The 288,358-nt window shown below is 40.7% G+C and overlaps 3 protein-coding genes across 7 annotated transcripts; 1 reads left to right on the top strand and 2 right to left on the bottom strand.

The window, feature by feature from the left end:
- Positions 1 to 47,170: 47,170 nt before the first annotated feature.
- Positions 47,171 to 66,157, bottom strand: LOC130144864 (gamma-aminobutyric acid receptor subunit gamma-3-like). Its single transcript, XM_056329090.1, has 4 exons — positions 65,490 to 66,157; positions 61,936 to 62,084; positions 47,357 to 47,424; positions 47,171 to 47,188 (listed from the first exon to the last, which is right to left on the bottom strand). Exons 1-4 carry the CDS (start codon positions 65,540 to 65,542, stop codon positions 47,171 to 47,173), a joined length of 288 nt encoding a protein of 95 aa, XP_056185065.1. The 5' UTR covers positions 65,543 to 66,157.
- Positions 66,158 to 74,440: 8,283 nt separating this feature from the next.
- Positions 74,441 to 134,462, bottom strand: GABRA5 (gamma-aminobutyric acid type A receptor subunit alpha5). 3 transcript variants are annotated; one of them, XM_056329117.1, is made up of 12 exons: positions 133,748 to 134,462; positions 133,066 to 133,120; positions 132,310 to 132,462; positions 124,197 to 124,318; positions 122,271 to 122,338; positions 121,937 to 122,157; positions 104,001 to 104,083; positions 84,326 to 84,469; positions 78,532 to 78,684; positions 76,897 to 77,108; positions 75,787 to 75,967; positions 74,441 to 74,717 (listed from the first exon to the last, which is right to left on the bottom strand). In XM_056329117.1, the coding sequence occupies exons 3-12, from the start codon at positions 132,393 to 132,395 to the stop codon at positions 74,641 to 74,643; spliced, it is 1,347 nt and encodes a 448-aa protein (XP_056185092.1). In that variant the 5' UTR covers positions 132,396 to 132,462; positions 133,066 to 133,120; positions 133,748 to 134,462; the 3' UTR covers positions 74,441 to 74,640. The 3 variants fall into 3 exon arrangements, with proteins under 3 accessions (XP_056185092.1, XP_056185091.1, XP_056185089.1); XM_056329116.1 differs by having other exon boundaries at positions 74,441 to 75,967; positions 133,062 to 133,120; positions 133,748 to 134,460; XM_056329114.1 differs by having other exon boundaries at positions 74,441 to 75,967; positions 133,748 to 134,460.
- On the top strand, positions 82,364 to 282,378 carry GABRB3 (gamma-aminobutyric acid type A receptor subunit beta3). Of its 3 annotated transcripts, XM_056329111.1 has the most exons (10): positions 82,364 to 82,928; positions 159,224 to 159,271; positions 166,727 to 166,818; positions 166,972 to 167,039; positions 247,640 to 247,860; positions 253,269 to 253,351; positions 254,449 to 254,586; positions 262,032 to 262,184; positions 266,563 to 266,807; positions 278,381 to 282,378. In XM_056329111.1, the coding sequence occupies exons 1-10, from the start codon at positions 82,828 to 82,830 to the stop codon at positions 278,729 to 278,731; spliced, it is 1,500 nt and encodes a 499-aa protein (XP_056185086.1). In that variant the 5' UTR covers positions 82,364 to 82,827; the 3' UTR covers positions 278,732 to 282,378. The 3 variants fall into 3 exon arrangements, with proteins under 3 accessions (XP_056185086.1, XP_056185088.1, XP_056185087.1); XM_056329113.1 differs by lacking the exons at positions 82,364 to 82,928; positions 159,224 to 159,271 and adding an exon at positions 166,108 to 166,297; XM_056329112.1 differs by lacking the exons at positions 82,364 to 82,928; positions 159,224 to 159,271 and adding an exon at positions 166,375 to 166,560.
- The last annotated feature ends 5,980 nt before the right edge of the window (positions 282,379 to 288,358 follow it).

Below are 288,358 nucleotides of genomic sequence, written 5' to 3'. Positions count from 1 at the left end.
CATTTTAAATTCTTTCTTTAAGCTTCTTTTCAGCTATTTAGAATCTGAAGGTTAGAAAAATTGAAGCTTGTATCCCAAACACAGGAAGATTTCATTGCTACAAACACTAGCAACTGCCTTATTTTGTATTGCAGATCATTTTCAGTTGGAAAGCCAAAAGTAATTAATATCTCTAATATAATGGAAAAGCTTCTTAAACTGAAAGTGGTATTTCAGAAATTTGGATTAGTTTAGTTACTTTGTCCTACCATCCCAGTTTCTATTAAAAAAAAAAAAAAAAAAGCATGTGCTTTCACACAGGAAGAAACAGAGCCTAAGATTGACAGAGAAAAAAAAACTACAAAAATTTTCTCAACATATTTCTATTTCTTTAGAAATGTCACTAACATGGAAAAGTTGCACAAGTATTTAAATAAGTGCATGTCTTCAAACTCCAGAAGTTCAGGAGGTTGCCATCAGTGACACAGAGTAGTTGGTGGTATCACTGTGCAAGAAAAGCTGTTTAACTTAGTGCCACACAAAGTTAACTTGCCAGTCCCCTCGGACATGCCACTGAAAAAACCTGATACACTGCTTACATTTCCTACTATGAACACAAGATCGTATTGACAAATTGTTACAGCTCAGTTTCTCAAATTTTACTGCTCTGTTTGAATAATAGTCTGTTACATGCTATTTTCCACGCTCCTAAAGCACAGCAAATCTTACAATATACCCTAGGAGAAATGGAACAGAAAATACTAGTTAAGATTAAAAGTAGCACCTGCTTTACAAAATAAAATTTTGAGCTAATACACTTAGCCCATACACAATTTGCACTGAATATGGCAAATACCTAGCATCTAGCCTTAAAAAAAGCCCATTTACTGCAAAAAAACCTCTACCATATTTCATGTGGCAACTTGTGCTGATGAGCATACTGGGACACCACTGACATTTGAAGATGTGATTTTTTCAACAGAGCACTAGAGTGTTCTGTGACTGTCTTGCCAAGGTAGGCTTCCAAACCTGTCAAGATTGAAAAGGAGGGAGGAAGGGGAGAAAGTGACAGGCATTTTATTCTCCACATCAGCCAAACTGTCACCCGATTTCCTTTAACAGTGATGGTTACCATAGTAAAAACTCCCCAAAATGGGCTGTGCAACTTCTTCACTGCTCTATTCTTCTTTGTCTTGGTTCTTGGTAGAGGGAAACTATTGCTTGCTCAATAAAAAATAGAAGCAGAAAATTTGGGAGCTTGGAAATGCTTCCAAGCTTCTGAGTCTAGGCGTATATCCTACCTGAACCCATAGCAGGACAGGACTCAGGCTTTAGCTTTTTGCCTAAATCCTGGTGTCTTTCAAAAGGAAACCCATCCACACAGGATGAGTAGGAGTCATAACTTGCATTGACCAGGTCTTTACAGCACATAGTCACAGCTTGGCTTAAAAACTACTTCAGCTGAACAGATGGTGTCCCAGTTCAGACACCCTCATTGCCTTTGGAGAGCAAAGTCGTTAAGAATTAACTTCTCTGACAAGTTCTCCATCTTCTTTCCAACAGGGTAGCTAGTATGTGATGAGTTCTGTGTTGGCTGGTGGCTGAATAACAGAACATTAAAAAAATTTCAACAGCTTCACTTCCTTAACTGCACTGAATAAATTGGGCAGAACTCCCTCCCCCAAGTCATCACAGGGCTGGATGATCTCTTTTAACCAGGATTACCAGCTTCCACACAGAATATATGCTGTTAGCCAGCAAGTTTTCTTTTCCGAAGTCTGCACTCACATGTAGCTGTAAGCGATCAGAAATAGCTGCCAGACTATGAAAAAATGAGGATTAACCCTCTATAAAATATTATTTATAGCAGGCGAACCATTAACTATGGCTGAATTATATTCTCTAGTGGTTTCTCTGTGAAACTCGGCGTTCAAAGATTCCTAAATTTCCGTGAATAAAGCTTCTTTTTTATTTTTTTATACAATAATTTTTTGTCCTCAGTTTCTCTTTTTCTCCTTTAATATTCATTGCTCTATTTTGACAGGATTATTTTGCCTGCTTACAAGGACTCAGCTGATCAGACAGATTTCTCTTGTTTCTTAGACTTCACTGGTGTGCATCATCACCCTCCTAGAAAGTCATGAGTCATGGATTGCTAGAAGCATTGTTTAAGACATGGAAGAAAATCCACTATATTACTCATTAAACAGAAATATAATAAATGTGGCCTATAAATCAAGCTAAATAGTTGGTCAGATTCTTGGCTGGGAATTGTTCTTACTTACTATTCCTCATTATTTAAACAGAATGTAAAAAAAATAGCTATGCTGAAATTTGTGGTTAAAGCAGGAACCTGTTCAGTAAACATCTAATACACAGTCACTGAGAGTTTGTATTTAAAGACTTAATCTGAAACTGCAATACTACTCTATCAAGTATGAAAACAAAGTTTCATTCAGTGAAGGCAACACTATAAAAAACCCAATGAAGTATGATCTTTTCCTCTCCTTAAAATGCTCAAACAATCTTTTCCACTGCCAGCATTTTTTCTATCACCTTCATATCAGATTTTTTTTTCTATTCAGAAAAAAATAGTAAGAATATAGACAGTGCTTGATAAAATTGTAATTCTTCATGGGAACTGTCCCTAACAACATTGCCTCATCTAGCTATAGCCCTTTGGCTGAGATTTTAACAGATCTCAGACAGTTTAAGGTCTGAAATTGATCAATAAGCAGTATCTTTCATGCACCGGCAAGAAATATAACCCTACAGTAGTTTTACTTGTGTACACTATTATTCCTCATCCTTTCCCTCTTTTAGCAGTGAGTCAATATCTTCCCAGGGGCAATATTCCATCAGTAAATTGTTATTAAGCCCTGTGGAGCTAAAGTCAGAAAAGTGAGGACCTTCAGTCCTTCTGAACTTCAAAGAATATATGATCAGACTCCTGCTCTCACTGTCATACGCATCTTGTAGCCCAAGCGAGAGTTGCACCCACCAAATGCAATGTAAAAGAACAATATCCAAAAGAAAAGTTGATATTCCTCTAGGAATTAAAAATAAGTATCAGTCCAATCTTAATCTAATAAATGGATTCCCAAGAAATGTTATGAGCTAAAGAAAAATAAAAGTGTCCGGGAAAACAATACTTTGAAAACAACTATGTATTATATTACACATTTACATTTCTGACATACTTCCATATTCTAAACAGTTTAATTTTGGAGGTGCAATCCTTTTCAATGTCTTGATTTCAAATTCAAACAAGAAAACAGTTTAAGTAGTATATCAACATTTAATTAAAATCTTCTGTGCTGTTTTTTAACAGGACAGAAGCCAGAGCTATTTGTCTCAGTCTTTTAAAGCACCATTGGCTTTAATCAATGAAATTTCAGACTTTTTGATGTCACAGCCATAAGCTGGATATTTCAGAGCAAACTATGGCTATTGGTGAGTTTTGCAGGTGAACACTTTGACCATTACATTCCAATAACTACCAGTACTCAACCCTCGAAATTAAATATGAGTAATTAATCTACTGGTAGACTACTAGCCTGTGCCATACACTTCCATTTTCATCATTTACATGCATTTACCTCTAACAGTAACAGGAAAGGAAAAACTTTTTTAAGGAAAAAAGGAACGCATCTTTCTCCAACCTTCTCAGGAATTGAATTTGTCAGAACCACTTTGACTTTCCTGGACACTGAGGATGCTTGCCAGCAATCCTACAAATAAAGTGAATAAATCCTGCAAATAGTTAACAGGTGTTATTATTCAGCATAAAGATCTTTCCAATATGAGATGTGTTAATCACTTTCCTACCATCAATTTCTCTAAGGTTTTGTGATTACCACAGGGGTCTTTTGGGAGAGGCAAATGCGATGATAAGTGATTCACAACTGGCTGCATGTACGGGCATTTTCCATACTTCATCATTTAACTCCAAATGAGTGCTTAATAAATGGAAATAAGCATGAGTGAATGCCTTATTAGTCTATGTCCTGCCTCCTAATGAGATGATTTCAAATTGAAGAAATTCAAACCAGAGAAAACAGAATGTGAGGATTAAAGATGAAAGACAAAAGTGAAAAACTGAGCTAACAAAACAAGAGTGAGGTAATCTAGTTTCACCCATGCAATCAATAGAAAAGTCTACAGGCTGTATTTTTGGACAGTCCTTTTTCACAGGTGGCATTTCAGCCAGAAAGTAGAGAAAGTACAGGGAGTCAAGGTATAAGTCCCCAGCTTTAACAAGATTTAGACTCTTTGAAAAGAAAAATAGGAAGCAATTTAGTAACAGTCAATGTCTCGCAAGCCTAGAAGTCTTGGTAATCAAGGAACATAAGAGAAAACCAGACTCTTGCTAACCTGGAAATTAACAGCTCAATCAAACTTAAACTGGATTTAACTAATATGCACTGTAATTGGTATTTCCCATTATAGTGCTTAAAAAGTGGCACGTGACACTGCCTTTACACACTATGTAAACAAGTGTGTTGTAGATATGCACACACCATTAAACACAGTCACATTTAAAGTACATTTGGGCTAGTGGCAAACAGCTTTCATTAAAGCCTAATTCTCTGTTAGAGATTTTTGACAGTGTGAAGATTTCTGGAAAAGCCACAAACAAGGCAGAATGAAGTATGATCCTGGATTATGTTCTCTTTACTCTTCATAAATTCTGTAGCAAAAGGTCTAGAAGTTGATGTTAATGTGTTGGTTTTTTTCTTTATGGTAGTAGTAAACCTTTTATCTCATATAGTAGCATCAAGGTAGAGTGACCTGGATAACCTAGTAGTCATGCAGAGGCACCTATCACCAGAGGAATGTTCCTGGCAAGCACAGAACAATACTACTCCTGAAAGAAACAGGTGTCCGAGTGTCTCCTTATATCCTCAGGACTGTAGCAGTAAGTCTCTGCAAGGCCCTCATTTGCCGAGATTTCCTCTCATCATTTTAATTCTCTGATGCTACAAGTTCCTAGAAAGGAAAAAATGGAGGAAGTGGAGGGAGTGTTTCTAGACTTATGGACAAAAGAATTACAACATTAGAGATGGTGAGCATTGTGGCAACGGATCTGTTCCCTCACTCAAACTTTGATCTACAATATTTTCCTGACAGGACCAAAAGACAGTAGCGCTTAAGAGTTTTTAGTCTGCTAAAACAGCTCTACATTTGTATCAAACTTCAACAGGACAAGTCTTCTCTGGCACGCTAATTTTCATGGCATTAAGAGCAATTAGCATCTGTTAACAGGCATTTTCCAGGCATATTATTGAGATTGCAATAAAAACATACATAAGCATTGCTAGAGCTGGAATTCTCTCTTCATGGTGATATCACATGCACAAGAGAGAAGGAGAAGCAGAAGGCTACCCCTGCCTTTTGGTAGCCTCCGATAACGATTGTCATAATAAGCAGAAATTAAAACTGAATAAGCCATGCCATTTGTATTCTTCAATTAAACTTCAGTCTCATCATAGCACTTGGGAGTGTTCTGTGTTTCTCATCTCACCATTGATTGTTAAGCCAACAACAAAAAAAAAAAAAAAAAAAAACACAAAAAAACCCCCCACCACAAACCCAAATCTATTTACTCTATTTAACCAAGCCCCCAGTGGTGAAAAAGTTACTTTATCTAAACATTTGACCTGCAAGACAGCAGTCATGGCATTACATCCTGAAGGCTGTCTTCACCAATCCATGTCTTTGATGGATAGCAGTACACTCACTATGTAAAAGGTTTGGTTGGATGCATCAAAAGTTACCAAGGTGAAAAAACACATGGCTGGAACACTCCGTGGCAGTAGCACTGAAAAAAGTAAGTATTTCTTTTGTAAAAGAAAAACATTACAGGTGCACAAATATCCTCATTACAGACAGCAATAGGAAAGAGTGTGGAAGCAGTGTATGTCACTTGAAGCTCAGGAGTTCAAAGTTATGTAGCAAAATGCTTCTGTAGCTGGCAGTACTGTAACAGAAACAGGGCTGTCAGCTGAACCTAATATCTTCAAAAGCCTTTTAGGAGAAGTCAGTGAAAAGGGAAAAGAAGTTAAAAGCACAATTCTGTTCATGGAGGAAACAGTCTATCATTTGCACTGCAAAATTCTTAGGTAATCTTTTTAGAAAGACCCAGACACAGCTGTGTTTATGCTTTCAGATACATACTTATATTCATCTGAATATAACAGTAGTAGGTAATTTTACAAATTAATTAATGTGTTCTGTAGGAGTCTGCTGTCTCATGATACATTTTTATATCCTTGGTAGAAAGAAAACAATGCAGACATTAGTATAAAACCTTGTTTATTATTCATAATACTCTCTTCTATGGATTCCTAGGTAACGAGTGCAAAAATAAATCAGAAGCATCCTAGTGAAAAGAATTTCTAATGCATCCTGTTAAGTCTAAACATTACCATCATTTTGAGAGATATTTCCAAATGTCAGAGAGCAAATTACATTTGATGTCAAGCCAAAGCATATCAGTGTGGAAGCATCACTTTAGGCTTCTATTAATAGAACAATCTATTTTCAGAAAGAAACACTACTTGTATTTCACATGATCCCCCTTGAAGTTTCAGGAATTCAGCTTGAATTTCTCATCTTGTTTTCATTCTAGCTCTTTTAGATTTACAGTTTTCCAATGGCCTGTATGGCCATAGAACATGCTCTTAATCTCAGTTAGATAACTATTATATATTGATGTGCCCATTCATGGTCTCTTATAGTACTTCTAAACATTTAAGGTTAAGCAAATTCCAATCTGTTATCTTTTAATTAAACACTAATTCAAACATGAAGATACTATTGTTCATCTCAAACCTTAGCGTTGTTGCTGGTGGCTTACATGAACAAGTCTGCATGAGTCAAAATACTTACTAGCCAAGATTTAGACATGGCAACATATTTAAGTATTATGTTCATCTGAACTATCTTTTAACCTTGAAAAGCATCCAAAGCTTTTCATATTTTATGCCTTAAAACATTTAGGCCATCTTCTCAGAATGAAAGAAGGTCTTTTTGAAGAGATTACTGAGAATATTAAGTGATTGCTTGTAGCTTCAAGTTCTACTTACAAAAATAATCCTCCCTCACTTCCACAACATTCTGTAGCAACAGTAGTAGCCAAGGGTGAATTTCTTTCAGCTGACTGAGAATTTTAGCACCTACATACCTCTTAGTCAATGAAAGAAGAGAAAGGTTAGCTGTTCCTTGCAAATATTCAAAACAGGTTTTGATAATGGATACCTTGTGATGAATTAATCTTCTCTCTCAGTTGGCTCTACAAAGAATCTAGATTGTTAGCTTAGATCACATTTCTAGAGGGTTTAAAAAGGTCTTGGACCTGATGATAAAGCATGCCACCCAAGCAGCTTCCTCTTCTATGATAACAGCAAAAGCCACAGGTCTCCAAGGTACTGTGGAGAGACATTAACGTGACACCACTAACAGTTATCCAGAGCCTCTCAAACAATGACAAAAGTTAAAATTAAAACGTTATGAAGAGTCTTAGAGTATAACAAGCAACATCTGTGACCCAGAGCATAATCACGGGCAGGTGACCAAGGTCCTTTGGATGTAAGACACAGTGCTCTCATGTGGACTATAAAGTTTGAATTTCTGATAACCAATTAACCAGGATTTGCTAACTTAGGTATTCACCTCAGATTTCAAGCGCCAGTATATCCGTTTTCCCATGGTGCCTTTTTACTATGGTGCTCTAGTTACTAGAGCGATGTCAGACTGTGTACTATCATTACGCCTCTGATTCTGGAGACATGGTGGCTATAAAACAGCACAGCCCTATGCTGGGCTCATTTTTCCTGGGTCCTTTGTGTCACAACAGTGCAGGCTGAGCTGTAGCTCCCATTTTAATCTTTACCTCACTTGCTTAAAGAAATTATTTAGGCAGCTTATTAACAGGCTTTTCAAAAAAAGTATTTAATAACCTGTTCTGGCTTTCTTGCATTAGGCACTTGTATCCATTCTGGGAACTCCTTGTTATTTATTTGAGCCATTTTTCATTTAAATATTTATGCACACACCTGCACTGAAAGCTACTCAATTCTGCATTGATCAATTTATTCTTCCAGGAGTCTCAACTTAAGGAGGACACTCAAGCATTTAATTTAAAGGAGCTTAATGTCAATGGTCTTTCTAATTTCCCTGAACTCAAACTCTTACATGACCTTTGGAAATCCCTCCTTGTTGGATTTATTTTGAGCATCACCTCAAATGATCAACTGCAAGTATTGTGATTAACGCATGCAGATTAACTTGTTCCAAAGAATTTTATTCCAAAAATCTAGATTAAATACATATACCTACTTTTCCTAGCTTCTTTGTCTCCAACACAGAAGTTCCATTTCTTTAGCAGAATTAGCGCAACCAGCAATTTCCCCAGTGGCAAAGGGGGCAGGGGTATGAAAGAATTCTCCCCACAAATCTCAGCTTCATTAGTCTGAAAAGTAACTTGCAATCTATAAGAACATTAAGCTATTAGACAGAAATAAAGTTCTTTGTTCATCTGTAGTTCAGACCTTGAAGTATTAAACACAGCAGTGTAATGAGTGTCTTTTTCTATTACTGAATAAAATTACCATGTCTTCTCCCGTCTCCTGTGACACAATAAGAATTAGCTAACTATAGTACACGTGCAGTGAATGTTTAATGCTCTGCTACTCCTCCCCTCCCCTCTGGAAATTAGCTGACCATATATGTGTTATGAACTTTATGAGGTTTCTCTGCTAGACCAAGTAGAATGCATCACATTCTCTGTAGGCCTGGTCATTTGTCATCCAGACCTCACACCTTACTGTTTCTCCATTATGATCTTTCCAATGAAATGAAAGAGAAGGGAAGGGTGGCTTGTGGGAGCACCACGCATTGGGGCATTACCTCAATCACTACAGTATTGAGATATTGCTAGGGCTGTACTCAGACTTGGCAATCTCACAAGCATTTCTATGTCTGCTAGTTTGACAGTCATCATTGTCACCTCATAAAGTCTCGGGCCTAATGACTCAAGCAGTGACAGTTCACTATGAGTGAAATGCCCAGTAAAAGAGCCAGCAGAAGGAGCAGTGCCTTCCACACAGGAATTCTTTAAATTCCTGTAACCATGTATAATGGGTCTAGTCATGGTTTTAAGGTTTATCGGTATTTTATTTGGTCTATTATGCATTCTACTTCAAAACAGTCTTCCTACTATGTGAAGAATATCCAGAGCCGTTGGTACATGGATGGTCTTCTACAGGTGACAGCATCCAGCACAGTGTAAGGTTTTCTGACTGTTTCTGATTGCCTGTATAATAAAACTTTGCCTCTAGACAAAAATTATTATGAAGTTCCCAACCAGGAGAAGAATCCCACCAGTACCCATAAGGGGATTCTGCCAACAGTAAGAGTGACAGATCTATAGGTTGAGGTCTAGCATGATCTACAGATCCTCTGCCTACCCACTACACGCAGCCAGGTAAGCACCACTTCAGGAACCTCCACAGAAAATACACCAACATTAACTGCAGTGCTGGAGTGATGTCAGCCTGCAAGTTTAGGGACTCGCAAGGTGGGCTTCCTATTACTCAAGAGGTGACAAGAACAGGCTGAAAGGTAAATTTAGCAGAGTCAAGAGAGAAAGGCAGTAGGTGGAAGAAAATGGAGAAAAAATACTAAGATTATTGTGTCTGGGGGGAAGGATGAGGAGTTGAAGTTTTTGGAGGAAGGATACTATTCTGTCTTTACACTGCTTGTTTTTACCAGAGAAAGAGTTGCAACGCATCATCTCTATTTAAAACATATGCAGTTATCATGAATCCAGAAGCAATTACTGCTGACTTGGAACTAGTTCAGACTTCACACCCTTCCTCTGCCATCTCAGGCTGCTGTTTGTGGGTTGTTGACTGCAGCTGCGACATTACTGGATTTTACTGCTTGCTGACCACTAATTACTATGAAGAACCCAAGAGGTCAATAAATTGTCAGAGCTTGCACTCTTCAAAATGTTCTCTGTTCTCTGTGAGAACCTCAATCCTAAAAAGTGTTCTGCAAAGAAAAAGCACTCCTGCTACTACTTAATTGACATGAAACAAACTGTTTGAACAGGAATTTAAAAAAGATAAGCCAAATATGCTATCCTCACTGGGCAACATTACCTTCTGACCTCAATGATATTCACAAGCTGATCAGCTTTGAAAGTTTAAAAAATAAAAGATACTTTGAATATCTTCATCCTTTGAAAAATACAGCTGCCCTGGATACTTTTATTTGTATGCTACTTAAACAGCACAAAATCTCTTTCATTTACTTATAAAAGCTTATTAAAGCTAATTTTGAGCCTCTGGTGCATTCACATAGTCTGCTTATGACCTGGCAACACCTGCAGAGCAGTCATATAATGATAAGCGTTTAAATTAAAAAAATCTAAGGCTGTTTCTCTTCAACATCTCTTTGTTGCATTTATGTACCTGTCTTCAGCTAAAGACTAAGACCTTTTCCTATTCAGCCAGATCCTGAGTCATCAATTCAGTTTTCACTTTGATGAGACTCATCTTGCTTAGCCGAACTTACTAAATAATGCCCCTGACCTCAATGCAGTCTCTATGGAATATCAAGCTTGCTTCTGCAGGGTGAAGAACCTACTGTAATCGCTTTGGGAAATCATTTATACCACACTGTTTTGGCAAAGCCTGCAGTGTTTCAAAGGGATAGTACAAGGCTGAGAATTGTAAGAAGAAAAAAACTTTTGAATCAACATCATCTTATCCAACTTAAGTTACAGTAAGCATATAGTTTTGCTAAAATCTTACCATGGATTCAATATTTGGGCCTGAGAAATGAAAACAGTAAAGAACATCTAGACTTTATCTTAACCTCTATTAAGCCGTATATGAGTGTTTCATGGCTCTTATGGTGTTCCTGACCCATCCAGTTAACCATTTAAGTAGCTGTGACTAACTAGACACCAGTAGGCCAAGCACTGCTGAACTCCTACATCTAGGTGCATGTACAGGTCCTTTTCTTCTGACTCCATATTGAGGCAGGACTCAAGTGCAAACCAATTCTCAGCTCCTTGTTCTCGGCTTCTGCTGGAAGGTGCCAAAGTAAGAACTGGAAAAGATGTACAAAATTGTCTGTAGAAACCCTTGATTTGGACAGTCAGGGTATTTTTGCTATTCCTTCTAGGTACAGCCAATATTCACCTGTGGAGGGCACTAGGTCTTCAGAAGAGAGGTATAAAATAATCTGTTCTAAACAGCCATATGCGTAGCAGACTTCTCTTTTAGAGACACATGCATTCACATACACACACAAGCAGCCTTCAAATGGGAATGCATATAGTCTTACCTTTCCTTTGGCTAGGCCCAGCTAAATTGAAGCACACTCTCTTTGATAGGCTTCTCTGACATATTTTCAGGGTACAAATGCCTTCTGCTGTCCCTTGATGGAAATGAGCTTGTGCAACCATGAGGTCTTTAGGCCACCAGGACAACAGCGAGTTCCCCACCTTCTTGAGTACTCTTTTTCCTTCCATACTGGTTGGTAGTTTAATTATAGTTTTCCCCCTCCACCCTCACTCTAGGTTTACAATTCACTCTTCTGGGATGTAAAATTGCTAAAAGGAGATAAACTCACAGAACTAAAAGACTGTCTCCCTTGAAAACTAGCAGAGAAAAGTAAGTGTATGGTACAACTGGTTTTATCCTAAATTAGATGTCTATGTTTGATCAAATGATGCCTAATCCCAGAAAACCTTATTTTTCTACCATTCAGTACTGCTACTAATTCAGAGGCAGCTGTCAGAGGTTAAATATGACAAAGTCATTTTCCATACAAATTGCTCCCCAGTTTTATAGCCACAGCTAAAAAGGGAACTCTAGGCAAAGTGAAAACACCACAAGTAATATCCCAAATAATCCCTGAGTCTTCAGAGGTCCTCCAAGATGTCTGTTGTTCATATCCTTTTTCTCTCCAGAGAGGCATCTAGCTGTTATTTCCATAAATTAAGCCATTTCTTGTTCAGTTTCCTTTCTTCTTACCTAGTCAGCCCAATGTTGGATTTTCCTTTTCTATGGCATGCTTCTCTCTCCTGTCCTAATCCCACGATCAGCAGTTCCTTCATCATTTCATGACTTTTGCATCTAGAACACTGTCTTCTCTCTTTTCTGGGAAATTCCATTATTCTCAGCTTCAGCCTTATGCAGAGAAGAAAAACTCCAGTACTACTCCTCTCTTCTCCCTTCCTATGTCTCTACTCTGTTCTCATGTGAACAGGAGCTCCCTTTGTAAAAAGACTTCCATTAGGAGCAGAGTTTCAATTTAAAACAAGTGGTGAGTATGCCTCTATCTTCAGTGGTTCAATAATGTGAACGGTTGAGTCCTGACTGATGCTATTAAATATGTCACCCTGATTAACTCCCAGGTAATCCACGGACTGCTGTGGAACATATTGTACAGTTTTTCTCCCTGGGTGTTAACAGATGGTTTACATGAAGATTGCCATCAAAGGATTCAAGTCTACAAGCACCCATCTGAACCCCTTAAGGTTCAGAATTATAGTCAAATATGATCATGACAGTAAAAGAAAGCAATTTTCAGACATACATATTCCTGTAGGCTGAATATTTGGAGTGAAAGAGCTGAAGTTGGTTTCTTCCCTGGAAAGGGATAATTTGATCAATACAATTTCAGAAGCACAGACAGCAGCTTGTGATCAATTGCATGTATCTTTACATGACCTGAAGAAGATTTCTAAACAAAGGAACCAATTTCCTGACTACATTTCTACCTGCAGAGCAACGTGTTCTGCACAGAATCAAAGCAAGAGCTGAAACAATAGAACACCCTCTCCACACATCTGTCTCACTCTCCCTGACTCAGAAGAGTCCCAGGAAAAATGAATGTGGGGCAAACTACTAGTCCAATTTTGATTACAAGTTTTAGTCAACACTGGATGCTACAGCAAAGATGTTCCCAGAGCTGAAACATTAAGTTAAATGTGATTCTGACAAATGTTTGACAGTGCATATCAACTTTTTCTAACATTAGATTCTCCAACCTGTTATATTTCCTCAGGTCTGGTTTCTTGGAAGCAAAATGTGTGTGGGAATACAAGCTTCTTTTCATATAATCCTGAAACAACATGGTATATATCTGCTATTAAAAAAAAAAATCCACACAAAAAAAACCTACCACCTGAACACTGGGGATTTCTGCAGCTGAACACCTACTGCAAAAACAGAAATAAATGCTAGCTCTAGGTTAGCTTCACTGTTAGAGGTAAACCCTAACACCATGATGATTCTCTAAATAGTTATACTCCTTCAAATTTCACGTCCGTGTTCAAGCGTAGTAATAAGGAAATGCATCTGTTTACTACCTCTTTTGATCCACACCAATGGCGTGCTCAGGATGAAGGCCTGATATCCTGCTACTCAGTATGCAGGTCCTCCCATGTCATACTAACACAAACATTAAATGGTTCAGCCTTCATACAAGCAATATAGATTACTGTACCAGAACAAATGATATAGATTTTTGAAGTAAAATCCGTCACAAAGAAAAGGATATACTGAAAAATTAACCCAAACCAAAGCAAGCTCTAATGAATACATCCAGTCAACAAACATGAGTGTTACCAGACCAATCCTTCAGCTAAATACTCAGTCTTTGTGCACTGTTGTACTATAGACATTGATCAATGAATGATGGCTAAATGCTAGTTTTTAAATTTAATTTGATTCTCTTTATCACTGTTGAGCTAGTGGGTGGAGAGGGGGGAAAAGAAAAGGAAGAAAGAAGCATTAGGCTAGCACTAGAGCACCTATGGATATAGAACTCTCAAACAGTTCTTCCATGAAAACATATATACTTCATTATCTACACACACCATTGCTCTTGTTCCTCCACTGTTGATAGGTTATGATGATCTCCATCATAATCTGACTTGGTCTGAATAGCCTCACCATAACTGTACCCAGCCTACACCCACTGTGTCAAACACCTTCTTACTTACTAGATAACACAGGGTACCTACTAGACAACAACATAAGGAAATAAAACAGCTGTCCTATCCAAAATATATAATGTACAAGATGTTGTAAAGTACTTCATGATTAAAATCTTGGTGCAGGCAGGCAAAACAGCATAAAAACTCTTCCAGATTATAACAGGTCATAATTCATAAGAACAATAAATAGATATTACAGAAAAACACTGATGGCAGGCTCAAAATTCTTTCCAGGATAGTGTATTATGTTTTATGGAATGAGAGTAAAGAAAGATTTGAGAAGATAGCAAAGCATCCTGCTAGGCTGACTAGAGACTTCTATTCTACCATATCCCAGTCTACTGCTTTCCAAGGCAGTGTGGCAAAGTAGCAAGACAGACTTGTGACTCAGGTCCAACAACAAGATCAATCAAGCACTGTTTAGAAAGAATCTAGGAGTACAACCCTAGCACAAACACTAGAATTGTTTAAAATATGTTTTCCTCAGGTTTGGGAAAGGCAACGAGGAAAGGAAATCTATTCTTATCTCAAACGTAATTTTTCTGATTTATTAGCTGGATATCATTTTCAACAGCCAGAATAAATTTTATATTAGCATTTGGTTTAGGTTGTCAATTCAGGAAGACATTTTAAAAGAAGTATTAACTGTTCAGGCTATTTCTATTTATAAGTGAAAGAATGCTTTCAAATAGCTTTTGTCATGAAGAAAAAACTGAAGTGGTATTTTCTAAGCCCACAAGCTGTAGGCAGTTAGCTCTTAATATATGCTGTTCCTCTGGGAATTCAGGGGCTGGGGAGGAAAGGCAGAGAATCTGAAACAGTTTAGGCCTTTTGCCTGAAGAGAGCTGCTAAGCAGGGAGGTCACTAACTACTTTCCACTGAATGTTTAAGACGACACATTAGTATTCTATTCTCTTGGTGGTATTATTATACACGATGGGATTTCCCGTCTCAGCACACAGTATTATTACTATTTATATGGTCATACTGTAACACTTAACTGAATAATACATATTCATATTCTGACAGAATATGCCTGGAATTACAACAGTTTATGCGTAGCCTGCAATTTCTGGCAATACAGAGAAGAACACATTCTGGCAAGAGAGTGCTCTCTTCCAGTTTCATTTTTATTAGCAAAGATCATAAAACATCCTGCTCATTAAAATCTGAATAACTTCCACTGGGAGTGCACTTTTCTGAAAGTGTTTTCCTACAGCTGGTGGCAAGATAGATCTGCTGGCTAACCAGAGCTCTAATAGGGCATTATGAAATCCACAATGCAGCATGAAGACAGTTGCATAATCAGAGCAATGATTAGCAACTCTGCTAAAAAATTGTGAGGGCTGAAGCACAACTGAGTAGCATGTAATAAACAAAAGAATTAAATTTTTATACATTATATTAATGCTTTTGTTGCAAGGAGACTAAGAATAGATCCATGACAAAGGCAGCACCATATAAAATGAGTCCATAAAACACAGGTACTAGAAACACCATCATTAACTGCAGCACAAGACTCTGGTGTGGATTACCATGCCTTAGTTTTCAGTGTTGCTCCAGTGCTTCTCAAGCCCTGGCAGCCTAGAGTCTACGGGATCTACAGTACCTCTATGACAGGGCCATGAGTGCAGTGATAGACCTTACTTGCCCTGATCAGATTCACCCAGGACCCCCCCACCTACAACCTCTGCCCAGGGGCCCAATTTCAGCCCATGCCAGGGCCATCAGTCCCTGCCTCAGCAACTCTGTAGGAGTGCCAGTCTCCAGCTGTATTGCAGTGATGCTTCTTCCTGGCCACAGATATTGATCCTGACCTGCAGGCCAACATCCCAATGAGTGCAGCCTGTCACCACTGAAGTTTCAGGCAATCACCTAGTTTCAATTTGTGTGTTACCTTAGTCCAGTCCAGCCACCTCAGTCACACAGATGACCCAGGGATTTAATGGCTGATGTTTGCAGGGATGATTTGAGAGATTGTTACAGGACCTCTCTGGGTGGGACCTTGCTTTCTGGATGGGACCTTTGTACAGTTCTGAAGATCTCCCTTGGGCAGTTCCTGCTGTGACTAATCTGAGCAACTGTGATACTTAAATTATGTTGATTAACATCCTAGGTGGAGAACTGACCTTTTCCTCCAAAGACTCCTCTAAGTACTTCCTGCTGCCGCCAGGTAGATTACATTGTACATAGGTAAGGCATTTGCAAAAAGTCATTAACAAGTGTGTTTTGTATGCAGTTAAGATAATTAATAGCAATGAATTATGCATGTTCTGGGTGGTCACCGAGGGCCGAAGCCAGAGCTGAGCAGAGCAGTGGCTTCAGGAGTCTCATGAGATCCAGAGGAAGGTGCTGCTGCAAAGACCTGCAATGGAGCCTCCCATCACCATCAAGACAGTGACTAACTGCCCTGTTCAATAGGTTTGACTCCCCATGAGAGCATGATTCTATATTAAGATTCAAATACATTAGCTTGTCTTTCTGAAAAACACTGTCCATGACTTTTTGCAACAACTGCATGAAGAACCAGGTAAATATTTCTATCTACTGGAGCAACATTGATTTGTATAGATGTAACAGCACATCCTTACGTTCACTAGTTTGCTATACTGGTCTCTCCAGTACTTTGGCTACTTCAGTTAGTTCAGACAAAGTGTGAAAGTAGATATAAATTAAAATTTCTATCCTATTACCAAGGTATAGGACACAAGAAACATGCAGTGCAACACCCCTACCTCTGTTTGCACCAAAATGTCAGATACCAATGAGACAGAGCTGCCTAGGTCCACACAGTTAAAAATAAAAAATTAATCCAAAAACTTTTTAAGATGTTACCTTTAGGTGTAAGCTCCACAATTTCAACCTAAAACAGGAATGGAAAATTCAAAGTTCTGCTTATACAAAATCTGTCCATTAAACCCCATTGCTCACACTTAGCGGTAAGATGCAGTCCACATTTTTAAGTCTTTTTTTTGTGTGTCAAAGGACCGCTGCTGGCTTCAGATGTGGAAGAAACAAACTGGCATTTTTATACTACATTGAAATTTTTTACATTAAAAATCCATAAAAATCAGCATTCAATTGAAAACTCCATTCATTACCTATTGTGATTTAGATATATCTATATTGCAAAATCCCAAAAGTAGTACTGAAGAAAACCACATTATCCAAAACCTTACTGAAGGCGTATGAACATTCTTAAACTGTCAAGTCTCTAATAAAATGTAGGTTTTGCTGGAAGCAGATTAAAAATTCTGTTTAAAGTACTTCTACGAGCAGGTGATTGTAGACCTACTTTAATACACTAGGTAGGCTAAGGGATTAAAAATGAATGCCACATTTTTCAACTGGAAGCAACCTGAAGGTAAAAGACCTTTTTTTACATTATACTGAACATTATCACATTGTAAACGTTGAAATAAATAATGGAGCTGTACAAGCAAGCACTGGGGAACAGAAAATTGATTGAATGCATTATTATAAGTAAATTGGTGATACTGTGATTGGTTTTGTCACCTGGAATGATGGAATTGGGTAATCAAATTTGTCTTATGTTGTGGCTTGTGACAACAAGATATAATCCGTCTTGAAACCCACTTACCTCTCCCTAGAGAAGACCACTTTGGTTTCACTATTCTGACAGTTACAAATATTATTTTCAGCTCACAACAAATCACTGCATAGCTATAAACTGCATGTTTGTATTAACATTGCCCTTTGAAATTCTTCAACTCTGGTATTTAGCCTCATAAGAGTATACATAACCAGCAGTCAAACACTGTTTTACTAAACAAGTCAAACTTGTTTACATTGTTCAGCTGTACTGGTCTGGTGGACTTGCACGAGGTTAAACCTTTAGAATATAAATCTCCAGATCATCTTCCCTTCTTCTTCAACCAAAGCGGCATAACCATATATCAGGTCATTTCCTCTCCCAGTTTAGTCACTATATTAAAGTATTCTTCTGCCAGAGGGTTTTTGACAGAAATGGCTTAGATAGCACATAAGCATCATACATACAGATCTGAACCCAGCTCAACCGCAGCCAAAATGGCTTGCCTAACAACAGCTTCTGTGGGGTTTTTTTCCCCTAGGAAGTAAAATCTCCACCCTCCTTATGATTTGAGTCTCTGCATCTTTTCCATCTTCAAGTCATCTTTCTTAAAGAGTTTTGGCTGAAGTCTCGTTCCCTCATTTACAATATCATCAGCTCTACCTTCTGATAGGAAATTTGCAATTCTATGCACCAAAGAGAGTAGCTAGTCCCTTGACCCAACTGCATGTTTGTACTTCAGTTATTTTTATTCCTTCATTCCCCTCAGCTATGCTGCCTTTGCACAACCCCCTTATTTAATTTAGAAGGTATTCATTTAGTATTGGGAACGTTCCACATTGCCAGTGAACAAACAGCCCCAGTTGTCCACATTCTGTTTATATTTGGCAGCTAAAGTACTACAAGTTTTAATGTTCTTTTGAAAGTGTTTTACCTTTTGAATTACTTTATGTTCAGACTCTTTTGATAAATGGGCTAACTTTTCAGTGATTAATCCAATTCTGTTCTTAACAAGCTCTGCCCTGACTTAATTCCATTTTACCTAGTTCTGTGGCCCTCTCCTTCATTATACTTTTTACCTCCATCCTACTCCTCCTTTTGCTTGGGATGAAAATCAATTATAGAACTTTGAAGAAAGTACAAGCCTCTTTAACATTAAATTTCTTGAACTGTGCAATCAACCTGACTTCATTAAATAATTCCCTTAAATTTCTCAAAGTTTGATTTTCCTTCCAGTTGATTTATTTTAAAAATCAAAACCGGTCTGAAGTGAAAGTTAAGTTGAACTGATGTGCAACCCCTTAATCTACCACAGGTTTGATTGTTTTTAATAATTTTTTTCTGTACTTAAAACCCCAAACATTACAGGGTTTTTTGCTCAGTAATTATTTAGTAGACAAGTCAGACTGCTATCACATCTAGGAATAACTGAACTTTATTCTGACCCTCACATATTAGCTGAGAAAATTACAAGCCCAAAAGTGACCAGACTTTTTTCAGTAAAAAAGACAAATTCTTTTAAGTTAACAACTTAATTATGCAGTACAAACAGCAAGGGTAAAGAGCCATACCAGATATGATGTGCTACACTGATAAAAAGGTGGTGTAAAAGATGGTTAACTGAAGACAGAAGGAAAATAAGAGTCTAAAACAGAAAGCAAACCTTTAAAACCTAAAGCAATTATTATTTCAAAGACCATTCATAGTAAGCTAACATACAGGCAGAAATCTTACCTAATTTATCTAAATCAGGAAGTGAGTTTCAAGAAAGCAATCATATATGATTATACCATCTTGTCTTTACATAAAGTAAAAATAATATTGAACAATAATTTGGCACTCAAGTTGTTTCTTCAACCAATTACCTCTATTATTTTATATCAAATACTATATTTAAACTTACTGAAAAGTTCATAGTGAGTATTCCATTACAGTTAAGGGTAACCTTAACTTCACACATTGACAACATTCCTAGAAAAATTTCTTACAGCATTATTCTGAAAATCTCTATTCATAATAAAACTCAGTCCTAGGAATATATAGGATAGCCTATATATCCTATATAGAGAGTTCCTTTAACAACAACCAAAATTGAAAAATCAAAACCTCAAAAAACCAAGTCTATACAGAAATAAAAGGGAATTCAAACCAAGTTTATTCCATCCCTAACACACATTCATTATAGAGCTACCCAACTGCCAACCAACAAAGCTAGTACTATGTGATCATCCCTTAATAGAACATAACAACAAGCACCTTTGCTTTAGACAATTATTATCTCTCACTTCTGTAAAACATCTGTTTTCACAAGCTCTGGAGTTGTTGCATGCTGTTCTGAAGAGACTGGTGCCAGTCAGCGTACCTCCCACTGAAAGGTGATGAGATTTTGTCACAAAAGTCCTGGAATAAATAGTAGAACAAACATCTTTGAATCATGCAGCCCATTGACAGCTTTAGGACTGGAAGGTTCCACATATCACTCAAGTCTTCATTTTACCAAATAGTTTTCTCAGTAAATTGTCCTAGGTCTATGACAGTTCTATCTGTTGTTGCAGAAGGAAAATTCCCCCATGTATTCTCTTTTCTCTTTATTGCTTGCCTCAGTTTCTGTTTTGACAGCCTCTCTTCCTGTTCCAATATATCCTCTCTTCCTTCATTCTCAGTTTCTCGTTCAACTTGGCCATCATGGTCATGTATTTACACACATCACTATCCCAGTCCAAAACCATCTCTATGTTCTCTTCTTTTGTAGACAGCTGCAAAAACTTGAGAGGCACCCAAATCTTTCACTCCATTTTCATCCTACTCTATAAACTGCAGTAATGTGTCAGTTTCATTTTAGGTCTTCAGACTCTCCTTGGGCCTGGGTCAGGGGGGAGCAGGGAAGCTTATGGAAAACAGAAAGCTTCATCAGGTAAAAGTACATGTCCCACAGTTTCAGCATCCAAAAATTTCAGATGACCTTCTTCAACCAAAGCATCCAAAATAAATTCCTTCATCTGCTGACTCCTCTCATTTTGGCTTCTCAGTTTAAGCCATTTTTTTTCCAACTAAAAAAAGTAAATTAGCACTATAAAATTCCAGGGAATCTTATACAGATCCCTGCTAGCATGCTGAGGACCAAAATGCCCTATTTATTTCAGACTAGGTTATACAGGATCCCATTAGAACCCTATTTATTATTGAAAATATTGAAAACTCATACTACTAACCGGGTCAGTCCAGGAAGAATAAAGGTTTGGCAGCCAATAGATCGATCTGTTTGACTGCCAAAGTACACAATATCCTAATTTATTGGCATACAGTGTATTAAAATACCCATAAATATTCTACTTTTCTACAGAAAAGCATTTCTGCAACACATTCTCTAGACTTTCCAGACAGCAATATGGGAAAAAGTAATTAGCATGTAGACTATAAAGCCCTTGGGGCAGCCCTGTTGCCTGCACAGTACTGGGCACTAGTGCTTTAGGATGTCATGACTTTTTAAGGATGTGCTAAATCGAATATTTGGGTAAATATACAGGAAACAAGTTTTTCACAACTGCACTGTTTTCTTTACTCACCTATAAGGAAAGGTAAGAAAAATAAAGTAGAGAGAAGAGCAATGAATTGATCAAAATTGTGTAATGAGCCTGAAATACAATCAAATTTCTCCAGATCCCTTCCTGATGCTCTCTTCCCAACTCCACATCACAATTTGGTCTGATAAATTTCAAACCAAACCAAACATTCTCCCACTTCTGCACTCAGGTCAAGATTATAGTGAAAAACCTCCAGAAATGAATACTTGGGTTTGCAAATCATCAAAGTAAAAATACTATAGCTTCAGCAAATTTATGCTAGTTATTTCATGACAGTTTCATGTTTTATAAAGTACCTTTCATTTTTTGAAACAGATAAACATAAGCTAACATTACTATATTAAAGGATGCCCTATCAAGTTGCTAAAACATTACAGCTATACTGGCATGCTAACCAGCAAACTTTAGAATCCATTTAGATGAAAGCGTCAGAAAGCCATTAAAAAGTATTTCAGCTTTTAGTATCCTGTATCCTGTTATCCACCCAACTTGTTTCTATCCTGATAATTTAATGAAATTGCTCTTATATAGTTCACAGCAATATTTATTAGACTCGCAGATTTTTCCAAAACCACATAAAAAGCAATACCAATTTGTCCACGTAACAGTGGATAAGGCAAGTGTAAAATAAGTTGCTTTAAGAAAAAAAATATTAAGCAAGAACAGACTCAAGCAATGGAAACTGCAAACAAAATACAGCTGAAAAAAATATGCATGAGTTAAACATACCTTTAAAATAATACCAGTAGATATCCAGCAAGTTTTAAAAGTCTGTCAGCTGCTTTCAAGAATTTTAGATACAGTTCAGAAGGCTTGGTCAGCCTTTCATACTACTCTTGTACAGTCAAACACCGTGGTTTTATGTCCTACCCTTAAATTAATCTACTGTCTTTTTAAAGAGTCCTTCCACCATTGCATGGTAATGAGAATCACATGTCCATGAACTATCAAGGGTTACTTAGGATAGTCATATGAAGGACAAGGAAATAAAAATGGTTAAATTTGGCAAACTGTCTTCTATTTGAATAATACTTTATTCAACATTATTATTAAAAACTTGTATTCTGGTATGGCATTGGCTTGACTGTCACAGCTGATGTTAAAAAAATACATTAGTTTTCCTAGCCTGATCCTAAGATCTTCAGAAAGCTTATATTTGTCACTTAAACCCCAAGGACTTTTTCATTTGGGTCCTTCTTGCCATGACCTTTCTGAGAATGAGGTACCATTGAAAAAAATAGCTATGTTCAGCTGAAAACTCAGCTTTATAGAGGAGCAGAAAGAGCAAGGATCATGAACAGCTTCTAAAAAGTAACATGCAGTTTTGAGCTTATGTTGGGTTATTATTTCCGATTACTTTTCGCAAAATTATGACCCTCACAGTTTAACAGAATGCAGTAGTAAACTCCAGACAGAAGCCAACTGACTTTGGCAAATGCATACAGATAAATAAAAATGCTAGGAGATGGTAGGAAAGACTGTAAGACATCAATTTATTAAACATTATTTTCATTATTTATTTAGAGGACTAAACCAATAGTACTTGCAGACAAACTGCTCCAAGAAACTTGAGGAAGTATAAGAACACTAATATCACACACTGCTGGTTTTCTCATTATTTCAACACAAGAGAAATGCAATTGAAGGAACTTATTTCCTACTTTCTTGACTATACCAATGTTAATGGTGAAAAAAGTAAATGCTACATGGATGCAAGAGTCATTTCCAAATCTGAATGCTTTCTTTTTGCACAAGTGCAAATAAAATATCCAAAAGAGAAAGTCAAGTAAGAATCAACTCTAATAAATTGCTAGGTGAATAAGAAGAATTCAGAACAGGTTGAGTAATCATCTCTCTTGCCTTTCTACTTCCTTTAATTGTTTACTGAATTAATTTCCCAGTCATTCCACTAAGACAACTCAGTTTCCTCCAAAGAGTTCTCAAACATTTCCAGAATTGGTTTGACTCAATAGAATTAAGTAGACCTCCATCACCTCATCAAAAGGCTGCTATCAATGTTTGAAAAGCAGTTTGGCAAGGCAAAAAGGAAACAGAGGGTTTGTTTATTTTTTATTAGTGTTCTGTTGAATTAAAGAGAAAAATCACATTGTGATTTCTGGAAAGAAATCTTTCATGAGGTCTCTCATCATCTCTCTGATATATATTACTTACAACATATAGTCATAGCTTCAATGTAAAGCAAGCCTTTACAAACAAGAACATTTGCAATGATGAGCAATGAGTTGTTTGCTATAGGTTAAGTACAGTTTGATGATTACTTTTTTTAGCTCCTTAGCACAATATAAGCATATTGCCGAGTTGAAGCCCCCTTGATCTGGAAACACCCTTCCATCCCTAATGCAGCGAAACTGCAGTCTTCCTCAGAACCCTTCCTGCCCATGCACCTCACCTTCTACCCTTGAAGACCAAAGCACACCTCAGGATGATGCAGGCTGGGGTCTCCTCCCAGCCTGAAGTCACAACATGATCAAGGTGTGCAACTGGGATGGGAAAGCACCTGGGGATTTAGTTTAGAAATATCTTAATACACTTAGCCATTTCTGAGAAGCTGGTAACACAAAAAAGATGAGAAATGGGAGACTGTCACATACATCCTACCATCTACTACCTGCAAGGTACATATTGATAAGTGACAAAGAACACTGGAGTCTTTTCCCTTGATCTCCCCAGTATGGTTTGAGAAGGATCTTGAGGCAGCCTGCTGTCATGAAACTTTTTCTGAGCCCTAGCTAGATGTCTCTAAAACATGAGGAATAAGGTTATAGTTTCATGGAGGATTGCTGTGAAACTTAACTAACATATGTACATAGCTGCACTTTCTTTTCTTTTATGAAAAGTGGGGGAAAAATTGAGAAGTACACAGCGCACACTGTCTTCCCTGTGAATGACTTCTAGGCTGCCAAAGCAGGTAGTTCACAATGCTTTTAATGACTCTGCCAAAGAGTTTGCGGACTGTATCTTGCCCTTGTTTGCTGGTATCAAACATAACTCTAGGACTCTTCGCTGACACTCTTTTGATGGTCACAAAGCCATGGTTAACATCAGGAATAAAGCACTGAATTGCCCAATTAGACCAAATATATTCATTTACATTTGCACTTTGCTCAACTATAATAATGGTTTGTGAAAGCTGGAGTAACTCTGTGGTTAATATGGCCAATCTATTATTAAAAGATAAACCCCAAGAAATAAAAAACAACCTATTTTTTAAGGGAGTGAAAAATGATTGCAAAAGAGAAGAGCAGTTCTCTATGTTTAAACATCAGTAGTGTTATTAAACCTCCAACAGCTGTTGCCAGCTTTAATCCCATGGAGACAAACTGATGGTATCTGCATTGCTATATGTTTCTGGTGATAAATAAGCAGACCCTGAGAGATAGCCTGCTGCAGCTGGATTCATACATACGTGGAATAAGTTCTGCAGATATTAGGATTTCCTTGGCTTCAAACGGTTGCCTTGGACACAAAGAGACACAGAATTAAAAATAGAGCAGTCTCTACATGTGGATTAGATAGTCATCTTTCTTTCAGCCAGCCAAATGAAGATAAATCAAAGCTCAGAAAGGCTGGGAAGAAGCTTCCTTGCTGTTTTGTCTGGCTAAATTAAATCAATCGGGGTTGAAAGAATATTATTATTATGGGCAGCTACACCAGTATTTCCCCAATGGGAAAGTATTCTTTCACCTACAGATTAGTTCAACCAATAAAGGTATTGCACACTTAACATTTCATTTTTGCTACAGTCAACTTATCAAGCAAGATCAGTTACAGCATTAGGAAGCCATTGAAAAGAAAATTCTAAATAATCTCCAGTGAGAAGAGATTTTGACATCTTATTGTGCAACCCTTCCCAATCCTCCTCTTAAACCTCAAAACAACTTTTAAAGGATATCAGTTAAAACATGTACCCTACCATGACAGCAATCAGTCACTATCACATATATCAAGAAAGGAAGTAGTACCCATTCATTTTTTGTCCCTGTATATATAGTCAAAGAAAAAGACAAAACAGACATTGAGCCTCATATCTGTTCTTCATGTCTTGGTCAGTCTTATCCTGTAATAACTAACCACACATTGCTAGGTTAAAACTGTGCCACAGGATTTGTTACATATTTGTCTGATCCAAGAATAGTCAATTTTCATATTAAGAAGATCTACTATGCATTTCCTAAAGAATATCAGTCTTGCTTGGATTAAAGAAACAGCTAAACCCCGATTAACAGCCATGTGAATAACCTAAAAGAGAAAAACAGAATTCTAAGAGGTACCATGAGATACAAATGCTGTGTCAATGGATTTCACCAGTTGTACCAAGTTCAACTGGCAGCCAATTACTCGTGTCATCCCTCAGGGATTAATAACTCAATCTAATATTTTTTTCCCATCTTAATTAATGACTTCAGTGATGGGACATGGAATTCTCAGAAAGTATGCATCATACTGAGGGGGGTGATCAACATGCTGAAGGGCTGGGTTGCTATTCAGAAATACCTTGACAAGCTGGAGGAGTGAACTGGCAGAAAACTCATGAAACTCAACGTAGACAAATGTAAAACTCTGCATTTGGGATTAAATAACGCTATGCAACAGGACAAACTAGGAGCTGATGGGCTAGAAAACAGCTTTGCAGGAAAGGACTCGAGTACTCTGGTGGACAAGTTGACAATGAATCACCAGTATGCTGCTGTGCAGACAAGGGCCAACCACACGCTGAGCTGCATGAACAAAAGCACAGCCAGTGGAGTGAGGGCCTGTTTCACACTTGAGAGACTGCATCTGAAGTATTGTGCCCTTTAGGGTCTCCTCAGTACCAGACATTGACATACTGGAGCAAGTACCACAGGGGACCAGCATCAGGAGAGTGTAAAACATGACATATGAAAATTAAAAGAACTGAACTTCCTAAAGCAGAGGCTAGGAGCTCCTCAGCTACCTTAATAGAAAGGTATACAAAGAAAGCAGAACCATACTCTTCTCAGAGGCACACAGAGACAAGGCAAGAGGCAATGGACACAAGACAGAACGCTGGAATTTCCAGTTAGATACATTACATTTTCTTAAACCGTGGCAGTAGTGAAATGCATTGGAACAAGCTGCCCAGAGAAGCTCTGGAATCTGTTCTTGAAGATGCTCAAAACTGCACTGATTAAGGCCCTGAGCAACCTGCTCTAACAAAACTTGCTTTGAGTGGAGGGTTTGGCTGGAGGACTGGATTTCCAGATGATCAGATGACTAGATTTCCGGATTACTAGATAGTCCCTTCCAACATAAAGTATTCCATGATTCTAAGCATGAATGCAAAATTATTTTTTCCTACTTTTTACTATCAGTAGTTACATAATCATATCCTTCTGCTGCTTAATTAAAAAGCAAAAAAGCCACCAACAATTTATTTAATAATGAGTATTTGAACTTAATTACCACTTTTTCTCATCCACGGTAAGCCTATGTTAGTTGACTCCCACATTCCTACTCAATTTAAGATCGAAAGCACAAATTGTGTTCATGCTGAGGACATGCATAAAAATGCAACAAAATGGATAAAGTGGTAAACGATAACAAACAAGATAGTGATTCTGATCCTGCAACTAAAGCAACCTTTATGCTAGACAGGAATACCACCCAGGTGTCCACTTCTACTGACTCAACTTAGACTTCTGACTACAGAGAAACTGACTGTCAAAATCCTCGCTGCTCAAATCTAAAGGAATCATTAGATACACACTCTGCTTTAAACATGATTTTTTTAATGTTTCCTATATTTGGTCTATCACTTGAAAAGCCCAGGATTAAAAATTGAATAACATTGCCTGTGGAAACATGGCCTACTCTTGCAATCACGATTTAAAGATTTCTACGTAAAAAGAAAGAAATTGAGCAGATAAATATGGGAAACCTGAATTTCATCACAGTCTTTTTCAGCTAGTTCACTGATTAGTCAAAATCATCTCTCCTTGATCCTTTCACATGCCATTTTTGTAATTGCATGTATAATGAATGAGAGGCCTCTGCTGTTAATATTTTTTCCATGACCACATAGGGATGTCTAAACTGATGAGAATCTTCAATCATACATGTTAAGCAATGCTTTACCACCCACATTCCTTAGAGTTTGATTTTTAATTTTGACTGCTTCAGCATTTTCTTAGTTAATCCTTATTCACCTTGATTTCCACTCCATTTGCACATTGAAAAAATTCAGTAGTTTGTAAAAGCATCTGAACTTTGGATTGATTAACTTCTGTTAACTTTGGAAAATTTTAAGATTCATCCATCAGTGATTATAATGTACTTCACACACAGGCAAACACCGTTTCATAGCATACATTGACATTTGCAATCTTAAAACGTGACAACTGTAAGAGCTGACATTTATACAAGTATCCCTCAAATTTTTAATTTCAGTACAGACTGTATATTAGGCTAATAGCAGGCCTTTAATATTAATCATATGTATTTGAGAGCAATTACACAAAGGGTAAAATCCACTACAGTTCTGCTGTACATACTGTTATAAATGTCCCATGTCCTAAAGCATTGCTAGGCATGACAGAACAAGGGCAGAAAGGCACAAAATCTGGCACGGAACGAGTTATGGAAGAGCAGCCAGCTGTGCAACAGTTCTGCTGGAAGGGAGAAATCAATGTTACGAAGATGTGGAGTGGCGTAAGTTAGAACAGGATAAGCTACAGCAAAAGGACAGGCATAAAGAGGACTTTTCAAGGGAAATTAGAGTAAGAGATTAAGAACTGGAGTAGAGGTGAATTACAGTGATGGGGAAAGAAACCAGAGGAACACAGAGCAGAACCCTTCCTTTGTAATATGCCATCAGTAATGGACTTTAGTAGCTCTTTCATTCACTGTTTCCACATGGTATTCTGTTTATATGCTTACCTGATGTTAAATACAACCGTATTTATGTTTAGCCATGTAATACCAGCAGCTTGCAGCAGTAAACCTTAAGAGGGTTAGCCAGATAGCCAGAGCATCTGGGCTTTATTTCCCACCTTTACAAGTGACAGATTGTATGAATTAGAACTCAGAAAGTGACTAATTCTCCCTTCATCTCCCCCCCACCTTTTTTCGTGTGTACAGATCATCTCTTCCTCTGTTCATTTACTGTATCCAGCACACTGCATCTGGAAGCCTAGATTTCACACACACCTGTAATACAAGAAATCTGAAGAAAAGCTGTTCTACATTCTACACCATGTATGATGTGCTTCTTCACTAGCCCACTAAAAGGAGATGCTAAACTCTTGCACTCGTCTGAATGATATAAACTGAAAAATCTGGTCAGCCAATCCACAGAAGTAGAAAATAATCATTTAGTTGTATGAAGACTAAAGAAGGATACATGAAAAGGACTAGTTTACATGGCTTCCTAGAGCACCACGGAATCAGTTTAGTGGCATAGGCCATAACTTCAGCTTTCATCACCCTGCATAAAGAAATAGTGTCTTCAAGCATGGCTTTAAGGTTTTATGCTTATGCAAACCTGTCTATTTCTCTGGTCGACAGTCCAGCTCTCTCACAAAACTTTTACAGCTAATAATTATTCAGAGACTTCTTTTGTCCTTTAACCAATTGAGCTTTGGTTGCTGCTGTGACATACTTAATGCTCCCTCTCAGGCATTAAGTTGTTCTTAGCCTATAACAGCATTGCCTTATTCTCTTCAGACAAAGAAATCTCAGGCAGGGATTGTATTCCCAGCGTAGCAGGCACTGCAAAAAGCACAGGCATTTTCAGCTCAGTGTTCACTAACAACAAAGCCCTAGCCAATCAATATACAGCTGTTACAAAGAAATGTGGGATTCTGTGGTCTGTAAAGCAAGTGTCAGGACAGCTACTGTGAATTATAAATTAAAGTAACTGCAACTTCATAATCTTTACAAAAGCATGATATAGAAAGGTCCTTCTGGTCACAAAGCCAACAGAGTATCAGAGTATTTAATGTGCACAAGTATTGTTTAGCTTAAAGACACATCTAGCAACCCCACAATAACAGCTACGCACTTTTCTTTACAGCACATCTTTTATTCCCTCCATCGTGAAGCATCACCTCTGTTACATCTAGGACAACAACCAATACTTTTCCCATTCATGACTCCTCTCACTCAGCAGTGATACCTCCCTACCTAAATAATTTCAAAAGATTATACTGTGTCTTGCGTACCTGACATAAGAAAAGCCTCAATGTTCCCACTAGTTTTTCCTTGCTGAAGAAAAGGTCTGACAAAATTTTATGGCCACAGACTACAGAGAGAATAATTGGCAGCACTAAATTACTTATTACAACACAAGAGATGGAAGACTGCAGGTTCAAAGTGATTCTGTCACTTCCTTCCAACACCCAAACGCAAATCAACAAATCCTCTCAGCAGGGCTCTTGCAGTCTGTTATCTTAACAGAGTTATAGCATAATAGGGGTAGAAAGGACCACATTGCCATGCAGCTGATCCATTAAAAATTGGAATTCAGCCACTGGCCTGTAGAGTTGAATCACATCAGAAAGAGTCAAACACATCCAAGATTCAAAACCACGCGAAAACTCCAGAAAACATTCGAACTTTCTATATTAAAAGCCAAAGTGGGGGTATTCATGAGCAATCTAGTCCCTCTTCCTGCTTATAGCAGTTAACGTGTTTGGCAAGCTCAGCATCACATGCAAAGTTATGGGAATCTGGTGGAATGCTATAGTTTGCCTGGAAATTCATTCTCTTTTCCCTTCACAGAGGAGGAAATACACAATTGTTTACATTTAACAGCTTGACATATAATGACTAACACCAGCCATGGAGAAACTAGCCATGAAGAAAACAGAAAAGAAAGAATATTAAGAGAGAAGCAAGGACAGCAGAGATGAGACAAGTCAAGGGAACGACAAGCCAAGGAGACAGAAACTTTACCACAAACAAAAAAATACCCAAAACAACATCAACATACTTACTTCAGAGGCTATCTAAAAATATGTACCATTTTTGAGAGGAAAAAGTGGATTGAGGAGAATTCAGATGAGGAGAAAAATAACAATGATCTGTTGAGAATGTGTTGAGAAATGAGAAGAAAAGAAGGAGCATTTCATACTGTATTTCAGTTTCTGCCTTTAAGGTATGGAATGGATAATTGTCAGTTTCTGAAAGAAAACACAGACCAAATCAATCCTATAGGAAGGTTTGTTTGCTACAATCAAGCTTTTGTTTATACACGAGCAAGCATTATTGGCAAGTGTTATAATCAATAATACATTGATTAAAATAAATTTCTGCAAGATGCTTACTATAGAAAATAGAAGACTGCATCTGTAGACTGACAGATTTTGACCATTCACAGGAATTACATTAAAAATTACAGGCTGATTTCATAATAAGCTAGTTAAAATCAACAAGTGAGCAGGGACTTAATTTACTTGCCCAAAAGCTGTAAAGCTTTATTTCCAAAAACTGCATTCTTCTAACATTATGTAGAATTTATCATGTCATATGCCTCCATGCACTTTACGTTCAACGTCCACCTAAGCCTTTATCTTCTTTATTCAAGGAGTGCTCCTGGATTAACTACATCAGAATATTTAGTGGGAAATAAAGATTTCTGTTAACCTTTGCCTCCCCCCAGTAACAACATTTCATAAATAATATGGAAACAGGTTAAGGGGTATTATTTGGAGAGTATCAGAATGTCTCCCTTCAATTTATGAGCTGGGTTACTTTCCTCATCCAGTCTTTTGATCACTGTGAATTACTCACACTATGTCGTTTTAGGAGATAGAGGTTATGTTCCTTTGTCTCTCAGTATCTTCAATAATCAGTTAAGAGGCGCTCAAAGTATTCATGCAAATGACTACAGAATAGGAACAAAATCCCAAACCCAACCTAATTACCAACCACTAAGTACCCAGCTTTGTTAGCATTCAGCAGTAAACTCCTGAGTTCAAGTCCCATCTCTTTTCCAGGCAGGACAAAAAAACTGATCTGCATTCCTCTACATGCCAGCTGAAAGGCCTCTAATTATCTCCTTGTTCACTGTATTTCTACTTCCAGTTCAAGAAATCCTCCTAACTCCTGAGTAGAAAACTGCTCTTTTAAAGGCTATCAGAAACTCACAAATTTTAAATGAGAAAAGCCATTTTACACTTTATTTAAAAAACAACAAAAGCAATCTGCCCTTCTGCTCAAGAGCAGGCTACCATGCTTCTTGCAGACTCACCTCCTGTCAACCATAGTGATGTCTGGGTGAGTTTCAGGTAACTTTGTTTTGTCCAGTTTGTTTGTTATAAACTAGTCCTGAAACATGTAGTCAATCAAGATGCAGGCAATCCATCCTTCAAAGCCTTTTTGTCAGGTAAGCGTGTGTAGATTCTAAGTAAGAAACCCTGAATTTCCACCAGAAAGTGAGATCCCTAGCCACTTCCAACACATCCTCTGCACAGATACAAAAAAAAAAAAAAAAAAAAAAAAAAAAAAGTAGTATGTGGTAAAACTAAGATTAATTCAAGCATTTCACCAAAGATGGAACTATACCTGCACCTGATACAGTGTCGCAGCACTCTCCAAACCATGAAGCTGCAACAAGGTCTTTTACGATCACATACCATCATACTCTTCCTGCCAGTCCCTCTGCTGCCTTCTCCCGATCCCTCCTCACCCAGAGTGTGCGCTCTCTCTTTCTTCTCTCTGCTTCTTTCTCTTCCTCAGCTGCCCAACCACTTAGCAGGAACCAGCCACAGCTGCACCTTATCTACACCAGCCAACCCACCGCCCCTGAAGCCAGCCCACAGCTGTATATTATCAATGCTAATTAACCCAGCTTCATTCCTCTACAATACAGTACCAGTGAAGGATGCCTTTTAAGCCTCAAAGCACTTTCACTAGCCATCCCAGAAACCCAGGACTGAGCCATTAAAGAAATCAAAACACGTTCTTTAAACAGCAAATTGATTTTAAGCCTTACCTACATGCTGCCTCATTGCAGAACTTACACCTCTCCGCTGCAGACAGAAAAAGATGGCAAAATGAGGACAAGACAGAGGTAGTATTCAGCTGTGTATAGAAGCAATACCAACTGATATAGTGAAAAACCTAGAACTCTGCTGCAGACAGAAACTACATAGATAACAGAAACATTAACACCCGAGAAAGAGCGAAAGGCAGGAGCTTAGCACTTCGAGAATGGACAATTAGTACCGAAGTAGATGAGCTCAACAGGAATGTAAATAAGCAGCCTTCTGATGAGGACGTGCTACCTGCTAAAAGAAAATAAACCAAGGTAAAATAATTGTGGTCAGCGACCTCCTACTCAAACGGCCCCCACCCCAAAGGAGGTGGATCCCCCGCCCGAGGATCATGCCGATATAGATTAAAACCAGCCCAGTGGGCATGTATTAGCTTGATTGTTTAGAGTGGACAATAAGGAAGGACTAATCCTTAGCTAGCAGGTGTTTTAGATAACAGAAACTAAATAACAAAGACTGCTAATGTGTGCAAAGATAAACAAGAACTTCAGGTAACTGCCCAGGGAGATGAAAAGTACATCTTGAAGAGGCACCAGAGAGAGGAGATGCTGAATGTTCGGAAACCTTATGTATATGCATGACTTTGTATAATAAATATCGGACTACTAGTTGAAACGGTGTGCAAGTTAGGAGGAGCGATCCCCCTTGCACCCGGTGCCGTAATAAACATACCTGTTTTATAAGTCTCCTCGAGTTGTAGAGTTTGATTCCGCACGTCACAACTGGAAGCCCCATTTTTCTAGTTCTCCTAGGACAACCCACGAAGTTTGTAACCGATGCAAATTTACAGTAAAAACACTTAAGGGTATGATAAAGAGAGAAATATAAGGAAAGTCCAGAATGTCATGAAGGTCCTTTCCATCCACCTAGTTTTAGTATGTGCCAAGAAATACATGTTAAGTGTTCTAACGCACAGTCAGCCTCCTAGATGTTTGCTCTGAAAAGGAGTTTCAGAAAAGTCTCATCATAATCTCTGCCTCTGAGACTGAGAATCATAAGATCACAGAATGTTTTGGTGCTCAAAACAAGGTTTTCTGGGTTTTTTTCAGAGTATTTTCTATTGGATAATATGTAATGCCATAGGATTTACATTCAAAACTCTTCAGCTCAGTATTGTGCTGCTGCATATCAGGCCACAGAGTGTCAAATTAGGTTACTAAAGTAAGCAACATAAAACTTACAGGAACAACAGCCATTTTGAAAAGTTTGCTACAAACATGTTGTCCCACAGCCTAACGAATTTTCTTTGGCAGAAGCAGGATCCAGTTCTACTGGAACAGCATTCTGCTGCTTCAGCCTCAAGACTCTTCTGTTGTCTCCCTAAAATCACCTCCTGGTCATGCAATAGCAATAAAGAGAAATCTCCTCTAACAAAGTGTCTCAGACCAGAGAACTTTTATGTATGCAGAAGGAGGAAGTATTTTTGCAGAAATACGGTAGATTATCAAGAAATGTAGGACTGTATTATGATCCTTGAGTGCAAGTGAGCAAAAAAATCAATCATTGACTTTTCAACCCCCAAAGTCCTTAAATAAAATTTTTGTGAATACTTTGCTAGCTTTTTACATAAAAAATAACCTATTACATGCCATCACATTGTCATTTCTGTAGGTAAATAAACAGAATTCAAAATATTAGCTCCATCACAGTGAGCTCTGTTTGAGCTAAAAGGCCATCTTAGTTCCCAATAACTAAAAACCATTGCTTGCCATCCACTTAAAGGACCAGGAGAGTTTGCCACTGCATTCACAAAGATTTAATGTTAAGAATGGCAAGGAATTTGGGGCTACACTGGTATAGTTCTTTCAGATTAAGCATATCCAGGCCTAAACCTAGATCATGAGGTTATTTTTCCAGCTATACACTGGCCCTATCTGCACGCTCAATCCACCTTCAGAGGGACTCAGTCGGCTACCCAGATAAGGCAAAATAGGTGAACACTAGTTCATAGCTGATAGCCATCCCTACAGGCAGTATGAATATAAGAACCAAGACACTTATATACAAACTTGCACACAGCTATGAAAAGCAATATGAGCATGGTGGCTGAACTCCCTCTTAGATTTTAGAGGAGCATGAGGGCTCTACTAATAGATTTCCTATCCAATCTCCCTGCCATGTTCCTTCTCTTTTCACCCTGCTCTTTCTTTTTACCTCCAATCCTGATTTGTTCATACCAAATCTTCAGTACACTGCTATTCATTAAACCCTGCCAGTCCTCACTCTTTTATGCTTTTCAACACACCCATGTCTCGGTAAGTTATTTTCACATTTATTTCATGGATTCCACCACCTGACACTACCCCTAGCTCCTTGTCCATTGCAATTGGGTACCTCCCTCTTCTATGGTGCTGCATCGCAGCATGATCACTAGGAGCACAGAATACTGTTCTTTCACATCAGCCTGCAATAGCTCAAATGTAAGCTCTCCAGGACATCTGGTCCATACTCATACTGAAACATAAGCAACACAGGTGGAATCAGAGATTTAATCTGCTAAAACTTTTTATCTCTGCAGAGCATCTGCAAACAGACTTGTAGGCAGATTTTCATAGTAACAAAAGAAGGCATCTCCAACACACAGAAAATGCACCATTCTCTCTCCCTCCTCTCCAAAACCTTACTATTTAATGTCCTTTCTAACTACCATGAGGGAGTAAAGTTGGGGAGAGGCAGAGGGTCACTCACTTTTGAATGAGAAAAATGTGTTTATTCCTAGTTTTGTTCCAGAAATAGCCAAACCACTGTCTGAACTGCTTTTGGCAAATAGAATTTTTTTTGATGGTTATCTGCTGTTGAAAGGATTTCCCTAAGTCTTTACAATACTTAGCTGAAAACCAATATTTATAAAGAAAAACAGTACACAGATGTTCAATTAGATTATAACATCAACCCCAAGTACTTACACCCTTAGTTAACAATGTTTATTGTAATTTTATAATCCAGAGTAATTCCACAGAAATAAATTACCAGGTAAGGCTAAAATTATCTAGTTTTCTAAGCAAAACTTACTTTGTCCTACATCTTAGCCTGGAAAACACTCAGTTAAAACAACTGGAGATATAGCCCACGAAAGGGCTTCAGATACCAAACGAAAATGGAAGCTGTGCCTTGTAAAGTTCAATTTGACACAAAAATAATGAAAGAGCACTTTTAAATCCAGTTCCTGACTTTGGCTTCCATATGATACCCAGCACAAATCTGGTCATTTATTTAGAAGCTAACAGATTTTTGGCATGTCCCTCATTTTTATTTAATTAAGGTTTTGACTGCTGGTTTGTTTGTCATTTTATTCAAGGAGTTTTACAAAGACCCTTGTAACTTTAGGCCTATGGAGAGTTTAAAGTTTGAGAGATGCTAACCTGTTACCACAGCCTATATATACGTACAGGCTAAGATATATTAGCAACAGGAAAAAAAAAATCCAACAAAAAAGCATTTCCAGGTGCTTGAGACAGGAAAGTATGGAGTTTTTTCTGTGACAAGCAAATTGATGTTTATATTATCCTCCTAAATAAGCTTACCCTCTCAATCTGTTCATACAGTTTTGCTTGGACAATGACAGCAAATGTAACTGCCATCACACGTATTTCTACACCCAACAGCTGTACCCAGCTGCTGATTCTCCAAGCACAGTGGGCTTTTTGAGCAAAATGCTTTTACTCTATACTCTAGCCAATGGATTTCAGGCGAGGTATTTTCAAAGAAGTCACAGTCCTAAACACTGCTATGTCAGCAAAAGCTTCATGCATAAATCTGGGCTAAAGCCTACCGTTAAATGGAGCAGCTATCATTGTTCCCATTAGCTAGACTATTCACACAATACCAGTTTAGCCAGTTTTTAGAAATCCAAAAGAAAAAAGGATTCTTCTAACCCATCTCTTTGCTGTTGACTAATCTAGCTGTGCCACAATCTGTCAAAAGCTTTGTGTGCTGGTCCAGTTAATCAGCTCCCAAAATATAGGCCTAATTTTACCTTTTTAAGGAATTCTCCTAGTCTTCCTATATTTGTTTTCACTTTTCTTTATACCATTCTTACAGCACCATCCAGATGGCAAAGAAATGTTCAGCTGTATTTACATAAATACAGTTTCAGACACCAGAGTTAGGGAAAACAAGATCAACTTGGCAGCTTTCAGGTGAGTGCAGTCAGACAATCTTGCAGTCTTTTTTTTTCTTTTTTTTTTTTAATACACTCTGCAAAAAGATGATAGAATGGATTATAATATTATGCAAAGAAAACTAATAATCAACCTTTTAATCTGGAAAAAATGAAAAAAAATACTTGGGGGGAAAAAAGAAATATGAAAGCGGCAGCCTACGGACTAGCACAGATTGACACAAGTTTTATTTATACTGATGCAGTCAGCCATTTATGTCAGGTGAGAACCTGAGCCCCTGTGGAATTCAGACAACAACATTAGGCAGCAGGCAGATCCTTCACTGCTGCACACATCACCTGTTCATTTGGCCCCATCCAGCACAGAGGAAATTCCACAATTCACTGGTGTTTCACTTTTCACTCTCCACAATAGTGCAAATTAAAGGAAAAGACAGAAGGCAATGAGAATCCAATATGTTTTACTACCAAAATGAATTTATGTTACTTTGGATCTTATTATTAGCCTCTCAGAGTGAATATTTTAGGAGATTGTGGCTCAAATTTATGCATGGCATAGTTCCATTCATTTCCTGAGAAATTAATTTAGCTCTTTTATTGTTTATGCTGTTGCACACATTGCACATAGTTATCCATGTAAGTCAGGAACAGAGAAAAAAATCATTGACTGCATTTACCTAGATCCCTATGTATGCCCTAATTGAATCACAAGCAAAAATGATTGCATGAACTGAATTTATCCGAAATTGTTAGTCTGATTTCAAACCAGCATCAAGAGGCAAGCCTACATTATTCTGACCAAACAATATAGCTTGATAGCTCATCTCAGTGTCTAATGAAATAATGTCTGCATAATGCATGAAGTCCAATTTAGGAAAATTTAAACTGCTTTGCCTTAAAGATGGCCAGATGTTTAGTGAGCATGTCATCAAGTGACAATTTCACCCAGAGAAATGAAGACCAAGACTGAGGCAGGTAAGTAATACAAGAGGATAACTTTTCATTTCCATTTGCAGTGGGAAAGACCAGCAAACAGCTTGGTGATCTCAATTCTTCAATTACTAAAAGTGGTAAAATTAAGTAACTGACATGATTAAACAAAAGGTGTTTTACTGCGATATAACAGTCTCTATAAATGGAAAAATTAAGGTCATACCTCTCTACAGTTCACAATTTTGATTGCCTTGTATTTCAATCTCAATCTACAGGCATTCTAAGTAATGAAACAAACATACTGTGCACGCTACAATAAATATACCTTGGGGAAATATCCACCTGAAAAGCCATTCAAAAGCACAGAACTATCAGAGTCAAATATATGGAGTGCGTGTAACCAAATGGCAGTTATTTCTTTGTCTCAGTTAGGCAATGCAGTTTACGAAACATGAACTATCAGCCAAAGCTCACTATCCCTTGAGTCCACTAGCTACTGTTTCTAAGAATGATTTTGAGAGGCAAGATCTGAAAACAGAGGTAATTTATTCTTACTAAGTAAATAATACAGATGGGGAAAAAAAAAAAATAAATCACAAAAGCTTGGGCACACATGCCCCTTTTGAGATCCGAGAAAGACACTGCAATCTTCAAGCTTGTCAAGATGACTATGTTCTGGGTAAAAATAAGTTACATTAATCAATGGACAATCAAGATAAAGGTTAGTATGTACAGTTGAATCAGAAGAGGGTGCAACAGACAGGAAAGGTGACAAGTAGATACCACTTGCAGAGGTTACCAGGAGCACAGGTTGTACAAGACATAAAACCAATGTTACCATTGAGCTTGTACTTTTCTATATTCAACACAATTATGAATTTTAGTTTCCAGGCTTCTTCTTTTGAAGGTTGCAGTAATTTCTCTCAAGGACAAAGACCAGAAGGTCTGAAATAGCATGGCTATCTTATGAAATATTCTCAAAATAGCAGCCAACCATTTTTGTCTCTCCTCCTCTGTTACACTTCACTGTGACATGTCATATTTGTTCTGTTTCTCCCATACAGTCTTCACAGCAACTTTTGGCCTCATAGAAGAATATTAATACAGAAGTAGATTACATGACAGTATAATCATCACTGTGTGTGTCAAACATGATGAAGTGTCTGCATGACCAAGGGTTTCTCCATTTTTCCAAATATACCTTCTTTATAACAGCTAGCCTAATTTCGTTCCTTCAAACTTTGTTTTTTTAAATCTCAAATCACAACAGGTACAACCACCCTGTTATTACAACTTTTTTTTTTTTTTTTTAAACAGAATTCCTATGGAAAAATGTTTGCAGAAATGGCCAAGAATTATACAGATTTCTTCCAAATTTCTAATTCCATGTAAATCAAGCATTCACTATCTTTGCAAGGAAAACAGCAGTGGAGCTCAGAATGATATAAGTATTTAACAACCATAGACATTTATGGTAAACTAGGCACTATCTGAAAGAGCTTGACACCTTCATACCTTTGTGAACATGGCCCTAAATTCGTTAAGTCGTATGTACAAGAATTACCACATCTTACTATAGCTAGGTATTTAATACCTCCCATGACTAAGTTCCTTAAGCACTTTTGAAAATTCTGCTGTCCTTGCAAAATATGCCAAAGCAAGTCAAAGAAAGCAAGTATCAGTTATTTCTGCTCCCAAGTCTCCCAAGGAATGTAGTTTCCTAGATAAGCTCCCAGCACACACAGCTCACCTTGGGGTAAGCACAGAAAGCAGTCAGACAGGAATGTAGAAGTTTCTTTGGTTTAAGAATCTCACAAAAGCCTTGAGAATTTAACCTTCTAGACCTCTGAACAGTTTCCTTTACTATTTAAAACTTCAAAAATCACTTAATAAAATTATTTTATTAACATTTAAATGTTTGTTGCTATTTTTAATGGAGTCACTCTACTTCACCATAGTACCTAAGATCTTTAACTAAAACTCTATGGTCAAAATTGTCTGCTTCCGTGTAATATTCAAAAAGCTAATAATAGTTGCAAAAACACCTTCCTTTCACCAAATTTTTCAGCATTCAAGGGTCACAAATGTAATTTGTTGAAGCAGGAAAAGAGACACAGTTTCTGGAGGAGATACCAGTTTTAAGGGTAGAAAACAGCTTGTCCAACACAGTATGTAGGAGAACTTTTATCTTAAAAGTCTAATGAAAATCAGATGCAGAAGACAACAGAGGTGGAGAAAGCTTCAAGGAAGAAACCTACGAAAACATATAAAGAATGTAGAATATTGCTATTTTGACCACATAAAAGTCCCCTTTCCAGATCAAGAAAGTAATAAATGAAGACTATTGTGATTTAAAAGGAGAAAAGTGTGTGATATTAACAAAAGCATGGAGGTGTGGGCATTCAACCCTGCAGTCTGTAGGCTGCAGAAACAAAGCATTTGTTTTGTTCTTCTGTTCTGTGTAGTCACTCAGCAGAAATACCTTGTCTGTACCAGAAAAAGCATGTCTAAGAGTACTTAAGAGTCACAGGACACCATATTCACTAAAAAAACTTGAAGGGAAATGAAATACAATTCTTTAAACCTTATTTTTCAGCCATGAGACAATAAAGGAAATTATGTCCAATTAGACTGATGACAAGCTCTCATGTGAAAAAAAAAAAAAAAAAAATGGGCTACGTGGGTTCTTCTGGGTTTTATTCATTGTAAGAATGGTGTGAAAAATGAAGGGCATTGTTCTGATATTTAAATGACACTGATGAATAGTATTCGTTCTTTACCAGCCAAAAAAACTTACAGAAACATGAAGACTCTTCTGTCTTTGGGATTATATGAGGTTACATTGTATTCAGATGTTCCTTCCTAATTACAAGCACATTTATAATGCCACTGGAATGACTCTATGGATGCTGTGATGCCTGGGTCTGCACTCCCAAAACTTTATACCATGACATTTTACAACAAATTGTCATTAGGACTGCTCTATTATTTAGAGAACCAATCAGCAACATCCATTTGCTTCTTGGGTAAATCCATCACTGGAAGAACTAAGGAAGATCAAACTCTCAAAATCATGGTTTGAATTATGTCAATATCATGCAGGAATCCAATAAACAGGTTGACACAGAAGTAATTACTCTTTCATAGAGTAATCATGGAAAGCTCAGGTTCTAAAACAAAGTTGATAAATGCTTGACTGCACAAAAACTAATCTGATATAGGCAGAGAGACCCTCTATTTACCCTAAAGTAATTCAATATCCTTTGCAGCAATTCAGCCGTAGCTTTACTAAATTAACTTTCCCAAATGTCGGCAATAAAGAAAGTAAAGCTATGTAGCACTGGGCAGACAAGGAAGGCAACTGTTACTTTCTGTAGGAACTGTAACAGTGCCTAAGTTTACTCTGAAGCCTAGGATGCGCAGGCCCAAGAAACAGGTTCTTGAAGTGGGAAAAATCAAGCCTAAGACCTGGCATCAGGCTGGAAAGTAGTTTCTTCCTATACTTTGTACAAAGGCAAATTAATTTGCTCAAAGTTAAGGTACCTGTTAGATTCTCTAGCACTATTCAGCTATGGAAAAATCTTTCAGTCCAGCTGTTCTTCAGATCTTTTTTCAATCCCTGTTACTGGGCAGATGAGACATTTAATTTTCCTGGATTAGTGACAGTAAAGTGTTTATTTGTTATACGCCTTTTCAGAAAACACTAAGGCATCCATATATGACAATGTCCTTGAACTCTGATAAAACAGGCCAGCAGACAGAAGATCAGTCCATTACTGAAGACTTGTGACAGAAACGATCATTTCTCCAAGAAGCACACTGGATTTCCTGCCAGTGCAGTAAATTATAGCAATAAGTATTTTAATGCTACTCATCACAGTACACAAGTTTCATTACAGAAAAATGAACATTATGCTAGTCCATTCAATTGCACCTCAAACAAGGGCAGCCTAAGACCTTTATCTAAGTGTCAGTCAGCTAGGTCCTATTTTAGTTATGTGAAATGGAGCTCTAGAGGAGACCAAAAGTAGAAGCTGCTAGGTGATACACGAAAAAACCAAACCAAGCTCATTTTTTTCCCCTCCAGCTTTCTCCTTTCCACTCCATTTCACTTTTGAGATTATTTAGCTTCCCACAAGCTCAATGGTGGAACAGAAGTCATAAATAGACTCAAGTTTCAGCTTATTACTGCTACCTTCCAGAAACATTTTCATAGTAAGGCACTGACTGCCAGAGCTTGAAGCAAGTCTGTATGTGAGGTGATTTTGATTTATCAGCACAAATCCATGCAGCTTAAAATTTTCCAATAATTCATACCTTTTTTATCATGAGTGATCTTAACTTAATGACAGTATATAAATATGATCTAGAAGCAAGAACAGTAACTTGATCATAATCTAGCAAAAATTTTAAGTGTATGATTAGTATCAATCCTCATAAATGAAAAGACCCACTCCAACTAAAATTTAGTGCAGGACTTGAGTGTTATCTTAGGTCACAGAGCAAAAAAGAAATCTTGTAAAATTTGCGGGGAATACATCCCGAGGCATGCCATTATTGTAAAGATGATCTGAACTCACCAACCTGAAAACTCACCCCTCAAAAATAACAAACCACCTTCCTACACAATTGATTTATAAATAGATTAGGTAGGACAGTGAGATACAGTTAGGAAAAAACACTCCAAGTTAACAATGAACAGCAGGATATCAGGCTTGTGGCTCAAATAGTGTGTTGCATTGTCTTTGAGAAGAAGCCTGCAAAGGAAACACTCAGGGCTACACAGTGAGTTGAAAACCAGACAAAATCTGAATTTAAATTATCTTTGCCCTGTTATGGAAAGATTCACCACGTTATGTTTCTATAATTGCAAATGCTTTAATAATAGCTTTAACTATTAAATAAATAGACATAAAGACTAAAAATATTCAAAAAATTGAGACCTAATTATAAGCTCTGAATAATACCTTAGACAAGTCTCCACATGAAGACTATTCTTTTGAATACCTACCAAGTCTAGTGGAGAAGCAAAATGAGCGTGTGGGGACTTTGAAACTGAAGCTCAAAGTAGTTTATCAATACATTAAGGGGGGAAAAAAGGAGCAAAGATTGCTTTTATTCTACAACACTTAACAAAAGGAAATACAGCATCCATACAGATATATGACATAGCCTAGAGAGTGGACACAAAAGAATGAAGTGATGAAACACACAAAAGAAACACTCTATGAATTACCTTTTCAGATTACCTGAGAATAAAAAGATGAGCATATATCCAGCAGACAATCAATTAGTACTTTTATGAACAGGTAAGTACAGTTTATAAACTTGTTTCTCACTGTCTCTTCAACATTTCTGTACAGCTTCGTTAAAATGAGATTCCAGTTGCTAAAACCACATAGATGTCAAATACTTCCTTCACCAGCCCCTTGTGTTGCAGTCTCATATTCCTGTAGCTACTCAGTTAAGACTATATGTGTGTGCAAATACACAAACTTTGATGCTATTGAGATTTAATAGTCTATATAATCTCAGTGTATTTATATTCCTGACTCACAAAACTACTTCTAGGGGATTTTTTTCCCCCATCAGTTACATTTGATTCCTACTTTGCATATTGACATGGTCTGTCTCCTTTTCCTGTTCTTTTATACAACAAGCCAGTACTGCTTGTCTGTAGAAAAAGAGGTTACAGTAAGCCACGTTAAGATCTAAGTTTTATAAAGCAACTTACAAACCTTTGTTGTTGTTAACAAGAACTGTGTTGTTGACAAAAATCAGAGCATGGATTTTAATGCAAAAGCATATGCTTCCTGGACACCATTTTGAATGGGAAGTGTTTAAAAAAGACACTAAGATATGAAAACAGAGTAATGTGGAATTTTTAGACCTGTTTCACAATATAAAGTGTGTGTGTGTGTGAAATTAAAACAAGATTGCAGATGAATTTTCAAATTTAAAAAACTCAGAAGATCCCTAACAGCAGTGGATGTTCATTATGATTACAGATATAACACATTTTTTAAATAGAAAAAAATTTGAAATAAAATCCTCTGATAGATATGAATATTGCATCCTACAAGTCAGGGTCTCTAATGACATTGTAACATGAAATGGCAAGTTGCAGATTTCTGTAACTTACTTTATGAAGAGATGAAAACCAAGACAAAGAGATAAGAATATGCACACTGGAAGATTTGATTTGGCTTACAACATCCATGTGTCATTTACCCTTAAATCAACCAGTTTATGTTTCTTTTAAATAAATCCAAGCTCATATGCTGTTATTTTTTTATTAAAGGACAGATACCAAGATATTTATACTAGATGGCTTTTATCTGTTAAAAAGCCACCCTAAAATTTTTGAATGGTCATTCAAACATCTCAGAGTTTTAATTTCAAAATACTCTTGTCTAGTATCAATCATTTCTGTCATTTCATATCATCATGCCATAGCTCAAAACACTGAAATTGCTTTCTTCTTCAAAGCCCCTGCCACTTTAGACTACCTCCTAGTATCACTCAGTTCGTTATTCAGCCAGGTTTTACTTCTTTATTCTTACACAATTCCTATTTCTTGCTACTTAACATTAGCTTTTTTTAGACCATGGCCCAAAGAAATCTTCCATGTCAGAGACAAAGGAAGAGTCACCACTATCTATCCAGAAGTCATCATAAATGATGACAATGTTAAAATGATGAGTCTCTAACTGAAGAGCAACTACGTTACCTTCTCACAATCACTCCTGTTTTTTCTGGAAATCTTGAGGTTCTAAATAGATATTTTTGAAAGCAACTAGGAAATGAATCACTGGCAAGGCCTTTAGGGGAAGTGGGATAAACCCTCTGCAAACAGTCTGGAATGCAGGGTCAGCCACATATTCCTGTGGATTATGCTGTCTCTGTCACAGAGAACACTACGTTTCCCTTAACTCCAAGCCCTTTTGAAAGGGTCCCTAACATTTCCTCTCCTTGTGGCACTTTCAGCCTCAGTCTAAGACAAATTCTTTTTCCACAGGGCCACAAGCATTCACATACAATTAATCTGAGGTTGTCTTTGCTGTAGGTAGGTGTCTGGTAACAACTATCTTTTTCCTGACTGTTAAAGAAAAGAAATGGGGAGATGTTAATATCCATATTCAAGTCTAATCATAAATACCACAAAGTTATTGACATCTGAAAAGCTTTGTTCTACAAAATTGGCTTGAACATTCAACTGAACACCCATTGAACAGATATTTTAAAGAAAATTATTTTACTTTCTAGGTTTCACCCACAGGATGAAAGTGCTGATGAAAACCGATAAGAAAATATACCTGCAGAGTTTGATCTCTAGAGAAGCTCCACACAATTTTCCCTCAGAAGGGCTGCAGATTAAGAAAAAAGAGATAGTGCTAAGGGCTAAGTTTGGAAGTACACAGCAGGGAAGTCCTCCTGGTACGTGTTGATGATCTCGCTCAAAATACAAGAGATGGAAATCAATGTAATCACCTTTCTTTTCACTCAATCAACTGCCATCTTGCAGAGCTGTCCTGACAGAATAGCTCAACTTTTAATTATAATTTAAGGAGAAAAGCTAAAAGTTCCTGTCCTGCTGAGAAATACAGCATATGTAGATTCTTGCAAGAATACTCCTTTTTTCTCCCAGAATACTATTCTAAATTCTGTACAGGATTTTTGCACACATTCCTCTCCCTTCGAGAGTTCAGTTGTATGACAGGAATCAGACTGAAGACAGTCCCTTCCTTCCTCTTCCACTGCCACAGGTAATTTCCAGCTACTGTTTCTGTTCAGCTGCTTGTGTACCCATGCTCCAGCAGTTCATAGGCTACATGAAAAACTGCTTACTTAAAAAATATATAAATTACTTTATACCTATTTTTAATTCCAAAAACTGTTTAATTTTTTCCCCAGTAGAGTATCAGAGAGCTACTGCATACTATATCCAAACATCTGAAATATCACAGATTGGGGGGAAAGTAGCTCCTCAATCACTTCTGGCACTGGAGAGACAAGTTATCACACAGCACCATAGCTTATAGGTTTGTGAGGAGGGCTTTCCATTCTCACTGTAAATGTGAGACTGCAAGCTCATTTCTGCTCTCTCATGCAAGTTTGAACAAACTGTAAAGTAACAAAGCAAAAATGGAGCTTTTGGACAAAAGTTTGCTACATTTGAGTCCATAATGTTAATCTCCTATATTGATAATTAGGTTTGAGAACAGAAGTCAAATTCAAAAGTGTTCAGATTAAGTTTCAGTGGAATATACTGTCCACAAGCATATTTGAAACAAGGTCTGGTTTTATTCAAAATTGTAAATATACCTTTAACCAGACTTGAGTTCTTACAACTTCAGGTACCTACATTTTATGTAGTTACGGTGTTAGATATGATTCTGCCCTTAGAGATTATACATAGGGGGGTTTTTTAGCTGTAACCAAGAAATACCTCTATGCCATACAATCTTGAGCTATCCTAATAAGACTGTCTACTATCAAAAAGATACAGCATGCATTTTTTAAATTGATATCTTGGTGCATCTTTCCACCTTGGTGCCATAAGTTATCCTGAACTCAAAGTTAAGCCATAAGTAAATCAGTCATGTTTTGACTGTGCCATAATAATCTTCCAAGAACCACTGGCTCCTTCTATTATTATTTTTTCCTTCCTGTTATATGAAGCAGTTCTGATAAAATGTTTTCTAATTATTATTCCACATACCTTTCCATCACCTCAAAATGCTATTTACAAGCTAATTCAGAGGGGCAAAGAGCAAAAAGACTTTGAAAAGCAAGCATCCTTACCATTGTCCCCATTGCTTTTGAACAGAGTACCCATTCCTAGAGTGTATATAAATGCAAGCCAGAGGACTAAGTAGAACAGATCCTCCAATAAATCATTCCCTGGACAAGTCATTTTGGTACGCAGTCAGGGAAGGGCAAGACAATTAACTATTTACTAGTTCAAGAATGGAGCAGGTACCCTCATTGCTTGACATTTCAGTGCTTCACACAACATATGACCAATACATTTCACACTCTGAATGTGCGGACAAGTTGTTCCCAGCACATAGTTTGTTCTATCTTTATTTGTCAGATTTCCCGTTGCCAGGGGGCATAGGAGTCTCTGACCACCCAGTATTTGACACGTTGCAATAATTCACATTCTCCCATGTACATAGGCAAAACCAATCAGGCTGAATGACCACCTTTCAAATTCAGGAGCTTTTGTTCCCCAAATACTAAACATACATGCAGTGTATTTATTAGATACTTGCATAATCATTGTACACAGCAGCCTTGGAATATCACTGTGAACAAGAGAAAGTTATTGCTTTGAAGAGGTTCGTATAAGAGCTTTAAGTAAATGAAGATATTACTAGGTCCTCCTTTTCCAAGTTGTATTAAAAAGAAATTCAGCCTAGTCTACAAAGAGGAATACCATGCTGAATTCAAATGTGAAGTTGCACAAGCAGCCACCCATACCTCCATAGCTGCATAAACACTCAGCTTGCTTTCTAATCTGAATGTGTTGCTGCAGAACTGAGAAATGTCCTGAAGATCACAACAACTGACCAACTGTTACGTTATGCTAGGTTCACTATTTTCACACTACCGCCCAGACATTTAGTTTCTCCTGCCTTTGCACATGCAATACACTTCTGTGTAACTTCTTCAAAATTATACTTTAAGGCTAAAGATTGTTAATAACTCAGTGAAAGAAAAGTAACCACTGAAGAGATGATGAATTTCATATAAATACACTAATAGTATGGGATGAATCTCTGTATAAGATGAAGCTACATATATTCGACTCTCAAAACATTAATTCACAAATTTTCTTCACAATAGCTTTGCTTCATACTTATTTTTTCCCTGCGATGTCTATTTACCATTCAAGATCTACCAGCATTTTGTGGTAGACAACACAGAGCATAATATTGCTCATAGGTTTGTTCTTCTCTGAAAGAGACACAAAAGAGTCATATGAAAAACAGATCTATACCTGAAAGCAGAACCAAATTAGCAATCAAAGCAACTTATCCCAGTGGCATTTTTGCCTTTTTCTAAAGCCAGTACTGATGCCAAGACCAGCAGTCCAGATAAAAATCTTTGTTACAAGTCACTTACCATATTTATTGATGATACAGGACCAATGCTGTTGACATAAATGTCAACATCAATAACTGTTGGTTTTACTGTGGAGGAAAAAAAAATATGTTTAATATTATTTTGCAGAAACGATGAGTACTCACTTTAAATATTTTCTTCCCCAGTAACTGTAAGGTCTATTCTTCAGGTAGAACTACCAGGAACTATGAATTACATATTTTTCAGGAGGGCAAGGTTCTTTTCCTCCTACCCAAGAAAAATTGCTGTAAATTACAGCCTATACCACTTTATCATCATGATCGCCATTTATCTCAGTATTAAGAACAGTGGCTTACAGTCAAAACCTAAGATGACTGACAAGAAACTACAAATAATGCAGCATATCACTTTTTCCCATTGCCTCAACATGTAAGTCCTTCAGCATGTTTGTTTCACATCAAAAAATCTTTCCAGATTTTCTCATCTCATCATTCCTGAAACCATCCTAGCTTTGAGTAAAATCCCTATGAAATCCATTTAGTTAAACCTAAGCAACTCTTCTCCTTTCAGTTTAGACTCATTCTGTTCGGCCCATGTTGCCTTTGCACTGATTCATCCAAAGGTTTTTGAATTTGATTTGGTTTAGTCAATGCAACAATGCAAGTTTCTCATAAGATCTTCCATATTTTCAGACTTCCAGGACTGAATAGGCTGAATAGGCCAGGACAAGCTCTTACTAGTTTCTTTAGCTGAGGCCACTAGGATTTATCTTTCTTTTAGCGTCTTTGGTGTCAGTGTACTTGGTGAACTTTATTCAGATAGCTCTTACTGGTGACGTAGCTTAGCTCTAAAATAATGCCACTCTTCCACTGAAAGGCATGTTGGTTACTTCACTTATACTGCCCTCCTTTCAAACCCATAGCATATACATAAACCTCTAAACTGAGATCTAAACTGGTGTTTTACTTTCTCCGGTGTTAGCTGACCCAAAACTAGGTAAGTATAAATCCTGTTCTATCCTGCAGTCAAAATTGATGCAAATTTGGCCCTAGTAAGCCAACAGCTTCTGTTAAATATCTCCCTTTCTCATAGAGGCACCTTCCCCTCTCCACAATCTTCAAAGATCTCCAGAAAGCAATTCCAATCACTGAAGTCTGGGAACTATGCTGAACTTCGGATTTTTTTTTTTTTCACTAGTCCCCGAGTCCGCTAGAACAAATGGTAATAGGTATATCATCCACTCAAAACTCTGAGAGCTTTTTTCGGGGAAGCTACTGAGCAGAGAAGCGATGAACAGTTAAATTCCATGGTTCTGTGGGAAGCTTATCTCAAGTGGATAACAGTTAATTTGTCTAAAGCTTAAGAAGCCATCCAGCACAAAGCTGTAGACAGAAATCTTCACATGTAAAGATGAATAATTTTTGCCCACATCCCCAAAATTTCAGACTAACAATGAGATGCCATTGAGTTTTAAAGTACCTGTAAATTTAGATGGTTCTGAAAAAAAAGGCAGGCTGCCTTGTCATGTAAGACTTTGGTATGCCATATCATTAGGAAGACTAGATCTAGTGTTGCAAAAGCAGACATTAAATTGGACACAAATAGTTGTTGAACATGAGAACCATTGTCTCTAATTCATTAAGTACCATACACTTCTTTGACTGCATATGATCAGAACATCCAGGATTATTTAAGGTCATGGTTTCAAATTGTCTGAAGTACTGGCTTATAAACTCAGATCTTCCCTTCAGCTAAAGAAAATCTGAACTCAGCTGAACAAGCACAACTGATGAATGCAACCCTAATTGTACCCAGCTAATAACTAAATAGGAGTCTAGCAGCTTCTGGTAATGAGACTTGCCTCAAAATGCAGTAATAAATGTCATTACATAGGAATTGGTAATAGCGGAGAACTACAGCTAGCTCTTTTACCGAGACAGTATACATGGAATAAAGGGCTCTGATCTTTTTAGGGCTAATGCACATATCTAGTTGGAGGTTCAACACTAAGGAGTTCTGGCGAACATTAATGGGACTAGAGTTAGTGATGCACATTGGCATACAATTGAATCTTGGTGGGATCAGGGACAAAGTTCAGGACCTGAACACAGTGCTTGGAATCCATTTTTGTTCAAACATTGCAGCTAAGTATATAAATAGATTATGAGATGATAATTTCTCCTTAATGTTCTGGGCCAAATTCTCTTCTGGTGCAAAAAAAATGAAGCATTTCTTGTTAATGCTAAAGAGAATTTGGTCTTACAATAAAGGTCTAATCTTGAAACAGAAGGAAACTTAGCAGCAGCCACTTCTTAAGTCAAATTAAATCAGAATCTAGCCTCAGATATTCCCAGTGAAATTAAAATTAAGAATAAATCAAGTAAAAAAATACAGGTAAACTATTATAGCACTGCAACAACAACAAAGACTTAAAGTTCCTTTGAAAGATATTTTATTTTCCTAGGCAGAAAATACAATTGTAATATGATTGTATGGCAAACGTGTTCAGGTTTTGAAAGAAAAGACAGAAGAATACAGTTCTTTTTACATGCAGATTCTCATGGATATAAACAGATACAAACTGGGAGAACCATCAGATATAAATTTTAAATTTTTCATCACAGAATTTTAATTCAAAATACCAACTAAAATGAGGCAAAGATTTTAAGATTACTTCATGCAGAATGCATTATGAAAGAGAAAATAACTGAGTCTTAAAGTTATTATGCCTTACTAGAAAAAACTCACCCTCTACCAGTCTTCAAAATAAACTGATTTTCATGGAAAGACATAAATTGTTACACCACCAATTCTTTCAAAGCCTGCTCAGTTTTTCTGTGTACTACATGCATTTGTGAGCACTCAGTTCATGGACTGATTTAAGCCATGCATGGAGTTGCTGGGCTGCGGATGGAGTCTTTTTTTCTTGCACTAAGTAAAAGCTCACAGTCTTGCGGATTGAACAACAAACGTGTTAATGCCTCACTAAAAGATGCCAATAAGATTACAAATAGATACTTAGTTCCAGTAGCTTTATTTATTTTGAATTTTAATTTCACTGGGAATGTCTGAGGCTAGATTCTGCTTTGACTTAAGAAGTGGCTATTTCTTCTGTTTCAAGATTTGACCTCTACTGTAAAACCAAATTCTCTTTAGTACCAGTATCGGCATCAGCCCAAAATCATTCCTAAAGAGCTGTCAGAAACTTAGAAAAATTACTGGCAGAACCATGCATATGGCACATGCACAAGAGCAACTAAAGGTTGTCAATAAATATATCAACCTTCTCAAAGTTATTTGAAATATGATTTATTACATGATAGTTAACTTTGCCTAAAAGACAATGTAAGCACATCCAAGTAACTGCAGTGTTATGCTGCTACACAGTACTATCTAAGGTTAGCCAACTGCTTATCACAATCACTTAATTTTCAAACTTATTGGTTCTAATTGAGGCAGGGATTTATAAAGCCAATCAAAATATCTGCAAATAAAACTAAGGTCGCACCAATGTCTAGCTAATAGTTCCCACCTGATCCAAACTCCATGGCTTTTGAGACCAAGTGTTTATATTCCAGTCAGCCTTGTGACCATCAGATTGCAAAGACACATCCAAGTAAAATTTGTCTACAAACTTTAGACAATCCAAAAGATGCCTAGTCATCGGAGTCATGAGTTTAACGCTGCCTGCAGAGCTCACTTAAGAAGTCAGATGAACACTTAAGACATTGTAAAGTTAGGTCAGGTATGTCTGGACAGAAACAAAAGACAGAAACAGCTAGAATAATGTCCTGATTACAAATATCCATGCAGGCCAACTATAGGATTTGTGTAGTCCTGCTTTATAGATTTTCACTGTGGAAATAAATAGTACCTGAGCTTGAACGACTTTAAAATCTGTGAAGACTCTACTCTGGGACATACGCAAACTGATCACGTGTATAAACAACTCAACACATAAATCAGGAGAATTTTAAAAGACTTCTTTGGAAATGAACAAAGGCATTGTTATACAATTTCACAAGTCATGTAGGGAAAAAAATCTGCAATAAGTTCCTGACATTTTATTATGTTTCTTTACTATTTTAAATTATCCTGTCCTTTTAAAATGTCTCTTAATTTTTTATAGAACCCCACTATTCAGAATTGATGCCTATTTCATGAATGAAACTACTTTGTTTGCTTCCTACAGAAAGCTTCCTCCACATCTGAAGTCTGTCCAAATCACATTTATGTTCTTGCACAAATAATAAATATTTAGAATTATTTTTTAAAGCTTAATATTTAGAAATATTTTTATTGGAAGCTCATTTAAACTCATGAGTAGAACTAGCTGCTGAGCTCTCAGAAATTTTAAAATAGAAATAAAATTATTTTTTTTTGACAGTTAGCCTTTCTTACATTTTTCAAGCACAACTCCCAGGTCTAAATTATTCTGGTTTTACTCGAAACTGAGGTGGTAAAAATGTTATGGATCAATATACACGTTTATATAAGCAAAGCGATTAGCACTAGATTTTTAGAAGGCACGCAACCACATAACAAACACAATATGAAATCTGTTCCAGAAATACACAGTCACTTCCAACCCTGCCTAAGTTTCCACAAGACTTCCGAATGCAAAAGACTAACAAGATTGGTTCTACAGTAATGAGATATTTTTTGAAATTACTCTATAATGATATTTTACATTATCTCATTAGCACATAAATTGCTATTTTTAAATTGGGATAAATCTGTAATAAATCATTACACAGTTATCCGTAACCATAGTATTAGTGATCATACTGTTAATGTTTACTTTGTGTTAGTGATGATGAATATTAATATTTTCCTACATGACCCTATAGGCAACATCTAATTACTTGTTTGTTCCTGTAAAATAAACTGCTATGCTAACGATTCACTTCTCAGACATCATAGTGGTCAGCTAAAACTTTTAAATTTTACAACAAATTGGCACGTTTGAAGAAAGATATAGTAACAGGAAGTGGCTGAGTCACCATCCCTGGAGGTATTTTAAAGATGTGTAGATGTGGCACTTAGGGACATGGTTTAGTGGTGGACTTAGCAGTGTTAGGTTTACAGTTGGATTCAATTTTAAGTCTTTTCCAACCTAAATGATTCTATGATTCTATTCTATGATTCTGTGAAGGTATCAGTGAGGAAAATACAAAAAGATTCATTTCTCCTGCATAGAAGAGAATGGGCTTGAACAACAGATAAAAGGGCAAAGACATCCACTTGCTACAGGCAAAAAAACCCTGACAGAACTGCCATGCATATGTTTTAGGATCAAACTAGCCAAACAGGAATGAAAATGAAAATCAAAAGTATAATCAAAAATTGGGCGCAAAATTGAAAGAAAGTTTGGATGACTGTAAAACCAGGATGTGAACACGGTCTTCTGAACAGGGTGTTTTACTCACATGCTAGGTTTTGTTGCTATTCTGTCCAGGAGTGTGAATGATAAAGTGTGCATAAACAGACTTCCTCAATTAACTACAAATCACTGTTATTCTTCATATCCCGCCATCATCATCAATCAACTTTTAGCACTTTTATCTTTGATTTACCTTTCCCTAATGCACAAGCTGTAATCTTTCCAGTATTACATTGTTTTGGAATGAAAACTGTAGATCTTAATGGCTAGGCTGGTCTTACAATCAATCCCTAAAGTTTCCATTTTTGTTTTAGTCATTCATAGGAGGGGGGAGTTCCTATGTGATATCATAAGACCGAACAATAATAGAATTTGTTCCTGTGAAGTCTAGCAAGCTAGCAACTAAGGTCTGGATAAATAATAGCAGTCACAAGAAAACCACACAATTGCAAAAAAGAGCAATGGTATTTTAAAATAATATGTGCTGAAGGTTTTCCTTGTTTAAGATGACAAAGTAATTTACTAGTTTGTGCCACAACCTCAAAATGGCAACTGCAGCACTTTACAAACACTCCCTTCAGAACCCTCTTTAATTTAAAAAAAAGGCTTCTAAATATAATTTTATACTTGGAGGACCCAGCATAGTCTAGGTAATTGCAGAAGGAAGGATAGAGAAGAAAAGGATTTTCTTGTGTAATTAATACCTCAGACTTTTCCTGACTCTCACCTAACTTTCAGTCAGTGGCCTCCTGAAAGTCTGTATGCTGTACTCCCAGTCTCCTCTCAGCTTTCTTGGATGAAGTTACAGAAAAGAGAAAATAAGAACTAGCAGCTGCTACATATAGTTTTGGGTCTGACAGTTTAGATGAAGAGTTTGGCAAACATTTACTGTCAACCTAACTTTCCTACCTACAATGCCATTCAAGAAAAATACTCAGTCTGAGTTTGTATCAAGCCATTTCAGCAAGTAATCACTGTCAGGAAATAAAACTCTGAAAGAAGAGTTGTCTCTGTAAATGAATTATTTATATTGAGAAAGAGAAGGTTGTAATGTAAGGGGCCTTGCTGTTACACTCAAGTAAAATGCCTCTCCAACACAAAACCATTACATCTTTGTCAGCTCAACAGACAACGTGCAAGACATAAGTATTGCAAAGATACAAGCGGCTCATTACAAATGACACAAAAGAGCAGTTTCATCTGCAAAGAACTGTAATACTTGGATTAAATTATGAGATTAGTTTCAGAAAAACAAAGTGTTTGAGTACTGGAATATCTCTATATATTAAGGTACTATAAGCTTCGAATTAAAGCATTGCTTTCCAGAATTTGATTTAAATTAGTTGTTCTAAGAAAATTGAAACAAAACAGAAAAAAGAAACCTTTTAAATAATCGAAAAAAATGGAACCACATTCTTTTTTTTTTTTTTATACAGAAAATATAAATTTGAGGGCTTCAGTGTTACTGTATTGGAATATTTTTTCTACATATTCTTTTAGTATGACACATTAAGAGTTTTACCTGAGAGAAGGATGAATAAAACTTAGGAGTTTCCCCTGATAGTTCAGAATCTGTGAACCGAACCAGGTCAGAAACCAAAGTCAGATATTCTCTTTTACTCAGCTCCATGGTTAAGCAATTAGAAAAGCAGAACATAGGCATGAAAAAACTCACTGCCAATAGCCTATCCTAATGAGAAATGTTCCCACGCTCGATTTTGAAAGAGCTTATGTTTGATTCACTACACCAGCACCAGATAAGGATTAGGTGCAACCAATTTATTTATGTCATGTTCTAAATCTCAGACATGGATCGCAGTTTTCAAAATCTAAAATGGGGACTTTGGAGTGGTGATAGAGTAGTTTACTCCTCACTTATGAGCCTTGCTATTAACATTCTAGAAATGTTCATGGCAAAGTCTGCAGAAGAAAGCATTGATGACTGAAGGTGCTAGAGAATTAGAACTCCTGCAGACAATCAAGAAATCCCTTCTGCCCTCCCACCTAGAACACAGATTGTTCTTATTTGCATTGAATAGCAACCCTTTCCTCAGGAATATTCCCTCCTTGCATAGGTATGTTAATACATAATGCATGGGAGATGACTGGCACTAAATTAGTCTTCATCTTTACTGTCTTACTCATGGAAATAGAGAGTGAGTGGATTTCCAGTCTGCTGGCTGAATCAGAACAAAAGTTTTCTGAAATAAAGACAATCTACTTTCCCCCCAAAAAAGAGAAAGGCAAGTATCAGTAAGAAATTAAAACATTTCCAATTTTTTTTCTTGGGAGCTTTTTCAGCTCATGAACTCTCACCATATCCAGCCCTGTTTCCTAGCTGAGTCTCAGCCACAGCACTCCACATCCTCACCAATGGGTTACTGAAGTTTCTTCTTTCATATTATTACCCCTAAATTAGACTAATCTCCACAATCTTCTGCAGCACCCAATACTACAGAAGGTGGATCCAGAGCTATGGCTTTCCTCTCCTGAGTGCTGCCATAATACGAACAGAATTTACTCCCTCTCCCCTTCCCATTGTGTACTAACTTTACACACTGGTTAGCTCACCAGGTACAACTGTCCCTAATCAACCCCTAAGTGACAACCGCCTCTCTCACTACTTCCTGTTTAAGGTGCCTGACCCTGTCTCTTGTAGGCTAGCACAAAGAAAAGGCTTACAGCAGTAAGTAGTAATTTGACCTTGCATGACAGTTTACATCTTTCTCTGCACTATGATCTGGGAAATATTTTGATCTGTGAAGCAATAAGTAAATCTCTGTCACATATATGGGGAAACCTTGCTGGAGTAATTTAAAGAGTATCAGGTGTGGCAATCAGCAGCTAGCAAAAACAACCTGATGGTCACAGTGGTGATAGCCTGTGGTGCGCTTCAGGGTTAGTTTCTGTGTGGTGTGCTAGGAGGGCAGGTCAGACAGAAGAAAGGTTGTGATATGGCTTCAGAACACAAGGTTTTCATTAGGATTGTGCTTGAAAATGCACATCTTTAAAAAGCAACTGAAGAAAAGTTGTGCCCACTCACCCAACAGACCTGCTCCTTGCATACACTGAGAAACCATGTAAATGAGTTACGGAGAGAACTTTAAGCTGCTTAAAAAGAGAAATGCTGTTAAACGCTACCAAGCCAGCACAGTAAAGCATGTCAGATAGAACTTAGTCTTCTGTTTGCCAGCAGAAACAAGCCCACTTATTTCTACCAGCTATGCTTGCACAAACCTACTCAAGGTACTGAGAGCTACACAGCTGTTAGTGAGACTGCTCTCATATTCAGACATTTAGGTAATGGTTATAAAGGTACTTGGGGAGCAAGGAAAACCAGCTTGACTCTTAAGACAGCTAGAACTGGTGGAGTCAGAAGATATACAGGCAGGCATCAAATGAGAGGGTGTATGTCTGTCTGTCTGTGCACATATATACACATATAAGCATATATACTTAAATATTTCAAAGAGAATTTATTTGGGCTTATAAAAACACAATAAATACAAGGGGCAACTAGAGACTGTAAGAATCAAATAAATTTAGAGGATCCAAGAGGAATCCAAGAGTTACTGCAGGATAATCAAACAAGGAGGGAAAAGAAGGCATTAGTGGTAAAAGTGCAATTCAGAGCCTTCCTAATATAATGACACATTTGAGAAACAGAACATGCAAACTTGCAATACATATTATCTTACTGCTCTTTTCTGTCCTTTCAGTGAATATCAGTAAAAACAGTATTATTCATGCTTGTTCAGTCTCTCCCATAATGCTCTTTCCTCAAGTCTGATTTGATGTCAGCTTGACTTTTTTTTAAATTAAGAATTAATTAATTAATTAAGATTTGATTAAGAAGGTAGGCAGCTTAGAAACTAGGTGCTAGAAAGTATAGGAAAAATAGATGACCACAATAAACTACCACATTAGTACAAAAATACTATTATATTAAATATGGAATTTGGCCTTTTCCGTTCTGGCTGACAACTACAAGAACTGTCAGCTAAAAAACTTGCTGTCAGCTAAGTAAGTCTGAGCACAGCAAGTTGTACCTTGTAACTTTCTATTCCTTGATTTGGGTTTTTATCTTATTTTAGCTTTATTTCTAATATTTATGATCATACTCCACATTCAATTTCCCTAGGTAGTTTGAGTACACTAGTGTAGTTCCTTCTAGTTGGCTTTTAGCTCCAGCCTCTGAAATAGAAATTAACTGAAAGTATTAAACTGTCTGACAGATTATAAATAACTGCAAAGATCATTGGTACAGTCTGAAATGCAAGGAAAAAACTTTGGGGGTTTTTTTCTATGATTTTTAAGGCATTTTTTAAAATTGCTAAAACAGAAATTGATCGCTTTCCTAGCACCACTTTTTCACATTGGGAACACGATGGGGAAAGGTAGTGGACAGCAGTTGCCTGTTTGTACCCAGTAAGTGTGTGTAACTCCTTGTTCTAATCCTGCTGTGTTCTGGGAAAAGTATTTTAGCTGGAGAAAAGAGCATGTACTCACAAGACGACTGGACAGCACCTGGTCAGACTGCAGGATGTGTATTTCAGAATGTCCTTTACAGTGAAATTAGAATGTTGAGATAACGGACTGATTGTTAGAGATGCTCAAGGAAGAGTTTTGTCCTCTAAAAATTACTGGTGAAATAAAATGTTTTCTTTCTCATTAGCAGGTTGAGATAAAGAGGAAAGCTTGGAGTCCAGCTTAGCTCATGAACTAATCTTGACATTACTATTGCCTTGTTGGCACTGAAATTTTGGCCCACATTAGTTATTGGTTCTTAATGTACAAGAGGAAAAAAAGATCTTTCTTTTGAGGTAAGCAAACCAGCTACATACCGAAAGGCAGCTCTTAAGATTTACTGCTTTTCATGCTCCAAATGAGTACTGCAGCTAAGCCTGGTCTAGGATGAGATTTTTTCCCTCCCACTACTAATGGCACGTTTCAGAAACCTCTCACATACTGACCTTTTTGATGGGTAAGGTGACTTTTACAATGAAAGAAAAAAGATTGCTTATTATCTTCCACATGTAAAGCTCACTCAGGGAATGTGTTTGGCAAAACTTTCACTTTGAAAGAAGACACTTACAAACTTTCATTTAAGGCAACCTACATTCCATATGAAAATAAGCACAAAACAATGTGGGGTTATAAAGGTAGGATTTATTTTCCAGGACTTCATTGTGGACTAAGCTGTCCATCAAGGAAGGTGAGAGGGAGGGTTTCATCAAAGTAAACTGCCTTTGAAGGAAATATGTTTTGTCATGTGTTGTAGTGGTTTGCTTCATTAATTTTATAGGTTTTGTTTAAAATTGGAACTTAAATTTTAAATCAATTAATCAAAAGCAAAGCAATGGCAAAAAAATGGGTTATTAACATAACCTAAATAAGACTGAGATTTTTCTAGCTGTAATTATCATCATTCTACACTGTTGATTTACCTATTATTTCTGTTCGCATTTTATTAATAAAGAGGAAGTAAAATTTCAGGGCCAGAACTTAGTCTTATGAAACATCAGGACTGAAACCAGTGTGACAAGGAGAGAAAAAAAAAAAAAAAAAAAATCACTCTTGCAGGGTAGTAAATTTCACTGCACATAGAAAATGTTGCATATCCGTTGAACAGGTCTTTGCTTCAAAGGACTTTGAAACAAACTCCTGAGTACCTGTCTATGGAAGAGATTTTAAGACCTTCATAGTTCAGAAGAGGTTTACTAGTTCTCTGGGACTAGTTATTTATACCATGCAAAAAACCTAATTCTCAGCCCTATTATTGTAGCTGGCAAAAAATAGTTGGAAAAGATGCTTTCTCTCTGTAAAACACTTATTTTTGATCTAAATCAGTATACCCATATAAGCTGTTCAGTGTGAGGTGCTTTCTGTTCTTTCTTTCTTTCCTTTTTTTTGTCTCCCCCCGCCCCTCCCAATTCCACAAAGCATGTATGTTCTGTGGTATAATGGAAAACTGCCAGATGCCACTGTTAAAATGAAAACCCTCACAAGCTGTGATATTTATGGAGACAAGAACTCTGCCAACTGTGTGGCCACAGGGAATGCAGTCAGACATTCCCCTGCTGGTAGAACACTGCTTTCTTTCCAAAGACCAAAGGCCCCTTTTAGCTAGACAGGTCCTGTTAAGGTGTCACATTGCTGATAGCCTTCACAGAGTAACTATTTTGCCTAATACTTCGGTGGTTTGATCCACTCTTTGATAATCCTGGATTGGAACCTTGCAGGTGGTGCCTATACTGCTGAGTGTAGACTAAGCACGTGATTTAACAGACAGCCATTTACATGAAAGCCTAAGCAAAGTATAGGCCAGCATAAGGAAAAAAGAAAGGAAAGAGCAAATCCTGACCTTACATCTTAGCACTGACCTACATGCTTTTTGCAGTGGTTTAGGGTGAGATGGGCAGGGGAGGACTGTAGCTGAGTGTCTGTTCACAGGAGTTCATTCACTGATGGCTATACTTCTCACCCAGAGGCGATGTGATTACTGAAGAACTCAGTGCCCGTAGTATGGCAAGTGGACACTCAGAATATGCCTGTACAGTGCCAGGTAGTACCTGGACATACCCGAGCTAGGCAAAACGTCAACTGCCTGGGGAGGGATGAAAGACCACAGAAAAATCACAGCTGGAGCTAGCATGCACTTCCACACCTTCTATCTGCCACAGTCTTCTCCTCTACCCCATGGCCTCTGGCTTGCAAAAGTCTGTTCCCAAGTAATCTAAAAACTGCAATCCTAACCTTTGAGACTGCAAAGTAGTCAGTATTTTCCTAGGCTTTTCTGACTGCATGCAGAAAGACCATTTCTTCAGGAGCATTGCTTAAGTTATCCACTGTTAGAAATAGTGGCCTTGTAATAAAGCATTGGAAAACTGAGTGAAAAGTAATGTGGCATGAAACAGTGAGTATCCCCTGTCCTGTGGGACAGCCAATTTGCTTACAGGCAGCACTGCACAAATGTAAAGGACCTAATGAACATCTGACTGCATGTTAGTCCTGGATTAACCCTCATCGTCTTTTATTGGCTGCACTTCTGCTCGATTCTGAGAGTTACTTCTCTCTTCCTCCACTGGTTCATTCCATGCGTTCTGTAAATTCCAAAACGTGCATTCTTTCACTGTGTGCTCTATGTTACCTCATCCACTACTTTTTTCCCCTAGTCCTTTAACTGATATATATTACGCTTTAATTGATTTGTATTAATACTGAGACCTTCAGGGCAAAAACACAGTTCAGTTGCCAGGACAAGTCAGCCATCTAGTTTGGAGGATAACCTTCTCCCAGATGGAAAGGGAGATGTGCTTCTGTGCAACACAACAGCCAGCAGTTCAGAAAAATTAGATATAATGCCTGATTCTCTAACATTCCCTTCATGTTCTCCTTGACAAATGCAGCAGCTCCTCAGCTTCAAAAGGGCAATGTTATTTATCTGCATCAAAGGTAGGAGAGGAGGGAAGAGGGACCAGGGAAGGAAGCAGAGGTGAACTAACTTCTCTGGTGTCTGAACAACACTCAGCTCAAGTTCTGAAATAGCCAGATTCCTATCAAGGAGAAAAATGGCTTAGGACTGAGATGCTTGATAGAAATAGATAGACATAGTTGAGAACTGTAAAATCTCTGTTTGGTATGATATATGGAGGTGCTGTGTAATTTAACTCCTTTCTCTAAAACAGGATTTAGAAAAGTCTGTGGAGACACAAAAGGAATTATTTTGGTAACAATGATTTTCCACTGCTGTAATATATGTCTGACCTCTACTGAATTTATGGCAACTGACATGGGGGCTTTGAATGATTATTTTGCCCCTCATAGGCATAACATAATTTACTCTGCCTTAAGTCAGTGACCTGAGGACACAGTGTACAAAGTAAAATAAAAAATTTGTTTGAGAATGTTGATATGGGTGGAGAAGTGCTTTAATGCACTTCTCCACCAGATATTAAAGATCAGCTAAATATGATGTGACAAACTAAGAGACAGATAAATGTCACTCTGTGTTAAAAACAGACACATCTATCAAATACAATCTTTGTAAATACTATGGAAAATCAAAGTAATAGCTATGAAAAACACGAACATCCAAAACTTTCTTTCATACTACAGCATGGGTGCTGGTTTTTTTTCCTGGAACTGTTGTATTAATGTATAGCTGTGAGACACACTAATAATTGTAATGGTAAATGCATACAGATGGCTCTTACTTCCCTCTAAAATGACCCAAAGGGATCACGTAGGAAGTATATCAATACATGTGCCATCAGTAAACGCTAGTTTCACTTATAATCAGTAGTAGGAATTCTCCCTTTAATATCTGCAAAAATTTAGGAAAAGTAAATTATATTAGGTGGATGTTTTGAGCATTCCCCATTCCCAGTTCATTCTGAAGTATATGCAAGGTGCAGCAAATAAATGACAAATTGTGATTTCTGTCTTACAAAGGTGCTGTGAACAAACTGAACAGCTGTTGTGCTATAGCCACTCTGATCTAAGAATGCAAACAAGGTAAACAGGGCACAACCAGAGACAGTAAACACAACCTCATTACACAAATTCAAAAAAAAGAAAGGAAAATAGCTCAAAATGGTTATATGCAGGTATCTACTGGGTCTTACCTAAATGTCATACCTATATGTAGTAGTATTTCCCACAAGACACTTCCATTCTATCAGATTTCTTTTGGACATAAGATGTCTGCTGGTTTGGGGAAGAAAATCTCTTAGAGTTGCCCTATACACAGGCAAATCCTACACAAGCAAACCCTAGTGCCTTCTTCTCAGCACCAAGGAACATAACTTTTGTGATCATATTTTGAAGGGAGTAGATGCACATTCTTCTCTTGCTGTGTCCTACTTTTGTTTTTAGTACGTTGGGTTTTTTTAATCGCTTCTCATAGTATGAGTTTTTCATATGCGTGCATTGGATGACAAAAGAGGTAAGTATGTTACTAACTATACCAAAAGCCTGGTGAATACTTCAGAGCTAGTCCTGCCATATGTCTACACAAACTCTGTACAAGCTAACCAATGTTTAGCACCTTAAATTACCACCTCATCTCCCCACAAGAATTAGCATTTTGTAAATATTGACTTGGAAATGAACTTGAGCCAAAAAAACTTAAGCTCCACTTTCCCAGACATTTGTGCACACTAACCAAAATATAACATGATGTCTTTCCTACCCATAGATGTTTCTCCTCACTTGTGCAGAAAGGAGTACTTACTTCCAATATCTGGCCGTAGCTTTTTGTCATATTCTCTCAACAGCTTGTTTAGTATGAGAGTCACATCTGTGTCTTGTGTTCTTGGAGCTAAAACCCATTTTTGGTTAGCTGTTCCATCTTCATATTCATCCTCTTCAACCTTTCTAGAACTGCAATAACAAATCAAACAAATAGATGTTACATTACATAACTAAAATCTGAATTTACATTCAGGGTAAATCTCAACACTCATCTGAAGAAGTTTTAGATATCTTTCTTGGCTTTGCATCTACCTAGCCTTAGGCTGTTTTTGCAACAGGATGTTCCCATTAACAGTTTTTGAGTATCTGTGGATGGGTCATGATTCAGAATTGTTTAGAAATTGTCTTCTACCAGTCTCTCAAAAAATTATACTCTGAGAGTTAATACAACCATCAGAGTAGTATTTTATAGCCCATATTTTAACCAACCTATCCTGACTAGTTAGTTTACAATATAGTTTTACAAAGAACGAACATCTGCAATATTAATACACCAGACAACTGATTCGTCTCTTGCACAAAGGCTAATAAGAGTATTAAAAATTCAGACCTTTTAATACTTCCTGATCATTTTATCCTATTAATAAATTATTATATTCTCAGTGCCTGAATTTCTGAGTTTAATGTATTACAAGGCTTAGAATTAAGAACTTGCTCCTTGAATTTAAGATGGATTATCACAAGCACACAAATACACTGCATAAATTAATCTGAATTTCCCTGCAGTTCTAATGGCGTTTTTGAAAAAAGCAGTACTACACCGAGTTGCAACTTCTTTCCTTCTTAGGTGGATTATTTTTATTTTTAAGAGCATGCTAATACAAATGTGGTGAAACTAAAGTTTGGCCAGAAATCACAGCTAGAGCTATTTTCACTCAAGCCTAATTTCATTTGTGCAGGTTTTTGTGCACAAACAGTAAAATGTTGATTTGAAGATATGTCTTTTGGTATCTTAGAAACCAAATCTGTTTGACGTCTCTCACTGGAGAAACTCTATGACAGTTAAACTGAGATGAAGTTATCAGGAGAAAAGATAACCTCAGTGGTAGACCCTACAGCAGCAACCATGTGTTGCTTCGACCTGCAGTTGCCCTTCTGCTACGATATAATTTTGCAACCTTTTTACACAAATGGTCAAGGTGCAAAGCAATGGAGAATCAGAGGCATGAGCCTTGCTTATTCATGGGAGTGCTACACACATCAGAGCAACCTCCTTTCTCTCTCTCCCTCTCCTTGTCTCCGTAATGACACTAGTGTCTTTTAAAATGTCTCAGATGTCCAGAAGACTTGATAGACACTCTATAGTAACAGGGGAAAAAAAATGAATACAAGCATAAAAATTTAATCACAGAGCATCATCAACCCTCATCATTGTTTATAGACCACCATTCAAGCATTTAATGAAACTTTTAATTGAAACTGCTGTACAGCCAATATGCCCCTAAGGATTAGCCGTGTATCACTTGACGTGACCTCATAAACTGTGCATGTTCTAGGTACATTTTCTATATAGAAATTATTTTGAAACCTAGCCCATGAGGATTTTCTACAGAGAGAGCTCATATAACCAAGTTACAAATGTAGAGAAAACATCAGGGGAAATTTTGAATAGACGACTATTCCTTCTCTGATAGTGAGTTGTATTTTTTAAAAACTTGAGCGTTAAAAAAATCCTAAGAGAACTTGGCAGGGGGGTGCAGGGTGTGGGTGGGGTAGTGTTCTCCCTCAGATTCATGACAAGCCCTATGTTTCAATACAGCAATTACTAAACCATTCTCAAAGGAGGCACCCTCTCCAAACACACATGGTTGAGATTTCAGAGCTGAAATGCTGCAGCGGTGCCGAGCTGCCGACAGGAAAGGAGCACAAATCATACGTCTTTTTCTGCTGCACACACCATAACTTTACTGGAGGCATTTAGACTGCACGTGGAAATAAGAACTGCGTTCAGGTAGGATCATGATTCCCATTTCAGGGAGCTGCTTTTTTAAAACAGTCACTAACAAGACTCTAAGCACTGGCAGACCTTTTAAATCCCCTTACTCTAGCAGCTTGGTTCCTAGAAAGTACCTCCAAACCATGTAAATTCCTACCTCCCTTCCAGATCAAGGTTGGGGCTGGGAGAGGTTTCACAGTGGATCAGACTAATACCCTAGGCATTTTTCAAGGTGTTTTGTTTTCTTAAGGGTTTGTTATTTCATTTCCCTTGCTTGCCTCTGCACCATAAAACTCCTTGAAGGCACTTGAGGTTATGTTTTCACCTGTAGCCTTACTGGTGACTGCCAATGCCCAGCATATTCCTGCTATCCACAGAAACGTGCTCAGGGTGATGGCAGGCCGTTCTCAAACTGGGGAGGAAGAAAGGCTGCACACCTTCCCCAGATTCCTCAGGGGTCACTAGTTTTGATCCTGTGAGGCAGTGCACAAACTGCAAAGGAGGAAGGCTGGAAAACCCTGAGAGGATGTGGGGAAAGGGTTTATTTCATGCAACACGCGTCCGGGACTTGCCCTGAGGGCTGGCATGAAGCAGCCTCTAGTTCCCGCGGGGATCTGGGAAAGGGAGATGCCACTCGGGTGTGGGGCAGGCTGTCGAGAAGGAGAACATGGTCAATAAATTGGGAAGGGAAGGGCAGGGAAGGGAAGGGCCGGGCCTCTGAGCACTCCTGCACCCCAGTTTGTGGCAGATCCTACGGGGTGGGCTGAGGTGACCCCTTTGCCTGGGTTATGTATTGGGGGCCCTTCCTAGCACCCTGGACAAGGCGCGGAGCCGAAGGCGAGCCTAACACAAACGGTCACGGCTGCCGCTACCCGCTGTCCCGCTCCGGCCCCTCACCGCCCGCCGTTGCCGGAGCCCCGCCGGGAGGACCCCTCCCGCCCCCGCGGCGGCGGCCAGCGGCCCACCGGCCCGGTCCGCCACACGCGGCCCTCCCGGCCCCCTCCGCGGTGCTTAACGTCTGCCGGGCCGAGGGCCAGGCGGTCAACGGTAGCCGCCACCGGCCCCCCGCCTCGGGCAGCGGGGCACCCCCGGCACCCCCCGCCGGTCCCGGCGGCTGCCCTCTCCCTACTTAGGCCGACCCCATCGGCGCAGCCCCCGGCGGTGGGGCGCGGAGGGAAGCCGGGGCTGCCGGCCGCTCCGCGCCACGTGTGAGGGGAGCCCGGGCAGCGCCAGCCGCCGTCCCGCCGGGTGCCGGGCTCTGGCGGCCGCGGAGCGGGAAAACTTTCTGCCAGGCCGGCTCGGGGCAGAGCCCTGGCGGGCCACCTCCGGCTTCACACGGGGCCGGCAGGGACAAGCAGCGGGGCCGCCGAGCCGGCAGCGGGTCTTCAGCTGTCCGAGGAGGCCGGCGGGTCCTGGCGACAGAGTCGGGGAAGCCGCGTTTGGGAATAAAGCCCCAGCACGGCGCAGGGGAGGCGGGGAAGAGCCCGCTGTTCTTCCCGGGCGCCGAGTGTCTCGCAAACTCCGGCGAGCGGGACTCCAGCCCGCAAGCCCCGGTGCGAGGAGAGGGGGTGGGGGGAGGCGAAGGGGTGCAGACTTACCAGGCGTGAAACACTGAGAGGAGGAAGAAAACCGGCAGGAGCTTAGCGGACATGATCTGGGCAGCGCTGGCCAGGTGAGAGGTGCGGCAGGATGAAGGAAATGTTGCAGGATGTTCACATGAAAGGGAGAATGAGGCAATGAGGTGAAGCTCTTAGCCTCTCTTCCTCTGTATTCTCAGCTTTATACCCTGAAGAAAATACCCCCTTTCACACCGCTCCAGGAAGGGAGGGGGCAGGAGAGAGGAGGGGAAAGAAAAAAAAAAAAAAAGAAGAAGTGGGACGCGGGGGAAATCCCCAGCAGAGAGGCTGCCAGGGCCAGGTATCAATCAGGCTCCACGGGCTGACAGGTGTTCGGCGGGCACCGAGCTGCGGCGCTTCCCCTGCCTGGCAATCAGTCGCCAGGAGCAGCGGCGCGGCCTCTCCCGCTCCCCCGGCTGGCGCTGGCCGTGCCCCCCGGGCTGTGCACAGCGCGGCGGAGCCTGGGCCCCGCCGGGCCGCGGGAGCCGCGGGGCGGGGTGGGCCGGGCCGGGCGGAGGGCGGGCTGGGGCGGGGGAGAAGGGGCGCACCTCGCCCCCGCCCGCGGAGCGCCTGGCCGGCGGCCAGCCCCGCAGCGCGGCTCCGGAGCGCTGCCGGGGGCCGCCCCGCACCGGGGAGCGGCTCGTCCCCGCTGCCTGCCCAACAGGTACCCGCCCCGCCGGCACGGGGGGAGCCGGGAAGCGAACCCTCTCCCCGCCCCGGCGGCCGCACACACACACACACACGCACATGCACGCACACGGGAGAGGGGGAGCCGCAAACTCGCCAGCCGCAGCCAGCCGGCAGCGGGGATTTCTCCCCGCCATCACTAGCCCGATGCCCCCGAGGAGGCGGCTCCGAGGGGCCTGCGGCGCCTGGCGGCAGCATCCCCCCGCTGTTTTTGCGTGGCCCCCACCCCCGAACCCCACACTCACTTGCCGAGCGGGCCCCCCAGGGCGCCGGAGGTGCTCCCTTCAGGCGGAGGGAGAGGGGTCGGCGCTGCTTTTGGTCTCGGAGTGGCCGGAACCACGAGCATCCCGATGTACATATAGACGCAGATCCATGCAATCGGTGCGGCTACAGAGAGGGACCTACAGAACTGTCTTCCACAGACAGACAAACATACACAACGCAGCGTGTTTGTATATGCCTCTTTATCTAGCTGGATCTATGTAGAAGCTTGCATGCGCTGTGCGAGAGCATGGATACACATAGATATGCTTAAGATACGTCTGTAAAATGTATATACACCGAGAAGAGAGATGCGGTAGACCGATGTACACGGATTTATGTGTATATTGGAAATTTTACAATAAACGAGGAATTTATGGCGTGAGAACTCAGAAATGTGACAGCAGCCAAGTGTATTCAGGGCAAAAGTAGTCTGGGTTTCGGTATCATGTGTCTTGCTACTCCACTGAGAACAGCATAGGTGTGATATTTACCGACTTCAATTCTTTCCAGGTGTGTGGAGCTTTGCATCAGGGTAATAAGAACGTTCTTCTTTGCTTTCGGAATGGGAAATGACAGAATTTCACTTACATGATGGTAATCTGGAAACGAAAAGCTCTGCTCGAGGTGCAACGAGTGATCAGAAATCTCGGAAGCATAAATCTTTGCTTCCTCCTGCCTTACACATAATTTCCAAGTTCTGGGGGAGTTGTTTTTAATTATGAGATTACATTGAAAAAGAATAAAGAAAAAAATGCTGCTGGAAGATGCAATCTTGCTTTCAGAATAATTCCTACATGATGCCTAGAAGAGCTAGCTGAAGAGAGTTCTGTTACAGAAGTTATTTATTGAAGGAAGGAGACAGCTTAGGGAAAATCCGTCGTGAGCCAGGCAATTAATTCCCAGTCATGCACTTTAGAATTTTTCTTTTTTTCAACCTAAACGTCTCTACTAGCTTCAACAGCAGTTCTTTCGTGTTGACTTTGGCTAATTGCAGTTACTGTGAATTGCTAATAATCACTTGCTACAAGACCGGTGCGTCTTTCCGTCGCCAGCAGAGAAGGGCAGGTGGACCCCAGACCGACCGCTGCTGCCTTGAGAAAACGGGAAAGGCGACGGAAGGGACGGCAGGAGCTCGGGGGCTGCCCGGTTAGGCAGCACGCCGAGCCGCTGATAACTTTGCGGAAACACGGCGCTGCGGGTCGGGCTGGGGCGGCCGCCGCCCCGCAGCAACGGGGGTTGGGCTCCCGCCGGTGCCGGTGGGTCCCGGCGGCGCTGGGCTCGGCGCTGCCGCCGGCACCGCTGCACGGCAGCTCGCTGCGGCCACCAGCGCTGTCAGGCACCCGAAGGTGTTCTGAAGGCCGGTGCTTATGGAAACATCACCCAGGGCTCCGCGGTCGCGGTACCCACGCCTCGGCTGGCAGTGCCTGCGCGTTTGGAACAGAGGGGGTTTCGCCGTCGCCGGCCACCCCCGCGCTGGCCACATAGAGACAAATGCATGTGTTCACACACACTCCACTGGAATAAATAAAAGCCTAGCCCGGCAGAGCAAACCGTTGGGGAGTGCTGCGGCGGTGGCTGCCGCCCCGGCCGGCTCGGCTCGGCTCGGCTCTGCCGGCAGCGGCTTGGGGCGGGGGGCGACCGGGGGACGGCAGGGGCTGCCTTCCCCTCTGCCACCGCCTGTGTACCGCGGCAGAGGTACCCGGAGGAGAGACGCACCAGCAGCGAGTTGCAAAGAGAGAGAGCGAGCCCGCGTCCTGCGCCGCCTGCCCGGCCGGGGAGCCGAGCTCTGGGCAACGCTGCGCCGCAGGGACCCCCAGCCCCCGCCTCTTGATCGGGGGCGGCTTCCCCGCAGGCGGCGGCTCCGCCTCTTTCCCCCGCCGCCGGCACCGCCTGCCGCGGCGGCGGGATCCTCTGGCGGCGGCTGCGGGAAGCGCGGCTGGCCGGGACCGGGACGGGGACCGGGCTGCCCCCCAGCCCGCCTGCAGCCGGCGGCAGCGCGCTGGGTTAACCCCTGTTCGGTGACCGTGTGCTGTTACCGGCGCTGTGTGTGGTCACCGAGCTGCCCAGCCCTCCGGGAGAGCCCTCGGTATGAGACTGGCTCCCCTCTTCCCTTTGGTGTGACAGCAAGCCCAAGGCTCGAGTGGAGTTTCATGGGTCAGTAATTACTGCCTCCTCCTCAAGCTGTAAGGAAAAAGAAAAGGTGATGTTTAAGACTTTCTGTTGTCCTCGGTGGGCTATATGTTAATGCCAAAGGAATACTTTAGCACCGCTCTTTATTACACCTCATCCCTCGGTCATTTCTCCATCCCTGCTTTCTTCATATACCTATATGCTTTTCTCTTTTAATCACACTTTCCGACTTTGCGGAGCCTTTTCAAATTGTGTATTCAGGTAAGGGTTGTGATATACGATATATATATATGTATGATATATATCTTATATGTAATCTTTATCATACCCTGTATATATGATTTAATGACAGTAAAATGTTTATATTCTCTAGCACAATAAAATGGATCCATATTTTAACTTACTTCTCGCATTTTCGCGGAGGGTGACTATCTTTTCAACCTGAGGGATGCCGAAGTGAGACCTTTGTAGTATTTCTTGCACAAGGGGGGAAGTAAGAGCCTCCAAAAGCAGCTGTGCAGGGAGCTGGTTAGTCTAAGTAAGGGGGGAATACAGAAGGAGGGAATGGGGCTCACATATCAAGTGTCTCACTTGCTAGACCTGGGTGCCCCCTTTCTAGCACTGAACAGGTTCCTGAAATCAGGCACGTGAACTTTGCTGTGATTAAATGTTGAAGGAGAGCCCTCACTGGTGGCTTTCCTGGCATCCCAGTGGCTGAGGCTGCCACCTGCACCACGAGCAGCACAGGAGGGCACTGGGGCTGTTCTGAGACAAACAGGGAAGGGGCTGAAACCTGTCTCCTACAGCTCCTGGAGTCCTCCAGCTGGACGCTTGTTAGATATTTATCTGAGACTACAGACAGTTTATTCTGGCTGAAGGTCTCTGTCGCTGGAAGCATTTTGCTTTGTACAAATAATTAAATCTGCCTTTAGGTAGGAAGTTGAATTTCAGAGGTCCAGACACTTTCTGTGTGCCCTCAGCTCTGTCCTTCTGCACGGGGCTCACCACCCTCTTTGGCCCACGGGCAACATATGGAGAAGAGAATGCCTCCTGATATTGCTGTGCTGCAGCTCTTCAGAAGCTTTGCATGCACTTGCTGGCAGAAGCACGCCCATCAAGGGTGGGCAGGCCTGGACTCTGGGTCCAGATGACCCCTGAGGAGTTGTTTTGAGGATGTCAGTAACACCAGTCTGCAGTGAATGAAGAACTGAGCCCAGATCCACTGAGGCCAAGACTGCTGTGAGTGGCTGGTTCCAGTGTTTTTTTATCATATATGTGACAAGTTATGTGGTATTTTTTTGTTCTATGTGTAGCAGATCAAATTTTCCCACCTACAAATGCAACCTACCATTGTCGGTCCAGTGCACTGCAATCTATTGATATTTCTCAAAAACTCTCCAAATTCATCTGACTGAAATGAGTTGGTATCTTCAATCAACATTTCTGATTTCCATTTCACTTTGGTTTTAGCCAGGGCCAATATAAAGAGCAATTTTAAGACATGATGACTGTGAGGAGTGATAATTGCTTTTGAGGATGGCAATGAAAGGCAAATAATGCAGTACAGAATGGGACACTTACACTTGGATCTATATTAGTGGTAAACTTAGGAAGATCCTTCAGAAGTCCTTTGGGCTTCATAAAATCTAACTTCCATTCTTTCTGCCTTTCTCAAAATTGAACAAATGCCCATAACAAAATAATGGAAGATGTAAAAACTGGTAAGGTGAAGATGTCATCTGAGATTGTTACCATGTGATAGCCATATTTAAATGTTTGTAGTGACATAAAAACATACAGAAAGCCAGAAAGAATTTGAGCAGTTTGATCAATCACTCCTTTAGAACACTTCAGGTTCCTCTGAACATTTCAGTGTCAATTCCAATCTGAGGAGCAAGGGTGTTGGGGAAAATACATCCTTATTACAAAGAACATTATCTCCAGACTTAAAAAAACATAGCCTTGCAAGTGCTACATTCATCTTATCTGCATAAACTGAATAGCAAAGCAGTTTAACTCAGTTCTCTTCAAAGTTTAATTTATACATTGAGCAAGAATTTTTGAAAGACAAGATTATTTCATAAAATAATTTTTTCTCAGTTTTGTAGAAATATGTTTAGTTATTCCACAGAGGGCATATTCCATTTAGAAAAAAGCAGAACACAATTCAAGATAACAGAGGAGGGCTAAGTTTTAGAAAATACATTGTTGCCTAAATTCACCCTTGCAGTAAGCTGGCACAGCTCAAATATCAGAAATAAAAAACCTTTTCCATTGTATTTGACTTGTTCTTTCATTCTTAATGGGCGCAAGTGAGGAAATTTGGCAGTAGAACTGCAAACACTTACTCTCCGGTGCTGAATTGTAACTCACTTTTCAACCTTTTTTTGGTGAAAGCATACAGGAAAAACACAATGACAAGCAATTCCTATTTATTACTCTCTTTGGCCGTGACTAAGCTGTGAAGTAGATGAGTCCTGCAGGGTCCAAGCTCACCCACACCGGGGACAGTGACACAGTTCACCCCGCTCCTGAAGGCCCAAGCTTCTTCCAGGGCAGATCAGAGGAGGTTGATGTACATCCAGGTACAGCCCCAGCCTGCAGCAGGACAAGGCCAGGGTGTTTACTTTGAGCCAGAATCTGAGAAATACATCTCCCACAGTTCAGATGCCATCAGTAAGTAATGGTCTCCCCTCCAAAGAGTTATGCTGATGGCAGAGAGATTGAAATTGTTAGGTGTGGTGTAGTGCGAGGCAGTGGCATTTAAGTATTCCAGTCTGGAATCCATCAGTTTATTGAAGCATCTCCCAGATTATGAACCTACTGTTCAGGCAGGAGCACATGCTGCAAGGTGGCGGCTTCTCCTCTCATTTCCGTTCTCAGCAAGGATTAGGAATGCGTGGGATTCTCCAAGAAATGTAAGATAGATGGTTTCTTCAGGAAATTTCAATCTGGTTTAGCAAATCCACAGTAACAGAATGAGCTCTAATCATTGTTTTCTGCCTTTACCTTCAAACGCAGAAAGTGACAGTCAATATACCTTGAAGTGATTTATGTATAGAATGTCTGTGGTGCATATGCCTTTGGCAGGTAATTATCAGGTCCTCTACACGTCACATAAATTGTTTACCAAAATAAAGCAAAGAGCCTGATCCTGCGACCATGCAGCTCCGCTCTTTGCAGGTAGTTTGTATTCAGTGAAGACAAGGAAACTTTCCATGTAAGTAAAACAAGTCAGATTTAGAGGTCCTGGCACCAAGTCCTGCAGTGGTGACCAAAAAATGATGCTGAGCCATTCAGGGTGAGAGGCAAACTTGGGTGTAAGCAAATAATAAAAAGCACAGAGAACCCTTTGGGGCAGATAATGGCTCTGGAGAAGATGCTGTGAAGGTGGCTCCGAGTTTCCCATTCATGTAGCAAAAAAGCTCACCTTGGAGGCTTTTTGTGGGAGTCTGAGGAAAGTAAAAAGCAAATCCCTGTGATTCTGTTTTGGGGGATTCATGTGTATTCAGACATCTTTTTACAATGCTTGGTGTCTTCTGGAGGTTCACAGATAGTTCATAGGTTTTAACAGTGTAGTAGTAAATACAGCCTCCATATTACCCCAGAAGCACCCTGGTGCCACTTTCACAAATACTCTGTGGTCTGACTAGGCATTCCTGCGCTCCAGCCTTCTCTTGCAGAACATTTGCTGAGTAGCTGTATGGGGTCAGGACAAAGGTCTGGATAGTACAGTAACCTTCCTCTGAAAATGGCCAGAAGCAGAGTTCTTTTGGGAAGAATGAGAGGAACAGTGCACATATATATGATATTCCTCCCAAGTACTCCTTCAGCTTCTAGCAATCAGCGTGTCTCAGGATCCTGATATAGTTTCAATCTATTTAGACTGTGCAAAAGTCCCATGCTCCAGATTGAACCTGAACCCACAGAACCTGGTTTCGGTCAAGGACTGTCCAATTAGTTCCTTAATTTTTGGAACATCATTGTTCAATAACTGGTTTTAGTTTAAAACCCTACAACTACCTAAACTTCCTGTGGGGGGGAAAAAAACCCCAACAAACCAAACCCACCATGTTTTTCATGTACCTTGAATGTTTGATATCTGAGAGGAAGAAGTGTTAATAATACAACTTTATCATTTACGTTGTCATAAATAATAATGTGTGATAAAAAAGCCTGAGCCTATGCCACCTGTAGGCTGCAAGAATGGTTGGGAAGAGAATTGAGCTTACAGTTATGTATCATTATACATACCTCCCAACCACATGACAGCATGTCTACATATGGCATTAAAAAAAGAGGGCAAATCAAGTGGACTGTTTTCTGGTGGGTCCTCACCAGCCCACCCATCATCCTCAGACACCTGTTTGAGTAAGATCAATTTGGTGCATTATGCTATGTCACTGATGTTGCTAGAGTTACGTCTCATCTGTTATTCTGGAGAGACTAGAAATAGCAAGCTGTTGGTAAACTGGTTTCTATCGAGCAAGACGCCTTGTCCAGATGTGTTACCTGGCACATACCAACCTGTGATGAATGTCAATGGCAGGCCCTATCATCAACCCCAGGAAAAGACTCGAGGGCAGTGAGCAAACACTCATCCATAGGGCTGCAGGCAGTCTTCGTCAGTGATTAACAAGACCCTACCATGCCACTCATTTCATGGTCACTTTGCCTTGCCACAGGAGGAATGCACACCCATATGAAACATTTAGAACAGTTCCCCTGGTGTGCACATCCTGACTAAGAGGAACTGTTGTTTGCTAGCCCTGACAGCACGTTGGGCTCATCTCTCCCTGACTGGATATTCAGCCTCCAGGAGCTGGCATTTATTGTACATCTCCATGGCCACAGGAAGAGGCAGAAGATGCTTCAGCTGAGAGGGTCTGTCTTGTACATGCAGAAATATCTGCTCCCCTCTGCCAGTCACCGGGTGGTTTTAGCTGTTTCAGAGGTGCTCAGTGAGTGAATCACTGGGGACACCCAGTACATTGTGTCTGCAGTTCCCTTCACTGCATCCCTGTCGGGCTTGGCAAAGCTATGTGCTCTTCACCGAGAAAACAGGAGGTCTCGTTGGCTCCAACCTTTTTGTGGAAATAACCTGCATACAAGAAAAGAAATAGCCATGGGACTTCATACAGTTTCGCCTCCCAATGGGCTTTGCAATTTTTCACTATTTTCAATCCCCAAAGGGCCAGATTTATTGCATTCAGATACCATTATCTCACTTTTAAAACAAAAAAAATGATGAACATAGAGGTGTGTGGCTGTTCAAAGCCATATGGGAAGCCTACATGAAAACAGCTCCAAATCCTCATCTTGGCTCAGGATAGCACCGTAACTAATAGATGGTATGCCCCTCCCTTGCTCCTCTTTAACAGCTTCCAGTCACCCACTCAGTCCCGTGGCTTCTCCGTGGGCACTGAGAAATTGCAAATTTCTAATTCCTCAGCATCAAACAAAAACCTGCAAAAAGGAATAGGAGTGTGAGTTTTTTTCTTGGCAATGTTTAGGAGTGAAGGGGGATGAAGAGAACACACACAAGAAGTCCAGACAGCTCCCCAGTCCCGGACTAGACCCTCACCTTAAAGTGAAGCACGAGCTCTGCTCTCTGTACCAAAGAGCACATGGGGTTGATGCTTCATAGCAAGATAGCACCTAATTCTGAAACATCTCGATTCACTGTCTTCCCTCAGTATATACCTTTCTGGGCAACAGTGAGGATGTGTCATGCTCACACATGTGACCGAGTGCATGATGTGTGCTTTTCATTTACTCCTTCCGGCTCTTGTGGTGATTTTTTGGTCTCTCTAAAAGGATAACCAGTATAAGAATGACATTTTGCAATCAAATGTTGAATGCATTTTTTATTTAAACATTAAGATTAAATTACAAAAGCTTCTGGAACAAGGAAAAGATGCCAAGGAGGAAAGAGCTGAAAACTCAGATTGCATTTTCTCATTCATTGTGAAAGCAAAACACATTGGCAGCAGCAAGGCGTTTTATAGAAAAGTTTCAGATGGACAGTACAAAGACCTTTCTGTCAACATTGTCACTGAAACACCTTGCTGTCATGAAGCACATCTTTTTCTCTGATCACACTTCTTAGTGTCAGCTGATTGGTTTTCACTGTGGGAAACAAGCAATAATTATTGCAGAATTACTATAATTCTTTACTGTTAATCTCTGATAATATAACACAATCTTCTTCCTGGGAAAATGTCCAAACACCATTTACTTTACCCTAATAAAAATGTCTACTGCTGTTGTTAAAAGTTTTATTTGCACAGGTATGTTCCTAATCTATGTTAATTTCATGCAGTATATCTCTAATTTTTGGAATAAATACTGAGAATCATTCAAGAAAATTCCTTGGAATGCAAAATCCAAACAAACTTACTGTCTTTTAAGGGCAAGATTCCAGCACCTTTATTTACACAAGTAGCATCCTGCTCCCTATGTTACTTCACTGCACGCTAGAAGCTCAAGCAGTGAAAATTAACATAGCCCCATTAGGATTCAGTGCATTGTATTATTTTCCAATGAAAATTGGGCTGAGCAGTTTTACTGTGGAGTAATGCACTACCTATAACCAGTAAAGGTGCTCAAACATAGACCTATACTTAATAATTTGGCACATTTACAACTGGCGTTACTCAGTAACTTATCAGATGACAATAGTGGAGCTCTTCTGTAAAATATAGGTTAAGCCTATATTTGTATGACTGTACATCTGAAGTATAAAAACCACGATATGTAGTACACTTGAACAGTTAAAAAATATAACTTATTTCATTTGTAAACTACCAATGCAAGATACTCAGCAGCAAAGAAGCCATGTTCAATGCCTTCTGATCTTTTATAAAGATCTGTTGCTGTAAGTAATATAATTGTCTCCGAAACATCTGAGGTTACATGTAGAAACAATCAAGGCAATATTATTTGTACATATTATTAAACATGCAAAAAACTTCCTGAAGAATATTGCCCAAATGTAGAAAGTTGTCTGGATCTCAAATTTCCTTGGTAGCGCCTGCTTTGTAAGTATGGCTCATGTGGCTTTAGAGTCCTTCAGTTTATTTTGGAGAACTGGCACCTTTGATAACAGGCTCCCTATTCAAATATGTGGCCCAGTAAACTAAGTTAAAAGTTCCAAACAGCACTGGAAAAATTATCCGGGACATTTTGTCAATCTTACTGATGCTGTTGTAAGTCTTTTTGCTTTCAGCAGGCTTTTCTTCTGCAGGCTTCGCTGGAGCAGATGCAGTGTTTGAGATGACAGATGGGCCTGAGTCCTTTGGCATGTTTGGCGCGGGGGTCATCTTCCCAGTGCTGTAAGTATGAGTTGATTTATTTCCCAGCAATTGACGCTCTTTTTTCTGCAGTGTACAGAACAAAACATTAGACTGTGGGAACAGAAAGTGGAAACACATTCTCAAGACACTAACCCAAAAATCTAAGTACCATAATCAATCATGCCAACAGATGCCTGTTGCCTATGCGACTTTGACTACCAAACAGCTGTTCCTGTCTTGACTTTATATCCCTTACTCATGTTAAACTTTCCCCAATGCCAGAGAAAACTAAGTGACTGTCCTGACCTGGATCCTACCTGGTGTGTGCATTAGCAGCCTCTTTTGTCAAGGCGATGTGGTCCTGCACCTGCAGAGGTTGCTGCCCCACGGACAGCTGCCAAGATGTGAACCTCACTCTCCTGGCTGCAGCAACGAGTGTGGCTGGGCTCATTGCCCCTGCCAGCTTGCCCTCTCTGTATTGTTCCTTTGGGGTGCCTGCAGGTCTGAGCTCTCTCTAGGCCATCATTTGCTAAGAATCAGACTTATTCCAAAACTTTCATTTCAGCATGAAACTCAAAACTTCGTGTTTTCACAGAACCGCTCTTTTGTGTCTTTTTTTCTTGGGGATACTGTGATGGGACCCTGACTCATGGAGTTCAGTGTGAGCTTTGTCATTTATCTGAAAGAGTGCATAGGGAGTATTCTGCAGAGATATGTTTCATAGTTTATGTCTGCTGTTATCAGAAGTTTGGTCACTGAAATGCTGTGTGTACTCAATTCCCTCCATCCTTCTGGAAATAGCCCTCTTCATATAGATGGTGGAGACTGATACTCTATCTCTGTGAAGATAAGAAGGCATATCTCCTTGCAAATTTTCCTCTACAGGAAGGTGAAAGTATGTCATGAGGTAATTAAATACCTTTTCCCCAAAGAAGCTGAAAATTGTCCGTTCAGTTATTTGAACTATGTTGAGTCCCTGCTTTTTATGTGTTTAAAAAATGTGAGGTAAGCACCTTGATTTTAGCAGCTTCCAGGGCTTTTTTGCCATCCCATGCCCAACTCCTCTTGGTGAAATAGTTGACTGTTGCAAATTCAATCAATGCAGAAAATACAAAGGCATAGCAGACAGCTATAAACCAGTCCATGGCAGTAGCGTAGGCCACTTTTGGCAAAGAGTTACGGGCACTAATACTTAAGGTGGTCATGGTGAGGACTGTTGTCACTCCTATAAAGAAGGGGGGAAAAAGAGGAAGAGGTGAGTCTGGTAGCCCTTACAAGATCCCTAAGAAGCCATGAGCAGGCTGCAATTCAGCAGGATGCCTAAGGTGGCCACATGAAGTCAGTCTGTTTCCATATTACGGTCCAGGAGAGTAAGATACATTACTCTCCAAGAAAAAATGAAAGCCTCCACCCTCAGATGTTTAATTTTGTGGTGTTCTGGTTATGTTAAGTTATAGTGTATTTAAATAAGTGTTTTTAGGGTAACACAAACCCAGCTGTTACATAAACCAAGGCCTTACTGGCATTTTATCCCTGTATACTGATGCATAGTATGTATAGAGTGTCCCTTGTTAAATAGTACATTTATTTACATAATAGTACATAAAATCGGTGAGCAACCCATTTAGCAGTAACTGTCAGAATCAAGTGGGATTACTGGTTTTATTTTCTCACATGAAGATTGTATGTATGAAATTGTTGGCTGTTACTGACTGCCTTGCCTGTAGCTCCTCCTTTCCCATAGGCCAGTAAGTGACTGAGCTGCCACTACTTCCACCTGTGGAAGGATTCTTCCAATAGGACAAAACCCAACTCCCAGTTACAGCTTTGTAAACCTAGAATGGGTACCACCAATCAGCAAAGCGATGCTGGTACCTGTATTCTCCCCATACAGCTTGATGAACTGATTTTTGATCAAAGCTGCTGACTGACTTCAGAAGAATGACTCTTTTAACAACAGCTGAACAAAGTTTTACATAATAAACTGCTCCCACTCACCTCATTTTTCATCTACTGAAAATTCTGTATTTCATCAACCTTTACTTAAGGCTATGTTTATTTTCTGCAATCTTCTAGTGATAAATTGAGTAATTTAAGACACCCCAAAGGATTTTTCCATGACAACTTCTGTAGTAAATATGCTTTTTCTAAATGCAAAATCATATTGATTTGTTTGATGGTAATAGAGATAATTGTCACTAATTAACCTCTACATGGTTTTCCAAGATAAACATCTTAAAACAGAGATAAACAAAATGTCTCAAAGTGAAATCTGTTTCAAATGCTTAGCTTGAGTATACACTAAATACAATATTATGGATGTTTTCTTGTTGTAAGCCATCCAGTATTTCACCCAAGTGAAAAAAAACCAACCCAACCCAAACCACAAATCACACCAATCCAGTTCTTTTGTCTTCTGTCCTTAATATTAGTATAATTGATTCTTGACCAATTTCTATAATAACTACCAAAAAAGCCCAGACAGTGTCTTTAAATGAAGTTTGACTTTAAACTGGAAGAGAACAAGCGAACATCTAGAATACCTCAAGCAGAAAAAAGCATTAGTGCACTGTGGTTTTGTTACAGCAAATCACTTCCACAAGCCAGACCGATCCTTCCTGCATGCTGGGAGAAAGTGTGATACTCACCAAAGACAGTCCTAGCAGGGACAGATTCTCTGTTTAGCCAAAACGACACTTGCGATAAGATCACAGTCATAATGCAAGGAAGGTATGTCTGGATGACAAAATAACCAATTTTTCTTTTCAGATGAAAATGGGCTGTCATAATAGTATATTCACCTAGGAGGAGAAAAATGTGCATGTGGGTAAAATAAGGGAGGCTTACTGATTTAGGGACTTAAGCAGGCCAGCTCCACACACACAGAGACACACACACACACCCCCCCCCCCCCCAATTTGAAGATATCATTCAGCCGTTCTTAATTTCATTCATTAAAAATGTCTGGATTTCTCCGTTGTGGAAAACCAGAGCTTGAGAGAGAGGTGCTGCTAGATCCTGTTAGACTTCACATTCATTCCCCAAAAGCAAAAGGCAATGCAATGACTGACTACTCCTACTGCACTGAAAAGCTTCACTCCTTTTATGCCACCTGGGTTGTCTTGACATTCACAGGCTTAAAAAACCTGGGTTGCCGTCACTGCCTCAGTCCTGCCCATTTTTTACTCAGTCCTACAAACAGTTAAGGCCACCTACTCTTAGAAACCTGATTTAGCAGCAGGACTTAACCTCATTAGGGCAACTGTTACTGTCAAGCCATCATTCTTCAACAATGAGAAGGGATCGAGACACTTCTGTACTGCACTTGAGGGACTGCCTGTCCCAGTGTCAGTGCTGCAAAACCTGCAACTTTGCACATGGATCCTGGGATGTCTTACTGATCTGAGCACCCAAACCCATCAGATTGCTCCTCCAGAAAAAAAAAAAAAAATAATCCCTCTAGTACATGCAGTTTACCTAGAATTTGGTACACTTTAATCTGTTTCTGGATAGACATTGTGCCATGCCTTGTTCACTTGAGCAATGAATATCTGAATATCATACTGCCTGCATGGAGAATTCACTGAAAGCTGCCACAGCAGTGCTAAATTTCATGTCTTTTTTATATGCCAAATTCACAGCATTGCCTTAATCTGTCTTTTGTCAGGTTCTCCGAATTTCAATAAAAGCCTAAAAAAATGCACTCCAAAATCGACAGACCAGCTGTCACGTTCCCTAATGTTTCATAAAAAAATCAAAACTTAACTGGTTCTCTCAGGCTGTTCCTGGAAAACCATATAGTTGTTACTGAAGACTATTCATTGATGGTAACTGCTCCTCAAAGCCAAAATCTTGCTAGCTAAAACCAGGCTACTATTTGCCTAGGAAAAATAAGAGTAAAAACAAAATGTAAGAATAAAAAAAACCCAAACCCTTCAAGCCCTAACAGATCTCCACTCACATTGATACCAAATTAATTTAAATGCATCATTCGGCTGGGTACTGATGAATCAGAGTAATGCCTGTTCTGAAATATATATCGTCCTCCAAGAACAAAACAAATATAGCTATAATCTCTGTTGCAAGACTTGACTGTTAAGTTTCTATAGACCAGCGACAAAAGGAAAATATATCACAGGCTGGTTCTGCCTTGAGTGAGTAGCCCGCGTTGAGCTGTGGCCAGCATTGCTAAGCTGTTAGATCTGGCAGATTATTTCTAAGTGACAATATGGCTAATTAGCGGAGAACAGGTCTAGAGTGAAAGGGCTTTTGCAGGTACAGCTGCACTGATATGCTATGCTAAAGAAGCTCTGTTATTCTGAATTAAGTTTTGCAGAGCTCGTTGTGCTGAGGATTTTAGTCAGAGACTGGAACAGCACAGAAATACCTTACCTGACAGCCTGCCTCAATCTTTATGACTTTCTCCTGGAGTCTGATTTTCTGGTGAAACAGTCCCCTGAGGAGGGATGTGGAGATGGACAGGGAATGCTGTGAAACTGGGGACAAAATCCCTGTGAAGCAACATCTAATTCCTTTCCATTTAGTGTAACTTTGAAGCAGGGATACTGAACATGCTGTGGTCTTGGAAGGAACCCCACTTGCTCTTTATTCAGGAGCATTTAGTTTGTGGATTGCTCATCAAATATGCCAGGAGCAGCAGGGTCTATGTGCCTGTAATCTGTTTCTGAGTTGCTACTGCACCGGGATGTGTTTGAGTCACAGTTTCCCTGCTTGCTAAGGAGTGACGGTATGCATTATTGATTTTGACATATGCTGTTGGAGCTGGAATAAAAAAAAAGTAAACAGCTTCAGCAGAGCAACAGGACCCCCTTATTTCCTTTTTAAAATGCAGAAAATGAATGCCTACATTTTGATGGCTCTCCACAGCTGACTTTTGCCTTATGAATTTCTTTAACCTATCAAAGCTCTCATCTGCACTGAAATAATGATATCACCTTGATTTTGTACTTGCTCTTCTTCCAACTGATACCTTCTCTGATTTCCCATGCTGTCCCTTTCAAAAATGCCTACACTAGGAATGCTTCCTCCAGCAGACCTAGGGCTTATGAAACCCCCACAGCTTTTTTAATGACCTAGGAGCACTGCTTAAAGTAAAGCAAACATCTGCCTGAGTTGGCCTTTTGTTTATACAGGCTCTACTGCAGCGGCAAACCTCCCTTTTACTTCTGTAAGGCCACTGTTTACCCTTAGACCACAAGCTTTCTTGAACAAGAGAATTTTTATCATTGGTTTATGTAACAATTAAAAAAGAATCCTGTTCCTGATGGGGTCTACTCATCACTGCACGAAACAATTTTGATAACAAATTTAGCACTAATGAAAAGCCCCAGAGGAGGAATGGCTGCATTTCTTCATAGAGCTACGCTACCGTGCTGCTGCTGGTCTTAAGGTATTTTTATGCTTTAAAAGCTGCTACAGTATTTTTTTGGTATCTAGATGATGGAGTTCTGGAGATCATGCTTACAAATTTTCCAGGCTTTTACATGCATTCTTCCATTGCCATTATGCTGGGAGTCAATAGAGTATTTTAATGAGGCTGCACCAGTTCCCAAGCTTGTTTGTTTACTGGATATACCTGGACTCAGGTCTGTCAACCGCTGTTCTGGAAAGATCCTGACAGGTCTGTAATGCCACATCCCTGACCATGGCATCCAGAATATTTTGGCCCACAAGAAATGCCTGTATGAATTTTATAGTGATGCAGGGGAAAAATTAATCTCAAGGAAAAATCAGAATTATTTGGTGCAAAATGAAGGGTTGAATGCTTCTTTTATTATGTAGGCTTTGGATATTTCAAAGCTCAGGCTCCAGCTGGCAGAAAATAAAAGAGTGGGTTTTTGTTTGGTTTTGTGGCACTGTAGATCCTAAGTTAGCAGTGAGAGATTCTGGGTATGGGAAACAGAACTGGGCAATCATTTGCAGAAAGCAGCAAGATCCACTTGGACCCAAATCCCATATGTGATTGTTTTCACTTGCACCACCAGGGCATAACAGATGTTAGGCCTGTTGGAAGCAATGTGAGTAGTCAAACATCTTCTCTTTTGGGGGAGTGACATTAGGGGATGTTAGCACAAAAAAAACCACCAGCAAAACCCCAGGGGTCATATGTCAGAGCTATTTTATGTGGCATGGCTAAAATGTTCCCGATTTCAAGACTGGCTGGTGAATTGGGAGTGCCAGGATGGCTTTTTTCTGAGAAGACAGCCAATCTTAGTGACTTGCCTACAAAATCAGGAGAATCCCAAGGGATCCAGCAGGTCCAGCATTTCCATATTGAAAAAAAATGTCTGCTAGAAAGAAGAGCATAAATGTTGTATGGCAGATGCAAACATTTTGCCGATGCAGCTGCAAGGGCTGTGTAGTTTGACTTGTGTGTCAAAAAACCCACAAAAGATCCAAGCATTTGGATATGTGCAACAGCTATTTGGTTTTTCTTTTTCATGTTCAACAATTCAATAGGAGGAAGAAATGCCTTAGCCGTTCATGAGTAACCCTGATTACTGGCCTCCTACGAGCTTGATGAAGTCCAGAAAATCCATTGCTGACTGATGCTTTCCCTGTGCAAAATCGGATTTTTGTATTTTGCTAATCCCTGGTTACAATCTGTGTCCTGCTCTTTGTGATCCAGCCTGCAATCAGAATCCAGCCAGCCCAGATGTAACCCGGGACATTAATATAAAATCTTGACATTGGAAAACAAGCATTTATTAGCCTAAATCTTAAGATACAGGAGGGAGGAGGTTACTGGGCAGAAACTTTGGGATTTGTCTGAAGAGTCCCCTGTTTCCTTGGGCTGAGGAGCACAAGGAGCTTTCACAGGCAAAGCTGCAAACTGGAAGTGGCCTGGAGTGGACACGCTGGAGCACTCACTGCCTGGGCTGGATGGTTTTCATGCTCTAAGGAGCAGGACGAGCTTGTAGGAGATGCTCCAGTACATCCTCTGGATCTTTTTCTTGGCAACACTGAAGGCAAGAGGCGAGCTGCCGTTCATTGCAGAAAACAACGCCGCTATGATGGTAAACTGGTAAGGAAAAAAGCGCCTTTGCTCTTTAATAGGAGGAGATAGCATACTCGTCCTTTTTCTTTGCAGTGGTGGCTGCTCTGTCTATACATTTCTCTAGACTTTAGGTATCTTTGCTTTAGCAACAGCTTTGTGTCTCCTGAAATGGGCAAGGGAGGGGGTGAAGCTCTGTAGGATGGAGGTGGTGGTCATGTTTAGTGGCTCCCCTGTTCCGCTCGAGGCAAGGCTTCCCTCACTTTGTGTCCTGTTTGGAGAGTATGTGGCAAGCTCAGCTGCCCCCTCTTTATTTGCCATGTTTGGACAGTTTAAGCAGAAAGCTTTATGCGCCTTCATGTTTTGGTCCGGCTAACTTTGTGTGCAAGTGTACGTATACCTGTTTTCACATCTCCTACATTTCCTGCGGACAGTAACAGGTTCCCAACTCAATCTATACCTTGTCCTCTACAATCCTGCCTTCAGCTTGGAGCCCATCTTTTTTCACCAGGGACACAGCACATCACCAGAAGCCTCTGTCGTGCTTTGCCAGCAGGAATCGCTCCCAGTTGTGCTGCCGCTGGCTGCCCCCTTTCCCCACCCCAAGCCCTGTACAACCAGTGCGGTGGAAATCCCCCTTCCCTTCACAGCAGGCTGGATGCCACTAATGCTCCCCAGACAAGTGCATTGTGTAACCTGGTTAAGCCCCCATCCTGCTGAGCCCACGTGATCCCTGTCCCAGCCTCGACCCCCCCAGGAGTCCCCCCACCAATGCACGCCCAGGGCTGCCCTTGCGTGGGAGCCTTAAGAAGCAGGACGGCATGGCTCACGTGGGTGCCTGGCCTGGGATTAAAGCTTCTTTGCCTCCCTAATGCTGCCACATCTGGCGCCTATGCTTGCAGCCCGGGAGGAAATGGGAATCCTCGGGGTTTGCACCTCCTCTCCAGCCACGTGGTCCCCTGGACACGCTGCAAAGCCATGCCACAACCCCCACTTGCCCTCTGCTCCCTCCCCCGCTGTGGTTTCATCAAGCAAATCACTTTAAAGCGATGATTGAAACGGATCAAATGTGTGGGTGGTGTTTGCCTCCCGGGATGGTTCCTCCCATAGGGAAATAAGCCAGCAACAGCTCTGGCAGCTTCAGCAAAGGTGGTCACCAAGAAGTTGTGTGCAGCTTCTCCAGTGCTCCCGTTAAATAGCAGGAGCTTGGATGCACCTTCACCCGTTGCAACGTGTGTAAGAACCAGCATATAAGCCTCTCAGTGTTTCAGCATGTCTGCTAAGTGGTCAGGAACCTGCACAGGATCTCTCAAGCACCCTGCATCCCACAGATGTTTCCCTAACCTCCTTACAAAATAACCGGAGCTTGTGGATCAACCCTCCTGCTCCAGCTATCGGCAACCACGGGATGGAAATATTATCCCTACCTGTACTGGTACTGATGTTTTCAGTTCCTACAGTTTGTCCCATCAGGTGGTACTGGTTAAGTCGTGAGCCATCTTCGGCCACCACCACAGAGGTTGTGGTGCTATTAGTCCACACATAGATGACTTCAGAATTAGGGTAAGCATCTGTCAACAAGGGGGGAAAAAAGACGGTGATGAGTAAAAAACACAGTGTAATATTTTAGTGGATCTTTAAATGATAAACAGTGGGGAGAGGGAAGAATGGAGGAGTGAGAGTGAATGGAGAAAAACAAATAAAGATGATATAATCATGTTCCCATATGCCCAGCTCAAAAAATATTAGGTTGAAGCTTTCTAATGTAACAGATGTGTGGGAAGGTTTGTCAAAGGCTGGAACAGTGGAGGTATAAATATAATCCATCACAACCACTCGATTTGAGAAAGAGCAGCTCAGACCTATATTCACCTTGCTGGCAGCTCCTAAACCCCAGCAAGCTGCAAAATGCGTTTTGCTGAAATCCCCCCTCAAAAGGACTTGGGCACCTTAAGTGCCCGGACAACGGAGACCCTCTATGTCTCATCCCATCTCCAGAATAAAATAGTAAGTGATGCCATGTGCAAGTGTGGGGTACGGTGCGCACGCGCTGACCTTGTGTTATGAACGTGCGGATGAAGGGATAGGTCTTGCATGCGGGCGGTGGCTGTAGGTAAAGGAAGCTGGGATGTGTCTGCCTGTGCCTGTGATGCTGAGGAGCAGAGGCAGGATTCAGGGGTGAGTGAGACTGCATGCAGGAGAGCAGGAGGGCGGGGGGCTCTGCATAGCAGAGCAAATCAGTGGTGGTGCAGAAACACCTCCACACCTGGAAATGCAAATGTTTTAAGATTTCTCTACGTTCATTTGGAAGTCCTAGGAAATAAAGGTGGTGACAGTACTGCCAACTCATTCCTTCCTCTATAACATCGCTGTTATTTTTAATGCCCTAACACCTGGAGTAATTATGCTGTTATAAGGGAATCTTAGTTTTCTTTTACTGAGATAGTCAATGCTGGTTTTATTTTTTGAGCTTACTTCGCAGATAGTCTCAGAAAATCCAGGAGCTTACTATAAATTTAAATATATTTTATTTAACTTAAGTAGCTCTTATGCTTTTTAGAACACCTCGATCACTGAAAGCTTTCAGGTGACATTACTGCAGGCATCTTACAGTAGGCTGGGGTCCATTGGACTGAAATCTCGGGAAAGCAGGCAAGGCTTACTCTCCAAATAGGAGGTGAAAAGCAGGTGGAGTTGGAAGCAAGAAATATGTTATGGTGGTCCCTGGACCCATACAACTAGGAATGTCAAGCAGAAAATGGGAAGTGGTCCCAGTTCAGGTTAAGAGCATATGTGTGTAGCACAATGAGCTGCAGAACACTTGGATGCTGGAGCAGGTAGCAGGGAAGAAAGCAGCACCTTGTTTTCCTGTTATTAACCTTCCTGTGGCATCTATGGGAAGTGCTGACAGAGGCAGGACACTAGGCTAGATACACCTTTTGTCTGACCATTTATGGCTGTTTGTACATTGTTGTCCACACCTCAGAAAAGCTATAGAAATAATGAAGAGAGAGAGGGGAGAGGGTTCAAAAGAGGAGCACAAGTATCTCCAAGGACTGGAAATCAAGCCATGATTTGAAGCTTAAGGAGCTCACAGACAAGAAGCTGAGACATGACTCAAGTGCTGAGTACAGATACTTGCATACAGAAATTACAACCACGGTGAATTTCTTGTACTACTGACTAAAGTAAAAGCAAAATTCAGTGCCTGAAAGATGGTTTCAGGCAGATTCAGATAAAGAACAGGACACAATTTCCCAACTGGGGGGCAGTAATCAAACAGTGGATAACCTTCTGAGAAAAAAAATACGGACGACTATCACTAAAAAGATAATGATGGGAAGATATCTTTTTTGTCACATATCTGAGAGTTGCTGCTGTATTCAGGGCTGGAGTTGATCCAGGGTTTGGAAGTTGAGGATGTACAAATTCTCCATCCCTTGTTAACCATGCAGGACTGCCCACACGCCTTCCATGTGCTTATATTGGTAGCTATGCAGTAAAATTACTGTAATTACATCTCACGATCCACTTTGAAAGGCTAAGAAGGAATGTTTTCTGTATTTCAAAATATTTGCATAGCAAAAAAGTGAAAGATTTTCACCTTTCCTTTAGAGCTGAGGTACTTTCTCATCTCAGAGATGATTACAAGTTTACCAATAATTCCAAAGCCAGATCTGGAGAGGACAAGTAGGAGGAGATGGGTCCATTTAAAAAGGTGCTGCAGAAAGCCCTCCTTTTTAAATGCTTATCTGGTATATGTTGTTCATGTGTCAATACCCCCAGTGAATGTTGGATTTGTGTAGGCAGATTTGGGATTGTCAGAGAATCTGGGTTTTACCTATGTTACTTCCTACACCGGGGGGGGGAAGAAAAAGCTTTGGACTTCTTGTTAGGATGATCCAAATGTATCCGACCTCAGCAGTTCCCTGTTACTGCAAGGATCCCAGGCAATGGGATAATTGGGTTTGTCCTGTTTCCTGCCAATGACACAATAAGCCAACCCGACTAGACTCCTGGTGAGAGCACTGTAATCAAATTCCACTGAAATTGCAACCACATGGGAACATAGACCTGTAAGGCTTAACAAGTATTTAGATTATTTGGTTCTCTGCTCTGCCTAGCCTCTGGCAGAGGTTCTAAAATAAATCCGTGCCTCGGCTTTGGATTGCCGCCTTTACTGGGTACTTAAACACATGCACCAGTACAGGGTCGGAGGCTCCTACTCCGGAGATGCCCAGCCCCTGCCCCTGTGAAAAAAATATCTGTAATTCAGGCAGAGGCCAGAAGGTGCCAAAAATCCACCCAGATCTTACAAGTATGCCCAAGCAATACTTTCTGAGGATGCTTTCTTTTGAAACCATGGCAGGGAAGGTCCCCATCCCAGGTGAGAAGAGAGAGCCCTCAGGCAGGCAAGAGCAGAGCTTGAGGCCAGTCCCTGCCTGGAAGGAGGACTCCAGCCTGCAGGTCCTCTCTCACAGGAGAATGTCTGTTGCAAGGCTACAAGACAGAGAGGCATGCCACTGCTTGATCAGGAGCAGAGATTCTATAGGAGAAGGGAGAATAGCCTAGCTAGAAGAGGTTCTTGTGCAGGAGAAGGATGGTTTTAGCCAGGGCTTTAAGACACAGGAGGGTAAACAGATGTGTCCCTGCAGAGCCCAACTCTAACAGATGCAACCTGCAGTGATTTTTCCTCCCCTCAGAAGTCAGTCACATTAGGAATAGGATGAATTTACCCTGTTCTAGAGATATTCTATTGCGATAGATCATATATATGGTATGATCCTCACCTATCTTCCATGTAAATGTAAGAAAACATGGTCTGTGTTTTAAAAAGCTTTTTAAAACATTTTTGGCTTAGTGCCTCATTTCCTCACTCTAGGCCAGGCTCTGTGTGTCTAAGCCTCCTTGGGAGAAAGAGGAGAATGGAGAAAATGTCAAAACATGAATGCAAATGTAAAAAGATACAGCCACCCCCTCAGTCCATATGCACCCTTGAGAGAAACTTACAGCTCTGAGAGGAAGAAGCCACCTCATGCACCTTGGTGTGGCAGCTGAACCACTGGCCACCTCCTTTCTGGTCACCTAGATAAACCTCCAGGTAGATAAACCTGTGTATTTGCAGCAGGTCCTCCTGCTGCAAACTTTTTGCCACATCTTCCCAGGAGCCTCAAACTCCAGTTATCCCAAACTTGACTACCAAAAGCTCCAGCTCTGCTGCAGTATAATTAGGCACAGCCATACTGAAAGCTGAAAGTGTGAGAGTAGTCTAGAATAATGTCATTTTGCTATTGGGGTAGAGCAGGTGCTAATGAAGAGATGGTATTATGCACCGTCATACCAATTGTGTAAAAAACCCTCTTCCACATAAGCAAAGCTTCCAAGAGGTTGCCTACCAGCTGTGCTTGCTGAAGGACTGAGGAGCTTCAGCACCTGCTTTCTAAAGTTATGAGAAAGGTTTACTGCAGATAAGGGATGGTGGCCCTTATCTCCTCTACATGGCACACAGGGTGGGAACAAGGAGTCTCCCAAAGGGTGACAGAAAATTGTAGTAGAGGTTTTGGGTTAGCAAGCTGGGAGAATGCCTCTGGTGCTGCTGTAAAAGCGAACTTGGATTCAAAGCCACTGAAAATCCAAGTGAGACTGCTTAGTGTTTATTCTACTTTAAGCAAGTGGGCTTATTCTGTTTTTATGGATACAAATAATTTCTTTATATTCATTTTGCTGGCTTGCCAAAGAAAGGGGAAAGCCTCTTTAAATTATTCTCTCTCTCCTAAGCTCATTCTTTCAAAAAGAAAAAAAAACAATCAACCAAAAAAACACGGTAGCAGTTGAGATGAGCACCTAAAATTACAGAGAGGTATAATGTTATTAAAAGTGAAAAAATGACAACAGACATTTATTTCCAGTGGATGTTTGATAAATGGCTGCAGGCTTATCACCTACCAGAAGGATGAAATAAGTAATTTCTTCTCATATCTGTTTATTGATGAGCAGATCCATTTTCCTACATTCTAATATTCAACACACACACACAATATAAAAATGGCAAAGATCTCCCCTGCTCTTCTCCCACACTCTTCCTGCATTTGTATGTCTGGCAAGGAAAGCACGACATGGTTTTTCTTACGCTGGTGAACAGAGAGCAGGGGACGACCACAGCCAAAGGAAGGGAATACGTTAAAACAAAGCCTGACAAAGCAGAGCAGCCAGTTAGTAAGACCTGGAGGATCTCTGCCATTTGCCTTGGCACTGAGGGGTGCCCTGTTTTTGTTTGCGAATGAAAAAGTGTGAGCAGTGCAGCATCCTCCCATACACTTGAAAAGCAGCCCACAAGCAGGGAGCCTTCTCCTGCCACTGCTCCCACCCACAGGGACCTGTGGCTACTGACAGACACTCTCCCTTCTCGGCTTTCTTTCGCCTCCATATTGGAATAAACTCTGGGGAAAAGAAAAAAGAAAAAAAAGGAGGAAAAAAGAAGTGTTTCTTGGCTCCTTAAGTAAAATAAACATAAATGTGGATGGCTCAGTCCCAATTTTGAGTCCACGGGACCCAGATGTATTTCTAGGACTGTTTTTTTGAAGCTACAACCCATGAAGAAAAATCACCACTGGTGCCAGTAAATTTTCATATTTGCATGACAGGGCATAAAACAATTTAGGAAAAAAATACTCCCTTTCCAAAACATGCCCCCAAACCCTTTGACAGACCTGACGGGAGGCCATAGAAGCCTGAGTAATCAGGTGAAGGGAACCGTGAAATAGGGGATCTGTGAGTATGGGTGCCCACCCTGCGTGCTTGAGTTGCATTCCACAATTAAACTGTTGATCCACAAACCATGGCTAGAACTTTTCTTTCAGCATGATGCCAGTCGGAGGCTGAATTGAAGAGATACTTTAGAAAGATGACTTTTGGCTTATTTTCTATTTTATTCATGATAATTGTGCAGCTACATTCTTGGCCTTTATCGTCATGATATTTAGTACACGCCACAGGATCATCAGACTGCCTAAGCTTGGGAGTATTGTTAATCCCCATCAAAGCCTGTTGATTGTGAAAGATGTACATAAACTGTCAGTTCTTTTAGAAGCTCTAATCACAATCTGAATACACATACAAATATCTTTCTATCTATTCATTAATGTATTTGACTCACTTAGAGGCTGTTAGACAACTCAATAGAGAACCCCATCTACAACCTCTCAAAGACTTCTGCAGACAGTAAAACAGTGCTGCTACTAAGCCATCATGTACCACCTTGAATTCTAAGAGTCACGTTGGGTGTCTTGTGATTTTTCTGTGAATACTTTTTAACCCATTACAAAGCATCCGTCAGTGGTTGTGCCTATGCAGCTGAGGGCAGATTTGAGCTCTGTAATTGGAATTTCCCATTAAATTGAGTTGGTAAGAATGAATCCATGTACAAATGAAATCAGTCTGTAGGAAGACCTAGTGGAAAAAAGATCTAGTAAAAATGTATTTTAATATATAAAAATAACAAGACATGGTACTAAATATGCATGGACTGGGTCTAGGGGGAAGTAGTTTTTTATAACAGTAAGTCATTAAAGTAAACCAGCAATTTTAATATTAAGAGAAATATATTCACATATTCAATGATTAAGAGCCTAAAATGAAGACTTTGTCATATTGTGAGGAATTCTGCTGGTTTTGGGAGAATTTGAGGATCATGGAAATTACTTTAGAGACCTGAAATCATCAGAATCAAGACTGATCATTTTAACTGGCATGAGCTTACAGCATATGGATAAACAGGATGCATGATTTTAAATACATGCCATAGACAAGAAGTGTAACGTGTATAACTATATGGTGTTATGAATTCACATCACACAGAACGGCTGGGGCTGGAGGGCACCTCTGGAGATCGTCCAGTCCCACCCCCTGCTCAGGCAGGGACACTGAAAGCAGGTTTTCCAGGATCGTGCCCAGCAGTTTTTGAATATTTCCACAGATGGAGACTTCACAGCCTCTCTAGCCAACCTGTTCAGTGCTTGGTCACCCTCACAGTAAAAACATGTTTTCTTGTGTTCAGATGAAATTTAATATTTGCTAACCTATGCCCACTGCCTCTTGTTCTGTCAGCGGGCACCACTGAGCAGAGCCTGGTTCACCCTTCTTCATTCCCTCCCATCAGTTATTTATACAGGTGGATTAGGTCTCTCTGAGCCTTCTCTTCTCCAGGCTGAACAGCCCCAGCTCTCCGTCTCTCCTCATAGCAGAGATGCTCCAGTCCTTAAATGATCTTTATGGCCCTGCAGTGGTCTTGCTCCACAAAATCCATGTATTTCTTGTACTGAGTTGCTCAGAATGGGCCACAGTGCTCCAGATGTGAGTAGAAAGGAAATGCTCAGAATGAAACTTTTTTGGAATGGCACAGTATCATCTAGATATGGCAATGGAGGACGTCCAGGGAGGGAATTATTCATGGACTTGGAACAATTCTTGTGTGAAAACCAATGACAAAATATAATAGGACACAACTGGCTGTGAAATGTGCAGTGGTAAGTTCAGTCTTACTGAAATGATTGTTTCTGTCCTTCCTCAATTTATAATGAAAATATAATTCAATAATGTAGACAGTATTTTATATGTTTTCCTGATACACAGTTTCATTCGATCTTATTGTCACATTCCACAGGGAATAGAATAGGATGTTCTGAAAATGTGCCAGAGAGGTCTCAAGTGACTTCATTACTAAGCAACACTAATATGCTATACTGATCATTACTAAAAAATATAAAGTCCTAAATTAGAACCAAATTACTCTGTTTCAGAATGTAATTTATGAGTCACCTCAGGAAAAGGTGGGAATAGAAATGTGATAGAAGTGTCTATGGCTTGGAAATGAAATGGAAGCACAGACTGTACCCACAAGGTGGTGAGACATAGAATTATAGAATCATTTAGGCTGGAAAGGACCTTTAAGATCATCAAGTCCAACCATAAACCTAGCACTGCTAAGGCCACCACTAAACCATGTCCCTAAGAGCCACATCTACACATCTTATAAATACCTCCAGAGATGGTGACTCAACCATCTCTCTGGGCAGCCTTTTCCAATGCTTGACAAGCCTTTTAGTGAAGAAATTTGTATTAATATCCAATTTAAACCTCCCCTGGTACAACTGGAGGCCGTTTCCTTCTGTCCTATTGCTTGTTTCCTAGAAGATGAGACTGACACCCACCTGCCTACAACCTCCTTTCAGGTAGTTGTGGAGTTTGACAAAGTCTCCTCTGAGCCTCCTTTTCTCCAGGCTAAACAACCCCAGTTCCCTCAGCTGCTCCTCATAAGATTTGTGCTCCAGACCCTTCACCAGCTTCATTGCCCTTCGTTGGACACGCTCCAGCCTGTAAAATTCATTTTGAGACACATAATCTTGTAAAAGCCATTTTCTTCAGCTTTCCAAACAGGTGGAAGGCCCTGCTTAATTTTAGAAGTTCCAATTCATAGGGGAAAACTCTAAACGTGACCCACCTTAGAGCTCAAAAATATAAAGCAAAGGGAAAAAAACCCCCACCCTTATGATTTTGCCTGAAAGCAACTTTGTGATTTTGGATGTGTGATTCATGATTAGCCTAGGCAAGGCTGCTGACTGCTTTAATACAATAAATTGACTATTTGCAAGCTGGTACACTAAATCACGGTCATATCAATGACGAATGTAACTTGAATACTAATGAACAGTTGTCCTGATAATTCAGTCACTCACAGGATGCTATTGCACCACTTATGAGCCCTGAGCTAGGAGCTGTGCAGAGTAATACAGAATGTCTCTCAAGGATGATTGTGGAGACAGCACAGCAATTTGAGCAATGACCCTTAAAGAGGTGTGCGTGTTTGCCACCATGTAAGCAGTACCACTGGTGACAGCATCAGCTCTTCCCTGCTCCATCCTGCTCGTCCATGTGGCCACAGGGGAGCAATCAGAGTAGCGCAGCTATTCCCTAAGCACTGGGGCTGCAACTAGGACTGAGTCCTTGCTATGAAATCTGACAATACAGGAGCCTAGATTAAAAACCAGGCATGGCACACCAAACTGAGCTGTGTGTTCTGGGGTGGCAGGTCCTCAGGCTCCACTCAGAAAAGGAGGAAAAAAAAACAGCAAAGAAAAAGTTTTCATTTTGGGGCAGCACCTCAAGTGGCAACAGACACACAGGTGTAGACAGCTAAACTGTGCCACCCGTCGTTGTGGGATGCCTGCCACGGGTTGACTGAAAGGGGTGACTAAACAGGGTCCTCTGCGGGTCTGTCACACATTCAGGTGCTCCAAGGTATGAGGGAGCACCAGGTCATCTTCCCAAAGTCCCTGCTTTCATCTGGGAGCTAACGTTAGGGAGCAGGTGATGCCTGCCTTCTTTTGCTTCTTCCCATTTCTTCCTCTTGTTGCAGTCAATATTTATAACACAACTTCTTGCTTTATTTTCAGATTTAGTGCTCACTGTCTTGATCTAGAACTAATCTGAAAATTGATATTACACCACATTTTAATGGTCGCTACACAATTGCTTTTCATATGGAACTGGTCAAAATCTGGTATTCCAGCCTCTGATGCTTTCTTTTTTCCTGTTACAGCCAATATAAATATCTGCTGCAAGAAGACTTAGAGCAACGGGGCAGTAGGATGTGCTGGGATGACATAAAAATTTGAAATATCGTGGGACCTTCCTGACCCTATGCTGGTCTTTGTAGGCCAGGTATATGGTAACTCCAAATCAGTGGACCAGTTTGAGCTATGTACTAGTATTTAATGAACTTTGAATTTGCAATCACAATATTAGGCAGCTATATTAACTGCTTCATTAGAAAAAACAGCATGGTCATGAGAAAGATGTTAGAGATTTAATTTACTTTTTGCAAGGCAAACAAAAGTATCCTCCAAAGTGTGACTGACACCATTACTCACTTTGCATAGTACCTTACTCTCTAAGCAATCTTGATTGCAGTGGTGCACTCATTTTGCAAGCTGCTGCATAATATCAGCAAAGCTAATGCGATCAGCTCTCCAGGAGTATCACTTTGAGGAGTTTCTTTTGAGAAATGCAGAGTGAATTTTAGAAAATACTCCATGTGATCTTGTTGTGGCGGATGCCTTCACAAATGTGGTATTTTTGGCCACATCTAACACCACAGAATGAAACCGTGACCTCCCGGTAATCAACAGATGTTCTTCCCACCAACTTGCGTGGCACCAGGAACCCACCCATCATAGTTAGCCTATCTGCTGAGCTTACCATTCAAAGCATCTTCACTGACCTGAAACCAGCCAAGAGTGATTGAGACTACTTGAAGAACTAAATACACACCTCTGTTTCTGAAACCAGTCCCTTAATGAAGACATTTACAAATTTCAGTAGTAATGCTGCATTAATAATACTGTGCGAACATGTAATCAATAGGTATGTAGAGACAGCAGGCTGAAATATTATTTAATACTGCTCTGAGATTTCAATCACTAGAATTTATTCCCTACACCTGAGGTGCAGTCATCTAGAACTCAGAAGCTGAGTTATAAACTCCTACCGGGGAGTACAGCCTGGTGTTTAAGAACCTCCCGAGGCTGTCGGTTCAGCCTGCCCAGCCTCAGTGATGGGCACGAGGACCCTCTCTGAGGCGAGCAGCTGCTCACCAGGGCACTGCCATTTCGCCTCCTGTCTGCCACAGTATGTGGGCGTTTGTTCCCTCTTTGAGAACCGGCCCCTTCCAGTCACAGAGACCCAGGCCCAAAGGTGCTCACGGGACTTATTTTCCTTGTCCACCAGTAAAACATCTTATCTACAACCACCAGCTGACCTATTTTAGTCATCTGCTTTAGGAGGAGATTAACCTGAGTCTAAAAATATCTACTTTTCTCCCCTGACTATATAAGAGTGTGAGAGCGATCAGCTCAGCTGTATATATTTACTGTGCAGAAAGATAAATTTAGAAGGGAGGAATCCCAGCTTTGCTGACAGATTTATTGCTGGGATGCTTTCAGCGAAACAGCTAGCTGCTAGCACAGGCTGGCCATGAGGAGACTTTCAGTGGATATGATGGGGAATGGGGGAAAAAACAGAAGGCCTTCCAGGCTTTCCTTCTTCCCACTCCTCCTTCCCCCTCATTTCTTCATGGGGGACAACACGAAAAAAGTTTCCTTTGAAGAAGCTTGCTAAGCTGGGACTGCAGCAGCGCTAGATCACAGCCCGGGCTAACTTGGCTCTCTGTGTAGGGGAGGAGGCTGATGTGGGACCCAGCGGTGCTGGGGGAGGGCTCCCTGGCCCCACCACAGGCTGAGGTGTCATGAAGGAGCTGCCAGCCTGGAAACTGAAATCCAAATTGCAGCAGTGCCTTGCAGATTTGCCTCCCACCCAAATAAAAACCTGAGGCAAGTCGTTCTGTCATTAATGTACTGCAGCGGCAATGGGAGGCTCTAATTGAACCTGGAGACCCATAACGACAGAGGCAATAAAAGCAGGTAATGAACCGCTCTGTCTTTTCTCAGAAGAGACTTTAATTGCTCTTTGCCTCCTTTATCCCCACCTGCAACATGCTGGAGGAAGAGACCTACCAACCTCATATCAGCATCACGGGAATGATTTCAGAAACGTTTATGAAATGCTTACAAGCCATGAAAACAGCCACCTTAGGAAATAGCCATTAAAAACCTGGCTTGTAAAGCAGTGTAGCGGTATTTACCCCTTTGTCCCATTTACGAATAATATCCCATTTACCAGTGGCACAAACCCGTGATCCACGGCTGGCAACTGTAAACCCTCGCTGTGCCTTTTGGGGCATCACGGGCCCAGCAATGCCTTTTGCAGGTTTGCACCCAAGGGTCATTTGAAAGCTTAAGCACAGAGTCTCTGCATGTTGTCATCTACTGCTGACAACTCAAACTGAATCACTGTTTTCCTGCAGTCAGGCAGTTGCACAGCCTTTAAATTTAGGCTGAAATCTCCAGAGTGGGAAATGCATGCTGATGTTTGTACCATCAGCAAAGCACCTGGATCTCCACGCTGCTCCACCACAACTGTGCTTAGATCTCTTTCCGGTGAGAAAAAAAACACTTGCTGAGTATCTCCACACCAATTCCTTCCCCTGCTTGAACTTTTGGTTCCTTGAGCTTGAAAACACCACCGGTCGAGCTTTCCCCCCAACCCCAATGTACATGGGCCACCTCCCGACAAGGAGGCTGCCCCCCGGGCAGGCTGTACGCAACCTTCCAGCAGCGGCCACTCAAGGGGCTCTCTGCAGCACTTACGAAAGCTGCTACTGGTGGCCCTGGGAGGCGCCCCTTACCGGTACAAAAAAAGGGTTTCACTAAAGGTGATCCAGCCTGTGCAGTGGCTGCTCCAGGCTGGTAGGGAGCCAAGCCCTTGGCTGCTGCACGCCAGCAGAGTTTGCAGCCTTGGGTCAGCGCTGGTTGCGAGGCGGGTGGGAAAGACAACAGCTTTTTTGGATGACGTGTCAAATGCCCTGTGTGAGCTAGTGTTCTTTCTGATCTTCCTTTTTCACTCTGTTATGAACCTCAGGGGGAAAAACTCACTGGCTTCTGAACAGGGGGTGACCAGAAGTAGGCAATGACTGACTACAGGGATGGGCACTGTTTCACATGAAAGCAATCACACCCCCAGAGGGCTAGAAGGTAGCAAACACCGTGTTTTTAATGTATTTTAAAAATTACCTCTGTGCAACGAGTAACCATGTATATGTGACAAAGCCTTTGAAAAATTAATTAATGGCAGTGACTGCAAATGCTTGAAGAGGACACTATCAGTTTCTCCAGCCTTTTCTGGAAAGTTCTGAATGTGCATCATTGTAACGGGTGAAGAAAAAACTGACCAACCTGATAATTCTGGGGAGCTTTCAGAAAAGGACCCTTTTGCCTTTTGTCACACTAAAAGGTATCACTTCTATGAGAAACCTGCCAGACAAGTGAGAAGTTAGTCATATTAATTTGCAAGTTCTGATGCAGACTGGGGTCCCATAACAATAGCTGCTGCAGAAACCCACACCACACAGTCCAGGCCCAGAACCCTATGTTTTAATTTCTAAGTAGATTTGTGTTAAGAAAACTTCTTAGATCTCTGAAATAATTGAATATTACAGCATTTTCTTTTACACACCGTGCTTGCTGAATGTCCTGCCCTTTGGGAGCTCTAGGCTGCATTGCCCCACCCTGACTGTGGGACTCAATGCAAGGATGAAGCTGCCGGCATCACTGGCTGCCCAAAATGCTGGATTAAAGAGGTGTCTATATTGCTATACATGCATATCTGAAATGAGCACAGGCTATGTTGCACCACCTGTGAGAAGGCTTAAGCACCTATTGGTATAACCCACTCCACTCAATGCAGGAAGAACAGCACAGCTCATACAAGCTGCTTGCCGAAATGGTGGAGTTGTCTCTGTACTGAAGAGCCCTAATGACCATTTTACTAAAGATCGTTTGAAAAGGATCCTTTGGGGCCAGGCTCTTTTCAGTGGTGCCCAGCAACAGGACAAGGGCAATGGGCACAAACTGAAACATAAGAAGTTCCTGCTGAATATGAGCAAGAACTTCTTTACCTTGAGGGTGAGACAGCACTGGAACAGGCTGCCTGGAGAGTTCGTGGAGCCTCCTCTGGAGACATTCAAAATACGCCTGATGCGATTCTGTGCAACCTGCTCTAGGAGAACCCTGCTTTAGCAGGGGGTTGGATAAGATGTTTTCCAGAGGTCCCTTCCAACCCTGACCATTCTGTGATTATGTGTAAAACAGGACTTCTAGCAGGAACTGCTAAAATAGCACCTAGGAGAGATACAAAAGCTCACCACCACCATATGTAACACCTAACTAATCTACAGCAGTGACTGTTTCTCTTGATCAATGTACAACAGACTTTTTTATTCCTGAGCTAGTGATGTAGAGAACAAGAGAACAAGGGACTTCTAAGTTACTCTGACCAAGTTACAATACACTTATGTACATCTGACAAGTATTGCAGAAAAGTAGGAACATCTAAAATATGATTCACCTTGTCCTTAGGCAGGTATCAAAAATAGTTCAAATGTACCTTACTACAGAAGTACTTATTTCCTTTCAGTGGCCATAAAGAGAGTCTAGACAACTAACTGTGACATAGTTGTCTATCTAAAACTGTCGCAGATCCATCGTGTCCATTTTCCAAGGCTTTGCTGTCAGTGCAAGGCTTTTGATATGGGCCAAATCACCATGCTCATGCTGCAGCCGAGCATTTCCACGTCCCAGAACAGGCAAAAGCCCAGCAGATCTGGAGGAGTTTAGTGGAGCTTCGTGGCTCTAGTGAATCCCTATGATTTTGTGTTTCAGTCAGGAGTCTGTGTACTAGGGGCTTCTGAACTAAAAGATTCAATTTTTTAAACAATGAAGACCCATGAGTAGTCATGTGTCCACGATTTCTAGGAAGCTAGTGGCAAATACCAGCAATACCATTAGGTGGTCTCTACCTCCTCCACTTGGAGCGTTGGATGGAAAATTAGTTCAGGCTAGATGCCTATGCTTTACTAGCTAAACTTAATAAAATTACACCCCTGGTTCAAGCTAGTTGTCTAGACTGCCTGTCTGATGCTGCCACAGGCATCTTGCTCAGTGCGTCTGAGACCTGGCTTCCAAACAGCTGAAAATTAGGGGAGAAGAATTCCAACCAAAGTGGTGCGTTGATAACTGGTGATAACATGGGGCAGGAGGAGGGAGCAGAGAAATATATCAAATATTATATTAAATGCCTTAGCAATATTGAATTTTAGTATTCACCTAGCTTCATCTTATTTTAGTCATTCAATGTCCTTTGCGATGGAAGTGTCTAAGGAAGCGGTGATAAACCTTAGAAAAATGTATAAGGCGGCGTTACTTGAGGCAGCATGCCTCCCTTGACTTCAAGTAAAGCTTCTACATGCTGCATAAAGGCCAAACCTATCATTTCTGTATTAGCTGGCTTTTGCCTTAAATTGCAAAATCACAACTTAGTCTTGAACTCGGCCGCTCGGCATTTCACAGAGGACCTCCCTGGCCCCCTTCATGTGCCCTTCTGTAAAGAAGGCACTAACACGTCCTGGCAGAGTCAACAAGCTGTACTGCCTGTCTCAGCTCTCAGGAACCGACTCAGAAGCCCCTTATGGCCAGCTGTTAGGGAAGAGAAACAGAAAAGCTCTGCCTCTACACGGGGGACTACAGTTCCAGCTCTCCTTGGGAGCAACCCACGAAAACCTACCAAAGAACCATCTCCCTTTTCTGAAGTCTCCTAAAATTAACGTTTGTCTTTATTTATCATCCATTTAATTATATTCTTATACAAGGCTTCTACCCACAGGTTTTGGGAGGCTGAATACATTGTTTATCACCTTTTACTAAACCAGAATTAGAGTCTGTTTAGAACGACTCTGTTTTGAAATTCTTCCTGCACACCTGCAGTCCTTCTGCAGCTTCACAGGTGCTAATGAGGGGAAGCACAAAATCGAGAAACCTCCTGTAGGTGCCTTCACCTCAGTGCCTTCTCAGCATTACCAGGAAATACCACCCTTAGGGGAATTTTCTTAAAATACTTTTTTGGAGAAATTTCTCAGTGGCTGCAGGTCCAAAGATAGTTTGAAAACAGTGAGTGCCTTATTGTTAAGTGTTGCAATAATATCCTGGGATACTGGTGAAGTTACTGTCTCCTCATTACTCTGACCTTACCAGCCGCCTTGGAGGAAAAGAATTTGAGTGTGCCGCCTGCTACAGAAATAGCCTGTGCACTTTCCTGTATCAGAGACCACAGCAGACACCATGACTCAGTTTAAGCTGTTAAAAGGGAAGACGTACATACACTGTGTTAACTACTTTCTTTAGATGCTACAAATTGTACTGTTTTCTCACAGTCATCGAACTCCCTTTTTGACTGATGGGTTGATGCCTTTACCATCTTCATGACCAACTTAAATTCATCAGGAGTAAATACCAAGCCTGTTTTTCCTCTGCTTGTGAGCTAGGGGATCTCATTATTTTCAGAATATTCATTAGACTCTACTTACTCTAAAAATAGTACGGGGTTTTTTTTGCCAGCGAGTGACTAGTGGGCAGCAGCTTCATGCATTTATCCGTTCCACAATACAAGCTCTGATAACTATATGTACTCACACATTGTGCCTTCAAGAAACAGTTGCCATAAATAGATTCCATTTTACAGTATTTGACATTGTCAAAGCAGTGGTAAACATTCAGTAATAGCAATTAACTAATTCATCTTCAGGGAAACCCTGTGAGCTAGGTAACACTGATATAATTAACGCATGAGTAAAATGAGATTTAGGAGTTAAGTCAGTTGCCTGGGCAGAGGCCTTCATGGTCTAGTGGATTAGACATCTGTCTCTCCACCAAAGAAGTTGAGTCTAATCCTTTTTCTGACATTGATTTGCCATGTGACCTTATGGAAAGTCAATTAACTTCTCTGCCTCAGCCACCCTAGAGATAACGATGCTTACTTACCCGGTGACACATGGGTGTTTGGAAACTGTACTAAATGATACTTCTGATGTACGCTTAAGGCCTATCAGTGGAAGAGGTGAAACACTAAAGCTTCCTAGCTCTAATGTCCTTGCTACCTTACCTAATTCCTCCTCCTCATGCCAGAAATAGACTGGGGGTAAGGAGGAGTTTCTCAGACTATGATGCTGCTAGTGAAACTGCGGATGACATCAGGAAATTTCATCAGATCCTGTCTGACCAGCAAATTTATTTAGAGTGCAGGTCAGCGTTATAGTTGCAATGGAAAGTTTATTTTAAACTTGGCCATGGAAGAAGCCAGCATCCTTCCCATGCTGCCCTGAGCTAATGAACAGACTGCTCTGGCCATCCCCGCTGAGCACCCAGGCTTCAAAGGGAGCGGGGCCTCTTTGCAGGGACCCAAGAGCCTGTGCTTATGCACCATCCCCAGTTCTCTTGCACCTCTAATGAGATTTCTGCAGAATAATTTCTACAGGTGGCCTTATCACCAGCAGGGATGCAAGCCTGGAGGGAGAGTCCCCATGTATACACACCCCCTAGAGCAGACCCATCTTGCCCTCTCTGAGCACTGGGGACTTAAGAGGACTTACTTAAGAGGACAGCTAAAACCTGCTCTGTTCAGTTCATTAGAAGCCATCCTTGAACTTCTGTCCTCTCACCAGCACAGCTTTTCATGACGTGCCACAGAGCATTAAGAAATACTGCTTCTGTAGCTGGCGTTTGAACTGCCCAGCAAGTATTTAGGCTAGTGGTGTGCTCAGGTAACTTTATGTCTCTTTTCCCATATTCAACCTTGATTTTAATTATTTCTACAAAATATTTTGTTGCTACATATAATGCTGCCTAGGCCCACAAAATCTCCCACAATTCTAATATAGCAAGAAACCAGTCAAACGGGACATAAGAATTCAACATTTACCTTTATTTCTGTCAGCAAGATTAACATTCCTTCTTTAAAATTAAAGGAAATGTCAGGGCTTTTCCCCTTTTGCTTGCTGAATTGTAGCAAGTATGGTGAACGCTTATGCAGCCCGAAAAATAATAACCTACTTCTGCCTCTGATGTGGCACCAATTACTTCTTGGCATCTTTTCTGCTGCCGATCCACCCGTGCACTGGCTGCTTTGTTTCAGTGTCCTGATCTCTCCACCCTCTGAGCAGTTAGCATTCGTCTCTTCCACACCCTCCCAGCTCCATCAATAATGTCTTTAACACTTACTTTGATGCTATTCCTTGAGGTTTTTCAAAATCCATCTTGGAAAGAAGACCATTAAATAGAAACCCTTTGGGGAAAGACAGGGAGGAAAGCTAAAGCAGAGAGGGCATGTGTTTGTGTGTAATATACCCCTGTAGGCTTTCCTCCTCCAGGCTGCAAGCCTGGAGACGACTTAACGCAAACGCCTACTGCTGTAAATAGGGAACAAATATTGTATCTTCCTAAAATAGATCAGGTTAATTCAAACCCTGACTTATTGGCTGCTACTTGCGCAAACATCTGCATATTATATCCAAGTAAATTACTAATGGGCTGCCAGACCAGTAATACAGATATTCCCAAGGCTGAAAGACTGTCTATGGCTTGTCCCTATGCATTTACTTACTGCAGAGAGTACCGGTGTGGACTAGGAAAGGGCAAATGGCTCCGTGTCTACACACTGTGGAAGAACTTAAAGGTGACTTGCAGTAGATTACAAAAGACACTCTAGGATTGTATACTGAGCATGGCAAGGAGCATGAACTAAAACCATATTCAGCCCTCAGATGCCTAAAATATGACTTTTCAGTACTGTTTATTTCCCAGGTTAAAATTACCTGTGTGCTAATAGGTGATTAATATGTAACCCATTTGCCACAAGCAGAATATATAATTGCACTCAGACAGACTGTTGAGGTTTTTTTCAAATGCTTTTGTTCAAGATTGCACTCCTTCTAAGTGTTTGTAGCTTATCTAGTAATGTTATCTCCTGCACTTCCATATTTAGGTTTTTTTCCTTTTGTCTTACTATATGGAGAGTTAGAACTTGTACCTCACTGAACCTAATCTACTAATACATTGAAGCATTCATTTAACTTTAAGGTTGAACTTCAGATCCCTGCTGCATCAGATTCTTTGTTTAAATATGTACATTTTAGTTTTATATTGCATATTTTGCAAGATTTCATAAAACTGTCCAACATCCCAGTTCTATAGTCTGCACTAGAGACTAACAGGTGTGACTTCAGCTTTATCTATGAATACAGTAAAGACTATGTAACACCAGGAAGGACAATTTATTTTTCTTTTTAATCTTACTTCCTTCCAGTAACTTTTGTTTAACTCTATATACAAACAATGACAGTTTCCTGTGAAATGTTTTCCAATTTTTAAGTTTGGAATGAAATGGATAGTTTGCATATATTTTTTAAAGTTGAATGTATGGGTGTATGGACCTTCAGAATTATATCAGTTTTGCTGTAAATTAATGTGGCTAAAGTAAATGGACACACCTGAACCTGCAGTGACCTTGTAAAATACTGGTGGCTATTAGATGAAACTGGATCTATCTGGATTGGAAGAGGGAAGGGAAATCAGTTCATCTTAAGTTTGGTAGTTTGGTAATCACTACTGTAAACAGTGTTTTTACTTCTTAGTATGATCACCAGAAGACAATGCATAGCCAGTATTAAACCAGGGCAGATAACAGACGATAAAGGCAAAGCTTAATCTTGCTAGGATTAGTGACTCTAAATTGATATGACTGAAAAAACAGTGAAAAATGCTGAAGTTAACCGGCTTCAGGGACTAGCAAAATGCCTTGCCTGGTAATTTTCAAAAGTCTTTAGAGACACTGATTGCACCTGGAACCTCTGATTTGATTAACAAAATAAAAAATGTCTACTGTAGTAGCCTCATCTGTGCTTTAATTAAGAGCTTTGTATTTAAATAGAACCATCTGATGCCCTGAGGTTATTTTTAAAGTAAGCTTCTGGCAAGGCAGGAGTGTGGTGGATTACAGGCTTGGAACTGAGGAAAAAACATCGTTCAGCATACAGTTTAGAATAATGTGTGCATATATACAAATACATCTGTATACATGTAACAAGATACAGGACTGGATTTATTAAAGCCAAATGGAAAGATATTTCCTCTTTTAGTATTCTAGATCCCTTTTAATACATGCAATGTAGATATTGCACTGCTGTCTGATTTGTGTAAATACCACAATAGCACATCAATCTGACCTGTCCAATAAAAGCTCCATTTCTCTACAAATGTAAAACCAAGTTATCAACTTAGTTGTCTGCATCTACTACTCCATTTAACAGTGGCTGTTATGCTTGATGCGGATATATAAGACATATCACCTTATCAGCTCACCATTTATCATGGAGCACGCGTGAGCTGAAAAGCAGCAGTGCCAGATAAAGCACACTGATGGAAAACGAGCGGCAGGGTAGCAGCAGGGGTGGCAGACTGGGGGTGCTAATAAGCACTGTTAAAAGGGGATGGGGCAGGGGGGGCAGGGGAGAAGAGTGAACAATTTAGACAAGACATAGCTGAACTTGAAAAGCCAGATAACAATGGATTTTTCTAGTTCTTATTTCAGAAGGGAACTTACAGCTTCCAAATTTTAATGGGCAAGCATGTGCATCCATGGGGAAATCTTCAAGCTGCATGGGACATTCAGCAGAGATGGTCAATCTGTGGGAGAGTAAAAAGAAAACACATCACTTTTTTTCAGCATTTTCCCTTTAGGGCTCTTACTGCGATCCAGGAGCGCTGGCACAAGCAAGCTTTCCTGAAGGCTCCTCACTCCTCCTGGAATCACAGCAACCCCCTGTTAAAATGAATGTGAGATAAACCAGGTGGGCCACTGTGCATGCATGATGTAAGCCTTATCTAGTAACTCTAGGACAAGTGAAATGATTTTATTTATGTAAGCTGTTCCAATAAGATCATTCTTTCTTATTACTGTGTGAAGGAACTCCTGTGCTGGAGCTTCTGCCATGCGCTTTATACTTATCTGCTCTCTGTAGATAGCTGCGACTGGACTAGGAATTTGGCTCCTGAGTGTAGCACTGTTATAGACATAAAGAAGCACTGACTTTATATATAGATGTAACTATTTAAATACATAAAGATAAATACTTGTGTTATATTAATACTTAAGTATATAATATATTGATAACTATATATAAAGTTACATATAAAGTCAATGACATATATATATGAATTTATGTAGCACTACAGTTAGCTTCTGTGGAAATCACATAGTATTGGGGCAGCCCATTTCATTTCAACATACTGTGAATTACCTGGGCACTTTGTCGGGAAAAAACAACAGGGTCATTTTCCCCAGCCTATTGCCTGGGGAAGCAATTCTATCCTGGACTGCCCTGCCACTATGTGGAAATTCAGGAGCTACAGTGAACGTAGGGGTTAGGGAAGGAAAAACACTTAGGAAAAAACAAACGTATCCCATGGATGTTCTGTATGATTGACAGATTAAGCTGAACGCAAAGAAAAGTCCAAGGTAAATTTCTGAGCAGTGCAATATCAGTTATATTGATATAAAATACATCAAATGTATCAAAAGAGCCAAAGCTTACTTTTCTAGGTGCATGCAACACATAGCACAGTGGGAATCTGTTTTGATTATGCCATTTTGATATTTGCATAATACATATGGTTTTCTCAGGACAGTGAGGTTGCAAATCTCATTTTATATTATGAATACCCTTATGGCTTTCTTGTTTTATGCTGCCGTTCTGCCTCAGAGGTAACACACCAGAGACACCCAAAGCCTCACAGGCTTCCCGGTGCTGGGGTGATGCAGGGCTTTGCTGGAGGGCAGCCTGGTTCCTTACCAGACTGCTGCGTGGAGGGCAAAAATCTGCAGAGAAATCCACAACACCCTACTACCCGAATGCAGAAAGTACCCATTGCTATCACAACAGCTGCATGTATACATACTCCTCAGCTATATACACTCACTGCTTCATATTAGCACACCAAAGTGAGTATTCTTGCTACAAGAACTTCTATCCAAAGGGATCATAAAGGGTAACAATCTGTCCATGTACAGATGGCACAGCATTCAGTCAGTCCAATTCAATACAACACAATGATGCCTTGCCGGGGCACTCCAGCTACATGGACAATAAACTGGGGGAAAGAGCTCTGCTCTCTGCCAAGGCACAGAAACCTGGAGCTTTACCAATAGCTGGAAATGGCAAAATAAGCACAGAGAAATGCAATAGCATCTATCATTGGCTAGAGATTATATCATGACGATAAGCTGGGAAACAGGGAGGGAAAAAGGCAAACTGCAAACAGTAATGGAAAATGTAAAGATAATACACCATATAAAGCAAAAGGAAAAAAAACCAGTTCAGAACAGAGATAATGTATTGCTTGGTAAGAACAGACAGGAAGTCTACAACATAGAAAAGAAATTACCGAAGCCTGAGATACCTGCCCTTAGGCAAAACTGTTCTTGGACTTCATTTTTGTAAAAGAAATTTCAAAATCACTAAAATAGAGAGTTGTGTGCAGTGGAGACTGCCCTTGGGCAACAAAGCCAGCAAAGCCACAGTCACTGAGAGTGCTATGTGGATGCATTATGAACAAGCTGGTTCTAGTAGCATCATGCCCAGAATTATTGAATCATAGAATCATAGAATGGTTTGGGTTGAAAGGGACCTTAAAGATGACCTAGTTGAAGCCCCCCTGCCATGGGCAGGGACACCTTCCACCAGACCAGGTTGCCCAGAGCCCCATCCAGCCTGGCCTTGAACACTGCCAGGGATGTGGCATCTACAACTTCTCTGGGCAGCCTGTTCCAGTGCCTCAGCACCTTCATAGTGATGAATTTCTTCCTAATATCTAATCTCAATCTACCCTCTTTCAGTTTAAAGCCATTACCCCTTGTCCTATCACTGCATTCCTCCTTGTGCTATCACTACATGCCCTTGTAAAAAGTCACTCCTCAGAGCCTTTGCTTCTCCACGCTGAGCAACCCCAACTCTCTCAGCCTGTCTTCATAGTAGAGGTGCTCCAGGCCACTGACCATGTTTGTGGTCCTCCTCTGGACTCAGTCCAACAGGTCTATGTCCTTCTTGTGTTGGAGGCCCCAGAGCCAAATGCAATACTCCAGGTGGAGTCTCACAAAAGCAGAGTAGAGGGGGAGAATCACCTCCCTCTGTGTTGCTCACATTTCTTTTGATACAGCCAAGGATACGGTTGGCTTTCTGGGCTGCAAGCACACATTGCCAGGTCATCTTGAGCTTCTTGTTTACCAACATCCCTAACTCTTTCTCAGGGCTCTTCTCAATTCATTCTCTGCTCAGCCTGTGTTTGTGCTTGTGATCGCCCTGACCCACATGCAGGACCTTGCACTTGGCTTTGTTGAACTTCATGAGGCTCAGACAGGCCCACCTCTCAGCCTGTCAAGGTCCCTCTTGGATGGTGTCCCTTCCCTCCAGCGTGTTGACCACACCACACAGCTTGGTGTCATCATCAAACTTGCTGAGGGTGCACTCAACCCCTCTGTCCATGTCGCCAACAAAGATGTTAAACAGTGTTGGTCCCACTGCCAGCCCCTGAGGAATGCCAGTCATCACTGGTCTCTACCTGGGACATCAAGCCATTGACTGCAACAATTCGAGTGTGACTATCCAGCCAATTCCTTATTTACTGAGTGGTCCATCCATCAGATCCATGCCTCTTCGGTTTAGAGACAAGGATGTTGTGCAGGACAGTGTCTAATGCTTTGCAGAAGCATTTAGCACAAGCACAACTTGCATCCTTTTCATAAAAGTCACTCCAGTGGGTACTTGAAAGCAAGGCTACTATCCCTCCAATATATCATTATATTTTCTGTATCAAGTATTGCAAATTTAGTTTTTTTATACATTTGGAAACCTTGCTCCCAGTGCCATAAGAACGCTGGCATGCTTTACTGCAGTCCATCTCCTGTCTCTTTGTCTACCACCAGTTCAAGTATGTTGTTTCAAAGGCTGCAGCTTGACAACATTTTAATAGACACACTTGTCATCTGCAAACAGTGAAGGAGTGGTTCCCTATATTCATCTTACCCAGACAGCAGCTGTGGAATCAGGAAGTGAAGGAAAGTTCGATGCAGAATTATGAATAAGACCTTTTGTTTCATCTGATCGTCTTATGAATTGTATCCTGCTGCCTGCATCTCTGGAAATAATCTTTGTGTGTAATGAGGAAAACCTTAGACATTTCTCAACTGTAAGTGTGGAAGTGAAGATGAGGTGCATGAAGACTGTGGCCTAGTGGAATTTAATTAAGTCCCTCCAGAAATTACTTTTGCCTGTCTTAAATGAAAGGGTAACACGTAAGGCTGGAGGGCACCTGGCTGCCACTTTCTCTCTCAGAATCTGCAAAGACCCTGGTGGCGCCAGGGCCATTCCTGTACCCCCTCTGAATTCCTCATCCAGCAAAAGGTGGCGTAACCCTTCAAATGATGGTGCATGGTTCAGTCTTCTGGGTTTAGCTCACGGGTAGGGAGAACAGAGTCTGGCAGCTGCAAATATGCTTCAGTACAGCCCTTCCTTTCATTAACATGAATTCTTTGGATGAAGAAGTTCCTTTTGTTTGTTATCAGCAATATCTGCATGCTCCTTTCCTTTTTCCATGCTTCCATTCTAGGGCCACTCCTAGTCTGGCCATCTTAAACAAATGAACTAGCGATAGTTCTTCGTTACCAGTTATTCTTACAAGAGTATGGAGTTGAGCCTCCTAGGTAATTTTTAAAAGGCTCAGTGAACACTCCTAGCTACCTCTTAAAAAGTTTGCATTACTCAAGGTTTGTGAAGCATCTTGTAATAAGCAACACAATAGAAAACTGGACTGTAGGTTCCGACACACCACATAAACGTCACCACTTTGAACCTCTGCAGAGCACTCTGTGCTCAACAGGAGCTGTTCTTCATTACTGTGTGAGGACCTTAAAAACAATCACTGAACTGACTCCTGGTTCAAAGAGACTGGATGTTCTACTACAAATAGAAAAAATAAACCAGCACAGCAGCCGTTTCTGACACTCTGGGGGCTGGAAGCATGGGTCACTGCATACAGATTTACTTCTAGGTGCAGGGTACAAACTCTATATTCAGATCATAGCTCCAGGAGTCACAAAGAAATTGGTACCTGGGCCTGCTCCTTCAAATACCACCTGTGGTGATATTTGCACACTTTGGCTTTTAACATTGTGTTAAAGCTTAGGTACCCTTTGCATATCCTAGTTTACACAGCTGATTATAACAAAATTACTCCCAGTTTGTATTTATTGAGAGAAGAGAAAGGAGGCCTTGGCATGCATACATGAAACAGCATTTGCTTAATTCTTTCAATATGGTCACTCCAGAACAATCTTGCTGTGCTCACTGCAGCACAGTTACCTAAGCTAGAGACAGTCTCCAAACCAGGACTTTTCTGTCACAGCACAAGCACTGCTCAAACTGCAGTTCTTCCCAACAGAAGCATTTAAAAGTTTCCCTCCTCCATCATCATTCTGTCTTAATAAAAGCCCCATGGGACTAGTTTCACTCAATCAGAGTTTTTGACAAGATTACAAGTGGCTGTTAAAGGTCATTTACAATGGGAGGATGAAACTTTGGTTTTATTGAAGTTAATGGTAAAATTCTCCCTGACTTCAGAGGGGCTGGTATTCACCCAAAATGTGTAACAAACTGTGGTTACAGCTGCTGATTTATTATTAACAACAAAACTTCACTTTCATAATGCTCCAAATACTTATACCACTATCCAAATATTAATCAACCAATAAAACACTACAGCATACCTTCACTATTTGAAAAAAAGAGTTAGGTCTACATATTACCTCATGTATCATCCACAGTTGCACATGAAAGATTCAAGAAACTTCATTACATATAGGCTTTAAGAACATAAAGTGATGTGATTACTTAAGTTCTATTTCAACAAAATATAGACCTGTAAGTGAATACCCATTGAAGAAAAGCATAACAATTCAAACAGCAAGATTTTTTGACTCATGAAAAGTCACCTTCAACCATTTCTACTGGAGAACTAAGCATGATGGCGCTTTCAAAATCCCATTGCTTTTTAATGAGAAGGCAGAGAAGGAGGTGTTAAAAGTCAAGAATGTGGCAAGGAAATAAATGCAGATGTTTGGGAGCCAGACATCCACTGTGAGTGTGCTTCAAGGAGAGGTGGGAGTCCTTCGGCAGAAGTCCCGGAGGCACAAGGCACCCTGTCCCACAAAAGCCCATTTTAGGGTGCTGCAGGGGCCTCCCTGCTGTTCCTGTGATTTCCCCCAATGCAAGGAACATCTGCTCCTACTCATGGGAAAAGAGCTGAGAGACTGAGCAAAGCTGTCATCTCTCTGCTACCCTGGAAGTGCAGAAAACACTTTCTGGAGTATTATCTCCAGCTGCCAGGCAGGAGGTGAGGGCAGTCACCTGCCCGGGGAACCGACAGAGAGCGGCAGAAATTTGTTTTTTCTTATCAGTTACTAGCTTTAGTAGGCAAACAAATTAAAACATAGAGCTTTAGAAGGAGAGGGGAGCAGAAAGGCAGAGGCACCTGGAGAAGTTCACTCAAGATACTTGTTGAATAACAACAGTAACTGGTGAAAGGGACACAAGGAAAGCTTTATTGGCTCTGAGGTATGGAGCTGGAGAGATACAAAGCTCTTCTGCCTGTTTGCCCTAATCCCCAAACCAGTTCCACCTTCTTAGTTGTTTATTTCTGTGTGCTGCCCTTGTCCCAGTGCTGGCAACCAGTTACCCACCGTGGGGCTCAGGCCAGAGTGGGAGCAAAAGAGCCAAAGTGCCCTTCCCAACACAAGCCCAGCCATCACCATTTTCCTTAAAAAAAAGACAAAACGTTTGCTTGAAACTCATCTTGAATCTATCTCAACATCTCCCCAACATGCCAAAAGATTGAGGTGGATCCAGCCTTACCCAAGCCATACGCTGCCCCAAGGGGCGGGCTGGCTCCCTGCAAAGGGAGACCTCAAGGTTGGGTCAGACCCTTCTCAGAAGCCAACTCCAGGAGAATCATCCCTGGGTACCTACTCCAACAGGTCATCAGTAGAACAATTTGAGCCTTTACGGCATCTCCACTATGCACTTTCACACCCTCACGTGGACAAGAGAATAATGGAGAGTTGCTGGTTTGGGTTATACTTTTTCAAACTGTGAACACATTGTTTTCAGTTAGCCTGGACTCAGGATGTAACTATTCACCCCTTCTCCCACTGTGATGTCTTGGGAAAACTTCTATAACCAAATCGTTACTCCTTTCAAAGTGTTTTAAAGCAAGACTTGTTTCAGGTCCCAGCACCGTACGTGTGTAATCCAGGGAACTGATGTCTCCCTGTGTACCTTAAGTGAATGTAACATGTTCTTATATGTTCTTATATGAGCGTGCGCATGCACACACACACACAGACAGACACAGACCTTTCTTGGTTCTGACACACAGTCGTAATGAACCCTGCTGATGGTGGTGATAGTGAGCTACCTAGCATAGCACAGAAGTGTTAGGATGTGGATACACGTTCAGTCACGCTACTGACAGCTGTGAAAGTCACCCTGAAGCCTGCCCCTGCCTGAGTGACTGTCCGCAACCTGGCTCAGGGGGAGAGAAGTGATTATTCTCAATAAATCAAACACTGCCTTGCTCACGAATCTCCACCACTGTGTTAGATAAGAGGCTAAAATATGGACTCAGGGCCTTGTTCTGCACCTCTACGTGGAATGTGGAGGCAGTTCACCACTGCTTCTTATTTATAACACCGGCTGTACTCTCATTTCCTTGGAATCCACCATACCAAGTGAACACAGGACAGAATATAACGCTAGGATCTGGAGTGAAGTGGTCTGCACAAATTTCTGTGTTAGCCCATTTTTCCTTCATAACCACTCTACCAAGAATACTACCCTTTCACAACTTTCCTATGATGCTAAGATGTGTTATATTTATGTGACACCAAAATGTGCTTTGAAAATGCCACAGTGAAGGGACTATAGAACACTAAGAGCTCCAGTTACTGATGTTTTTGTGAGCAAATTCAGAGGCATGGTGTACTGGACAGCAAAACTCTCATTTTAAGCAAACCAAATCCTTAGCATAGCTTATGCTGAAGTGAGAAAACACGACTTTAATTGCCTAGATTAACTGTGCTGAAGACTAGATTATCCTGAGATGATCTGTGGTGGGCAGGATTGATCTCAAAAGCTGTGCCACTGTAGGAATGACCTCCCTGCATGTGGAGTACCCTGGCATACCCAGAGCACACTCTTAGGTGGGGGCAGGGGGGATGTTCAGCCTCTAGGCACAGAAAGAATGGAGAAAGGCAATGAAATAACCAATAGGACATTTAAATTATCTGATCTTTGATAGGAATTTGGGGGCTTATAGAAAGAATCACATTTCCAGCTCCTGGTAAAAGCTTATAACTGATAATGCCTTTCATTCTACAGTATTTCTTTAATATGCATAAAACCAGTGGACGGAGCATTGAGCTTACGCTTATCTATCTAATGCAAGGTGTCTAATGAAGTCCATAAGCAAGGCAAAACTTGCTGGAAGAAGCTCTGTTTTTTATCAGACTAACTGGTGCAGTCAAAACCCCAACCATTTTGCCAGTCAACTCCTTTATATTCTCAGCTTACAGACCTTACTTTCCTAAAGAAACTTTCGACCAATATGGCTATGCAGCTACGAATGCTACAGCACAGTATCACACCCATCTACTTAACAGTTTCACTTAAAAACCTCACCGAGCTTTCTCTCCTTGCTGGTCCCTAATCCATGATGAACTCTCCTTGACACCCCATGAGGAAGGCCTTCAGATCTCTCCTCTGCAGTAGCTTCTATTTTTACTGAATTCTTGAATCAAACCCCCAAACTCTAACTAGTACTAACAACACTGAGAAGCTGATGCAGTGGTTGATGCAGGTAAAATGGGAAACATCTCATCCAGCCCACCCTTCACTATGCTACGCCACATATTTCCACAAGCCTGCACATGCTACACGTTTTGACTACGATCTCCTCAGCGTGACCCTTTTGGTGGCACGTTCAGCTATGTGCTGACTGCAGTAAATACATTTATTCTTGAGGTGCTATGTAAGACTGAACTGTGAACTCCTCTCTGGCTCTCAAAAGAGGCCAGTCCCAGATGCTGGCAGAACCAGCCAGCGATGGCAATGCCTGGTGCCACCCGACTCACAGGGGGTCACCCAACCCCTGCTTTCAGTGGGAGAAAACCCAAGTACATGAGGAAGAAGCTCTCGCAGGCACCCTAGGCAATGCAGGCTGAGGAGTGATGGACATGCCACAGTGCATCTGTCCTCCAAACACCACCTGTTAGACGACTTGGTAATTGGTGCAGGTTTTCTGACAGGTCAAAGGGGCTTTTGTTCCTCCATTTCTGCCTGTCAGCACAGCACACGCTCCCCCCTGGGTGAGGGTTACTTGGCTGCACAGCCATCCTATTCCTTCCTCCCAGTTCACACAACCTTTATATTTGTATGGATAGGCACAATCTGCATGTAGTATTTTCTACAGAGAAAAATAAGCTGGATTTAGGAAGTATTAAGGGGTGGGGGCACACACCAGATGGGCAGTACCAGTCCATTTGGGCTCTCTTACATCTAGACTGGGGTGCACAGACACAGGAGGATAGGTAGAAGGGATTACTACCTGGCGACCCTAAATACAGAGCTGAAATCTTTGGTTATTTTCCACAGTTCAGACAAACAAACTAGAGCTCCAAAACATCTCACCACAGTTTCCTTTCAGCCACTGACATTTAACCCCAGCCTCTTCTTATTCACCTCACATTTCTATGTCCACCTCTCAGGTCACCCCTCATCAAGATCTGCCCTTTGTGTAACTTCAATGCTTCTCCACACCTCTGTGTGAAAGGGCCATGCATCACGCAATTTGATATGTTCTTCTGCAGGGAAACGTGCATATGGCATATGCCTATTCGTATGTAGCCCTGCCGGTACACAGAGGACATTGTTTAACCATCCAAGCAGGACACTATTAGCTGGATTTTTTTGCCTTACTGCTGAAATGCTACACACTCCTCATCAACACAGCCATGAAGTGTCAGGTAAAGGGGCAGGCTGTGGGTGCTCGCTGCTCCAGGGAAAGAGCCTTCTGACCCCTCTGCTGTTTCACACCTTAAATAGTCATTGAACAGGCCTCAGCTTACCATCTCTTTGCTATTTATACCACCACCAGCACCAGCATCTGCTACACTGTAAACACCCGTTTGCTGCAGTGCCATCTGAGGGAAGGAAGGGCTGAATCTCCCAGCAACATTTGACTGTCCACATGCTAAACCATGTTCAACAATGTACTTGGCTCCTTCTTTCCATCCAGATTTCCCCAGGAAGAAGATGCGGTTATGCAGCTGGATGGGGGCTCCCTGTTTCTATCAAGATCAGTGGGGTACTATCTCCCTCAGGGCATGCACCCCTGTGCCTCTGCATGCAAACAGGGACCGTGGACAGGTCAGCTCGGTGACACCTTCAGAAGAGACAGAAAAGCAAAAGCATATAGCATGGGTGAGATACATATTCTACCACTGGACTGAGCAAACCTAGAGATAGTGGCTTGAGTGTAAATTACGTTGAAATCAATTTGTGTAACTGATGCTTTTAAGATGCACGTTTAATGGCAAGAACATACTAGGTATTTATTATTTTGACTAAGGAGGTTTTGCTAATTTTCCTTTTCTTTTAGCTCAATCTCCAAGTCAAAACAATATTTTATATACATGGACAGGACACATGCATGCATTAGCCACTGAAGAGATGACTGTGGAGCAATGAGACAACCTTATGAAGTCTGACCGAGCCATGAAAATAATTCAGGGTTGGTCATCCCTTCTGGTCCCGAAGTTTCCTGGCCCAAATTCCTGAGAGGAGTATGCAAAGGGAAGGCCAGCCTCTCTTGCAGAAATTCTTCCCAAGTTTTTATACTGGCTATAGTGCATATAACGGACACAACCTCAGGATTTTAGCTAAAGCCTGGTAAAAAAGACTTGCTTCATCATTTAGAGCAATCAAATAGAAAAAACAGTTTGGAATTTTTTGAGTGATATAACCATGACTGTAAGGTACAAGTTTATGTATGTGGTTTCAGGAAATTTTAATTTAACAGTAGAAAATGGAGTAAGTCAGGCTGAACATCAATATAAGGTAAGCTAACATAGTAAGATCTTTTAGAAAGTAACTGAGGTCTCCAAAGGCAATGTCTTAAGACTTTTACAGAACAGAGTAGACAGAAGACTAGAAACAGGCACTGCCAGTGGACTGCTCATTAAATGACAAGCCACGCGCATTTTTTCATCTGCGCCATCACACCAAGACACTTTCCTGCAGAAAGGTTGAAGAAGCTAATGGGACAATGAAGACTATTTCTACCCATGCCCATTGCACAACTTTACTCAGCTATATATATTGGTATTTTGATTTGATGAAGTCTTCCAAGAAGGTTAAATTACCAAGAATTTCCTACAGGGTAACTCTGGTGTAACATGATCCAGAATTAATTTCTCACTCCACCCTAATATGTTCATCTGATCAGATGTTTCTGAAGCATCTTAGAGCAAGCCCTTCCTGTCTTCTTTTCTGAAGTAGCTTGGAGCCATTCTCCAGCCTCCCTAAGCCCTTTATTCCTTACACATACGCTTTTACTTTCTGACTACGTCAGATATCTATAACCTAATCTGCACTACTTTCTCGTTATTCCTGAGTGACCATTATCAGTACCAAGTATCCTGCTCCCCCAAACCTTTCTACCCTAATTTCTTGCAACACCTTATCTCACCTAAGCCCTCAAATGCATCTTCCTGATCCTGCACTCTCAACCTAGCCACAGGTACCCAGCACCCACCAGCAGTTCACTGACCTCCGGCATCCCTCACCAGATACCTCTTTCTTCACCAGCATTCTATGGGTTCTTCCCTTCATCTAAACAAGCAAAGGCAGAATTGAAAGTTATTGGGGTTTCTTGAGCTTCTAGGTGCACTATATTCCCCCCCTACACCCACCTAGACAAAAGTGGAGGACTGAACCCAATTTGAGTGCGCTCATGTGTGCTATGCTTGCACAGCCTTGGGCTTTATGTTGCATGGAGAGGAAACTCTGCAGCTCCTCTACAACACAGCTACAGGACCAGCTGCTGACTAGAACATCCCATAGTTTTAGGTGGCTGGCACACCACCTGTCTCCAAACTACATGAGTATGGGGATGGGAAACACCAGTGGAAATAAGTAGGATGGGACTCATGTCACCAAACACAGACATGGATAGTAACAGCAGGTACTATGCTCATTTTTTCTGCCACTGTGAAAAAAACAGGAACCTTCCTAGTGGAGTGAGTGGAGAGAAATAAGCATCTTTCATACTAAAGCAGACATCTGAAATAATGCAGACACCTAACTCCTTCAGAAAGTCTCTCCCCTGCACTGGGAGCAATTCTGAGCCAAGAGGCTCAGCTGCAGCCGTCAACATTACAGATAAGTAAAATAGCTGAGGTGAATCCCACCCATCCTGCCTGGTGCACTCCATCACAGCATATTTTAGACTACTCACTGGCAGTCTGATGTTTCAGCACAAACATAAATGTACTTCAGGGAATGGTATTTCCGATTAGGCAGATGAAGATTCCAGTTTCAGTCTAAGTGAAACGACTAGGGAGTTCATTGTAATGTCATCCTCCCCTGGTAATAAAAAAAGATAGCATAGCTATAACAATTCTTCAGCATCTACCAGGTACTTTCAAAGCCCCCAGCTGCAGAAGGTAGGACCTGTTTGCAGATTTGGGAAAAATCAAGTCACCGACGCAGCTGTGCTTTCCTGGGTGTGCCTGGGGGGTACTGTCAGGGCACTGCTTCCCTCCGGTTTCTGCTCAGTCACCCCATCCTCGCCATGCACAGGTCAGGTTGGCCCTCCTGGTTTGTCCTTATAAAGTGGGGGGAACACAAGGCAACCTGGCAGAAATTGTACCAGATAACCCCAAGGGAAAGTTGGGTCTGCCTCTGTGCTAAGCGCAGACCTGGAACTAAAGTTGGACCTTTTGTAACTCCTCAAAGTTCAGGCAAACATCCCTCATCCAAGGATGGGCTGGATCTGGTTTGGGTTTTGTCTTTTAATCAATTCTGCCCTTGCTGTGCAAGTTCCCATCTCTGTGATGGAGATCTCTGCAGGGCTCTGCCCACTTTTATTGCCAGCAGAATAGGCTTTTGTCACGCACTCTACATAGGGACTATATTTGGGCAGGTTGTAATTGCCCATTTTGAATGTATTATACCACAGTCTCCTCTGATGTTTTCCTCTCACTGGGTAAATCCAGCCCTGGATTTTTCAAAACAACAAATCTTCGTTCCTTGAAGGACAGCTTTTGAGAAATGGGGCAATGTGCAATCAAAGCGGAGAGATGGGAACCAACAGGCTTGGTGTTGAAACACGAATCCTGCTGCTGTCCTCAGGGAAGGGCCCTTCACTTCATATATGCCTATTTTCTCTTGCTCTGTCAAAATCTGAATTGATGAAAAGCAGCTGAAAGTCCTTGCCACTGCAGTGGTTTTTCAACACTTGCGAGATTCAGCCCAATGTGAAGAAATTATTTTTTTTTTTCCAGCTTCAGGCAGTTTGAAGCTTGAATATGAAAGAAAAGGCAGCAAGTGTAACGCTGGGGGAGGAAATGCGTATTTATATGGCTTGATAGCTCCTAATTAGTTTTGTAATATTTATACAATGCCCAAAAGCATTGACAGATCCCTTTCTGTAAATATAAATGGATGCATAAATGAAATCTTCCCTTTGAAATAAGAACAACGTATTCAAATTGAACATAAATGTTCCCGTCCAGACGGCTGGCTGACTGAAAACCAAGGGTTCATTTTAAAGCACAGTTTTGCTGGTCACTCCTTGCTCAGGGCCATGCAAGTAGACCCGCATCTGGGAAGGGCTCCCTTCTGGCAAAGTCGGCGCTTGAGAACCTACACATTTTTCATAGAAAAAATTCCCCTTAAAAACCCCAAGCGAACAAAACCTGGCTTTCCTGGTGGGAGCTTGAAAGCAGCACCCTTATCTTCCAGCCAACTGGTTTTATAATCCACAGCTCTACGGCCTTGAGTGGTTAGCTTGCTAATCCAGTGCTTCATAGAAGAGCAGACATCGTGCTCACACGCATCCAGGACGTGCGTGCACTTGCACACACCGCTGTAACCCTCGGTGCTAATGTAAGGAACAGTTATTTTCAGCCCAGAGCAGCCCGTGTACCACCAAGCAGCGTGGTCGTGCTGCCATCAAGTGGGTGCATTCCTGAATTGTGACTATCTTCCAGGAGCGGTAAAAAGAACGATTTCAGGGCTGTACTAAAAATTTTCTAGTTTCTTAACACCGTACTGACAAATATCTGCAATCTCCAGCTGATAAATTACGCATATGCAGATTAATGGGACAGATGTAACTGTAACCACTCTCAGGATCTCTGGCAACCTTCAGTTGCCATAATAATATGGGGAAAATCTGTTTATACAGTATCTCTTCAGATAAGTGACCATGTCACATGTGAAGTCTCACATTCTATCAGGTGCCTGGCAGTCCTAGTGGCAGCAAAAGGGTTTTGGGGTTCTTTCAAAATTACAGCGAGAATGGGGGCTCTAAGGAGCCTACCCCTTGTGATGACACAGAAAGATTCTTCAATATCTACAAGCTAATAGAAAATCATTAAGAAAAAGCCTATGAGCTGCTGGTGAAAATTTAATTTATAGTCCAAAAACTTAGCTCGAGTGAGCATTTTCTGCTTCATACAACTTCTGGCTTCTTTGCAGCTTTTTTTCTAGCATCCTACAGCAAAGTTTATCAAAGCTTCTGTCTTTACTGCCAGTTCCCACTGAGTGAAAAAAAAATGCAGCTCACTGAGACATGTTGGTTCTCTTCTTAGCCTGAAAATGTTGCTTAAATTACTGTCCCCATTTTTCAGAATAGTTTCATGGAATAAATGAATTTTATGCTTTTTACAACACCTATTTCTCAGATATGATAAACTAAATATCTATTAAGTTTTTAAAGAGAAAGAATCAAATGTTTGCCTCCATTCACCAAGCTATTTTCTATACAGATTAGTGAAATATGAAGCATATTTGCTAGTGCTTTTTTACCACAGCGCTCTTACTAAAAAAGAAATATTTAAAAGCGGGGATACGGACAATACTCCCCTCTAGGGGCAGAAACAGAATTTGCAACATTCAGTTCAGCAGCATACCATTTGTAATCCACATTAGCAAAATAAAATAAATAGGGCCTACGAAATCAAAGACAACCAGAATTATTAAGTTATTCCCTGCAGAGAATACTTCTGCCTATGACATCTGTCCAAAGAGCACGTTGTGTTCCTATATCCATGCAGAAGGGTTTTAATACTGCATGTATATAGAAGCCCATTTATCAGATTTCCCTAGCAACATATATCCCCATTAACTTCTGACCCAGACAACGTATCATCAAATGCAAAATGCAAAGAATACATTTTTCTTCATAAGTAAACACATGCATCATGAAAACATATATACTGACAAGTGCTAAAGCTGGAAGTTTGCTCAGCTGATCGTACTGGGTGTATTTAGAAGTCAAGGAAGACGGAAGGTCAGCATCAGCTCGGCTGCTTTCCTCCTCTTCATTCAGGCAGCCAGATGCAAGGTTGAAAAAGCAATTCAGGCATCTCAGTCAATGACAGAGGGTCCAATCCTCCCCGCACAAAGTACTCCTACGTACAGTCTGGGAAGTTCGCAATTCCTCCTTGGAAACGAGGGGAATGCAGAGCTAACAGAGGGTTGTCTCCACATCCCCAGATCCTGAGAACCAAGTAAGCCTGATGGGAGCCACAGGAGATGGGGCTCAAGCCCTGGCTAAGTCCCAGTACCTTCAACCAGCGCATCACAGCTGAGACAAGCAGCTCTCCCGTCAAAGAGCCCAATGCAGCCTACCTTCTTACAGAAAGCCATCCTAGGTAGCACTGCTGAGCTGTTATCTTCACTGGGACATGCAAAGGCAGCTGGAAGGGCTGGCTGCATGACATAGCCATGGGATGGGATCCTCAAGCCACCTCATGGCAGAGTATCACTCACACTGCTGAAACGCCCATCACAAGAAACTGCTATCCCTAAAGTAGCACAGCTCCATGCATGCTACAAAAGTGGTCTCCTGACTTGTGTTTAAACTGAATAGCATAGACAGTCTTTTATTTTTAAAGTTATTACTTGCAATAGTGGAAGGCAAGCTATTTAAAAAGCTTTGCACTCCATTTCTTATCACATACACCATGGTTAGTGGGAATTTATTTCCACATACATGCACACCCACACACAATACTCTACCAAAAAAAAAAAATTATGTTGCATGTTTTTTAGGTTACACAAGCATTCTGTGTCTTTCTGTAGCCTACAAAAAACATCAATCCCAAAAAGCTTTCCCCCTGTCAAAACCAGGGGAAAAGAGACTGAGTGGGATGATGAGGAAGTCTGTGTCAAACCCAAATTTTTCTTCAGCTGTATATGCTGAGCAGAGCACTGTCTTTTCCTCAACACACCTATAGCCTGTGGCACCTAATGAGACAATACTCTGCCATGGTCACAGGGTAGGCACCTCCACAGTGCAAACTCAGATTCAGCAGTGAGCTCACCTTGGTCTTGCTCACCCAGGTCTCACTCTGCTACCTCAGATGGCTCAGCTCATTGCCTCATGAGTCAGTCCTTCGCTGCATTTATTTAACACTGCAAAACCCAATGCCTGCACAGAAATAGCATGCCAGCTGCGAATCTACCACATAACATAATGTTTTGCTTCAGGCTGTGAGCCTGATCTGGACTTACACAAGTAATTTATACAGATAATCAAGAATCGCTCCTGCAGCAGTCTTTGGAGTGGTACTAGTGTAGTCCTAGCAGCAGTGAGACTGGTTTCGAGGCTGGCATTGCAAATATTTTTGTGAAAATAAGTTTCTTTGACAGTTATTCTGACTTCTATTCATTTAAGTATGTATGTGTAACCTCACATTTTTTCAGTTTATTACTGCAGCGATCACTAACTTGGGGCTAGTATGAACAGCAATACAAATAGTAGAAGAGAAAATGAAGGGGGACAGGGTGTCCGTCTTTTAAACATTTTTTCTATAGCATCTAAGACTTTTTAGCATCTAGTGCAGTTACAACTGTGATGGTCTAAAGCTGTAAGTCCTTACATAAGGATATCTTACTTCTCCTCAATCTTTTTCCCTTTCAGAAGAAGGGATTTAAGGCTAGGGCCAAAAGAAATAAATAAGCAAACGAACAAACAAACAAACCCAGGTCAAAACCACCTGAAATAAAATTTGAGAAGGTCCAGGTGCTTGTGTATAAGCCCCAACAAGTCTTGATGACTGGGCCTTCAGAAGTGAACTTGGGGTTCATCCTCCTCAACGCGCAGCTGCAGGTGGCGGTGGGCTCTGCCCCGCAGGGCCAGCCCTGCAGCAGGATAGGTGCTGGTGGGAGCGCAGCTCCCCCCTCCCTTAGTTGGGGGCTGCCTGCTGAAAACATGGGCAATCTCAGCTTCACCTGACTTCAGGCTCCCAAGCACTTTGCTGGGTCTTGGGCACCACTCTGGGCTCATACATGAAAAGCTCAGAATAACACTTTGTTGCTTGGTAGGTTTTTCCTTTCATGTCTTTTTCAAGTGTTGTCCATATGACTACACTTTTGGAGAAAATCCTGTTGCAGATAGATGACAGTCTCAATTACTACAGGCTAATTACCTTTCATGAGAAAATTGCCATAAACCAATGTGGGATTTGGCCTGAGAAGATTTTCAGACAATCTTCTAACATCACTGATATATCTTATAACTAAGTTATGCAATGATGAAGCTTGACAGTATCCTCTAATCAGATGAGAAGCATGACCCTGAAGATCTGAGACACCAATTTGCTTCTCTGCCAATATAATGTGCCAGCTTTGTTTTCAGAGAAGTACTTGCTAAGCAGCTTCACAGTGCTGCTAGATTATTTTACTTATCCCTATGATTTGCCTTTTAGCACTATTACTGAAATTGAAAAAAAAAAATAATAACAACAGCTCCAACGGTTCAAGATGTACTGCCCCAGAACAAGATCTCAGTTTCTGGTCTTGGAGACAGCTCTCCTGCAATCAGCACTGCAGCTGCAAATACAAACAGTAAGAGAGAACAGATCTTCATATAAAAAAGCTGGACTGAATCATCAAATCTGTTGAGAATATGCCTTCCATTTAATCAAAGGAAATATTTAAGCACTAGCAGTATTCAGAAGCTACAGATTAATTGGTACTTGTAGTCAGCGATTATGTTTTCCATTTTTCTTGATATTCAAATCAATATGTGTGAAAGATTGTTTGCCCAGCTCTACTAGGAGTGGGGGAAGTGATGCTCCCCACAAGTGTTTGCAGAGCTAGTTGGGAATCAGCATCAAAAGAAATCGATTCCAGTTATTACCTCATGGTGTACAGCAGAGTGCCATCGTCCTCCAGGCGCAGAAGTTTGTTTGGGGTTGTCATGTTGTGAGCGATAGACTTCTTGCCATTGTGGAAAAAAGTGTCCGGGGTCCAAATCTTGCTGGCGAGCAGGTTGTTAAGAGGGAGGCGTTGCATAGGTCCTTTGAAGCGCAGCCTTTCATCTTTCCAGCTTTGTCGGAAAAAAACATCAATGGTATATTCCTGGCACAAAGAAACAGTCAAGGTATTGTAGGATCTGAATAGAAGCAATGGTTCCAAATATGACTTTAGCAAAGTAAATACAATGGAGTTGAAAGCCACATGCTTGAACTTACCATTTCTGTGTCTGACACAGGACCAAAACTGGTAACATAGATGTCTGTTTTCACCTGAGTTATTCTCTCTGTAATAAACATAGGCTCTGCATTAGTAATTGCTTTAAGATGCAAATACATGCTTGTGATGCATTCCTTTATTAACAATATCTGAATCACTCAAAAATCTCCAAAAGCCTGAAATTGAGAAGCTGTTTGAGGAGGAATTTCATCCCTTATCAAATGCAGTTGTTGACCTTTGGGAACCCAGGCTCTCTTCTCATAATCAGTGGGAAATTACAGGCCCTTCAAGGGTGCAAGTCCTCTGACCAACAGGTTTTGATCATAAATCACAGAATGGTTGGTGTTGGAAGAGACCTTGAAGATCTAGTTCAAGCCCCCCTGCCATGGGCAGGGACACCTTCCACTAGACCAGGTTGCTCAAAGCCCCATCCAGCCTGGCCTTGGACACCTCCAGGGATGGGGCATCCACAGCTTCTCCGGGAAACCTGTTCCAGTGCCTCACCACCCTCACAGTGAAGAATTTCTTCCTAATATCTCATCAAAATGTACCCCCTTTCAGTTTAAAACCATTACATCTTATCACTGCACTCCCTGATAAAGAGTCCCTCCCCATCTTTCCTTGTAGCCCCCCTTTGGGTACTGGAAGGCTGCTATAGGGTCTCCCCAGAGCCTTCTCTTCTCCAAGCTGAACAACCCCAACTCTGTCAGCCTGTCTTCATAGGAGAGGTGCTCCAGCCCGTTGATCACCCTCGTGGCCCTCCTCCGGACCCGCTCGAGCAGGTCCATGTCTTTCATATGCTGGGGGCCCCAGAGCTGAACACAGTACTAATAAAAGAAGAGTACAGGGGGAGAATCACCTCCCTCGACCTGCTGGCCACACTGCTTTTGATGCAGTCCAGGATACGGCTGGCTTTCTGGGCTGCGAGCACACACTGACAGCACGTATTCGATACCTACTACAGGATGAGATAAAGTGTATCTTGGAAGGACCTATTCTCCTCCGCTGACTTGGGTGACCTGCCTGATTTCAGACATCTATGTTATAGATTTCCAGAGTCAGGTTGGGTGACCTGCCTGATTTCAGACATCTATGTTATAGATTTCCAGAGTCAGGTGAAATTAATTCTACCCTCAAGACTCCAAGTCGTTCTGGCATCTTTTTAAATCCAGTACTAATTTAATTTAAGGGCAGAAATTTCAGAAGTTTGTTACATAAGATACAAGCATCGAGCCCTATTTTCAAGCATATCTGTGTAAAGTGAGAGGAGAAGGAGAGAAAGGGATGAAAGCAATGTGTTGGTCTCACAAGAGGAAAGGGTGGGGGTAGCCAGATTAAAAAAGGGCCAGAAAGAAACATAACAGATGGTTTACACATGGGTAGAAGATGAGAGAAATCTGGGGGATAGAGAGCTGAAGGAGGGCTCAACAAGGTTAGGATGGCAAGCAACTATTCACATGTTACAGTTTTAAAATAGCTGCTGTAGAGGTTATCAAAATGACATATCAATACAGATTTGCTGTAGCTGTCTAAAAATGGATGGTTTGGAGATCTGTATTTAACACAGTTTTTTGTCATCGGCGTAATTTTATACATGCTGACCAGTGAGGGAATCTTGCAGCAACCTGCTAGCACCCTGTCTCGCTCACCTTAGGGAGTACCAGAAAGAAAAGAAACCCAAACTGCATTCAATTACAGAAAAAATGCATCACATGTGCTCTCCTAACCCAACCTCAGAGGACCTCGATGACTGAAAGAAGACTTTCAGTGACTTTTGTATTGTGCTCCGTTTACCAGGAGACAAATCTACTTCCTGAGCTTCATTTAGCTAACGAAACGCAACTCTGTTTTCAAGGCCCATGCAAAGGGCAGGTACCCATTTGGGAGGGCATAGCAGAATGGCCACAGCAAATGCGTTATCCTACCTCCCAGTCCTGGGCGCAGTCTGTTGTCGTAGCCGTCCAGCAGACCATCCAAAATCCTGGTGAATATAGTGATGTTATCATTGGCATCCTCTTTTCCTGATGCTGTTGGCATTTGCGAGAAGCTATTTTATGTAAACGGAAAGAAACACGTCAAAATTCATACCAGCCTCAAGGGGCTTCATTCTCAAGGGAACTTGGTGACAGAGCCTCCAAGCCTCTGCCCTCTCCTGCTGCTCCAGCTGAATGGCATAAGGAGCTGTGTTGATTTATTACTGCTATAAGCCATCATAAGCAGCTCTCCCCGGAGGAGAAGGACCTATGCCATGGAGGTACAGCCCTGGGGGTGCTGGTTGGGGGACACCTGAGCCCACTGACCCTCCTACCATATTGCACAGGGAGATCCCAGTTCCCTGTGCTGCCCTGGCCTGCGTCAGCCCCACTGCTATCCAAAGCTGGCATGTCTCTGCACCCTGCAGGGAGCAAGGTCAGCTCACAGGGCCAACAAAAGCTGTCCCTGGTTTTTCCCCTGGTTAGCTCTCCGGCCTGTGCAAACTGCGTCAGCTGGCAGGGGAGCTGCACGAGCAGCATGGGTTTGCCTGGGGACACTCTTTCAAGTCTGCCTGAAGGTACTCTTTAATCCTTACACGCCAAACAGCTTCTAATTTCCACAGTTTATGTAATTTATTGCCAGAACAAAGGCTAAGCAAATTCCCGTTGCATTCAAAAATCCCACCCCAGATCACTGGGGTATCTGAAAAAACATACTGCAGGATAGAAAACACTGTTCTTCATTCCTCGTCTTTATTTTGCATAATTAGTCCTCCCTTGTAGTATGCAAATAACAGCAAGGTGTAGTGAGCCCAATTTTGTATGTTTTGGGCCAGATTTGTTTTTATACTCAACTCTTTTTTTATTTCACCATTTTATCTGTGGCTCAGACCTAGGAAGCTGCTCACAGCTCATAGCACAACTATAACTTGCATTTTAAGTCCATTTGATTTTCATTTAAAGATGCTTAGGAGAATCCCCTGCCTGCTAATGCCTTTGCTTACCTAAAGAACAGGCACATAAGTTTATCCATAAGCATGCTTCACCTGCAGCAAGCAATGAGCATCTCTTAAGACAGCAAGTTTGCTCACACTCAGTGCTTATTCAAGTTTCAGTCTCTGCTAAAATCACCAACAAATGCTCCAGCTGTGACAGGGCACACCACCCCGCTGGGAGCTGTACCTTGCCTCATGCACCCTTGCCAGCAGTCTGGAATCACTTACAGTCCAACAACCTGAACTTGATGTGAGCCAGTCACCCAGAGATAAAAAAATAACACACACATACACCCATGTTTATTTACTACCAGTCCCCAGGGAAATAAATCAGTAAATAAATAGAGAAACTCAAAGCATCCCTCTGAACAGCTTGCCTTGCAGAATGCTTGTAACATTTGCATTAGGCTTACCTAATGGAACAGGATTTACACAAAGACAGGCAAGGCACCTCAACCTGGTTTCACCTGCACAAGGTTTACACTAACAGAACCTCACTGACACCTGTGTAATGGCTCTGGAAGTTGCAGTGACCTGGCGTAGGATGAGCTGCTGATGGCCCCATACCACCACCCAGACATGGGAACTCCCAGTCCCATGCCTGTTCCCTTTAGAGCTTGTGTGCTTTAGCTGGAAAAGGAAAGGACTGTAAAGCCTCTTAGGGAAGAGGAGCAAGGCTGGCAGTGGGAGCATGTGTCTGATTTCCAGAAACACCAAAGCACTCGCAAATGCCTGGCTAGGGGTGCTCCCTGGGGCCTGAGTGCCTCTGGCACTGCTGAGACCCCATGCTGGAAAGCCCAGGGCTGCCAAGGAGCTCCCCTTCACTGCAGGCAGAGGCATAGCCACAAATTTCACCCATTTTTCAGGCCATCCCATCTCTCTGTGGTCAAAAGACCAACTTAATTCCATTTTCTGTGCTGTAACCACAGCCTCTAGTGAGTAACTGAGGCAGACAACGTTGCAGGTTCTTTTGACTACAAGGAAAGACAGTTAATACAGCAGGTGCAAAATTATTACAGAAACACTAGACTTCCTTGCACCCTAGACCGCTCAAGACGAAAGACTGTACACTTTTTTGTCAGTTGTAATCAAAGGAATTCACCACATAAAGGTGAATATTTGCAAGCAGCAGCCTAACAAATACAAACAGGAGACAGAAGTTACAAGGGTTCTTCATATGCAGCAACCAAAACTAATACTTTGGTAAAACCCTAGAATACTATTTTAAACTTTTCTCATTTATTTTAGCTTCTTTTTTTTTATAAGGAAATGATACTTATCATGCTGTCTGCCTGCTTCACCGTATCAATGTAGGAACCTGTTTTCATTTTCCAATGCATCTGACAAAGAAGCAGAGAGATCAAACTTCATTTCATTCCTACAAGTTTCATGAGAAGCAGTGACTAGACAAGGGGAGAGTGCTCTAAATTAGTGCCTCATTAAGTAAAAATGTGAGGTCAGCAGTCATCTATTCCCTCTGGCTCACTGACTAGGCCAGTCAGCACACATGTAGCTCAGAAACAGCCTCAGCAAAACCAGCCCACCTCTTCTCTGCTAATTAAGAGATACGGAGGAGACTTGCAGGGTGATTAGAAAAGATCCTAGGAGAACAGGACTGCAGAGGTAAGATGTAGGTGTTGCAATCGGAGATGGGAGCAAGGGATGCCAAATGCAGAGCCAGGATTATTGCAAAGGTACTGTGCAAGGGGCACAGGATACAAAGCTTCACTAGTTTCTCTGCTCTTGAAAATGCTTGTTATTTTTAGTGCTTATGGCTGAATTCAAAGCCAACCGAGCTCAGAGGGAAGATTTCTATTGATCTGTTTTTGTGAGGATGGGACAAAATATCCTTAGCTCTCGTCACTGCTCCTCTGAATCTAACAAGTGTAATGGATGCCACTCCCTTCTATCTCAGCTATGTACACCTTTCACAAGAGTAGTACACACACCACAAATACTGAAATACTTTTATATCTCCACAAGAAAAGCTGATTAATAGATGAAAAAGATGTAGAAACAACTAGGATGAAGACTCCTAAAAAGTCTGCTCTTCATCTGCAAAATTGCGATCCAATTTAGATTTGGCAGACTGTTTCACCCGAAAAAGAAGGCATCTGATGCTGAATTTCGGCAAAATGTCAGTATTATGTAAAGTTGCATTTGTAGATGGATTACTGTTTGCCGTTGGTGCAAATGTTACTTTTGCTTTCACAGAAGAGCGAGTGTTTAATTTCTATTTTTGAGATTGCTGGTGACATTCGTGTTCTGGGGTAAGTGCTGAGTTTGTCTTTTATGACATAAGACCTTTAAACTATACTTGCAAAGTTAAGTGCATTAGATACTATAGCTCTATGAATATAGAGAAAACGGGTGATACCCTAAATTAATTACTTCCACACAGCTAAAGTTTTTTTGTTTTCTTTTATCAACATTTTAGTAGGTTAGCACATTATTGCCTACCTGCAACCAAAAATGTTTTTATAGCAAACCTTTTCAGTTATTGATAAAAATAAACCTAGAAAAGAACCTTAGGAAAATGCTAAGAAAATTCTATGATAATTACATTTAAAACTCAATACTGAACATAAACTAAACCAACCAGGAATACTTCTCATCATATTTATTTAATATTGCAATTCCAGGGTGACTGAAAAAATCAGAAGCCACAGAAGGGGCCCATCAGTGTAAAATGCAATAACTTTCTAAAGATGCTCAGCTACCTCTTCTGATGAGTTAATTATTTATCATTTTAAACGTCACGGTCTTTTTTTGCCATCTAGTCAAAATCATGACAGGTACTATTGTAGCTTAGTTGTAATGAGAGGAAAACATATGGTAGATATTTCATGATTTTCCCAAATCCTTAAAAAAAAAATTTAAAAAAAATGGTGAGAGAGACTGGAAAAATAACTGAGGAGTAATTATTTTGCTGTTGAAAGTTGTGGGGTTTTTTTCTTTCTCTCTCTCAAGAGTAGAGTTTCCAGTAACTTGCTATAGTAGGATTGGAATTATACCAGAACTTAAGACAAATCAACAGTTTGTGCAAAAGACAGTGGTGAATACACTTGCACACTTTTGGATACTGCCAGCTGGCCAGACGTCAAAGGAAATAGATTTACTTTTCTAAGTCAATTTCTTGCCATCCCTTTCTTAGAGAACCTTGAGATCTAAAAATGCTGGTATTTTGTGAATTTGTGCAATGAAGACGCAATTCTTTCACATCAGATTAGAATAGAGGAGAGAACTGACTAAAACAATGAAACTTTAATGGTCTTTCCAGATCCTTAAAGAATAATTTAATTCTTTTAGTTAGCAAAAGCAGTATTTTACTGCCTTCTGGGAATGAGTAATTTGTGAGCAGTGCATTAAGTCTTTTTTTCATAGGACATCTTACCATCCTCACCCCCTTGCACCTTAATGCCCCTTTCAGTATCCTGAATTTCTCCTACAGTCATTAAACACCTCCCAGTAATCTCAGCTCCCCAGGTCACCGGCCTGCAGCTTCATGAGGCAACGTATGCCAGGGCTGGTCCTGCACCAGGCACGTGCTGGATGGCCTGCAGGTCCATGCCTGCTATTTGGCCAGCTGGCAGGCCAAGCGAAACAGAATTGCTGAAGCTGTAGCTTTCCGGTCAGCAGAGGGATTAACTGACGTCTGTCTGCCTCCTCCAAGCGGTCCTAGGTACCCACTTAGTTTTCCAATTATTAAAATCATCTAATGGCTTCAAAAAGCTATCTGGAGACATGGAGAAGGAAAGGAAAACAGGATAAAAAAATAAATAGACAAGCATGATTGCAGAAGAATATAGCAATTCTTACAAAATTAGAATAAAAAATATGAGGAAGAACTCCCTACCATTTACTTGGAAAGAGATAACCCAGCAAAACTAACTGCTTAGGGTTGCAGAGACTAGCTTGAAATAACAGCCTGAAGGAAAGGTATGTTTAGCCTAAATAGCAGGATTATGGTCTTAGTGATAAGGGCTGCGAGCTAGCGGAAAAGTATGTGAGACTACAGACATGCCACGGGCTGAATTCTTACAATGTACAGTCGGCCTGCGTTGGCTACATTTAATTGGGATCTTCTGTTTTCCGTGTTGCTACTATTACAAGTATTATTACCAGATGGCAGCTAAACTGTGGGTACACCAACAACACGCATCCCTGTTGGTTTTGGCTCTTGCATAGATTTCTGAAATCGCATGTTCAAAACACAAACGCACAGGGACTGTGTGTCACCAGTGTGTCCCCAGACACGTGCCTATGGACAGCCTGGGGCTTGCAAAGAGTCAGAATGCAGTAAGGCTGGCCACCATGGGGCCTACCACATGCTACCTCATCTCAAGGAGGTCTCAGTGCAGGCAGTCACCCACGGTGCCACCCTTGCAGGGCTGCCACTAAGCGGACTCCCTGAGAGGGCCCACAAGGAATCACTCTTGTCCGGTCTGAAAATACTCTTCACAGTTCTATTTGACTTTCTGAATTATTCTCTAGCTCTATTATTAATGTTTACTTTCAAGACAATTATGAACTACCTTGAAACGTTTCAGTAAAATACCTTAACTTGTTAGAGCATTATACAACTCAAGGCTGATTTCAAGCAAGCTTGAAAAAGCCTTGACTTGTGCTGGACCGTTTCTGCAGAAGTAGACTCATAGAACTGTCACATCAACAATGGTAGGGGACTTCACACCCTCTTCTTGTTTCATCTGTATCTTTCAATTTAATTAAATGATTTTTCTTTAAATAACTTCTACCAACTATGCCCACAATCCCTCTCTACTGCCTGTTGATGTGCATAACTCTTGATAGTCATTCCACATTTATGTTAAACATTAATCACAGACTTTTGCTGATATATCTGATGTATCCTAGGAGACTGAGATACATAATTCCTGTTTATTTTACCAGGCATTGTGCATCAAAATTCCCCAAGGTGGCTTTGGCTATGTCAGCAAAAACTGTATTTATGAATTAATATCAATATGGAATGACTATGGAGAATCATAGACAAATCTCTGCCTTCATCTGTAATGTCCTGCTGTATTTTGCTTTTGAATTTGAGCTCATTTGACCAATCACTTTTATATAGCACATCACAAAACACACTGCAACGTAACGGTGCAGTCCAAACATGGATGAAGCTAATAAAGAAGAACCTGGTAGCAACAGCAAGTATTACCAGTACTAGATTCTTGCAGTTAACAAGCCAGCCTACATGTAAATTGTACCGTTCTGTCCTGAAGAGTCAGTCCCAAAGCACTTAGCAAATTACACTCTGAAACTGCTTCTGCCTCTGAAACAGAAGCAGTGGAGCATCCTCTGTCTTTTGAGCAGGGTCAAAATTCAGCCCTAAGGCAGTGTATGAATGGTGCAGCGAATTGGAGCTGCCTATCTCTGCAGGGCTGGACTAAAATTACTAAATCAGAAATGGGGGGTGGAGAGGTGTGTGTGTTATGTGATGATCTCATTTTAGTGCACAGAAGCTTTTTGAGTTACTCACAGAAAACAAGTGTCCTACTTTTCCTAAATGTCCTGTTCTGATTATCTGCTAGGTTACAGGTCACACTGATTCCTACCTGGGACTTAGATTCAGTATTTGCTTTGGCAGTGAAAGGGAGAGTTAAACCCTCTTTCTCTCTCTCTCTCTTTTTTTTTTTTTTAAACCTCATCTATCTATTCTTCTGTTAGAGGAGTAACACAACTAGAAGACCCCACACCAAACAGGTCATACTCAACTATTGCAATGTGTTGCCTTCTGCAGGAATGATGGACAATCAGGAAGGACTTAAGGTTATAGTCCTCAAGATTTGTTCAATGTGGTAATACTTCGTCAAATTACAACTATGTCAAGACAAGTTTAAAACCAGTCCCACACTATCTATGCCCTCTTTATTTCTGTCACAAAGTTGAGGAAGAGTTTTGCCTTAGACCACAGTGAAAGCAGGACCAAGATTTTCCAAGGTGAATAAATCAGTGCGCAGCTCTTTGCATCCTTTGTAGTGTGCAGTCCTACAACCGTTCATATAAGCCACTGTGGTCACAGCCTGCCTACACAGGACACATGCTGAGGATAAGGCTAAGTTTTGCTTACAGCATAGACAGTCATCACTCAAAAGTTTGGTCTTTTTCCTAGTTCTAATCTGGAAAAAATCACTCTTCTTGAAATCAGAAACTGATTTGCATCTCCATTTTGTATCTTATAGCAAGGAATTGATGGGTGTGCTTGTGAATCAGCACGTTGGGAGGATTCAATTTTTTCTGTTGAAATCATAAATAATTGTTCTCCTCCACAAAGAAGAAGCAACCTACGTTTCCTGAGCATTTGTGAAATGCTTTTTCTAGACTCCATTGCACAGCCCAATTTTGGAAAGTTCTTAAGATATCTGGGTTTAGGAAAAAACATATAAACAGAGGTTTTCTGATTGTTTTTCTTCTTCCTAAGAGCTATAGTAGGAGTATTTTTCTGATACAGTTTTCAGAATATCACTGTCAGGAAAGCATCCAAAACAAAAATATGGAGACAGCATTCCTTGGTGTATGCTTCAGGGAAACACAATTTCTAATTATTCTAGCAAGTTTCAAACTCAGCCATCCTTCTGAGCAGTTATGATCTTAGCTTACTTGCTAGGAAAACCTGTACCAGCTAGCAGCATGCAGCGAGTCCTGCAGTTGCAGCCTTGCACTACTGCCTATAGCCTGCACCTGCCAGGCAAGAGGGAAGGTGCGAGCCCCCCCCCCCCCCCCCCCCGTCGCAGACATGGAGGCAGGGAGCACTGCAGCCCCCCGCTTTGCTACGCCCAGGCAGAGCACTCAGCAGCTGTAGGGCCTGGTCTGAGCCCCCCATGCCCTGCAAGCCTTCCCGCCACAGTGTTGCGGGCATAAAGAACCAATAGGAGACAGTAAATTGGAGCAGGAAAGCAAATCGCTCCCTTCTCCCTGACACCAGCACATTAAGACAGAATGCAAAGCCCACTGTTTTGTCAGGCTGCTCCGCACCGCACGGAGCCAAGGTTTTTCATTTCCTTAAAAAATACCCAGCAAAAATTCAAACACAATTGGCAACTCACCCAAAGTGGCTGGCTAAACTCATGGAAACACAGAAGAGGAAGAAGTTTTTGATCATGATAAAGTCAGAGACCATCCCATTGTCCATTCCAGATGAGAGGAGGAACGCAGGTGGTTGCTTTGGTAAAGGTGCAGCTGCTCACTTTGTTCTTACGCTGCAACAATACAAAAAAAAGATAAATTATTACACAGATAAACAGCAGGACAGCCGAGTTCAGCTAACACCGCATCTTCTGCTATCTGTGTTTTTCACAAACTTATCTAGGCTTATGTAAACATCAGCTGTTTATGTAAAATTGTATATCTTCAAAGCCACGTTTTACCTTCTGCTGACAGCAGACTGCAAAACGGGAAAAATTCTTAGTGGCCCATTTTCCCCTTATATTCGTCCCCGATGTAAGTAACTAAAGAAATAGTCACCATTTTCCAAATGCCAGTTTCGACCCTTTACCTATTTCAACAACTTCCACCCGCCTGCAAACCCTGGGCTGTGTGCAGCCTCCGCATCCTTTCCTTCCATCGCAATTTTTTCCCATTAAATACCCAACTTCCTTTTCCAAAATCCCAGCTGAAATGCCAAGAAACACCTACTGCTTCTTGGAATTCACGCTGCTGCTGCACGGCTCAGCAAAAAGGGGGTGGGATGGGGTGGGGGGGTAAAAAGTGACCTTCCTCGCAAAGGCACATAAACCTCACGCTAGCACGAAGAATGACTGTAACACAGCTGCTCCAGCGACTGCCGCTTTTTGGATACCTGCCTCAGCGACCAGATCACCAATCTCAGCATCGTGCACTAACGTTTTCCTCTGCACCCTATTAAAAAAAAAACAAACAACAAAAAAAACCCCAAAAAACACAGAAGCACACACCCCCCGAAATCAAAAGCAACAACAACAAAACAAAGCACCCCAAAACAAGCCCCAGAGATACGCCCAGCGGGGAGCTGCCTGGGCTCTCCGTCCGCACCCCGCGCTGCACCGCTCGGAGCCAGCCGCCGCCGCAGGGCGAACGGCCCGAACCGAACACCGCCTCCCGGGCTCCCCCCGCCCGGCCCGCACCGCCCCGCGCCGGGTCCCGCTCCGCGCCGGGCACTGCGGGGCCGCCGCTGCCCTCCGCTGCCCTCCGCCCGCGCGCAGCCCCGGCCCGCCCGCACCCGCCCGCTCCGCTCCGCTCCGCCGCCCGCGCGCCGCGCTCCGCGCCGCGGGGGGGGTGGGGGGGTGGGGGGGCACCTGCCCGCCTGCGCCCGCTCCGCCGCCCCTTCCCTTCTCCCCTCGCGTCCCCGCGGCGCCCTCGGGCTCGCCCCCGCCCCGCCCGGCCGCCAAAGTTTCCCTCGGCCATGTGCGCGGCGCCGGGCGCAGCGGCGGCCGCTTCGGGGGGCTGCGGCCGGGGCTCCCCGCCGCCCCCCGCCGGCCCGGCCTGGCGCGGGAGCCCGGCGCTTACCAGCCGCCGGCGGGGGGACGAAGGCGAGGGGGCGGCGTTTGCCCGAAAGTTGCGGAGCGGCAGCGGGAGCGGAGCGTGAGCGGCGGCGCTGCCTCCCCGCCGCTGGCAGGCGCGGCCCCGCCGCAGCGCCGCCCCCGCTCGGAGCCCGCGGCCGGGAGCGCGGGGCGCGCCCGCTCCTCGGGGACCCCGGCGGGCACCCCCGGGGAGGGGCCGCGGCTCCGGGGCTCCCCGCACCAGCCTCCCGGGAGCAGCCCACCGTCCCCCCCGGGGCAGGGTCCCAGGCTCGGCCGTCCGGCACCGACCGTCCGCGGGGAGAGCCCCCGCCGCAGCCCGGCCGTGCAGGTGCCGTGTGACCGCGGGGCAGGGCCGTCCCCAGCGGCGGGAGAGGCTGGCCGGTGTGTGGGCTGCTTGCACGGGCTCACGTATGCAGGCGTGCCCACACCCGCACTGCCACACATCCCTACATCCATACATCCGTACATCCGTACATCTGGGTCTGCGTTCCTTCTGTGTAGCCGAGGGATCCGACCTGAACCACTGTAACTCCTCAGGGCTGAAGCAGGGGTTTGTACCCTCCGCGTTAACCCTCTTCGTGCATCCTCACTATTAAACACCCACGGTTTCTAGCGGTACTCAACATTTCAGGAGACCTGCAAGAACTTGGAGGTTTTCTGGTGACTGTATGTAGTGGTATTCCAGAAAAATGGATGCACTGCTTCACAGCCTCAGTATCAGGAGCGTTACACTTGCTGTGTGTCCCAGTTGCACCTACTACATGCTGCTTGCGGGTCAGGAAGGATCGGTGCATTTTGACCTATCCAAAAGGTGACATGAGTGCTGCACAGTTCCAGTTCCCGGGGGCTCCTTGAGGTGCACGCAGGGTTTTGTAGCATGTGCATATCGCGTGTGATAAATACAATTTCAATATATACTGCTCCGACCGTCCTTCGAAATAATACTCCAAACTCGGTTATTAAATTATCAGATCTAACGAGGCAATGCCCGTCTTTCAGGCAACATTATGGATCAATGAAGCATTTGTTTTTTTCTATATCCATAGAAAAGCTCTATGAAATTAATCTCCCCACCGAAATCACTATCGGTTCTGTGGCCCGTTGCCACAGAGGGTGCTGCCGCGTGTGCCCCGGTCACGGTCTGCACGGTTTGAATTTTAAACCGGGTCCTTATGAGTGCAAACTTCCATATGGTTTTTTGCTATATGCGTTTTTTCAGCAAGGATTTATGATCTCAAACGCGGAGCCGATGTCATACATTGCTCCTCATCGCTCCTGAGTGACTTCGATGGGGACGGAGCCGCGTGTGGACGCCGCTGTGGGAGCGGCCCTGCTGGCGCCCCGGAGCAGCGGAGCATGGAGCGCGGAGCGCCGGCAGCTCCGCACCGCGGCTGCCTCGCCTGGGAGTGTTTAAATCGGGGTTTTTACCAGTGGCTTTGGTTCCCGGCATGAACTGTTCATACCTCCGTGCAGGTGACGGTGTAAAATACGTGATCCTTACATTCTTTTACCCATGCGAGCGGCGGGGGCGCCGGCCCGGCGCTGCGGTGCGCGGTGCGCGGTCCGTGCGGCTGCTGGCCCCGGTGGCCGCTCCGGGCCCGCGAAGGGACAGGGCAGGAAAACGGAAAAGAAAAGCTTAAAGCACAGGAGCGGCCCAAGGGGGAGCGCCGCGCTCAGCCCAACTGGCGGTGCCCGGGCCGGACGAAAGGCCGCGCTCGCCCTGGAAGCCGCGGCCCTGCGCCCCCGCCGCGCTGCCCCCGCGCTCCTGTCACCCGGGTGGGCGACCTCGCCGGGGGGGCCGCATCGTGTGGTCGCCGCCGCCAGGGGGCAGCGCAGCTCCACGCAAGGCCGGCGGCGGGCGGCGGGCGGCGCGGGCAGGGCGCCCCGGAGCGGGCGGTGGCGCCCGCGGGCCGCGGCAGGCCCCGGGCCGGGGTCTGGGCCGGCGGGCTGTGGGGGACCGGGCAGGGCCCCGGGGGGAGCAGCGTGTACCGAAGGGGGCGCCCGGTGGGGCGGCGGGGGAGCCACCGCGTGCCGTGCGGCGCCTTCGGTGCGAGGAGGCCGAGGCGGGTGCTGGCAGCGCCCCTCGGGCGCGGCCAGTCGCTCCCCGCAGCAGCGCCGGGGCCGGTGCGCAGCCCGGCCGGTGAGCGGCAGCGGGTGCCGCCGAACCGGCGCAGTCTGCCGGCTGGGCACAGCTCATGGCACAGCGCGTGTGGAACACGCTGTTTGTAATGCAAAGGTATTGAGTCCCGGGCAAAGGTGCGCTCCCGAGAGCTGTCAGGCATTAGCTGGGTAGCATTCGGGGCCGGATCCCTGCAGGACGCAGCCTTGACCCGTGGGAGCGGAGTTACTACAAGCCACAGGGAAATCTTTGCTGTGGAGGCGGCAGCGTGGCGGTGTCCTCCGCTGTGCGTTTCCTCGGGCGCTGCCTTGCTCTGCGCGCTGACCCTGCCCGTGCGCCCGGCTGCCTCACTCGGTCGGAAGGAGCCGGCCTACCCAGGGTCTGAGGCGGCCGCATTTTATTGCAATCAAGGAAATATGTTGGTCGGTTGTTCTCTGTGCTGGTGTTTAGCAAAAGCCAACATAGCCGCTCCATACCGTGATTTCCTTTAATATTTGGGAGAAGCTTTGTGTGGTCCCTCTCTGACACCACTTCTCCCTGCTTCATTAAATACTGTTGCTTATTTGCAGAGATAAATTCAGTTAAGCCAGATCATCCTCTACATGGGACTGAAACAACAGGGCAGGCAAATCGGGCTGTGGTTTTTACCATGCACGCATGGGCACTTACACACTCAGCGCTCATTGGGAAACGCACACCAAGTCCTAACACCGTGACACTGGAAGATGGCCTGTTTCTACAGCAGCCAAAGGCAGTCTGTCACTGATCAAGCCATTCCTTCTTCTGCCAGAAAAGCTACAGAAAGCTCATGAGGTTGGGTGAAGGTGTGACGTGCTGTGGATATTGACCCAAGCAGTAGGCTCTTCAGAGGCATTCTCTTCTGCCAAAACATTTAACTTCTGACATCCAGGTGGAGAGGATTGCCTGTTTACTTGAAATCTCCTTTGGCCTCCTAGCTAAGACTCCACAAAAGGCAGAGCATGGGATTTTGGTGATATAAATTCTTTTTCAACAGAGAGCAGCCTGAATTCATCAGTCACTGCAGGAATCCCTAATCGTCAGCTGACACCGACTCAGCCACTCTCAACACAGAGACTGGATCCGAACAAAGGGGGTAAAAGTCTCATTTCCACTCTCAGTATGTGTAGAGACCACAGTCAAGAGGCATCTACTCAGGCCTGGTGAGACACACGTGAAGTGCTGGGTCTGGCTCCAGGCTCCCCACTATGAGAGAGACATGAACACAGTGGAGAAAGTCCAGCAAAGGACTAAGAAGATTATTAAAGGATTGGAGAATCTCTCCTATGAGGAGAGGCTGAGAGAGCTGGGACTGTTCAGCCTGGAGAAGAGAAGGCTTAGGACAAGGGACAGTGGGTGAAAATTGGAAAACATGACATTCCATCTGAACACAAGAAAACATGTTTTTACTTTGAGGGTGGTCAAACACAGGGAACAGGTTTCCCAGAGAGGCTTTGAAATCCCCATCTGTGGAGATACTCAATATCTGAAAGGGAATGATCCTGGGAAACCCATTGCAGGTGACCCTGCTTGAATGGGAAGTGGCTGATGTCCAGAGGTGCCCTGCAGCCTCAGCCATCCTGTAAGCCTGTAAGCTATGAAAACAGTGTCATCCTGTGACACCCTCTGTTACTTTCCCCAAACTATTTCACAACTGTACCTGGTAGTGAAATGATACAAACAACCTTGCTGATGTGAGAGGTATTAGAATCCAATAGACTTTGAAGCATTCGGTGTATTTCTCAATGATAAGGAGGGATATTAAAAGCCTCTTTTTTCCCCCTCATGCATGCCCATTCTACAATGCCATGGACACCCATAAAACATGACCAGTGCCCTGCATTTCACTTATCTGGCAGGCCATGCTGCAGACAGAGCTGCACTTAGGAGCTGGTGTTTTGGGGGGTTGTTTTGCACACTCCAGTGACAAGAGAGAGCTACTTAATGAAGCTTTGTGAAAGGCAGCTGGGGGCAGAGTAACATTGGGAAGGATCGATCAGAGACAGAGTTGGTCCCTTTTTGTGTGACACATGAGACATCAGTGGTGCCTCTGGGAGAGAGAGGCAGGTGACCACTTGCTCTGCCCCAGCAGAATTCCAGCTGGCTGTGAAAATGTTTTTAGCAAGTGAAACTGAGGCTTCTGCATGCTGTTTGTTACGATTTCCAAATCTGCAGGTTCAAAGGTCCAAAAACTTCATCTGAAGTTAATCCTGAGCAGGTTGCTTTCTGCACACGTTCAGTTTAGAAACGAATGGAAGGCTGCATTTTCTGTTTGGCAGCTCATCCTATCTGTTATGGGCAACCTACATTTCAGTCCTGTTCCACACATTAGACTAGCAGTTGAGTGAACATTGAGGGTATGCCTGAACACTACTGTCATGGATTTATAGCATGCCCTAAGCTTCAGTGTTTATTCATTCTAGGCACCTTACAGAGGTCCCTACTCTACAATGAGAGCCTTGGGTGCTGGCAGCCCTGTTTTCCCAAAGTGGCTGGCATGAAATTTAAATTATTTTGGACCTGTATTAGACACATTGCCCCATTAGACCAAAGTAATTATATCTAGAGATACCTCTCCCACCCAAAGGAATGGAGAACATTTCTGACATTTTTCAAGCCATCGTAAATTTATAAATCCTTGGATTAGAGTATTAAAGCAAAGTTTGTCTGTTACGTATAACGACGTCCCTGTCTTTCTGCACCCACATAAGGGGCTCCATCTTTTTTCCCTAAAGCCACATTGTCTGTCTCGTACTTACAATTCCCTTCTCTCCTATAGATCCTATCCTCCCTACAGGTTAACCCAGCTGGTCCAGATTTACACAGTTTAAATCCCACCTATGTGGCTGAGTGGAACTGTTGAAAGCCTAGCACTGGTTGGTGAGGAGCACAGGGCAGGGTCAGTGGTGAGGTTCAGGCCTGGCACTGTCCTTGCAGTGCCTTTGCAGGGAAATGTTACGCACAGTTGGGTTTTGACAGTTCACTCACATCTGTTCAGCTTTTCCTGTGACCTGGAAAAGAGAGAATTTCTTTTACAGCTGTGGATAGCAATGTGAAGTCAGAGCGTGGGGTCAAACCTGTTCACAGGTGTTTTACCCAGGAAGAACTGAGGTTTTATTCACATCCTTGCCAGGTTCAGATGTGCAATCTCCCTGTTCCTGCAGAGTCTACCAAAGTCTCCCCTTGAGATACAAACCATGAAAGCTAAAGGGATTTACTATGTGTCCTGAACTGCTAGTTCAGGGTCTTAGATTCAGGAGGTGGAAGGAGCTACCTAGCAGCAGTCCCTCCTGCATCACACAGTCCACACATTTCCATAGCACTACAAACTGTGACTCTCTGGTTTGCTTTTCTCTTGCTTTGTGAGAATACAGGCTGGTTTTTCTGGGTATCGACAAACGCTACAACCGGTCACCTCCTCCGTGAGTGTTATATCCCATAAACAAGTGCCTGCTGTTAATTCACCTTGAATCTGCCCCTGGTTTCTTCTCTTGTTGGCACGGTGTTCTTGGGAGAGATAAGGTTATGGACTAGTGAGATTGGCATTGTGGGCAGAAGGAGATTTGAAATAAAGGTGTCACCCCATCAAAGTTTATAACCTGAAGATCTCTTAGATTTAACATCCTGGGCAAAATTAACAAATTGATTTAACGTACCTATATGGACATAGCGGATACAGATGTGAAATTCACATTTTGCCCACATCTGAGCTGGACCAATTACAGGTTCGCTGCTTTGCAACCACAGACATTATGCTAATAGTATGGGAATGGCAGTGCAAAGAGAGGTATTTGAGGTTTTTCTTAGCAGGCCTAGTGAGAAGCAGATGTATTCAGAAGACAGTCAGTAAACAGAAGAACACTTTGTCTTCCCAGTCTGTGTGCTGACTCAGTGGTGGCAGTCATTGTGTCCTGACGTTCCCAGGTGATTGCCTGTGGATCTTCCAGTTCTCCAGAATTTAACTTAGAAACAGGAAAAATATATAAACTATACTTTTGCACAAAAAGAAATTATAATGGAAAATATGAATAAATGTTCTCTAAACATGTAAGATACTTGTAACTAATGTGTTCAGGTAGATGTCACTAAATACTGGTGATAGATGCTTACATTTTCTGTGTGAACTTAGGGTTTTTTTGCTGCATACACTTGAGCATCAACTCAGAAAATGTCTGAAATGGCATTTTATGATCCTATCTTATGAAATACCTTAATTTCTTCAAAATGGATGAATTTACTGGTTAGTATTTTAGCTAGCTAGAGTAGCAGTTATATCTTTATTTGAAAAATAATGGGTCATTTAGGTAGCATTCTATATGACCTTTAAGGACTTAGTCCTCCTGTTTAGTGATTCAGCTGCATCTTTTCTGTAAGTAGCTGTGACACTGCACAGTGCACTCCATGTGAGGACTGGGAACACCTTTTATGATACAGTTGAGCAAAAAACCAACTTACTCTGTATTCTGAAGCATCTAAGTAAGAAAACATTTTGTGGAGAAAAACCATAATGATCCAGTTTCATACATATGATTCATGAAGATTAATCAGGCTTAAACTAGAGCATATGAGTTCTGCATCAGTATTCAAGGGTTTATGCATATGCTACTGTACATGTAATTCCTTCATAACAGGAAGGAGAGAAAAACCTTGGAAGGAACAACATTGAACTAAGATGGAAGGATCAATGCTGATAAATTCTTTTTTAAGTATATATTCAAATGTTCATAATGTGCGGAAGGTGAGTGTACTCATGGACAATACAGGAATATAGTAACCTAATGTACTTAGTGATGCTAAGGACAGAGTATTTGAAGTATAGAAATCAGTTAAATACACAAAAGATGTACCAAAATCTATTTGGCAGTACATCTCTGAATTTTATTGTACATACATATGTATGTATCTCTCTCTCTCATATTTAGGTTATAAGCTATAAATCTTTATGGCTATTGATACATGTCTGTACATATCAAATCTACCTGTCAACTGGGTTTTGGCTGTATAATTGCTAAGATAAGATTGGATTAGCATGTTTTAAGCTGTTGTCATGAACTCTGGTCTTTTTTGGCTGCTATAGTTTCCGTATTTACTGCATTTCTCTGTGGTGTTTATGTGTGCACTGGGCATACTGACAGAACTCATTATTTCTGTTCCTGATCAACACAGGTAACTGTCAAAGATACCAACAGATACTAGCTTTCATTTTCATGGAATTCCATATAAGTTTTGAAGTCACCCAGTAATGATTCATTATAATAATTAGCTGCTGCTACAAAAAAATACATTAATGCATACCATTTGGAAAGCTGTAGACACAACTTACATTTATTTTAGGATTCGCAATATACTGATTTTCAGGCTGAATTTATTGGCAAGGGTTAGGTGGGAATAAATGTTCTTGGTAGTTCCAAATCCCATTAAATGTGACTTCTGTTATATAGATTCAAGTACTATAATTAATAAAATTTCAAGAAAAGATTTTTTAAATTGTTTGATCTATAATTAACACTTACAGAAATTGGACAGGGCTATTAAAAAAAAAGAAAAAAACCATCTAAATGCCTTGTTTTGGAAAAGATATTGATGGAGATTTCACAATGATGTATATATAATACTATGGGATGCTAAATATTAACGATTGAAATATAGAAGTATATATATACCACACCAGTGCAGGTGATGCCAGTCCTACAGCTTTGTGTGAACTTTGTCAGTATCAGTGCAGTAGAATTCAGAAAGATAAAAATAATAACATATATTATGTATAACAGTCAACAAGCCAGATCTTCATGTAGTATAAATTGACTAAGTGAAGAGCAGTGGAACTACACACATACCTCAGCTGAGGTTATGCCTCCAGTGTGACCCAGTAATTATGGTTCAGTCAAGGAGTGTTTGAATCTGAAGAATGAGATTTAGCACAAATATTAAGTAGGGGCATTTTTTTTTCTTTTTGGTAAATAATCTATTAAATGAAAAATGCAGGCGGCTTGCTCACAAAACAACTGCAAAGTAGGCTAAAATGTGCCCATTTGTATTAGTCAATGGAAAAAAAGTAAAGTAAAAAAACAGAAATACTGAGCACCTTGGCTTCAATATTTCTAAAAAAGTCAATAGGATGGAAGAGGAGGATATCATTGCAGAAACAGTTAAGAACAGCTGTGAGGAATCATCATACAACCTGTGCTTTGGATATTCCCTTTGGCTGCGAGAAACACAGATTAACTCTTTGCTATGGGCAGCCATTATCTTTTTGGAAACAGGGAATTTTATGGATTCTCTTTGTTCTCTCCTCATAAACTGTTCCATTTTTACAGAACTGAGTGTTCAGTAGGCCAGCTGTCAGTGGAGATGAATACCTGTGTGCCAGCCCTTGCCAAGGAAAGCTTTGCCTGGAGGGAAGGAAAGCACCCTACTTCCAAGCTGCATATTTAGGGTGTAGCAGATTCAAGTTCAGTCCCAGGTGCAGAGTGTTTTCCTTGACTACTTGTTCTGTAGTTTTTGAAGGAAGCAAATGAACTGGAGGGACAGCAAGGCACCCTCTTTCCAGGTCCCCAGGCTGCACACTTCCTGTGTCCTTCTTTAAAGCCCACAACTCCATTGGCTGCACATTTTGGAGAAACAGGAGTGCTTGCATAAATGAGCTAAGCTGGATTTATCACTACGCCTTTCACCTTCAGCAACTGAAAACCAGTGGATTAGTTTCAAATCTAGGGCTGTGTGCTTGAAGGGATCTGGATTGTGTACAAGAAACTTTACCTGCTTGTCTAAACACATCACTTGTGGATGCAGAGAGCGAATACCCATGTTAAATTTTAGCAGCCAAGGAGTGGGAACGGTCAATGAACATAGCATCTCAGGTGCACAGAAGAGGATCAAAAGAATAGCTTCAAAGAGAAAAAATGTGACTTAAATAAAATATGACTGCTGGAATGGTTGCAGTTTGATCTACTGGTGTTTTCCCAGCTTACTAAAAAGAACAAAACAAGAGCCATCAAATGTTAATCAGATGTTATTTGTGTGGAGAGCGCTGGGGCAGAATCCTGGGTATGCTCAAGACAGCAGGGGGGAATGGGTTTCAAGTGAATAATACAAAAAAAGAGAACTTAAGCATGTCAGTTAGTTTTCCACTCTAAATGTGTTCCATCATTAAGTGCTATTTCATTGAAATCAGATTTATAGTGCTTTTATCGCATCTTTTTGAGTTCCAGCATCTACACCACAGAAGAGTACATTACCCGTCCTGGAACTACCAACACCCCAGTAGCTAAGGCTTTCACCCAGACAGGTGAACCAGGTTCAAGACCTTTCTGTAAACACTGGACTCAAGTATTAGTCTCTTAATGTAATGATAAACCCAATATTCTGGCAGCTGACTATTAACTGTGTGTCTTATTTTAGGGATGACCAACTTGGGGTGCCCAAGGCTTATAGAGCACTTGCAGTGGCAGACCAAGTCGGTGAGAGCTGTGGTTTCTCAGCAGCTCTGACTGCAAGGCAGTGCAGTCTCAAGTAATGTGCACAGGATTTCAAGCCATGAATTTTAATCCTTGCTCTGCCACTAATTCACTGTGTAGCTCTAGGCAAGTCCCTATCTCTTCAGCTGTAAAATGGGAATAATAATAATAATCGTTTCCTATCTTTCGGCAGCGATAAATTCATCTGTGTTCTTGAGGCATGCAAATACTACAGTGATGAGTGGCCCAGAAAATGCCATGAAAAATGAATAATTCCATATTTACTTCAGGCTTTGGGTGTGCAGTAAATAAGGCACTTCTAACTGGCTGGTGAAGGTTACTATTCTAAGTAGCTGCTTATTCAGTAGGTGCTGTGTAATCGGTACCTCCTTACCCAGTGTAATGAATGAAAAAGGGTTCTTGGGGAAAAAACAGGGAGGCAAAGACGTTTCTAGAAAAATCTTAATACCGGTTTACAGGAAAGCAGAGTTAGGATTTCATTGTCCATTTAGTTTCTAGCATTCTTCAACACTAAAGCACTTGATTTTGGCAGCTATCATAATGTCCTTCTAAGACAGTTGTCCTCTATGCAGGTTCATGATTAGGTCTGTAACCTGCACCCTTCCTGCCATAAGAGGTTTACTCAAAAACAGTATTTTGACTGTGTATGTGTATCCATTCTTCATGTGCAATTATTTCTGTCTGAAATCCAGGAAAACCAAATCTGTCCTCTTTTTATTATTTTTTTTTAAAGTCTGTTCTGATCACACTGTCACATTCCCATTCTCGTATTGCATTTTTCTGGGTTCTCAGATTAGTTGCGGGGCAGATGATCTGTTCCATTTGTTATAGACTCTCTGTTTACAAATAAAATTTCCCCAAAAGGCTCCTCTTCTAACAAATAAGACTTTTGCTATTGAAAATAGCAAGGAAAAACATGTACATAGTGGTATGCTAACACTTCAATTCAAACTTTATAAGAGTAGTAGGAGCATGTTTATCCTGCAATTTAACTGCTTATTAGACCATTGCTATCACATCTGTTAAAAGCATGTGCAATCCACAAAACAAGCTGCCAAATGTCCCTTTACAATTACATTGTTCAGAGATCTGTATTGTCATTCTCGATTTTGTATTTGTGTATACGATGTGTCAGTGCAGCAGTCCCCTGACAGGACTCATTTGAGTATAGTTGGAGTCATGTTTACTTTTCTGCACACAAGGAGATCTAAGCTCTGCTGAGACAGATTATGCACAGATTTGTTGATCTAATCTCCACCCCATTTGGTGATGCTAGTTTTAAAATTAGGACATATCAAATTAGAATCGTGATATTTGAAGTAGTCTTGACATAAAAGGGAATCATCCACTGCATAGTACTCACAGCCTTTCAATGTGTCTAATAAAGGAGCATGTTTTATTGTCATCTAACATGACACATTTCTAGACATTTACTTGATATTCTTATCTGTGCTGAGATCTGTTTGAGATAATAAGAATCTGTTGCATAAAACAAAGCACAGAATATTATAAAACTATAGCATTTTTTTGTGCTACTTACATTGAGAACCTTTATGAGCAAGTATTTTGGAGCAAATTATTTCCAGATATGTCTCTTTATAGGCCCTGACCTTATGAACTGCACACATGATTCATTCTGGGCATGTGAATTCGTTGCAACTGAACCCATATGCAAAGTTATCACAGTGATTAACTCAGTATAAAAATGTTTGCAACACTCTGTCTTTTAGGGTTTTACTTTTCACTTTACAAATGGTGCTACCAGCTATGAGCAGGATACAAACAATAGGCACAGAATTATTGTCAGGGATGGCTGTTACCTCTAGTCACTTATGAATTAAACATCTGCTGTCTCACACCAAAACCGTTATAAAAATAGTTTGCATATGAAAAGAATTACTGTAAAAGAGATTTCAGTGAAGAAATCTTCAGCTTGTTGTGAACACAGCAGCCTTGCTGCTCAGTAGAAGTTTGCCAGAAGTACATCACCCTTTGGATTGTTGTCTGACAGAATCTGATGGCCTAAATTTCATCTAGTATCTTTTGCTTAATGTTTCTCATTGGCTAGTTTTACATCCTCAGAGGCACCTAGATATTAGAAAACATAGGAAAGTAAGTAGAATGTGGATTATCCAAATGTGAGTTTTCATGTAGGCTGCCCCATAGAAGAGAAGCTGATCAAAAATGTCTGTCCCTTTTTCTTTAACCACTGATGAGGTCACTGGAAAAAAGTCTCCTACCATGATCTTCCACAAAAACCGTGGTCACTAAAATAACGCTGCTATTGAGAGGTAGGAGATTAACAGAATTGCAACAAGCAGAATTTCTGCAGGGACCACGCTAAGTATAAAGAATTCAGTGCTAGAATATATTGAAATGATTGTAACCTGGTTGTACTTGGAGTGAAATGTAAAACTCTCATCTTCCTGGAATAGCACCCTGATGCTTGTAATCAAAACCAATTTGAAACAGTGATGTCTGTTTCTTGGTGTCAGGGAAAGAGATTAAGGGGAAGGAGAGATCACTGTCATCTTTCATATCACAGAATGTACTTTGAAAAGCTCAAATGGAGGAAGAATGTACCATCTACCCCCACTCCAGGACCAGTTGTAATGCAGAGATGTGAGCCAGCACCACAAGCAAAGTTATAATAAGAATGATGCCTAAATTCAACAAAATCTGTGGCGGCAAGCAGCAACTATGCAATTGTGGCTTATGTAACCCAGCTCTGACTGCACGCAGGTTTACATTTTAAAGACAATAATTTGCTGTGGAAAGGAGCTGATGCTGTAAGTTTTGCTGTGGAAATGTTTTTGTTGAGATTCATGGAGAGAGCTGAGCATGTTTGGAAGGCCAGACTCAGGTGACAGCATGGAAACCTGAGCAATGCTCCATATAATATAAAACATCTGAATCTTTCAGAAGATTTCCTATCTTTTATTAGAAAAAAAATAACAAAGCCTTCCCTGCCATTCTCTCTATTGTATGTAGGCACTCCATGATATTGGTAAATTTGCTAATGCGGGTAATTTCATTTCAGTCTTATTTTTAATTATTATTTTCATCCCAAACTTTCCTTGTGTCTATTTCCCCAGTGGCTAAAAGATTAATGATTAACCTTCCATTAGGGAGAAGCAGGAGGAACAGGAAGATGGCTTCAGCATTATTTATTTATTATTCTTTTTCTTAGCCGGAAATTGAATTATCTACTCCCCGTTAAAGACACTTCTAATGAAAATGTCAGTTACCATGAACTAACAGTTCTTTAATAGTAGCAGTACACAACAGCTGGCTAGTAGAGCAGAATAGGAGAGGTAAAAAAGAAAAGCCAGATGTAGAACTGTGCACATTCACACATGGAAATAGATAAGCACCTTACAAGAACACATGAAGTAATCCTCAGTGCACCCTGCAATGTAGTCAAATATTTCTCAGTGACATGCCTGAGGGACAGGACACCATCTGGAAGGACCTGGACAAACTTGAGAAGTAGGCTCATGTGAACCTCATGAGGCTTAACAAGGCCAAGTGCAAGGTCCTCCACATGGGTCAGGGCAGTCCCCAGTATCAGTACTGGCTGGGGGATTAAGGAATTGAGAGAAAAGGACTTGGGGTTACTGGTGGATGAAAAGCCGGGCATGAGCAGGCAATGTGTGGTCACAGCCCAGAAAGCCAACCGCATCCTGGGGTGGCCAGCAGGTCGAGGGAGGTGATTCTGCCCCTCTGCTCTGCTCTGGTGAGACCCCACCTGCAGTGCTGCATCCAGCTCTGCGGCCCCCAGCGCAGGAAAAGCACGGACCTGTTGGAGCAGGACCAGAGAAGGGCCACAAAAGTGATCAGAGAGCTGGAAGACCTCTTCTGTGAGGAAAGGCTGAGAGAGTTGGGGCTGTTTAGCCTGGAGAAGAGAAGGCTCCAGGGTGACCTGATTGCGGCCTTTCAGTATTGAAAGGGGTCTTATAAGAAAGATGGGGACAAACTTCTTAGCAGCACCTGTTGTGATAGAACAAGCGGTAATGGTTTTACTAAATGAGGGTAGGTTCAGACTAGCTATAATGAAGAGATTTTTTACAATGAGGGTAGTGAAACACTGGCACAGGTTGCCCAGGATGTGGCAGATGCTCCATGCCTGGAAGCATTCAAGGTCAGGTTGGATGGGGCTTTGAGCAACCTGGTCTAGTTGAAGATGCCCCTGCTCATCACAGGAGGGTTGGACTAGATGACCTTTAAAGGTCCCTTCCAATTCATTGTATGATTCTGTGATTCTATAGGAAGGAAATATTAACAAGGATAGCTGTGCCATTTGATAGGGCACAAAATTTAAATTGTCTGTCCTAGTAGTTAGATAAATGCTTTTCTTGGTAAAATCTTCTGAATATACTAGTGAATATATGACATAAAACCTCTAGAATATCCCATGTTGCTCATGTTATAAAGTTTTCCTATTACCTAATTTTAAGGAAAATTACCTAGATCCCATATCAGATGGTACATCAGAGTCTTCAAAGATCATTGGGGTTCTCCGCAGTTCGGGCTAACCAACTTATTATGGTAGTTGGTAGATGCTGCTATCCAGCACCACAGTATGGTGGGGTTCTTTCAAAAGGAGGAACAAAGTAAATTTGTCCATCCATTGAATTCATTAGCAAAATGGCTCTCGTACCCATGCTAAGCCATCATTCAGTCTCTTCTGTGTTGGCTTTCAAGAAGTCTGGACTTACGCAGATTTTTTTGGTCTCTCCTAACTCTCTAAGCTGCACAGATGAAATAGACTTGCACGCAATTCTCTTTCAGTTGGGATATCACCAGCTCCCTGTGCTTTCTTATCCCAGCTCCCTGCGCAGGAGCCACCGGAGTGCTCAAGCAGTTCCCTTTCTTCTCGCCTGAGTTTTCTGTATCTTCATACCTCAGCACCCTTCTAATCACTGAAGCTTTAGGCAGCAGCTCAGGTCTGAGTTACAGCTCAGAGGTGGGGTGCAGCAGAGGAGTTGTGCCCTGGCATTCAATACTTTTTAGAGAACGAGAAGAGAAGATTTAGGGCCCCCAGATTCAGCAATGCACCCCATAGCGTTACACAGGCTCACAGCTTTCTGGGCTTAGGGGACAGTATTAGGACACCTGTCAGTATGCTCCGGGGTATTCTTTGACTATCAACAGATGAAGTCACATCAAATTTAAAAATGGTGCCACCCTCATGTGGATAAAGTCCTAAATACTCTGGGTTTATCATAGTCGATATCACAGTTTATCACAGTTTTAGCACAGCTGATGGGAATCTCAAATGCTTTTATTCATCTGCAAGCATCCATAGGAGATACTTCCTAAGGGAAATTTTTTCCTAAAGCTAGCCAGCCCTTGGCATAAGAAGGATGACTACAACACGTGAGGGGTGTTTGTGTGTGTGGGGGCACACACATCCCTGTGTCATGCATTTTATTGCGGGCTGCGACTGCATTGCACTCCCATTCCTGGTCTATCAACCATCCTCCAAGGTGGGAAAATCAAAACTATTCATCTTCCACCCTGGCCAAACCCCCAGAAGAGGGCACGCTGTATGCCTGAGAAGGTGCAGCATCTGGCACGTCTGCTGTGCCTGATGGAGCTCCTGAGCTCCCAGCGGGCGGTGCAGCTTGCCATAACCTCCAGAGTAGGCATGTTTGTATGAGACACAATCTGGCTCATAGTTTCATATAATCCCCTTAATTTAGCAGAAAAATAAAGAGTAAGTTGTTTCTTAGAACAATGTTTTCTTTTCCTAATGATTATTGCTTTTTAATTATTGTTCTAAGTGAATTGTATGCATAAGTGTCAATGAAAACAGATTAGAAAGAAATATGACTAAAAAAATTGATTTATGTTACAAGAGCTAGATTAATCTTTCCAGGAGGGAAACTGGAAAAGGCACCAGATCATATCACACTGAAATGCAGAAGCTGTCAGCTCCATCAGTTCCTCTTTCAGTCTAACATCAATTATAGTGGACTTGTAGCAATTTCATTTAATACTGAAAGGATTCTGTTAAGGAGGGAATGAAGGTTGACAAAGTATGTGTTTTATTCAATTTGCTACCATTTTAAAGAATGAGGTTTTAAGCTTTCTGAAAGTTATTAGATTGTATGCATTGAAGGAAAAGCAAGAAAATTTGTAAAGCATAACATGGCGTTGATTTCTAAAGCGAGAAGGAAATTCGGTCTAAAGTTCAGTGAACTACGGCTTATTTTCATTATAGACATCTACTGAGAGATTCTGTGAAGGTTTAAAACTGCTGGTAAACGTACAGACACCTAGTGAAAAGGCAGATCTGTACAGTTACAAGCGCAGGAACGGGAACACTTTATCAGCCCAAAACATACTATTCAGTGATTCCCCATCGAAATTTAGAGAAGGTAAGAACAGGGCAAGTACTTACAAGGCCACCACAAGTGAGGGCAGGTCCCTTGTGCCTAGCAGCAAGGAAGGTCTGGGAAGGCTGCAGGAGGGTCTGGCCTCACAGTCCCTCCCACTGTGGAACCAGTCCCTTCTGGGTCTCCATCACATTCCCACTCTGCCTGAGTCCACAGGCTGAAATTTTAAGGGGCTTGGAAGGGTGAAAGGAAAAAAAAAAATTGGCAGGTGGTTTGGGAGTACTGAGAAACTTTCTGGTGGTAGAGGAATTAGTGTCTCTTTTGCTCAAGGGCCAAAATTGCATTCCCTGGCACCCGGCACCTGGCTCAGTGGGAAGTTAACTCCTCCGTAACTCCCAGGTTCCAGGAATCTGCACTGTAGAGTTAAAAGTTAATCTATATTTAATCATACATACTAAATCTATAATCAAGAGTTATGCATTCCAAAATGAAGGATATTACTATGTCTGAAATACTGTAAATGGATGTCTAATTGACTTATTTTGTCTAAAGCACTGTTGAACGTGGAGATGCTTTCGATAGGGGAAAATACCACTTATGTTTCCTAGAAGTTAAAACAAATTACTGGGTGTTAGGAGACTAACATTCTTTTCCCTATCTGCCAGGGAAACTTTATAACAAGGATTCATATCATGACATTGATAAATGATTTAATTCCATAGAGTTTGCCCCATATTCCTCAAGTGGGATTTTTAAATGGAGATGATTAACCTCTCCTCTCTGAGGTTTCAGATGCCCAAATTTTACATTGTCTAATATATGTCTATGTCTAATATATGTCTAAAATGTCTAATATATACACAACACTTCAGAACTTTGAAAGAAAAACAACAAATATAGCTAAAAATTATATTAGAGCTTTTTAGCCAGTTTGCATACATAGTACAACTTATAAAGATGATGATGAACAAAGCCAGGCAATTTGGAGGTTCTAGTGGATGAATACACACCGAATGAATATGAATAAATAAGGGGGCATGAATGGACATTTTCTGTTGTTGTTTACTGGTGATAGAAAAGAATTCCAGTCTTACCCAAATCTTTATAAAATTCTTGATAAGCTGAGGTGTTGAAACATGTGCTTTGGATTTCAGCAGTCTTTTTTTCAGTCTTAAGTATGTCACAATATTTTAAAATAAACATGGAGGGAATTTTGAAACATGCCACGAATAAAATACCTAAACCATTTCATTCTTAAAAAGTCAATGTTTTCTTTTTTAGCAAAGTCAAAAGGAGAGCTGAGAGTATTCCAGTGTCACTGGATGTTCATTTTGCATTTAAAAAAAATAATGTTTTAGGCACTAAAGTTCCACCCAGTCCTGTTAAAAGAACTGAATTAGAATAAAGCACAACTGCAACAGATGGCGGATGTTCCAGTATATTCAAGACAGTTTAAGTGTACATATTCACATCTCAAAAACCTGTAAAATAAAAATGGTGTTAGTTCTTCTGATTCATTTTTAAAGCAAAGAACATTTCCATGTTTTCCAATTCATAGCACACTTCCAATTTTTCATAGACTGCCATGACTATTTAACTACACTTTACAGTTCTCTCACACTCATGCTTGACGTGAAGTAAGGAAAATTCAGAGATGCATACACTCTGTTACCAGCTTGTTTCTCTTTTAAATCAAAACTTCTGATGTTTAAAGAAGAGCTGTGGATAAGAGAAAGTACATTTTGAGGCTATGATATAATGCACTTAAAGGTCCCAAAGGCAATATTCTTAACATCTACAACCAACTCTGAAATATAACCTAGGAATGTAAATGTTAGGGCTGGGCTCTTAAATTCAAGTTTCTTAATGCACTGTGGGCTGACAGCCTTTGAATTTATAAAGACTTCCTATCTAAACAACCAAAAGAGCTAAATATCACTTAGAATAATTATTTTGATCCGTACTTACAAAGCAGTAGCAACCTATGAGAAAGTATTACCATGCATGTATCCAGGTATCCAGGTGATTGTTTCCTCTGATCGTACATGCTTTCATCATCTTAAAATTGATCTTCCATGCACAAGCTGGAGACTAGTTTTGTGTGTACAAGTGTGTGTCAGGGGGATTCCTAACCCTATTTTGTACTTGCATATAACAATATACACACTCACGAGGCTTAGAATGGATCAAGAAATTGTTCTTCCTCATGATATTTTTTCAGATAACTGAAATACTTGTGTATTTCATGGAAAGACCTCCTCTCCATTTTTTTTAGAAAATTATATTTAAAACAAAATTAAATGAAGTATTTGTTTTCTGTGGATGCCTACAAAATCAGATAAATGATCCTTGGAAACCCTAACTCCTTTGAAGACCAAGGGCACCTTAAATTTTGGCAGTGAAAGTACCTGAGGAGTACCTAATGGGCCCTGTCAAATAGATGTGCTCATGGCATGGCTGTTCCACAGCAGCACCGAGCCCACCAGAGAGCATGTTCGCGACACCTACTGTCATTCAAAACTGTCATCATGTTGGGTCAGGGTGACCTCTGCATTTTGTAGTACAGGTCACTGAGTGACACACACAGTGCCCACCAGGATGCCAGGATGAAAACACAAGGCTCCCTTCTGCCTCCATGTAACTTTGCATGGAACACATAAATCCTTCTGTGGAGAGTTGGCCTCCTTAGTCATGAGCCTTTCAGAAGTGGCATCAACTACTCTTCATGATTTTTTTTTTCACCCAAACTATTAACTTTCATTTTGAAAATACTTAAAAGAATAAGAAGAAATTGAAGAGGCTGAGAGGGCAGGCTTCGTTTTAAGTCCTCATTTCTCCTTCCACTGAAGCTGAAATGCACTCCAGTATACATCGAAGCTGCACAATCCTTGTATTGAGAGCTAAATCTCATGTCTTTTATAATATGGATACACTTGTCGAACACATATTGTGGTCCATAAAAGTGTGAAGATGTAAAGAGGTTTATTTCTACAGGATTTTATGACCGCTAACCACACCTGAAATTTTTTCTTCCTGAAAAAAGGCACATATTTTACAACAGCCCTCTAATAGCTCAAGAGGGTTAGAAGGGACACTGGCAAACTTCGTATCACCCTGGTGTACATGTAAGTGCTTTAGGGGATCAAAGAACGGAAATTAAAAATATGCTACTGAATGAATTTCTGAAGGAAGAGAAGCAAAATCAGTGATTTATTTGTGGAGAGTGCAGTAATGAAAACCATAGGACAGTTTAAGGTCTGAAAATTATTTCACTGCTGGGTCACAGTAGACCAGAAGCATGTATTTCTGATCACACTGAGCATACACATTCCCATACCGAATCAAGCCAAAGCCACATCTAGGTTGCCTTCCTGCCTCTGATGATGGGCAGTAGCACAACTTTGGGAGGAGCATATGAAACAGGACAGACAGAAAGCAATTCTTCCCCAGATATAACGTTTCTGTTTCAAGCAGTCTGAGGTTTATGGACTTCCTTAGCCAGAGGGTGCATTCACAACATTGATTTTAATAGCCATTGATAGAGCTCCTTTTCATGCATTTGTCTAATGGATTTTTGAGCCCATTTATAACTTTGACCTCCACAGCTTCCTCTGGCAATGAGCTTCACAATTTAATTATGCATTGTGTGAAAAAGGACTTCATATTGCTTGCTTTAAACCAACCACCTGATCATCTGAGTGCTCCTTTGTTTTTTATAGTGTGAGCGATAACAAATAATCAGTTAGCCAGTCTATGACTTCATACACATCTATCATCTCTCTCCTCCCTCAACTGCTTTGCAGACATAAGACTTTCAGCCTAAGTAGCTTTCTTCTTACCAATGCTATTTTGTACTTCTAATCATCCCTGTAGCTCTTTCCTATACCTTTATCTAGCTCTCAAGCTCTTTGAGATGGAAGACAACAGCACAAAATTTGCAGGATGTGGGTAGGCTGCAGATTTCTGCAATACTGTACTGATCCTGCTTTGTTCTGGGCACTTGCTTACCTTTGCGACATCTGCTGAGCATGGAGCTTGGACCTTCACTGAAATATCTGCAGTGACTCTGAGATCTTTACTCAAAGGATAATGACAAATTTATGCACTGCTGTTGTGTGTGTTTTGATAGCTTTCCCGATGTCTATTATTTTTTATATTTGGAAACCGAATGCATTAAAAAGAAAAAAAAAAGAAATTATGTGGACTGAAATAAATACAACCTACTGGATCTGAATAGAACGAGACACCTTGAAGAATATAAGTTATTTAAAATGTGAGTAAACAGGAGTCAACATCTTGACATATTCTCAATTCAACCTTCCTACCTCGCTTTTTTAATGCCAACAATCGGGTTTGTGGACTTGCTAATTCACTGGCATGTGTCTGAGCAATGCTAAACTTCCCAGATCTGGCTGATGTCAAAAGGAGTCAAGACTGGCTGGCTCTCATGGAATTGGAAACTACAAAAAAGTATTGTTCTGGTAACTGTTTATACTACGTGACATTGTCACTTCCATACTATTTGTGGAGCTTGATGCTGGGAAAAAATGAATTTCTAGAGAGGTTATGAAAGATCAAGGATGCTATAATGTCATCAGAATTACATGTAACTTGGGCATCAGCATTACATAAAAGCATATTGAATGCTTACTTAACATAACATTTGAATAAATCATGTTTAAAATCATGTTCACTGAAACATTTATTTCAGCTAGAGCCAAATAGTTTAAGCTTCTCATACATAAACATTTTTGGCATTATTTATGAAAACTTGGATTGCATCCACTTAATTTATACTTTAAAAAATAAGAGATAGCTGTGTGAATCTTGTATTTATAGCAGAAACCTCCATCGTCTGCTGCTTACTGAGGTTTCAGCAGATCTACAATGGTAATTCAATAACCGTGTCTATAATATCCTGGGAGCTTTAAACACAGCTTCCCATTTTTGCATTTGGCATTTCAGTCTGTACTTTCTTACTTTTCTTGATAGGCTTCTAGGTACTAAAAATAATTCGCTAGTGCCTATCATGCTGTGTGACAATGATGCCCTTGAACACCTAACCTGGCTGGCATGGGCTGAACCTCCTAGGAAAAGGGAAAGGGAATTTTATTGACTCATTCGTGCGGGTTCCTCACTGCTTCTGAAGTTTCTGGAGGGAGGGCTTGCAAGATGGATTGAGCAATCTTGAGGTAAAAGCCCAGAAGCAGCTTCCAGGGAGGGAGACTTACACTGAGGTTTTGCATCTAGCTGTTAACTGCCAATAGTTATTGCACCTAAGCCATGGTGTATGGGCTTAATTTGGTCTCTATTGTGTATGCTGGGTCAACCAACAAAAGTATTTTCTTCACTTCAAAATGAAAAAGGCTCAGACATAATGAGGTGTGCATTCTCCAAGCCTGTGGAGAAAGAGTTTAGCATCATGGTTTTTTTTCCTTCTGTTTGCAAACGGTTTGTGTGAGGTGTAAGGAGTTTTTTCCAGAATGGAAAAAGAAAGTATTTTTTCTCAATAGTGTCATTCCATGTTCAGATGCTTTCAGAATCTGAAATATCTCACTTTCTTATTGTTAGCATTATCTTCCAAGCCATAAATATTAGCCTTTGTATCTATATTTTCATGCTGAATCATTTTTTAGATGCATAACATCGAGAGTACTTGTTAAACATTCTGTGATTCACTAGCATTGCTTTGTGTTCTGGCCTTAATCCAGAAACGGCAATTGCATTTCACTTTCCTTAAGACTATATTCAAATGAGTATGATATTTAACTTAATTTTTGCTTTTACATGATCTTGTAGGATTTAAAGGTGTGACAGAAAGTGATGATTGTTGCTTATAATTTAACATACATTTATTTAAAAGATTCCAGCAATTCCAGAAATATAGTATCAACCCAGCAGCTTCCCTGTTTCTTTGCTGTCCACTTACCATTAGCAGGGATATCCTTCATGGAGCTCCAACCTAAAGACGTATAGGACATCTTGGTCTGATAAGCTTTTGGAGGCAATATACTTAATGTACTGAAACAGATCTAGCCTTCCTTGCCATTAAAGCCCCATGGATGGGATTTATTTTATGCAATATTACATACCCAGAAGTTAGATGTCTAGCTAGATATAGGCTATGTTCATAGTTAGGTACTTCTAGAGGGTGATTCATCTGCGCTATTTTGCCTTTTTCAGCCTTTGGAGTTCCTTTCAGTCTTTGGACTTGGTTCCCCACCCCCCTCACTGATTACTAAAGTAGCCCATGATAACTGGGTCAGACATACACATTTAATCCTTGATGCTTGCATCAGCAAGGAGAAATCCCAACCTGAGACATTCTGAGCTGTGATATCATCCAGAAATTTGTGGGCTTTAAAAAAACTCACAAAGTTCTTATTTTGCAATTCGGGAAAGTCCTAACATTCTAATATGGGTTGTTCATGGTATGGTTTTCTGTATTATATTGAGTGAGACTTCAAGAAAGTTGGGGGGAAGAAAAGGGGAAAAGATGAGTTACTATTTTTGTTACTTTAATAAACCTAAATGCAAAACATTAGCCCTTTCTAGCAACAAAAACTCCACCAGCAGCAATACTGAAACCATATGCCCTCCATTTGATTTACCATCAACGACTGCCTGGCTGCACACAGAGCCTCTCTGCTTAATAGTGGCTCTAGGCAAGAGCATGTATAATATTCAAAGCAGTTTTGTTCTTTTATTAAAGTTGTGATAAGGATGCAAAGCATTTTAATGGGAATAATCAATTATATAATAGTATTCATATACAACAAAGTGCTTTTAATATAAGTACTTTTAATGTGGTGCTTTTGTGATGGGGGAATTACTTTTGTAATACTTTCAGAAGCGTGTCTTCTGTTGGTGCCAGGCAGACAGCAGCAGTAGGAGACTTCTGTAAGAGATGAACTCCATTTACTCCCCATTCAGAAGAAGGCATTTTTCAATGCAGAGACCAAAGGATTTTACCACTGTGCTGAATAAGAGAATTTCAACATCAAGATGTGTCTACATTTTTGTAAGAGAAGAAAAAAATGGAGTGCATTATCAGTCTGAATAAAAGCTCATTGTAGATACTTCAACATTTAAAAGATTAAGTTTGATTATTTCCTGTTACACTTGCCTAATTGTTTTCCTGATCTCCCCTTGCTGTTATCATCTCTTTTAAAAAAAAAAAAAAAAGCTAAGTTATTTCTATCCTACCATTGGCATTTTTGCTGATAGACGTCAAAAGTTATAAACACAACATGGCCATAAAAGATGTTTTTGCACTGTTTTGAAAATTGTTATAAAAATCTTAACAGAAACTGTTAGTAAGTGCAAGTTTCTTTTTATTTTATGGGTGTGGATATATTTAGGTAAGGGGATTGAAACCAGACACTTTTTCAATCTATATTGTACATGTTCATTTAGAAGTGGTGCCCTCTTCCACCCATAGCTAATTTGTTATCAATCCATGCCAGTTGTCATGGTTACAGGGTGAGCTGCATCTGTCTGTCAGGTGTCGTTGGCTACCTTTGGCAGCACAGCCCTAAAGGGAGATGAAGGCTGAGGACGCTCCCTGACTCTCTATCCAGCCTCTGCAAACGTAGAGCGCTGGCTCCAGCACCTTGCAGCAAGTGGCCATGGACACTTCAGAAAAGAGCCCAGCCATCTTGTCATCTCAATATTGCCCACGTGACTCTACCCTTATGAGATATGTGACTATCATCAGAGGATATATTTGGGTCAGTGTTGAGGCTTCAGATGCCCCTTCTGTGCTCTTTCTCCTCTCCTCTTTCCCTTGCTGAGCTCAAGAAAGTATCCCAGGCCTACACTGAGTCACAGCGGGCCAGACAACTGAGAAGTGTGGACACTAGACAAAAATGTGCTTGAGAATGTTCAATCAAGCCACAAAATAGCATGCTCAGGTGTGGCTGAAGGCATGTAATGCTATCAGCTCTAGATCCAGAAAAATATGGCTTGTGAATCCTGATGCCTAGAACTATTGAAAGAACATAAGATATTGTGAAGTTTGGAGTAAGATTCATATGAAGATTGGATGTAGGTGTTTACATGAGAACTGGTTGCTCCCATTATGTCAACAGAGATCTAGTCAACTCGGTTAATGGAGCCTATGTATAGAAAGCTGGGGATCCTTCTCTTGGATGGAATCTGACCCAAGAGGCTCAGCCCAGTTCCCATATGCAAGCATCCCAAGCCACTGGGATGCTCCAAGGGATCCCCCTCAGACTCCAGTTACCCCTCCATTAGAGCGTGGGTATCACGTCGGTCCTGTGTTGTAACTGACAGCTCTGTGTAGTGTCTCAAGTAACTCAGGGCATCTTGAATGGACTAGATGGTGGCATCTAACTCAAGCCCTAACAGTTCTGTTTTAGGTGGCTGGCTATTTCAAGGGAATCTGAGACTTAAGAGGTCCCACATCTCCCTAGCCAGTGCACTGGGGACTCGGGCACTCACAACACTCAGTGGTTAACATCCTTTAGCCAGTGCATATTTAATGTACAACCACTCCAGGAACAGGGACCAAACACAGGATCTACCTTTCCCGTGTAAGTGGAGCTTAATGCATTCAAACTCAGGATCATTTACCCCATGCTTTTAGTTGCTTCTCTTTAACTTCTCTAAGCAGACAGGTAAAGTAATGCACAGAGACATAAATCAGATTTTAGGATACAAATCAATACTTACTATGGAGTGTCCTTTACATTCATCACACCTTCTCAGAAACAACTTCACTAAAACTTGTATGTTATTGCTGATTACAACAAAGCCAACACATTTCAGACAACATCTCCTCTTGCTCTCCCTTGAATTAGTAGCACTATTTTAGAAGAGTCCTTTGTTCCCACATGTTCTGAAACAGTCCAAAAAAAATCCAGGAAAAAAATCTCTCTTTTTTCTAGTTAAAAATGTAAAATGTATTGTGCAAATTCACGTGGATTTCAATTGAAAAAGCTCAAAAATATAGACTTAAGCTTCATTTTGATTTTCAAAATGTCTTTTTCATATGAACCTCAATGTTTAAACACAAATAAAAGTATTCAAAAATCCAGAGAGAAAGTATTTCATTTTACATTGAATACACTGCATTAGACATCAATGCATTGTTTTAGTTTGGATTATAAAAAAATAATAAAATACCTGAATTGGATAATGTTCATCTGGATCAATTAGAAACCTTTTTTGAAAATTATTCACAAGCTTATCAAAATAATGTTGTTGCATTGTGTTTTTCACAAAAGGAGTGATTACTTTTTTCTTTTTTCATTTCTTGGCAACAGAGCCACGGATCTATAATTAAAAACCCACTTCGAAAATTTCCAAAAGACTATTACAATCTTGTCATATCAGGGGTTGAATAAATCAATTTATAGAATTTTTTTCCCCCATTCCTAGATTCTACAATGATGGCCTGAAAATCTCCAAGGTTGCAAACTATGGTTTATTTTGTCAATGGACACTGGGTGTGCAAATGATATTCTCTCTTTCTCTCTTTTTAGGAATGCAGTTGAAGAAAACAAAAAACTATATGCAATTTATGACACAAGGTGAGTAACAAAAAGTACTTAAAAAACATTTTTATCTGTAAATGGAATGTTAACCCTTTACCATGTTAAAAATTATTATTAAGTTTTAATTGAAAATATTGATTTTCCTGAGCCACAAAGTAATCTTTAAACTAAGGCACAATGACAAGTATTTTAGATCATCATACACAAAATTCTGTAACTACCTAATAATGATTCCCCTTTATTTATAGTAATTTCCCTTCATATACAGTGCATGTGACAAAGAAATATAGTTACACGACCAGCTTAATTTACATGTTATTCCATAGATGCAGTATGACCCATGATCCTGATCCATATATTAGGAGCTTAAGCGTGGCTGCTTTGATGCCAGTGTTTGGGGAATGAGAGCAAAGGGTTAGCTGGCACAGCCTCGAGAAAAGAGTATGCATTTAAAAAGAGGCACTTCCACCAGCAGAGTGCCGTGTCTTGGCAGCGCAGGGCTGTGGATACAGCCTCTGTATAAACACACTTCCACATTATGAAGCCTTTCCTTTCCCCTCATCCTTTATGGACTGTTTCCTCTTAAGGGCACTCCTTAGCGTAAGTAAAAAACCCACTCAAAGGATAAGAGCAAGACATACATCAGACTTTCACTTTATTCTACCCATAGCTTTTTCTTTGTTACCCTGGACTATTACTTCCAGAATTCTTCCTAATCTTAGCAAATCAAGAGTGATGAGAAATCATTTCACTGCACTTTCTTTTCATTGCTTATCCTGTTTTATATGGGAGTGTTTGCATATATAAATGGCTTTCTTCCCTCCCAGTGTTTATCTTTCTACTTTTCCACTGATAAAATTCAAAGGGACATTCGGATGAAAATGTCAGGAACCAGCATCTCTCGGTGTTTTAGCTAGTCCTTATACAGATGCATCAGTTAGGATCCTGACTTAATCTTTCTTTAAATATATCTAATACTAAACATAAACAATTCAAACAACTCGTGCTTGTCTTCTTCACTCTGTATAATCTCCTGCACAATGAGGCTTGGGTCTTGATGTGGAATTCTGGCTGCTGTAGTGAAAAATTGCATAAACAATAATTATCACAAATGCGATTCATGACGTTGATAAATTCAAAACCACAAATAAATGGGCTATATCCTTCTATTTTCATCTAACCTTAAAAGAAAAAGGTAACTGCTGCATACTGGTTTGTAAGGAATAATGTGCTCCTGACAAAGGGATTTAGATTAAAACACTCAAGCAGAAACTCTCAGAAAAGAAGTCCTGTGCAAAATAGCTCTTCCTCAACTGCAGTTACAGTAAACAAAAAAAATAATCTTAACTGTTACTTGTCTTGTGGGTGTCAGAGTCTTCTCCCAAGTAACAAGTGATGGGACAAGAGGAAACAGCCTCAAGTTGCATCAGGGGAGGTTTAGATTGGATATTAGGAAAAATTTCTTCACCAAAAGGGCTGTCAAGCATTGGAACAGGCTGCCCAGGGAAGTGGCTGAGTCACCATCCCTGGAGGTATTTAAAAGACATGTAGATGTGGTGCTTAGGGACATGGTTTAGTGGTGGACTTGGTAGTGCTGGGTTAACAAATGGTTGTACTCAATGGTTTTAAAGGTCTTTTCCAACCTAAACGATTCTATGAATCATCAGGACAGAGACTTAAAAAATAGTACTTCTAAAGCACCACAGGCTTCTCTAATGTATTTGTGTTATTCCAGTGCATAATCATTAATTTTTATGATGAAAAAATGTGAGTTATAAAGAGCCTTGATTATTTCTTCCTCTGCCAAAGTGTCAATGGATTTTTATTTTGATGTGTCTGACTCATTGTGTGCATAATCCAGAGGTTTTGCTGCATGGGGAATGGAATATTGCAGGAATACTCTTTTAAATTCATTCAGATAATGCAAATTTTTGTTCTATTTTCTTGAATATTAAGAAAAATAACCAGATGAAAATCAAACAGCAGTTCAGAACAATTTGGGTCAGGCCTCTTATTAAAGGCAAATTTGTCCCCATTGCTGGTATTGATTAATACCTTATTCTCTGCGTGGCCTACTGAAACATTCAGATCTCCACATCAGAACTGTTGACATAACAACATTAATATTTCTGTATAATTAAATGAAAACCATAAAATTATGCAACCAGAGCAAACAGGTTCATGCAACACTGTTTGCAATCTGCCTGACAGAAATGGGGACAACGAGTACAAACTCATTGTCAGTTATAAGCTCAGCATAAACTGTTGAGTATTACTCAACATCAGCATATAGTACATGCACTTTCTGATAAATATACATAGTAGATAAATATAATATTTTTTTCCTCACATATGTCCAACAACCACTGCTCATTATCTAAACAGGCAAAACACAACGTATGAAACTGCCAACGTGCAGAGTATTCCCTAAGCCCCGATGCCACATATCTACTCCCCAGCATCCTCCTGTCACTCTAAAACTCTGCTTTAGCCGAGACACTGTAGGGCAGAAAGTAAGAAAATTGAGCCTTCTGAAGAAAACATTAATATTTCTGTTGAACGATATTTTGGCAAAAATGGTCCTGAACTCCGATTTCATATAGTAAAAAAGAAGTCAGGCTTGGGGGGAAAAAGGGAAAGAAAAAAAAAAAAGAGTTGAAAATTTCTTGTGGATTTTTTCCCAGCCAGTTTTATTAATTACACCTTCTCAGCAGGTTAAACCAGCAGGCTATTAAAATTGCTGGAAGGCAGAATAGGTAAGCAGCAGCATGGGTCTCAGCCTAGTAAGATTAATGCCCTGCGTTCCTCAGAAGACGCCACTTCAGCTGTAGCAGAAATTCTTCCCACTTTGTTTTAGTTTCTGTCTCTCTCTCTTTTCTATGTCTGAACCCCCTGTGATTGAGTTTGCTTCAGCATAAGACTGGTTCTTTGTCAAAATCAGTTAAATGACGGACAAGCCAGAGAGGAAAATGAAAAAGACAATGTTCTGATAAGTGATTCTGACCTCAGCATCTAAGTCGGGTTATGTTCATTTTGTCAGGTAAACCCTCAGTACCACTCCCCAGTGCAAGAGCTCAGTGATGTATTGCATGGTGTGATAAAATACTTCTTCCCTGATTCTCAAGCCAGTCTTTCTACTACAGTCTGGTGACTGATAGTGGCAGTACTGCAAACGCATCAGTTAGGAGCAGACCTCTCCTCTTCTCCTGTCACTGCCTCCTCTTCTATATCTCCATTAGCACTGACAATGATGAAGAAAACTGGATTTTGTTGCAAAATTTTGAGTGGCTCCTCATTTCACTCCCACTGTCTTCAACAACTTCTGTCCTTTAGCAAAGACTGAGTGTGCTTTGTTCCAGCTCCTTCTGAAAGGAGATGATGGGTGCATCTACATAGCATTTTAGCACAGATCGGGACTGTGAAGTGAATCATTTGAGCATTCCCACTGACTGTGCTTTGGTTCGCATCTCAGAGCAGTCTCAGAGTACGTGAACTCAATTCCTTCCACACAAAACTATGGTGGAAGATACACCCCAGTGGCATATGAATGTGGTCCAACCGCTAATGAGCATCTAGTCTCTATGGGACCAGATTAGAACATTTCCTAAGGGGGAAAAAAACACCAAAATGCATATGGAGTGGATATCAGGTCCTCAGCAACTGCAGTTTTGCTCTACAGACCAGCCTCAGTGCTTGCTAACTCAGACATAGCCAATGAACCCCCGCTCACTGCAAGGGCTTCTTTCATGTGTAGGCTTGGCAGGTGTATTCTTCCACATGTATTTTCATCGATCCAAGGGCAGTCCTTTTGCTTCTTCACACATAATGCTTGCCTTTGCAGTTCAGACTTTCCCATTTTTGAGGTGGCCTTTAAAATCATTTATTGGCAATGCTAAGGAAGAAAAGAATATCACTGTGCTTATATTATTGAACAAAATTTGATCAGCAGCATCCGTCTTAACTGTCCAGTGGCCCAGAAGCTAGAACATTCACCAAAGTAGTAGAAACAGTCATGAAATTTAGTCCCTGAACTAAAACATTCAAAGCCTCATCTTTTACAGGGATAATTTTACTGGGACAGAAAGACTGTTGGAAAAAGAGCAAGAGTGAGAATGAGCAATGACAAAGCCACCTAAAGAGAGCAGAGAATCGGATTCTGTCCCTTACACCATTGAACATTGATTTATTTTATCCAGTAATTAATTCATGAATTACTGGGTTATTTATGAAATAACAGTACTTCAAAGATAAAAGCCAAACACTAGGCCACAGAGTCATGTTAACTCTTTCCCTCTCTCCATGACTTAACTATTTGCTGAAAAATGGAACATTTCAAACAATAGAGAAGAAAACCTTACCCTGATGTCCTGTAGTCTGGGCTGATCTCCGGGGATACATCCCTGGGATTTTGCTGGATGGAGAATCTGCAGGTTCTGACTGGGTGCTTTGCTTTAGCGAAGTGCCCAGACTCCTTCCTGCCATTCCTTGAAATAATCTGTTTGCTTTTTGAATTGAATGTTTAGGAGCCTAATTTCAGGGGAAAAGTCATAGTGGCTAATTTTGGAGCAGAACAAGGAGTCTGTTTCTGTGCCCATTTTTTTTCCTATTGGCCACATTAAATGGCTCCCCAAAAGTCTTTGCTTCCATTATTTTCATAAGCACTCTTCACTGGGCAGGACTTTTCTGTGTCTTACCTCCAGACTGTTGTCACAACAGCTTTGTTCTGAGTCTTTCCTGTGGACAAAAACCGAAGTGCCATTTTCACTGTAAATGCCACATCACTGAGAAGTCAAGATATTTTTCTCTTTCATGAAATGCATTGATCATTTATAATTTTTAACATCTTTCAGTTGCTGCTAAGCCTAATTAAATCCAGAGTCCCAAGGAATAAATGCTCCATAACCCCCTAACTACTTTCTTGTCCCATCAGCTCCAACCTTGATTATCTTTAAACCATCCACAAATAAATGGAAATGATTGCTCTGAAAGATCAAGAAGACAAATACTTAAATGAAGTGATAAAATTTGACAGACTTTACAGCACTGTTGATTCATTCCTACCTCAGATGTGTTTCCAAAGTACCAGCATAGCGCATTAATCAGAAGTAGTGTTCTCTAAAATATTTTATTTCTGTTATAAAACCAACAAGCTATTTAAGAAAACTTATTAGTGCTTAAATGCACTTTTAAACCACGTTAAATTCTTCATAAGAAATATTATCTTCAGTGTTAATACTTTCTTTCAGCACTTAGGGGGAGAGAACTGAGTTGGTACCCTTCCCCAAGTTCACTTTCTCTGAAATCTTTGAAAGAAGTCTTCAATACTGCCATCCATAGCACTGAAAAAAATCAGGATCCAGACCCCTAAAATAACTTTTAAATATATCTATAGCTACATAGATGTATGTATTTATTTGACTTTTCATTTTTGAGCCCTTGAGTCACATATGCTTCATGTCACAATTCTCAAGCTTTCATCATAAGCCTTATTAGTTTTTAAAGGAAAGCTAAGATTTTCACTTACTTTATAATCATAGTAAATATGGCACTACTAAAAAATCCAAATATTGGAAGACTTGAAATTACAAGACTTGGCAACACTCAGTTTTTCTACATTTTTCCTCATTACTTACAGGGATTTACATTGGTTTTAAAACTGAGCCTGATCCTTATTTTATTTGAAGCTTCATTATTAACTGCAACAGCAACAAGGTCAGGACGTTTGCCAAGGATTGTGCTCGTCTTTCTTTTCAATACTTTGTTGAGGAGAGGTGAAAGGCCATCCGTGCTTTCTCACCTGTAAACCACACCACAGCATTCCCCAAGCATCCAACCTTTTGCCAGTAGTTTCTCTAAGGGAAGAGGATATATAGAAGGAGAAACAGGTGGTAAGACAACAAATGTGTAAAAAGACACTGCTTTTCTCCGTTGGCTGGTGAAACGTTGTGCTCTGTGACGGCACAGCGGCCAGTGATAGCAATGTAACCAGAACCAGGAGGTGGCTAAGGGTGTGTTGGGTAGAGCATGGTGAAGAGCTCTGGCACTGAGAGGGAGCTGGCTCTGGAACCAAAGGCAACATAGCCAAGCCAGCATGCTTGTTTCCATGCCAATTAGTCCTGCTGAAAGGACTAATTAACCTGGAAGGAGGTTAACAATAGTAACAACCGTGCTGTCTCTACCCCAGCCAATGTTTCACACTAAGTTAAGCGCACCCAGAAGCTCAGGGGCAACACAACAGCGAGCCGAGACCGCTCCCGGAGCAGGAGCACTCCTTGGGCACCAGTGCAGTGTCCCGTCCCCACCGGCCCAGGTAACACGCCTCGCTAGCCACGCTTCGAAGCCCGGGCAGGTTTCGCCTGGCACAACACGGCCACTAGGTCTGTGCTGATGGCGTCCCCATAGGCACGGCTGAAGGGAGCCGCGGGCACCTGCACACCCACCCCGCCGCACCGGCCCCCCGGGCCCTGCGGGGGTCAGGGCGAGGCCCCGGCCCGGCTCCCGCACCCTGGGCACCGCTCCCGGGACGCCCAAGGGGCAGGCGGCCCCGCACGCCGCAGGCCGAGGGGCCGGGCAGGGCGTCCCGCACCGGGGCTGAGGCCAGGCCCGCGCCCCCTCACCCGGCCCGGCCCCGGGCAGGCCCCTCCCACCCGGCTCCAGGGGCGTCCCGGCGGCCGGCGCCGACCCCGCAGCCCCCGCGCCCACGCCGGGGATCCCTCGGTGCTCCCGAAGAAAAGGAGCCGGCTGCCAGGGGGCACCCCCGCCTCAGGGCGGATGCCGCGGGGCCGGTGCGGTGGCCGGCGGGGCGGGCGTGCCCCGAGGCGGTGCCCGGGGAGCCACCGCCCCCTGCCGCCGGCCCCGGCCAGCCCCGCTCCGCTCGGTGCCCCTCCTCGGGCTCTCCGCCGGAGGGACGGCGGCCCCCTCCATTCCCCTCCCCTCCCGCTCCCGGGAAGGCGGCAGGGCGTGCGGGGACGGCGGGCGCGGGGGAAGCCGGCGGCCGGGCTCCGGCGGAGGGCGGCTTCCTCCTGGGCTCGGCGGCGTCGGGCCGCGGGGTGGGCGCAGCGGGTGCGCGGACGGCTCCCGCGGGCCGGGCAGCGGTGTTTGGGATATTCTGGGGGGGGAGGGCGAGGGAGGGGGGGAGGACGGGGACTGCCGCCCCCGCCTCTTCAGCGGCAGCCGGGGCAGCCGGATCGCGGCGGCGGCGGCGGTGGCGGCTGCTGCTGCGCGGCGGGAGCGCGGAGCGGAGGGATGTGGGGCTTTGGGGGAGGCAGGATCTTCGGGATCTTCTCCGCTCCCGTCCTGGTGGCCGTGGTCTGCTGCGCCCAGAGGTAGGAGCCAGCGTGCCCCGGCGGCGGCGGCGCGGGATGCGTTTGGCCAGGGGAGCAGGCTGATGCGCTCCCCCCCGCCCCCCCGCTCCCGCCGTCGCCCCCGGCCCCCCGCACCCCGTCCTCTGCCTCCCCCGCCCGACACCCCCCGTCTCTCTCGCTCCCACAGTGTGAACGATCCCGGCAACATGTCCTTCGTGAAAGAAACTGTGGATAAATTGTTGAAGGGCTACGACATCCGCCTCCGGCCGGATTTCGGAGGTGAGTCGCCCTGCCCGGGCTCCCCCCCTGCTCTCCCCGGGGCTGCCGGCGTTCCCGCACGGCGCAGCCGGCTCCCGGCGCCCCCGCTGCCGCGGTCCCTCTCGCCGCCAGGTCTCGGAACGGAGGCGGGTAACGGGTCTCGTCTGCCCGCAGGTCCGCCCGTCTGCGTGGGGATGAACATCGACATCGCCAGCATCGACATGGTTTCCGAAGTCAACATGGTGAGTAGCGGGGGGGCCCGGCCGGGGCTGGGGCTGCCGCCCGGCGGGTCACAGCCGCCCGTTCCCCGTCCCTCCCCTCGCATCAAGCCGCCGCTACCTCGGCGGGCGGCGGCCGAGCAACGCGGGGCGCCGAGCGCTGCCCTTTCCGCCTGAAAACTTTTATTTCCCCGGGGACGCGCTCCCCCCCGCCGCTTCCCCCTCTGGCTGCCGGCGGCCGCCTCCGCGGGTGTGCGCGGCCCGGCCGAGCCCGGGGGTGCCGGGCCGCCTGACTCCCCCGCCGCCCTCTCCTCCCGTTACCTCCCGGGCGCCGCCGGCCGGAGCTCGCTGGGGCTCGGCCGGGCCGCCGGCACCCGGCGCGGCCTCGCAGGCGGCGGGGCGCGGAGCGGAGCGGGCCGGCGGCGGCGGGGTTCCCGGGGCCGGCGGCGGGGCCGAAGGGCCGCGGCTGTCGGCATCTCCCCGCTTCGTGCGCCGTTCGGGGGGAAAAGCCCCGAACAAGCCAGCCCCGCTTGTCGGTGGATGAACTCTGAGATGTGCGAGTGTGTTCATTTCTGTGGAACACCCAGCGCGGGCGCGATTGTGTGTGGACTTGGGAGGAATTGTAATGTCGCTCGGCAGAGTGACACTGTTGGGGGCTGCCGGGCTCACGGAGGAGAGGGGACGTGTGCAGGGTGCTTCGGTGGTTTGGTCCCCTCGTCTGTGTAGTTTGGTGGTTTGGGGTTAGAAGCTGAAATTGCTGTTTCTTGCCCTGATCCTAAATGTGAGGTGGGTTTTTCATGTTCCTCAGCAAATTAGTCCTTCCCTCTGTATCGCAGATTTTTCCTTCTGCAAACCTGAGGTAAAAAGACCAGCCTACTCTGCAGTGCTGTAGTTACAATTATGGTGTTAAAAATAATAATCTGCACGTTTGGAAGCTGAGCTCTCTTTTAGTAGGTATGACATGACACCCTACTACCCTTCCTTCAATGCACTGCTGTGGTGTTACAAGCTGGCATAGCTTGCCCTTATAGATGATCTGTGTATTTTTATTAATCCTGCCCCTTCTTTCACCTGCTTGACACAGAATTCCGGAGACAGAAACTTTTGCCCTGCTTCCGATCTTTTGAAAAGGGGTTTTAACAGAGATACAATTACCTGGTTGCAGTTAAATGTGCCACCAACGTCTGCCTTGCTACTCATTCAGGATGGACAAATGAGAGAGTTTGTTCTTACAAGAGTTTATTTTAAGCTTCCTGCAACTTCAGGCAGCTGCAGAGACACCTCCTGTATTCCACATACCTTTCTGTACCTGTAGGATTGAGTCTCAAAAAAAATGGAAGCTGAGTCTTTGAAGAGTAATTGAAAAGTCTGACTTCACTATCCCCACCGCCACCTTCCCCACCTTTGGCTATGCTCCAGGCTTCAGGAAGCACTACATTGTGCATTGAATTAATATATGAAACTTTGTGTATGTGAAGTGCCACACAGGCAATAAATATCAGAGAAAGGTAGACTGAGACTGGAAAAAAAATGAGGGGATGTGTGCTGGGTTTTGCAAGCCATTGTGTCCTGTCCCCCCCTCCCCAGCTGTGGGAAAGCCTGTTGGGTTTAAATAACAACTTGCCCAACCCACTGGCAGGGGTATAAGGAAAAGAAAGTAATTACACTGTTCTTTATGCTGCTAGACTGAGTAATTAGATCTTGAATGGTACAGGAGCAACTGAAGAGGATGGGTGCCATCCCTGTCTTCTGGACAGTGAGCCGGCATACTAATGACTTAAGTTTCTAGTAGCCCCTGTTTGTTGCCAGAGCTGTAAAGAAGCGTTTTTTCCCCATGCCCTCTCCTGGGGCAATGCAAAGTCTGAAAAATACCAATACAGATCTTGCAACAGAAACAAGTGTGTGTTTCTGAAGGGGGCTGGTGAAGTACTGTTGTTACAAAAGCTGTATTAATTTACTTCAGGAAAAATGAGCAGAAAGGGCTTCTGGTTGGTGAACAACTTACTACAACTGGAGTTTCATCTGTGCTGGTCTCTCCTCCCTCTGAAAAAAGTCATCTTTGACTAAGCACAGCTATATTCAAGAACTGCTTGAGTTGATTACGTCCACTTATTTTAGGTAACTTTGAACTTATCTGCAAAGATTCTTGAGTAAATATCAAGAAACGGTGAATAAGGATGAACAGAAGGCGCTTTTCAAGATTACTGAAGTATATACCTCCTAAGATAGTAATTTGGAGAGGAAAAAAAGGCACAGTTAGTTTGAAGACATGAGGCATTGCTGTTGAACCTCATGCTGGTTACCACCTAAACTTTTAATCTTTGACATATTCTTTCATTTAATCCCAAGCAGATATGAGCACTGACCTTTAGCCTCATCAACTATTGAAATGTCTTACGACAGTTTCTCTCTATGAACTGTGGTAGTATGGACATTAATTCCTTTGATTTAAATCTAGGCGTTAGTGTAACCTTTTATAAATTAGCTTGTTAAAATTCATCTCTATATTAAAAATAAAATAACCAGAGAATTAACATTCTTCAATTTTATGAATATAAATAAAAAGTTATTACAGCAAGTTTTATTATACTGCCTTCTAGGCAGCCTGTAATGTAGCTTTCAGTGATATGATGACAATTCTTTGTAACAAGAATTACAGCTTGTGTCATACTCTTTTCTATTCTTAATCAAACTGTAGGCTTATGTATAATATATTCCTGTATGAATCTTCAGTTACTAGTTAGTCATTTGGCTTTACAGAATTTTAAAAATTTGTGTATTTTTAGTCTTTCTGTTGAAAATTAATAATAATCCTTTCCCTTCCATACATACAGGCTATTTTTTAGGATAGACTTATTGAATAGTAACATGCATATTTCTCAGATTACTTGGAACCATTAACATTTTTCTTTACTTTTGATGCTGAAATAGTAAGCTGGATCAGGAGGACTGATGCAAGTATCAGGACTGCACAGCATCAAATTGTTTTACTGAAGAGTTTTAAAAAAGCAGTTTCTATTTGATCTCATAACATCTTGCATATATTGAGTAGCATTATTGAAATTGTTACTGTGCTACACTATTTACATTATACTGAAAATACTGAACATTTATGAAGTAAAAAGAATATGCTTTGATATTTATGCTTTGAGTTAACATATTTGGTAGCAAGAACGAGTTAATGAAGTTGCATGTGAGAAGTGCATGGTTCAAGGAAGGGCTGCAGTCTGTTAATGACTTGCACCCCCCCACACACACATATATATATATATGCATATATATATATATTTCCATAGTCCTTTACATCTCTGCTTTGCCTGTGCATGCTTTCCCATTATTATTTGCCTATTTCACAAATTATACCTGTAATTGGGTACTTAACCACCTACCTATTCTTGTGCATACCTCCAATAATTGCATTTTAAACTGCTGTAAATGCCTGTAAAATGTACAGTAATGTACGTTTCCAAACAAAGTACTAATCAATAATAACAGATGTAATACTGAGAAAATACTGTAAGTCATCTTACAAATAAAGAGTATCAAAGATTACTGTTGTCAGATTTCAATAATTTAGCTTTATAATTTATCGTTTTACATGATATGGGTTGATTGTGTTCTGTACTTTCTGTGTTTTAGAGGTATGTTTTGCTTAGATGATGTGAATTAACAAAGATACACTTCTCGTGCTTTTTACTAGTCTGTCAGCCTATTTCCAATCAGGCAGGATCCACATTTTGTGATTTTTTTTTTTTTATAGTCTCATTCTTGTTCAGCATTTGGTCTGTGAATCAAATACGTTAGTTCCAGGCAGATAATTTTCAAGCACCCAAATACTCCCGTAGCTTTTTATCCTTAGGAAGTTAAATAATCAATACATTGAATCTCCCAAATAACCCCCTCTTTAAACCTATCATTATAGCTGAAAGACTGAGGTGCTGTGCATTCATTTTACCATCATTTTAGAATGTGTTTTATAGTTTATGGGAGGTAAAGCTATAAAGCAGATAGAGAAAACAAGTGGATCGGTGCAAAAATGAACCTTTCCTTAGAGATAATGTTTTGTAGAGAATAGTATGGTCTCCTGTAAGTAAGGAAACTTGCACTACTGCTCTCTGAAGTGCTCTCTGCGTTCCCTTTGTGTATGGAGGAGACTTCAGAGCTGTTCATCCAGGGCTTTTCAAAGGCTCTAATTTCAATAAAATTAAACCAGCAAAACCCAGGAGGCATCATTGTCTATATAGTCATCCTGCTGTTCTGAGAATACTGTACTCAGAAAATTAGTTTAACATAAAGTCAGGCCATAAAACTTACGAGTTGTTGTTTCTGAAAAAAGATGTAATCTGTTCTATGGTAACGCTGTAATTTTTTATTTTTACATATGTTCCATTATAAAAATGCAAGTATGCATATGGACTTCATTGGGTGCCTGCTGATTTTCAAAGCAGTTTTGACATCTTTCTGACAAACCGTGTTTTAGTTGCTGCGCTAAGGTCAACTAAAGTTCTTACTCACTGAGAGCAAGTATTGTTTACTTTCCTTACATAGTGATGCATAAATAATTATTTTTAGGTCAATTAATTCATACTTCACCTGAAGTACTGAAAGTGCAGAACCTTCATACTTCGGTTGATGAGATTTGTCACATCTCACTTTAGATGTCTAAAAAACAGAGGTGGGATTCAGTTTATGTAAATTGAGATGTATACAATTAGATGTCTAAATAAGAGCTGGATTTCTAAGTTCTACAACCACAGTTAACGGAGGTCTGAAACAGAATGTGGCTGCTTAGGCAAAGGCGTTTACTGTCATTTTGGTTTCATGGTATCATACTTGCTCTCTTATTTCCAGTCCAGATTGGTACAAATTGCAGCCATGTCTGTGTGCTCTGTGCACGTGTGTTAGACATAGCATCAGCTCCTGAAGTTTAAACAACTGGGTCTTATTGTCAATAGAGGTAATGGGAATACAGAGAGCTATTTATCTTAAAATAGAGAAGACACTTTAATAGTGCTTCTTAGGTATTTTGGGCACCTCAGGGTAGCCCTTTTGGACTCCAGCTGTCTCTCCAGAAGGGTAGGGGACTTCCATAGATCCTCTTATATGTTCCTGTAGACCCAGCCCTGTGCTGGGGTCCTGCATAATCCAGGGCATCCAAAATAGCACCAGACACCATTGCTTAGGGAAGTGAATTGTTCCCTAGGTGTCCAGCCAAAGCTCATCCTCCAGGCTGCCTCTGGAATCAGGAGGAGGAGACAGGCACTATTTTGTGAGGTGTACCTTAGATATCTGCGTGGGGTTTTTTTAAGATGGATGGATTTGGCTTTTGGGAGGTGTCCGTCTTTCCTGAATAGCTATGGAGAGAGCCAAGGCAACTTGGTTAGTCTTTGAGTAGCGACAGCGAGGTGCAATGAAATGTAACCTATGGTTCCCATCATAAATGTAGCTTATACTGCCTGCTGTAAACAGCTGCTTTCTAAACACTTTGCAAATAGAATCTCGAAGTTACCTCATGCAGGAAATCATAACTGAGTTGTGACATATTTTGCTTTGAAGATTCAGATGGAGGAATTAAATGAGTTGTACTAATAGAGTGATTACATAATCATTTTTATTGCAAACACAAGTTTTCTAGCTAGAAGAAGATTCATGTGTGCAGTGCTTATAACTTGATTGCAAATCACAAGAGTATAAAATAGAATATATAACTTTATATATTGATTTTTGCTTTTATGTATTTTACAATTTAATGTGCATGGGGAGACTAGTAGATCATACTAAATAGATATGGCAGATAGACCTTATACATAATTTTGTGTATGTGTGTGTATATATATATGTATGTATTTCATAGATAACATAAGGGAAGAAAAAGGAGGAAGAGGAAAGAAATACTGCCCAAGGAGGGAAGCATCTCCTGAGGCCAGCATAGCCCTGCAAACAGTGCTGTCACTGTGCCGGTGAGGAGCCAGCAGCCATCTACTAGGAGACAGCAGCAACGGGTGCTGCTCCTGGAGGACAGTCTATCTGAGCAGGTTACCTGTTCTCTAGTTGCCGGCTGGCAACAAGGGCAGCTTTACTTCTAATCCTCTGTCTTGGACCCATCCATTTTTCTTCCTCAGGACAGTACCCATGAGCTCCCCCAGCCTGCCTCACTCTCTCGCTCCACTCGGTCGTGTTTTGTAGTTCCCGTTGACAGAGAGAGAGGAGTGCTTGTAGCAGACAGCGTGACAGGAGAATGACTCCTCTTTGGTCAAGGGAATTGATGACAGGCTTCTGCTTATCTGCAGAGGAAAGTGGCTGCTGTGAAGGGGAAGAAATACCTGCTTATGCAGAGACAAGGAGATAGTTAATGTCGCTGGGAGGTGGCAGTAGGCTTTTTAAGAGCCAGCTCCAGCTGCCAGCATTGAATCATCCAGACCTGGATGATGAAATAGATACGATCTGTGATGACATCAAACTGGAGTAATTGCAAACATTTCAGGGGACAAAAAGGAAACTGGAAATGATGTTTACAGATTGGAGGAATGGCCCTAAATGAAGAAGGGGCAAGCACAAAGTGCTACGTTTTGTAAGGAAGGAAGAATCCAGTATTTACAATGATGAAGAATTGGCTAAGCAGCAGTGCAGGAAAAAAGGATGTGGAAGTTTTGCTGGATCAGAGTCTAAAGCAAGTGAAAAAGGTAATCCAAGTCACAGCTGAAATACAATTGAAAAAGGACACTTACTCTCGAGTACGTAGATAGAAGTGTCATTCACAAGACACGGGTTTCTCTGTCCGCCATTAGTGAAGCCTGAGCAAGAACGCTGTGTCCAGTGTTTTTGCACTGGCTTTCAGGGAGATGGAAGCAAACAGGAGTAGTAGAGAAAGGAAACAAATGTTTCTAATTAAAATAATGACAAAACAGGGTGTATGCAGCAGTGTTCAAGTAAATGGGTTTGTTTGGCACTGAAAAATAGGATGGAGAGAGGACATAAATTTCACAGTATGTAGGAAGCTGATGGTGAGGGGATGATGATCAGCAGTTCTTCAGAAACATTTGAAGTAAGACCTGAAGAAATTAATTAATTGATTTCAGATCAGTTTTCAGCTAGCTACATGTGTTGTAGCATCTTGTTTGTTGCAGGTTTTCAAGAAGAGACCAAAAAAATACCTCTCCTGGTGGTGTTGCTCTTGCCTCTGGAGAGGCTGGGCTAACTGATGGTTTGAGATCTTTTCCAGCACTGTGTTTCTGTGAATCTGTGCTATGATTTGATTATTATTTCTGTCAGGGCTCCCCTGAGTTGTGCACACAAGTGTGTCTTGGTGTGGTTTCAGATGCACCTGTTGGTCTCTGCAGAATCTCTGCAGGTCTCTGCAGCATCTCTGATGCTGCAGAAGATCAAGTTTCCCATAGGACATTTGTAGTATATGCCAGTGTCAGAAGGACATGCCATGCCATCTGACATCTGACATGTCATTAGTTACCAACATCATGTTCTTGGTATCTTTGCATTGATGGTAACAGCTGGTGCATGTATGTCCTTCCAAATATACTGGTCATAAAGAAAGAGTTATAAAGTACAAGGTCAGGAGTCTGTGCATATAATCATTAAGTAAATATTTACTTCTATGGACAGCATTTCATCATGCCTAAGTAATAGAAGTACACTAATTTAAGTGGTGTAGGAGTGGAAAATTCACAAAAACTTTATGGATTTATACCTACTCTGTGACTAGGAGTTTTTTCCATTCCTTTGAAGACAGAAGAAAGAGAGAAGGGGAAGAGTGATGTTTATATGAAGATTTCTGTTCATGCATTGGGTGCTTCTTCAGATAATTTAATGTCTGTAGTCATACAAAAAGCTTAGAAATTTGATAAAAGCACAGCAGACAATCTCATACTTGGCAGAATACAACATATAAATGTACAAGAACACCCATGACACATCTGACTAAAGGTTCACCCAGCCAAGTGTCCAGGCTCTGATACTGGTCAGTAGTGGATGCTTAGGGAAGAATAAAATAAGTTAATACTTGTTTAATGTACTCTTGCCACCTCCCATGATTTGTGACTTCAGACTTTCTGAGTCTCAGGACTCTCAGAGAGAGTACTTTTAGTTTAGGTGTCACCAGAGCATTGGGATCATTTAATAATGATACTCTTTTCCTCGCAATTTTTATTTTAATAAAGATTTGATTATATAAAGGACTTAAACTCAGGTAGTATCAAGTGCAATCCATCAATACTGAAGGATAATAAAAACTTTCAGAGGAAGAGGTTGAGTAATATTTAGCTACCATTAGGGGGGTTTTAGCTTATGCAGGACAAACTTTCTTTTTTCTCCCCTATGACACAAAGTCATAAAAAATAGCTGGAAGAAGAATCATTTCAAAAGGAGAGTTCATTTAATATTTGTAATTGAATTTCACAGTTCCTTATAACTACAGATATTGCAAGGAAAAAATCCCAAGTCTAGGCATGTCTAATTCATTATTCACTATTATGGATTTGAACCAATAATTTTGGCAAAATAATTTGTTCTCTCAGCAGTTAGAAACCAGTTACAGGTTGCTGTGATAATGTAACCTGCAATATGAATGTAATAATGCATACAGCAGAGAGGGAAGGTAAAACAGCTGTGCTGGGAGGTCTGCAGTTACACTGGATAATTGGCAGTTCAATAGCAGTTAATGACTTTTTTCTTTATACTAATATGAATGTTGAATTTTCATTAGTTCATGGGAATGTCTCCATGGCACAATACAGCACACTGCAGAGATGCCAGAGGTACCTCTGGTGCAGCTAGTACCGTTTCTGGAAGCTGTGAAGTTAGGTCAATACAGAGCTCTGTACAGGATGGTTGTGTCAGTGGAGGTTAGGTCCTTGAATATGGCTTTTTTGACAAGCTTTGAATAGGTTATCCAGTGTATGATCAGTGTCCAGCCAGAGCTCATCACCAGCCCTCCCTTTAACAGAGAGAAGTGCTTCCATAAGACATTATCTTTTGTTCTAAGACAGGCATTTAAGGCAGTAAGGATGCCTGGCTCTCTAGAAGTGCCTGCCTAGAAGTGCTAACAGGGTAATGAGGTGGAGAAGACAATGGGAAGAGCTGACTGTCCTAGGATAGATGCTAAGTGTTTAGTTAATGTTGGGGTGAATTCCACCGACTGTTGCCCCTTAACCTGCCTTTTCGAAGGTAAGTAGAAGACTGTGCTGAACTGGTACACAGTTGATCTTCAGCAGCACTAAGTAATACTACCCAGCAGGTTAATGCATGTAAAATTCTGTGTACAGTTTGAACTATGGACGGGTTTTCAAGTGGACTTTGTGTTGAGTCCTGAAGTGAAATACACGTAGGACCGAGAAGATAACCCTTAAAAGCAAGCTCAGATCCACGTGATTAAAAATCCTCATCCCTTGCTCTTTTGAGTTGTGAGATAGCCCCACTATCATACTCTGCTGGCCTGTTAACCCTAAAGTTACCTGAAAGGAAGAGCTTCATTCCCTTGAGTCACATATGGCTATTTCCTCATCACATGAGGGACATTTTAACATCTCCCATTCAGGTGGCTACTTAGCCATCATAAGCTTAGCACATGAGCTCATTGCTTAGTTACAGTATCAAATGTAGAGCTGTAATCCAACTCAGGGGCCACGTAAACTCAGCTGGGCAGGGCCCTCCACCCTTTGGCGCTGGGCTGGTACAGAATCAATGAGCCAACGGCTTCCCCTTCCAGGACCTGGGCTTGGCTATGCAGGGAACCTGAGCCCCTCTCACATTTTTCAGTGGGGATGCAAGTCTGAAAGAGCAAAAAATGGAATGCTAAAATATAAACTAGTGGAAATGGTTTTTCTACTTAATCAAACATTTTGTAAGCAGATAGCTATTTTTCTTGGTGCTTTCTGATGCCACTGTGCTTTTAAAATGTACTGAAATTTTGAAGTTAAAAATAATAGACAATACAAAAATGCATTTAAATTCTGAATTTTAAAGTACACGAACTCAAAGTGGGAGTACTGAGTAATGCAGTAAGTCTTGTTATTCATTAAAGATAAAAAAGATGAACTTAGGCCTTTTTTTGTAATATTACACAATGACATGCCTGCGTTTCTCTGCACCAGCAGTGTTTTTTCTTTAGCTTCTGACCTCCTGGGCTATTCAGATAACAATACTTGGCTTTCTAAGCATTTTCTAATCATGTAAAATAGGCTTTGTATTTGAAAAACAAAAACATCTCCACAGACAACAGGAACTTTTGATAAATGTCTGCAGGTCTTACAGAACAGATACAACTCTCAATTTTGTTTTTGAAAGGACCCCATAAGCTATGGATCTGCTAGATTTAAGAGTCGTGATGCTCCTGATAATCCGTAGACTGTCAAGATTTCTGTGCTTGAGCGCAGCCCCTGAGCTCAGGCATGCACCCATCATATCTTAATCATTAGCAGGGATTTAGCCCAGCATTTTCCCAGGTGATGCTTGGGTATTCCCTGGAGGTTAGCACATGCCAGGTCCATTCCCAGTAGGCAGCTTGGATGCAGCTGCTTTTGCTGTGAAATAAGTTAATCTAGATAGAACAAGCTGTGTCATGCCACGCTATGCCACACCGCTTGTCCTTCAGACCAGAAAATTCCCTGGCTCACTTTATTTGCTAGGCTGGATATATCCAAAAAGTGCAGTGCGTTTGCGTCCATGTGAAGTTGTGTAGTCACCCTTCCTGGTGGGAGAGCTGTGACTCTCCAGAGGGCCATACACCCTATCTGACTGGCAATACCTGTGTTAGAAGGTAAGTCATTGGGGAGAGCTGGTTACTTTCCATTCTCTGCACAAGGAGCACGGCATGGGCCAAATGCCCATCTGTTACCCTTCTGGCAGGAGGTAAAGTGAATGCCACCTGCATGTCCTCTTGACTGCCCTGCTCACAGAGCTCTTGGTTTCTCTGTGGGAATGTGTTTTTTAGAGAACGTAGGTGGGCAGACGTTCTCTGCACGTTGGGAAACTGCTGTTGCAGACTTGGCTTTCAGAGATGAGTTCTGTCTTTTGGTCTTGCTTGGATTCATACCCATTGACAGTGACTTCCCACACAGTTTGAAAGCTGCACGTTGAGCTGCATCACAGAGCAGAAAGCTCTGGTAGGTGAGTGACAGCTACCTACAAAGAGAAGGAGCTTGAGGTGGCATCCAAGCCATCCAAGCCAGCTACACTGGGCAGTTGACATGCACTTTAATTCAGATGGACGATGCTGTTCACCTTGGTTTAGGTAGATAATGGTGTTTCAGTGGAGGATTTCCAGAGTACTTGCCTCTCTTCATGAAAACAAACTAAAGAAAGTACCAGCGTCCCTTCAGTAGCCTTTGTTAGGCACCTAGAATGTAGCTGGAAGTTAATTGGCTAGATGCGGTAGACTGTACTTCACCTTTACCTTGTGCAACAGAGAAAGCAGGTTGTCCTTGAGCAGTAACGGGTTATGGAATGTGGAGGGAAGTAGTTAGCGGTACCCATGTGTGTGTGATGAATGAGAGGTGATTAAGAGAAAGCAATTTTAAGGAGGAAATATTTCATTTCCTTTTAATCAAAAAACGGTGTCTCCTTTGGCATTTCTTCCATTTTTTTTTTTTTTTTCTGAGAAAAGTAGTTGAGCTAGCTTGGGGATAAATTAGCTATTTTAAAAATGTTGATCATCTGTCTACAAGTCTTTTTATAAACCCTCACCCTTAAATGGACAGAAAAAAAGGCAGAAGAAAAAGATGGACAGTGAATTAGAAAATGCATTTAAGATAGTTGATCAGCTTATCTTTCCAGTAGATCCACTTTAGTTGCAAGCTCATATATTATTAACCTGACTGTAAAGTACTGCATCAATGTTGATACTGTATGTCTTTCCCGGCATACCCATTTATGTGGTGTTAGGTGCTGTTTGAATCGGATGCTGATGCTGTAATTTGGAAAGGGAAGCCAGAAGTTTGCATAAAGTAATCTTGTTATCCATTAGTGAAGTATTTCTTTGTCTTTACATTGAAAAAAAATATAATTTCAACCTCTGAAGAAGATCCCTTTTGCTTAGCCTTCCTAAAGAAATAATGTAACCCTTACACTCATGGTGTTATCCCTTTCCCTCATTAGTCACACCTAAAAGGATCTGATTTATAATCTTGCCTTATATTCCTCTAATTTACCCACAAACTCACATGTATAATGACATGTAGTAGCCTGATGGCACAAAGGTTTCTATATGTGCAAAGTGGTTTAACTGAAGAAACAAATTATTCCACTCAGGTAGAATTATTCCTATTAATTCACTGCTGGTGCTCACTGAACAGCTGTCGTTAAGACAGAAGTCGTAGTCATTTGTTACTACTTTTCCTTAAAAGTCCCTGAATGATTTTTTCTTTTAATAACTCCAGAAAGTGACCAAATCTCATGAGACTCCTGTATCAATCTTCTGCAGTTTTTCTTTCTCTTCCCTCCTGACTCAATTATTTTCATTTATTGTGTTCTAAAGCAAGAGGCTGCATTTTCCTTGTCATTATTTTTCTGGTCCTTTTCCTAAGGTGTGTAGTATAACAACAACAACAACAACAACAAAAAAATCTGTTGTGGGAAAACCAGATCCCTCCCTCTCCCTGAAAAGACTGCTGAATTAAGCTAAATACAAACATAGCTTGCTATTTTCTGGCACACAGTTGGCTCCTTCCGAGCTTCACTGTAGCTGATGCTTGCTGCTGCATGGCATGGTAATAAATGAGATCTAAAATTCTTTGCAACACTATATGCTCTTTGATTATAACACAGAGCAATATTGACTGTCATGTGCACCCTACTATGTGTGGCATTGTTGAAACCTGTGCCTCTTTATACATTGGTAACTTATTGTGGCCTTCTTTGTGATAATAAAACCAAAGCAAACCTGAAATAAGATGTTATGATGAATCTATACTTAATGGCAAATCGCTTGTGAGGAATTTGATTAAAACACAGCAATAATGCAGTAACAATGCTGAAGAATCAGAAGATGGATTTAGTTAATTGCTTCTAGAGGATACAAAATGAAATATGCCTTTCAAAGATGAGTGATAAATCTTCAGATATCTGGAAATAATGGGTGTGAAGAATTGACTATATGTAATGTTGATGAAGGCAATCAAAGGATGAAAGTGTCAGGGTTACTTTTCAATTTGTCATTGAATTGTGGTCATCTATCAATGCAACTAGATTTTGTCCTAGCCTCTACCAAGATAATAGTGTATTTCCATCTTTTTATCGCTGTTGTCCCTTGCTGAATCTTCATGTCTATTACTCTCAGGTCATCTTTTTGTCATAAGTTGGTATTTTTTCATCGGTTCTTGCAGCACAATCAACCCACTGCCAGTTAGGCTTTTTCATATTCTTCAAGAGACCCTTGCCTACAGCTGGCTGCCCTGCTGCATCACTCAACACTCAGCTTCAAATCCTTCTCTGGGTCTTCTTTTCTACTAGCCTGGCTGTCTGTGCAGGCATGTTAATTTCTTTGAAAGCAGAAACTGCTTATTTTTAATGACACTATTATGCAGTTTCTTATTCATTTATTTATTTTGGCTTGAATAGCAGACATTTGTGCCCTATGACTAAACGTAAGGAGGATTAAGTCTTCAAAAGACTTGAGGGACCAGACTTTTGCAAAAGAATCCTCCAGTTTACTCCTACCTGTGCTTCCGCTGTAGTGAGCCATGCTATAAACTGTGACTGTTCCTAATGTCATTAGAGAACACCAGGAAGGCAGGCTGGGTGGAAATTGTTCAAATTTTAGATTACTATAAGGTCGTAGAGGAAGTGAAAGTTTGATTTTATTTGGTTATCATTGCTCAGCAGGGGCAGGGTATGTTTATTGTTTTTCACAAAACCCATTGGTAAATAGACAGTTACTCAGAAGGAGCTGTGGTCTCCACGTGATCAAAAACACATATTCAATATTCCTCCAAGACACATTTTACTAATTGACTGAAAAAAACTCCAGAGGAGACTATCTTAGCATATTATGTCATATCAGACTTCTGAGGACCACATTCTCTTTCCTAGGGAAAATACAGTGTTAGATTTGGCTATTACATGCAGTGGTGCAGTTTCAGTGGCGTCAAAGGGAAGAGGTTTCAGCCCATTTTCTGTCGGCTGTCACACAGAGTGGCAGAGGCAAAGTAATCCAGCACTAATGCCGATATCCTGACCATCAGCTTGTCCTGTTGTGTCATCGTAGGATGGCACAAAAGCTACAAGCACGCAGATCTTCACACCAAGACTGGAATTTTTAAGCAATTAGGTATCATAGCCTTAATTTTTAGATACTCCGAAGGGGGAGAAGTGATCATGCCTTCCATCCTGTGTATATTCCCTGAAAAACTGGGACCACAGCATTGTATTGGAGAATGTGTTAAAAGCAGCAGCAGCATTGTTTGTAATTACAAGACTAAATTCCAAAAATACTTGTAATCTTCATTTCTTTGAAAAAAACTTTTCTCAGGCATTACCTCTGTTGATCGTCCCATGAACTGTACAAATTTTAGGTCTCATTCTGCCCTCTCCTTGTTTCTAAGAGCAGCAAAACACATAAAAGAACTGCGGCTGGTGTTCAGTTCAGCATCTTCGTACAGATGTGTACAGTATTACTCCTGAGCTTTGCAAGAATATTGGCTGGAGTTCTCAAATGCTGGTGTGTTTCTAAAACTTGTCCTTTTGCATTAATCGCTCTCTGGCTTACCTTTGTTGTTTATCAAGTGTTCTCTTTAGTGGCCACCAACTGTAGTGCCAGTCATGATTCCTGCTGTTACATTGTCTAGCGTTGTACTGTAAGCTTTATGCATGAAAAGGAGCTTTTTTGATCCAGAGATCTAGGAAATAGCCAGATCCTTTTCTGGCGTCTAGCTGTTGGTTATTGTCTCAGTGCAAGAGAGTAAATAAGAAGCTGAGGATTCCCTTTGGGCACCCTGTTGGAAATACCTCCCTGGAGATAATACCTCCTTTCCGTCTAGGTGAGATATGGAGAGAAGCTTGTTGGGGTGAACAGAGAACAGAATTTGTGTTCAGCAGGGTCTGTTTGATACTTGGATGATGTGGCAGTGCCGTATTTCTGTAGTCCTTGCTCTGCTGCAGTTCATGCTGGGAGCTGGCCCAGTCTGGCCAGTTTGGGATCAGTGGAATAAGAAGGTGATTTAAGACAACAACTTTTCCCATTTTTCCCTTCAGCTATTCTGACTGTAAGCTCTACCTGATGAAGATCCGATCCCTACATTTTCAAAACAATGTTTTCTTAATTCTTTTCAAGCAAAACTCCCAGTGAAAAATACGGAAACTGAATAAAAAGTTTTGTTTGACTGGGTGTCTATTATCTACCAGCAGGTCCAACACTATTGTTTTCTTATTTTCCCTTCATGGGAATAAACAAACTAGAGCATTAGATGTTGATAAAAGGGGAGAAAAAAAAATATTTTATTAATTATTCAATAATCTCCAGAGGCTCAGTGTCATTTGGAGTTAGTGTACATCCCAAAGAAATTATTAAAGACTTTCAAGTTCAACAGTTACTGTTGGACCACAAGGAAATATCCTCAGGAACAAAATTTTACATGACCTGCATTCATGTGCGTGTCTGTGTTTCTTCTACTGTCCCATCACGACTCTCAGTTCCTTCTCTCGACTTAGTTACATGAAAAAGGCAGGGGGAGACACAGATAGAGACACTGCTGCCAACAGGCTACTTCATGACAGTTTTGGAAAATGTTCCTGAGTACTGGAAGTCCAACCAAACCTACCAATAAACTCTTGTAGCTGTTTATGGGGTGGCTTTGGCCCCTGCCAGCTGGTGCTCCCTCAGAGGCTTCCTAGGCGCTGCTCAGAAGTCTGCACATGCCAGAGATGCTTCTGATACCCAGCTAGCACAGAACCTTCCCTTTTGGAAAGGTGAGAAAGTCCAACAGTAAGGATTCGAGTTGTTTTTGCCAGGTGGCCTCAGTGCCAGAGTATATGTTTAATATTCTTGTCATGTTTAATTCACTAGTAGAGACATAGCCATAAGAATCTATTTGAGAAATTTTGTAATACACTTTTTTATTTATATACTTTTATTTTTGTACCAGATGTACAGGCTGCACTGCACTGAGCTTTATTAAACATCCTCACCAAGCCATACCTGTTGAACTTTTAAACAAAGGTGAATTCTCAGTAGGAATTCAGAGCTGGTGAAAATTCCCCACAGTTTTCTGTGACAAAAGACTTCAGTGATGTTTGCAGTTCAGCTTTTCCCAAATAATTTTTTTCTGAAGGAAATGCATGGCTCCAAACTCAACATGCCCCAGACCTAAGCTGATGCTGCACTGGCAGGTTGTTGCTCTTGGGTGTGATGGCCAGCTGCCGGCACACCATCACCCTATGCTTTTTGTCCTTGGCACCATTAGAGCCTCTCTGTGATGCAAGCTTTCCTTCCACTTTCCCTTGTAGCACTCCAAAGAAATATTTGATGTTCAGTGTGCATGAGAGATGAGGGAAAAAATGTCAATGAAGTTCACACAGCTAAAAATTTGTTTGATGTATGCTGAACAAATCAGGTAATTTTTTTTTTAATGCTATGTAGATTTATGTTAACAAAAGTGGGAAACTGTTTATTTTGGAAACACGTCAGTGGAGAACGAAGCCCACTGACTTCTCCATTTATAGCAGCAATCTGGAAGATTTCTGTTAACAAATGCTTTCTCCATACTGAGCTGATCAGACCTACCTGGATTCTCTGCAGACTGACCTTGGAGCCGCTCATGGGGTCCAGAAGGTCTGGTCCTGCCCAAATGCATCTCTTCTCTAGTGAAGAGCCTGACAAGTGAGATGTGGGTGAGGGATAGATAGTTTACAAAACCAAAGTACAATACTCTGTGTCTGTAAGGGAACCGATTACCAAAATATCATGTTAACCATGTATTTGAAATAACTTTGGAAATTGCTTTTCATTGATAGGTCTCAAAAGTTCCATCTAAAGGAGTTAAATAGTCTTATGGTGTGGGGCCACAGACAAGAGAGGAAGCATGTCCTACATCCTTCAGCAGACCAGTGACAGACCCTGCTTTCCTGAGATCTGGTCCAGTTTTTGGTGCAAACGCTGGTACCGTGCAACCCAGTAGGTGCAGATCTGCAGAATGCAGCTGAGTGGCCAATGTCCACATGAGTCAAAGGCTTCTGCTGGAGGTTTGCTTTGTAGAAGTAGTTCTGTTTTGGTTCAGTGGGCTGCATAACAATTGATAGTTGGAGCTCCAGGTGTGTTTATGGAGAGCACCTCTGGTTTGGGCCCATCCAAAAGGGGTAAAGTTGACATGGTCCCGAACAGCTTTGCAGTGTGAACCAAGGTACGGTAAGGGAGAGCAGTTGGCAGATTCACTTCAAAAGCTCATTCCCAATTTGGACTACAGTGCTAATATAGATAACTCAAAGCCATACTGACTCCCATTTTTAGAATGAATTGTCATTTCATTTTGGGCCACTGAAGCACATCTCCATCTGATGTGTTATTTATTCATCACTTAATTAGCAGCTAGTTGTGAAGTGATGTCCTCATCTTTATTCTTCTTTCTGCTGTTTAAGAGCAGCAGTAGTAAATGTAAACAGGTGTAAGAATTGCTATATCAGCTCGTACCAAATGTCTCTTGGCCCGGTATCATATCTCTGACTGGGGCTAGTATCAGGTGTTTAATGAACAGCACAAAAAGTGATACTTCTTGGAAAAATCTCCCAGCCTCCATCATTTTCAGTTCAGGAATATCTGTGTTTGCAGTTTGTTTCTTAATGCTTAAGCTAAAGGATATTAAAATAAATTATTGTGCTTATTTAGCTAATGTGCATCTTGATAAAGGGTCTCTCTATATATGGGTTTTGGCCGCATTTTTCCTTGTAGATCATACTTTCTACAGCATATTGTTATAATGCGCATCATCATCGTTGTTAGTTGCTCTCGTTAAATCTCCAAAGCTCTCCAGTGTCAATCACTGACATTGCAGTGAAATCTGCCTCCTTGCAGTCATTCAGATTTCTGGAAGTTGCTTTCACCAACTGTTTTGTCTGAACACCAGAAATCTTCAAGGTAGAAAAGTATAAAGCAGTGTGTGTCTGTCTGTGCCTGTAAAGGGGAAAAAATGTCAACTGTCCACAAAATTTCTGGACTTTTCCAGTCCAGAAGTCTCAAAGCAGCAGCTTTTTTGCTTTTAATTGCACTAGTACTCAAAAATCTTTCTGAAGTAATGTTTGAATTATGCTATTGGGAATTCAAGAGGAGAAAATCCGAATGTCTTTGGATGTTCAGTCATGGATTAATTTATGTCTGAGACTACTTTTCCTCAAGCTCCTTTTGCCTACAAAACTGAGTTCTGCAGTATAAGGTATAGGAGTGCGTAATCCCTGAGATGAGAGTTTCTGATGACTTCAATGAACTTTAAAAAAAGAAACTGTAATACATTTTGACAGCTGTTAAAATCTGTATTTTTTAATGCAGAATAGGAATTGAGAGCAGATGCAGTATTCTTCCAAGAACTCATGATTACTCCCTTTCCGAAAACATGAAGCTTCAGAAATAAGTAACTGTGAAATCTAGGGCAGAAAAGTGAATAGAGATTAGGATTAAGTATTGTAGCTCTTGAAATGGACAATATAATATTTATTTGCATCATAAAAAGGTGGAAAACAGGATATTTTTTCCTGGGGGCAGGGCATGCTTGGGGTATGGCACCTGGAGACACGCACCCTTATTCAGGAGCTGGTGATGAATTTGCATGTGTCTCAGATTAGATGTAATCTGTGGTTCCCACTGCGCACACCCAGACCTTTCACCGACACACAGTCTTAATTTCTCAGTATGTACTTCCTCACATTCTTCACCTTAGCGTCTTCTTCACCGTTTTCTACTCCAGAACTGATACAGAGTTCTCCAGGTAAGGCAATCATTGCAGCCTCAGGTATGATGAAGAGCAAGAAGAGAATGGGGAATGGGCAGACAGAGGGAGAAGCTAATCCCCACAATAGTTTTCTCAGTCTGTTACGATGCTGCAGAGCACTCAGATTTTTCTCTAGTGGGTTATTTCCAGGACTTTCAAGAGTATTTTGGCAGAGTGACCTGATGGTGCAAGAGGAGTCATGAGTGCCTGTAGGTTTTGCACCCCTCCTTAAGCACAGCCGTGAGTTGTCTGGCTCCAGCATGGATTCCTGCTACAATCACATAGGCAGACAACAGGCTCAAGGTGCCTTTTGAGGAATCAGAGCTCTTGTTCTTGCAGGGTGTGAAGAACCTCTGTAGAAGCCGTCCAAAAGATGTCTGGAGTGTAGAGGAGGAGGACATCAAGTAGTAGACTTAGGGTGATATGAAGTCTTCTCTTGAGGCCATTTCCAGATGCAAACCATTAATTGAGCTGTGTGAGAACCAGACTGTCCACTTAATGGCAATTTTATTATTTACACATTTGTTTTGGCCTATAATCATAAAAATTTAATACTCAAGTGGAACATATTTAAAAAAATATTTCTTGAGAGCCATCACAATTTTTTTATCATAACACTGATTTCTTTTTCAATGTAGTGCTAATTTAATGTGAAAGTGTACTGAAATATTTACTGAAATGTTGCAACAAAACATATATTTTCTTCAAACAGTTTTTTTTTCTAAATGATTTTGTCAAAATCAGTGTACTCTGGCAAACAAACTATAATTTTGATGCTGCATTACTTTTTAGAAAAGTGGAAACAACTATAGTGCTATTGGAATCTACACATTATGGTGCTAAGCGCTCCTAGCAAAGTAAAAGTGCCTGTGTAACAAAACTGGTGTCTGTATGCCTGCTGAATCTGTTTAGTACAAGCGGGAAAATAAAGACTTAAAATAGCCTTTATTTACTTACTACCATGTGGGAGCAATGGCAGAGTTAACTCTGGGAATACAGAAGTGTATTGAAGCCTGAGCTTTCAAGTTCTTGTTTTCACCATTATTTTAGACAGCGCAGGTAACACCAGTGTTTCAGCACAAGATGATCACATCTTTGCTTTGTAACTACATTCTGTGTCACACTCTAGCAAATCTCTGCTTGGAATCAATTTCTTACATAGATATGCTTGGTCATTTATTTATTTATTTGTTCATTTATTTATTTGTTAACGTTTTTTCCAAAGAGGCTTCCCTGAAACAGTTTAGACCTTCTCAGTGGGACCCTGTTGCATCAGATACTTTCAGAGGAATAAACATTACATACCTATTAACTATTTCTCTGAGGATTTATTGTTACAGTAAATTCTAACTGTCTAATCTCAAAAGATAGGGTATGAATATACCCTATCAGGCAGACCTTTATGATCCTCTGTAAAGTTATATGGACTCAGCAAAGGACCACTGATTTTAGAGTATTATTCGCTCTATTAAGTTAGCTGAATGAGTATATGAAGACTGCCTGGGTCAATATTGGGTCCTTCTTGCTCTGGGTAAGGGGCAGGTGCAAAGGGATGTTGGTGTCTTTTGATTGTTGGTATCTGATGAAGTCTATGATGAGCGGTGTAGCATTAGGATTGGTTATACTGGCTGGCGGAGTGTGTATAGCTATAACAGTGTGTCCTTAAACATGCATTAAGCTGGTTGAACTGAAACGAAGCCTCACTAAGTGTGTTTTTCTACACTGGGATTGTAAAAGTCATTAACTGATGCATGCTTAGATTGGGCTATTAATTCCCAGGTAAGACCACGGGTATCACAGAAATCACAGAAAGCCCCGGACTGTCAGGACAGACTTATTACTGGGGCCATACTGGGATAATTTCATACTCCTCAAGATCCTGCTGTCATGCTTACACTCCAAGCTCAGGAAAGTAGCTCCACGTGCACGCAGTGATGTGGCATTTGTAAAGACTGTGACATTGCGTTAGAGGGATTGCTACTGGAGCAGCAAGTCAGCTTTAGAAATTACTCTGACACAGAGACTTAATCTCCTGTTTGATGCGTAATTTGCCCATTTATTTTTGCGATGGATTTATTTAGTAGTTGTTGGGTTTTTTTTTTACACTTTAACCATCACCGAAAGTATATATTGCATATCCTCAGTAACATATGTAGCTACATACATTAGTGAACTGTAGTGAGGAGGAAAGTAAATACTCCAGTTGAAACTGAAAGCCTTTCTTGAAGTTGCAGCATTTTCAGTGCTGTTTTCAAGTGAGACATCTTGTAGCAAGCAATGAGCTGCCTTTTTGCCAGACCCTCTTGAACTGCTGCAGAAAGGTTTTTTTCCACTTTTTGGTGCCAACATACGACATGCGTTTCAGACGCTGGCCTGCTTCCTCTGTCATGCACCTGACACAGGTGAGAAACTCATTTCTTTGCTGACATCTTGCCATGACCCAACATGTGTGCCTCTTGTTTGCAACACCTCACTTCTGAGATCAGTGATACGGTGACATTTTGTATCAATTTGGAAGTAGGGTTTTAAGATGCTGTATATCATCTCCTGTATGAAAATAAGATGGTATTTACTATGCAACATCTCAACTAGTTCAGTTTAGATTCGATGCAGTAGAACAAAGTTGCGAATCTAATTAATTATCCCTCTGCAGAACACCCGAGTATTGTTCAGGTTATTTATTTTGGTACGTGTTGCATTTTCTTCCTTTGCATGTGAAATAATTTAGTGTCAGGGTGACATCTCTTAAGCTTTACTAGTTATATACACAGGGAAAATAATCTGTTTAAATTGGCTGGAATGACTACTGCAAAACACATCTTAGGATGAATATTTTAGAAGCATCTTAAGTTTGGAATCATTTCACAGAGGAATACAATAAAATAGGCAGACAAAAAAATCCCAACTTTAAAAATGTCCCTGTAGTGACTACTAAAAATACATTAACATGAAAAAAGATATTTCTTATAATTTTGACTGTATCTTAACTGATGCTTTAGACTTCCAGTACTGTGTGCATGTTAGGATAAAAATAAATGTAAAAATTATTCATGTAATAGTGCATAGACAAGCTTGTAATTATTAGCAAGTTGTTGATTGCTTAATAGAACATTAGTCATCTGAGTTTTCATTTTATTTTCCTTTATGTCATAATTTCAGAAATCAACAAAGGCAGACTGAAAATTTTGCATAAATATGTCCTGGCCTGTTGTCATTTGATTTTTCAAAATGACATTTTTCTTTTTGTACAGATTGTGTTTCTACTTGAACAGTTTATATGAATTTTGTAGTGTCTGAACTGCTTCTCCTTGCAAGGTAGGCATTTGCCTCCAAGGAACAGTCCTGAGTTGCAGTCCGTTTTCTGCAAATCCAGTTAACATCTTAGAAGAGTAAAATCATGGATAATTCTGTGTTCTGTGTTCTCAAAGAAGAGTAAGATAAGCCAACACTAAATGTTGTATTGTTTCACTCAACGCTTTTTTTGTTCTTGTGCCCTAAAAAATACTGTTCTAAAGAGTATTCTTTCAGACCTGTGGTGCTAGTAAAACTGAGTCCTGTTTCCATTCCCACTGTGAGCATTTTTTTCCCCAAGTACTTACTTGGATAAGATTATGGGATTAAAAAAATATTTGAGATGTATTTCCTTTTACCAGAGTTTTTGAGTATTTTTAAATAATGAATTAGATGACTGCAAGCAAAATGTAGAGAAGTAGCAGTGAAAAAAATTGCTTCTGCTTTTCTTTCATGCATTTTCACTATTATATTTAGAGTTTTCAAAACCAGTTGTAGGCTTTTACTTATTAGTATGTTGCAGCTAAAACTCCAAGGTATACTTTTTAATTGGTTTTGCTGCAGAGTCTGGTAAAAGTAATAGCAATTCTAACCTTCTTCCTTCTGTCAGTTATTTTAAATGGGCTTTTATACTTGGAGAGCTCATCATAAATTTCTAATGCTAGTGTTAGTGAAGTTTGTTGCAAGTTCTTGTACTGCAGTGACACGTAGGGCGTATCATAACACAGCAGAGCGGCCACTGGGAGAAAAACTCTCTAAATAAGCTTTGAGTGACTTCCAGACTCCCAGAGCAACCCAGTGAGTCTCTGGTAGGTTTTCTGTCTGTTAATTGAAAATAATTTCTTTAATGTAGAGAACCTCCCTCAATTATATTAATAACTTCCTAGTCCTTTTGTTGTCATCTGTTAGAAGTGTGGATGATTTCTGACTGGAATTCTTCATTTTGGCTTACATGTTTTTATCAGGTTCTCAAGTAAAAGTGTGAGCAAAAGCAGCTTCACCTTTTGGGAATAGAAGCTATTTTAAAAGATAAAAGTTGTCTCGCTATCTTTGTTACTTTCTGTATCATGAAGAAGCAGAGAAATGAAGACTCAGGGAAAAAAAATATAATTATTCTTCCTTCAATCCTAAATCTACTGCTTGCACCAGAAATAAGATAGAGGTTGAAATTCTGTACCCTCTGAGACAATAGATTAAATCAAATTGAGGTTACTTAACTCTCCCAGTTCCCAGTTAATGCGTTTGAGAACTGGCAGAAGGAGCTGGAGCGGGGCGGCACAGGCAGGCGATGGAGGGCTGCTCCCTCCTGAGGGACCGGTGCCGCTCACCACAGGCTGTGGGACATTGCAGCAGCTGTGGTCTTGAAACCCCTTTTCCCCCTTGCTGAAAGCACTGGCCCCTGTACCCGCTTCAAAGAGGGATCACCAACTGCAAAAGGAAGGAAGAAATGAAAGGGACACGGTGTATGCTGTGGGTCAGTGTTGTCGGTGTTCTCTGCTCTGCCGGGACACACTTAGCCCGCTGAAGGAGTGCATCCCGAAGGCCGACAATTTGTAATCTGGCAGCAGGGGTTGCCTTTTGGTCCATCTGTTGAAGAGCATCTTGGAAACGGCAGCATCCTGGCTATTCCAGCCATGCTTTTGCAGGAGTCCCTTCTGCTTGGGTTGTAGCGGTGTCGTGGCAGAGCAACGCGGAACGGACGGGGAGCGAGGGGCGAGCCTCGCCAGGGTGGTTCGATCCGGCAGTGATGTTTTAAGGCCTAGGTTCAGCATCGCGGGGAGGCACGCTCTGGTCAGCAGAGTTAAAAGCACTCCTGATGTTAAACAATTTGCTAAATAAAAGCAGATAAACATGCTTTTCTGACTTGGTGTTGTAATTGGGGAGGAAATGCTTTTAAAAGGATTTACTTGTGGAACAGTTTATTAGATGCAGTTTCAAGATTCATGGTCCATTTAAAAACAATTTGATAAATGACCTTATACTTTAAGATATAAAGTAAAATATGAGTAAAGCCTTATTTTTCCCTTCACAGTGTCCTCATACTTGGATAGTTCAAGCGCAACATAATTCTTATGTACAGTACTAACTGGCATTTTGTTTTATGCCACATAATCTTTTTTACATTTTAAATTTTAAAGCCAGAATGAACATTCTATAGGAAGATCAAGAAAGACAAAATAATTGCTGATAATTTATTAGAAATTTTTTACTTCTCAATGAAGGAATGGCAAATTGATGTAAGGTTTAGGTGACATCAGATCAGGCACAAGAATAGTTTCTCTGACCAGCTGATACACTCTGAATTAACACCGTAATCCTGAGATAATCTCTGCTTGTAGTTTAGAGGTACTGGAAAGATAAGGAGCAATTCAGAGTCATTAGAGGGGACATAATAAACTGTATGGCGGTAGTTTGAGCAAATGTGAAGGAGAAGTGGTCAGTGGGGTATGTCAGGCTGTGGAGGAGATTTACAGTTAACTGGTGGAAATCTCCATTTGTAAACTGCATGCCAACAACTTTAGGAAGAAGCAATTTCAAATCATTGAGCGACAAGGTTGGTGGGATCAGTCAATATCTTCTGCTATCTCCAAGATATGCATATAAACAACAAAATAATCTCCATTCAGCAGGATTTTTCATATTTATTTTTTTGCTCTTTCAGCCCCTATCAGATCCTCTTTTCCTGCACACTTCCATTTGGTTTTAACCAGTTTGTGTGTGCGGGTTGCAGGTGAAGCGGAGTGTGGCCTGCACTTCTGGATGGCTTTGGATTCAAGGTTGAGGCGTCATTAAATTTAATCCATTTATTAAAATTGGGAGTGAAATCAAATGAACAGCAGCAGACACCATAAAAAAGCAAAAAACAAACAAACAAAAAACCAAACAGAAAAACTTCAGGAGGGATCTGAAGCCTTAGGGTGTCAGTTCAGGTCTGTGTCTGAATGTCAAGACCGGAGACCCCAGGTGAGCAGAAGCTCTGAGAGAGATTATTTGCACAATGCTTTTATAGGTGCTTGTTGGTATCAATGTATGGGGAAACTGGGTAGCATTCAGATCTTTTAGTTTTCTAAACTCACCTTTAAAGTCTGAATAATGTAATTTTGGGTGTAAATACCTCATTTGAGTAAAAGGTACTTCTGTAACACCATTGTGATCCTTAGCACTGCCAAATGGCTGAGAATGAAGAAGTGTTAGACCTCTAATGTTTGCCTTTGAGGAACTGATCCAACACTTGCTGTCTTCAATAAATTTTTGAATCAGGGTCTAAATCATATTGGTGACATGATCGTAACCTCCAAGAATTAGTGTGGAACTGGGGCAATGAGAAATCTATATTCACTGCTAAGTGGGAGAGGCAGTGCTGGAATGGAGTGTTAAGCTGGGCAGGGATCATCTGGCAGAAGGCTCAGTGCTCTGTTTTATGGCCATATGCCAGATGCAAAGTCTAATGATGGCCATCGCATCTTGAAACTGATTACAAAGCTGAATTGTGTTAGTGTTTGTCAGATATAAACCCGATCTGTAAGGTGTTCCACTGTTTGTGGGTTTTGAGCAGTGAGAATTAACTTTTTAAAGTGTTTTGTTTTGGTTTTTTTTTTTTTCCTGCAACTGTAAGGGCTAGAAACTTCTAAAGAACCTGGAGTTCTTCTGTAATTTATGTGATTCCAATAGCATTGTTTGTTTCCTGCGCCTTTCTTTTTTATGCTGAGCTCCTGTATAACAGATACGTTCCACTGAACAGAACTTCTCTAGTCCAGAAGACTGTATGCCCATAAGCATATAGATGGGGTAAGAAATCGGAGGGAGGTGGTCAGGACTGTGAAGCAGAGTTGCAGGGATGAACTTGGAACAGTCCATCATACATAAAGAAAGAAAGGAAAAGAATGTGTTTTCTACAAATCACAGGAGTTTTGTAAGATTTATTTTTCCTTGAATTTTTAGTGAAGCAGATATCTTTTTTTATTCTTCTCTTACGAAGTTGGTCCTTTAAAAAGCATTTATGCAGGGCTCTACAAAGTCCTTATTGGCGTGAATTTGGAATAACGTTAAGTCATAAGTGACTGAAAGAAGCACGTTATACAGGCTCTGTAAAGTAAGCAGTAGCTAAGTTTCTTCAGTCTACCATCAGGCCTTTGTATATAATGCAAAGTTCATTTTTCACTTCTGGTAGGGGTTGGAAAGATTTGGTTATAGAAGTGGATAGTACTTAATATTGTAGCTCTTATACTTACCAGCTACGTGCCTGGAGCTCTCAGAGGTATTTCTAGTTGTATTTCTCCAATAAGCATATCTGAAAATGTTGGAGAAGGAAGGAGCCCAAATTATCTGAAAAATACCATGATTCATTATTGCTCCTCCTAGTGAGACCTCCCTGGCCAGACAGCTCTGAAGCTCAGCCATTTTATTTAAATTTTCAGACACTTCATAGAGAACGGCAACAAGAAGGTTGCATTGAAATCCCTTCACACATATATTATAGAGAAAACAAAATAAATAATTCTCCCGCTGTTCAGTATTTTTATAGACAGTTGTAATGTCTGCATGGTATTTTATCAATGGTATAGACAAGGTAGTTTAGTTTCATTACCTGAAACCTGGCTACAATGTGGCGTACTTTGGTTTGAAAACATCTTTTGTTATAATTGAGAGTTTTATTTGCATATGTGCAGTAGGCTTTACAGACAATGAAACCAGATTAAGAACTGATAAATGCCTGTGTCATGCGTATTTATCCTTCAGTAGGCTCTTCCGTGTTTGTCCTCTCAGTGAACTGCTAGTCCTTTAGCTAACTAAATGTGTATTCATTGAACAGATTTGAAACAATACAATAAACAACAAAACTGGGTTGGAAGCTGCAGTCCTACTATATTTGTTAATCACAAAAATTACTCATTTTAGGTTATTTGTATAACAGCTAAAACATGATTAAATTGAATCAAGGTTGCAAGACACGTTTAGGAAAAACTTTGCCGTATAGTGAAAAGTTTAAGGGAACGGAGAACAAATGTGACCTGGGTTGTCTGAGCTTTAGTATAATTTTACTAGGACTACTTCAAACCATTTATTTGATGTCCGTGCCCATTTCTTTGAAAAATAAGGGATGGAATGATAGCTGCTGGAAAGTTGGAAAAGATTGTGCTTGGTGTTTGCAGAGGTTTCAGTCTATGTGGAAAGCTGCTGCCAAACCACTTCACAGCCTGATGAATTCTAGTGTATTTAATTAAGGTAACTGATTGTATTTGGGACAAATTCTTTGATTTGGAGAATGTAGAAAAAATATTCTAAACATTGTGAGGTTCTACATACTTAGCTGATCAAACTGCTGAAGTTTCTTTCAGCGATCAGAGTACAGGACTAAGGCTGCTTTTGCAGTTTAGAGAAGAGAACTTGAACATAGTTCTTAATTACTGATGCTCCAGTTTTAAAGTAAAATGAACCCTCTTTATTTTTCCTGATCCTATCAATCAGTGCTACTGTGTGCTTTCAAGGGATGAATCACAAATCCCTCTCCAGATTTTCACATGCCGAGGTGAACAAACCCACTTTAGCAAACACTGACCTGAATTACTCTTGCTCACAGCTATGAAACACTGATGTTCTGTAGCACCAATATCTTGAGGAGAAGCTCCTGGTAAACAAACACATGTAAGTCAATATTTGGCACAGAAATATAGGGGAAATGCAAAGTAAATTGTTTACTTTGGTGGTAGTGAATATTGAAGTTAAAGGAACAGAAAGATTATACTGCATACGAAGTTCAAGAACTGTTAATACTGATAAAAATACTATTTTTATTGTCCTGGTTTCCCTAATGGTAATACCTGTCACAAGTTATAATTTTACTAATTTTGTAGTTGGATTAAATGTGGCAAATTTTTCACCTGGGTCTTAAGTACAGGACTCATTCTTCTGCCCCGTGTTATTCTACTGAGATGTATAGTAGGCTTTTATTGAATGACTCTGGAAAGAATGATCTGAGTTACCCTGCTTAGGCCAGGCTGGAATTTTGATCAGTTCAGGTGAAAAAGTCTTCTTTGCCTACTTTGCTTTTGTAGAACAGTGTGTAAAATAATGATTGAGTGCTTTGAGTTGTACAGATGATTCAATAATGTTTGTACTCCTTTTAGTAATGTTGGAATATGGTGCCATCATTTGTATCCTCATCAAATGTAATCAGGTAATTATGTTCAGCCTGAGATGCCTTTTTTCAAGAAGTCTGCCAATGGACCATGAAGTGGAACGTGCTCAGTTCTCCTGCTGCATCACATCCCACAATATTTTTGTTTATGTTTATTATCACTTGAAATGTTTAATAATATTTTAAAGTTTAGTTAACAGGTCTTTGCTGCATACAGCAGGTGAGAGGCATCAAACCACTTACCTATGTTCTTAAAAGTATATTTAAGTGCCTCACTATCTGGTTTAGGAAGATGTTGGCTGAAGTGCTATGCTTGCTGAAATGGAGTGAATGATGAAAAAATTGTGATAAAACTTTTAAGTTCTTGGCTGTCAATACTATCTGCAAGCCACTATCTTACAGGACTAGATATCTCAAAACCTTTTTTAAACTCTATATGATTATGAAAAGGTCCAGTAATTTCCTCCACAGCTGAGATATGGCTGCCCAGCTCCATAGGATACAGTTTCCTGTTTTGCACTTGTAATAGCTTTTGGCTTAGGGGACACTCCAAATGAATGGTGCAGTAGTAGTATAGATATGGAAGGTAAGTTTCAAGAGAAATTTCCTCTATTTCTGCTGCGATGAACATAAACTAGGTTAAAAAATGATCCTAGGGCCTCTTGCCCTTTTTCTTCATCTTGGTCTTCATCTTCTTTGCATCCGCCTTCTTGTATCATCCACTTCCGTTCAGCAGAATACTTCTCTGATATTTCTGAAGTGCAGGTTTTTCTAGTTTTTCTGCTTTTTTGTTTCTTCTGTTTCCTCTGTATTTGTGAATGCCAGAATGTTTTCCTACTAGAAGTTTTCTGACTTCACTGTTCTGAACAAGACAATGATGGGACAGTGTTAATGTCCCTTTCCTGCAAATACCCCACATTCAAAAACAAAACTGGGAGGCAAATAGCTTGTGCTCTGTTTGCAGCCATCTACTTCAATATGGTGAACTTCAAGTCATTCAGACCAAAACTGGTTAGAGCAGGCTGTATTACTGTGTGAAGTTTAATCTCAGTGGGCTGGTGCTTCCAAGGTCATATCAGAATATGCAATGGCTGAACTTGTTGAAGTGATGGTATCACTTTCCTGATAGAGCTGTTGTGTTTTGAGGACTCGGCTAGTACTGCTATGCCGTGATGCAGTCCTGCTGTGGGACCTTTTAATTCTCTGTTCTTATTTGTGTGGTGTATTTGCTGCATTTACTGAATCCTCCTGTCTGTCACCTACCATGCAGGAAAACCTGCCATGTCTAAACAACTTCTCCCTTGCAGTCCATCAGATTACTTTTTGAGGCAGACCTACTCCAACATCGCTGATAACTTCAATACACAGGAATGCAGCACTGTCTTACATATAGACACTAAAGTGACCTCATCTGGCAGGTCTTCTTGTGTCAGATTTTAGCTGTCAGCTGTCACTGACTGTCCACCTGGATGTTAAAGACATGCCCCTGGCACACAATCAGAGGATGAATCTGGGGTCATTTTAGTCCTGAAGCTGATCAGGAGGCACCTACCCAAAATATGTCAAACAGTTTGGATTGTATGGGAGATTCTGGAAATAATGGTGGTTTTTTGTCCATTGGCATTCCCATATCAGATGCATTTTAACTGGTATCTAAAATAACTCTCAAAGGCTGCTGATTCCATCCCATGGTAAAAAAAAAAAATAAATCTGAAGTGAGATTCCTTCTTTAAATTTTGGAGAAGGCACTCTTTACTGCACCTGAGCAGCCATTGCTTATATTTATACTACTGCTGAATGTGCCTTCTACAAGCACTGAAGCAATTTAAGTTTTGCCGATAGAAATGCTCTGGGCATAAGAACATTAGGTTTGCAAACTGGAAGTGCTACCTTTTTCATGATGTATTACAGTAGGAAAGACAATGTCTCTACCAGTATTTGGCTGATGAACCTTAATTTAAGAGGCTACTTCTGCCTTTCTAATGCCACTGGTTAGTAAATTACTCTTACTTCTCATCGGGGATGGAATGGTGATTCCATCTAATCCTGCCATCGCAAAGGGTGACATTCAGTAATTTTAATGGTACTTTCCCATTCTCTGTTCCTACGCCCATAAAGCTGTAGTGGACTTATTTAATAAGTGCAGCCAGTATTTCACCTGTTTACAGAGAAGAGGACTCCACCATGCCCTGTGTGAAACATGATTAAAATTAGGAGGATGTGGTCAGCAAGGAGTTAAAGAATAATGTTAACCATCAGGGCTAGGTTAGGCTGCACAGAATGGCGTTCAGGCTGAAATTATATGACTATTTGCTAATCTTGCTTCGTTGCTGTGTCTTGTGGAAAGTGTTACCTTTCCCCATGAGACTCGGAACTTCAAAATGCTGAAAATACCTTCACAGCAAAATGTCAGCAGGTTAAATTAGCCTAGACAGAGAGTCTTATAACTGCAGCTATAGCCTTGAAGTAATCTTCAAATAACCAGGCTAGGCTTTCTTTAGAGATTGTTTGTTGTTTATCCTCACCCATTATATTGTGCCACAGAGGGAAACCCCAGGTTTTTTTCGAAGCATTCTTCTGATACAAGTCATCATTTTCCATTCCAGGAACAATTCTCCTAAGCTTGTTTGTCTTACCAGGCTAAGCTGTACAACTTGGGAAACAAATCTTTAGTAGCAAAAGCTTCCATTTGTTGTTCTCAGCCAATCTACAGATGGAAAAACACTGGGTGAACTGTAAGCCATTATGTTTGTTTAATGACTGCTTGCCGCCGTTGCAAGTGCCCATGTGGCAATAAATGAGTCAAACTGATGAGACGGACAGATACCTGTACAGGTTTGTGTGTAATAAACAGTTCTTGCAGAACATTTTGTGGCACGTGAGCCAATGTGTGCTTCTGCATCCTTCACCTTGCACACCGTTCTCGCTCAGGAGCATGCTTGTAGCTGGGGATCTTCTCTGGTAACTCAGCAAAGAGGTAAAGTCTGTAAGTCATACTCTTCTGCAGTTTAGGCATCCCATTCCAGCTGGAGTGGTGAGGTTAATGCTAGCTCAGCAGTTACACAAATGAAGACAGATTTTCAAATTAAAAACATCAGTTTAGACAAGGCTGCGTTCCTTTTGTGGGTGTTGGAATTTGTGTTGGGAATTTTGCTGACTAGCACTTGTGATGTTGATGGATCACTCTAACCATCTTTTTGCTGTTTCCATTACCTTAGCGTTACCACTTTGTGATTTTGATATTTATGGTGGTTCAAGTTGTAGAGGACCTTCTAATGTATGCGTCACGTAACAAAACTGTTGTATCAGAGATTTTGCTTCTCTCAAACTTTGTTGTGCTGTGAAAATCCCAGTTCTTTGTGATACCCAGTGCATGTTTTAAGTAGTCAGGAGCATGATTAGACACATCCCTTGCCATCACCTTCTCTCTGTATTGACTGGAGTCTTTATTACAACTTTTTCGCCTTTCCTTATTTCGCTTTCCCTGACTTTGCTTACCATGGTTAAAATGGTCTTCTTTCTGTTCCGATATCAACAGCTACTGTTCTTTATTCACAGCTTAACACTCGACTTCTTAGGGATCCATAAATCAGGCCAGCAGTGAGTGAATTCTTGTACAGTACTTCTCTCTACGACCTCACTAGGACATTTCACAAACATTTGCACAAAAATAATTTGCCCAAAAGAAAAAATTGAAGGGAATTGTTAGTTAACACATAAATAATTGCAAATAGCTTGGGGCTGTGGTTTAAAAGAAATTTTTTTGGGGGGGATTTTCTTAAATTATGTTTCAGTTTTTGTTCAAGTCAGATCTGTGCTTTAGTAAAGAACGCCATGAAATTTCACTTTGGAAAGAGAGAGAGTAGGATCATGTTCTGATATTTCTACCCTTACTGATCAGTCCTTTTACATTTGGGGTTTTAGTGGCTTGTGATAGGCTTACTGTAGAAGAATGAATATACTGAAATCTAGCTTTCCCTACAATTTTATTATGTAACTTTAGTCAGTTTGTGCAATATAAAATAATCCTTATGTGATACAATTTGCATTAAAAGATTCCCCTATCCATTCCCACTCCCACACATACGTTTGCATGCTTTCCTGTTCAGAATGTAAAGAGTGGCCTGGCTGTTTCTCTCTGTGAAGAGGTTTTCCAAATCCCATTAGGAAACTTGTGTTTTGTTTAAAAAAAAAAAAAAAGTACTGAGATAATTTTTGCCCAGATAGTTTCATTCCTGCTGAAGAAGACTTCTTTGTGGTTTTGGATATTTGCTTAAAACCAGTGTTGGATAGTAAACACTGAAGTGCTGCTTTCTTTATATTCAGCATCTAATGATCCAGAAAGTATCAGTCACTCAGTTATTAAAATTCTTAGTATATGTAATTTAAGAGACCCAGACTGTCCAGAGGGCAGTAGGCATAGATTGCTTTTAAAAATGCAAGACACATAAACTAATTTTTGCCAGCAGTTAATCGATAGCATAAAAATTAGAAAACTTCCGGCACAGTAATAAGTTTAATTATTGTTCTGTTCATTCTGGTGGATAAAAGTTCCTCTAAATCTGTGTTGAAAGCAACAGAGTTTCATATGTTGCTTATGGAATTTCCTGGGCCTGTCAGATCATGGGTGATCAGATTTTTCTTTTTTGGTTTCGGGCTCTTCCCCCCCCCCCCCCCCCCCCCCCCCCTTTCAGACAACCTTTTGGTTGTTTAACATATAGCATAGTAAGTATTATACACTTTAAGAAGCATCCGGTGATATAATGGAATTTGTTGCTACTGCTTTTAACATTCATTGCTTATTTTGTTAATACAAGCATGTGTAATAATCTTTTTCATCTTTTTTAGTTTTAAAGGGTAGATTGGGATTGGCTACCTGTGTGGACAAGGGAATTAAGTGGATTGTAAGAATATCCTTTCAGCCTTGGCTATGCTACCTGCCTGTCTGGTTGTTGAATTGTAGGTTGCAGACGAAGCCAGTAGATTTCCAATTAAATTGTGCCAGAAAGCAGAATGCTGCTTACAAAGTGCTTGCACCTTTAAAAATGGGAGTCAAGGAGGCAACTTTGACCCTAGAAGATTGGTTGTGGGCAAAAATGGCTCCTGTCATGATTATAGGGGTGTGGGACTCTGTATGTGTGCTTTAACTTTGCTCAGTGTTCACCAGAAAGAAGAAGTAGTCCAGCTCAGTAGTTGCAGAGAGACTAATTTGCTCCAACACTGAAACTGGGAACTCAAAACAGCAGAATAGCAACAGGCAAGGTTTTCCCATCACAACAGAATGATAATGTCTTAGAACATAAGTCTTCAATACCAGGCTGGGAAACAAACACAAAACCCCACAGTGTGCCTTCATAGTTTACTAAGAACAAAATATCAGAAAATCCTGCATGATAATCTTGCTATGAAAGCTAAAGAAGATTGGCGCTTCAAGGAGAACCTCAGGTAATTGCAGTTTCTGCTGCATACAGATTCTTTGCTTATTTTGTGCTGCTTCAGCACTTTTTCAAAATAAAGTCATTGTCACTTAAGTGAACATATGTAGTACAACAGATTTTGTTGATGAATTGATCCAAAGTCTTCCTCGTGTATATTCACTGGAATTGCACCACAGGTGAAATTGGTGCTTCTTTTTTTTTTTTTTTTCTTTTTCTTTGCTCTATCATTGAATTATATTCTGAGTTACTATTTTGCATCAAAAGGCAAATGCTAATAATAGCAATCAGCTTGCTTGGTCCAACATCGTAAGTGTCTTAGTGGCATAATGATTTCAGCTATTGTGCTTTATCAGCAATATACTTGGGGACTGTGCCAGCTGAAGAGTATATAGTATAAAGTAACACCACTGACATACTAACATTGAGAATTTTTAGTATTCCTAATATATACAATGTTTTAAAAACTATTAAATGTAAGATTGTTCTCATTCCGTCCCTGACTTAATTTATTAACACTAACTATAAGATTTGCTTGAAGAAATTGCCAGTAGAAAGATTTGCTTTCTCACTGCTGCATTAATCTAAGATTCTACACATGGCTTAAATTATACGTGATGAAAAAGAGAAAAGAGTAGAGAAATTTAATTAAATTAAATGACCAAGTTGTCTCAGTCCAAACACATTTGGTCAAAAACTGTGCCAACAATTGCTGTAGCAGTGTTCAGGCTGAGCCCAGCTGAAACACAGCTAAAATGTACTATTTGAATTTTAAAAAATAGAATTAAACCAAACAGAAACCCCTTAAGTAAAGACCTGCTGAATAATACTAGCAATCAAAAAAGAATTTACAGCTACCGACTGAAGTTTCGTTTGTGTATAGCATAAGGGGACACACTTCTTAATGGAGTGTCTTGCTATGAATTCTGCAAAAGACTTGCAGGGAAAGGTCCACAAAGATGCATCATATTTTTCTAGGTTCCCAGGCAGCCAGCACATTACTCATTTACTAGTTCCCCTACTACACATTCAGGGGTGTTAGAGCACCAAAAGGTTTTTCCTGAATGCCCTGTTACTCATAAAAACAGATTTCCCCATACACACAGAGTGGTTATTTGGAGTTTTCTGGCTCTTGCTGTCTCAGGTGACAGTCAAGCTATTCTGTATGCAGAGCTATGTATCCTTTGTCAAGCTCATCCTTCATCCCAGACTGATGCCTAAAAATAAGGCTCTGGAGGCAGTACTTTTTAGATGAGATAATGCACGTATTCTACATATTTCATCTATATCTTACATAGTCTTCTAAATACTGTTCTGTAAAATGAAAAAAAAAAAAAAAAGAAACCTCAGCCCCCAAAGCCTTAGGCTTTACTCTTTTCTCCTCTACTTTTTCATTAATAGACTTGTATTTTTGTTCATTTTGATGTTTACTTTTTCTTCAAGGTTTATCTATCTTGGATGTTTTATTATGTTGCTATTACAAGTGTGGTGCCGTGGTAGGAATTTTTATTATGAAACACACATGAAACAACGTAAAGGATGATAAAAAAAATCTTCCATTGTGTGTTTGATATCAAAACCATTGAAAATAATAATTTATCTTAGTAATCCATTCAACTGAAGCCAAGGCCTGATTGCTTAACATATACTGACCTTCTGAATTTAGTGTTAGTGAAGCAACACTAAAATTCACAACAGATTAAAAATTAAGGACAATGCTTTGACATCTTGTTTCAGGGAAAAGTGGACTTACTGCTGTGAGAACTGAGGATGCTGTATTGTCAGTATTTTCTCCACTTGCAAAGATGGCTTCACTGCTTTCTCCTTCTTGTGGCCTCAAGTACTTCTGTTGCCTTCGCCACAGCAGTGGAAGTCTGATGGTTGTGGCAGTGCAGTGCTTTGTCAATTATTTTTTCAACTAATGTGCTTCAGGAAGAAGCTCTGTATCCATTGCATTAGCACAACCCAGGGAGAGCATGCAATGATAGAGAAATATAGGTACAGAAAATTGACACATGCTTTTATGGGTGTATTGGGAGTATGATTTCAATTTTTTTTTTTTTTTTTTTTTTGTGAGAGACTGAGAGAGCATGCGAGAAGAATCCACTGACTTTGCAAAAGCTTCTGAAAGTTTCCCAGAACTGGGATTCACCACCTTTAGGAGTTCTGTTTTCTGGCTTTCCCTTCTAGAAGTAGTCACTGTTTGGGTTTAAGTTTCCCCTCGGATTTCCCCTTAAAGGTATTTCCATTTTTAAATTACGGTGTTATGAGGGCAATAGATCTCAGTTCCTTGTTCATTACTGTGGTGGTGTCCTTGTTTGAGGGAGTTTTCCTGTGTCACATAAAGATGCTTTGGGAATATGTCAGCTGGCTAACCAGCATTATTTTTCAGTTTGGGCTGTAAACAAAGTGTTTACACTAAATAACTGTTCTTTTTCTCAAGAAAAAGAGTTGCTAGTGCTGAATTGAATTATTACCTTTGAATGTGTATAAACTAAGTCCATGATTTTCCTAACATACACATGCAGAACTGGTCAGAAAGGAAAACCATTAATCTGAACAATCACGGTGGCCATCACTAGGTCTTTTAAAGGCAAGACACAAGTGTACACAGACAAACCTGGGTGATTGTGCCCTCAGCTCAAATAACCAACTGCTCTTGCTGAGGACATAGAGCTGCTCTCAGTAAATGAGAAGCTGGATGGTAGCTCATCGTGAAGGGATTTTACTCACAATCCTGCATTCCTGTTTGTGAAGTAAACTTTATTAGTTATAGCCACTTGCCTGGTGTCCGAGGTGGTTTTACTTCACTGGTGGCTTGGGTTGAGGGTGATTGGTGTTGAGTTGCTGAGTTACAACTGGAATTGCAGGGCTTTAGTTCCTGTCATCATCTGTCCATCCACTAACTGTCTGCCTAAGCCAGGGGTCCTCAAACTACAGCCCGCGGCCGGATACGGCCCCCCAGGGTCCTTAGTCTGGCCCCCGGTATTTACAGACACCACCACCCCCCACACCCCCCCGCCGCCGGGGGTTGGGGGGAGAAACCAAGCAGCCACAGATGACTGCCTGCCACTGCATCCGCGCGCCAGCCCCCTGGTTAAAAAGTTTGAGGACCCCTGATCTAAGCCAATTGCTTTTAATATGTTATTCTTTTCTACCATCTTCTCTCCTGTTGTGCTCCCTCTCCCCTGCCATTTTTGCATTCCCACTTCTTTTGTCATCCTGCCTTATGTATCTATATATAAAAAGCAAGGCACTCTCTCTCTGTGACAGCAATATGACTTCCGTCACTGTCGTGCTCTCCTCTCTGCTTGTTCTTTTTGTTTAAGTTTTCTTGGTGTAGTAAGTACTTTTTGCTTAGGGACTATCTCAGAAACTTCTGGTGTGGGGTCCTGTTTTAAATTAATCCTGTAGTGCAGTCTTAATACAGAACAGTATCATAATTAATGGCGTCTTCTGAATTCTGTAGTTTTTGAGCTGTGTGTGTAAGTGCCATGCATTCAGCATAGCGAAAGAATTTTAAATGGGCAAAGAGAGGTTGTTAAAGGATAAGCTGGGAAAAAACCCCAAGTTTTATTATGCTAGAGTACCATCGTGAGAAATTGGTTTACAAGGAAATTACACTGGTGTCTTAAAAAATTACAATTAGTATCACAAACATCACTGGCTTCTGTTCACAGCACACAACAATGCAGTTGTTTTCAAGGAAAACCTTGTGTTTATTCATTTTAATACATAGAACCTACTGGAATAAAATATCCTACTATCAAGGACAAATGATATGTATTTTAATAGATTTTAGCATTTAAGAAATGTATCAGGTAAAATATCTATGCGAAACATGTAAACAGATGAAACACATTATACTTTTGACTGATGAGAAGTAATTTTTGAGTATAGTGAAAGTGATGCTTTCATCTGAAGAAGTAATTTTGCATGAAAACTAAAAATAGCTTCTTATTCAGATAGATTATCTGGCTATGTTGCATGGAAACCATTTTTCTCTATTACTGTACTTATGTAACACTGGCTTCAGGCTGAAAAGCGCAATTATATTTTTGTTAAATTAACAATTTAATGTGAGCCTCTTTCTCCTTCTGCTGCTTTGTAGATACGTGTAAGTCTTATTTCACGTAACCGCTGTGCCTTTGTGTGACATACTGAACTTCTGTAACATAATGGAAAGGTTCACAGTAAAACATTATGGAACATGGACTTCCATCTTCTGCTCTTGTTCAAGCTGAGTTAAATTACAGCTTCTGTTGTGAGCTCTGTGTGGATCCCAGAGGATGGTACTGGGCAACAAAGCTGGTGAAGGGTCTGGAGCACAAGTCTGATGAGGAGCAGCTGAGGGAACTGGGGGTGTTTAGCCTGGAGCAAAGGAGGCTCAGGGGGGACCTTACTGCTCCCTACAGCTGCCTGAGAGGAGGTTGTAGCAAGGTGGATGTCGGTCTCTTCTTCCAAGTAACAAGTGATAGGACAAGAAGAAATGGCCTCAAGTTGCACCAGGGGAAGTTTAGATTGGATGTTTGGAAAAATTCCTTCACTGAAAGAGTGGTCAAGCATTGGAACAGGCTGCCCAGGGAGGTGGTTGAGTCACCGTCCCTGGAGGTATTTAAAAGACATGTAGATGTGGTGCTTAGGGACATGGTTTAGTGGTGGCCTTAGCAGTGCTAGGTTTATGGTTGGACTTGATGATCTTAAAGGTCCTTTCCAACCTAAATGATTCTATAATTCTATGATTAAACAAAGATTTAAAAGTGAATGTAAATAATTTCGTTTTGCTGTATCACTGATGAAAATGAACCCATTTTGTTCCGAGGAAAAGTGATATCTTTGTTACTGAACTCGGTTTTATTTTGGTGTTGGTTTTTGTGTTGTTCCACGTGAATAGCTTTTGGACAGACCCAGAGCTGTGTGGATAACAAGCTTTTCAGTGCTTTTGATTCTTTGAGTTTATAACATTAACATAAAATAAATAAGTATTTAACACTTAATTTCCTCCTTCTCTAATGATTATTTCACTGTGAGTGAAATACTTTTGTATTACCTTTAGTTATTGAAATAAGTTCTGAACTATGATTTTAGTTTAATAAAAACTTTCTCCTCTAGGAATTTCTTTTCTGTATATTTTCTCTGCAAGACAACAGGACAAAACTTTTGAAGAAGAGCTTTTATTGGTCTGTGGATTCTTTATACTTCTTCATGATTTTCCATTTCCCCTGCCTCTCCCCCAGCCTTTGGATTGCTGCGTATGTCCACCTTGGCAGTTACTCGGTGTTCCCACCGTCTGCATGTATTGATTTCTGCTTTCCCTCCTTGCAGCCCTTCAGAGATAGAAAGCTGTAACAAACAAGGCTGTGGTCCTCGGTGTTTATTAACTCAACATCCCTATTTGTAACTGCTGTGATACACCTTTATTATAGATGAAGAGATACTTCAGACTCAGGGTCTGACTGGGTAGGAGCGTCTGCTCTCTGAAGAAAAGAAAAATGAAATCTTTGTGATAGTGATTTGGAAGTGAACCGTTTGACTAAGATGGAGTGTCACAGGAAATGGTGCTTCTCTCCATGAAGCTCACCTTGGCTGGAATGTAAGAACAGGGTGGTTGTATAAAGAAAAGGCTGCACAGAGACTCTCAAAGAGAGCCTAGGTTTGTTCAGAGATTGTAAATGGGTTCTGCTGCTTTGTTTGAAGAGGGAACTCTAATGAGCGAACCTTGAGAGTATGTATTTGTGGTAGCTGTGGTTTGAAATCCTTTTTTACCCTCTTTTTAAATATCCAGTTCCAGCATCCCTATAGACACATTGGGAAGCCTTCTGCTACTGATCATAGTTTTCCAAATAGGAGAAATGTGCACAGGTGCTGCAAGTTCAGATCGATGTGCCTGTTATAAGCCATTTTTTCGCATGTACAACTGACCCTTATCACAGCCTGTGAGCAGAAGCACTGCAATACCTCATTCTCAGAGAAAAGACTCTGAGATGTGCCTTGAATGCTGGTCCCCAGTGTCCTGTTCAGAGGCCTGGATGGTAAACACTGATTATTTTCTGGCCTGGCCTTTGTAGTATCAGATGGAAGAGCTTTCGAGTCCTCTCTGCAGATGTAAGACACAAAGGGCCAGATGTGCTATACCCTGTACAGCAGAGGGCACAAGCCTTGACACGCTAGATCTCTTCCAGTTCAGTGGGGTTACATTTTTCCACTGCAAACCTGAAGGAAGCTTCTCTGATTCAGGCACTAGTGTCATCCTGACAGTGACATCTTACGACACTGCTGGCTGTAAAACCTCCTTGCCAGTTACCTTGAAAAATGTGTGTCTCTCAGTGGGGTGGAAGAGAGCTCAGTTTCACTATTTTAACAATCTTGTTACTCCCTTGTTTCCTCCAAAGGTGTATTTGCCTGTAGGTAAGCATAAGGATTAGAACTCCAAATCTTTAGCCATTTTGCATCCTTTAAAAATCTTACAAAGCTCGTAAGATTCTTCTTACTTTCCTAATTACCCACAAATAATATCCCAGGATACCTTCCTGCTTCTTCTAATGGTCCTTTTCAGCTACATCTCACTTCACGTGAGGTTTATTTGAAATTTCCAGAACAGACAATTTTTGGAGATGCAACATGGCAAAAAATGCTGAGAGACTCTTCAAAACATAATTAACACCTGTTTATCCTGAGTTTTGTATATTACAAGTGGCTTTACCAAGCACTCTCAGGTCTGGGCCAAAGAAAGGTCTGCTAATGAGAATGACTGCAATATCTGAAAAAAGAAATGAGCATTTTGTTGTATTAGGAATTTCTCTTGGTTTTGTATTTTGTTGTGGGGTTTTTGTGAGTATGTGCTTGGGGTTTTTGGTTTTTAGGGTTTTTTGAGGATCTAAAGACTAGAGGTGGAGTTGAAAGGAAAGCAAAGAGCCAAATGGTGAGTGATTACATCTTCCTCTCATTCCTCTCTTCTGTAGCAGAATATGCTCTAAGAAATTGAAAATCACTCTGTTTCTAATTCTTGGAAGGAATAAGGTGTAGGATCGGAGGAACATATCTCACTGAAATGTTTTCCCTTATTAGAAGAAAATCTCAAATGCATAGCTTTTTTCCCGTAAAAAAAAAGAGATTAAAAATACCAAATCAGAAAATCATATTAATTGTGCAATTTCCTTCAGCTACAGAGCTTTTAGTCCCCCAGCATTTTCCATTCACCTATAGAGAGGCAGCCTGACAGGACTGCTGTGCACAGCTATTAGGTTTAATTGCCGTGGCTTTACTTTGCTTTTCTTTAACCAGAACATGTTTGTGGCTAAAAATAGAGCTGTTCTTTTCTGATGTAGATATAACATCTCTAGGAGCTTAACAGGTTACATACTGTTTGCCAGCAGAATAGTGATTTATAAAATATTTCCAAGGGAGCAACTCTATTTGTAGGGAAGCTTAGAGTTCTCAGCTAGGAAATTGTTTTAGATGGTTCAAGCCATATTTGTGTGCTTTTTCTCTTTTTTTTTTTTTTTTTTTTTTTTACTGTGTAGTCCTTGTCTCTTCAGCCCTCATTTCCTGTTTCTTTTTTTTTCATTGAAGAATTTTTTTTTTTTTTTTTTTTTTTTTGGCAAATGATACATTTCAATGTACAGGAAGGAACAACGTGGACCTCATTAAACATAAATGCTCAGATAAAATTAGATTATTACTGTTTAGCGTTTGATATGCCCTGTGTCTAGAAGACAACCCGCAGAGTACAGGCAAAGACAAATATGAGCAGTGGTGCCCCGTCTCGTGCCCTCAAATGGAAGGCAGACAAGCCTTGCCGACTCACTGCTTTGAAAGTGAGTACTCTAGGCCAGCTGGCTATAGCCAGCTACATCTATTGCAGTTGACAGGCTGTTTCTCCACTGATTTTGGCAAAGTGAACTCAAGGTTACTATGCAGTGAACATGCTCTTACTGAAAGTAAACTAAAATTTGCTAGCAGCAACACTAAGTCCATCACCACCTGCCAAATGCTTTTTCTTTCTATTTGTTATGGTAAATTAATTATCATATCAAACATCTAGACTTCTTTTTTTTCCCTCTGGATTCTTGTTCACACAATGTGCTTGATCTCCTCTTGCAAGCTGGAGTATGCCAGAAAAAGAATGATTTTTGTTTTCTATTATAATATAAACCCAGTAATACAATGTGCAGAAAATAATGTGTAAAATTCCTCAGAGTAGCTCTGTACCCTGGTTCTCAAAGATAATAGAAATATTAATATTGTCATCTTAGATATCAAAGATGCGGGCTGACCTATGGACTCCTTATCAGTAGCATAAAAAGTCATCTTTTCTTTGGATATATGGATATGTATCTTCTATATAGTTTTAACATAAAATTTTCATTATTTATGAAGGGAGCAGAACCAGGCTGGTAGCCCTGAAGGTTGCAGTCTCCTGTTGATGCACAGAATGGGTACCAGCAGTCAGTCCTTTGCCAGGGCGGGAGGCAGCTGAAGGCATAGCAAGATCCTCCTCCTGGAAGCCAAGCCCACCATCCCTGCGGCAGGGGAAGGGTATGACCCGCTGGTGCCATCTCAGCCCCAGCAGCACGAGAGTGGTTCTGCCCCACACATCCACGGATGGACCATGCTCTCCTGGGAATCAGCAGCTTCTCAAGCTGGGAGCCAAACTGAAGCTAGTCATGTCTGAGGAAATGCTTTGGTTTATTCTTTTGCTGCTGCTAATGTGATAGAACACTGTTAGCTGAAAAGACCTTATGGCCAAAACCCATTTATTTGAAGAAGACCTCCATTAGTTTGTTGATCACTATATAATTTCAGTAAGTTTATCACAAGAAACAGCTGGACTGAGAAACAGTAGTGAGTGGCACTGCCATCTCAAGGTACAATTCAGTCATTTCTGCCTGAGAATTGCATCCTTAACTCAGATACTTAGCTGAATGGTACATACTTTCCAAAGATCTTGCTAGCAGAGGTTATCCTGCTCTTCAGAGAGAGTTTTTATCCTCCTACATTACTGCAATTCCAGCAAACAGCCCTTCAAATCCAGATTGAAATTCAAATTCAGCATTTTGTCTGTGGATTTTCAAGTTTTAATTTAATTTAAGACTGCGATGTTACCATCCTGAAAAGCAGCATAATTACACAGGAGGTGGAAGGCCAAGCTGAGATCTGCTCAGGTCATTTCAGAAGCCCAAGTCTCCTGGACTGCCAGCAGAGTTGTTGGAGGAGGTCGCTGTATTATCATTCTCCCTAGGTTGGATAGAAAATCACACCTGTCTTGTCACAAATGCAAAATTCATCCCAGTTCCTGCTGATAGAATTCTGTTTGTGTCTGAGGAAGGCATGTCTGAGGGTGAAAGGGTAATGTGTTCTCTGTGGCTTTGGCTTCCCCACTCAGCTCCCTCACAAGGGTGTAATTTAGGTCTTATGCAGCAGCTCACTTAGGTGTGTCTTCAACCAGGAGCATGTATGTCGTCCCCTTTGCTTCCGTGTGACCTCTGCCCAGGCATAAAGTTAGGAATGTACTGAAATGTACTGAAATATTGGACAGGGTGAATTCATTTAGCAAAGCTTTAAAAAAAAGTTCTTAATCATCTGTCAGCATTGTTGTCTTAACTATGTTTGTGATGTGCTCTATAAGCTTCATGAATGAGAATGAGATACTTCATATTAGCTGTGAATCACACTTCTGTGGGACTGACTGTCTAGGTCTTGTAACCTGCACTGGATTTAGACAAATGACTTGCAGTGCAAAGGATCTTAGCTGTCTGTGTTTTCATGCTCTTTCTGAAACTAAACACATTTAAAAGTCTCTAGAAGGGAGTTCTTCAGCCAGTTAGCACATTGTATCAATAAGAATGCTAATTGTTATTGGTTACTCCATGTTTTCTAGAGTGTTTCTACAGAATTTAATTTTGCAGCTATTGTAATTACACTAATTATACACATAAATACACACTGCACTTGTAGACAGATTTCTTTTTGTTTGAAGAATGTACATACTAATGGAATCTTTTCAGTACAAATTAAGCCAGCTTGAACTATTTAAGTTAATTTATATAATAGATCTTGCCTATGAAGCTTAGCATTTTGGTCTTGATTATAAACAAGGATATCTGGGAGTATAGTCATTAGTCCTGTGAGGCCTCCCTACTGTGAAGAGGGAGCAAAGTTTTGTTTAGGTTTTTTTGAAGTTTACAGTTACATTTAAGCCAATACGAAATATCTGTAGACATACTTGGGTAGAAATGCTATTCAGATCATCTTTTCCCCCCCTCCCAGACATTAGTGCCAGTGAGCAGAAAACATTCCAAAAGTTTGTTGCACTGGTACCCATATCTACAAACAGGTAAGAAAAACAGGCACAAGATACCAGTCCAAGTTGTTCCCTCCCTCTCCTCTTCCTTCCAGAAACAGGGACACGTACTGCAAGTTGCAAACAGAGAAGTCCTGTTAGAAGCCTTAAAACTGTCTGCTGAGCTTATAATGGGGAGAAGGAGGGACTTGAAAATAGTTTCCTCTTGCTTCCTTTCATGCTTGGCCTTCAAAATGTCCACCTCTCTGCTGAGGAACGGAGGAGAGGAACAGCAAAAAGAGTGTGCAAAGATCACGGAGATGGAATAGATCAAGGCTGCAAAGAAGCTGTAATTCCAGTGGTTGATCATCTGAAACAGACTAGCATTTCTGTCCCACAGAGCCCTGCACTGAAGAAGAATTAATAATTATGTCAGACACAGCAGTTTAAAACCACAAACCACAAACAAACACACACCCCCCACCACCTTCTAATTGTGCTGAATGTGATTGGAAAGATTTCTTCAGCATTGGCTATTATTAAGAAAAGCTACCATGCTTGAATGTCTCTCTTTCCGTAATTATTACTAAAGAATTCCCTTTGTATGTATATGATGGTTAAACACTCTCATGCGTTCTCTAGCCTAGGTCTGAACCAGCACTAGCTATTGTCAGTGTATTTTTATTTGATCTTTGGTGTCATTTAGATCCAAAGGGTTTGGTTTCCTTGGTGAAGATTCAACAATACTTAGATAAATGCATAAAAGCCCCAAGCTTGCCTTTCCATTCATATTCCATGTTTGTTTAAGGTTACAACTAATTTTATTTCTTCTCTTTCTGCTTATAATTGCTAATGCATCTCTACAGTAAGTTTCTAAAACATGTCCTTGTGTGATCCAGGCTTACTTCAGTGCCCTTTAATGACATTTCCCTTCCTTTTCTGCTTTTCCTCACTTTTTTCCTCATCTTTCCTTCTTAAAGTACAGACATGTAAGCAATTTTTTTTGCTGGTAAGTTTGGATTCAGAGCTCTTGCACTGGGAATCCCTCCACTGCCCCATCTTCTTCCATTGCATTTGCTTTGCGCTTTTCATCTTCTGGAAACATCTGTACTTGTTGTGGCTGTTTTGTTTTTGTATTTTATCAGATTGCTCTCTGCCCCTCCACAAGGGGAGCTATCCTCAACTTCCTCACCCTTCTGCTACTCAAACACAAATGCCCACCCCATTTTTATGCATTTTGCCATCATTAGTAAGGTTTCAGGCTGCTCGTGGCCCATTTATGCTCAAATACCAGTGAAAGACCTCTTAAGTTTTAGTGCTTTTGAGTGCATTGAGGTAGTGATGGCATACGAACAATTGACTGTTATTTTAATAAGAGGTCAGTATATAAGTAGAATTGATTGCATTTGTATTTCTTCCCAAACATCCTTTTACAACTCAGTATGTCTTTTAGAGCATAAACTGGTCAGAACGAAGAATTCATTCGTGTCTGTTCTGTACTGTAGCTACCAAATACAACCTAATCTAAGCCAGTACATTCAGGTGCTGCTTTAATGTTGCTACTTAGTAACAAAACAAGACTTTCTGTAGCGCTAAATACTATTTAAATTCACCATTACTGCTTGCTGCTGTTTTGCCTCTCTGGCTTTTTTCCCCACCTATTGCCATTTAAAACCAGGAACACACTGACTGTGGGGATGGACCTTAACATCCAAATTCAAAGAGAAAGTCACTTGCTCTGTTTAACATTATGAACTGATGCTTTAAAAAATTATCTGCTTCAGTGCTAATTTTACCTTGTGATGCAAGTTAGGCTTTAAATATGTAAAACACAGCGAGAGGGCAACAGCCACTATCAATAGCCTGGAAAAGTTGTGGTGTTGGCCTCAGAATAATTGCATGATCTGCCTCTCAAAGCCAGGTGTGTTTAATTACCAAACTACCTAGAAACACAGGAGCATGCTGCAGAAACCAGCCAGTGGTTTAGCTGAGGAGGAGCTGCAGGAACTCCTGAAGCTTGGAGGGACCTGGAAGGAAAGGTAGTGTCCTTTTGGTTCACAAACTTTTTTACCTAGGAACCCAGAAACTATGGTTCTAAGATACTGCTGAAAGAAAACAACTGAGTCCAAAAGACTCAGAAGGCAAAATTGCTATCTTGTGAATAGTGTGTGGCATAATAGGGAACAGTCTGTGGAGGGCTTTACAAGGTATATGCTAACGGTGGTAACATCTTTCATGCCCTCCAACATGTATTAATCAATACTTGTTCTATATTGATTAATAAGAGAAAGGCAACTCCTAAATTCTGCAGAGGAAGGGCAGCTGAGTATTGAGGAGAACCAAACAGCTCCCTCCTTCTCCCCCTCCAGTAGTATTTATGCATAATGGATTTCTTTAAACAGTCTAAATTTCATGGTTCAGAGAATGAAGCCTCCATGGACTGTGCCACTACTACGAGGAAGAGACACTTCAGTATCTTTTCAGATACAGCTGTGGACTTTAGCAAAAAGGCCCTTATTTAAGTAAAAAATAGCAATTATAGCCCATGCTAATTACATTATGCACACTCCAACAACTGATAGCCATTGACCTGTATGGAACATTTCCATTTACAAACTGATTAAAATGGCTTCAGGCAATCGTTCTGTTTTATGAGGAAGTGCTGATGCCTGCTGTAATGACCTCACCAATGCTAAGCGAATGCAAAGCCCTCTAAGCAGAGTGGTACAAATATAGACAGCCAAAAGGCCATGCACTGTATGCTTATCAGCTGTGCATGCTGAGAGCAGGTTTCACAGCCATGAATAATGCTCGACTGGCTAGTCATCCTCGGCACATTCCTGTGTAGCTGAATGTACAGCAGCTAATTTATTTCTGGCCTGAAATGGTTACATTTTAAAAAATATCTTAGTTCCCTGGGTAGTAGTGCAAGAAGTTACTTTTATGTCTTATTTGAATTAGGTAAGTGGGTGAAAAGCATCAGTGGAAAGACATTGCTCTGTTTATGGCAGCTAAAACGCTTCATCTCTTCCTCCAGCTCTTTGCTAGTCCTGGGTTAAAAAGAGCTGAAAGACTGGTGACCACACTTTCTGGTGTACGTTTACGTATACAAAAGGTGTATACACTTCCCTGCCAGTAGTCCTTAAGGAGTTTTATGTAAAATATAGTATTTACATAATTAGGATACACATTTAAGGGCCACTGAACACAAAAAATGTAACTATGTTTGACATACCGTAGAGCCCTGAAGGCTTTAGAAACTTAGATTTGCTGTATCTGAATAATGCAGTTGTCATAAGTTGATGTTACCCTTCCTACATCTACACTTGACAGCATAAACCAAAGATAGCCATATGCTGCATGCCACGCACCAAGACGTGAACATTTATCCATGTTGCTTTGGTTCTTTATAAGCCAGTCTTCTATACTACATCAAGGTGATGTGTGACTTTCCACGCACCACTGCTGCCATGAATGGGTGGAATGAATGCATTTCTAAGTTATCTTTTTAATTGTCTCTATTATTTTCAAGATGATGAAGCTATTAAAATGCAGATTTTTGATACTTCTTTCCCTGTGGTGCATTGCAAAATAACTTCCCCCCCCCCCCCCAATTTTCTTACCAAATTAGAACAAAGTAGAACAAATTAGTAACAAACGTAGATGATTTAAATATTAAAAATAGGTCTATAATGAGGACTTACTGCTTGTCAGTGTTTTATATTATGTTAAAAAGAAAAACATTTGCTTGACATTTCCAAACACTTACTATTCTTCTTGGGAAACAGAAATTTGTTACTGATGGTCAGGTTTTGGTAAGTGTTTCAAAATCCAGCAAATCTAAGTCGGAGGGAGGCAGAGGAGCATAACAGTAAACAATGATGAAGAGTCTGACATTGTTTGCAGTTCAGTAGTTTCTATGCTTCCAAGCTCAGTATAAGTCAAATCAGCTCCCTTAGCTCACTAATCCTTTCACACCTCTTACATTATAGGTCACTGCTGTTGTTGGTCACAAAAGCAGTAAAGCAAGGTGAAGGCATGAATAGCAGGAAAGGAAAAGTTAAGGAATTTCAGACCTGTTGGGAAACAGTCAGGACAAAGTTACTATCCCTCTATGCTTTCTGTAATATCCTAATCTGTTTTGCTCTACTTGTCTGGACCAGCTAGGATTTTATTTAGGTTAAGGAGGATGTACACATTTGGTTGTGGAGTCTAATGGATGATAAAAGTCTCAAGCTAAACAAACAGAAATTCATGCCTGTACAGAGGTAGAGGTATTGGAATGGGGCAGCATCTGTTCAATCCAAACAGATGCACAGTGACCCACATGTCATGTAAATTCTGTTGGGGGGGGGGGGGGGTTGTGTGGTTTTTTTTTTTCTTTTCTCCCCAAGAGGGTTCTGGCCTGTTGCTATAACAATTCCCTAGCATTGTCAGAGTACCAAACACAAACAGCTAACCCAGACCATGGAGCTTCAGTTCACCCCCTTTCACTGTGCCCTGTGCATCCTTTCAACAATAGTTTTACATAACGTGCACCAAATATTCATGCGGGCCTCCATGCAAATCACTTTCCACCGGACAGCACTCAGTGTAACTGTACATCTTTTACATCTTCCCTGTGCTGCTGGTTGATGGCTATGAGAGAGAAAAGGTTAGTGTTTGGCATATGATTTTAAACAAATGAAACAGCATACATCTGCACTGTGAAATTTAATTACATTATTGTGTAAATTGGATTATTTTTTCCTTCTGTATCTTAAGTTATCCTGGCAATAGCTTATCCAGCTATAATTAAATCTACAAACAAGGGAGAATGAGCTGCAGGATTATGCAAGACTCATGCTTGGGATTTACTATGACTGTGTCATTGGAAAACAACCAGTGAAGTAGCATTTTCATGGCTGGCATGAAATTGGTACATCTTTTTCCTTGGAGAATCTATTTCAGATTCCAGAAGTACTCTATTTTACTGCAACAGCTGGGAGATGGCAAGGACTTAGCTTTTCAGAATTACAGAAAATGATGTAACAGTCACTAAGTAAGACAGTTGGCCTGTTATTTTCCTTTCCACAAAGGGTCCCAGTTTGTCTGGGCAAAAATTGCCTTCCCTCCCCTGACACCAGGGATGAACAAGTACAGACCACAAATTAGTACTAGCTCACATGTGGAAATATATGGGTAAACTCACAGGACCTTCCTCTGAAGAAGGATGAGGAAGATGCCACAGTGAGCCTTTATCAGCCATTTCCCTTCTTCAGAGTCATTGTTTTCCCATAGATGTGGAACTTGCTCTTTATGGAATTTGAAACAAAGGCCATTGAAGATCATGGCCTTTCTCTTTGACTTGTAAATGAGTTGATGTCGCAGCACTCTCCAAACTGTCAAGCTGCAACAAGGTCTTTTACCACCACATACCAACACACTCTTCACACCAGTCCCTCTGGTGCCTTCTTGTCTCTTCTCACCCAGGGCATGCTCTCTCTCTTCTCTCTGCTTCTTCCTCTGCTCTCTCTTCATTAGCTGCCCAACTGCACCTTGTCTACATCAGCCAACCTACCGCCCCTGAAGCCAGCCCACAGCTGTATATTATCAATGCTAATTAACCCAGCTTCATTCTTCTACAAGTTGGAGTAGTTTTCTTTCTAATTTTCTGTTTGGACTTTGTGGGTTTCTTTTGGACTGATGATTTTTTCCTTCTCTGTGTATATTGAAATTAGAGTCAGATTGATTCAGAAGGCACTTGTTAGTTTCCAAAGGAAAAAAAAAATAATACTAAGAATAATTAAATAGAAGAGGTTTCATTTTACTTTATAGGCCTTAAGTGGTACTCTTATGCATGGACATCTGAGGACCAATTCCTTTCTTCATTGAAGTCCAATTCCTTTCTTCATTGAAGTGGGATTTGACTCATTTACTATTTGGATGACATAACCACGAGCATCACTCGCATGTGGGGTCCTGCAAGTCACTGCTATTTGACAGTGTTGTACTTGGTGTGTAAGACTTCAGTGTTCACTGGAGCAAGAGAAGAATCTCATTGTACAGTTCAATGTCCTAGCCATCTGGTGACAGATTTAACTTCATGTTCACTTCTTAATGGCTCCTTGAGTATTTGAGTATTTTAAACCTAGTGGAAGAACAAGAAGCCTTAAAGATAGGAGTGGCTTAAAGGCATTTCAAAATGACCTACGGAATACCCCTGTCAGGGACACTTGTCTGAGTGTTCTGAATTCAGATCTCCACAACTAAAACCAGCTATCATCCCTGTTAGATGTCCTGGATAAAAAAAAGTAACAGCTCCCTTTTTGCTTTCCTTCTTTCTTGTACTGGGAATAGTTAAAAGTCTAGCTTTCTGCTTCTCTTACTTTGATTGTGTTTAAAGTATTTGAAATGGCTGGTTATATTAATTACTGTCTCAGCATCCTTTCTCATGGTTTATAGTTGATTTGCTTAATCCTGGTTTGAGATTCAAGAGATGTAACTTGTTGGCATAGATGGGCAGTCTCGCATATATTTTGGTACTGGAACAGAGGAAGAGACAGAGCAAGTGTGTGGCTCTCAGTTTCCCACCCAAGTTTTGGTGGGGAAGAGGATGTGGGTGGAAGTTCAGTTCCAGCCTCCCCAGGCATCTGGTTCACGGAGGACAGGAGGAGAAGCAAAAAGCAGATGTCTGCAGCAGAGCACTTGCTGCTGAGACTCACTGTTCTCCTCACTTGGAAGTGGTACATAGGGATGTTTTCAGAGGCATTTTCAGAGTGTTGGCATTTCTTGATTCTCTTGCTGAATTCTTAATAAAAATATTTAATTCTGTTGTCTTTTTTGCACAAGTAACCTATGTTTTCTCACATTTTTCTGAATTAAGAAGTACTGTGTTAAGTTCTGAGTTTTTAAGAAAGAGGAAGTAGGGAGGAAGGACAAAACTACTGCCCATTTAACATGGCTAATCTGAGTAGAAAAATGTTCACTTAGAATTTTACATACAGTTTTCTGATCATGTCTATAAATCATGCCTGTGTAAAGAAATTTATGTTTTTACTTAAAAGCAGATTGTTTCTGATCGTATCCTGTGCACACATATCAAAATTGTTCTAAGACCTGCTTATCTGTATTAATTTTTCCTTATGTCCCTGCTGGGGTAGCTGACCACAAAGAAATTACAGCAATACACTTCACAGTTAGTGCCTAAAACATAGCAAGTTCTGCCTCCAGTTTTGTTTGCATCTGCTTATTTGGTTGGTTTGGTTTTCTCTGGTACTGTTTATGAGTGGGTGATGGACACTGCCATGTATTTGTCTCCAATTTGCCTGAATCCTTCAGTTTGATCTACAGATGCTTGAAAAAGCCCATCTGGCATCAGTACAACAAGCCTTCTGATGTTAACCTGTTTTCCCAGGGAGGCAAAATTGCGTCCTTGCTGTGAATGTCATCTACTGGTATTTAGGCTGGTTTTAGTTTTCCCTGTGTGTTTGAAAACAAAAGTAGAATTCAGAATCAGTCTTTCTGATTGATGTTCCAGTCCATAGGTGCTCTGATGCAACCCATGCACCTGCCTATTTTACAATAACGTTCCAGATTTGCAGTTGTCTGCCAGCCCACTCTGTGCACTGCTGCCAGCCTGGGAACCCTGTGCAGGGGGGACAGAAGGACAGGAGCAGTCAGGGTGATGTATGGCTTATCCCTGCGGGCTCTTCTAGGACCGCGCTGTACTCTGAAGTATAGATCCCGTGCATAGTCATCCACAGTTTGTTTTCAGATGGAGCAACTTCCTTTAAACCCTTCTCTCCAGAGAACCAGTGAAAACTCCCCTTACCTGTGGCAAGATAGGTAGTGTTGTACAGCAGTGGGTAATACTGCAGCTGTAGTGTGAGACAGCACCAAACCAGGCAGCGTTATTTCATCTTGTCACCCAAACCAGTCAGCATCCACAGGAGCTGGATTACTTATGGTCTTCTAAGCTCTCCCGCTGTAATACTCTTTTATGTGGAGCTTCTGATTTCCTTGGCTACAATGGCCTGAATCTTACTGAAGTTCCTGCCTGCCTTCCCTCCCTCCCTCTCCCTCTCTCTCAGTCCCTTAGCAGTCACCAGCAGAAGTCAACTCAGTGCTGAACCTGTTGCAAGCCAGAATCTTTTGCAAGGTCTGTACTGCAGCTTTGCCTATTGAGAGCTGTTTTCGTGCTTGTCTTCAGTAACACAGAGATATCCTCCCAGCACATTTATCCTGAGCAAATCCCCCCAGCTAACATGCTCAGGAATGGCTGGAATGTCTTCTCACTTTTTCAAGGTCGCTCCCATTGGATGGGCTTCTTTTTATTTCTTCTCACTATATTTCTTCATGAGGATGCACACAGCTGATACAGTATTGGTCACACTTTGCTGCAGAACTAAATCATATTGCCTTTGTTAAGTCCCAAAATTTCATTCAACAGCTCTTCAATAATTATCGTCAAAAATTAATAGTGTGTATAATAGCCTTAGTTGGACAACAATTTGCATAGAGTATGATTTAGCCCTTCTGTTTAAAAGCTTGTATCATGCAGCTCTTGTGATATCCATCCAATATTTCTTACATCAAGTTTTAATGACTCTGTAAAGTGAGTGATGTCTGACAGATACATTTCTGCTATTGATTTGCTTAATTAATTCGATGTGGATTTAATGAGAATGACTGAATCTTTTCCTGCTGTTCTTCTTGGCTCTGCTTTGAGTTTTCAAAGATTACTTCTGTACACAAGAGATGGAATAGGATATAAACCCTCCTGTGTTTTCCAGATATACATATGCCTGAATACTTAAACATGTACCTTTTATATGTTTTAGGCCATAAAATAGGTAGCAACTGTAATATCAGTATAATTAAGTTATATTTAGATTCCCTTTTGAACTTGGAAAAAGCAGGAGTGCTTGAACCAGCCAACCACGGTTGCACAAACACAGATGCCAGGGATGTAATTCTAAAAGGTAAATTCTACACCAGCAAGATTAATTCTTCTTGAAGGTACTATTTCTAGCTGGTCATTTGCTGTACATACATAGACACTAGGAACTGATACGATTCAAGGTAGAATCCTGCCCTGCTTGAAGACTTTGGCAATGAGCCATTCAGGAGCGTGCGTGTTTACGATATCAGCGCACAGATTGTCATTGTTTATCTGGAGGTGTTTACAGCTTTGGGAGTTGAAATTCCCATTCTGGTAACTTATTCTGAGGGTGTCTGGGTGGAAAAGTTGGAAATGAACATCACAGATGTGGGCTGAAAAGAAGTGGAATCAGTTCTAAGTATTTTTGGTCATCTTTTATCTCATTTCTCTTTTGACTCATTTATAAAGCAAAAATGCAACCCTGATAGAGAAACAGCAGGGGCTTCTATGACTAAGTTAGAAAAATAGAACAGAAAGTGGGAGAAGTTATAGAGGAGGCATGAAATTTGACGTCAGAATTTGTGGCCTGTGCTTTTCCCTGCTACTTATGACTCGGTCAGCTATTTCAGTCTAATGTCTGCAACTTTTGCTCATTTTTTTTTTTCCTGTGTTAGGGGAAAAGAGTCCTTTGCTTGATTACAGGTATCTAGTGTCCTTTTGGGTGCAGTTATTCCATCTGGCCTCCAGTCCCAGGAAGGGAGCAGGTGGTCATCTGATGGTCATGTGTCCTATCTGCAGTCTTGTGCAGAAATCTTAAGATATCCAAGAGGAGCAGGTTTGTGTGTCTAGGTAACTGAACCCTGCCCACAACTACCAAAGGGACATATGAATCAGCTTCCAGGCCAGCCGAAGGCATTAATACGAGGTGTTGTGAACACAGGACTAGATAACATCAAGATCTGCCAGAGCCACCAGAGTGCAGAAATGCACTAGGCTCCAGAAGAATGAATTCTAGAGATCAATTTACCTCTACATATTTACACCTATTGTAACGAATTTCTTACCATGCAGGTTTTTCCCCCACATTTTGCTTCTAATATGGAAATACTTGCTTGACTTTATGACTAATAAATCCTTGAGACTGAGAGTTAATTTCTCCCTGGAAATAAAAAGAAACCTAGGTTGCGCTTAGGGTCTGATTGTGAGTGGAAATTTGTTTTGTAATGTAAATTATTTTATCATTGTTTGTTCACTTACCTTCTTTTTCCCTGCAGTAAATAAAAAAAGGGTGTCTAAAATATGAAATTACGGCTTTAGCTTAATTTTGTTAGACTATCTAATGATTTGTATTTATTTACCACCTTGGGATGAAAATGTAGAGTGTATTTCTAAGATGACAGCTACATACCAATGCTTGTCCAGTAGTCTCTAAGTCTGTCTGACAAGTGTAACTGCCAGAACCAATTCTAGCTGGAGTAGGTGTGTTATTTCTTGCTTTATTTCTACAAGCAAATGTGTCATGAATTTTTTATAGAAGCATATGGTGTACTAGAAGAGGTTAGTTATCTGTTTACTATCTTGAGTGGTAAGTAGACAGTCCTTCCTATTTACAGAACATTTGGAGGTAGCAGGAAAGTGAAATAGAAAGCTTATTCTAAACCTATTGTAAACAAATATCAGTTCTTCAGCTCTGGAAATATAATGGGGGGCTGAAATGGACAAGAGTTGCTTGCAATTATGTGAAGAAAATTGGAATAGTAAGACGAAAACTGCATTTGCAATAGACATTTGATTCAGGTTCTGAGGTGTTTATTTTGGAGGTGCCTTTGTTTCAACCCTAATTAGTCCAGGTTTAATAACTGTGAAAACTGAATTGGGGTTCATGTGAGGTACCTAAATTATGAGTGCATTTATCCTAGGTTGCATATCCAGTCAATGGAAGAAGTGCACCTCCAGAGGTTTCAGCTTGCCTAAGATCGAAAAGGCACTCTAGAGGAGCTTGTCTTTCTCCACTGGCCTGGGGCACTTACACATCTCACTCATGTAAGTGCTTAAAATTCCGTGGGATGAGCCTAGGCCTCAGGACTTATGCTCTCTGAAGAAGTAACAGATGTTTTGTTTTTCTTTTTCCTGTCATTTATGAAAAAGAAAATGTGGTCGTCATATAGCCTGTATCTAGAATAACTGTCCATACAACAAAACAGGAGCCTGAAAGGTTGGCTTTGTTTCAGATGTTTATTATAGCGTGTAGTTTTTCTTTCCTTGGAAGCTTTTTTCTCTTTGATGTCCAGCAATATTTGGTATTGCTGGCTGTGAAGGAGTTTTTCTATGATCACAAGTGTTCAGAATATGGAAGCCGTAACAAATATGCAACTACATCTTTCTGCTGAGAAATGATTGCATGTCCGTGCTTGGGAAGGGTCCAGGGTTGTAGAATGAAGAATGTGATACGCTAGCGCTAAATTACAGCAGGAGTATCCTGGGTGAGCTTCTCATGGAGTACTATTTCTCTTGTCATCCAACATGCACTTGAGTTTCTTTTCATTGCCTTCACTGCATAATGACTCAAATGATGAACTTAGTTATTTTTGGTAAGAAAAGAAAAAAGAGGGAGTGGGAGAGGTGGAGTGAGGCAAGGGGGTATTGGGGAAGAAGAGGGGAGAGGAAAAATGCAAGTGTAAAGGAAGAAGAAGCTATGGTTTAGAGTGGGAAATTTGCATTATTAAGTAGCCAGCAAGCTACTAGAAGGTTCAGAAAATGGTGTTTTAATCTGGTTGCCTGAAGTTGCCAAGCATTCAGTTCATGAGTCATCTTGTGTCAAGTGTCCAGTAGAGTGAAAATGTTCATTTTCTTGAAAGATGTGAGATGGGTTGCTGTATTGCAAGTGCACAAGCTGGTGTTTGGGTGCCAGATTCTGAGAGCTCTGAAAAAACAAAACCTTGAGCACTAAATGAGCTATAAGTAACAAACTGAAAGACACTATACTGTGGTCTAGAATTATTTTGTAAAGAGACATTGAAAAAAAATCTTTAGAGATCCCTGTAAAATAAGTACTGTTTATTTTGTTAGTGCAAGAAAAACCCCCGAATTTATCCACTTTCTAAGTTAATCTCATAATCAATATTTACATTGCTAGATTTGAAGAGGCTTTCTCATATTTGTAATATTTGTATTTCAGAACAAATGTGCTTCCGTGACTATTTTATAGATTACAGAAAAAAACTATTTTGTTTTTATGTATATATTCTTTCAAGTGATGTGTATACACAAACATCAAAGCAACAATGCAAGGATTGTAGATCTAGCTGAACTTATGTTAATTTTTTACAGACTATAAGTAAACAGTGTCTTCTCAATAGAATAATCTTTTTATTTTCATTTGTGATTTGTTGTGCTGTCTCTTCATTAAGAGTCAAAAAGGAAATAAAATCTCCTACTAATCATTGCTACTGATTTTCCAACCTGTTTATACATATTGTAATTTGTTTTATGAAAGACAAAGGGAGAACTTGTACTGGCATCAGTAGTAAGTGATTTACATAATTAACTAGTAGTTTCACTATTCATATCTGTTGTCAGATCAGCTTTGTGTACTGGTGAAATGTATCCTGGTTTCACTATAGTGTTTACTGGTGACCCCAATTCGCCAAAAATTATTTGACATTTGGGTGTTCTTTTTATCCTTGTCCTCTTTTTGATGAGCTCTTGGGCTTTATGTACTGTCAGTGGGAGCAACATCAGCACACCAACTGCTGAGGACAGTGTGATTATTAAAATGTTTCCTAAGACAATAAAAATGTTCTGAAATAGGTTTTCTGCATCTAAAATAGTTTATTTTCTGCAAACTTTCTGAGTGTATTATAAGGCCCAGCACCACAGGCTATCAAAGATGGATGCAAATATGTGTGCGAGTACAGAGGGGAAAATATGAAGCATCTTTTTCATAGGGAGAACTATTTGGCAGGAACCACTCTTTGAATTAGTGCCAGCTAGATTATATTGGTAGACAGAGATCACATAATAGTCCAAAGCTACCAAAAGAGGACAGATGCAAGAAAGAAATGTGTTTATCTTATGTTTATGGGGATGCAAATGATGTGCACTTTTTTACGTCACATATCCTCAGAAGCATGAGAGTGCCTGCCCATGGAGTGTTGGGTTGCTTCTAGCATCATGGAAATTTGGCAGACATTCTAGTGTGATTAATGTAATTATTTTTTTGATCTAAGTAGAGTTACTTTTTAATCAAGTTTGCTTTACTATTTTCATTGAGCTGATTTAATTTGTTCAATGAAATGTATCTGTGGACAAACAGATACTGGTTAACAAAATCATTACAACCTGTTGCATACCTTTATTCTGCAGCTGCTAATACTGCAAATTTATGTCAGTGACAAAGTAAAAGTGCTGATAGGAAGCTGAACACCAACAAATGCAAAAATACTGTATCTGTAGTGCACAACATAAACTGTGTTACTGTTTTGTTTTTTTCTTTTTACAAGAAATACAATAAAATCTGCATAGCAGGCTGACAGCTCTACTGCCCTCAGCTATCACATACATCTCCCTAGCTTTAGCCAAGTTGTGTCATTGCTTTTGTACAGATATTCATTGTGTCAGCTGACATTTTACTGCTTTCTATTTTTTTCCAGCCTGAAATGGCAGTCACTGATTCTGAAAGAAAGAGGTGTTTTCACCTGCTACCCCCAGCAAATGCATTAAGCTGAAGAGGCTTGCTATTTCTAAGCAGAAAATTCTGTTTTAAATTAATTTCTTTTCTAAAGATATTAATAATAAAATCCAGTATGAGCAAGAAATAAGCAAATCTTGGATTTTAACCACACACTCTAGTTAGTTACAGGCTTATGTTTTCCTTAACTGGAAACACTGAAAGGGTAGCACAGCTCTAGGAATGAGGTGGTTCAGCCCTTGAGTTCAGTACACAGGCAATTGAAAGCTCATTTGCTTACCCTTTTTTTTATAATGTAAGAATAAAGTAACACTGTCTTTCTTTGTTCTGTATCCACATGATGTCAGTTACTTGTACTTCAACAGTGGCTTAAATCTCAAAAAATGAAGTGAAAAATTAAAGTTGTACTAAAAAATGTCAGGCATATTAAAATACATTAATATCTAAACAGCATTTGAACATGTTTGTTCTTCCATTCTTCTAGTGCTTCATAATATGTATTCCAGACAGAATCAATTTGGTAATTATGAAATAATAACATTGGTTTTATGAATACTAATTATTATTAATAATAATTAATCATTAAACCTGTAACAGCGTGTGCGGATATTATTGTGCTGAGATTTACACATGTTGATAACATACAGGTCTTGTTAGTTTTGGTGAGAAAGGGAAATGAATGAATTGGGTGTTTTTCAGTCCAGTCCTGCTGTTTATTTACAAAGGAAACACACAAAGGCAAAGATATATACAAATTCCTGTTTTGCTGGTCACACTGTGCATAAACAAGAGGAATCTCCCTTGTGTTCAGAAATAAGTTGGTCACTGCTGCAAGCACTCTACCCCAAATCCTGCCTGTGGGTCTTGGCTTTCTACCAGGGCTGCACACTCAGGGTTCTCTTTGATAGTGCAAGTGTTAGCGCAGACCTGGACTTGTGACTTTGATGGATGGACCACTTGTTGGATAAGGAATTGGCTGGATGGTCACACTCAAAGAGTTGTGGTCAACAGCTCGATGTCCCAAGTGGAGACCAGTGACAAGTGGCATTCCTCAGGGGTCAGCACTGGGACTGGCACTGTTTAACATCTTTGTCAGTGACACGAGCACTGGGATCGAGTGCACCCTCAGCAAGTTTTTCAGTGACACCAAGTAGTGTGGTGCGGTTGACATGCTGGAAGGAGGGGATGCCATCCAGAGGGACCTTGACAAGCTTGAGAGGTGGGCCTGTGCAAACCTCATGAAGTTCAACAAGGCCAAGTCCAAAGCCCTGTGCCCGGGTCAGAGCAATCCCAAACATGGATACAGCCTGGGTGACAAGTGGATTGAGAGCAGCCCTGAGGAGAAGGACTTCGGGGTACTGCTGGATGAGAAGCTCAAGATGACCCGGCAATGTGCGTGCACTCGCAGCCCAGAAAGCCAACCTCATCCTGGGCTGCATCCAAAAAAGCATGACCAGCAGCACGTTGATGGAGGTGATTCAGCTCTCCTCTGCTCTGGTGAGACCCCACCTGGAGTACCATGTTCAGCTCTGGGGCCCCCAACAGAAGAAGGACATGGACCTACTCAAAAGTGGGTCCAGAGGAGGGCCACAAAGATGGTCACGTGGCTGGAGCACCTCTCCCATGAAGACAGGTTGAGAGAGTTGTGATTGTTCAGCTTGGAGAAGAGAAGGCTCTGGGGAGACCTTATAGCAGCCTTCCAGTATCCACAGGGGGGCTACGAGGATAGACAGGGAGGGACTTTTTATCAGCAAGTGTAGTGCTGGGACAAGGGGGAATGGATTTAAACGGAAAGAGGGCAGATTTAGATATTAGGAAGAAATTTTTTACTGTGCGGGTGGTGAGGCACTGGAACAGGTTGCCCAGAGAAGCTGTGGATGCCCCATCTCTGCAAGTGTTCAAGGCCAGGCTGTACGGGGCTTTGAGCAACCTGGTCTAGTTGGAACTAGATGATCCTTAAGGTCCCATCCTACCCAAACCATTCTATGATTTTTACTCTGATTCTTTCTTCCTTTCACATACATCTTTGTAATGAAATTAAATCTCCAACATCTGCATTTTCAAGTTGTCCTCAGGCACTGGTATGATACGTACCTTTTCTTGCTGAGCTCAATCCTGTGTGAGGTGCTGTCCTCCTAGTGTTTCAGCTATTTCCATTCTTTCATTGGAAGTCAGGGTTCTCTGATAAAAGCATGCCTGCACAAATATTGTATCTCCCCACTTGACTGAAGTACTTGCCAGGCTTCTTAAGGAAAGAGCAGTAGGGTCTGTTTTTTTTTTTTTCCTCCGGCTTCAGTGAAGGCATATGACAGATAAATATTTTTAGTGTCAATCTGTATTGCATATGGATGTCATTCTCTGTTCCTTTTTAAAGTGGTTTAAAATGTATCAGCTAGTGACACTGTATCATGTGATGGTAACAGATAATCAAAATACTTACTTTGATTCCTGCCCCCCCCCCCCAAACGAGGGACAGCACAACCCCTCAAGCCAGTCTGTCTGACTTCATTTAAACAGAGCATTTGTATTTCCAAATCTTTTCCATGTGTATTGCATGGATTATTTGCATGCTGTAACTAAACAGTACACATACAAAAGGGTAAAACTCAGTTGTGATGTTTTGTGCAAAACTGTTTCTTCTTGTGGAGTGATCGCTACACAAAATGAATGGGGTTTCATCGTTGTGGCTGGAGGCCCTAGTAACAACTGCACTGCATGTTTAAACAAACATTAGGGCGGAAGTTTTATGGTTTTGTGATTGTTCCAGTTCGCTTCTGAGACAGAAAACAGCAAAGAACTTTGGAAGTTACTGAGTAGTTTAAAAACCTACAGAATAAGGACAATATTGCTGGATTAAGATTGTTGAGGATTTTCTGATGAAAATTTTCTGGCAACAGCTTCACAGTTAAAGTGATCAGTGAAGGGAAAGTGTGTGCACTCCAGAATACTTTTTTAAGTATTGTGTTTAAAGAGTATGCTTTGAGTAAAGGGTATCAACTTTTTTTTTCTGCACACGAAGAGTAAAAAATAAAACGTTCAGTAAAGATTCAATATTCAAGAATAGAAATTTCTATAAATTATTTTTAGAAGGGAGTTTTTAAAATTGCTTGGAAATACTTGGCTAATCCATCTGAAGGAAGTTTGAGCATCCTGGGAAGGTTGTGTTATGTGTTGTTTATGAGGGAAACAAATGAGGAAATACAACTGCATCAGATTGGTTTAGTTGCAATCTACTGTGATTCACTCCTTGCTAATGAATATTTTAATTACTTTCAGCAGTCATCCCGAGTTCCTTTTGAGGAACTGATGTGAAATCTATATAATTCAAGGAAAAAATCTTGATAAGTAAGTGTCATTTCCTTAATGCTGTATTTATAACTGTCCAGGTAGACCCGAATGAACTGTCTCTGAACTGTCTCTTCTGTGAGTACCTTTCATTCTGTAATACAACATTAAAACACACAGCAATATCAACCTATGGAAGCTCCCAGGAAGAGAGGGATCAGTAACCAAGTAACCTTTTCTTTACCTGCATGTAAATCTGTGAATAAAATGCAGAATGCTTTTGGCTGAACTTCAGAAGTCTTTCAGCTTTCCTCTTCCATCTCTCTGTTGAGTTTATGGGCCTGGTAAAGTTGAGCCTGGGTGCTTCGATCATGTGTAAAAACCTAAGCATATTGATAAAACCGTTAGTTTTTAGGTGGCTTCTGTGATCTGTATTTTTTCCAAGGGAAGGAGTTATTTGCTGCCTGTGAGGTCTGTAGAGGTTTAGATTACTGAGGCTTAAACTGGTTGCATCTAACTGAATAAACACAGTTGATGCACAGAAGTATGGCAAGAGCCAACACACAACAACCAGCAAAGTTCCCAAGACCAGCCCTGCAGAATTGCATGACTACTTGCTATTCACAGCACTTTTATAAGGAAGAGAAATCCTTATTAAAACACATTCACATAAATACAAGTGCTGGCTTGTGGGAAAAGATTGATTGCAACACCTTAAAATGTTCTATTTCAGTTTGTGCACTGTTACATCTGTGTGAATTCAGACTAAATCCACAGCAGAGAAATAAGGAGGGATCTATTGCTCTGCTCTGATAATAATGCAACAACAAGTGTAATCTAAAAAGCACATAGTGACAGAAACAAGTATGGGGGAATACATTTAGAGGAAGAAATATGATTTCCGTGGAAGGAGGAATGCATTTAAAAGCACAGACCGAATCAGATATACTCAGAAACAAAAATACAGCAAAGATAAAGCTGCAGTGGCATAGAGCATATAATGGATGACTGTAGGTGGAATACTAAAAAAAATAAATCAATAAATGAAGAATTCACCTGAGCACAAACGCAGTTTACAGAAGGAGAAAAACATCTAGCAGGCAGAAACCAACAGAAAAAGCCAGTGTTTGCCCTGAAAGCAGGGAAGCATACATGTTTAATTCTGGTTGTATTTAGTCTTGCATCATAGCATTCTACATGAATCATTATTTTATTGTTTACTGGGAGAAATGTACATCTCCTTTACAGGAGTACAGCCCCTTCAGAACCTGTAGAGTTTTAACGGCATCACAGGAGCTGAATCTGGCCCATTACTAGTAAACTGTCTGAGCTCAGTCCAGAATCTGAATCGCACAACAGTATTTTAAAATGTGTAGCCTTTCTGCTATAACTCTGTTCTTGAAAATGCTTATTCAGGCAAGGACATGCCATAGGTCTGGTGCAGTAAAGCTATGAATATGCTCTCATCCTGTCTAAATACAATAGTAACTGTAGCTACATGTAAACTACACACTGTCACTGTTGTTGCGGGTTTTCATCAATATCTTATCCTTTTAATGCTTACTTTCAGTAAAAATTGAACATAATCTTTGAATGCAAGAATAAGCATATTTAAAATAAAGTCATGGTAATGCTAACATGTTGTAGAAACTGTCTGAAAGCAGCAGCTGCTTATACCTGGGCTGTAACTTACGCCCTAGTTTTGCCAAGTGTCAGGGTGTCAAAGCAAAACTTTACCCCTGCTTTGTGTCCTCTCTCTTCATCAGCCTGTCTCATGATCTCTTCCCTGTGCGTCAGTCACACTTGGGTCCTGACATTGGGGCATCAGACTGCCCCTGGGAAACTCCAAAGTCCAGATCACAAAAGCATAGAGGTTTCCCAACTCCTATTTACGATCCTGTCATGCCACTCAAACTACACCCTTGAAGTGGGCTCTTTTCTCACTTTCCCATACTTCTGGGCCTTTACACCACTTTTTGGTGGAACAGTCCATCAGCAGATGGCATCAGGCATCTCCACATGCCACAGAAGTGCAGTTTGTCACTGTCATTGCACCAGTATCAGCAGACCCCATGCACATGTTTTCACATGGTCTTGAGGTCCATGTTTCGGTTTCCAAACACACACTGATGTCTGTGTGCAGTGTGACGTGCACAACTGAATAGGATTGAGATATATAAATAGCTCTGTGGCTTTAGCCCTGAGCGTGCTTAGGCAAGTCCCACAGCTTCAGGTTTAGTTCAAATTTTCTGTTTTTAACACTATAAATCTTCTAAAATAAACACCTTGAATCTTTCATTAGTGACAATCAATGACAGCAACTAACAAATCAGATCAACATTAAGTAGGCAAATGATGCTTCTAAATATAATTAATACTTTTTTCTAATAAATTAGAAAAATTCTGATTAATCTATTCCGATTAATTCCCATTAAAATTTGAACAATTTATTTGATGAGAGCTTTGTTAAGGAGTTCAAGATCATAAGTAATTTAGGAGCCTACATCCTAACCACACCTAGGCACATTTGAAAAAAAAAAAAAAAAGACCTGATGACTATCTTTTTGAGTTGGAGTTTATTTTAGGACTTTCTATGAAATGTTAATGCTAAATGATGGAGAAATGTGGCTGTGGCTCAAGACAATCAGTTGCAAACTGTCTTAGATTGCATCTGAACATGGAGCGTTTCCTTCCCTAGGATCAAGGTAAACAATGTGGAAGCATCGTGATGGCATGTTCTGCTATGATGTAGGTGCACACATTCCTTCCATCTCCTGTTACTCAGTTTGAAAGATATCAGTGTATGTGGTGCAGGGAGAGAGAGTCATAATACACTCCATTTTTCATGTCACTGAGCTAAACAAGCCAGTGTTTTATTCAGAAGGTAGTCTCTTCCCTTAGACTTTCATTAGCCCTTCACAACATCTTTTCCAGTTTAAGTTTTTGAGGAAAGGTGCCCAGAACTTTACAGCATATTTTAGGTGAAATTTTAACTGATACCTTGTGCAGTGGCACTGCTACTTCCATCATCCGCTGCATGCTAGGATTACAATATCATCTTCCACATATGCATCTTACTGATAACTCTGTACAACTACCCAAAATACACAGCTTCATCTTCTGTGATTCCTAACAACTGACCAGCTAATTTTAACATTCTTAGTTCCTAGGCACAAGACTTTCCACTTCTATGTTCCCCAATTTTAAACCATATCATCCTCTTTGACTGAAAGGAGACCTGAACTAAGTAGGAGTAACTGGAGTATGTCCCAAACATATGATGGTTGAAGAAATTCCAGCCTTACAAAAGGCAGGGGCTAATTTCCTAGAATTTCAATATAATTTGCATTTGTCATTGCTGGAAACACCCATATGACATTATGTTTTGTAGTCATTTGAAGACTATTCCCGCAAAGGAAGGTCAATCAAATTTGAAAACACAAATTATATGGAATAAATTCTTGTACTCCAAAAAAGGAATAGTAGCTACTGATATTCTTAAAATCAATTTTAATTAAATTAGCCTTCTAGACTTCATAGCCTCAGGTAAAGGTTTTGAAGCAATAGCTCCAAGCAGTGACTGTTTATATATTTCACATGGATTCTGTATGATCAGCATATTACTTTTTGAAATGGTAATGTTAACCATAAACCAGTAGCTTTTTAAAGCCCCGGTAGGGGGGCTGTGTTACTGAAAATACGAGTTAGTGTGATATGAAGACACTGGATGTTTCTGTCATGTACAGTAGCATGGAACCTGCATGCCTGTACATACAAATGCATGTATAATCTGTGTATCGGGTAGAAAAGACAAATCCTTTATATTTGTATTTAGTTACTATATTATCAGCAATCCATTTACGGACCCATTTGGAGTATTTCTACCATGTCATTTTATTGTAATAATAACACATACATCAATAATTCTAGCGAAGGCCTTTTCTAAGCATAAAATAAAACACTCCACTGGGGAAAGAGAGTCTGAATTCCAAGAAGGGCAATGCTTTTATTAGTGTAAATGCGTTTGTTACAGTTCGTTGTAAAAGATAACCAATCAACCATGTTTTTCAAATGCATCCATTCCCCTCATTACGACCAGATTTCTAAGAGCTTTTCTCCCAGTTTAGCATCAGATGTTTTAATGTGCTCAGCATCCAGCAGCTTCTACTCTGAAGGCAAGCTGCTGGATTTGGGACCATGTAGAAAAGCTGACCGTATAGGAATGGATTCTTCGTGATATGAACCTGGATAAACGTGAAAGAGATAATGTAAAACCACATGAAGTACAAATTGCACATATGTTTAGTTTCTGAGTTTGAGACACCATTTGCTTTTTGTTGTTTTATATAATTAATGATTTAGTAATTCAGTTTCCACTAGTAGCTGGTAATAGTAATTCTAATTAGAAAAAGATACAAACTTACCGTCATCATAAAAATAGAAAATCGTGTAGAAGAAGCACCTGTTTGCACAAATACGAACAGAATCAAAATTCACTATAGCACACTAAAATAGATGAATAATTATTTTTAGCTTGTCCACTGCTCTATGTTGGCATGCAATGTGGTTTTAGATACCTCTTTCTCATCTAGCAGAATTTGAACTATTTACAGGTTTTATACCATGCAGAAAATCTGATATTTGGTTATGAGCAGAGCCATTTTGTCTACATACTGTGAATAAAATCAGGTAATTCAATAGTAAACCAAACATGCTTAAAATTTAAACTGCTAAAAGAATTTATCTGGGGGTTGAATAGGTATTTTAAAGTCAAGTATTTCCTCTTTACTGGTGATCATTGCTCTGTGTGTGAGGTGATAGCCTAACCAACTTTGCATTTGGTGTGAATAGTGCAACTTCTTGATTTGTTTGAGATTATGTTGCTTGTGCAACAATTATCAAGAGTTCAGCTTTTCCTGATCAAATCACCCTAGAAACCTATCACTCCCTCTTTCTGCAATGCATTTTGTAGCTCCAGAGAGTCCAGAGACTCTCCAGCATGCAGCCACGCAGAGCAGCAGCCTGAGCAGGGACAGGGCAGACAGAGGTCTGCCAGAAATACGGATGTAAAACTGGCAGCTACTCCCTTGCACAGCAGCAAGACCCTGCGTGTCAGGCAAATGGCGCTGCCTGCCTGCAGGCTTGCATTGTGGTAGCCAGCTGGGTGGCCGCAATTTGTCCCTGGGCACGGCAGCAAGTCCAAGAGGTGCCCTGTCAACAACTAATCCAAATTCCAGGGCTACATATGTAGGTGAGAGTGGTGGGGAGGCTGCATGAGGGTCTATGGGATTGGAGGTCCCATTGTGAGGAGACAGGCATAACTGAGCTGAGAAGATCATTCTGCAGGGGATTTATAGTTAAAGTTCTGTCTTCTAACGTAGACCAGAAATCTATGTAATCGTTGTGTTGTGTTGTGTTAAAAACGGTAAATGCACTGCTTTAATTGGGGTTTTAACCAATTTAAAAATCTTTCAACATGAAAAAACATTCAAATAAAATGTTGCAGTTGGAAAGTAAGGTCAACAATATTATCCTTATCAATCAACATAAATTAGAAAGAACACAGTTCTGACTTTGAGCTCCAAAGTAATTTAAATTTCACATAGGCTAAATATATCTATCATCTGCAACCAATATTTTCACTTGGAATAATCTATCACTTGTGTTTATTTGCTAACTTTACAACTACAAAATAGATATTTTAGCTATCTGATTCATTGCAGTGTCGTTTGCTTCAAAGGCATTTTACCTCTATTTTACAAAAATCTAATTTTTTCATGTTCTTATTCATGCTATGCATATACAAGTATCGAAAGGTAATAATTAGATGCATCTGCTTACATTTGCCAGGAGCAGATGTTAGACAAATTAAAGTGAACATAACTATCACTCAACATCATTAAAGAAGTGACTCTATAATAATTTCTGAACTTTGACAGGCAGTTAAATATTCTACATTGGCATATTTGTGCTATTTGCAAAAATCTCATGTACAAAATCATCTTCACATGCAGTTGAATCAAAAATGATTTTGTAAGTGTTTCAGGTCACAACTTCAACTTCCTTTCCCCCTGGAACGATAAGTTGTCAGCCCCGACAGCAATGCTTATTAACACCACAGGACAACCACATCAGCTCGTGAACAGCACTGCAGATTCCTAAATGACTTAATAGCGAACTCCAAGAAGATAAGGACATGAGAATGGCATTATGAAGTTAGACCAGAAGTCTGTCTTTCTCAGTATCCAGTTTCCAGCTGTGGGCAATGGTGAAGGCTTAAGAAGACTATAAAAGTTGGATGAGACTGAATTGTGGTATTTCTTTGATATTCTCCCAGCATCAAACTATGAAACTGCTCAGGGGCTTCCCGGGACCTCTGTGTAATTTTTTGTGTCAAACAGTGGGTAAGAACTGCCCAGTTTAAACATGCACATCCATACATGTATGCATGAAAGTAGAGTATCCTTTAGTTTGTTTTGAGACCGACAACTGGTAGTTTCTTTTGCTGCTGTCTGTGTCTTATAAGTGAGAAGCTGTGAAGAGCTGTCGGCCTCCTCCACAACATCATTACAGATATCTGCAATATATCTGTTGCTTCTTTTCCCAGCAGAAAAGTGCTTGCATGTTTAGTCTGTCTTTATATGGGAGATGTGCTGTGCTTCCCATTCCCCTTGCTGCAGTTCCTGGTACCTTGTTATGCTCTTTCCTGTTAGGGACAGGGACGAGAACTGCTTGGCAGTATTTAATATGTAAGTAGGCTGAAATGATGCAGCGCAATGATTTTTCCTTTTTTTTCTATTTCTTTTCCACACAGTCTTAATGTGCTGTTTGCTTATTTTGACTTTACAGAATATTGAACCGATCTCTTCATAAAACTGCTGATTCTTCCTGAGTGGCCATGGTTAGCTCAGAACCTACCATTTAGTGCATAGTTGGGACTGGGTTTTCCCCATCTGCATTACTTCACATCAGTATTGAATTTTACTTATCACTCAGGCATTCAGAATGCTGCTGTCCTTCTGCACCTCCTCACACTCACAACTTTCATTTTTATTATTTGGAGAAATGTAGCAAATATAAACATCATAATGTGCATCCCCTGTCTATGGCATTTATAAGGAAGGAGGATGAGCAAAATGGAGTCCTGTACAGATCTCCATTCAGGTCTACAAGTGACCTCCCACTGTGGTGAAAACGGACTGCTAGGCTCTGTTGTTTGTTTCTTGTCTTTTACATGGTCATTAATCCATGGCAAGAACTGCTTTCTTGTTCTACAAGGCTTTCTTTAAGACCATTTGATGATTTATAAGAACTGTTTATGCCTTTAGCAGATTATTGCCTATGTGATTTTGCCTTGCTTTTCTATGTTTATCTTCTTACCTATTTTTTCTCCTTTGGCTGTGACTTCTTCATCTTTTTAGTTCTAATAACATTATTTACCTGAAATTTTAAACATTCTGGGTTTTGTTTGTTTATTATTCAACAGTTATTTTTGATACGCAGAAGTTCATATTACGATGACTATGAACAATATTTTCTCCAACTTGGAAATGAGCAGCCTCATTTTTATGCATTTTGCTTTTTGAAATTAAATACTATTTTTATGTCATTTTAGACTTTTCACATTTTTTAAAAGTGATTTCCAAATTCCATCGGGGTTATGGAGCAGCTGTTCTGTCACAGCATTTTGACCCGTGACTTGCACACTGCAAGAGTGTCTTGCCTTGTTTCAGCTTTCACTGAAAGCTCCTCCATGAATCAGCCATTTATGGTGTCATTTAATCTCTGCATCACACCCCAACCTGACATTTACCCAGTCTATGTGGGGGTGATTGAAGTTTCTGATTACTAATTTGTTTTTTTCTTTTTTCTATCTTTTAAATCTCTCTTGGCACCTCACTGACACCATTGTCATCCTGATTAGGCAGTGACAACTTATTTCTAATACTTATGTAGGCCGTGTGTCTTAATCCATAGAGATAATGTGTAACATTCAGAACAGTTAACTATCTGATGCAAAGCTTTCTTTAACATACACAAGATCTTTCTTTTGCTTGCCTGCGTAGTTTGTTTTACATTACAGGTTTCCAATGACTGCTTTCCTTCCATCAATATTCTCACTTAAAACTGAGTATCCTAGTTTCTTCATCTTATTTTAAAAATTCTGGCATTTCAATAGTAGCATGTATGCATTTGATCTGGTTGCTTATTTTTCTGTGCTGTCTTTACTTGGGTTTTTTGGGTGCAGAATGAGCTTAACTTGTGTCCTAGATGGGTTTTACCAGCTTCTGTCTTATTTTTCCCCCAAGGATATAAAGCTTTTGTAATTTCACTCCTCTATAGTTCATCCCCCAAGCCAGATTTTCTTCTGCACCTGTTGGCTTTTCTGTAGTCTTCAATTCAATCTCCTTCTCTGGTGACCTTTCTGGGTTTTAGTTACAGCAGCTTCAACTGAATCATATTTTTGCTATACAGAATTTGTGCAAAGTTTGTCCGGTTCTTCATGAATCTCGACCCTTTGTTCCTACACTGTAGTCTGGAGGACTGATTCTCCAGCCAGCATGGAAAAGCACTGCTGGAGCAAGAGCAGAGGTAGATGATCAAGGGTTTAATTTTTGTATTTGAGGAGGCCATCTGATTATCATAACTGAGATGCTCTGCAGAATACTAATCTCTGGATGAAAGCCATGGTATCTAATGTACCTTACTCACATTCCTTTACTGAGCCACGTTTTGTTCGCCCAAAGGTCTCATGGGGAAAGGTATTTCTTGCCTGTTAAATGCACTTTTCTGCTTCTGAGGTATTTGACAATAGTAGATCAATTAGGTAAATAATTGAGCAGTGGTTATAGGCTGTACCTGTGGTGGGGAAGACTCTGGTTCTTTAAATAACTGGTCTGTGTCTTTACTTTTGAATTTGAGGAGCGCCTTTGAAATCAGTGCGTCCAGCTAGCACAGATTTATGTGAGTAATTTTGCTGCAGGAGAAGCATTACTTACAGCAGAGTAACTGTCTAGTGAGAGAAAAACACTTTCTGTAAGGGAGGTATAGAAACTGAGTTTTACATTCTTAATGTTTTCACCACTTTTCCAAGGAAATAAAAATATTTGCCTTCTGTTCTTCCAGTTGATACCACACTAGGAGGAATGTTGCAATACACAAGTAGCCTGTCCTACATTCAAATACTTGAAGTGAACACATGGTAGAATGTATTTGCAGTTTTTCATCTTTGCAGGTATCTTGTACTGCACATACGTGTTGAAGCTGAAAAATAGCCTTGAGGAAAGTATTGTCACTGTATGTAGATAATAGAATCATAGAATCACAAAATGGTTTGGGTTGGAAAGTATTTTAAAGATCATCTTTAAAAGTTTAATACAAGTTTTAAAGTTCCACCCCCCCTGTCATGGGCAGGGACATCTTCCACTAGACCAGGTTGCTTAAAGCCCCGTACAGCCTGGCCTTGAACACTTGCAGAGATGGGGCATCCACAGCTTCTCTGGGCAACCTGTTCCAGTGCCTCACCACCCGCACAGTAAAAAATTTCTTCCTAATATCTAAATCTGCCCTCTTTCCGTTTAAATCCATTCCTCCTTGTCCCAGCACTACACTTGCTGATAAAGAGTCCCTCCCTGTCTATCCTCGTAGCCCCCCTGTGGATACTGGAAGGCTGCTATAAGGTCTCCCCAGAGCCTTCTCTTCTCCAAGCTGAACAATCACAACTCTCTCAACCTGTCTTCATGGGAGAGGTGCTCCAGCCACGTGACCATCTTTGTGGCCCTCCTCTGGACCCACTTTTGAGTAGGTCCATGTCCTTCTTCTGTTGGGGGCCCCAGAGCTGAACATGGTACTCCAGGTGGGGTCTCACCAGAGCAGAGGAGAGCTGAATCACCTCCATCAACGTGCTGCTGGTCATGCTTTTTTGGATGCAGCCCATGATGAGGTTGGCTTTCTGGGCTGCGAGTGCACGCACATTGCCGGGTCATCTTGAGCTTCTCATCCAGCAGTACCCCGAAGTCCTTCTCCTCAGGGCTGCTCTCAATCCACTTGTCACCCAGGCTGTATCCATGTTTGGGATTGCTCTGACCCGGGCACAGGGCTTTGCACTTGGCCTTGTTGAACTTCATGAGGTTCACACCTCATGGTGTTCATGGAGGGAAAGCAACCAACACATTATCCACTAGAGCATCACTTTTTCTCTAAGTATCCTAAATAGATAAAAACCCTGCGGAGTGCCCACTGTCATCAGAGAACTCTGCTTTTAAAAATTCAGCTATTAAAACTGGAAGTTTAAGATTTGTGACTAAATATTGTTTCATGTTGGTGGTTTAGACTGTCTTCTTTGCAGCTTCAGGAGTTAGGCAGTGTTGCGGTTTGGAACTCTCCTAATTTTTCTTGATGCAGTGTCACATTTTGATTCCCTGATTCCAAAAGCTATTAGCAGATTTGTGCAGGGTGTTCAGATCATGTGCAGGAGGGGAGATGCTCCCTCAGCAAGACATTTCCCTTTAAAATCGCTCACAACTTATTTTTTTCAAAGGTCACTGGCAGGGCACATGCTCTTTCCCCCTTCTTTCACAAGTCTCTGTACAGAAAGAGGTTTGGGGAGCGGGGGGTTGCCTTTCATGTATGCTTGTAATATTTCCTCTTGGATGCAGCGTTTGGCTTCTTTTACCCATTTATTTATTTTGCGCTTTATCAAGTTTTATGAACATAGCCGTGTCACGAGATGGGTTTATCCTACCCGCAGTAATGAGTTTTTAGTAAATTCATTGTTTTCCTTTTGGCTTAGCTTGCATCCCAGTTTTGTTCCTGCAGGATGTAAAGTTGGATATAGCATTACTGATGGTGTGAAAGGGCAAACCAAGGGAAGCTAGCAGCGTAAGAAGTGTGTCTGGAGGGAGCAGGCTGTGCAGGGCAGTGCACTGGTCACCTTTCTGACCATTGGCCATTGTGGAGAAATCTCTTCTGGTTTATTTCCTTATTCAAAAATGAACACATAATATCTTGGTCCAAAATAACTTGATGTTTACATATGAAGAGCCACGGTTGCTGCGGACACAGTGGAGGCTCCCCATGGAGGGTAGCAGGGCAGGGCCTGGTGGGCAGGGCCTGTCCCACCCCCAGCCCAGGGCAGCTGGGGCACTGGGGCAGCCCCAGCCCCGGGCATCGGGCACCTTCCCCGGGGACAGGGATGGAATGGGACATGGGCCTGTGGGTGGGCTTGGCATGGTGGGGCCCACGACCAGGCAGGGCAGGGAGGTGGGGAGCTGGAGGCTGGCCCTGCTGTGGTGGTGCCAGGGCTGATGGCCCCGGGTGCTGGCATGGGGTGCCGGGCCTGGGCAGGGTGGGGGGGAGCCCTGGGGTCTGGCAGGGCCAGCAAGGTCTGGGGGTGCCCTCCAGGCCTGGCACACCTACATGGTGCGTGCTGTGATACTGAAAAATACACAGATCGTGTTTAAGGTTCTGCATTTTAAAAGCATTGGATGGCCAATGTGTTCTCACTCTCTTTCTCAAAGGGCGTTTTGTTCATGGTGTCTGCCTTGAATGGGATTTCCAGTAAGAATATCTGGTGGTTCAGGTAATCACAGACAGCGAGTAGAAATCTGGGTGTCAGCCTTGCTGCTCTAGTGCCAGCGACATTGGCTGGCTCCCAGAGTCAGCAAATTAATAGGTTTGGAGGTGAGAAAATTTTAAAAGTTCTCCCCACAGTGAAGTAAAAATTTCTTTTTCTAACCAAAAAGTGTAGATGTGAACAGATTTCTGTTTTCACCCAAGTGCATGTTTCCCTTAGTTCTCTCTTCCTAAATATAGCTTTATTTTATTTGTTGACTCTGGAGTTATTAAAAAAATATCATACAAGTTCTGGAGTGCCTTTAGGAAGGTCTTCTTACAATTCTATGATGACAAAAAGACTGCAGACTTTCCAGTCTGAAATAGAGGTTTGCCAAAAATTGTTTTGGATTGTTTTCATGTTCAGTCATAGTAAATAAGAGAGGGATGGACCTATATATTTATGGTCACAGTATTTAGAGCATATCTCTGTATGCTCAGCTATGGAGTCTCTGTCTCCGTAACTGCTGCCCTGGAACACCTTGCAGATACTAAAAGAATTATGTATGAGATAGTCTTAAGAAATAGGAAGACCTGAACAAACATGACAAATAATAACAACTTACAGGGATTTCTCTTAAGTTTTGTTTTTCCTTCCAGATATTTACTGATAACTCAACTAATGCCAAAGAGAGATACAAGTTGATACGTTTATGGAAAGATCAAAGTAGAAGTCTGAGAAGTCTTTCATTCTCTACAATGGGTACCTGGTAGATCCCAAATTTTTGGCCTCTGTTCATATCTCACCACTAAAAAAAACAACCCATAAAGTTTCTAGGACAGTAGACTGTTCCTCCAGCTCATTGGTGGTACATCCTGCTACTGTGTAGGAGGCACAATCCATTAGTTGTCAGTTCCCATCTCTCTAAGGTCCGCTGCCTAAACCGTGGGAACCAGCTGACAGCTGATAAAGGTCATTTTTTTTCTTCCCTGTAGGTTGCTATCAGGATTTCAATTAGTGCAATTAAATGTACCTGTTTTCTTGAGGTCCTGTCAGCTCTAAAATAAATAAATTTGTGCTTCATGAAGCAAGTTCAATGCCTTACTGAGCCTAGCATTATTTTTCTTTCTTATAAGTCTTTTTTTGTTTTTTTTTTTGTTTTTTTGGTTGTTTTTTTTAGGATATTTGGTGTTTTTTTTTCTGACTTTATCTCTTTTAGAGTTTCCAGGTATATAATCTAAACATTTGATATTTCTATTTCTATTCCTCTTTTTTAGGAGGGCTCCATCAACCACTGAATTTTGTGTTCTCTCTGTCCATCTTCAAGTGGATTTTGATTGCAATTTGCTGCAATCTTTGGACAGTTCTTCAGGGGTGTAGTGAAAGACTGTATTTCTTTTAGCTAGCTTTCTGCCACCTGATTAGAGAGTGTGATAACCCTCGATTTGTAAAGGTGTACATTAGTTTTTCTTTGATTAGTCTTTTGGGAATAGACACTCCTGATTACTGAGAAGCCTATGGTGTTGTAATACCTGTGATAGTCTGAATCCGAGAAGGAATTTTTAAGTATTCCCCCCCTACTCCCTTCTATCAGGGATTAAATGGCACAGACTGACTTCTTATTCTTCTGACTTATGTCCCTAACCTGAAATATTTGCAGGAGCTTTGTTCCTTCTTTCTCCGTGTTCATGAGACACCAAAGCTCAGCCCAAGCACTTGCTTCCTTGTCAGCTGGTGTCCTCTGATGTTCAGATGAGATAACACCCCAGGAGCAGGAAGGCATCCCTGTCAGTTTGTTGTGGGTGGAGGAACACAGAGAGAGAAAAGCCAATATTCAGCTTTTGAAGAGCAAGCTCCCGTGGCCATGGCAGGAAGGTGCCACGGGGCAGTGCCCACCAAGGGTGCCCAGCTGTTCCCTTCATTCCTGTTGAGAAGCTTCTCTTCTGTTGCAGTGACCACTGCCTGTCTCCGAAAAGCTGGGGAGAAGCTGCTTTGGCTGGTTGCTATGTCAACCATGCTCACTTTGCCTGCAGAAAACTGAACACTGGTTGGTATGGCAACCCTCCTCAGAGCACCCACAGATGCTCAGTGGGGGACAGGCTCTTTGGACAAGGCACTGTGGTTGCAGTGGAGATGGGGAAACTTGTGCCAAAGGGTATGAGAGGACAGGAAAGACCCATGCAATCATACATTTATTTGGAAAACTGTTTTGTAGCATCAAGTGGGTTCTTGGAGGCTGAATATTTCCTTAGAACTATTTATAACACCATCCTTGTGTGTTTCATGGAAGAGGAAAAAATCATGGTAATTTGGTACAAAGAATACTGAGACAACATGGATCTATGGAGGGTCACACTGAAACCAGTGTAATTGAGCTGCTTTAGCACTGCATTTTCTTAACAGAAGAATATTTTAGCCACATGCTTGGGAAAATATGTGCCATGTTCTCAAACTGTCACAGTTGTAGGGGTTTTGAATAGTGTCGGAGAGAAGCCTGAGTCAGGATCTTATAGGTGGGATGAATCTTTACTATAACATCAGGTAGATCAAGAAAGGTTAGAGAAAGGTGCTTTGGTGGAGTAGAGTGGATGTGTTGTGTCTGTGTGCATGTGCACGTCTCCTTCACTAAGGCTGCTCATGAACTACATCTAACACCAGAGAGGTTTTGGTCAGGCCGTTTTCTTGTGAAAGACTTTGCAGGACAATAGGCTTTGGTGATTTTCTCCATTTGCTGACAATTAAATCAGTAATAGTATGGTTTAGACATTGGGCAAATCAAAAATTCAACAGGTAAAATATAATGTACATTTTTTCTTTCATATGAAAGTCACTGAAGTTTTTGAAAATTTTGAATAAAAAATGTTTAAGTGATCATCTTGCACAACTGAACAGTATTGCTAGTAAATTCTGTCTTCCTAAGGTGAGCCTTTCTGAATACATCTATTAAATTAGCTATGTGAATTAATGAGTGCATTAATCTGTTTCTTTTCTGTGTATGGTAGGGGGACAAATTTACAGTTTTTCTGTCAAAGCATAGGATTCTTGAGTTTGGCCTTGCAACTCACTTTGGGCTTATTGGGAAGAATGTAACTCAATCATCATGCTTCAGAAATAGCCCCTTATACTATAGCCATATCTAATTTTTGAAATTGTGTGGAAGGTGAGGGAAAGGACCGTGAAGATATACAGACAAAGGCATGTATCTTCAGTACGTCTTTTTACCCACTGAATGAGTATTTACTTTATTAACTCATCAGAAATAAATAATCCAAAAGCTGGTGGTAATAATCACATTTGTCTGTTGGTTGAGAAAACAAGAATGTAAATTTACATCCAAATGCAAATCTAAAACAGAAGTCTGTGTTTCAAGTAGATGCAAGACTGTCTTCCCAAGCAGTGGAATAGTTCTTTTTGCATATTTTTTCCAATATTTCCAGCAATTTTCAATGTATTTATTTATTTGACTTTTTTTTTTTTTGCTTAACTGCCATATTAACAGTATTCCATCATAATTATTAATTGTCATGTTCTATCTAGCAGTCATTTTGAAGAATCAAAACATCTTTACAGATAATGGAAAACTTTAACATCCTTGATATATAACACAGTAAGACTGTAAACAATGATAGTTACTTTTACAGCATTATTGCTCCTGTAATATTGTTTATTTTGATAGTCAAACTGTATTTTTAAATTTTTCTTTCCCTTTTATTGAGTGCAGGAGAGAAAAGCTAAAGATAACATAAATAAAGCTATAGAAAACAAATTATTGTTTGCTTTTAGTATTACAGGATATTAATATTTATTGTTCATTAGTCCTATAGTCAGTGTATCAGGTACTGTACAGTAGCATACTATAGTACATTCTTCCTGTCTGGAGTGGATTTGTAGTTACATCATAGTTGTACTTCCTACATGGTATGTTCAGTCTGTGGAGAGACAAATATCTTAGCTTTAATTAGCTTAAAAATGTCATTGTTAGCATATACAGTATTTGTGAGTCTCTATAATTCTTGCTTAAGATGTTTTGAAATCACAGATAATACATAGGAAGAACACAGATGCACTATATTCTATTGAAGTTGTGGTGTGAGGCTCTTTACCACTGTATCTAAATTCCTTCCCAAGTATTATATATTATTTGAGGTTGGGTTTTGGGGGTTTCTCCCTCCTTCTCCCAGGGCAAACTATGTTGAAAAAGTACCAGCACACCTTTCTGTGTGCCTTTCCTATACATTAATGGCATTGTTCAGTGCTAGAAAGTCAAGGATGCTTGTCACCGTTCTTTATCCTTGTAAGATGTTCCATGGTCTTTGAATACACAAAAGAAAGCTTATGTTGCCTGCACAGCCCAGCTATTCCCATTTTGAGGACATTTCTCTTGTACTTCAGAAGCACCATGTTTGTCCTGTCGGGGCTTTGAGTGCTTTTTGTTACTGAGCTTGACCTGAAGTGTCTATTACTGTGAGGAACTGGGGAGGGAAAGGAGGACCTTCAATGTGGCATGGTATTGTAAAGGAATAAAAAAATGTGATTATGGAGGTCTTTGCTGCTGAGAAAATTGTCTGCTGCTCTGTGCAGTTGTTAGAATTTCTAAAAGCTGGCAGATCTGTGTCATCTTTGACACAGAATAGCACCCTAATACAGTAGTTGTAGTGGGATTAATTTCTTCTGGATTTAGACATATACCCTCTTAACCTCTATATCACAGCTAGTCATCATAAGCTCCCTTGGAGCAGGGTAGCCTTTAATAAACTTTGTCGACCGCTTACCTAGGGGTAAAAGTCCATTTTCTCATTTTACCTGACAAAAAATACCTAATACATTTTTTCCAGTCCACACTCAAACCATTTTTGCATTTTTCTCTGGAGTATAGAAAAAGGGAAAACTTCCTTTATGGGTACAAAGCCTAGCAAATTATGTAATCAAAGAGTGAGAGCTGACATCCTTATGGGTTTTAATAAGCTTAACTTCTTCTGGTGGTGACTCTGGTAGAGCCACTGTAAGGAGCTGGCCTTTCCTGCTCTTTTTATCACTCCTTGCACAACCAAGCAGTTTCAGTGTGGTTCTAATATGAGTTTGTTGCTGCTGGTTACTTTGAGGTGATTGGGAAAAAAGTGATGGCGAGCAAGCGTGGTTTATATTAATTCTTTCTATCCCATCATCTTCAGTGCAGGTGAGACTGGCAAAGCACAAATGTACAGTGATCCTTCAGGGTGTGTGGTAGCACACACGCTTTCTTGGGCACTCCGTTTCTGCCCTTTCTGTTGTTCAAAGTGCAGAGTGGGGTTGGGCATACGTGTTAGTGCAGCTGGGTAGTATATTGCCATTGCAGATGCTGCTGCTTGTGCATTTTCCTTAGTAGATACCAAGCGAAGAACTGAGAATGAGCTGATATTTTGCATAAAATAATGTACTTTTTAAAAAAAACAACAACTTTTTGTGGTATCATTGGTTTCAATACATGCAAATATAGACATATACATTAGCAGACATATAGATGTGTGGGGGGGGGTATTTAAAGTTAAGAGGAAATAAGAAGGTTAATTGGGAAAGCACTAATGACATTGTACCTTAGAGGATGTATTTTTGAAGTTTATCTTTCAGTCAAGACACTGAAAGTTCTTGATAATTTGCTGGATGTTTCTGTGTGTAATTTGTAAACTTTTTTTCACTGTTGTTCCCTGCCATAGTAAATTTTATTATTTAAAAGTAAAATGACAATTACTGCTTGTATTGTTACATATGTTTTATTTAGCTAGTTAATTACTCCATTTATTAGCTGCTAACGTGTTTTATCTAAAACCAAAGGAAGAAGGAGGCTAGCCTAAAGCTCTCTTCTGTTCAAATATACTGCTTCTCTTATATTTTGGTGCTAGCTGGTTCACTTCTTTCAATGCTGTGCAGTGTCACCCCATTTCTTTATTTCTTTTTTTTGGTTTTTTTTTTCATTTTTTTGTGTATATACTGCATATTTATACATAGTGAGCTTTTGGTTTACTGCTCTTGTGTCCACAGCTTTTATAATCCCTAGTTTCTTGACATGGATCTGCAAACTATTATAGAAGCCAAGCACAAATTTTGAACATTAATAGAAACAAGCTTTGATTAAGATGAAACAGAGCCAGTAGAGGCTATTTGTTCTAATGCATCAGTGTTAGAAAATTGCGGAGAACATGACAAGAGATGTGGTCTTCCTGATGTGCTAATGGGAGTGAGGCAAGTGCAACCTGTGTAGTATGTACCTCGTTCACTGATGAGCAGGGACCATTAGTCCCACCAAAGGAAGCCGCTGACAAAAAGGTCGGAGCACATTCTCCTGGGCAGTCATGTTGGATTTGAGTTTTGAGGACTGAGTTTCCTTCCAGGCAGTTCCACATGGGCTCCTTTTTCCTATCACTGGGACCTTTTGTTTTCAGAGGTCTCCTATTAGTTTCCTAAAATGAGAACAGCTTGTCCTTGATATCTCTAATAATTTATTTTTCTAAGCAATTAAACTTGATTTCTTAAAGCTATAGCAGCTCCCTCATTAAAGAGAATGAATCACTGCATTAAAAAATGCAAAGGCCTTGAATGTGAAAGGTTTGCTCAAGTTTCATTTGATTTCAAGTAAAGGCTGTAGGGCTTGAGGAAAGCAGGGCAGGATCAGTGCCTGAAATTGCGTTGTCTCCACATGAAACCTATTACAAGAATAGACCATTCCCAACAGCCATACTTAGAGAGCCTGAGCATCCTTTTCCCAAACAAGCAGCCAGCCTGAGGGGTTTTGCATCACCAGCTTGTAGAACCAGATGCAAATGCAGGTATCCTGTGGCTTGTACACCTGCTGCTAAATATTTAAATGTGTATGGAGATCACATAAATTTCTTAGTGTTTTGTGAAGATTTTCATGAGAAGTTTTATCATTTAGAGCACTTCTGTAATTTGAAAATCAGAGTTTTCATGGCCTGTACTTACCGTCCCATTTTTTTCATTGTTAAATACAGCAGTATTATCATACCAAAAAATAATGTTTTCCTTAATTGTAAATGTTCATTTCCATATATAAGAAAGTTTTATTTTCAGATGTTCACCTTTTTTATTTCATACATAAAAATAGGCTTTCTAAAAACAAAAATGTCCTTCCCAACCTTGAAAGTTATGAGGGAAAGAAAAGACAAAGGTTTTTCTTTTCTAACTGGAAATCTTGCATTTCATGTGTTGGGGTTTTTTTTGTTTGTTTGTTAAATTTTGCCGACATTTAACTTTAAAATGTTCCCAGACATTTTTTGTTTGTTTTTTAAAACATCATGAAGCTAAAGAATGAGGTCTATTGTGAAAGACTTTGAAAGTGTTTCAATATAGTGTTATTACAACATGATGAAGTCATGTTAGCAAATTCTGAGATTAAAGAATTTTAAAATGGATGTTTTAGGCTTCTGTATCTACTTTTAGGCTTTTATGTTAGTGATCACAGCTCATAGCAGTCATCATGAATCTTAATTGACAAAATCATGGAAACCAAACATTGACTTCAGTGGGACTTTACTACCGTTTACAGTTCTAAGTACCAATGTAGCCGGTTGGTGAGAAAACCTTTATGTCACTGAAAGATACAGTCTCACCCAAAGGCACATGTATAAACACTATCTTTGCAGCTTATTTTTGAGACAGAAATTTGCATACCGCTTCAAAATAGTTTTAATGTTTTTCCATTATCTATAATTTTTAAAAATAGGGAAGATGGCAGTATTTCCCTATTATCTCATTTATAATCCCACAAAAGTTATAATTTCAAGTAGTTTTCAGGGGAACTACATGAAAGAAAAGGAGGAGCAGGACAAAAGATACCAATACTAGCTGAATTTCTTAAGAATTTAGATGTTCCCTTACACTGGAGTGATATGTGAATTATTAAGTAAAAATGTCTAGGTGAACCTGCTTCTGCATGGGGTTGAACTAGATGGCTTCCAGAGGTCCCTCCCAACCCTGTCCATTCTGTGATTAGAATTATTTAATAGGTGATAGGAATATTTAATGTTTTTATTAAGCATTTATTTTCAGAAACATATATACAGTTAAATCAAACCAACAGCAAAATAAGCCAGGAACAGGGGAAAAAAAATTGTTCTAGTTAAACCAAATATGATTGACTGTTGTGCTTCTCTTTCTTTCCTTGCCAGGATTACACTTTGACTATGTATTTTCAACAGTACTGGAGAGATAAGAGGCTGGCTTATGCTGGCATACCTCTCAACCTCACGCTTGACAACCGAGTGGCAGATCAACTCTGGGTGCCTGACACTTACTTCTTAAATGACAAGAAATCATTTGTGCATGGCGTTACCGTGAAGAATCGAATGATTCGCCTTCACCCGGATGGAACGGTGCTTTACGGCCTCAGGTCTGTACTGCCATGATGAAGATTTCATCACTGTTGTTATGTATTGTTGATATTAGCTTCCTGGTACAAGGTTATTACAAACATTGCGTAGCGTATTATGTAACCTTCCCTGTAACTCTGAAAGATGCCTGTAGAAAACAAATGACACACTGGATGTTTCTTAATTTTGCCAGAAGCGCCTTCAGTCAGGTTTTATCTGTTTCTGGAGAGTCACCATATCTGGAAAGCCCACTGGCTACAGGAAGCAGAAAGGCAGCATTAACTGTAAACCTGAAAATTTTGTCCAGAATACAGGCGGTAAGATTGAATGTGGATGCTTATGTTGTCTCTTGATGTGTCTGTAGTTAATAAAGGAAAAGCTGCAAGCAGCCCTGGTTGAATGGAGTCAGCCACAGTTAAGACCACGACTGTGGGTACCTTCAGTGATTTCTACAAGCATGAATCAGCACTGCAATGTGTTGTATTTCAAACCAGAGGTACAAAGTGATCTTACATTATCCTACTTTCTACCTATTTTAGGCTTGACCTGTGTTTTCTATGCTTTCTGTCATAGCTTTTATGGTTATGAATGCTGAAAAATCCTTCCCTTAAACTTAACTACACCAGCAAAACTCTTAATGGAAGACTGTAGTATCAAAAAGTTGCTTCCTTTGGACGGGTTACTCCATTTGCTCCAGTGGTTTAAACTGTACCAGTAAAACAAGTCTTTGTCAGTGGAAGCTCCATTTCAAAAAATACAACTTTCTTGTATTTTTAAGCATAGATGGTACTCAAAGCTGCTGCACGTAGGTGGTGCAGGGTAAAGAGTCCCCAGTATAAAAATGGATGAGATCTGAAAGGTGATGCAGGTGGATTATGTGTCTAGTATTATTATTTTACCTGCTCTTATTTTTTATCAACAGTTAACTTTTTGCTTGATTTGGGTCTCGTCCCCTCACCTCTTTAACTCCTATTACATATCATATATGGGCTATAATTGGATGAACCCTTCTAGACAAAATAAAAATAGACTCAGCCTAATATGAAACTTTACAGGAGTTTAGGGCGTTCAGGAAATACTGTCTCATAATTAACTGTTTTTAGCAAAAAGAGGCTTTCACCTCGCATGTTATTGACGGAGTATGGAACACTTCAGGTTTACCGTTCTTTCCACAATTACTTAAATTTCAAAATATGATGCATAATATTTTTGTTTCCTTTATCTCAAGAACCATCCCCACCACCAATGTAATAAAAAAAATGATGGAGGTTAGAACTCTTGTGATCGTAATAATGTATAAAAGTCTTTCTGTTACTCTCAAAACGTTTTGAGTCATTCAGGTGAGGAATATCTGTCATAAAATAGTGTATCTGAGTAAGTTAGCTTCCTCTTCTGCAAAATGTAGATGTCCACAAGCAGATTACATTTCACTTGATAATATTTGCTTAGCAGTGGCTCATGTGTGCCATACTTCTTTCCATTCCCTTTCCTCTAAAAGTATGCAGTATCCAGGGTCATATATCCATGCCATGAAGCAGCTGAGTTACTTAATGAAAAATGACTGCCTGAAATTAAATCTTGGCGAGATATAGGACATTGTGATTGGAAGGAAGAAAATATCTGAGCCTTAGCCCCATTGATTTTAGACTTGCGCTTTTTGCAAAGCAGTTCCGCAAAAAATAAATAGCAAAAGTGATCCCGAGGCTGCACTGGCTCTATATTGTCTTCGGAACAATGTAGAATTTATCAGTTTTGAAAGACTTGACCTTCAGTTATCCAAGATTTCTCTCTACTTCAGAGAAAGCTGTTTGCTACTACAAGCAAAAATCTATGAGTTGGGGAATGGAACAGTAGCTTTTTGAAGTTCAACCCATTTCTGAGGAATTTTTTTCTTTGGGCACGACAGTGACTTTGTTCCACCTTGTTCAGAACAATATACGATACATATTATGATACATTTTTTTTTTTCTTAAAATACAAAAAAGGAAATAACGTCATTATAGACTGCAGATCAAAAATAGTCTTTCCAACTGCTTGTGTGTTTGCCATATATAGACCTCTTGTTCTCAGGCAGTACAATGCTAAATGTTATAAATAAATAGAGTGAAGGAATATATGTACTTCATGTGAAAGGAATCGTGTAGTTATCACCCATATATAAAACGTGATGGATGTTTGCAAGGTAAAAAGGTTAGTGTCTGCGATCATTCAGACAAGGCAACTGCACTTAATGGTGTTCTTTTCTTGTTGGATGTATTTTTGTATCAAGATGAAAAGAGGATCAGATTAGCCATCAGGACTGTGGTGTAGTCACATAAGAAGTATTGGTATTGCTTAGACTGATTTATATTGTAAACGTTATATCCTTTTGTTTGTGCAGCATCTTCCAGTGCATCACAGGTGGGGTTCTATATGATATAGCAATACAATCAAAGGCAGTCAGCCCAGTAATAAAGAAGCAGAGAAGGATAAGAGAATCTATAACCAGAGGAAAGATAACTGGAGTAGGGAATTTTAATCAATTAAAAATATTTCCTTTGTGTATTGCTTTCACCCAAAATGTATCCATATCTGTGTACTACTTTATCTGTGTCTGGCTCATAATTGTTTCTCTGTCACTGCTGTGATGATGAGTTCTTGAAACCTTGTTGTCCTGCTGTGCCAGCCAGCATCCCTTCCCATAAAAAATAAACCTGCTCTTCTTGGGAGTGTGCACAAGCCTGAGCAATGAACATTTGCTTTGGTGAGCATTTGTGCAAGTTAAATTTAATTGCTTGAACATTCATCCAGGAAGGACCCCTGAGCACTCAGCTTACTTCGGTTGAATGGGGTGAATATATTTCTATCTATAGCTATCTGTATCTTGTTTTCTAGTGGATAGTTATGAAATTAAAAACATACATTTTGCTGTAGTGTAAAAAGTTGCTTGAGCAAGAATGTGCAGTTTCTGGTACTGGAATTTGTGACAGAAGTGCTATGGTATACGAACAGGCCAAAATAAAAATACATTCCTTAAAAAGTTGTAAGGCAATTAATATGTTGAATGCAAGTTTGCCAGCTGCGTAATTTTTAATAATTCTGTCAAATTAATAATTTATAAGTGCATGTGTTCTCTATGGCTGGCATTTAAAGCTAGTTATACAACAGAATAGTTAAGATTCTGGTACCACACTCCCTCTTGTATCAGCTTAGCTCATGTGGATTCTGCTGCAGGATATTAAATGAGACCTGGATCAGTACAGAGGAATGTCCTAAAGCATGGGATAGAAACCTCACAGCAGCAATGCTGAAGTGTGCCTGCTTGTTTTACTTCGAGCACAGTTATCAGTTGATTCAGGAGCAAGATCATTTGATTGCACAATCAGTATGGCTTTGTAAAGCTGATCACTGCTAGGACCTTCATCAATGATCACAGATTTAAGACTGTGTTTTCCTGGAAGACCCTGTGCTAGTCCTAGTTTTATATACTTAGCTAGAGCTGCTAGTGGTTGTCATACTGAGGAAACGTTCATCTCCATAATTAATAGCCCTGTGTCTAGCAGCTTGCCTTGAGGGCCCAGAAGGGCATTTGTAAATGTTGATTGCAGAGATGTCCCCCTAAACTGCAGTGCAGCTGAGGAGTTGCTGTTTCTAAACTATCCCAGCCCACTGGGACATGTGTTAACAGAGGAACCAGACCATCTCCCAGCAGGTAGCTGGAGGAAAGTTGACCTAAGTATCCTCCTGTGTTATGATACTTGGTACCTGAAAGCCTGTGGACTAACATAAGGATATTCAGAGGACACTCAGAGTGAAGAGCAGTGGCTCTTCATGCCGTAGATAAGGCTGGGAAGGACAAAGATCAGCTGTGTGCCTTTCTCACTGGCTACTGGTAGGAACACAAGTGAGAAGATAATGCCAAGTAGCAGATCCTTGAGCTTTTTCCTCTCCTAGCTCACACATTGCCTTTGTGCTTATACAACCATCTCTCCCTGTGCAAAGAAATTATAATGTTTTCTTGCAAAAGCACCTTCTCAGTCAGAGAAGGATGACCTCTGAGATACTTGTAATACTCTTAATCCCTTCCTTTGGATATTAGGTGGTTATCCATCTGAAATAACCTGTATGGTAAGGATAAGCATTCTTTCTTTCCTTTTCTGGGAGATTGGATAGGGCATTCGTAATAACAGTATCGGCAGGGTGGGGGGGTGGGGGGGTGGGGTGTAGTGTGGAAGAGGTGAAAAATGCACCTAACTACTTTTCTCCTTTTGATATGTTGTCCCTGAATTTTAAAGTAGTTTAGCAGATGAGAAGACTGTAATTTCAGAAAGTTAAGGGATTAAGGAGGAAGCTTTAAAACAGAGGAAACACATAAACAAAACCCTAACACTGAGAGTTCCAGCTTTTAGAGGTACATTTAAGGCATTTTCCCTCTTGTATTGTTAGCATAAATTATCAGCAGAATGTTATTTGTTCAGGAAATAACTGTGTACAAGATCCATCTCATGTTCGTATCAGAAAAGGATCTGTAAGGAATGGACCTAGTCAGGCCCAGAAGATAATTTACATGTGAAATTTATATGAAGCCATTATAAAGAAAATGATGCATAATACTGTAGATACTCTTGATGAAGGCTGTGATTCAGCAAAATACTGGAATATACTGAAGTTTAATCATGAGCATATGGTTGTAGCTGTCTAAAAGTTACTACAAAAATATAAATCCATTAATTTAAAAACAAAGAGCCAATGCTCTGTGAAGCTGTTAATACAATTGTTTTGGTTGTGCATGTGTATTGTTGATGCTCCTGATATACAAGAGCTTGATGAAAAATGCAGATTCATCAATAGTGAAACGTTCTGCAAATTCATCCTTAGTGTGCTAAATTGTCTTCATTGGCAACAGGGAAGCAAAAATATATTGTTATTTGGGTAGAAAATTTAAAATTCAGTATGGCACTTCTTTGCAAAATCCTCTTTAAATTTGAAAACTAGAGAAGTATACTCAGCTTTGAAACAAAGGGTCTTGCTGGACTTGAAACAATTTTTCAACATTTCAGTTTTTTTCTGGAGCTGCCACAAAACCAAGGAATCAGTTATCCACACAGCTGTAGCCATTTTGACATTTGTAGCAGACTTTTTTGCTTCATATTTTCTGATATGAAGTCATATTTTTTAATCTCAGCAAATGTTTGTGTAATATTTGCATACGCAGATAGGTCCATTGAACCCCAAAGGGACTGGTTGCATAAGGGTAAGTCACAGTGAGTTGTTCCATTGCAGTCAGCGTAACTGCTGTTGTATTAAGCTGCTGCTCAATGTAAAACTATGGACCAGATTCTCAACTATTGGAAGCTATTCTGCAGAGAGTCCTCACTTTGAAAAATAAACAACAACAAAACCTGGATTATTGACTGTACAGTAATTCTATTTGATGTTTGTATTTCAGAATCACAACCACTGCAGCTTGTATGATGGACTTGAGAAGATATCCATTAGATGAACAAAACTGTACTCTGGAAATAGAAAGCTGTATGTACATAAGAAAATGCATGTAAAACCTAGTTCAGATGCGAGGCGGTTTTCTTTTTATAGAACTGTGTAATATTTACACTGGTGTGTATAAACACTATGTGAATCATGTAATTATTACCCTTTGGATTTTTTGTTTGTTTATTTGACTTTTTAAAAAAACATGAGAGGCCATCCATTTCTAGATGGATGGATACATCCTAGAAAAACAGGTTTAGGCAGAATGAAGTGATTTATTGCTCCAGCCTGACTTGGCAGAGGCAGTGACTGGATGCTTATCTGCAACACAAGAGAATGAATGCTCATATTTTAATCAGATTAATTTTCAAGAGAGCAAACAGTGTGATATCATTTTCTTTCAGTATGCTTTATTATGCATGGATGATCTTGCCGCAAGAATCCCCCTGGGCTTTCAGATTGGCCCCATTTATGATTTGCAATGTGTTCCAAACGGAACCAGATTCTCTCTTCCACCTAGTCATGTCCTAGGGTTGCCATATTCAGATACATGTTTGCGGTTCAAGAGTTCCTGCTCCATATCAGCTACTGGCTAGAGATTGTGGGCCATATACAGAAAATACTAGTATACCCGTGTAATATATACCCCTGTGTATATTTAACTGTAGTCTTCCACTGCAGAAGCTAGTGGAAATGGTACAACTCATGCTTTTTAGCTTGAGTGGAAAAGATCTGCCCTAATTATGCTTGTCTATATTAATTGAATAATCTACTTTCTTCTAGTGATTATCAGCATAAATATACACTTGGTTTCAGTGCTAAATGTGTATGATGTCTTAAATCATGCTAATCTGCAATTTTTCAGATTATTGGGTAACATTTTCTGTCCCATTGAGGTCATTAATTCCTATGATAGAAAAAAAAATCAAACAAAAAAGAAACAGTATTTTACCTCAAATTCCTAGGCAGACTGTAATGGCATAGCTCTTCAGGAGACCTTCCCACAGGCATACAGAACAAAATACCATACTCCACGCTAGCTGTTCTGATTCTTTTCATTGTTTCAAATGACAAACAGCAGGTACTGTGTTTGAAGCTACATTTGAGGCTGCTGTTATTTCTGACTTACCCTCCTGCAGATGGCTACACAACAGACGACATAGAGTTCTACTGGAGAGGTGGAGATAATGCAGTCACTGGTGTGGAGAGGATTGAGCTTCCTCAGTTCTCCATTGTGGAATACAGACTGGTGTCAAAGAATGTTGTCTTTGCCACAGGCAAGTATTTTCATTTGCCCATTTAGTCTTTGATTTCCTTATGTATGACAATTCTGTTTTATTAACCATAATTAGTCATTATTAATCATTATAATATATAGTCTGTGTTGTGTGTTTGGCTAAAGAAATTACTTACTTGATAAAGCCTGGAGGTAGGAGCTCATTAAATACCATTTCTTGTTTATTTTTCTTTTTCTTGTGTGTGTGTGTGTGTGTGAGAGATACTTCACTAGACACCTAAATATCTGTGATCTAAATAAATATGAAGTCATTCACCTCTGAATCATGAGTTTAAATGTAGCCTAAAGGGTTACTGATCATACATACGTGTGTTTTGGCATACTAGGTCAAAAAGTTTTATGAACACCTGCCTGCAACTTTGCAGTGTGTGTTTTGTTGTAGTATAGTGAATGTAATGTCTTTTGTATCTTGATTTACACTGACGGGTGTATAGTACTGTACACATAGCCAGTGCTTTTGTCATCATTGTTAAGATGGTAAAATTTAATCCCTGGGTTTCCTCCTCGTTTCCTTAAAGATGTAATAGAAGTTACTGGTAACTCACAGCGATGGATGTCTTCAGGTGATAAAGCACAATGTTGGTTTACACATTTAATGTCAGACACCAGCATAGGAAAACATTGTTACATGTGACAAGGCCAAAGCAACACAGAAGTCCATCAGTAACTGTGGGGCCACTATTTGGTACCTCCAGATTTTCAGTGCTCTTCAGACTGCAGGAGTGTGCTGTTCCATCTGTCCCAGCACACTAGAACAAATGAAGCACAGCTCTATTATGTTTGTAACCATCACTTCACCCACTCTTTGGACGCAGCATCTGTTTCAAAGTACACAGAAACACAAGTTGTATTTCAGAACAAAATGTAAATATTGCTGGGATTGAAATTAATATGAGGGGGTTTGCCAACTGCTGCTGTTCTTGTTTATCATTGTGAATGGAAGGTTTTTTTCTATAGAGAAACAGATACTCTAATCCTATATCCTTCCATTCTGCAGCTGGTGTCACCTTTGGCAGCCAGGGCTTACCTGCCCCTCCAGAGGACTGGATATGCTTTTGTAGGATGGCTCTTTTGGACAATGATGAGAACACAGAAAACTTATTTGGGAAACTTTCATGACGGTCCAAAGCTACCTTTTAGTTCAGTATGAAATATTTCAGTACAGACATGATTAAGTAATTTAGACATGACAGAGATTTATTAAATTCAGGAAAAAAAATAAATCCAGAGATCTGTGAGACAAATATGAGGGAGAATGAAAACTAGGAGTAGACATTTATGTGACTGACCAAATTTTCAGAATCATAACAGTTCTTTCCAAAATAACTTGTAGGAGTAAAAAAGTCTCATGCTTCAGGGTTTAAGACAGCTTGACATTAGCAAGTAGGATGACACAGTCACAGATTACTCCATATTTCTTGTACCAGTTTCTGAAGCAAATAATTTTTGTCACTGATGAAGTCACAATACTGAATTTACTATTATTTTAGTACAAGACATTTTGAAAATGCCTCATTAATTATGAAATTTTGTGACCCAAGTATTTCCATACAGGCAAAACATCACATTTGTTTTTCTAAACCACACATCCTAAATCTGAAACATGCTAGTGGATCTGATGGATAAAGTCAGCACACTCTTTTCAGATTTCTTACGGTCCTAGTAATTAGGGCCAGTTTCTACATTTTTGTGGAAAATAAGTCAGGCATGGTTGTTTGGCTTTGAGGTTATTGAAGTCTTGAGGGGAGATATTAGTACTTTGAGCGCAGTATCTCAAAGAACATTTCAGAGATTTCAGCACTAGTGTGTTTTGGTTGTATAAGAATAAAAGAAGACTTCAGAGTCATGCCATAAACAGCTTTTGGAGTAGTTATTTCTCCTATCCTTCATGAGGAACAGTGCTGTATCATCTTGTGTAATTTATGCAAATGGAAAAATCTATTCCCATAGTTACTACTAAGAAGCAATGGTAAGCATGGGAAAAAACCCATAGATAATGACAGAAAGCTGTGTGGGGCTGCAAGAATACTGGAGGAACTGCATGAATGTTGAAGTATAGCACTGGAGTTCAAAAATTATCTTGCCAAATTAGAAAAAATTAGTCTGAAAAAAAGTTTAAAAGTGGACAAGTGCAAAATAAACATTTATACAACTAATTATTCCTATCCAAATTCAGGATAGGGAATACCAGGTTAGGTCTGGGTTCTGTGTGTAGAAATCTAGGGGTTGCTGTTGACCTCAAACTGAATATAAGCCAGTAACAACTTTTTTTGGAAAAAAAAAATCAAAACAGATCCTGTAAGGAGTCAGACTTGCATTGCAGAGTCCTAAGCTGAGTATTTGTGGCCATGAGTAGTGATTTTCGAGAGAGTTGTGGAACAAAAGAAGATGATCTAAGGAAGATTAGCATGTATTAGTGGAAGACTAGAAAATGGAATACCTGAAATTACTGGAGAAACAGGATGTGTAGTTTGAAAAAAGAGAACACTTGGGAATTAAGTCTTCTAGAAGGTATCTGCAAAGACATAAGCAGCAGCCTGTTCTCTTTATTAATGATGTAAATAAGAGAAAGTAAAATTTAAATTGCTATGAAGAAGAAAAATCTGGTTTGACTATCCATCTAACACCAACTGAAGACAATACAGGCTACCATAAGGCATCAAAATGGCCCTGGATGCCTATGTGTCGGTAACAGAATTAAGCCCATAGTGAAATGATATCAAATCAGTGCTGTCAATGGAGCCTAAATTCAGCTCTTAAACACCTCTATTCTGTCAAGTGAATAGCTGTTAGGACACTATTCGGTTGCTTAAATGTAAGTATCTGGTGCCTCTTGAGATGCTGTATAGCATCCTGCTTAGCAGTTAGGCTGCTGTTCCAGAGTCTTACAGTCTTGTGTCCTGTGTGACAACCTATTGCTTCAGTATTAATTACTTAACTAGTATTAAATTATACTCTTCAGTAGCCTAATGCATCTCAAATGGCATTAGGCAGCTCTGTATAGGCAGTTAAATCACACCCTTAGAATCAGCTGGATGTAAGTCTAGATCTCTGTGGTTTACTTTGAGAGCTTATGTGCCATCTATGTGTAAATATCTGCATGGAAACAGCTGAAATTTAGTGCCTAGACCTGTGAGCTGAATCCACCTCCTAAATGTTTGTTATCCAGAAATGGTAAGAAACGGAAAAAGAATGGGCATATGCAAAACACCAGTAAAAATCTTCAAGATGCATAGCATTCAGAGCCAATTAGCAACCTGTTGGTAACAGAGGGGTAGTCTTAAAAGATTTGAAAATTAATTATTTGCTGTATTCTAAAAGATGAATCTGTAAAGTACATTTCTAATTAGCTGAAGAACCTTCCCAGAAGAACAGATTAAAATAAGAATTCTGTAACTGACCAACTCTGTTATCTTGGTTCATATTTGGATAAAACAGCAAGAGACTAATTTAGCCTTGGAGCTAGATATTTCAGCTTGCTAGATGTTAATGAAATTGAAACAGAAACAAGTAATTGCTTTTTACCAAGTGCCCAAATATATGAAAGAGAAGTATTTGAGGCTTAGTTATTGATTATTTTCATGCCTGCATTCTCAATACTGTTGTTATATTTAAATACTTCAGGCCAGATTCTGTTATTCCTGTACTATTTAAATTATCCCATAGACATCAACATGTTATATGAGATGGGAGGAAGGGTAAGAAATCTGGTCCCTGAACAGTAGCACTGTTCTTTAGGCAAAAACCAAATTTTGATGGAAAGTTAACAACTAGAAATTCCTGGTAATTAATCTCTAAATGTACTGAGACTTAATTGACAAATCATTATCCAAGCATAATCAGGCAAGTAACAATGTAATTGTTGAGCTCACCAAGAAATCCATTTTTATTAAATAAGTTACACAAGATGGTTCCTTCTTAGATAAATAAAGATCTGAGCTTACAGTCCTTGTTCCATGCAGGTTAGGACACACCCTTTTCACTAAGCTTTAGCCATCCAGACAAAGAGGGGGAAATAAGTAGGGGAAATAAGGAATAGTCCTTCTTTTAATTCTCCTTTTTTCCACAGATTCCTGTGATCTGTTTGCTGGAGGTGAGATATAGCAGGGTTGGCAGGCTGGAGACAGGGCCAATAGGCCATCTGTGAAGATGTAAAAGCAGTACAGGTGGAAGTACTACAAACTTTTGTAGTTTCAGGGAGAGCTACCACAGGAGAACTCTGGCTGCATAGTATGAAAAAACAAGGGTACCAGTTTGTGTTTCAGTTTCAACCTAAACTATACAAACACCAAATTATTCTGAAATTGCCTGAGATCCAGACCTCCCAATAAAGTTTGAGCTTGGAAAATCACTAAACAGGATGACATTTCATTTACCTCTATGAAACTGAGCAATGTGTCAACTCCGTTAAGCAGCTGTAATGCCAGCAAGCCTTTTGGTTATGTTGCCCAGGAGCTACAGACCCTCAAAACCTACCCTGCGACTTGCAGGGCTAGGATTCATCTTGATCTGATTTAAGGTGAATATAATTTCAGTGAACTAGGTGTCTTAGTTGACGGGAAATCTAGTCAATATAGTTGGAGTCTGGAGAAAAAGTCAGCCCACCCATACGAGTCTATTTTAGGAGGAAATGGATAATTCTTTAGGTTTCATTTACTAGACTGACTAGATGAACTGACTGTCCTGTAGATGTAATCAGAATTTAGACACCTAGCTCAAGTGTATGTAGTTTAAGTGAGTTGCTTAATCAGCTGTTATTTGAGATTAGCCTTCTTAGTCTTCAGCTGCTGGTCAAAAAGATGTAGGGGCTGTATCATGTCTATTAGTTGCATGCTGGTGTCTGAGATGTCATAGGGTATCTCAAAAGGAACAGTGCACCTTCAGATTCACAACTGAATCTCTCTTACAGTCAAGCTCCAACTCTAGAGCAAGAAGACAAACAGCACTGACAGCCCTGGCCCTAGATACGGTTCTTAGGGTTCTGTCTTCTAGCTTCAAGGCAAAAAAACTGGTGCTTGAAACAACTTTATGTTGAATATCTCTGGCCTTGCAACAACCTGTCTGGAGACTCCACCTTTAGGCCAGATCTCACTAGTTTCAGTAATTACCTTATCTCATTAGACAGAGATGGTGATGAGGTGATGAATGATTGTCACGGGTGAAGCATGCAAGATAAATGTCTGAATTTCACTCTGTTACATTGATTCTCAGTTCAGAATTTTACTACTGAACATTACTGACACACATGACACATTACTGATCTCCACTGCTGACACATGCCTCCTTCATCCACACCATTTTCCCTGCTTTATCGATAGCAAAGTGCTATCTTATCTTTCTCTAAGTTTCCCCAGTGCATCCAGGGTCCTTGGCACTGGAACAGCCCACGAACAGGCATTAATTCAGTGGTTCAGTTCCACTGAACCTTCTTGAATGAATCTTTTAGACCATTTATCAAAGAATCAGTATTTTATGGGAGATTTTCCAGTCATCACCTCTATCAATGATATTCCACAGACCCCAGACCTGGACAGCACTTTTGGAAAGGAAGAGATTTATAGAGAATCCTTTGTGTGGGTAGTGTGTTATATGAAATAATTTTCCTCAACAGAGCTGTATAAAGATTTCCGTCTATCTGATGCACTACTCTTAGCAGGTGATCAGTTCTGCTACATGTTTTATGTATTTCATGATGGCAGTGTATGCTTCTGTTTCATTTACATAGTCTGCAGACACACGGCCATGGAAACAGTTTCATAAGAAGCTCAATGAAAATGTTAAGCTTTCTTACCAAAAAAGCAGGCATGGTTTCAAAGAGAGAATTTGTCTTTTGAAAGGAAACGTTGTTCATTGGAAAATTAAGATGTTAAGCAAGCTAAAGTCTAAATGATTCTTTGCTGAAAATTATGTTGACTGCTTTAGATAGCAGAAAACCTGAATCTGATTTTCATGATGAAATAAATTCTTCTGACTCCATCAATATTCTTCTATTGATAAAACTAGAAGGCATTTCATCCTGGAAAAAATTACAACTGATTGAAGTAATCACAGCAGCCAAATACATCTATCAGATATTTCTCTTTCCAGTGATACTTCTTCTGAGATTGTTTGATAAATCAGTTGAGGAAGTTGCATAAAGTTTGATACTGCCTGGATGCTTCTGCTGCCTGGAAATGGTGTAGCATTTTTTCTGTCATATGACTCAAAGTGTACCGAACTGTCAGGAATGTGATGAAGAGAAATAATAGTTTCTATTCGTTCTTTTGCTTTCTCTCTCAGGAAATCATCATTATTTTGTATATAGGCAAATGTAATTTCTTATGCTCATATGCAAACACATGAACATAATTTAAAGGGTACTTTGCAATTTCTAAATTTGTTTCTGGATGTAATCTTTCATATCTTGCACATATTTGCATTAGAATGGATGGGATGTGATCTCATATCTAGTTGGACCCTTGATATGTTCAGAAATTTTTTTAGTATGTTGACTATTACTAAAGCTTTTAGATGAGCTGTTAGAAGTATCACGTCTAAGACTAGTAATGCAAAGAAAATTGTGGAGCTAATGTGTGAATGACTACCTTTTTCTTGTACAGCTGTACTCAGTTTTAATCCTCTGTGTTTGGTGAAAGCAGTCACAATTTTTTAAACTATTTGAGATTTCTAAATATATAAAATATGTTCAGTAATATTAAAACCAATTTTGAAATACACCAGTTTGAAGTTAAGTAATAAAATATGTTGTTTGAAACATTGACATGAAGATTATTCACTTTTTTCATTATTTATTTGCTCCAATTTTGCCAGTTCATGAATCCTATATACACACTGTGTGTATATACACATATATATAAAATAATATTTTTTTTACCTTAAGATATTTTTGGGAAAAAATTCTGTCTGGCTGTAATTGATATTAGAGGATCTGACCTGAAGGCTTTTCCTCACTGGGATTCATTACAATTTATTTTTAACTCCACAAGTAGCATGTTTCTCATAGTTCAGTTGTAATTAAGAAGTGCCATCCCATGAACAACTCTTCCATGTAAATAAAACCTATGCACATTACTAATCCTTTCAATATAAATGCTATACATAAGACTGTGTATTTGGATAAGCATTTTACTGGGAGACCTAAGAATCTGTTTTTTTAGAATGAACCAGTGCTCACCCATTCATCTGTTCAATAACCTAGAATAACTTTATTTTCTTTCCAAATACAAATTGCTTGGATATATTCACTGCAAAGTTTCTTTTAATACCAACCAGTAATACAGTGAAGGTGTTTTCCCTACTGTTCTGCAGATGTCATACTACCACATAAAATGTGCATGCTTTAGTTTCTGTGCAAACTTAAGACTACTCTCTGCGAGTGTGTTTTCTTCCATATAAATAACTCTACTTTCCCCTGAATTTCCTCAGGTGCCTATCCAAGACTCTCACTGAGCTTCAGGTTGAAGAGAAATATTGGATACTTTATTCTTCAAACCTACATGCCCTCCATACTGATTACCATTTTATCATGGGTGTCATTCTGGATCAATTACGATGCATCAGCAGCAAGAGTTGCCCTTGGTAGGTGCTAAGAGTGAGTGAGACATTAAAATGTCAGACTGACTGTAGCCTTCAGAGGTTGTTAAAACTGCAACGTGATGTCAGTGTTTTGATATTCCAAAATAATTTACGTCAAAATCATGTCATCCAGTACTGCCTCAAGAGTGCTAAGTTCTCCCCTGCATGCAAGAATGTAGCTACCACTAAATCTCTGACGTGAGCTGCTCGTACAGGTCCCAGCCTTGTTCTGATCAAAGTTAATGTTGTTGTCAGTAGCGTCAGTGAGGAGACCAGCTCCAGAATTATGCTCCAAGGGCTGCAGCGTGGTTTTTTATTCCAGCTCCATGTGGCAAGACGAGTGTGGCTCCAAGCCTTCTCCTGAGGTCATGGGTGCTTTAACTGACAATGGCAGGAACAGACCTCAAGAACCATGTGCTAGTTCAGAGCGCAGGGGCACGTCAGCTATGGACCATGACATCCCACCTAACCCTCAGAATGCGTGGTATGCTAAGTGCATTTTTATGACAGATTAGAGTGCCATTAAGTACCTTATGGCAGAAAAACATGGATTTGGCACAGGCTGGTGATCCCTGTCCAAAACCTTTTCAGATCAAAGTATCCTTTAGATAAGGGAAGGCAGCTTCAAAGTATCTTACAGGAAGTATTTCATCTACTACAGAAGCATATTCAGGGATAGCTATAGACAAGGAAGAGTAAATGGATCCATAAATCCTTATGACTACTGCTACCTCTCATCTCATCCCAAATCCCAGCTTCAACCCTGTGCTTCTCAATAACACACATTCCCACCCAAAACATGACACTAAGCCTATGCTGTATAACTTCTTGTTATACTCTCTTTTCTTAAAACACGAACATATTCCCTAGTTCCATTATTTTTCTGATATGTACCACAGTAAACCAGGACTCCAACCCCTGTATATGTGATTCCCCATTTCTGTACCCTGTACCACCCAAGGTCCCACATGCCAAAGCAGGATGAGCAGCCACAGCTATACCTTTGTGCAATATCATATTATGTCCTAGCATCTGAACTTGGGCAACCAAAGATATTGTAGATTAACTGCAGTTACTGTACAATAATTCTGCAGATACTGTGGATGAGCTGGTGCATATGGGCATGACAAAATCTGGCATTTCCACTCAGAGTTAGTGCATGTTCAGTAGGATGCAGATAAGTAGTAGCTTAATGGGAGGTAGGACATGGAGTCCAAACAGCTCTCATGCATTCATAAATGAACTACTGGATACCAAAGGTCCACCTTGGAGACACTATGACTGAGTGAGGGGAGCACTTCAAATATGTCAGTCAGTATCTAGGTTTTACAGACTGGCCAGGACTGCAGAGAACAGATGATTAGACAGAAGTTACCAAACCCAGTGCTACTCCACACCCTTCTATAATGGGTTCGCATTTTTTCCTTACTTAAGGAACAGGCCTGTCTCATGTGGCCTATTTCAGTGTAGCACAAGTTCATCAAGTACTGTACTGTAATAACACAAATATTAGAATAAAAGTCGGTGAGTACATTCAAGGCAAGCTCAGGAGCCTAGATGTTCTATTTCTGATTCATATAAAGTCCTTTTGAAAGGACAAAAATCTATCTAACAGGTTCTTCTGAGAAAACAATTAGTGCCTTCATGATTATGCCTGTGATGTTTGTATAAAAAAGTTCAGTACCATGGGCCTCATCCTATATTCCTTTGTATAGCCCCTCTTATGAGTCTGAAGCTGATAGGAAATGTTATCAAAGTTTAAAGGCAATATAGCACCTTTGGACATATATAACTGGCTCTGGAAAGTGCAGTACAGAGTAGGGTAAGGCCTGCTGGACTAGGTATTTGTTAGAGGAAGGATTCCCACTGCGATTCTTAGGGACACGGAGGCAAGGTTTTACTCAACCCCTGCAGGAAGACTGTGTTCTCTGCAAGAACCTGATTCTAGTTCCTTCACTTTTGCGTATTGCTCCTGTCCCTGGTTCCTTGCTGCACATGCCGTCTGTGCTCCAGCCTGCTCTAGACCAAGTGGTTGCCTTAACAGAGAAACCCAGACATGGAGCAAAGGCCAGCTCACTCCAGAGACTATGTACTATGGAGACTGGTACAGGGCTGATCTCAAGAGAAATAGTCAAAACCATCAGTTCTGCTCAAAAATGAGTTTTTATTAGTTAGCTCTAGAGGTTCCTAAATTCAGTCCTTTCAACGAAGAGAAAAATAATCTCTAGAGTTCTCACTCTTGGGAAGGTCTGTAATCACAACATTATCCTATATATATATATATATGTATATATATAAGTGAGTGTCAGCTGCTTCTCCTCCAGCTGTGTTTTAAAAGAATTTATTGATCTTCAGAGGGGCATTTGCCTGCAGGGTGTCAGGATCTCCCAGGGGATGTATTTCCTTGTGGTGAGTGATAGCCACCTTTCTATTCAATATGCTTAATCTTCTGGATCACCAAGAGAGCCACCAAACTCTCCCTCTGTGGTGTATAAGGACTTGTCTCAGGGATCTAAATACAGCCTTGGGAACAGGCACCAAAATGTGGCATCATATCCACCACTGGGCAGGCTTCTAAGTCCCTTATTGACCTAGGCCTTGGTAAACATCTGTGGGATGCTAGTGAGATGCCTAGGGAATGTGAAAATATATCTGTGGAATTTCTGTTACAAAAGTGAGTTTGATCTTAGGTAATTTTTGGAATCCCTTATGGGAAGCAGCAGCAGGTAATCCTACAAGGAGAGAAATTAACTCAGGCTAGAGAAATCCCTTGGGTGCAAATGTATGATAGTGTTTGCTGCAGTCCTCCAGCCTTCTCACCCTGGTTCCTTGTGCTGGTGTGGAGGTTTTCTAGAGACTTTGTCAAAAGTTTCTTTAGGTAAAAATAATGTGTCAGCTATACTCATTTTATTGCAGAGCTGCGTGAGTTATATGCAGTATAGTTTTCAAATAAGCTTGTGCTGAGTTTGTCTCCACTGTATTTCAAGCCATGAAACATCTGACATCAAAACACACTTGTTTCACAGTTTAGAGGAAAAGTACTGAAAAACGCATGATGCTGAACCTAGTAAATGCACAAAATATCTGTTACAGAACCTCATGAGCTACTGCTACAGTTCCTTGGGGGGACACTGTTTACACCAACAGCTTGATTTTGAGATCTATTGCCTTTATTTCTGTCTCTTCAGGTAAAAGGAGCTGTGCTTTATAATATGGCAGCAATTTTCTTTCATCCTTTATTTTTGTTCTGCCTTCATTTTAGTGACTACTTACAAACTGATTGTATAATTATGGAATCGGAGAAAATAGTGATGGAGGGGACCTATCAGAATGACTTGCCTCTTTTACCGATGTAGTCTTTTTATTTCACAAATCTGTGTTTTCAACCACCTGTGATTTGTGATTCCCATAAAATTGCCAGCAGAGGTACAGACCCTGCAGTTTATTGTGAATTCAAGCAGACTGACAGTAATTTTTCTTTTCTTACCAGCTTTTCAAAACGGTGGTCTGTAATATATTTTCAGGTGCTATGTCTGTCTATCCTTAGGTAAATAAATGAGGGTTTGACGTACCTTATAGTTTTTTCTAGGTACTTTACTAGAGTCCAGTCAATCACTGCAAAAATGCTGCTCTCCTTCCTTGGCTTTTCTATCCACAAAACCTGTCTGCCTCTCACTGCTCATCTCACTTCTACGTACAAACTAGACTACTGCTCTAAACTAGTTGTCTCAGATCCCTCTTCTATATTGTCTTTTATCGAAATAGGTGTCTAAAATGGATGGGATGAACCGCTCCAGAAAGGTGCCTGTCTCTCCATCTTCTACAGGGGAGCCCTACAGGGCTAACTTCAACCAACTGCTTAACTCTTAGAAATTTAAAACTGCATGGGAGAAATCTTTCACCATCTATACAAATACTCTACCTTAGTATGCGCACATGGTTTTATCTCTCTAGACCTCTGATTAGTTTTGTTACTTTTTAAAATCTTTTTGTTGTGTTGAGCAGCGCTGTGCTGGAAGAGCACACCTTTTAATGCTTGGCAGACTATTTGCCTTCCTGTTGCAGATCAGTTTGATCTTTCTGGAAGAGATCCTCAGTACAGCTACATCGGCTTCTGTCAAGCTACTTTAACTCACGGCAGTGATGCAAGGCCCCCTTGTTAGCTGTTCCTCCCTGATCATATGAAGGAAATATTGTAACAGAATAATAATGCATCAAGCTTAATTTTGCTTTCATTTGCAGGGATATCACCTGTGAGATATCTTTCACAAATTTTTAAGCTTCATCACACTGACAAGGCAAATCTGCCAAAAATGAAAATAAAATTGAAGCATGGTATGCTTGGAGTTGTAAGATATGTGCTGTATTTTTCTTTGTTTAGGAATTACAACTGTGCTGACTATGACAACAATCAACACTCATCTGCGAGAGACTTTGCCTAAAATTCCATATGTTAAAGCCATTGACATGTATCTCATGGGCTGCTTTGTATTTGTGTTCTTGGCCTTACTTGAATATGCCTTTGTCAACTACATTTTCTTTGGAAAAGGCCCTCAAAGGCAGAAGAAACTGGCAGAAAAAACAGCAAAGGCAAACAACGATCGCTCAAAGTTTGAAGCCAATCGGGTAGGATTCTTTAATCTATATATAGTGTCTCTTTTATTACAAAACCTAGCTTAATGAAATAAATAAATAAATAAATAGAAAGCTTTCATAAAAACATTACCAACCACATCTTATTTTTGTGGATATACTTTGGCATTTTTATATTCAAGAACCTACATAGAAGAATATATTTAGGCATACGGAAATTGGAGTATGATCTGTATGACAAGTAACTGTAAGAAGAAAACAAAGGGAGTGCAGCTAGCTTGAAAATAAAGGCTCAGATCTACAAAGGCATTTGCTTGTCTAAATCAAATATGATTTAACTGTGATTTTGTTTAAGCACCTATGGAAGGGAACCCAGGATCTAAGCATACTTATTCTCACTTCAGTTAAAGCAGACACATTTAGAATGGGAGAGAACAGATAAAGGCTTAGTTCTGCCATGCTAATTAATTGGCCAGCATAGCTGAATCACTATGTGCATCATTGTCATCTGCTGCTGTTTAGGACCAGGAGAAAATTGTGATTCCTACATAAACTTTCAGATGGATTTCTGAAGCACAGTACTGGCATGGTCTGTGCTGATTACGCTCCAGCCTATTTCCTTGCCTGCAGTAATACTTAACCTAATGAATACCTTTTTTTTTCCCCCTCTGGAATCAAAATTCAAGGTATTCAACACTATATGATGTTAGCAAGTCATGTCAGTTTGAATACAATATCTTTTTTAGCCAAGATGCTCCCAGTGAGGCTTTTTCATTCAGTTCTGTTGAGTAAGACTGTTTTTTCTGTCAGCTTTACATTAGAAGAGTTCACAGTGACAAAACTACTACCTGTGTATTAAATACTAGTATCATAAAAGTAATTTCAAGCTGTAATTTTTGATCCTAATGATTCTGTCTGCTATAGTAAATGTAATGCAGAACTACACCTAATTATCAACACTCATCTGTGAAATAATTTTTGAACCAATAAACTCATTTTTGTCCACTATATTATGAAACCAAATTATCATCACAGTTGGCAGCACTGCTTAGGACTAAGGTAACAGGAAGAATGAATTCCCTTTCCTGGAAAAATAAATAGTCATAATAATAAAAAAAGCAGATGGGATAAAAACAAGTATCAGAAATGTAAGCAGAGGAGAAGATTTTAGCTGCAAGCAGATAATGCAGATGTATGCACTAAGGTTCAGTTCTCCCAATGGAAACCATCTGGTGAATCTCATCCATTTAAATGATTTACATAATTAAGTACAAGTCTTGTTAACGGGCCCAGTAGCACCCCATGCCTGACTGTTCTTCTGTCTTGAGATCAATACTGTCAAAAGAAGTGTAAGTACCTTAAGTAATGAAAATGAGGGGTTTTCGTACCCAGATCATGCCATTTTTATGTCCCAGATCTGATCATACAATATATCAAGCTTTTTATTATCACTTTTTACTTACAACCTCTTCTTTGGTTTCTGGGCCATCCTAAGCAAATATCATGGACTGGTCCGACTTTTCAGCTGATTTAATATCAACCATGCATGGAAGAAATTAGGATAGAAATTCAGCACACTAGAAATGAAAGAAAAGTGTGTTACTTTGTCCCTTGGAGTCCCAGCTGTGGAAGGGAACTCTGTATGCTTTGTGGAAATGTATATACTCTTACTGGCTCTGAATATTTGCTGTTCAAATGACATAGGATATATAATGAGGTATGGTCCCATTTTGTGTAGAAAACTTTTTGTCTCCAGGCTTCAACTGGTGAAGTCAACAGAGCTTCATTGCAGTTAGCGGGTTCTGTACCTTCAAAGAAGCAGTGCCAGCACACAACAAGCAAAGACAGAAACGTTAGGTAAAGCGGATCAGAAATCTTCCTTTGAAACAAAGCATAGACAGAAAATGCAGATTCAGTGGATGCAGGATGTCAAATCTGAATTTCTCGTTTGAGAAACACTGGCAAATGCAAAGCAGAAGGAATTAGAGCAGGTAAGATGTCCCATTGCTTTCAGGATGAGCAGCTCAGGGGAAGTACATGTAGCAGATCTACTTTAGACAAAGCTTACCAGGGCTCCCAGACACCACAGCCCTGAAGCTGGAAAATGGTTTCCATGGTTCTGGATCATGCCCACCGTATACCATGCTGTACAGACATCCATGGATATAGCTGGACAGGTGGTCATGTTAGAGTTTTCAACATACTTGCCATGAAAGACAGCACCTGAAAGCTTTGTAACCTTGGCTCAGACCTCTTCATGAGCAGTAAAGAGGCACTAACTACCGACCTCTCTTTTGGTGGCTCTTGAAGATCACTGAATCTGATGGAAATAGTGGCTGATTGGCAGTTGCTTTCCTCTTGCTTTATAGTTGAGACTCAGGGGATGGATGTCCTGGGAGAGGCTCACAAACTGGAGGGTATACTGCACAGTAAGCGAGGCTCAGAGCCATAGATGAAGACTACTTTCCAATGAAATTATTGTTTTTCTGATTTCCTTGAGGCTTCAGGCTTCTGTGGAGTGTATTTCCATTCAGAAAGGGAAGGTTTCTAATCCTGGGAAATATTTCAAATCTCATGTGGTTTGGGGCTAAGCAGCATATTTAAAGAAAGGGAGAGTGCCTAAAACCAGGCAGCCCCTTTTGCAGCTATCACTGTCAAAATGTATGCTGTGCTGGAAAGATTGAAAAGGGTTCAAATATAAATCCAGAAGGCGGCATAATTTTTAGTAAGACTACCATTTTGAGTTGATTTGTGTTGCTGATTGGTTTAGTAATTTAATTTGCTTGTATACGAACAATGTGCGTGAGCTCCCTGTCATTGATTTAGAGTGCTAGCTCAGACCACTAGAAAAAAAAAACCACCAAACCAAAACCAAATAAATAAATAAACATTAATTAATTTATTGTCCACATCAGATGCTGTAACTTGTGGGTGTAGTGACAGAACAACTCTGTGCTATATCAGGTCCAGCTTGAGAAAGGAGGGGCTGCGACACTGTGGCAATCACTTGTTTGTGTTGAGAGGCAGCACAACATATTGCCTGGCGGTCAGGCCCTGAGTTTGAGTGTTAGTCTGAGGTAATGTCTCTCTCAGGCAAAGGGAACAAGAGAAGGTGAGAGAAAATGCCACATTATTTTCACTCAGGAGCACTTTAACCCATGGAAACCAGTAAAGCCAGCATGGACACTGGTATTGTAGTTCATTTTATATACATCAAAGGACTGAAGTCAGGATTACAAGCTTGCAGGCTTGGTTATAAACACTCCTCTTACAGTAGAAAAAGGGTATTTTATGCTTTCCTAGTCTTATTTGATTGTAGAGCAGGAGAGTTTTAATAAAAAAATGTTCTAGGCCACAAAATCCACAGATGTATGTTTGTGTTTTATTTGATAATTACTTCGCAAGGCAGCCACTGTTCATGCCCAGTAACTCTGCTTCCTAATGCATGCATTTGCACTGCTCTGCATTGGAGGTGATGGGTCCAAAAGGCCCAAACTGGCACAGCCATCTCACGTTGATGCTACTGCTATAGTCATGTGTCTCCAGTGCCAAGCTTTTAGACACTGAGTTATTCCTGATATGCTGCCACTGAGGCTTGCTGTGTTGAGGAGGGCTTCACCAGCTGCTGCCGCTGAGCTGCCTGCTGGCTTCACTGCTCCCGTCATGGCTTTCTGTCTGGCTCTGCCCATTTGTTAAAGCCAACGAGCCCAATAGCTTCAGACCTAAGGGAAAGAAGAGCATGGAAATGGCATAGCCAGTATCCTCATGTTGCTGAGGTGACAAAGAAAAACAGTGGGGAGAGGAAAACTCTGCCCTGTATTCTTCCATGTAGCACTGCCAAAGGTGGCATGGTGACTGAGGTATGTCTGACTAAACTGAATCTCTGGCAATGGTTTCAGAAGATTCAGAACTGGTGATGAGATGAAACCTGAGCGAGCCTTTATGAATGACTCATTTGTGGATCAGCAGCTGACTACAAAGAAAAGTTCACGCTTAGCCATCTCTTCTTTTGACTGCTTTTGCATCACATTTTCAGATAATGCACTGTAAATAGTATTCCTCACTGAACTTTGCCAGCCTATCCCGGTAAACCATAGTTACTGGAGACAAACATAGGATACTCCTTTTTTGGTATCTAGTTTTCATACACGTGTCAGTTTTGGATTGAAAGCTCTCTTTTGAAAACCTTGATACACTGCTTCATATATGTGGACAAGCTCTAGGATAAAGGAAGAACTGAATCTTGATTTTTCATAAAGTATTTCTTCTGCCTATGGTATTGGTGCCTAAATTAGTCCTCTGTTTGTGGAAAAATGGTCAGAAAAGAATAGGTGGCCCATAAAAATGTTTTTCCTTGAAAATTGGTCACCATTGTTATGGATCAGTTCTGTTTCTCCTGTTTGCACTAGCAGATTCAGGCTTTGTTTGTATCTCTCTGTGCACTTTCAGTTTTGCTACATAGATTGTTTCTTTTAAATAAGGCTCAGATACAGCCTAATTTACAACTAAATCAGCATGAGAGTGCTCTAAGGCAATCCTGTTCTCACTTGTTGTTCACTCTTGTGATAGAGGCTACTGGCATAATCAGCTGGTGAGTGTGTGTTTTGGACATTGCTCCTTCTGGGCCAATCCACAGAGGTTATGATTTGTTGCAGTCCCTTGCTAAAAATATTGCTTCGTACTTCAAGCTGTGGCAATTTACGTTTCCAGTTTGGTGGGACCAAAAGTTTAGCCCCAGGGTATCAATCAGGAGGGTAACTATCACAAAAACTCATTCAAGCTTCAACCCCCTGTGGCTGTCAGACATGTGGGAAGAGCTTCCTTTGAACAAAAATAATGCATAACCCTTTATAAAAAGGCCCTTCTCATCAGGCAGTCCCTGCATGTTTTTTTATCTCTGAAGATTCCTGGCTCAAACCCCCACTGTCAGTCAAGACAGCAGCTTCCCACCAGGCATTGCTGAGAATAGGGGCTCAGGCCACTTACATCTACTTAGCGCTTTTAAAGAATTTTTATTTGTCGCAATCCTTCTCACAAGTGGGATTTTATTCTGAGAATGAATATCTTGGCTGCTGTGGCAGAATTATCACTCAGTTTAAATCGGGAAATACGAGAATAGCAAAGCCGGCAGTATTCTCCTGTGCATCTTCATCTTTCCTAGATACTTTTTTCAGTGCTGTTTTGAACAGTGGGATATTTCTGAAACATGAGTGTGATGAGTAGGTGCCAAGTTTTGAAAAATGTCTGTCAAGGGTGATGAGCACAGTTCTTGTGGGAAGAGCTCTTGCCCCATAGAGCTTATGATGGGGACATTCAGTGTGCACTGGGAGATGCATACATGTACTAGTTTTGTTCTGCAGCCGCTTTGCACTAGTGTGAATGGTGCAAATCCAGAGGCAGTAAGAAGGATTGTAAGTGCAATCCATAGTAGAGCCCAGAGATTGTAAGAATCCAGACAATGTGAAATACAGGGCAAGTGAGGACCATGCATTTATTTCCTTTTCTTCTTCTATTCAAATACATCAAGGTTAATTTTCAAACTCCATTCTTTTGGAAAGCAATATTAATATGAAAGTTCCTAATAATTTTTCTTCATACTTTCCTTGTTTTTCAAGACCTTTCCATCTTCCTAATTCTGCTGGTTACCCTGGGATCATCTACTAGCCTGATAAAATTATCTCTTTCATTTTTGTGTGCTTATTTATTAATATAAACATATTAAAATGGTAGTGAGAGAAGTATCAACATTTAGACTCAGGAAGAACACTCAACACTATCATTTATGTTGTGCTTGTAGTTTTAAATTATTTTTTAAATATCCAAGGCATAATGTGGTCAATAAATTTTGCTTTAAGCATGGAAAACACTTAGGGCCTAATCACTAACCATTCTACATGTTGGAAAGCCATTTATATCTAAGTAAAGAAAATGAAAAATGCTGCCAGGCAGTTTACCCCTTGCAAAACCATAGACTCTTGCATCTAGAGCAGATCAGGTGACAATCAGGTGGCTGGAGCCTGGATTACAATTTCAACCAAAAATAATTTTCATTTTATTATAATTTTAAAGTGAGATTTATATTGTACTTGAATAGTAATTTTGATGTAAAATAATGCAAGACTAACTACAGACACAGCTTTTCATGCTGTTATTTAAGCCTGCTATTTGCATTTATATTGCTTCATATGATGGAAAGTGTTTACATGGTATTTAAAAATTTGGGATTGATGAACTACTAAACATACCTGTGGGGTTTGAGCAAAATGTTTCCTCTTTCTGTGTAGTAGAGTGAAAGACTTATGAGGAAAAAAAGATTTCATTGTAAAGTACTTCTTAAAATTTATGGAATATTAAACAAAGAACTAAATGAACCTAAAATAATTCAGACACTACCTAATAGTGAATCAAGACTTATGGTAGCTTCCTAACCCTAGTAAAAGTGTTTTAAAATTGACATTAAAGCTGAAGTTTTCCAAGAACCTTGACTGGAGAAAGGTAGTCAATAGCAGCTCTTGTCTTTCATTTCTTTAAAAACCTAATACGTAACATCTAAATGAGCCAGTTATCTTGGTTAGAATTAAAAAGGGGATTCAGGATTTCCCAGGTGTAAAAGGGCATTGAAGTTTCATACCTGCAACATACAATCCAAGTTGAGCCCATTGGTGATGTGGTGTTCCTCCAAGAGCAAGGACCAGAGGCTCTTTGTGAGCCTTATCTTAATTCTCCTCCCTCTGGCTTCAGTTAGGTAAGTTATGGTCATTTTTGTGTAATGACATTAGGCTACTTGAGTATTTGGATTTTTTATTTGTACTATAATACGTGCAGTTCAGAAATGGTGAACCTTCAAAAGTGAATCTGTTTTTCCATGTATAAAACATCTCAGCATGTCAAGCTTCTCAGCCTCCAAATGGGGTTATGTGAGATCCAATCACTTCACCTTGGTGCAGGAGCTGTAGTTTTTCAGAGGTGGGAGTAATGGCGTTTGATTAAAATCGATTCTGAAAGAAGAGCATCGGTTTTGTATTGTAGGATCCATGATGATTCAGCAGGGAATTAAATAATGATTTGGTACTCAGCTGTTTCCATCTGTTTTGATGAGCTCACTGGGAAACACTCCATGGAAACAACCAGCCCTGGCTTGTGCTGGGGTGGAGGTGGGAGCATGGGAGCACGGGCAGTGGAGACCACAGCGGGGAAACAGGAATGAATGATTTCAGGTGGAGCCATGGTGGGCAGAAAGGATACCACAAGAAGCATGGAGGTGCAGGGCTGGCTGAGAAGGCAAGAAAGAGAAATATTTAGGTTAAAGAAGGATGGTAAGGAGTGAGGTGAAATTGGCTGAATCCACAATGTCATCTCTCTAGTTTATAACAAGGTTTGAGAGCAAAGCCTGGTGTTAACTTTTTGGGGAGGATTACCAGTGCAGAGACAGTGACATTTCTGAGTCAGGTAATAGAATTATATTCTAAGGGTCACAAGGAGTTAAACAAAATTTTTATTGAAGACATTGGCCTTGTTGGTCATGTGTAGCCATGACTGTGTGTAATCCATTCAGCTACTTAGAATCCTAATTTAGGTTGGAAAAAGCTTTTAAAATCATCAAGTCCAACCGTTAACCCAGGACTGTCAAGTCCATCACTAAATCATGTCCCTAAGCACCGCATCTACGTGTTTTTTAAATACCTCCAGGGATGGTGACTCAACCACCTTCCTGGGCAGCCTGTTCCAATGCTTGACCACCCTCTCAGTGGAGAAATTTTTCCTAATATCCGATCTAAGCCTCCCCTGGCGCAACTTGAAGCTGTTTCCTCTTGTCCTGTTACTAGTTACCTGGGAGATGAGACCCCACCTTGCTACAGCCTCCTCTCAGGCAGCTGTAGGGAGTGATAAGGTCCCCTCGAGCCTCCTTTTCTCCAGGCTAAACAACCCCAGTTCCCTCAGCTGCTCCTCATAAGCCTTTTGCTCCAGACCCTTCACCGGCTTCGTTGCCCTTCTCTGGACACGCTCCAGCACCTCCATGTCCCCCTTGCAGTGAGGGGCCCAACACTGAAACCAGTGTTTGAGACATGGCCTCACCAGTGCCCAGTACAGGGGGACGATCACTCCCCTAGTTCTGCTGGCCACACTATATTTCAGGTACAAGTCAGGATGCTATTGGCCGCCTTGGCCACCTGGGCACATGGCTGGCTCGTGTTCAGCCGGCTGTCAGCCAACGCTCCCAGGTCCTTTTCCAGCTTTCAATCCACTCTTTCCCAAGCCCATAGCATTGCATGGGGTTGTTGTGACCCAAGTGCAGGACCTCAAACTTCTCCTTGTTGAACTTCATACAATTAGCCTTGGCCATTCAGTCCAGCCTGTCCAGATTAGTTTTCTTAATCTATACTTGTAACTGGGATAACATTTTCCCTGGAGTCACCAAGCAACACTGATGTTTACTCATGGAGGATTTTGCTTTTACCTGTATATTCAGGCAAACATGAGTCAGCTTGCATAGGATACCCTGCCATTATTGGTTTGCTTCTTTATTCATTGAATGAGCTTGTGTACGTTTGTCAAAGTAATTTAAAACATTGCTTAAATCATTCAGAAGTCATGCTTTTGTGCAAATACTTTTTAACATGTTGCATGCATTAAATATTCATACTTCACAACGTCACCATAAGATTGTCACAAAGCATTAGCATATATTGCTTTAATGTCGTTGACAGTTTAGGTGGTTTATCCAAAACCTCTGAAGGATTCAACTAAATTTTCAGGAATAGATCTCAAGAGTATCTGTGGATCAGAAGCCTGATTTCAGTTTCTGCAGACCCCTTTTTCTCTCCATCTGCTCCTTCCTTGTATTTGATGTGCAAGTCTGTTGCTCTATTAAGAGATGCATTTCAAAAGTATGTTTCCAAATACGTTTCATTTGACATTTTGAGAAAATATATGCCATCATGCAACCTCATGGGACATAATGGTATCTTCCGACAAAGCTTTTACACAAATGTTGCAACTTTCTCGGCCACCTTTCTAGTTTGATTTATTGATGCAGTGACGAGCAGTGAAAAGTGGCAGCATCATTGGCAGGGCAGGTGTAGAAGCCACATTTGGGTGGCATGCAGCTTTGGCAGATATGGTGAAGGCGGCTATGCAGTATGATGAAATAAGTGGAATAAAATTTAATTCCTTGGGCAGGAGAAGCCTGAATACATAGACGTAACTTCCAGAATACAAGCCATCAGCTGACACCTCACTTCAGAAATCCAGGTTTGGTGTAGAAGGACAAAGTACCCCTGGATGGGTTGATGTCTGTATATATCTAGGTGACAAACAGAATCAGGAGAGATCAGGAAGCCCTGAGGGAAAGCGCAGCTGACATCTGTGGTGGTGGAAGGAAAGGGAGTAGAGACCTGCAAGGGGCAGGTAGTGATGTCAGGGTGGAGTCCAGCAAAATGGTCTCGGCTGGGGCATTTTTAGTAAGCTGAAGGACATTTCTCAAAGCTTGGGAAGAGATGGGGAAGGAGATGACATGTGGTGCTGTGGGGACCTGTATGAGAGATTTAGTTTTAAGCATCATAAGGAAAATGCAGTTTGTGGAGGTACTTCATACAATGCTGTTAAAAATCCTGATAATAATTTGTACTTTGTGTGAAAAAAAAGACCCAGAGAAAACTGAATCAGTTCTTTTCAGAGACCACCATAAGTAGTAAGATATCCATGGCTGTATTTTACAGCTGTGTGTATTCCCTGGTTACAGATACTGCTCAACAGCATGAATTTGTTTCTACAAACCTCAGGCTCGTACTTTTGTACCCCATGGGTTTCTGCCATGGTGAAAATAAATTCTTCTTAATCACCACTGAGGCTTCTCCACCCCATTATTTTGGTTCACATTGTTTATTTTTATTTATAGGTACTCATCAGCATAATGTGCTGTTGCCTACAACAGCAGGATTTGTTGGATACTGTAGGATATGTTTTTTCTACTTGCCTGTATGTCATTCATAGCATTTTATATTCTTTTTCCATTTCCAAGATGCTTGGCAAAGCATTAATGGTATACTATCATAATTGTTTTCACTGAGAAAAGATAAGCTATAGCATCAATAATTGATGAAAGAAATACCCATTTTACAAAATTTTAGCAAGATTGAACAGAGCTAACTCCATATAGACAGACACATAGCTATGTATACTTTTATCACACAAAGCTTGCAAAAGACATGGTGTCAGATGACTGTACACACTTCAAAAGGCCGTGGCAATAGTGTGTTTTCTCAGCCACTTTTAAACAGACGCTTCTAGAATGAGATGTTCAACTGCTGCACAGATAACACAGCTAGATCATGTGGCAGGTTAGAAAAATGTATTAATTACAGGATGAATTGTGGATGAATAAATTGTATACATAAACCTGGAGATTATCCTGATGCCATGATCCTCTGTCTCTTTCTGACATGGGGACCTGAGTTCACTTTGAACAGAATCACACATGCATTAACTGGCTGAAAATACGCAGCACAGAGCATTTATTTTACCTTCATCCATCGTTTTCCTTTCCCAAAAACTGGCAGGAAAGTTGGAGCTGATCCCTGCATCAGTTGTGTTCTCTGCCCATCCTCCAGCATGCAGGGCATGGGGCACAAGGGGATGCCACCATGAAAGCTACTAATTACTGACTAAGACAGCATAATTTGGGACTTCTCGTCAGTGCTGCTTATGGGAAGTGGAAGTTTTTCTGGATTGAAGAAGCCGTACAGAGCTCTGTGCTGCTCCTCCTCTATCTCTGCTAAAGGGGACTGGAGAATCTGGCCCAGAATTTGTTAAAGACTCTAAATGATCAGAACCTTCCTCTTAATTACTGCAAATTGCATTGCATTGCTCACGTGTACTCAGCACTGGGCTCACTACCTCTTGGATATGAGGGTAGAAGGGAGGAGTGCCACCTGTTTCCTCAGTTCATCAGCTTTCTTCCATGTCTAAGTTCATTGCTCTTTAAGATCACTTACCCAGGTGGAAAAGCCCCGCAGTTAAGCACTTCCATGATTGGAAAACTGTGGAAATTATTTTGGAAGGCAAAGTTTAAGAGAAAAGTTGTAAATAAGCTCTGTGATTGTAAAATGCAAGGAGTTCAGCAGCTCAGAACCATTCTTGTGATTTTAGCAAACTTCAAAGGCATGTTTGTGGGTTTTTTTTTACCTGGTTTTAAATCCCAGATAAAAAAAAAAATATAGTCCAGTTTAATTTATTTTCCAGCTGTAGCAGAGAGAGAATCCATCCCTTACCCTCACCCCATTGCCAGCAATGTGGAGATTTCACTGAACTACGCCATCCTTTAAAATGCGGTTGGTTTAGAGGGCGAGGGAAATGACTGGTTTTGCCAAATACATTTTTATACTGGATGTTGGTAGTATGATGATAACCCTGTTTGTAAAAGTATTTAAGTACTTGCCTTATTTTAAGCAGCTGAGTATTGCCATGTTTTTCTAAGATTATCACGTGCTTAAAATGAATACATGCTTTCTTAAAATATGTGTGGGTTTGGAGATTTAAATATGCCCACATTCTGCTGATAGATATTAAGCCTTCTGAAAATTTGTATTTCTATTTTTGTCCCCTAGGTGGACACCCATGGAAACATTCTGCTAACATCCCTTGAAATTCACAATGAGGTGGCAAGCAACGAGGTCACCACCAGCGTTACGGATGCCCGAAATTCAACGATATCCTTTGACAACTCAGGAATCCAGTACAGAAAGCAAAGCTCACATCGGGAAAGCCTTGGAAGGCGTTCATCAGAAAGAACAGGCTCCCACAGCAAGAGGGGCCATTTACGAAGAAGGTCTTCACAACTGAAAATAAAAATCCCTGATCTAACAGATGTGAATGCCATCGACAGATGGTCAAGAATGGTGTTTCCATTCACATTTTCTCTTTTCAACTTAATTTACTGGCTATACTATGTTAACTGAGTGACTGAACTTTTTTAAAGGACTTCAATTATAACAAGTGAAGTACTACTTGCCTGCAGTTTATATATATATTTATATATAAAAATATATATATATATGAACTTTTACTATGTAGACCATACTCATGTATGTGTGAATACATGTAGCAAATAATTGTATGTACTTAAAAGCACATACTGCAAAGCAAAAGTATATGTATGCACACACACATGTACACATTCATTCTGAGGTTACGGACACTTTAACATAGAATGCACTTCAGAAAAACTTTTTAAATTGAAAGGCAGGTGTCATCAAAACAACAAGCCTTGAGAAAGTAAGTGTTGTATATTATCACTACAAAACTTTGATTGTCATATACATTTTCGAAGAGCTGTAATCATGTATAAAGTCAGTATTTAGTAACATTCTTTGTAAACGCTGCCATACATACTAATAATAAAGCAGTAGAGTTACACTGGTAAGTTTGAAATAAGTCATTTATATTGCAGATCCATCAACTATGATTTCATCAAGCCAAATTTATTTTTCTTTGCTAAAATTTCTTGGGTTTATATATGTCATAATACATTTTTTCCCAGTACTCAAGAGGCATCATTTTTAATGATCCCTTGCTTTCTCTTCTGCAGTAAGCAAGCTGATCATGGGAGTGTTACTCTAGGTCTTTGGAGACATACATGTTCATAGTATTTCAAGGAAGCATTTTAAGTGTCCATCAACAGTGAAATGAATCTTTTGTAAGTACTGTAAATGTACAGCTCATTTTCCTTCCCTTGGACTGGTTCCAGCTGCCATGTCATTTTGAAAGAGAACAGCACATTTTTAGTGTAATTTAGCTGAGAATTCAACTACTGTCAATGTGTTCTACATCTGCTGTAGATTTAAAGATTGTTATTCCAGTGAAAGCATAGAAGATGTCTCAGGTTATTTGCTACTTGGACATGAAACCACCTAGCTGTAGCCTTTTTTAAACATGCATTCACATTATTTAACATTCTTATAACATTGTATGTTAATGTGAAATATATTTGCATAATATGCATATAAGTATATTTTCTCAATATTTTTCTTCCCTGTGCTTACTATTGTGACCGCATGCTATGTCATATTTTTGTTTCTGTGATGTTACAACTTTTTCCTCTCTAGAATTGAGCAACTAGAGCACTTCCAATACTTTGATTCTGTAATGGAGCATTTTCATATTTTATTTATATACTGAGAGTATATACATGTACACTTACCAAGCTAGTGTGCTGCTATCACAGATCACAAGAAATAGCATACAGTATGTTTTGTTTCAGCATTAACTATGTTCTAACATATCATTCATGCAAATGTAACCACTTTGGTTTTCATCCCAATTCATTCCCTTTACCGTGATTCCAACTTTTTTCAGTCTAGTAGATTGTAGTCATCAAGGTATGCCAATTTCAGCTCTGTAAACTTAGTTATTTATCAGAACCAAACCTTTCTAAAAAAAAGGAGATATATTTTTTGTAAACAGTGTTTCTATCATGTACATTCTCAAATAACAACAAATACAGTAGCATAAATAGATCTAAAAAAAATAAATATAATATTTGGGCTTAGTCCTGCCAGTTCTCTGCATGTAGAATTCCTCTGGGCCTCGGTGGGAGTTTTTGGCAGCTAGAGAGCTTTGTGTGCTAGTTAAAGATGTCTATGGGAGAAAAATGTGTGGATATGCATCTACCAAAAACAACAAAAAGGGGTGAAACTGAAAAGGCTGCCTTGGCTGTGTAATGACCCATGTTCTGACTAGTACTTGGTTTAACTGTGAGTAGAGCAATGATACTTGCGTTGCTGCCGTGTACAGTCTGTTACTGTTCCCACCCCTGACTATTTGCAGCTGAACTGTGAAATTTTGCTCTGGGCTGAAATTCAGCATAGATGAACCTGGGTTGCAAAGTCTGTGTTGCAATCCCACCCTCTGGGCTGCTACTTGAACAGGAATGGGCTCTGCAACCTGCAGTTGCCCTGCAGCATAGCTGCAATGCGATCTCCAGCTGGTAGCGTTCACCATAACCCTGGCTGCTGGCATGTGCAGGATCAGCACCGCAGTCCTGCTGCATCCTTGGCAGGGGTGCAAAGTGGCTGTAACTGCAGTTTTTTAGCACTGTATCTGCAGACAACTATACAGTATGAAGAGCCTCAAAGGAACCCGTATAGGTGGAGCAGAAAAAACTTGGTTTTTAGAAGCTCCTCAGTATTAGCTCTCATTGGTAAATTGCAATGTATTATGAGCTGTCTAGTATCTCTTCAAACTGTGAAGGGATTATAGAGCACATTGTCATCATTATAATCGAAGTAGTTAAACAATTAACACCCTCCCAAATTATGTATTTGGTAGAAATTTTGAAGAGCCCTCCCAAGCTTTTATCCTAATAACAGAATATAATTAAAACAAAAAAAAAATATTCTGATTTTAATAAAACTTAAAAATGGGAGTCTTTGCTTTAGAAAAATTACCCTAATGAAATGATCTTCGAGCAAGTCTTTCAGTAACTGCCCTAAAGAACCACCCTGAAAAATGGGATTCAGGAAAAGAGTCATCCCATCCACATGATTTAATCACAGTTCTCTCTTCTCTTCAAGCCCCAGCTTCTAGAAATCATGTGGTCAGGCAGATATCTTCAAGAAGAAGAGGATAATTTTTAGTGGTGATAGAAATGTGTGCTCCCAATCCCATTGAAATTAATTCTTCTGTGGCTTTGGCCAGGATTTCCAAGCAAATGTATAATTACTGTCTGGCCAGAGCAAAGAAGCAGCGATCATTTTTAGACCCCTGCAATGGGCAAGAGAACTGAGTCTCTGAGGACTCCCCCTCTCTCACCCTTTGCACAACTGGAGGGCAGTGAGTTATTGCAGCCCCTTTCATGAAACTACTCCCCACCTGCAGAAAGTGGGCAGTTGCAAGTTTCAGCTTTTTCACAAGATTTCATATTCAGTGGTCTACTTGAGCTCCACAGGGCACAAACAGTTTGAACCTTGAACAGATCCAAGTCTTGGTTTGACTTGAAAAAAGCCAGAAAAATATCACTTAAGGTCAACACTTCATCTTTAACACACATTTTTGTGCCTTTTTTTGCCAATTCCCTTCTTCCAGTCCCAGCACCACTTCTTACACACACATACACACACAACCATGTGTTAAGAACAGTGTTTGCCTTGACCTCCCATTTTCTGGCTCTTGTCCCTGTGTGCTAGCTGCAGTATATGATTTTAACCATAGATGTCTTTAAGACTAAAAATGGTAATTTCAACTAAATTGTACCGATGTATTTCATAGCTAATTAACTCCTTTCTAACTCAACACTACTATAAATAACATTTACACATAATTTGTTTGTAAATGACATTAAAAAAAAGAAAACTGGAACTATCTTGTGTTACAACCCGAAGAGTCAATAAACAATAGAAATATTGTGGCGATTTAACTCTTTAAGTTGATTACATCCCATTGTAAAGATAAATGAAAACCCAGTCTTTTTTGCTTAAGGCACATCTATGTATTTTTGGTATTCTTCAGCAGTGAAAAAAAAAGAATAGAAAAATGGAATGATGAAGAGATGCTTTATGAAAATATTGATGAATGAATATTCATTTATTAAAAAGGATTTAAAGATTAATTGCTTGCTTTTTTTTTCTGGGGATGGAGGGAGTGTGATGACTCTGTGTTTGGTTAAATTTTAATGTTTAATTACATGTTACTTGTTAGTCTTAATTAATTTTTAAGAAGAAAACCCATGAAAGTGTTTTCTTATCAACACAGAAGTAGCAAAAGGGAGTCCTAATCATTAAGCTACTTTATTTCCTAGTGTTTAAGGGAGAGGGTAAAACTACATCCACTGACTATAGCAAGATTCTTAACGTCAAACCAACCTCTCTTCAAGCTGGGGCACTGTGGTTAAGAGCACAAAGTTTGTCCTCTGCTTTATATGAAAGCTCTGTCTGCCCAGGAGTCAAAAGAGCTTTTGATACCAAAACAGGACAGCGTGTCCTGTTTGCTTCATTAATCAAGTCATGAATATTTCAAAACCAAACCAAAAGATCTTTCTCCTGGTTATGTTAATTGTATCAGGAATCCTAATTGTGTTCATTACACTTTTTATTGCTAAATATTAGTAATTTATTTTAGAGGAGTCAGGATGTGGACAGATTCCAAGAGGGGTTTTTAAAGTCCTCTTGAGAGTAGTTCACCAACCCCTTCCCCCCAAACCAAAAAATACCTTGAAGATTTGGAAAGCAGACCATCCTTAAACCCAGTTGCTGTGCCCTGCATGGGAACAAGCTGCCACATGCTTGCTTAAATCTCATCATAGCTAATGATACAACTTTTAGGAGCAGATAAAATACTCGGCACCACAGATGTGATTGTAAGGCCTTTGAAGTCAGCAGAAAGGCTCCCTCTGAGGTCAGCACATTTCTGCTCACTTTTAGCAATGCTTCCCAGATCATAAGTAACAGCTATTATCTCTATATTCCAGTTCAGCCTGGATGTACCAACCTTAGTTTTGTGATTGGGAATATCTTTTAAGAGATGTATTTATTTCTGTATTTTGGAGCTGATGTATGGATAAACGTTATCATTAATTACTTAAGTACTACTCACTATATTAAAGAAGTTCAGGTTCTAGTAGAAATGATTGTTTTCCCCAAATAAATAAATCTCCCCAAATTCCCCAAATATTAGTATCAAGACTATTTCCACAGATGTTGGTTTTATAATCACAGCTGTCACAACAGCAAACTCTACCTGCTAATAGAAGTACGTCAGACAGCTGAAAACCAAGCTAAATGCAGTAGGAATCCCAAAGCTTCTCTGGACTGTTTTTGAACAGTCTCTCATAAGTGCCTTCAAACTCCCCCAAACAGAAGGTCTGAGTTTTTCTAAAATTATTTCACATTTTGGGTGTTTAATTTATGTCGTTCTTACAGCTTGTGAGGGACTGACTTGTTGACTCAAAACTTCTGAAAATCAAACCCTCTGGCAGCTTACCCAACACACAGCATTACTGATCATACTTGAAGACTAAAGCCATATGCATGAGATATGTATTAGTACAAAAAGAAAAACTACTGCCCCTAAAATCAGCAAGAGTTTAAATTATTGCCTAATTAACTGAACTTTAGGTAATGCCTAAGCAAGCACAATACTTGTTTGGACGATGTCCCTTACCTTTGCAATGTGCTATGCTGGATGCCTTTGTCCCAGCATTGCAGCCTAGTTTAGATTACCAGGTTGCAGGTTTTGTTCTCCCCCGGAAAAAAGGTAGAACCCAGAGAGTAGCTGCTCAGGCCAGTTGCCCCTGCACTGGCATATCCCCAGCAAGGTGTAGGGAGGGCACCTCCCTGGGTTTTCCCTAGGCAGAGCTCCGCAAAGCTGCTCAGGTCCCTGCTCTGAAGCCCTCCATGGAGGAACTGATCCCTCTCCTTTGACTCCAGAGCAAGCCTTAGGCTAAAGTCTGAATTATCCCCCAGTTTGCCACCAGCAGTTGGCTGCTTTCCGATGTTATTGCTCCTGCTGCAAAAAAACTGGGGATAAAATAGCTATTGTCCTAGCTGGCAGAAGGCACACTGGCAAACAACATGTGCACTCGGGGCTATGATACAGCATTGTAACCAATAGGTTATTCATTCTAACATTGTATTTAAATGTATCTCAGTTTATGTTCTAGCCTTCAAGAGGTTAGCATACTTGTCTCCAGGTGCTGATACCTTTTTATGAGTGTTCTTGGAAGTCTGGGACAGAGCATGGGGAGTTTTCTAAAGACTTTGTATCTGTTCAGCAGTACTCCTTTGGGCATTCCCTCCATCCTTCATCCATATCACAGGTGGTCAGAGTTTACATAACCCCTGCACTAGGTTAACCACCTGTCTACAGGTTACCAAGAGCTCAAGCCTCCAGACATGTTCTGCCAAGTGCTGATGCACTCGGCTGTACCATTACATCTTCTGCTTGTTAGAAAGTGTCTCGCAGATCAGACGCCGTGTTAGTTTTACAGCTAACTCTGCTTCACACTTCCGCCATTTAAAATGCCAGCGCTGCCACTAGAGAACCCATTTTCCCACCCTTTGAAAATTACTAGAAAAAGGGGAATTTGCAGGCTGTCAGGCAATTAAGAACCTCTCTCTGTACACCCAGGCTCAAATTTTGCTTCAGGTTATACATTTAATCCACAGGGACAGAAGTAATTTGGTACAAAATTCTTCCTGCCTAGGGCTACTTTTAAGAGTTTGTAGTCTAAAATGTCAGTAATGTAGGTAGATGCAAAAGTATTTAAAATTACTTAGCAATGAAGCCTTTCCACCTTTTTTCTTCTAGCAATATTTAATGTGAAAGGCACAAACAATTGCGGGAGCAGGAATCAGCACACAGTAAATCTCCCAGTGCAGGCAGCCCAAGAGCTAGGCTGGAGTCAGGCTCTCATGCTCCTCTTGCTTTCACAAGTCTGTCTTCTTGGCTGAGTAGCTGGAGAGTTTTGATGGAAATTCCAGCTCAGCTGAGAATGGTCCTGGCACGCGACCTAGAGCACCCTTTGGGCAAGTACTATAGGCACTTGCCTCTGATGTAAAAAGCTGACAAAAGCACTGCATCTAACTGCATCCTAGATGGAGGGGACCCTTCTGTCATGAAAATGCTTTGGGTGCCAAGCAGATATCAGTGAGTGCCTTCAAGGCACGGATTCTCCCTGAGCCCTGTATTTCTTGCTGCTGCTTCTGGACAGTTGCACACTGGATGTGCTGCTTTGCCTTTGAGAGCTGTCTAATTCCCCTGCTGCTGCAGATGACACACGGGCTGAATTCATTCCATCTCACATGGCACATTTATCTGAAGCACACAGTTAGTCCCCCAGTCATTGCAGGCCCTATTTATAACCAACAGAAATACATACAATCATCCCAAGGGCTATCTAAAAGCTCACATCTGGAGTTCCAAGACAACATTTTTAGGTTTAATTCTTTGACTAGCTGCAAAACCAACCTCCAGAGAAACTTGTGAGCAATGACAGAGGGAACTGTGTGTGCAGCAGTGCTGCTGCATGGTGCACTGCTGTTGGAGTTGCTGTGCTTGAAGTTTGCACGTGGCAGAGACTGCAAGAGAGAAATAATGCCAGATAAATTGAAATAATTCCTACACTTGCCTAGGTTTATAATGTTTTGGACTAAACTCTTTCAGTTGCAGGTGACAGAAGACATCCTGCAATGCAAGTGATCCCATATCACAATCAGCACTGTCCCACTTGCCTCCCCATCAGTATCAGTCAGAGCCAAGTGTGGGCTTACAACTTTGGCTGGAAACTCATGGCCACATTGGCTGTTGGGAAATAACTTCTGATTGCTTATTGGGATTGGAAGACTGTGACATGAGTTCATTTGCAAACGGGAACAATTTTAAGACACATTTTCCCATGAAATTAGCAGTCCTGACTTTGCATTATTCTAAGCTGGAAGCTACAGCTTCATTAACTCATTTTCGAATTACCATCTCATTTTCCATTATTTAATGTGAAGCATGGTGGTTTTTTGTTGGTTTCACTAAAAATACGATACCCATTTGCAACAGGAAAGTAATTAACCTGTGTAATAAACTCATATACAACTTGCACATAGTGCAACGTATTAATAGTGAAACAATCTAAAGAATATCCATAACCTGCTGCTACTGTTTGGGCATTATTTAAAATACTGTTGACAATTACATTTGCAAAGTATACTTATGACACTGATTAGGTATTCTATATGGGCAGTTAATATAGCATACTTCCATGTATCTCATTTGCTTTAACAAGGCAGTTTGTGGTGAAGCCAATGCTGGAACAATTTCCTAATGACCTCACTGATGTTAAATTTCTCTTGATCATCATTTCTTGCAGATCTGTAACATCCTGAAAGCAGATGACAGTTTTGACATTCACAAAGATGTAGGTTTAATTATCATCTTGATTACTTGAGCTGGAAAGCCAGATGCCTAAATATCATGAAAGGTCGAGTAGAACAAATCCTGATAGTTGGTATCTTTTAGTGTTAGAAACGTTGCTTGGATTGAAAGGTGACTTAAAGAATAACAAGTAATTGGAAAATCAAGGGCTTTTTTCTTTGCATAGTTCTCTTCCTGCTCGAAGAGTTGTTTAAACAGTGTTCAAACAAGAATCTCATCCTAAAAGATGCAGGAATTTGAGCCTACGTACCAAAGAGATGTAAATTACCTCAAATAAAAGAGAACAGAAATAAGAGATACCCAAGACACCAAGATATATAAAGATCTGATAGTTTTTCCCAGTGTCCCATAATAGGTAACACTTTATTGTTGAGAGACTCTCATAAAGCACAGCAAGCCTCCTCTTTTATAGCAGAGAATTCGTCAATATCCTTTACTTTTATATGCATGATTTATAAATCTATTTTCTAAAGCAATTTGAGGGTTGTAAAATCATACCATTATTTAGTACACAGCTCCTCATGGATTCTTTTTTATCAACTGTTAGGTAAAGAGTGGAAAAAACATCTGCTAATCACTTATTAAACTAGAATAGATTCAAGCAAATGACTGCTATTAAGAGTCCTGATCCAAAGCCCGTTGACAGAAAAGATCTCGGAAGTTTCGAGAGGCTTTGCAGAGCACCTGAAGTTAGTGTTAGCCAGATTGATGGAAAATTTACATCTTAATTGATTATATAAAATTCAAGGCACAAATAAATGGCAGAACTTAAGACATCTGTACAAAATACAGTAGAGGACTGAAACCTGAAATTGCAATAGCTACAAGGGATAGAAATTTGTGTGAACTTAATCTAAAAGAATGTACATTGCTGCTGTGACAAACAGCTATGTCCACAAAACCCAGGCTTGCCCCTTAGCAGCAAAATGCCAAACCAAATAAAAAAACTCCAAACCACACCAAAATAATGGAAGTAGAGCACCTCTGGCAGGACAGCTTTCCCCACCTCTGGAGGCAAGCTGACAACCTACTGCAACAGATAGGTATTTCAATTATTTTTTATTAATACATCAATATAATAATTTTAATATTATTATTGTTATTTAATAATAATACAGACTTATTACATGCTTTGTTGAAAAAGAAACCTTATCTAAGAGCTGACTGTCTTGAAGCAGGTTACTGTAGCCCAAGCTATGGGACAGTTCTGGTTTAGGAATTGAAGAATTTTTGGCCAGAAACTGCGTTATGATATACAAAAGTAAAACCAGGGCCTGATTCTCATGCTGCTTCCTGCCCACTGACGCCAACCCAGAAGTCTGAGGGACTTTAATTTTTTTTAAAAAAAAAGTTTTAACATTTAAAACTAGAGGTTTGAAAGAGGATGGAGAAATCACAGTTGAACAAGGTGAGAATCTCGAAGGTGAGAAGCCAAGGGGGGCTACACTTATGCTGCTGATAATGTAGCAATTTTGGAAGAATTTCTGTTTAATATTTAGGTGGCTCTTTTGGAGTTCAATGCTGGCTGGAATGTCAAATGATCTGGAAAATCATGTTTAGTAGCTTCAGCTGTAATAAGAAAAACTGTTGATAACCGCTGAAGCACTGTCTTCATAGATATACACCTTTTTCCGTTGTAAAGTGATTGTAAAACATGAAGGTAAGAG

This window comes from Falco biarmicus, chromosome 2 (assembly GCF_023638135.1).
Source record: "Falco biarmicus isolate bFalBia1 chromosome 2, bFalBia1.pri, whole genome shotgun sequence".
In the NCBI taxonomy this organism is placed as follows: Eukaryota; Metazoa; Chordata; class Aves; order Falconiformes; family Falconidae; genus Falco; species Falco biarmicus.
Note: the sequence above shows the minus strand (reverse complement) of the source record. Positions and strands in the feature narration are given on the sequence as shown.

What these genes read in the sequence shown, in the direction of transcription:
- LOC130144864 (XM_056329090.1), bottom strand. Translation starts at nt 65,542, where the DNA reads ATGTCCGCTAAGCTCCTGCCGGTTTTCTTCCTCCTCTCAGTGTTTCAC. An exon ending in CTCTCAGTGTTTCACGCCTG is followed by an intron (nt 62,085 to 65,489) that starts GTAAGTCTGCAC and finishes TTGTTATTGCAG; the next exon opens with TTCTAGAAAGGTTGAAGAGG. An exon ending in GCTACGGCCAGATATTGGAA is followed by an intron (nt 47,425 to 61,935) that starts GTAAGTACTCCT and finishes TTTCCTCCACAG; the next exon opens with TAAAACCAACAGTTATTGAT.
- GABRB3 (XM_056329111.1), top strand. Translation starts at nt 82,828, where the DNA reads ATGCTCCAGTACATCCTCTGGATCTTTTTCTTGGCAACACTGAAGGCA. An exon ending in TACTCTGGAAATAGAAAGCT is followed by an intron (nt 253,352 to 254,448) that starts GTATGTACATAA and finishes ACCCTCCTGCAG; the next exon opens with ATGGCTACACAACAGACGAC. An exon ending in CAAAGTTTGAAGCCAATCGG is followed by an intron (nt 266,808 to 278,380) that starts GTAGGATTCTTT and finishes TTTGTCCCCTAG; the next exon opens with GTGGACACCCATGGAAACAT.
- GABRA5 (XM_056329116.1), bottom strand. Translation starts at nt 132,395, where the DNA reads ATGGACAATGGGATGGTCTCTGACTTTATCATGATCAAAAACTTCTTC. An exon ending in CCCATTAAAATTTGGAAGCT is followed by an intron (nt 84,470 to 104,000) that starts GTAAGTTCCCTT and finishes CCTTGTTGACAG; the next exon opens with ATGCTTACCCTAATTCTGAA. An exon ending in AAACATCAGTACCAGTACAG is followed by an intron (nt 78,685 to 84,325) that starts GTAGGGATAATA and finishes TTCTCCTCCTAG; the next exon opens with GTGAATATACTATTATGACA.